Consider the following 234503-nt stretch of genomic DNA (forward strand, 5'->3'; position numbering starts at 1 on the left):
TTATATATATTTACACCTATGTATGGACCGTTCGTGCAGGATACGTAACTTCCTACATTTCTGTGTTGGCAGTACCTATTGCGCGACCAACGATTGCTGTATGATGTGAAAAACCGGCTGTACATATACTCATCAAATATATAAATATATATATGTATGGTTTTAAATCATGTATTTTCATTCCCCATTTCTCCAAGTTCTTTATATTTATTTTCCTCTCTTTGATTTTTATTTATGTACTTTGTTATTTTTAAAATCATCCTTAATCTCCTCCCCTTAATTTAAAAATTTTTCATGTGCGCATTAACTCATCTGCTTCGAAGCTGGCAAGCTGCGTTATTTTTTATTTATTTTAGTTTTTTGGTATGTATGTATGTATCGAATACCCTAATGTATATAATATATAATGTAATGGACGGTTTACAAAAAAAAAAAAAAATATCGTGAAAATTGAGAGTAAGTGCACGGGATATTATTGAAATTGACTGGGGGAGAAATGGACTTTTTTGTGAACGACTGGATTCGCGGTCATGAGATGAAAAAATTTTTTTTATGGTAAAGTTGAAAAGTGAATAGGAAAATAAATTTCCGGATGTGAATTAGATATGTTTAGTTTTTTTTTAACGGAAATGATTTTACAAAAAATTTTGTGCTTCTTTTCGGTGATCATTTATCAGAATTTTTTTATTACTCATGCGGGATAATTACATGAATTTAATTAGCCAGTGAAAAAAGTCTAAAATTTTAACCAAGTAATTGATTTTTTTTTTAACAAAATTTTGAACGGTCCGACTTGCCCCACCCTCCCTTAGAACTCACAAATAAAAAGTTTTCGACGGAAAAAAATTTTTTTTCTGTAATTTTGTCTCATTTCGCTTCGGGCATATTCATATATAAAATTATATATAAATATGGAGGTAAAAATTTTATTGTAATAATATGATACACTTGAATAAGTATAATGTATCAAAAAGAAAGTATAACTTTTACTTTAAATAAAAGGATTTTGATACAATAGATTTTAGACATATGTTTGACCACATTATTTTCTCCAACAGAAGCAAATAAGTAATAATATATAAATAGCACGTGTCTTCTTAAAGTTAAGTACAAAGGGGTGGTATCTCAATCACTAAAAAGAGTGAGTAAATACCCATGTCACGATATAAGTAAAAGTACATACCACAAAACCGCAACAAGACAGGCTTTCTAGAAAGTTAACTTATTCTTAGAGAATATGTTATTATGAAATAAAGAAATGGAAAAGGACAAATATATAACAATAGTACACGCGAAATAACTTTAAGAAAACGGTTTATAAAAAATATAAAAAAGTTTTCGTTTCTCAATAAATATATATTTTATTTAAACGTATCTACTTGAGAAATGAATATCGCGGTCGCGCATATCTATAAGACAATCTTGCAAAACCGTCTTGCTTGTAAAACGAATGCGGAACGACTAGTTCATTGTTCGTCCCACAACTATTCCTTTTTTTTTTCTACCTTTTTTTGCTTTCCTTCCTCTTGTTCTTTTTGTGTGTCTTTTTTTTAAGCTGATTTGTATCGATACCTGTCGCGTTCGGGACAACATAAATCTATTTCTGTATCGACACCCACTAGTCAAACTAGTGCGTACCCAATTCGACTTAAAATTGTCTAGACTCTAAATAAAAAAAAAAAAAAATTATTTTTGCTTTGTATTTTTATTCAAAATTTTAAATCGCCTGGAAAAAATCCATTTTCTCAGTTAACTATTATTTACGACTTTCTTTTACGAGATTGGTAATTTTTATTTTCTTACTGCCGGTGGAAATTTGTTACAGTCACTGTTACGGAGATTTAAATCCTATATTCTATTCAGATTCACAGAAATTTCTTACCTCGATCTGAACTAGAAAAAAAAAAAAAATTATTAAATTACAAAATTTGAGTTTCAAAAATGAAAAAATTTCAAATTCCAGAAAATTTTAATAAATTTTTAGTAGAATTAGTGACATCAATGTACAAAGAAAAATTTTCTTGCCCTAAGAAATTTTTTCTATTTCAAAAAAAAATTTTTTTTCATTTCGTGATGGCGCCAAAAAATCTCTTTTTCTGTGAAGAACTAAAATTTAAAAAAAATTACGACAAGTCCTTAGAAATTTAAAAATCCTGCAGATCATAAATTTTCGAGAAAAAGTCCAACCCCTTAACGTATTTTGGAAATAAGTTTTACATTACGGGCAGCACGTTTCTATTTATACATTTTGATATTTGTTAAAAGTTTGCCGTCAGCTTTCTCAATATTATTTCTGCCTACCGAAATAATCGTTGGTTTTTATTTTAGTTTATTATTATTTTTATTTCCATGTTATTCTTACCCAAGGAGCATAATATAAAAGTATTAAGTCTCTTCCGGGTACTTTTTTTGAATCCACGACAAGGCTTTTTTATTATTATTTTTTTCGTACACTATACCACCGCATCATCAAGGGAAATAACACACGCAACCAACTTTCTCAAGTGGCTTTTTTACTTTGATGATGTTCCACCTCCAACCAGGTGTCGTCTCTGAAAATTTGCCGGCTGTTTCCTGCCAACTCACGAGACGAGTTTTCGCGCCCGGCGAGGACGTTACGCCCAATTTTTCGTTCATCTTTTTTTTTGTTATTACGTCTCTTATTTTTTAAGACCATCTTTTTTATTATCATCATTATGTGTATTATGTAATAAAAAATGTTATTACCCGCGTAAATTTAATTTTCACTGGAAATAATTTAAACATTTAAGTGATTTTCAAATTTTATCGCGGGCTTGCTAATGAAATTCTTTGTGTCGATGGCTTTGATTTATAAATTGACACCAATTTTATTGTATATATGGACAAGTGGAACATTATTTCTGGCCGTTATTTATAGACGACGTGAATATGAGCAATAAGTTGATTGCATATTAGTCGCCTTGGGTCGGCGAGTAAACACGCGAGGCATTGATTGACTGAAGGGAGTAATTTGTGATATTACTAATCGGCCATGTCGCCATGTCTAGACAGTTTTACGATTAGCCCATCATATGGAATTTATTTTACTAATATATACATATATTTATACATCAGGATCTAACTGATTGAAAATTTTTACTGTATCGTTAGTAAAAAAATGGGTCTTGAATAATAATAATAATCGTATGCAATAGAAAATTCAAATTCAAAGTGACTATTTTCAGTAAAAAATTACAATCTTTTTTTTTTTTAAATTTAATTTGATAAAAATTAACGATCTTGGAGTTAGCAGACAGTTAAAAATTTTTTGGGTTTATTTTTCAACAATTCAATTTAAAAAATAAAACAAAATAAAAAAATGCACATGTAGAAAATTTAAAAAACTATAAGTGCAATTTTTTAAATGTTTTTTTTTTATAGTTTATTATAAATTTAAATCAATGCAAATTAAAAATAATTATTGTGTGATTGTAGTTATGACTTAAATATGAGAAAGGGGGCAAAATGGGCTGACAATTTTAAAATCAGAAAGTAGCCATACTAATTTTTATTCAAATGATTTGAGAAAATTTTTGCCATAAATAAAAATAAATTTCTCATCAGTGAGACTCAAATTTATTTTTTGAATTTTTTAGACTTCAAATTTGCTCTAATTGACTTTTTTTAATTACCGCAATTTATTTTAATGTCAGTTCCTCGATTACTCGGAAAAAAAAAATTTTTCAACATTAAACGGACGCATTTGACCCAGCAGTAACCCCAAATTACCCTAACGCGTCACCTTAATTATATATTATTATACTTTAAAAAACAGTAAATACTTTTAAAAATTAAAGTAAGGCTTAACGAAATTTTCGTAGTTTTGTTTTTTTTTTTTTTTTTTTTTTTTTTTAACGGACACAATAAAGTACAGTATTTTGAGTCTATTGAAACTAAAAATGCATAATCTCTTGTAGGCCACTTTATACATTATTCCATCATTATGATGCTTATTATATCGCATAACAGTTATGTATATGTATAATGATGTTGCTGCGAAAGACGAGTTGCATCTGTCGTTCATGAATTATTTTTTCTATATTGTTCTCACATTATTTTCATTGTTTTCTTTTTTTTTTTTTCTTATTCTTTGTTTTCATAAAACCTGTCCATTTAATATTATTTCCACACATACATAAATATGTATATATACTTTTGAAAAAATATAATTAAACTATTTTGGAGACCGTTAGTTATGACAATTAAAAATATAAATGATTGACATTTTTTGAGGTCAGTCTTTGCAATTATATAACTTTTATTTATATTCAACAAGTTAACGCGAATTAAAATCACTGAACCATGCGACCTTTTACCTTTTTTCATGATAATAAATCGCCTATAATATGTATAAACTGATCGATACTTATCGATTTATAAATGTTGAGATATTCGATGGCCTTGGAATTAATGACAAATGCAAAAAAATCCTTGGTATAATTACACGACGATCCATCGGTGATTAAGTAAAACAAAAACTCTAAATAATGATAATAATAATACTATAAAAATAAAATTGTGTATACATATATATAAAAATAATATATTCACATATATTTATAAATATATGCTCATTCTACCAATTATTTCTATCGTGTCAAGGACACTGAAATTCACATTTCGTCTTATTTCTCGATCTTAATTTTCTATTATACTAAAATTTATATAACTAGTTTTATAAATGCAGAGAAAAAAAATATTTAGTGACTTAAGAAAATTTTTTCTCCCACTATGGACATTTTTTTTTTCAATTTATAAAACAAAAATTTTTTTGCGCCAAGAAATCCTTTTTTTCTGTGGGGGTATAAGAATATTCACGCAGAAAATGGCTGGAACATTTCAAAAATTCACTATTTTGAGGTTTAAATTTATAGAGTAACTATAAATAGCTTTTTTGCGAATGAATTTTAAATTAAAAATGGAAAAAAAAGTGAATTTTAGTGACTGAAAACTTCAAATTTTCATGAATGCTTTTTTTGGCGCCATTTTCCAAGAGAATGGTTTAAACTTCTCCCCTTTTCGTAAAACGGAAAATAGAACTGATTTTGTAGTATTTCTAATTTTTTTGGAATTTCATGTACTCGTTTTTCATGAACAAATAAAAATTTGTAAAAGATGTATTTGAAAATTGAATTGGAAAAATCCAAAACTTCGGCGTTATGCATTTTGCTATGAAATTTTAAATTTTTGGCGCGTGAATTTGAAATTAGGAATTTGAGCGAAACATTTTAATGAGGATCGAAAAATTTGAAAATCTAGTTTGCGAATAATTTGAATTTTTCGAATCATTTTGTAAAAAAATGGAACAATTCCATTCAAATTTGGAATTTACTACTACTTAGATCTAAATGTTTAAAATTTTGAAATTCATATATATTTGAACTCTTTATTCACAAAATTTGGTAGATAGATACTTAATAAATATATAATAAATTATAGGATGACAAGGATTCATAAATAAATAATAGAAAAAAGCATTTTAATAATTAATATATATATATATTTATTGTACAAAATTGACAAAATTACAATGAAAAATTCATTTTGCCAAATACAAATAATATAAAAAAGAAGGTAATAATTTAAAGTCTATACACCGTCGGCCTTAGTCGGGGTAACGTTAGGAAAAGTTTGTTTTTTTATTTTGACAAAAAAAATTTTAATCACAAATAAATAAATGCGACATTCCAAACGTGACCTCAAGTAAACAAAAAATATATAAAAAAAAAATGTTTAAATTTAAATAAAAAAATAAAAAATGAAATTTGTTACCGTATTGATAATAAAATCGAGTATAAGAAAGTCGATCTTAGTGGTACAAAAATATATATCATTTCTTATTATATTTTTTGTATAACTTACGTGATATTTATATATAAATATAACAATATATATTTATATTTATATATTTAATATACACACATACATAACTATTACAATCACGCAACAAACATTGAACAATCACTAATTACGTTAATTAATATATATATATATATATATATATATATATATATATATATATATATATAATAGTGGGATAAAAAAAAAATAATTAGAGTCTCGAGATGTAAGGTAACAATTAAAAAGTTTAAAAGGTCGTGAAGAAAAAAATAAATATATTAATTAATAAAATAATTAGTTTATTAATTAATTAAGTGAAAAGAAAATTTATAATGAGTTATAAAAAAAAAAAGAAAATATTAGGATACAAAATTTGACTCTGGTAACTCGTACACTTTCAGGCGTGTTTTTCTCATAAATTAATAATTAAATTAATTTATAATTAAAAGCTCTTGTTTGTTATTTATTACAAACAAATAAAACGACGAACATGACGGTGTTTAAATACAAATTTCATCTTAAAATAATAATTATAGTAAAATTAATTAATAATACAATTGAATATATAATTGAATTTTAATTTTAATACACACATTTTTTTGTTTTTTTTTTTTTTTATTTTTTTTTTTTTTAGTTGATTTATTTTAAATACGCAATCGAAATTGATTCGAGCAACAGTCTTATATAGCTTCGGTGGTATTTTTTTTATTTGCGCAAAAAATTTGCCGAAATCTAAGACTGTGCGTAAAAAAACAACGAATAGTAATTTTTTATTTTTATTCATTTGATATTTTTTGAAAAATATATTTAATTTGCTCATTGTGTTTTTTTTTGTTTTTTTTTTTTTTTTTATTAATTGAATTAAATAAGAGATCGAAAAAAATATACGTAGAGTTTAAAGTTTAAGATTCGTGTGAAGTGTGTCGATGTAATTAAAAAGTAATAAATCATTGGTAGCTACTACTATTGTTAATTATGTTTAAAAATATTTAATCTTTTGCTTTGTTTATTAAATAATATAAAATAAAATAGTAACATCTTTGTTTAAAAACAAAAAAAATAAGTATCGCGATCCTATTGTATGAGCGTTGAATGCAGTCATGTTTATTTATTTACTTTGAACTTTTTATCGTGGGCAGTATTTTCATCAGTTCTTGTTATGGTTAAAATTTTTTCGATCCAAAACCTACTTTTGAAATTTTTACTACAATAAATAACTTTACGTATGACGAAATTAATTTTGAAAAATTCTGCGCGATTCTGTCATTTGAATTTCGAGCTTTAATTTCCCGCCAAATTTCTTCCGCATCTTGTACATCAGGTATAAAAAATTCGAAACAAGAAATAAAATTTTCCATGTCGGCAATCGGTGATTAAATTTAAATTTTCTATTGTATGCCTCACGTGCAGGTTTTGGATTTTCGGGCGTCTTACATCAAAGTCTTATACTTCTCGCGTTGGCAGTGATGGTTTTTTTTGCTAGTCGATGTCTGCAACAAAAAAGAGAAAACAAAATAAATTATTTGTCATTACTTATCAGTTATTATTTAAATAAATATGAGATTGTGTGTAAAAGATATTTGAACGCGGGGTGCGGTGGTATATCCTGATCTTGGTGAAGGCCGCCTAGTACATTCTAGGTTCAGTTTAAAAAACTCCACTAGGAAACCACGCCCTAGCTCCTCGGTGTCCTCGGGGTAACATTTTACTATCTTTTAAGTACATTTAATGCTTGTTACCTCTATTTAATACCATATAAAATAATCTCCTTAAAGTAATACATGAGCCGACTTTCCAGGTTCTAATTTCGACTAATTCAAAAATTTCATTAAAAATTATAAATTTTTCTTATCTATTTTTTAATATCGCGTAGAAAAATTAAGTCGAGCAAAAATTAATAGAAACTGGGGTAAAATGGTCCGTGAAATTTTTTTCTATATAGGGGCAGTTTTTGCCCAAAACATTTAATGATAGAGTTAACCGACGTCTAATAATTTTTGGAATTTATTCAAAATGATAAATTAAAAAAAAAAAAATATTTGAAAAAATTGCACTTGTAGTTTATTTAATTTACTATAAGTGCATATTTTTAGTTTCTTTTTTTTTTTAATTAGAATGATGAGAAAAAAAATCCGAAAATTGTTAACTAACTTCAGGATCACAAAAATTTAAATTCCAGCTTAAAATTATCAACTTTAGCCCCATTTTACCCGCGTAAAAAAAAATACCATGATCCTTCTGAGAATAATTGAAGCTTTTATCTCCTGCCGGACTACAACGACATAGGATATAATAAATAGCCTCGTGCAACTATCGATAGGCTGACGGCCTTCGGATCGGATTCATTTCGCGAGGTCAAATTATTATTTTTGTCCCATTCGTCTTTTCGACCAACCAATTCATTACGTTATTTTATTATCCTGCTATCTATACACGCAACTAATATAACACAACATCTCTTACTCATGCATTATTTATCGTTTTATGTCACATATTATTGAATATTTAATTTAGTAAACAAAAATATAAACTCAATTTTTTTTTTTTTATAATTCCATTAAATTTACAAGGTAATTAATTAGCAAATTATTAGTAAATACCACAAGTCAATACTTTCAGTACAGAAATAAATTTAAAAAAAAAAATAATCACTTTCATTTTCATATTATTATTTCTAGGTCAAGTTCATCTTGAAAAAACGGTACAAGTTAGTTTTATTTTATATAATTTTTTTTTTTTTTTTTTTTTTTTTATTATTATCCATCTCTTTTAGTGATGCACAGACATCTTACATCTTACATCTTAGCATTAGGGCAAGACTGGGGCACACCTGAAGCACGTGAGTAAGGAAAGGGAAAGAAGAGCAGGATTTAAAAAAAAATGAGTTAAATGCGTAGGGTCAGAAATTTTATATAGATGTATATGTATGCGTGTTTAAAAAGCAAAAAAAAGATTAAAAGATTCGGGAAGAAGAAAAGAGATTGTTGGGTTACAAGAGGGATGAGAGGCTTATATATGTATCTGACTTTTTTTTTTCACCTGCAACAAGCCAAAGGTTTATTTGTATCCCGAATGGAGGAGAGAAGTGTGCGTACAAAGAGAGCGGGAGTATATAATATGTAAGAATCGGATAAAGACGGAGGGGAATATTGGAGATCTGTCGTCCGAAATAAAACGCGCTCTGGAGAGAACCGTTAGTTAGAATTAAATATAAGAACAAGTAACCACGCTACGGCCTTTTTCACGCGTTGATGTTATATCGAACCAAGACCTAACCCAATCCCTCCTACAATTCAGTTTTATTTTTTTTTTTTACAGGGAAATAAATGGGAGTTTATTAAGAAAATTATTTCTACTTCATTTAGGACGAAATTTATAATAAACTTTTGATAAATTTGAATTTTTTAAATTTTGTAATTGCAATTAGTTCATATTGTCGGTATAAATTTATAACAAAGCTCATATTTTTATCAGAATATTAATTTCCTAATAAATTTATAATCAAAGTTCATAATAAAAGAAATTTGTATTTCGCGGGTAAATTTCTGTAGGAGCATATAGAAATTAATTTAGAAATTTCTTCTGGATTTTAAATTAAGGGAACTAAAAATAACAATAAATTGCTATCATTAATAAAAAAAAAAATTATTACGTAAATAAATTTCATAAGAAAAATGTTGAATTAATCGTGTGATTAATCTCCGCAAAATTCCCATCCCAAGATTAGAGTTTCACGAATATATTAGTAGTCAAGTAAACAAACTGCATGAACATCTAAAACCAAATGGATAATTATTAGTTTATATAACGAGTAATTTCCCGCGATCCGCAATTCTGCGAGCACGTGACTTATTCAGTTGTCAAGGCGATCAGCTCACCCGCAGACGCGGGCAAAGCTCTCACTTATGATATCGGCGCGGATAATTCCATTAGCTGGTTGTCGATCGTCGATCTCGATGACGTTCAATCATATCTCTCCTCCCTTCCACCCTCTGGCAAGCAGTAGCACATTAATGCCATAATTAAAGTCATACTAAATTCCAATCACTAGATAACGAACGTGTCAATAATTGCAATCCCGATTGTAATTTAATTAACTAATTAATTAATCATCAATATTTACATTGATCACGCTTATCTACGTCAACTTTTATTTATCAGTGAGGTCAATATCATTAACGATCGAGGTCGTTATTTGTCATTCTAAATTATTTATATCAATCGTCATTTTTTCTCATATATTTATTTAATAATATTATTTATTATTGTCATTAAAATGCATTATTTTTATTTAACCCAATATATATGGGACATAAAATTAACCAGTCCGGGCTACTATTCCACGTGGACTCTAACTCGACGTCCTTGATAGGGCAATTTTTTTTTTTTATTCAGATTCTGATCCGATAAATTTTCAATTAAATTAAATAATTTAAATAAAATTTAATAAATAATTAATACTCATAAAAATGACATTATAATTAATTGTATGTAATATTATAAATTATAGAGTAGGAAAAAAAAGTTGAGTTTAATGGACACATATGTCGAGTGGTTTCACGTCATGTTTAGTTACATTATTATAATAGTTTAAGACTCAACGACCAATGTAATGTAATATAATGGTCCGTATTGTATTATATATATGTACAAGTATAGAGTGCGAATAAGGTGCAGAGGTGGTAGTATATATTGTCCCGTGCCGGTAAATGCCACTGGTTGGCATTATAACCACACGAGTTAAGTACGAGAAGACCTTCGATACCATGTATTTTATAGTACACACTAAACTATTAAAAAATTTTATTACCTACTCTATTATATAGCCGCGATAGTTGTCTATGCGATATCTACTATGACTTAGACTGTGGTCTTTAATTAAATTTACTACATCTTAATTGCGTTTAAAAAGTCTTAATAAAAAATCGGCTTAATAAATTAACTCTCAGAATACACTGACCTTAAATTGTCTTTACCGAGTGAGGACTGCAATTACATGGTATAAAAATTTGCTAATATGGAGAGGACACTAATAAGTGAACCCGCGGGTATTTCTTCAAATTTTTTCAACGTCCGTTGATCTGCGTATGTATGTAATCACGATATCTTCCGGAAGTTTCGATAAATCGACCTGATTTTTTTTTCACTGGCTTCGTACTACTCTCGAATAGAACCCTATCGAATATCTTGATCCTAATCCTCCTTGTTTATTTATAAAAAATATATAAAGTCTTGAGGTGGTGGTTTTGTCAGAGCCGCCATTTTTTGCTGCGCTTTGTCGAGTTCGGTGAAAAACGCGGGAGATTTAAAAAAATTTGAATTTTTGTTTAGTAAAAAATAAATTTTCTATCGTTTTTTTTTTTTTTTTTATTTGATTTCTAATGAATTAAAAAATATTTTTGTACGTCGGTTGAAATGATATTTGTCTAGACGTCTCGTGTGTAAAAAATGTATAGTAGTGTCGGTGTTTCCCCTCTTAAAAGATGAGCCCATCACGATGACCACGATGAGCTCTAGACAAGAGAGGTGAACGAACCTCGAACTTAACTCCTCAGTCCTCAGTCCTCTGGCCACGGGTTTAACGAAAGGAGAAGCGCAAAAAATATTATATACGGAGCTAAGCTTAATTAAGAATAAATAGCAAATTAAAAAGTTAACGAGCAATAAAAATAATTTGCATATATTTGTTTACTGAGCTTAGTAATTTTTAATTAATTAATTAATAAATATAAGAATAGTCAGTTAATATATTAACGAGTAATTGATAAATACTAAAATTATAATATCGAAAGGAATGACCGTGAAAAGTTGATGTTAAACACTTTCACTTGAAGGATAAACGAGTGGAGAGAGAATGGAAGAAATGAAATTAAAAAACGAAAGAGAAATTTAAGATTAAATGATTATCTTATGGTTATTCCATTCATTCATTAATTCTTTTTATTTTAACCGACGTAAATTAACTCAAGACACATGGCTACAGTGTTGCCAATTTATAATTTAGTTTACAATTTAAATTTGCCTTTTTTTACCAAACTTAAAAAAGATTGATGGGATTTTTAAATTTCGGCGTAAACTTTTTTTGAAACCGTAGTTTCGGGTTTGGCTTCGGTTGCCAAATAAAATCTGAACATTGACACTATCTGCGACTATATGGGAGACATGACGCCGAATTGAAATCTAAAGTAGTCGATTGGTATTCACGATAACACACCCAAGACAAACTCGAACCTGCCGATCGATAGCACTTGGAACGTGCTCTATAAGCTTTATAGAGTCAAGACCATCTTTGTACATTGTTTAAAATTCTACTTCCGTCTATGAAAAAATAAGTATTCATTGTATTTATCAATTTATCATTAAATTATCAAAATCATTTTTTTAAATTTAACACATGCATTTTAATTTTTAAACTAATTATTTTTTCACTAATTTCGACATTTAAATTCTATGTCAATTTTTAGCTTTCAAATTTTTGTCAACAATCAAACAATCATTTTTTTTTTTTTTTTTTTTTTTTTTTTTTTTTTAAATAATGGATTTTTAAAAATAGTTACGAAATAGGAAAAAAGGAAAAGATTAAAGAAAGTTGATTGACATGCAGGTCACACTGTGTTGTCCTAGGTCACGCATGATCCTTTCTATATATAAATATATACTCATATATTATATTATATATATATTAGGGCTGTGCAAATAGAATTAAAATAAAATAACTCAAGAAATCTTGAGTCAAATTTTGATATATATGTATATGTATATATATATATTATTATGCCTCACTTTTATTTTCTTTAGACACTTACATAAAATAAATCAGCAAACTCCGTGGAAATTTAAATTTCGCGGCTATTTTATAATAAATAAATATATATATATGTAAAGATATATTGATATCGAGTATTGATATAAATAAATAAGAAGAAATAAAACAAAAATTTAAAAAAGATAAATATTAAGATGAAGTAGTAGTCGAAATGATGAGCCTGGAGCTGTCGGTCGTTCTCGCGTTCGCGCGGCAAGCGGCTCGTTGGTGTATTATCATCATAAGAATAAGAATAAAAATGTATATGAAGATGAAGTTTAAGTGTATAAGAATATGAATAAAAAGAAGAATACATAATAATAATAATAATGATAATGATAATGATAATAATAATAAAGGAGTAAGAGTAAAGGTGAAGAACTTGAGTGTACGGTGGGATCGAGCAATCGACAGTACAGTGAGAAAGAGCAAAAAGGTATTGACGTTTATTTTGGAGTAAGTGAGAGAGGACCAATGCCCAAAAGTCTCTGGAGTCAATGAACCCGGCCATGTGAGGAGTCGAGAGTAAACGAGGAGGTAAAGTAAGTAAGAGAGCCAGAGTCAGAGCCAGCTCTGGCAGAGCTACTCGCATCGGTGCTGCCAGCTCGGTTTTACCTCCTCATTGCTACCCACTATATCGGGGTCTTGTCTTTCCCATGGAAGCGAGACTAATTCCGTGCCTCCTTTACGAGAGCGCCAACGACAACGAGTCAACGACGACGATCAACTCTGATTGCTCAAGATCATCTCTTACTATTACGCTACTCTCTTTATGTTACTCATCTCTCATCTCTCCCTCGTTTCTATTATACTCTATCACTCTATGCACTGCTCCGACTCTACTAATCTCAACTATTACTACCGTACTCTCATCTCTTCATCTGCTTTATTCATATCTCTAACTCATCGGCATTGTCATTATTATAAACTACATTATTTTTTATTATTATTATTATGGTTATTGTTTCAATCTTACGCTCAAGTTCAACTCATTTTTTTTAAACAGGATTTTTTTTTACAGCAAGTACTCTTTGAAATTTATTTTTAGTTACACTTTTTGTGCTCGACGTTTTTTGTGTTAAATTTAATAAGAGTCTGAGAAAATCATGCAACATTTGGGTGTTCTATCACTGAGATGTCTGAAGCGCCGTGTTACCGTGACTACATATATTTATATTTATACATGTATGCTAGTGATATATGTGTAATGTAAATGTAAAGGTACTTGTTAGTTGGGATGTTGAATCTGTAGACTGTAATGAAAGACACAACATCTTTACTTGTGAGTATGTGTGTATGTGTGTGTGATGCAACAGCACAATCATTATTTTTAACTCCCGAGTTCACTCTGTACTCTCTATTCTAATGCAATGGTTTTATGATGACACGAGACTTGACCCTTGTGTATTAGTGGTAAATATATATGGGAAATGGGATTGCAAATTTATTTTTGCTGACCAAAATTTATTTAACAATTTTCATATTTTTTTGAAATTATTTTTGTCTACGGGATAAAATTTTTGAATTCTTACGGGTTATCCTAAAGCTTTGAAAGAATGATTCTGGTTAGCCGCCGTCTAATAATTTTTTGATTTCTTTCAAAACGATAAATTATAGAAAAAAAAATTATTTTGAAAAATTGCACTTATAGATTTTTTAATTTTCTACATGTGCATTTTTTTTTTTTTTTTTTTTAAATTGATTTGTTGAAAAAAAATAATCTAAAATTTTCAATTATTTGCTAACTTCAGAATCATTTAAAAAAAAAACAAAATTTTGAAACTGAAAATTAAAAATTTTGCTAAAAAAAAAAATCGAGGTTTGAAAAAAAAAAAAAAAATTGAGAACTAGATCTAGATCTTTAGAGATTTTAAATTTAAAAAAAATATTTTTTTTTAAATTTTGAAAATGAGTTTCATAAATGAACTAAAAGTTTACATAAAAAATTAAATACATACACAAAAAATTATCAACTGATTTTTTAAAAATTAATTATAATTATTACTATCATTCAATATATCGATATAATAATAACTACTACACATATATTAATATAAAAATTAGTATCTATCGAAGCGATAATTATAATCGTGAGTAAGGTTTTAAATTGTTATCAATCGTTAACAAAAATTATCAAACGAAAGAGCCGACAGATAAATTATGTTTAATTAATTTAAAATTTTATTTTTTCATAGCCTGTGGTAGTTATTAACTTAATCCCCATTTTTAATAATCCATACATTTAAATACCCGAAAAATTATTAATATTCATTAAAACAAAATTATCCAGATAAAATATTTTTGAAAAAAAAATTAATTACTCGAAAAAAAAATTTTTTCTTTATCGACAAATTAAATAGCAGTAAAAAAAACTTGTTATTAAATTTTAAACAAAAAACACATAAATAATTATTATTATTATCCCCAAGTTAAAATTTAAAAAAGTAAAGATAAAATAAGGATATAAAAAAATAATAAACATACCTCAGGATTCGCACAAAAAAAAGTTGTGTGTTTTAGTGTCTGCCTTTACGAATATGAATGCTCCAAACCCATCTCCTTAAATTTGTCGATGAAACTTCTTCTCTTCCTCTCAGAACGTGTATCACCATTTCAACGTTTCCGTACTGTGACGACATCACTATCAGTGCACCTGCCACACGACAACTCGGTACTCGGTAATAATTTTTTTATTAACGTCTACTCTTGTTGACTGTCTCCAGGACTTTTTATTCCTTTTCCGTCACTACTACTACTCGTTCCTCTTCTTCTTCTTCTTCTTCTTCTTCGTCCTCTTCCTCAGGTCTTCACCTCGACTCCTCCGGTCAATATTGCCCGGTAGGATCGAGCAGCTCAGCCATGTCGTGACCTTGACTCCCAATGTCTTCCGCAGTCTCACCTCGCGTTTCTTGATTTGTCTTCAGTACTCCCCCGTGGGGTCCAGCTTTACCATCTCGACAGATGCTTTTCTCTACTTGTTGCTAATTACCTCAAACTCTCTATCTCTAGTATATATTTATAAAAAATATATAAATCATACTTTTGAATAAAACAAACATTTAAATATTTATCAGTCGAGTCAGTAAAGACCAGTCGGATCCAAGACATTTGCCATCGTAAAAATATTTTTTTTAACTGACACTTTTTTAAAATAATTCATAAATTAATAAATAAATAAATAAATTAGTACAATCCAGTAGGATCCAGTATATTTGCCATTTTATTTAATTTTTTTTTTAAACACTTGTTGAAAATTTGAGGGCGAGAGTTTGTTACCACGAACTAATAACCAAATTTTCGATATTGTTAATAGATAAATATATATAAAAACATATATAATATATATATGTACTGTTGGTTAAGAGTGATAGTCGTGGTTCGCGCGTGACCGTGCCCCAGAGAGCTCTGACAGCTCACGGCGAGTGGCCTCGCTTTAAGTCGTGAGCTGCCCCCACTTTGTTGCAGCCGCGAGGATCTCATTGGATGGGGCGCCGGTTACAGTGGAATTGACTGCAAATAATCAAAAGAGCTTTTGAATTAAGGATTTCTTGCCCGACTGGCTATACCACTGACTACTGGCTTGTCATTTACACTAGTGTGTCACTTGGGTTCAATTTACGTCATAGATAATTTGGGTTACTGAGGGCTCGAGTTAATCACGAGCTCTGTTGTCTTTGTAAGTTACCACTGATGACCGGATGACCTAATATTCGATTTTTAATTTTTATTCTTGGTGATGACAAATTTTTAGGTATTGCGTGATAAGATGAGTGGAAACTTTTTGTTAGGCGCCACTAGAAGTAATTTAGTGGATATGTACAGACAAATTGAAAGCGATTTTTAAAATTCAATTTTTCCGGATTGTATTTGAATTGACATCCCTTTGATTCCAACGAAACTTATTGAATTATTTAGATAAAGAGAGTTGTTTTGTTGATGTCGTGAAGATTTATGATTAAATAAACAAAGTAATTATGAGAGAGAACTGTAATGACATCCGGAAAGAAGTAATCATTAATGAGAAAGTTTATAACTTTCATTAAAGTGGATTTAAACGTCTCGTCGCAGTAAACTTAAAAAAAACTAGCAAAATACTTACTAGTAAATATATTTTTTATTCTCACATTGGAGAAGAGAAGTGAACATTCACTTCCTCGAAAGTTTATGAAAGTTTAATTCAGTATCATCGATTATTTTTATAGTTTTTAATTTAATTATTGTTGCAAAAAATAGTTAAAATTTTTTTTTTAATTACTATCTGCCTCACTGAACTTCCGACCTTTCTTTTGCCTTCAGAGAACATTTAAAAAAAATTTAAACATCGAAATTATGACCTGCAATATTTCACACAATAGTCTAATAAAATGTACTATGGTTCGAAAATAGCGTACTTAAAAAACTGGGTACCTAATTTCGCCAGTTTCTTTAAGTCGACAAATTTTCTCGTCCTTTCTTATGAAAAACTTTTAGTGTCCATATATTATCCTACGTCCTTAAAATATTTAAAAAACCCCGCCTAATTTTTTTATCCTAATTTCGTAAATAAATTATTGGGTTAGTAAAGATAATAAGCCAGCATATTTTTCCTCGACCTTCTATTATATTTATATTAACACATTTTTTTTTTTTTTTTTTTTTTTTTTTTTAGATTGTCATACTCATATTTATTTTATTATTAGCGAGTGAGTCATGCAAGTACGAAACTTTCGAGAAATAATATTTAACGCAATAAAATTTTTTTTCTTATATATATATATATATATAAGTTAAATAAATCAATTTAATTGATGGATTATAAAAGTAGCACGATGATTCGCAGATATTGTATGCGCTAAAAAGAATTTTCCACGTCAGTTAAACTTTCTATGATGAGTCAATAATATTTACTTGTAAAAACTTTAAAAACATTTTTGTTGTGATTCAATCGATAAAAAAAGAATTAAATATATATGCATAAATACATATATATATATATATATATATATATATATATATATATATATATATATATATATATATATACAATTCTATAAAAATGACTTTGCTCCCAATATTGTAGACAAGTAATGGCAGACGAAAAAACCCAATTTTTTAAAATATGACTACAAATATATGAGGGTCAAATTTTTTTCTATAGTTATATATAGAGAGGCGGGATTATTTGAAAAATTCCAAAATAAATTTTATGTTTGCAGCGAATAATTTTTTTATTTTGAGGACAGAATAAATTTCAAATTTTTCACCATCGAACAAAAGCTACTTGTATATAGCTGATATATATTTTATTAAATTTATCATCTAATGTATGCAATGTCTAACTATATTTATAGAAGATGTAGACATTGTAGACGACAAACCGGAGTTGAGTCTCTGGTGACTAGACTCTGTATCTAGTTTCTGTACTGCAATAAGGATAATAAGGATACAATTCACACTTGGAATACTTATATATTGTTTCAAAGTGTCTCTATTTATCTAACTATAATATTATCATGTATGTACTTATATATTTTTAGCTCGATAGTAATTTTTTAATTTATGGCTACGGTAAATTGACAAAAGAAATTTTCCTTTGAAAAAACAAGCCGAAGACGGCAGTTAAGGAGATTAGGCCTTTTTTTCTCTAAAGTGAAACATTTCTCCCTTATTGAGCAGAGTTTAAGGTTATATTGTTTTTTTTTCTGAAGGTGGGTTGTGTTAAAGTTTAAAAGTGTCTACAAGTGCTAAAATATACACAGGAACAAACTACAATGGCTATATAACGCGATTGCTGTAGTCTCATCGGATATCTAGTTTTTGGCCAACTTATTGTATTTCGGTGAATGAACCCAGGATTATTTTGGCCTTGAAAGATTCTCTAGTTTAGAGTGTCTAGACCTTAGGCCTAGAATCAGGAATTTTTTGGGATATAATTTACGTCTGACTGATGTTTAAAATACGGCGATGAGCACGCTCGAAAAAAAATTATGTCGAGTAAAAAAAATAATTGTTGGATGAATTTTTTTTTATTCTTTTATCAGATACCATATATTATACATTTCATTTAAATAACGATAAAAAAATATCTATTTCAATTTTTATAACCATCTAATTTTATTGTCAGCCGAAAATTTTTATAGAAGCCATCTAAAAATTTATCAAAATTTTTGTTACAAATTTCGACTTTACTCAAAATAATAAAAAATTTTATTTTTAATTATCATAAATATTTCAGTCATAAATCAATTTTATTAAGGCATCCACCCGAAAATTTTGACATTCGCTTGTCTGGTCAGGTCGGCGGTTCGAATCCCATAGGGTGTTTTTTTTTTTTTTTCAGTTTTATTTTTAATTTATATAGATTTCAATACCCAGAATTCACTGAAGTAAATAATTAAATTTTTCTATAAAAAACATCTGATGTCCATTTTACCCCAGTCTATTAATTTTATTTGAATATTATAATTTTTCAAGTCTCAGTTGATGATGCTTACATTAGAGATATTTATATATCTTTATCCATATTATATATATGTATATATAGATAATTCCTGTTCTGATTGTATATATGATCTCTCAGGTCTTGAATCGCCCTTACCTCGATTTATACCTATGTACTTCCGCTAAACCTCACGCGGAAAGGAGAGACACGGCGGCTCCAGCAGCATCGACCGATACAAATAAAGCACACGGTGGCTTCCTCGTTCTCTTGTACTTATACTTTGTTGAATAAATGTGTATACATACAAAGTATATTAGTAAGTAAGTAAGCAAGCGAATCAACCGTGTGCTGATAGAGAGCCAATACATATTGAAAGTGTATGTGTGTGTGTGTTTTGTTGAGAGTGTGCAGTTTTGTAGTTTGTCGCTCTACTCGTATCGTCCCCACGCTCACGGCGGATGACTACGACGCGGTGTTACTGGGATAAAAGGTGAACGGACTCGATCTGATCGTGTATAAGAGTTCCCTGCCCGCGCTTATTCACTATCCATCCGTTCAACTCACTCAGCGCCCACCGTTTACACTATATATCTGTCTAACGTATCTATAACTCATGTACGTCGATTTTAAGGGATGTTAACAACTCGATACGCTCTATTATTATTATTTATTGTCTTGTATTTTATTAAATACTATATATACAAATACCATTTTTAAATTCATATTTTTTTTTTTTTCTACAAATCGAAATTACAACCATCAAATTTTTAAATCAATTAATTTAATTTGAAAAAAAAAACCTAATTTCGAAATTTGAACATTGCAGAAAAACTACTCCTAATAATTAAAATTTTTTTCAAAAATCCGTGACTAAAAAAAATTTCTATAAATATTTAAAAAATTATTATTATTTGTAGAAATACTGATGGTAAATAATGGGCCTAATTTCGACAGTAAAAAAAAATTAAAATAATTACTAGTCATGGATGATTTGAGGTTTATTAAAACAGTTAAATAGATTTTATTTAAAAATTGTGTCGAAAAAAAAAAAAAAAAAAATTTATGACATTCTTTGGATGCCTAAAATTTTATTTAACTTGTATTCGTAGATAGGTGCTAGTTTCTATTCTATATATGTATTGTACGTGTATAAATGTAGGTATACAAGCATACTATAAACTGAGACTAGACACAAGTCTAAGTTAAATGGATAGACGATGGTGCAAGAGACAAGACGCTCATAGTACTTACGTACAGCCGTACATACCTATCTAATTTACGTAACAGGCCACGTTTTATATAGGGATTTATTTATCTCCATAGAATCTCTTTAATAACAAAATTCATCTCCTACTCATCTATTCTATCTTACATCTTACCATGATATATTATGTTTCTAATATACATTGACCGTGAATCATATCTATATATAGTTATATACATATACATAAATTGTTACTATTAATGAATGCATTATTAGGAACGTTATTTTCAAATAGGGACCGATCCCTTGAAATGGTAAAAATTTATTTTTATTTAAAAATTTTTAAACAAATTTTTAGTGATGCTAATTTTTCTAACGATGGGAAGTAAACGAAAAAAAATATGAGAAAATAATAATAATAAGAACAAAAGGTAGAGGTAGTAAGAAAGCGGAGAAGGCGGAAAAGAGGGTGAGCCATTCTCTGATAAACCGTGAAAGGTGAAGCTAAATCTAGTCATAAATATGAAAACAAAGAAAAAAAATTCCCAAGTAGGTCCGAGATAAATTAAAAATAATAAATTTATCGAGGGAAAAACGTAAAATTTATAAATAAAAGATGTTATATAATTAACTGATCAAAGTATAAATATAAATATATATATATATATATTTATATAAGTGATCTGTCGGGTGAAAAATATTATTATAATTACCATGACCTAACCAATCGTTTTTAACATCTTTACCTCATCCTCGTCGTTTCTTTATCAGTAGGATAATCTAATACATAATAAGACAGTAAATTAAAAAAATATATAAATAAATCGACAGGTTACAGTAGCTGGTTAGTAAACGTGTCCCTCATTGCGGATATTACATTGTAATTTATGGCAAATTACTATCGTTTCTGCACCTTCAATTTTTATTTATTTTATATATTTTTTAAAAAAACTTATTTACTTGTCGGTAACTAACTCGTTAATCATGTTGAATTAATTTAAATCCTACTAATGAGTGACTGAGTGAGTGAGTGAGTGAGTAAATAAGTGAATTAAGAATATATCGAGTATTTAGTTACGTATAAACACGATGATTGCGATAGGTCGGCTACAACTTCCATTACTTTATTATTCAAGGACTATTTTTAATATCATTATCATTATAATTATAATTACTATTTATATATATTTATTTTTTTTTCCTCTTATCAATTTTTTATCGTACCCAATTATTAATTATTTTTTTTTTGAATCACATGCTAATTAAATGAAATAAATGTCATGGAAACAGCGACAGTTTGTTATTAATTATTTAATTTAAATGATTATTGAATTATTGTGAGTAATCATTTTTTTTTTAATTGAAAAAAAAAAAAAAAAAAAAAAAAAAAAAAAATGAGCAATTTTATACGCGGTTACTTTTTGTGGACGACTGTCAGTGAGCTGTGGAAGCGGCGTAATGTAAGAGTATATGGTATTGCTGAAGGAAAGAGAGGGAAAAAAGAGAAAGAGAGAGAGAGAGCTGAAAGGTAGAAGAGTTAACGTGAGGAAGGAGAGTAGCCTCTAGGTCGGACGTTCACCCTGTCGACAATTCCATACCACGCTACACTCTTTACTTTACTTACTTGGACTCGGTGATGATGCTGGATACTGCTGGAGATGAGTAAAACGAGTATGTACCAGTATCTGAGACTGGTTAAAAAAAAATATTAAAAAAGAACAACTTCACCGAATATTGAATACTTATTTATTTATTTTTTTTTTTTTTTTTGCTTAATTTACATATTTTTAGTACTTAAATATTATATTTTATTTATTAGACACACTTTTTTGGCCTTTGGCGATAATAGTTGAGTTAGAATTTGGCTGTTAATTTTTATTAAAAATTATTTATATAATTTTTCAAATTTTGAAATTTAATAATTTTATTCTAATTTAGTATGGTACTGAAGTCAGCTGACCTCTTATAATTTTTGGATTTCTTGAAAAGGGATAAATTATAAAAAAAAATATATTTTAAAAAATTACACATGTAGTTTTTTAAATTCTCTACATGTCCATATTTTTGGGTTTATTTTTTTTTTGTGATTAACTCGTTAAAAAAAAATCAAAAAATTATTAAATTTTTAAAATATCTAATGGCAAATTTTTTCGGCTCACGGATTTCTGAAAAAAAATTATCATGACCATAAAAAATAAATATGTGACTTAATTTTATCAGTACAATCCTAGAAATTTTTTTTTCAATTTTTCAAAAAAAGAATCAAAAATATTTCGCCAAAAAATCCCAGCTTTCAAATCAACTTTAATTGCTCCTTTTTTTCTCTATAAAAAAAAAAAACCTCCAAATTTCCTCAAATCGCCTTTTTCATACGTACACATTTCCAAAAAAAATTTCCAAAAAATCAGACTCCCTCTACATAACGATTTTTTCAAAAATCTCCAAAACCATGGATTCGAATTCAAATAAAATCCATTATCACTCCGCATTCACTCCCGATTTATTACCACGTGCTAAAATAATAATTGAATAAATTATTGAGTATCTAATAGAGCCAAGATTAATAAAATAGTTTAATGATAAAAGTAATGTCAAAAAAAAGATATGATGAGCAATGGGACATTATAGTTAAAACGACATGAGTGAATAAGCGGTGATAAGTAGGTAGGTGGGTAGGTAGGTAGGTAGGCATCAGGCAAGTCTAACTAAAGTAAAGAGTATATATATATATATACGTAATATATATAAATATATATTAGTTAACTTTGTATTTGTATTACAACTTAAACATACATGTCCATGTATCTATCTATCTATCTATCTATATACATACATATATATACATTTATACATTTAACGTGGTTCAAACTAAGAAGAGTCACGTTCGTCAGGTGACTATATAGGTACGTTGACCTGGCGCAATCTTCAACCACGTCTAATAGATTGTATATAGTTAGACGGTGACGACGATCTAATGCTGTACGCTATTATATGCCAAAAAAAAATAATAATAATATTTTTAACAGTTTAGATTCCGGGAATTTAAATTAAAATACTTAAAAATTCTACTTCTAATAAATTTATATTTATTGTAATTCATTGAAAAATAATTAATAGGAATTTAGTCTCCTGTCACTTGGAACAAACTTTTATTGATTATTGTTATTAACTTTATCGGTAGTAATCAATGTAATCACATTCGCGATAAGAGTGAAATAATATAATTTTAAATTATGTGTACCTTGAACAAAAAATATTATAAATAATATCTAATCAAGGACTCGAGTAAATTAATACGCCGTCATCGTTTGTTATTACGTTAATCTTTTTATCTCGGGATAAATTACAAATTTATAATTTATTTATTTATTTAAATTAAAATTTTTAGTATTTGTTGGTTATTCATTACTTTTATGGGTAAAATGGATGATTTTAAGGAATAATTATTTTAGAGATTGAGTGTTGACGGATCGAGATCTCACTTTTCTTGGGAGTTGATATGAAAAGGGAAAATTGTGAAAAGAAGAGTAGAAAAAAAATGAAATCAGAGGATGGTCCATTGGAGAAAGTTTTTTGTGTTCTATTTTATATATGTATAGATGTATAGAATGCAACTGATCTATGCGCTTTCATTTCACCTTTCTCTTGTTAAAAAAATAAATGGATAAACAGTGCACTCTAATTACGAAAAAAAAGTTAATTAAATGTTTAAAAAAAAAAATTCATAAGAAAAAGTTTCATATCAACTATTTTTGCTATGAAAATTTCAAAAAAACGACTTTTGTTAATTGAAATTTTTTTTTCATCGTTTTTTGAATTTTTTTCAAACTCCATTTCCGGAGCTAGAAATTTTTCTGTGCAAAAACGTGAAAAAAAAAAAAAAACAAGTTTATAATTTTTTAAAAAATTTTGATTTTAATTTTCAGAAATAAATGAAAAATTTTTTATTAATGATAGTCAAAAATTCAATTTTGTATCTAAGAGATTGGGGAAAGTTGGTCAGGGTATAAACAGTACTGTGTTTTTTTTTTTAATTAAGAAGCATTCGCGCGCGGAATTTTCAATTAAAGAACTTTTGATTTTACTGCCTGGGATTACCAACTTGCCCCAGCTTCCTCTTGGCCCATTTTGCCCAAGTTTCACTGTTTATAGCATAAATAAAAAATTCAGTAATTTAAATAAACAATCATCAGAAAAAAAAAAATTAACAATTTAAATACAAAATAAAATATTTTTCTAAACTGATTTAAATAAAAAAATATAAAAATAAAAATTATGTAAGAGTTTAAAAATAACAATAAAAATAATATTAAGGAATTTGTCGAAACATAAAAAACCGGTAGAGAAGGCGACTATTTATGTATTCCACCGATTACTCGATTTTTGCGAGCGTCAAAGAGAAGGAAAGTTTTTCCATTAAGCAAAAGCGAATCCTGGCATTGAAATTGGCACAGGTTAGCAAAATATATATATTTTGTTGAAAAATAAAATCAAGTCCCCTCTTAAGGAGACTGAGAAGGTGGCAACTAAAGGAGTCGCTCCAAGACATATCACATGTATCTATATTCAAAAGAATATGTATATATGTATATATGTATATTGAGGCCTAGGCTAAACTGGCACAGTGTCAAGGTGACCTCTCGTGTCCTCTCAAGCGTTCACTCATACTCCTAGTCGTTGACGCAAATTCTGCGCGTGCGAACCGGTTACTTTCACGCCTTTCTTTTCTCTCTTTCTTTTTCTATTCTCATTATTATTTTTATTATTCACCCTCCTAGTTTTTTACTCTCTATATATATACATTCACTCACATACAATCATCTCACATATACATTTATATATACACGGCAAATATTTAGGGATCAATGACTATATGATGTCATTAGATAAAATAAAATATTTACTTTTTTAAAAATAAATTATTTGAGTTTATTATCATAATTAATATTCATTTTTAATTACAAAAACATGTCCTTGTAATCATAAAAATTATTATTTTTTAAAATAAATTTTTCATGTATTAGATTATTAATATTCTGTATAATATATATATAAGAAACATGACAAACTTGTCATGAAAATTTCTTGATAGCAGACCCCATCTAACAAAAAAAAGTTTTCCACAGTAAGTACATCCGGAGAGAAAGGCAGGAAGCAAGTGTAAATATGTTGCAGAAAAAAAGGATAATTTAAAAAGTTAAAGATAGATTATCTATATCAATATATGTAGACTTGTAGTTGTAATGCGTAAACCCCTGTTCATAGATATCTCGAGCCAATGGCTCATAACTTACTCAGGAAATCCGCGATTGACTTTTACGACCATTCTTTTACAACATAAATATTTATTATTACCTACTACCTTACTATCTACACACTAAATTATTTTATGTCGTTATGTTTTAATTTAACACTCATTATATTATATTTCGTGGGTTTATATTCCTTCAAACTATATTTTTTTGCAGTAAAAATATTATTTATGAGAACTCACACTAATTTTTTTTATGCGGCCCATTTTACCCCACTCATACAGTAATTACCCGCAGTAAAATTTTTCTTCTCATAGCCCATTTTGCCCGCATTTCTCCGTGCTAAAAAATCCAACTGTCAATTTATATGGAAATTCTTAATTTTTTTTTTTTTTTTTCAATTCAAATTCAAAAATTCATTTTTTTAATTTTAAAAAAAATTTTACTCCCACCCTAAAATTTTTAACCACTTCCGCCATCGCCATTGATTCCGATATTTTTTTACACAAAAAAATTTATATTAATCGAAAAATATATATGTATATATATATATATATATATATATAAAAAAAATATGCATATAAATTTTCTTGAACTTGAACTTGATGTATCTCCATATTTTTTATTACCATTCGCAGGTGGTATTTACACGTGCGCATTTCTTCATCTATATACACATATATACATATACATATTTATATAAATATATACATACTCTTTTCGGTATTATTAAACGAGTGCACGCACGTAAGCCCTTTTATGCATGAGCTACACTCTTCTCGCTTGGTATGTACTCGAATTATTTTTTGGCAACTTACTAATACTTGCACCCATCATACACTTTACTTATATACTCAATAAAAAAATCTATATATATATATATATTTATATATATATACATTTAGTAAAGAGTAATGAAAGAGGAAAGGTAGTAAGCCCGGTCTTAAATATGTAATATTCAGCTGAGCATGTATTTCGACAGTGTTCAAGTGTCATTAACCTCTCTAGCGTTCGTGCCGATGGAAATTAATTGTCCAGTTGTCTAAGAGCAAACCCAAAAACTGTATACATATACATTTATACATACATCCATCTTTCTATGTGTATATCTATACCGTAATAGATAAACCATCATTTGAAAGCTCTTTTATCCACTTCTTCTTCTTCTTCTTCAGCTTCTTCTTCTTCTTATTCTTTTTCTCCAAGTTGTAAAAAAAATATTAAAAAACTAAAGGTATAAAAATAAATGTAAAAAGAGAATAAATATATTTCGTGAGATGAAATTGAATTTGGGAAGTGAACTTCTTGATGGGCGTTGGCCCCGTCATGCAACCAATTTTATGTCACTCTTTTTTATTTTATGACTTTTTTTTTTCTTGTATTTTTATTTTATTTTATTTTATTTTTTTTTTTTTTTTTTTTTTTTTTTTTTTTTTTTTTATTGAGTTTTACTTTACGAATGCACTTGAAATGAACTTCCTCTATCTTTCTTTTTTCCTCTTTATGTCTTTGTACAAGACAACGGCGAGGAAACGGGACACAATTGGAATGGGAATGAAATGAAAGGTATGGTATGGTGATGGTTTATAAAGAATCAAATGGAAAAGAAGATAAAAAATTTATATAGATATATATGTGTATGTGTATTGAGAGATGAGAGACAGTGATGTATAATGGAGTGAGATTCAAAAAATATTACGGACCACGTGGTGTGCGTGGAGCCCACGAATTTTATAAGACACGATAAGTGTTGCAATAACCACAGACTTTATAATAATAAAGCCCTTCTACTTTTTTTTTATGTTAAATGAAAAAAAGAACCGCTAATCGGCTCTTTCTTCAACAAAACTTCTTCCGTTATACTTATTTCATTCAACTTATGCAATCCTTTTATATATTTATATATTTTTTTTTGTTCTCATCTATAGCTTTTTCTTAATTAATTGTGATATTAATGATAGATGACTTATACTTCATTTATATAGATATAATTGGGTTAAATGCAGGTTGACAAGTGGATTTTGGAATTTGTATTCTTGATTCTTTAGTACGATACCCGAATAATCTGGACTAGAAAATCATTACATAAATTAAATTTCCGGTTTTTCTGGATACTAATTAAGAGAACCTGGGGTTGAATAAGATACGATTTTAAGGTAAAATAAATTTTTTTTTTTTTAAGGAAATTTAGAGGGGCGAAAAATTTGGAAAATTTCTCAAATATGTTAATGTGAAATTAAAAATTTATTGCAGCAAAAAGACGTTAAATTGATCATGGAATTTTTTTTTTTTATTTATAGAATTTAAAAAATGTTTGATGTAAATTTTATTTTTTGTCAAATTTATCAAACCAAAAATGTCTGATCCAAATATTTGTATTAAATTTTTAAATTCAGTGAGGTTTTTTTTTTTTTACATGAGGTCTAGCGGATATTGGAGCGAGTTAATTATCTCAGGCAGAGCCAAAAAAATTTTTTGCCTCCGTGTCCTCATTAAACTCCAGTATCCTTAATCATATATTAAATTTTGATTACCCACTAAAATTTTTTATCAATAAAATCCAGCAGTTAACATGCTATCAAAATTTCCTCAGGTTCATTTCCGCATTTTCTTTAATTATTAATTAAAATAAAAAAATATCATTAATGATATTTTCTGCAAAATTTTGAAAAATCATAAATTTGATTTACAATTTCAGCAAAAAATCCCATAGTCAATCTCAGCGTTCTCATAAAATTAATCAGTATCTATCTCGTGTCGGTTGTCGGTACTAACCGGGAAGAGGAGGACTCTCAATACCAAGAAAGCATTTCTTTTTTATTCTCATCATCCATTTGTTCGGCGAATAAAATGAAAGACATATATATAGCTATACATATATATATATAGTATACCATATATACACAGAGCTCTTCTACGTCTTGTTCGTCCTCTCGGTCGTGTCTCGATCGTGTGTTGCTGTTCCTGTTGCTGTTGCTCTTGGACGGTCACGACTAACTGTATTTTGACTTTGTGGCCTGAATTGCGGTAACACGGTAACTGGCTCTGCGACACCCCGAGTAACGGATCCAGCATACGGATATCTCGTCGTATCGAGGGGGAGTATAACAAGCGAACTGAGCCTCACAAGAAACCATCAAGTGAGTCCGTTTTCTTGGTACATATGCTTACAGCCATATATACTTACACACTTATATACATATATATTTATATATATATATTTACGCAGACATTGACAGCGAAACGATTGTGGTGATGTTGAAAAGTACATTGAGATCTGCCCGTGCCGTTATAAGCCAAAGCTAAAACGTTATGTTACGTTAGATATTCTATCTGTATATATATGTGTGTATATATTTTACTGCTGAGCTATTGTAGGTATGTATTAAGTGTATACAAAAGTATAGGCACACCAGTGGCCTATATAGAACAGAAGAAGGAAGCAAAGCAGCTTGTAAAGGTACACACGCAAGAAGAAGTAAAAGAAGAAGTATAAGAAGAAGAAGAAGAGGAAGAAGAAGCGGCGGTTAATGCGCGCGTCCATCCACCAGCGGTTGCAGCAGAATAAACAAGTGTTATGTAGTTGTGTATAGGTACTGTTAGGTAATGTGCCCACCAACCGAGTCTGTAGGTCATAGGGATAGGGAGAGAGTGAGAGAGTGAGATGTACAGGCGAAAGGATATAAAACAAATGTGAAGAAAAAGAAGATTGAGATTAAGTTATGGTGCTCGAGGTATAGGCACTTGGATCGGACAATTTATTTTACCTTTGTTTAATTATTTTTTTATGTAGGCCATTAAATTTATGACGGATTAATTGTGATGGTGAGTAGATCAGGCGCTGGAATTTTTTATTTTATTTTTTTAAGTAAATATTGATGTCACATGTTACAGCATCGTTGTTACGTGTTTGATGTAACGCCAGGTGAGCGAGAGTACTTTGAAAATAAATTCTTAACTCCGATGGTGACTTTATTTTATTTAAAAGAATTTATATTTTTTATTAGAAAAAAAAATTCATGGTGTCCTATTTACCCCAGTTTATAGAAATCATGTAATTAGAAAAAAATTTGAGTGTCCAACTTACCCTATGCTATCTTAGTTTCAAAATAATGACCATTTTACCCGAATTTTTTCTGATAAAAAATTTCAGTAAAAAAATATTTCTGGAAAAATAAAAAAAAAAATTTTGATTTTTGATGTTTATATAAATTTGAAATCCAAGTAGTTTTTTCTAACATTAAAAAATACTAAAGACTTGGTAAATATAAAAGAGAGTTCACGTGCCCTGGCACGCGACACGTGACTCGGTGATTCAGTCTCAACACAGCGGTAAGGAAATCACACACTAATATTTACTACACACACATATACATATATATATGAATATATAGACATAAAAGAAATGGCATAAACCGAAGTATGTAATACCCATCTATTTAAAAGTGAAATACACAAAAGGATAACTCGTTGAAAGCATCCTCCTTGATGATGTAAAAATTTCAAAAAATCCCCGAAGATTAACGTAACCCTTTTCCTTACACTTTTACGCCTCTTCCTGCAGCTGCACAATCCTTTCTTCATCAACATTACATCTAACATCTTATATAAATTTAAACGAACCATCAAAACCCTCAAACCATAACAACCTACAATTGTCCTTCAGTATGAGATAAATCCTCCACTTTATCTCGGATTCCATCTCCGATGTATTCCGGAAAAAAGTTATGAACTCTCGTCTCCGTCCCCTCGTTATTACATCTGTCTACAGACCAGCCGGTTAAAAAATACCATAAAAAAACGGGTGAAAAAATTGTAGAGTCCATCGTGGCGTGTGCCCGGTTTCATTGTCCTTTTTTCAACGCACCGATCATATTTTTTTTTTTTTTTTTAAATGAGATATCGATTTCTTCCGGGAAACCTGGAGAATCATTCATATATTCTGGTTTATTCTGTTCGATTTTTTTTTTTACGGGCTATAACGTAATCCGGAAGTCCTTGATCCTACGCACGCAGATGTAATACAGATCTTTTAAAGCTATTGATTGATAGATTTCATTTGGATTTTTTTATATTTTAATACATATTTGCTCAATTTATTTCACTGATATTTTTTTTAATTATGTTATATAAGTTTGATATTTATAGTATTATTACTATTTACTAATTTCAAAAAAATTTTTTTTTATTGGTATTAAAAAAAAAAAAATCGTGGATTGAAATGCGAAAATTGAAATTTTGAAATTTTGTGAAATGAAAAATTTCAAATGTAGAGAATACTCGAAAATTAATTGTCAAAATTTTGAAATTTTTTTAAGCTACAAGATGAAGATTTTTTGAAATTGAAAAATTTTCAAGGAATGGAAAAAAAAAATTTTGAAAATTTAGCACATGATCCAATCGCAAATTGAAATTTTGAATTTTTGTGAAATGAAAAATTTCAAATGCAGAAAATATTCGAGAATAATTTGTGAAAATTTTGAATTTATCTGAATTTTTTTTTTAGCTACTGGACGAAGATTTTTTGAAATTGAAAAATTTTTAAGGAATGGAAAAAAAAAAATTTTTGAAATTTTGAAAATTTAGCACATGATCCAATCGCAAATTGAAATTTTGAATTTTTGTGAAATGAAAAATTTCAAATGCAGAAAATATTCGAGAATAATTTGTGAAAATTTTGAATTTATCTGAATTTTTTTTTTAGCTACAAGACGAAGATTTTTTGAAATTGAAAAATTTTCAATGATCGGAAAAAAACTTTTGAAATTTTATCACATGGTGGTCTATAGTCATACATATTCGAGTGTTTCATGTGAACTCGTTTTATAAAGAGGAATTGAGTGATGTCACGCGTGGCATTAGCATTGTGTTACTGAGTAGTGGACTTCGGAGGATCGAAACGTGAAAAGGTGTCCAGTTAGCCCGAAAAAATAAAGAAAAAATCCAGGTGTCCATCTCGAGTGGACAGTGTAAAAGAGTTAAGGACTGAATAGTGGTAGTACGTTTAAAGAATAAAAGAGCCGACATTTAATACCCGACAGTAGGTTTTAAATTTTGCTGAAAGCTTGAGTTTCTGGAGCGAAAGGTCTAGACGTTTGGAGGCGTGATGCAGCCATCGGGGAAGAGGTTTTGAGAAAATCAGATGGAGAAAAATGTCTTTTTAATTGGCAATTAGTCGCACCAACTGACTCAGCTGTCGTCAAATCTATTCAGATGACCATCGGCTATTGAATATTTACAAATATATATAGACTTTTAATAATAGATGTATATATTTTTTTGAGTGGACACTTTTCATCACTTTCACAGCTCGTGAAAAGTGACGGCGCTTTTATTTTTGCTGGCGCGAGTATTCAAATTTTCGTGATGACAATCCATCCATATTCATGAATTCATATGGAAAAAATTTATATGCTTTGAAATACTTACCGATCAATGAAAGAATTTTATGTCTCTTGTATTTCCCACAGTTTGCTAGTTTTTCAACTTTTTAAAAATACCGTTGACTCTTTTTTTGGAATAATTTTTCGATTATTCTCCAGATGCGCTGGACATGTGTGTGCTTGTAAAAATTTTCTTCAGAGGAGTGACATTTTATAAATAGGCATTTTATGTCAATGGAGTATCATATACCAATAATTTCCAAAAAAAAAATGGATGTCTGAACTGTTTGTAAAATATTTTTGTAAAAATTTTTTTAAACTTCCCGCTGAAAATTGAAAATTTTCGAAAAAGAAAAGTTATTGGTTTTAGTCCGATTTTCGAAAATCGAATTTCTGACATATCTTGACGCCTGCTAAAAAATATAAAAAATTCAAGCATGGGGCAAAATGAGCCACAAAAAATTAAAAAATTTTTCGTGAAACTTTAAGATTTTTATATGCTTTTTAAAAAATTCTGTTTGACCCATAAAGCGGACATTGATCTTAAGGGTGTTCCATTACGGACTCTAAGAATATTTATTTCCACCGAAACCAAATAAAAATTCTTGGAAAAAATTTCCTCACGATAAAAGATAAATATAAATAATTTCATCTCTGTATCCTTCTCATCACTGTAAATAAATAAAACCACAATAACTCCAATAGCCATAAAAAAAAAAAAAAAAATAAAAAAAAATCAATCGAATGATAAATCGCGATGTTTCGAGAACAGTTATGTGGAAGTCTGGGTCACGAGGCGTGGCTTGAACACTTATATTCTGACACTGTCAACTGTCCCATAGAACTTAACACAGAGTGAGTCTAAGAGTCCCATTGGCCAAGAAACGATCGCGAAGCACCGCTAGAATAATTATAGGGATCGACTTTACTTCAACTCCTTTCAAAGGCTCTCTCATACTCATCTATTTCCATGCACACCAACACTTACACACACCATTTTTTTTACCATACATCCAACACACCACTTACTAGGTGTGAGAATAATAAAACGAATAAAAAAAATATCAACGCATATTCCGCGAACGTCTCACGTAGTCCCTTATGCATCCAACTAAAAAAATTTTAATAACATTCAGTGCATGTCTGAGCATTTGTATTACATACCATCTATATATATATATATATATAAATAAATAAATAAATACACTCCCTTTTATTTTATTCTTCGCACTCACGAGAAAGTTTTCAGTACTATTATGTATTTTATTTATTTATACATTGCGATATATTTGATAATACAGATTAAATATTTTAGTCTAGGTCACCCGAAAAATAAAATTTTAAAAATATATTAAGTTAACAAGTAGTAAAATAAAAAAATTGTCCCGTTATTTTAGAGAATAAAAAAAATTTTATTACTGAATTTAAAGTTTTTTATTGTTGACAAAAAACATTTTTTTTTATAACAATTCACTTACTCTGGTATACTTTGGTAAACATACTCCCCAATTATTCCGGGATGAGTGGTTGACAAAGCACCTCAAAGATGGACAGCAATTTTTTGTGGATAAACACTAAATGAAAATTAAAAAATTTATTTTTTGTGATAAATTTTTGAATTGAAGAAAAAAAAACTTACTTTGTACCCTTCACGGTGACAAGATGACCCGCAACAATCAGAAGTGAAAATTAATCCCATTATTAATAAATAAATGAAAATTAAATTTATTTTTGATGACATTTTTTGAAAAATTTTGTGTTAGAGTTGGATATGAAAATTTTTTTAAATTTTATTTTTTGTCTGTAAAGTTAAAATTACATATCTTTAGAGCAAATACGCATATGTAGCAACACCTGGTAGGCAGCGAATTTCAAAATTTGAGACCTTTTAGAATTTTGAAATAAATTTTTGGTATGTTGAGAAATTTTTTTAAAATTAACGGCTGACTTTGTAGAGTTTGAAAGAGTAATTAGTGATTCGAAATTTGGTGTTTTTTTTTTTTTTTCATAATCAAGAAAAAAATTGGTTCAAGAGTTTCAATACGTCCGAGTATTTATTAAAATAAAATAATTCATTTATTTAGAAAATTAGTAATTAATAAATTTTTTTACCTCAAGCGAATGTCGAAAATATTCGCATCAATTTGAAAAAAACTAATTAACTCATTTGGAATTTTGATGAATTCACTGTAAGAAATGCTGAGGTTCTATCAAGAAAAATAACTAAAAAGTAATATATATTACACGTAATTATATAGGTGATGTTTTTTATTTTTAGAACATACGACGATTCCCATGATTTCTATTTATACCTCGAAAAAATTTGATAAGATCCATAAAAATTTACAGATAAAAATTTCAACATTAGCCAGGCTCGTGCAAGACTCGGTTCCACATACATGTTTACTAAAACCCAAAAAAAAATTTTTTTATCAATAAATAAAAAAATAATTACCGATTCAACGACCTCATTTTTTCGTTTTATTGATTCGGTCACTATTTTTATTGAGTAGAGCGGACATAGTTAAAACATAAATAATAATGGGTAAATTATTATGAAGAATCGAACAAGTGAATAAGTATTAAGAACAAAGAAGAATTAATAATAAAGATAATAAAAAAATAAAATGAAAGAAAGATGAGCCTAATGCCCCAGTAACTGCGTAAACTCTCTTTAACACCATCCGGTGTAAATTTGCAATTCAAATAATTAGGAATCATCTGCAAAACGTATCCATGTAACCATATATGTATATATATATATATAGGATAAGAATATATTTTACTGTACACTAGAGAGGATAATTCGTGTAAAGACAGAGATGAGAAGAAGTAAAGGTATTAAACGGTTTTGATAGCTTCAGGCTGTGACGATACGCTTCATAAAGTAGGTATAGATATACTCATGATAAAACACTTGTAATATATATATAGATACATATATATATATATATATATATATATATATATATATATATATGTAGTTTCAAATATATAAAGAATAAATAAAAAGATGCATCTGGTTGTTAAATAATAAGTGGCAATATAAATATATATATATATATATATATATATATATATTTATATATATATGTATGTATAAGTAATATATATGAGTGTATACTACATCTTTAAAGCTTCTCTTGAGGCTAATAGCGAACGTTATACACACAGCGATGACTTTTTGACCTAAATTCTTTAACGGGCGATCATGGCGTCACGACTCGACCAACGAGGCTTTACCTTGACCGTCGTTGCATTTATCGGCTTGTTGGTTCTTCTTATTATTTTTATTATTATCATTTTTATTTTTTCAAAGAGGAAGTCGAAATAAATATACCAGATTTAAACCAGCATCAAAAAAATTATTATTTACAGAAATAATAATAATTATGACAAATAAAAATATTTAAAAGTATGACGTGGTTTGGTGGACTTCAAATTTAATTAATACTTTTTTTTGATAACTTAATTATTATCTTTGGAAATTAAGAAAAAAAATTCGTGATTTATTAACAGTATATATGTATATATTTATTCAATATTAAAATACGTAAACGCGTGCGCTCGAATGAAATTCGATCATCGTAATCGAATACTCTGCACCTATACAACAAAAAAAAAAAAAAATAAAAAACGAATGGAACGAAAGACTCCATTTCAGATCAAAGAGACAGTGAATGGTGTGATTAAAAATTTTTTACCAGATATACACATATATATATATATATTAAAACAGCCGGCTGGACAAACGCATGGACGTAGACCGTAGTATTGAACATTCTGTAAAGATGCAGCTATTTTTTGTCTAATTTTTTTATTCATTTTTTTATCTTTATACAACATATACATATATATATATATATATATATACATATACTTATTTTGATGCCTAAAAATATCTAACGGTATTGCACTGATGCATACCTAAACGATAAGGAATGAAAGAAAAAAACTAAACGTGACCCGAATTTAAAATTAATTTTTTTATTTATTATAGATTAATATTATTTATAAATTAAAGACAGTAATTATGAGTAAAAAATTATTATTATTATTTGAAGGTAATAGATTTTAATCCTGAGGAAAATTGTTATGTCATTCCTCATCGCACTTATGCTGATTCGTTTGATTTCATGACGGGGCATTAGATTATTTTAAAACTCAAGAATTTTTATGGTACATTGATTTATTTTATCGTAATGTACATATATATATGTATATATATAAGGTCGATTAAAGGTTATGTGGTGGAGTTATTAGAATTCTTGCTGTTACGACGTTGGGGTAAATTATATATTTTAAATAACTATCTGCTGCGTACTGATTATCAGTGTAGTATGAGCTGTAATAACAGTTAATGACAATAATAATGAATAGAGTATCAACCCAATTAGGCGATTGCGACTATTGAAACGAGGAGTTACGGAATAGATAACAAATTGGTTGGTTTTGCCTTGTAATCAATCATATAATAGATCAAAGTAGGCTGTGTTGCAGGAAACACGTAATACTGCTGCTGTAACAATTCAAGTGCAATAATAATTAAAACATATTTAACTTCTTTAATAATAAAGAAAATTTGAGCTTTCATAAATTTTTATAAATTAAAATTCCTAGGGCAAAATAGGACAATTTTTTTCCAAGCTACAAAAGAGTAATACCGAGGTTGCGGGGCAATTCGGGCCATCTCAAATTTTTTTTATAAATATTTTGTTTAAAAATTTTTCCAAATAAATAAATCAAATTTCTTTTTTTTTAATAATTTTAATAAAGGGGTAGTATTGAGATTGCGGGGTAATTTGAGCCATCTGAGATTTTTTTTATAAATATTTTGATTAGAAATTTTTCCAAATAAATAAATCAAATTTATTATTTTTAATAATTTTAATAAAGGGGTAATATTGAGATTGCGGGGTAATTTGAGCCATCTGAGACTTTTTTTATAAATATTTTGATTTGAAATTTTTCCAAATAAATAAATAAATCAAATTTTTTTTTTTTTAATAATTTTAATAAAGGGGTAATATTGAGATTGCGGGGTAATTTGAGCCATCTGAGATTTTTTTTATAAATATTTTGATTTGAAATTTTTCCAAATAAATAAATCAAATTTCTTTTTTTTAATAATTTTAATAAAGGGGTAATATTGAGATTGCGGGGTAATTTGAGCCATCTGAGACTTTTTTTATAAATATTTTGATTTGAAATTTTTCCAAATAAATAAATAAATCAAATTTTTTTTTTTTTAATAATTTTAATAAAGGGGTAATATTGAGATTGCGGGGTAATTTGAGCCATCTGAGATTTTTTTAATAAATATTTTGATTTGAAATTTTTCTAAATAAGTAAATCAAATTTTTTTTTCTTTTTTGTTTTTTTTAAATTTTAAGCAAAAAAAAAAATTTCAATAAAGCATCAAATTATTGACAACATCTGTCATTATTTTCGAAATATTAAAAATTTTTATTTTTTGACTAGGGATTCATGCTACTCATTCAAAATTTTTGTTTTTTTAACGACTGGGTCATGATGACACTGAATATTGAAAAGAACGTAAAAAAAACCCACTAGAAATTTTTTTAAGGAGTCTATTTATACCCCCCTCCCCCCGAATACAACTCATCAGTACTAACAGATACTCATTTAATTAATCCATAGATAAAGTCTCAGAATGTATCAATACACCGTTAAAAATGTTGCGTTAAAATCAAGCATAAAATATATTTATCTAATTAATATCTCCTCAAGTACACGATTTATAAATAAAAAAAAACTAAACATACGAGACACTTATTTAAAATTTTTTCCAATCTAAGATTAGATACATCGACATAAATGTAAAGCCGATAATAATAATAAATTAATATCTAAAAATGAACCGGTATACGAATGAATATACATATAAATTAAAATCCTGGGGATAGTGTAACGCAATAAAAGTAACAATCGTCAGTATATTTTGAAATTCCACTCGAGACATATATGAAAGAAGAGTACGAGTGAATCCGGCGACCTTTTGATGCAATCGTCTGACTAGTGTAGTGCCTGAGGCGATTTAAGCGTGGGAAATTAAATGAAAAGGCATCAAGAGGCAAACTTTGTTGATGCTGCTATTGCCTTTGCTGTTGTTATTTGATAAAACCTCTTTTATTCTCACTCTGTCCTTCTCACAAAAAGATCCACGCTGTTCTATCTCAGTACTAGTACTTTTACCGACACGATACCACAGACTTATCTGCAGATACTTTAACAGTAGTCAAATCACTCCCCATATATTTAAGTGCCACCAGAACGCGGGTGAACTTTTGCTTCGAGTGTTGGAAAATTTTTGAATATTTATTGACTGAAAAATTTACAAGCAAAAAAAATCCCGGTCGTGTTCTGGATACTCTAGTGGTCCATCTTTTCCTGAATGGTCAGTGATAAGAGAAATAAAAAAAAATTGTAGTGATAATTGAAAGAAAGGAAAATTGAAAAGAAAGTGTTGGATTGTAAATTTGTGTTTCTAATAGAGTTGTAAAAATTAATTCGCTCGTATATATCGCGGCCTGGCGTGACCGGACTCTTGACCGCCGCGTCCTCATGACCTTTGTTATCTCATTGATGGATTCTATATATCACTGACTATGTATATATGTATATATGCATATATAACAGCTAGAAAGTTCCATTGGCCTCTACTCAGTGAAGCTCCGACTTTGTTGACTCTACTTATTTATATTTTGTCAGAATAAATGTTAGCCACGTATTTTCTCCGGTGCATATATGTACTTTTAAAGCGTAACACAATTTTACATACGATTACGTGCGCAATAAATTTTCCATATGTCTCGCAACATCTCATAAAATAATGTCACTATTTTTGTATTGCTGTTATTAATATCTACCAAAAATAAGTAGAAAACCGGAAGGGGTAAAATGGGCATGCATTTTTTTTTAATTATTCATTGAAATAACGAAAGCATGGGGCGATTTAGACCACCCGAAATTCCTCAAAAAAAAATTAATTTTTGAGCGGGTCCATTTTACCCCTTCTGCAATTAATTTCATGAAGTAAAAAGTATAATAAATAATTAATGCCAAAAATAATAAAGAAATAAATTCCATTGTGTGTTTTAATAAATTTAAATTGTTAATTAAAAAATTAAAATATTAACATAATAAATATATATATATTTATATATCAATAGCCAAATAAAAGATAATAATATTATAATAAGACAATTAGGGATCGTAGGCACCAATTTGCGGTATGAAAACAAATAATAATAATAACAATAGTAATAAATAAATAAAAAATATCATATATATATTTATATGTATATATGTATGTATGTATGTAGAAGAGTAGAGAGCATGTGATGGGATTGGCGATTGACAAAGCGAGCGAGAGGAAATGAGAGAGAATCGGTAGGCGATACAGGAGCCCCAGGGAGGTCGTCGGACGTTCGGTGGGACGACGCAATGCAAAGGTCCACGAGGACGATGACGACGAGCAAGACAACTTCAAGACGAACTGAAAGATACGACGAGTGAATAAGTAGAAAACTCGAGAGTAAGGAGACGGTGAGACGCGAGACGCGACTCTGGTAACTCCTCGTGGTCCATGGACTCGCTGACTACCAACCGGGACCGGTCACTGGTGCAACGGAGACGGCTGCTCGAGGAAGACGCTCATACCCTGTTCAGTATATATATATATTGAGCTGAGAGACTCTAAATGCAAGACACCAACACACAATGGTCCATTATATACAGCGAACTAATATAAACAGACCTTTTATTATTTTGTTATTAAAACTCGGTGATAATCCCGATCATCTGATGACTGTTGCAATGGACAATGATGATGAGTATTCTGAGTGGACAGGGGGTGAGGGGTAACAGGAGAAAGGGGATACTCGGATCGGGTAAAATACGAGTACGAGTGTGAGTTGGGTAGAGGAGGGAGTATATACTCTACAACGAACCAACCGAGTGAGCAACCAAGCAACCAAGTAAGTTGGTATCACGGATGGCGATGGCGATGCCAGAGTCAATGTCCTAGCGCTCGCACTGGGTCACGGCGAGTTGCGGCCAACGACCTGATCGGGCTCTTCTTTCCACAGAAAACTCTCTTAGGCTCTCTTTCGTTCCTTCCTTCTCTCTTTAGTTTCTTCTTTCATATATACGTATATACATGTATACTTGGGATAAGCGAGAACTTGTGTAGCCGCAACCAAGGGCTTTCTTAATATACATATATATGTCTATATATATGTATATATTTTACTATTACGAGACTCGTGTTATTATTTCAAATTTATTCTTATAAAGTACTAATTGCTTCAAATAGCGCGAATTGATTAAATAATTTTTTTTTTTTAATTAGTAGTCCCAGAAAAAAATGAGTTTTAGATGTATGTTGATCTGGGAAGCTCACTTAGTTCAAAACTAAAAAAAAGCCAAATTGTAGATTCGCAAAAAAAATGATCCTGAAGTTAACAGACAATTTTTAATTTTCGCATTTTTTTTTCAACAAATCGATTACAAAAAAAAAAAGTAAAAATATGCACATGTAGAAAATTTAAAAAACTATAAGTGCAATTTTTTTAAATATTTTTTTTTTTATAATTTATCATTTAAAAACAAATTCAAAAATTATTAGACGCTGCTAATTTGAGTATCATGAAGAAAAAGATATTGCGGCTTTGTAATAAAAAAATTTTGAAAAACTGAGGATATAAATTTTTGAAAAAATGAGTAGATTTTTTTTTTTTGGTAATGAATTTAATTAAAAAGTTTATAGATAAGTGAATAAAAATAAATAGACGACTGCGAGAGAGGAAGACGGCAGGTTGACTGAAGTAATCAGAATCGATTTGCATAAAATTTGATACTCTTTATTCTTTGTGAGATATACAATGGACGAAGGGGGTTGGGCATTAACGTCTGAATTCTCCGAAGCGTTATTTAACGGGTCAGAGGGAGAAAAAAACGTGGCCGGATGAAAGGAAAGAGACCGAGCGAGCGGTTGATTTGGGACAGTACGCGGAAGAAGCCGACGAGCGGTCAACGTGGACAATAAGTGGCTACACGAAAACTTTTTTTATTTGTTTAATAATCATAATTTTTTATAGGAGGCTTACAGTCATCAGAGAGGTGGAATTTAATTGACGGTAATTAATATTATAATGGGTATGAAAATGAGAATGAAAAATAAAGAGACGAAAAATATATCGGATGCAGAGAGAGACGCAACGCGCCTCCTAAGACTTTCACTTCCTTTCCCCCTCGGTCGCATAGACTCAACTTTTCCTTTCAGGCCCTTGACTGGTACCCCCGACCCCCCCGACCATGCCCATGTCTAAGCGCCATCAAACTCACCGCGAGGATACTCTACTCTACTCCCCGGGTGATGCAAGTCTTACACGTCACAGTTTTTTTTTCTGCCGCCACACCGCGGTCGTTAAATCCCCTCTGTGTGCCCATGTTTGAAAAACCCGCGCCCTTAAATTTTCCCGCGGGTAAATCAGTAGACTTTAGCAATTAATGACAAGTACAAAATTTGTTTGATTTTTAAAAAATTAAAATGTAATATTTAGTTGAGAGGCTAATGTAGTTGGCATAAGGCCATCAGAGTACAGCAGCAGCCACGTAGTGTACGAGGAAAAGGGAAATACTGTCGAGCCAAGTTGTGAAGAAGAATAAGAATAAGAATAAGAAGAACAAGAAGAAGAACAAGAATTACGTGGCTGATATGAGGGACGCAAGAGGAGTGAGGAGGTTGTTGAGAAGAAGAAGAAGACCAAGAAGAAGAAGAAGAAGAAGAAGAGGAGGTGGTGGTGGTGGATGGCAAGATGATGCAGTTGTGCGTTTGCAAGGAAGGCGGAAGGAGGAATCGCTGAGGAAACCGGTCCCGGTCACTGGGCCACCAGCCGGGCGTCGAACCCGGCACGGCGTATTCCCTTCCATTCCATTCTCTGTCCTGTGTGATGCAGCATAAGAGTACGAGCTAAACGTTGGATCGAACTCGTCCTCATCAACACAACAATATTTTTAAAGAATATATTTATATATGGACGTTATTTAAAAACATATAAATTATGTCTGCAAGTTGTCCAGTTTGCGAACTCGGGGGTAAAAAGTAAATGATGATTTTTATTGGTGAGGGAATCAATCTAAATGGTATCACGTATTTATTTTGATACACTAGGTAATAGTAGTAGTGATCCCGGGGAACGGAGGGTACAAGAAGTGATGAGAGAATGAGAAGAAAGAATAAAAAAGGGTATGAAGAAGCGAATGCAGAGAGAGAAAAATAATATGGAGGAGGTCGAAGAAGACAAGGAGGAATGGTTAAATAATGTGAGAGATATGGAATTGTAGATGAGGGAAACCGAGAGACGGGGGACTTACGGCCATTCTTGCAGACTCAACGCTCAAGGAAGTGGCCTTACCTCTACTCGTGGAAAACGATACGCGAGGGCGGCTTTAACCAGCCAACGCGAATAGAAAACGATGATAATGTTTATTTTTTTTTCTTTATTTTTCCTTTTTTTCTGCGGTAGTAGGAAAGATGGAGGTGGCTGTATAACTTCTGATGAATTTTATATTTATATATTTATATTTATATATTGTTGATGTTGATGTTGATGTTGTGGTAGAGATGGAGATGGAGGTGGAGGTGCTGGAGGTGATGAAGGGGACGGTGAATGGGTTGTTCTGGGCGCGTGAACTTTGCCGCGAGAAATACGCGAGAATTTCCGCGCGGATGTTGTCGTCACGCTGTAGAGCAGCGTTGCCGGATTATCAAGAAAAATTTATTATTTATTTGTAATTGTTGTTTTGACATATTTATTATTATTTTATGGATTTCAGCTCGTGCTTTTTTTCATCAATTATTTAATACTCCGAAACAAAAAGTTTTATTTATAATTATTTTCTGATAATTAAGTATTTAAATATATGTATGTATGTATGAATGTATGTATGTACGGATGAATATGTGGTATTGAAAATTGTATTAGAGTAAATTTATTGAGTAGTATCATGCAAAATGGCCATGTAATCGCGCTGTGGAATGCGGAAATAAGCTGAGTTGTGGGAATACGATTAACATTCTTATCTTTAGAGTCGATAATCGATTGATAGTATGTTTTACTCTGTGATGATTAAAGTGCATCCTGAGACTGCATACTGCAGACCCTGTCTACAACTTTTTAATATTATTTTTCAGTCGGTCTTAACGTTAGTTAATTCGCAAGAAATTTTTCTTATCGATTGTCGGTATGTTGAAAAATTTTCGGATAACGAAATTTTTTTTTATAATAAATTTATGGTTCAGTGATTTTTGTCGATTGAATGAAATTCATGTCAAATTTATAGATCATGTCTTGAGATTTTCCAAAATTTTCGAATGCGAGTTCGGAACGAGATAGAAGGTGGGCTAAATCTACCGGAAGTTAATAAAGAAAATTTCTGTAAATATGAGGAAAATTTCAAAATACCGATTGTCTTAATTTTGAAAAATTTCGAGTCGTAAATTTTTTCTTATACCAAAAATTCCAGCCCGTTTTTTGAATTTTAAAAAAATTGCGCCAGAAAATTTTTACCGCCTATTTTATTCAAGTATGTCCGTAATAGAACACTTAAATTACTGTCTATTTTTTATCGCCACAGAATTAATATTCTTTTAAAAATTTATTACAATGTCACTTTTCAAAATTAGGGAGCCTAATTCCGAGCAAAAATTTAAAAAATATCGAAATTAGGTTTTCTATTTAAATGAAATTTATCATTAATCAGATAAATAATTAATTCAGTAAAAAAAATTAAAAATATTCTTATCGAAGATCGAGCTCGTGCTCGAAATCGCAAGAACGTCTACCGCACCAACATATATATACATATATATATATGTATATATATACCTAATATTGATAATTTAGTTTCGTGGAAAAAATTCGAATAAACTTCAACTGATAATAGAATTTCCTGGTAAACTAAAAGCCTTGGCAATAATGACATCTAGAGAAAAACGAATACTACTGTTTGACATTAAATTAGACATTGTTGACTAAAATCAGCTGTCAAGCGACTGAACATTTTTACTACTTTTTACTCAGTTATTAAAAAGCAGTGAAGCTTTCACTCAAGCAATAAAAATTTATTACTCAAAGTGTTTACTCAATAAATTCAACACTTCTTATCAGCAAATCAATAAGTGAACTGATAAATCAATAAGTACTCCAAAATGTTTTACATTTCATAATTATTTATTATTATTATTTTTTTACGCTATTTATTTTTTCCAATTCATACAATTTTAAATAAAGTGCAAAGTTCGAATAATTATTTTCAAAAATTACATCTAATAATAATAATAATTACTATTTGAATTTATTATTATTATTTCCATTGTTTATTTTTTTAAAATAACAGGGTTTATCAATGCTCAAATATTAAATATAATAATAGTATTTATAATTTTAATAGTGACCTAAATTTTAACAAAATGTCAGGTAATTATCTTTAACATATATTTATATGCAGTAATTAATGTTTATTATTATTGTTTTATATAAATATTTTCAGGTATTTTTGAAAATGGTAATTATCAAATATCAGATGAGAGCGAAATGACGACTATTGATATTAATAAAGAGGTAATATTGTTATCATTATTAATATTGTCTTATGATAAATTATGTATTTTTCCATTCTCTCCCCTCTTACAAGCTGTAAGAAGTTTTCTTTCTAGAAGTTTAAATTTAAATAAGTAAAAATAAATATTGTTATTATTGTTAAAGTATAATTAATATATTTTTTCAGTTCTCATTATTAGACCACATGGAAATTTTAATTGTCGAGTCTGAAAAACGCGCTAATGGAGCACTCAATTTACGAGATTTTTATACTGTTTATTTAATTAACACAAAGTAAGTCAATAAAATTAATAATTAAAAATATTTTTCAAGGCAATGGGACTCAATATAATTAAAATTTTTGGGAATTTGAATATGAAGCTGAAGCTAGCGGCCAGAAATTTTTTGCGTGGCCGCTACTTATTCCGGCCGCTACCTTCAGTTTCATGATTTTGAATCTGGAAGTTATTTAACGTGGATTAATTATTTAAGGAGATGTTTTATTTTTAATTTTTTGATTGGTTATTTGATTTACGTAACAACTGATGTGAGTTGATAAATATGTCCGTCACATAGTAATGTATGGTTATGAATCTGTGTCCGAAGATATCAGGTCAATGAACAATACTAATTACCACATGCATATTAATAAGCAACAGCAGTCTTTGATACAGAATCTGGCCTTAATCATGGCTGGTATTGCAATATCGTCGAGTCAAAGACATTTCATAGATATATATAAATTATAATTATCTTTGTGCGCGTCACAATTAGTGTACAATTAATATTGACAATTACTTTTACTCCATATTAATTTTCTGTTGATTTGAAATGAATTGAGAGCTGATTTGATGTTTGCTGTTGTAGAGTTACGGACCCGGATTTTGAAGATGCAATAACGAGAATCGGGTCATTGTGGCGTAGATACACCGAATTTGAGATGTTGAGAACTTATTTAGAAATAACATATCCGTATATTGTTGTGCCATCACTGCCAGAAAAAAGAGTTCTCTATGCATGGCAAAAAGTTACCACTGATACATTTGATCCGGATTTCGTTGACAGAAGACGTGCTGGCCTAGAGGTAATTACTGTTTAGGAAAGAGTAATTTAAGGAAGTGGAAGAGTTATTCCCAACAGACGGAAAGCTACAGGCTACTCTTTAAAAAAAACATGGACTAGTATCCTCCATCATCCGACTCACCATCATAACTTGAATAATTATTTTTTCCTGGGACTTTTTGGGGTTTTTCCTAGTAGAGGACATCATAATAAACAAAAAACGTTTTTATTATGATGGGTTATTTCCAACAGAAGCAAAGTTACGGGCTGCTCTTTATAGAAAATCATCTCCACCCATCTCCACCCATCTCCACCAAGACTCATATGGGTCTCAACTAAAAAAAAAAATTATTCCCAGGACTTTCTATGGCTTTTCCTACTAGAGGACATTATAATGAACAAAAAACGTTTATATTATGATGGGTTATTCCCAACAGGAGCAAAGTTACGGGTCAGTCTTCATAGGAAGACATGGACAGCTTCATCCTCACCCATCTTCACTTATTCTCATATGGATCTCAACTAAAAAAATAAATTTTTCCTAGAACTTTTTGGGCTAGTTCCTACTAGAGGACATTATAATGAACAAAAAACATTCATATTATGTGGAGTTGTTCTCAACAGATCAAAAGTTACAGGCCACTCTTCATAAAAAACATTGACAGTGTCATCCTCATTTATCCTCATTTATTTTCATTTATCTTCCTATGGATCTAAACTCGAAAAATTAATTTTTTCTGAACTTTTTGGGCTTTTTTCTACTAGAGGGCATCATAATGTACAAAAAACGTTAGTATTGTGATGGGTTATTCCCAACAGAAACAAAGTTACAGACCATTTTTCATGAAAATACATCAATTTGAATTTATCCCTCCAGAAAAAAAATTTCCACTTGCAATTAATTTATTAATGAATAAAATTTATTAATTAAAAAAAAAAACAAATTCAATTTCATTCCAGACTTTCTTATTAAGAGTTGCGTCACACCCGACGTTATCAAAGGACAAACATTTTATGGGGTTTCTTCAGCAAACCGACAACTGGCGCGAAACCCTCAAGGAACCTAGTTACTCCCAGATCGCAGATACTAAATTAAAAGCACTAAGCGATGCCGTTAATTTTAAAAATTCTGACAAACAATTCGAGTCATACAAAATTTATGCCACAGAACTTCACGTAAGCTCAGCCAATTATTTAATTAATTGCAACTCGCTTTGACTGTCCCTTTCACTCATCCATGTATTTGCAGAATAACTTAAACAATTTTCTGCGTCTCCGTGCCAGGCTGGCGGAGAAACAGTACAACCTTTTCAAGCTCCACGCGAATTACGGGCGGGTGTTTAGCGAATGGAGTGCGATTGAGAAGGACTTGGGCGATGGGTTACAAAAAACCGGTCACCATTTGGATTCTCTGGCTGCTGCCATTGATAGTCATCTTGAAGAAGAAGAATTGATCGCCGATCAAATGAAAGAGTGGCTATTTGGTGCCACTGCTTTGCAAGCTGTCATAAAACGACGCGAAGCTTTGCAATCAAGTAAAGATGAAGCTACTGATCATTTGAACAATGCTTATGAACAGAGACAAAAAATTGTTCAAGGTTATAATTATTATTATTAATTAATGTAGTCTGCGCTATTCATCTGCGCACTGTAAAAAATATGGAGTGAATTCGGAGTAATTATGAATTTTATTCAATCCGAATTCACTCTGTCACTCGGAACTTAAATCCGTGACAGGAAAATTTTTCATGAATGGGTAATGTAAATAAAAATTATATGTGATATAAATATAAATATGTATGTTATAAATACAGGAAAATTTGGATTGATGTCAAGGCTCTTTGGCGCAATTGATTCTGAGGAAATGCGCGGACAGAAATCTAATCAGCTGGAGCAAAAAATTGTTGTTATGGAAAATAATGTCAAAGAGATTGATGAAAATTTGACGTGAGCTTGAAAATAAATTATGGAAAATACTTTTTATCTAGAGTATAAATTATAAATTATCTTTTAGATCTTTTTCCATGAGAGCATTGTCGGATATTGAGAGATTTCAACGGCAAAAAGATAACGATATTAAAGAAGCACTTGCTAACTATTGTTTACTGCAATTCAAACTCGCTAAAAAGGTATTTTATCATTATTATAATTGTAAGTGATAATGATATATCGCGCCAAGGTGATCAAAAGTCATGTACGTGACATTTATCATTTTCCCGCCTAAATAATTTTAAAATAGTAACTTTTTAAATTTTCGTCGTATCTAAATACGGAATATTGTGTTTTGCTTCGAAATTTCAAAAATCTATTGCATGGTATTTTTTGTAGATACAAAAAAAAATTCTCGTACTTCCATGTAAATTTTTTTTTCCTACAAGGTTTGTTTGAAAGTTTTTTGAAAATTTTTTTCAGTTCATGAAAAATTTGCAAAAAAATCTGTTTTTCGTTTTTCTCTCAACGCCTGAGGTCAGCTAGACTATATATATTTTGACATATATATAATTTCTAATCGTATTTAAAATTTCAAATTTAATTCTGATATTTTTTTCATGAAAAGGAGTCAAATTATTTCGGCAAAATTCAAAAAACGGTCACTGCTCGAGTTTTTTTCGTGACAAATTTAAAAAAAAATTTATGAGCAACCTGGTCCTACGTGACTGCCCAAGGATCTACTAAATATATTAAATATATTTTAAATTAAACTGTGTGATATTGAAGCCTTTAATAATTATTTTTATTACAGGGTCTCCAAACTTGGCAGAATATCAAACAATGCTTAGAAAACATGCCTTGAAAAATTTGAAAAATTAAAAGAAAGAAAAGACCTGTAATAATTATCATGTCATTAACGTACCTAAAGAAATAAAAAAGTCATTAAGTATCACAAGTATATTACGATATTAAATATAATAATAAAAATATTTAAAATCACCCAAGTGAACAAATAAATGTTGTACATTCCTTACTATACGTAATTTTTATGCTCACGTACAATATTTTTGAATAATTTATAGTTTACAAATATATACGAACTTAATTATGTTGATATAATTTTGAAGGTTTATTATTAATTGTTGTCTACATTTTATTAAATATATTTAAAAGTGCAATAACTATTAATAATAAATAAGTATATCAAAGAACAATAATATATACGCATAAATATAAGAATTTAAAATAAAATCTGTAATAAACTGCCATAATTAATTAATTATGTTTATTTATGATGATTAAAAATTTATTTATTTACAAAAAACCTTCCGAATTATAAAAAATTGTAACGAAAAAAAATTTTTTAATAAAATAAATTGCAAGTAATATAATTTAATTATTATTTTAAAATTGAGTAATGGGTAATAATTAAATGGGTGGTAAATGTGAAATTACGCATGTAAAATCAATGACTTTTGCTTAACTGCCAGGAAAATTCAAGCACTAATGTCCCCGGAAATGACTTTTCATGCAACACTGATTATATATTCTCGAGATATTTATCCAATTAAATGCACACGATTTAACAACTTTATTACTTACCTTTTATACATTTTTTTTTTTTTTTTTTTTTTTTTTTTTTTTTTTATTGTATATATATTTTAATATATACTCCAAAAATTTTCGATTTAAATCCGGAGTAGATGACTGTTTAGTTATTCAATGTTTTTGGAGTGAAATTTACTCCAAAGAGTTTATTTTAATATCGAAACTCTGAATCAGGGTAAAGGCGAATTTTAAAAAAAATTCAGATCCTTCCGAAATCACTGGTGAAAAAAAACTCCCTATTTACTGCATATGAAGAGCGATTTTATTTTAAACGACGTAGTAAATTCGAATTTTAATAAAATCCGTAATCACTCCATATTCACTCCCAATTTTTTATTGTAAATATATCAAGCTAAAGATAAAAAAAATATTTAAATGATTTAAGAGTTTTCATTTATCGAAAAAAATATTTCAGTCGTTTCTCTAAAGATCTAGAGTGGAATTTAGAAACCGGATGGTCAGTAATAAAATTTATAATGTTTGTTTTTTTTTTTTATTTTTGCGCAGAAACTAAATTTATGACGCAAATTAAAAAAAAAATTAATTAATTATTTTTATCTTGAAATTAAAAAAAATATTTTTAATATCTCGTCCACAAATTTACAAATTATATATAAAATATATATAAAATAATAATTAAGTTGCCGTAAAAAAACTAAAAGGTTAATGCGACTCTAAATAAATTTAAAAAAAAAAATAATAATAAAATTAATGAAGCTGAGCACTGATTTAGTGAATGAAAAGTAAATATTTTGTTAGCGATAAATAAAATTTCCACAAGTGATTGAAATTTTAGTTAATTTATTTATAATTTTAAATAAACCAATAAATTTATTCTAATATTAAATTTTATTAATAGAGTCGGTTATTATAATTATCTACGGCATCAACTGTAAAAACAATCACACAAATAAATCACTATATTTATTCACAGGATTAACTTTTATAAATTAATATATATGTCGAGCTCTTAAATAACTTCTTCTCACAATTTTAAACTCATTTATTATTCTTTGTTATTTTTATTCATTCAAATATATATATGTATATATATATATATATTCTAAATCATTTGTTTACAGTACATTAATTATGTGTTAACGTAAATATTTTATAAACAAATTAAACTTATTTAAATTACTATACATTCATCATTCTTCAAATTTTATTTCAACAAATACGCAGCTACTAGCTCTATATATATAACAGAATTTATTTGTAAATAATATCACAGTATTTGAATATATATAAAAATTACGGTTTTGTGGGGGTTAACTAAATGCTGTGTAATTAATTAGAAAAAATTAATATTTATTACTAATAAAATTTCTTATTATATATGTATATATATTTACATATATGCAGTAAAAAAAGTTATGGTTTTTTTAAAAATACAATATTTACAAATATTTACATTTTTTACTTACATTTAAATCATGAGTAATTTTTTGCTGTTTTTGTTGACATCCGCAAAATATCTTTCAAATTTTTATTGACATTAAAAAAATTTTTTTTATTTTTTACTTCTCTTTTGCAGGTAAAAAAAATTCTACGGTAAGCGACTTACCCGATTTTCTTAAACACCATAAATAAAAAAAAAAAAATTATCTTCCAAATGGTGTTCCATTTAAACGGAGTTTCCAATACTTGGGTTTTTTAAAATTAAACAACGTGCGTCCTTGATAAAAATTTCAAATAAATAAAAGAAAATCTCTGCTAAAGGATTCCCCTTAATATTAATAGCAGTACGTGTCTACGAGCTTTGCTGTTTCCCCACTTGAATAACATGTGTATTTGATAGATTTATCCATCTTTTAACGTTTACGTATTTTTCAAATATATCACGTTTATAAATCCGTTGTCTGCTATACTAGTATTAGTATTCAAATAGTTTAGTCATTGGCTTATTACCATAATTAATTTATTCATAAGTTAAATTAAAAAGAGGAAATCAGCTAATGAATCTCTAGTCGAAAAAAAATTTTTTTTTAACCCATATTTTTCTCAAAATTTTCAAATTTTCATCTTCATGTCCACTAACATTTAAATTTTTTTTCAAACCCCACATTTTTTTTTTACTCAGGACCTGAAATTCTGACACTCAGGATTTTAATATTTTATACTATATATTTTTAAAAATATGATCGTGATATCAATCAGAGATTACGAATCTTGTTATTTATCAAAAATTGTCAATCACTTTTTTTTTTTCATTATAAAAAAAATCCAATGTTTATCTAAATGCAAATTTTTGTTTAAATTCAACAAAGACAGCAAATAATTACTCACAGATGGCTATTTAAATATTTAACTATTAATTACCGAAGTATTGATTAATTATCTATAGACATAACTTATTAACAAACAATAATATTTAACATGTACTGATTATTATTTCAGTTGCTGAGGTAATAAAAATTTTTTTTTCTGTTTGATAATTACCGGGTAATTTAATCTCGTAATTACCATACTTATTACTATTATTATTATCATTACAATATCGAAATAACGTTTATGTAAACTAATACGCGTGTTAATGATCAATATTTGATTAAATTTTTATTAGTCAACACACACTTTTAATTACATACTGCCATAAGTTTAATAATTGTAGTATTCGAAATTTGGCACTTTATTTTTATTAAAAAAAAATTATTACAAATTAAATTTTAAAAAAAAATTATGAGTCGGCAGCGAGAAAAATTCCAAAAAAATTTTCATGTCAGAGAAATTGAGGAAAAACTTCTGAAACTTTATTTTGAAAAATTATGGCGGGAAATTTTTTATGTAATATAATTTTTTTTTTTTTGACATGACCAGTATTCAAAAATTTATATTTTGTATATAAACCTTAAAAAATCAGGGCAAAGTATAACAAAATATATATTTGATATAAATCTCTTGTAGTCCTTGAACTTTGGAGTCTATCATATTTTTGCGATTCTATTATTTAAAAAAAAAAAAAATTTATTAAATTTTAGTATAAGTCCATAGTAAAATTTTTTGTATTTGTAATTAAAAAACTCCATTTTAAAAGTCATTAAAAAAAAAAACTTTAATTATTTTTCTGTTGCCTCCTTCGGCCAATAAAAATTACTTTTATTTCCTCAAAATAAACGCAAAATGTCAAAAAAAAAAAAATTGAATTTTTTCCACATGTCCATTTCGCCCAGTTCTCCTACATGACAACTTTCAAACCACTTTAAAAAAAAATAATGTCAGAACAGTAAAATTTCTGTCATCCTGCCTGACTATTAATTAATCAAAAAAAATTTTTTACTGCAGTATTAAAAAAACATGTTTGCGATTTTTTTTTTTCGCTTGGAAATTTAAAAAAATCCTACACGAGTCTGTGCTCGCCAGCGACATAACAAGTAGTCATCGAGTACTCTTCGCGATTACTCTCAATGTCACTGACAACCGACTCGCAATTTCGGGTCGAGCTCTTTGCGAATTTAAAAACACCACCAGTTGGTAGCCACTTTAAAAACCTCCACAATTTTTTATCATTGCTGGCCTTAAGTCCAAAGTACTTTGATTTATTATTATCCAGCTCCTGTCTCTTACCAATTAAATAATCATCATTAGCATCAGCAAGTCTTTGTTGATGACAGACATCGCCGTTAATTAATCGAGTGTTACTATTTCTGTCAGAATTTTTTTTGTTAATCTCATTGGTTCCATTATTAATATTAATATTACCTTGTCTTGGACAATCGCTGTCAATAATTAAGGTCGACTCGGCATTACCAGTCTCCAACTGGTCACAGTATTTTTTGCTATTTTTTTTATTTAAATAATTATCATTATTGGGATTATCAATCTTACGCTGAGATGATGATGAGTTAACTCGGATTATATCACTGTGTTTACTGTCTACCGGTGAGACTGTTTGATGCCGCAGATTATTCTCATCACGTATAGAATTACCAGAACCCTCGGAGCTATCTTGACCAACTCCAGTACCTATTCCTGTACCGGCAGTTGTACGTGAACCAAAATTTCCACCGCCTAAAGTTCTTTGTTGCGAACGTGATAGACTTGAATATGATCTTTGCTCCAAGTTACTCGATGATCTTGAACCACCGCAACTTTTGGCTAATGTTTCCTGCATCATCATCATTATTATTATTATTTTCATAATTATTTTAATAATAAATTTATTTAAATATCAGAACAAAATGGCCTACTATTTTTTTGGCTCAAAAATTTTAGTGATAATTTTGAGATAAGAATGGGGCAAGTTGGACATATCAGACAGAAATTTTTAATTTTCAGTAAAAAAAAATATTTTTTTATGATCATAGCCCATTTTACCTCAAAATTAATTGTACTGAATAAAATTAAAATTTTTCTGACTGAAATTGTCATCAATTTTTAAAATCTGTTATTGTTATGATTGATAACATGAAATATATGTAAATATATATATTTTGTACCTTGAAAGCTTCGCGAAATTTATTGGACATAATATTGTATAAAATTGGATTAATGGTAGTGGAGACGTAGTACAAGACACCAGAAAGATATGTGAATACATTGTAGAGAAATGTCATCCATTTGTTTTTTGATGTCACTTGATCAGTGTCTGTTCCGTAGATCGCAATCAAACGCTGGACGTGGAAAGGTGCCCAGCATATAAAAAATGCAACGACGACAGCAACTGTAACAATTATATATTTATGTAAATAGTCATACATTTATTATTAACAGCCTGCAGTCACTACGTGACCGCCCTACTACCCTTATCTATTAAACTGATTAAATTATTTTTAAATCATTCGTTCAATTTACTTATCGTCTATTTAAAAATTAAATTATTTTTTTTGTCAAAATTTTGAATTACAAATAAATTAAAAAAAAAAAATAGACAGTTTCGCAATGAATTAACGGATGTTAGAATACATTATAAATAAAGAGAAATAAAAAAACGAAGCTAGCCAATTTGTACTAACGTCACACAATTCTAATTTATGTTGAACGTTAAGTAAATTGAATTCCTCGATTACCAGTCGTTAAAAAACAGCTGAAAGTATATAAAGAGAAACAAATTCAAGGCGACCCTTACAATGACACGAAATTTAAAAATACTTAAATTCAATTAAATTTACAATAAAAATATCACTGACACGCGAATTTTTTTTTTCTTGATGTTACCTCACTCGAGTATGGAATTTCATTTATTTTCAAAAACTGAACTTTTTAAAGTCCAAAAGTCGAGTGTGAAATGATACAATATTGTTTTTTTTTTTTTTTACTATTAAGGGTAAGATTGAAAAAAATCAGGACGCTAGGGAAATAAAACACGCTTTTGAACTTTAATATACTGGATCATTTGCTTTTCGATTATTTTTTAAGATTAAGAAAATTTTATGGCTACTGAAAAAAAAATTTGATTTCAAATATTTAAGACAAAAAAACAGTAGTGATTCTGAAATAATTTAGGGAGGGTTACAATTTTATTGGGTACAAAAATAGATAAAAATTTTGATTATCCCCCAAGTGAAAAATTTGAAATTTAAGGATCAGAATATTGTTAAAAAAATATAATCCTTGGACTTTAGGTATCCTAGTATTTTTTTTTTAATCAGAGAAATTTGGGGTAAAATGGAACCCCATTTTTAGATAAAAAAATTTTATTTTTACATCCTTAGTCGCGATTTATATAAAAGTATGGGGTAAATTGGTCACGGTGGAAAATTAAAAATTTTTAGTAAAAAAAACTGTGGCCCATTTTACCTCACAGCTCTTTACAATTGTAAATTATGATTTTTTACAAAAAATTTGTAAATTGGACCGACCAACTGGCCCATAATTTTTTTTGTCTCATCAGATGTAGTTTTGAGTTCGTCCACTGTCGTTTGATAACGAGATTAATGATAAAAAAAATAATTACCAGCTTTACGAACAATGAAACATAAAATACCAATGTATGATTTAAAATTTTTAGCCGACGTTGATTGAAGACTTTCGGGATTCCGGTTGGAATAATAAAATAAAGCCAGTGAATTATTGATGCATGTTTGCAACGGCATTTAAAATAACAAAACATATTTATGTGTAGTTGAATATCAGCTAATAGAAAAAAAACCAACAGAAAAGAAGTTATTGATAGATATTTTTTTTTTTTTTATATCTTTCCTGCGAATATGTCGGTCGGCTTGACAACTTACCTGGCCATGACATACGAGTCCAGATACTCATTTATTACGAGCAAGTTGACGTAATGATGATATTTGTTTAGGATAGCCATCGTTGGAGAATTATTGCACTTGCGTTTACCTTGATATAGGATTATTAGTACAATGCAATTGCTTTTTCTCACATGACTGTCTTTTTTTTTATTTATCATCATGATAACAATAATTGCAATAATAAATTTTTATTAATTTAGTAAAAAAAAAAAAAATTATTGGAATAAAAAATTTATTTACAAGTTAGATATCATGGTGTGTAGTTTTATTTTTTATCAGCTTGAATATAGTAATTCATAATAACTCGTTAGAATATGAATATATTATAAAAATTGAACCAATCATTCTTCATCATAATCGATTACTAATCACATTTTTTATCTTTGAATAATAAATTTAAATAAAATAAATTATTTTAATTATCTTAGATAAAAAAGTTGATACGGACTTTAAAAATTAGTCAGCATAGATGATATGGAAATTTAAATATTTTAATTATTGAATTTTTTGAATAATTAATTTCTGTATAGTGAAATTTTTCGGAAAGAACTGAATTTAAAAAAATGAAAATTCGATTTTTGAAAATTATAAAAATTTCTAGCGATCTTCGGAATTTTTTTGACAAAAATATATATTTTTTATCAATAAAACCTTAGTTACAATTTGTAGAATAGATTGGGGTAAGTTGGTCATACCAGAAAATGCGGGCAATTTAAAATTTTCAGAAAAAAATTTTTCTTTTTAGACTGCGGCTCATTTTACCTCAATTTTAGTTTAAAAAAAAAAAAAATTGGCTGCACAATCCAGACTGGCCAAATTACCCCAACATTTTTTTCAAACCGTAACTGAAAATTAAAAAAAAATTGGACGTCTAATTTTACTCCAATCATAAATATTTAATAAAAAAAAAAAAAAAAAAAAAAAAAAAAAAAAAAAAAAAAATTAATTGTAATTAAGAATATTCGTATCATTATGAGTGACAAAAAAAATTTTCTACAACTCCAAGGTCAGTCAAAGATTTAAAAATAATTTAAAAAAAATGAAAAATGTTATAAATAAATGGCGCCAGAATGATTGATGTCAATTTGTTATTTACTAGTTAAATTGCGTGACCAAAAGCAGTAAATAGTAACCAGTGTACATCAGTAACATCAGTATTATACAGACTGCTAACATATTACCACACAATAATACATAACGTAGATAAAAAAAAAAAACTTAAAGTATACAATTGGATTAACGTAATGTGTTCAAACACCGGTCATTAATTTATTCAAATGAGTATCAAATGAAAGTGTTTATACAGTTGTGTATCACATGTACGGCCTTGTAGCTCTTTTAATAAGTTATTTAAATCAAAATGATTCACTAGGCTTTTATTTATCCCATAGTATATGTGCATAATACTCAGTAGTAAACAAATTTAATTGAACAAAAAAAAGATAATAAATTTCCTTATGTTGATATTTTTAAAAAATTTGTTTTGACATGACATTATATATGTGGAAGTTTAAAATAAATATGAGATCCATCTAATGGCAAAAACGAGTGTAGAAATTGCTTCTGTCTCTTATTATGTAGGCTTGAAAAATAACGAATTCAAGACTCGCGTTGGTCCAAGACTTCCGTGGGTTGCCAGTCAACTTTAGTACCCGAGCTAACTTTTATTCCGTATCGGAAAATATATCAAGGATGTTACTCAAGACTTTAAAGTTTAACTTAGTATTCACTTATATACTTGGATATTTTATTTATGTTATTTTTTGGTCACTGCACTGAAAATAACCACCAAAATTTTTTTTTGAGTTTCATCAGTTGACAAAAAAATTATTTTTATCGTCATAAAAAATAAAATCCCGTGGAGTTAAAAAAAATTTGGCGCGCGAAATTTGAAAAAACAAGGGTTGAAATTTTAATAGGAATTTTTGGCCCCCCCCCCAAGTTTGGATTTTTCGAAAACTTGAAATGGAAGTTGACAATATATATATATATATATATGTACTGTTTGGAATTGTGTCTTCAATAAATTTAAATTAATATAATAGACTACTGAGTTATGTAATCAAAAGTCATATAAGTTTATAAAGCTTTGATTTACTGCTCTTTAAATGAATGTTTGATATATTAATCATCATACCGTTTAATATTAAATAACACTTTGAAAATATTCGTTTTTAATATTTAATTATCATATTGATATTCACATAAATATTTAAATCTCGAGCAGTAATTGCCATTAAAAATAATTATTCAAGTAATCAAGCTGATCATTTGAAATTTCAATTAATGACATAGTACCGCAAAAAAATAAAATTATTGTTCACACCATTGCAATTTGATATAAAAAACCTAAGAAATATATCTCACTCATAATTCTATTTTATATGAATAAATAAAAGAGGTAAATTATGCATTCATTGTTTTAAGGAAAAAAACTGCTTACCAGAAGATATTTCACTCGGGTATTAGGTAATAAATTGAGAACTTTTATAAAAAAAAAAAAAAAAAAAAAAAAAAAATGATTTGGTTTATAAATTTGTGGTTTTTTTATATTTTGAATTATTTTTATTTAGAACGTGCTGATATATTTTTTAAATGGCTTACAAATCATTAAAATTGATGTGTCTAAATAATATTCATGATCTTTAGTATCGAATAAAGAATATGAAATATATATATATATATATAACATTTTTTTTTTTTAATGTAAATATTTGCATTTATTTTTTTTATTAAAAACAAATTTTAAATTTTATAAAATTATGTTTTTTAAAAATATATACATATATATCTACAATATATATTTACATATATATATTAAATAATTTTGATTTTAGTAAAATTCACATTTTTCGATTAATTCTCAAATTTGCTAATAATTTGAAAACTAGAAAATAATTTGACTAAAAAAAAAAGGCCCATTTTGCCCACTTTCTACAAGTATAAAAAAAGGTCCTAATTTTTTTTTTTTAATTTAATTAAACATAATTTTGTTAAAATTAAACAACCGCACAATGAAAATTGCGTTTGTACGTCGGCATGTCACAAATTAAATTAAATTAAAATAAAAATCGTGATTACATCAATCACGCATGAGGTCACGGTCGGTTACAATATATTATAATATATAATATTAATTAAATTAGTGTAAATTTATCGCGTACCTATGAAATAAATAAAATACCAAAAAATTTTTCAGCAAAATGACTTTTTAAAATTGAGATAAAATTTTAGTCATCGATTCGTCTGCAAAAGGTCTTTTTAACTCGCTGAACTGGTTACCGCGTTTTAATAATATACTGTCATACATACTTTAATAAATACGTGGTTCAGAGAAATACCAAATCTTTATAATATCCAGCAAAACAGGTTTTATAGGGAAACTATTTGAGTCATCGCTCGTTGCATCCTGAATTTATTTCCAAAAATACATAAATATTTCGGCAGTTATATTTTTAATTTAAAAAATAAATATGAATATTGGTTTGACAATAATATGACTTTAATATCATAAATTAATTGACTGTCTTGATACATTTGTGATAAATATAACGAACATATGTTTCGCATGGTAAATATTTGACTTGACGCAAATAATGACGGAAATAATTTTTCAAAGTTTGAATTTTTAAAATTATAATGAAAGTTTAATTATAGGTATAATATATATCAAATTATTGATATATGTTTTTTTTTTATTTTTGTTCTTTGTATTAGTGTGAGTTAAAATATTTATATAAATTGTAATTTATAGGCTACTGAATCGTAAACAGAATTAGATAAAACGAAATGGCAGACGTCGTGATGTAATATTTGACTCTTGGGATTTTTTTATTTTTTAGTAGACCAGACATGAAATAATAAAAATAATAATAAAAAGTACGATTTAGACATACCGGAAGTCGTTAAGGTGAATTGTAATACAAAAGACGGTGATTTTTATACCGGGGATATTATAGTTGAACACTATTTGCAATTAGATGACAATTGTGGGGATCTTATTGTTAATACTCGGAAAATTGAGATCTATAGATCTGGGGTCTTTCGAGACCAAATCGAAAATTAAGACAAATTAGTGAATGTCAAAATTTCGAGGCCTTATAAAAAAAAAGGAAAATTTTTCAAGTCTAAGATTTACATCGATCTAGATTTTGAATTTTAAAAAATATTAGATCTACAATAGTTTTATCAGAATTTTCTAGATCTTTAATTTTTTTCTACTGGAAAATTTTGAAATTTTTATTAAAATAAAAATTTACAATCTGAGATTTGGAAAAATTTTAATAAATTTAATGACACGATGTAGATCTTAAATGTCAAAAATTCTAGATCTTTCATAGCATAATTAGATCTTGATTTAAAAAATTTAAAAAAAAATTCAAAATTTTAAATAAAAAAATATGTCGCGATCTTGGAGAAAAAATTTGAATTTTTTTCAGATCTGACAAGACTGAGTAAATCTTGTAAATAAATTTAAATCTAGTGACATAACTGTAGATCTCAAAAATAAGATCTAACCCAATTTTTAAAAATTTAAATTATTTTTTCCGGGGTACTTTGGTCAGTTCTCGCCTGAAAGAACTGAAGAATCCAATTAATACAACAAAACAATGACAATTGTAGAAATTTATTAACTTAATTAATTAATTAGACCAACATTGAAGTTACAAAATGAATAATGTCATTTAAACTACATTTTATAATTTTCAAATTAATATACAATCGTGAGTATTTTTTTTTATTGCGAGCACACGAAACGAGTCATAAATTTATTACGACCCCTTTATGGAACTCATAATGATAACAGTTACAATAATGACAATAACGAAATAAAAATAATAAAAATAACATTAGACTATTCATTAAACCAACGTTTACTCGTTATTCATTTAAGGATATGCCAAAAATAGATTCGGCAATGCGATATGAGGGACCAAATAGACCAGAATTTTATTGGAACAGAAAATTGGTCGTTTAGTTTTTACTTTGTTGAAAAGATATTATATAAGTACGGCAACAGTGTAAGAAATAATGGAACATTGCGCGTATATTATTAACAAGAGGAAAATAAATTCATGAATTCAATCGCTAAAACGTAGCCTTTTAAATTATTTTATTCGTTTAAAATTTACAAGCAAGCAAGGGTTTGAAAAAATAATTGAATGTTGCCGTTAGAAAATTCTGATAATCAGATGAGAGAAAGACAGGATCAAAGGTATATATATATATATATATATATAAATGAAATTAATGACTCATATTGATCATTGGGTGTATGCATAAATTAGTATACTCAGAGTTTTCATATTAATTCGAGTTATAAATTAATCTTTTAATTAAAATTAAAAATATTTTCCATAATTATATTTGATTGCTGATTTGAATTTGAAGTTATTAATTATAGTTTATTATTTAAAATGACTAAACTAGTAAACCGATTTATTGATTTATTTAATGCTTAGGGGAGACCGGGGCAATACGGCCCTCCCTCGGGCAAGAAGGCCCACCTTAAAAATTAACTTAAAATTTTTTTTTTCTTGTTTTCTTTTGATTATCACAAATTCAGATTATTTACTCATTTTTTAGCCCTATACGTCAAACTAGGGGCAAAATGAACCACTCAAGAATTCTAAAAAAAAATGTATGACATATTATTATAACCTAGTAATGATTAATCTAATAGAAATATAATTTTTTGGTTAATTTTATAGATTTGGAGTAAAATAGAGTATTTGAAAGTTAAAAATACCAACACTCAATTTTTTTCTACAGAAGTGAACAAATTACTCGTATTATATCAAAAAAGGTTATTTCGAGTAATATAAAAGTAAATACAGGTGTTAAAGAGAAAAATATAAACATTTATAACGCGGGAAATTTTTTTTACACTTAAAAAAAAAAAATTTCTTTTCATTTTTTTTCGGAGGGGGCCGTCTTGCCCCAAAAAAATAATTTTTTTCAAGAGCTTCACCAAATTTTTGGTGAATTGAATTAAAGTTGAACGAGAGTAAATTGACTTGATGGTTAAAAGCCACAAAGAATAATAATCGGCTTAGGTGGGCCGTCTTGCCCCGGTCTACCCTATATTGAATACTTGCATAACTTTAATAATCATGATACTAGTTTTATAAATTTTATCATAAATTAGTCATACATTTGAGTATAGTGTCATATATATATATATATATATATATATATACTGTAAAAAATTTTTTGGACCTGGTGTAGTATAAATGGTGTAAAAATTACACCAAATTTAAAAAAAAAATTGATAAAAATTATAATGTGATCATGCCAGCGAGTAAAAAAATAAAATAAACAATTTTTCGTTATGCAACGCATGATCAATTTATCATGATCGTTTATTTACAATACACATGTGTGGATCGAGTGTTAATTTTTCTGACCCGAGTGGCCGAAAAATTCCAAGGAGTACAAAATCGGAAACAAATTTTGCATAAATGTCGACAATTCTCTTTGTTATGATTTTTCTGTCCGATAAATAAAATACTTATGTTTATTTTATTAACAACCGGAAGCTAGTGAATCAGTTTAATTATCTTTCAACGCATTTATTTATTTTACCGATCTTGTAATAATTATTTTTAGTTTTACGAAAAAAATTTACAAGTTTTTTTCAGTAAATATTTTTATACTTAATATTTTTTTATTGTCACTGTCCTAGTGGACTCAGAGATCGTAAAACTTTGATATTAAGTGCAGAACGTTAATGATTTACATTAATAATGAGCACATGGTCATAATGTCACATGTTATTAGCGTAATTAATAATTGAGATGTTAATGTTTGCAGCCAGTGTATATTATTTATTCTAAACTCTATTTTATTTTACTCATGCTTTTTTTTTACTTCCAAGATAATTTATTGTCACTTGCCATAAACATTTGAATTTTATTGTAAAAATTTTTCCCCACCAAAGTTACATTTTAAAATTTTATTTTTTTTTTTTTTTATACAGAAAAATTTTATTTTGATATTTCTTTACCATTAATTTATTTACTTATCGACCTTGGATTTTTTTTTATGCCGAAATTAAATTAAGAAGTCGAAAAATAAATGAATAAATTCAGCCGTCGAAAAGGAAAAAAACGATGCAAAAATTTATGTACAAAAAACATGAGTATATATTTATATATAAATGCATGTACAATTGCTGAATGGACACTGCAGTCAAGTAACTAATTTATCAATGGCATGTTTTTTTCGAGTACCAATAGATCGATTACCAATAAATTTAGTACGGTATGATTTTTAATACAATAAATCATGATTTAATATTTGTAAGTGTTTTTATCAATTTATTGGAGTGATAATGATTTGTATCTCATACTTTTTATACCATGGAAATAATGAAATATTTATCTTTGTACGATGATTTTTTTTTTTTTTATTTTACAATTATAATTTATTTAAATATATCATTTTTGGTATCATTGTTTTTGAATATTGTTATTATTATTATTTTTTTTTTTTTTTTTTTTTTTTTTTATTAAACTTGAGTGACCTATTCAGCAGAAATTTAAAAAAAATATAAACCCGGTCATTTATTTAAATAATAAATATTTTTTTGTAATTTTAGCCGTGACAAAAAAAAATGACTTCATTAATTAATGGGAAGAGTGGGGCAAAATGAGACACGATTTTTTGAAAAAATTTTGGAATTTTTTTTTAGTCACTAATAAAAGCATGGGGTAAATTGGTCACCCCGAGTACAAATATTTCGTAATTTTGACGAAATAATTTTTTTTCTGTCCATTTTACCCTCCGTTAGGTTTTTGCCGTTTTTTTTATATAAATATTTAGATAAATAAGCCCAATAAAAAATTTTTTGGTGAAAATTTCGTAGTAGTATTTAGGGTGACCAACTTACCCCATAATTTTTTTGAGTCTGAAGTCAAAAATTAAAAAAAAACCTTTTTTTTTTTGGTTAAAAGTGATCTAATTTTACCGCGCTTTTTTTAAAAAATTTATTTTGATGATTTTAATATAAAATATATTAATAAATATATAAAATAAATAAAAAAGTTGTTCTATCAAAAATATATGAAAAATAAAAATCACTTGATACGCGAGTAAATAAGTTATTTTTTGGATAATATGTCAATCACACACGAGTATGAGAGTGACAGCCTGACAATGAGTAAAAAGAAAATTAGCAGGAAAAAAAATTCTCATATATTTTCTCAAGTATTTGTTTAATGTTGATACTCAACAATATATATATATATATAATGAAAATCATTATTATCTGTTTACTTACGAGGAAAAAAATCTCAGATTAATATTGTTACGATTTATTTGGATAGTAATTAAATTAAAAAAATTTTTATTGAAATGATCAATTTTATGTATGATATAAATAACTCGATATTTACATTTGCAATTTATTTATTACGATAAGGTAAATAGAGAGATGATAGGAAAAAATGTAATTTATCAGATATTTTAGAATTTTTCATTCACCCTTGGATACTTTTGTTCTCCAGCTATCGATCATATGTAATCCTATAGTAGTATTCCAATTTGGTACAGTAAATGCGCGTAAATTTAATACAACCTATATACTACATGTGAAATACGTAAATTTAACCAGTGAATAATTTAAAGATAAAACTTGCTATAAAATTGATAACGGTAACCGAGTAAAGAAGTAATCTCGTTATATTTATTAAATAATTTCAAATTCGCAAGTACAAAACGACACCTTGGTCTGCTTGTCAATCAAATTTTTTTTTAAATTATATTTTTTTACCGCCAAATTTATAATTTAAATTTAAATTTATTGAAAAAAAAAAAAAAAAAGTAATTACGCCATTCAATTTTTTATAAAATTGCTAATGAAAACAAAAAAAAACTATAAATAAAGGGGTAAAATGGGCCGGTATATTTTTCTTTTTTATCTAGGCCAAAATGGGACACTAGTTTTGAGACAAAAAAATTTTTTTTAATTTAAAATTATTTAGTTACAGTTTATCAAAAAATAGGGTAAGTTGGTCACCCGATGGTTTAAAATTTTCAGTCAATAAAAAATTTGTTCTTTTTTAACTGTTTGCTCTCTGAAGTTTTTTATCGGGAACTTAAAAGCTGACTCAGGGTAAAATTTTTTTATTAAAACTTCTAAATTGGCCTCACTGTCCAGGTTGCCTCACTTTTTCAGTAACGATAATGAAAAACTTGTAGACAAAAAAAAGTTGTTTTAATAAAAAAAAAAACGTGACCCATTTTGCCACAGAATCCTAGAAAATTCAGTGACCCATTTCGCCCCAAGCTCCTGATGGGCAATAAGTTAGCCCATAATTTTTTACATGGATGTATACATTGATACATTTATATTTTTCTATATGAATGCCCATAAATTCTCCCGCGAAATTTTGAATTTAAAAAAAAATGATATTTAATTTAAATTTATGGAGCTGATAAGTGATGATGCGATGAAAGAATAATTTTATTACGTCAGAGTATTAAATAACTCGTTTTAAATTCAAAAACTATTTATATTTTTTCACTTGGCATATAAAATCATCAGTGCCCAAATCTTAATTAGAGGTGCCATAAATAAAAATCTATATGCAGACGTAGACATCAAAGTCTTACATTAATAAATAACTATATACTACAAAGTGATAAAAAATAATCAAAGTAAAATAAATACGTCTGAGAAAAAACTGGCCAGTGATGTCATAGAATGGGACTCAAAAATATAATTATTAAAAAATATATATAAAACTGTTAAAATATAATATATAAAAGCAATTTGTCAATGGCTTAGTACCATTCTAAGGTTCTGAGATAAAACGTCTACTTTAAAGTCTCGTGATGCTGTCACCCGATGAAATAAAAGATTTTATAGCAGAAACTATTCGTCATTTATAGTTTTCATTTCTAACTCCGTATATTTTTATTTTATCTAATGTTTACCTCAGCTTGAAAGCTTTGCATTTAAATACCATAAAATATATAATATTTGTAAACATATCTTTTTCATATATTTATTGCCAGTATTTTTTAAAAATACTTTAAGTCAAAATTTTGATTTAAGTAAAAAAAAAGCTCATTTTTCAGTAGACACAATTTTTTAATTTAACCAAAAGCCGCTTCCAAATATATATGATCAGAATATTATGCAATTAATATGAGCACAAGGATCAAAATTTGTTGGAAAATTGAATCAAGTGATTAACTGCCCAAAAGTTTAGAAACTCTAATGATCACGATTAATAAAAACCCGAATTTTTTTTTCTATCCCTCGAATTTGAATTATTTAAAAAATGACCGCCACAAAATCTATCGATGAACTCGTAATTTATAATTTTATTAAGCACATAAAAAAAAAATTTATAAACTTTTTATTAGCGTACCCAATTTCGGAATAAAAAAAAAAATTTTGATAGCAATGAAAAATTTGTTTCCTTTAAATACAAGTGAAGTAAAAAATTCACCGTATTAAAGTACACAAAAGTCGTTTATTATTAATAAAACATCCCCAGTTTGTCCAGTTTTACCCTTATATATAATACGCGTTTTCATACAAAGCCCGAAATAAATTCACAACTATAAAGTATCATGTCTTGAAAAATTATAAAAAGTATATTTTTATTCAGCTATGCCACTAAACATAAATAAAATTTTATTTAAAAAAAAAAAAAAAAAAAAAAAAAATCTTACCAAGCATCTTAAGAACTCTGCGTGAAGATTTACCCGTATTCCTAGTGTCCCACTTTTTTTTTTTGCTCTCCTGTAAGCTCCGCGTTCCTTGATTTCTGATGTTGCGTTTCTTCATCATATTAGATTTTCTCAACTTCAGTCCAATCATTGAGTACAGTACCGTAATTAGCGTCATGGGAATTATAAAAAAAAGGAGAGTCGCTATTTCAAACGAGTGTTTTATGAATGGACTTTTGCGGGTGCAGATAACAACATCAGGACTTATGTTCGGGTATTCAATCACTCCAAATTGCAGCGCCTGTGGTATCGCGAAGGACATCGCCACCAGCCAAATAACCAAAATCAACTTGACAACCCGTGACAATTTAGACATCGTGTGTGACAGAAATGGATGACAAATAGCGATGTAACGCTCGACAGTAAATGCAGCGATGGTCAGGACACTCGCGTTCGTCGAACATTCAGCCGCGAGTCCTCGCACTACACAAAAACCTTCTCCAAATATATAAGGGTATTTTGACCAGACCAAATAAACCTCCGCCGGAAGCCCGGAAATCAGGAGCAACAAGTCTGACACTGCCAAACTGAACAGATAGTAATTTGTCGCGGTGTGCATTGACTTTATACGAGCAATCACTATGCACGTGCTCACATTACCGATGATGCCGGCGATAAAAATAATAAGATATATTATCGTTATTGGAATAACTATATAAAGTGGATCGCGTCGTGATCCAACGACTCTGTACGCAGCATCAGTGCTCGAAATCGACGGGAATGTTGACGATACATCTGTCAGATTATAATTTAACTCATTATTTATTTCCGTTGTCATTAATAACTCCATTTTTAATTAATTATTAACACACTTTTCAAACAAATATATATATATATATATATATTATTATTTATAATTAATTTATATATTTATTTATAGGGATTAAAATTTTCAGACACGAGTCTTTTATTTATTTTGTATAGCAACATTTTTTAAAATTTTTTTTTAAAATCCATTGGGGGTTGGTTAGTAAATTTTAATTTAATAAATTAATTTTTTATTTATTAATTCACTGATTTAAATATAAATATATGGGGACTTTAATTGGGTGATCACGATGCTGAGGTCATTAAAGAGGAAGACCTGCGCGAAAAGAAGACAAACCAAGACTGAGGATGATTACTAACGGTCAGTCGACGTCGACGGTTCTGAGTAACGATAGTGGGGAATACCATTCTGCGCCGGCGAAGAATATTATCAACAAATATATATATTATATATGTATATAAACGAATAGGAAGGAAGAGGCAACAGTTTAAATGGTATCAGTAAATAGTTGAAGATGTTTGGAAAATAAAATTTAAACTCGAGGTTGAGGTAAATTGGACAAGTACTCATTTTGTTATTTGATTATTTTTTTATTTTTTTTTTTTTTTTGTTGAGATTTATTGAATGCATTTCGGACTCGGTTGCCATAGAAACTGAGGCATTCGCTGTAAACCCGCCTCGGATATGGAAATTAGGGATGAAAAAAAATTTTCGGGTGATAAAAATGAATTATTGAGGATCCTGAATTTTTAGAGCTCGATAATCGGTTTGATGAAGGCTGCTTTTGTTTGTTTATTGTAATTTATTTATTTAGGTTCGGTCGAGTAATTTTGAATTTTTTAAGGGGGAGGGGGGACTCAGAAAAAATGATCTGTAGTGTGATCTTTTTTTATTATTATTAAATTAGTGATTGATGTAAACATTAAGCAGCCAGGAAAATTAGTCTGCTATTTAAGTAAAAAGTGTGATTTTGTCGGTTAGTTTGAAACTTTAAAAGAAATCCTTGTAGAGTTTGTCGGCCAAGTTGAGTCTAATGAAAAATAAATGAACAAGTTTTTAAAAAAAAATTACTTACCGCCAATTTTATTAAAGTTTCAAATGCTTATATTTTTTCTAAGTACTTACTAACAGCAATTCAAAATAGTTTTTTTATTTAAAAGCCGGAAACTAAATTTTATCCCAGTTTTTGAAATTTCATTTCGTAAAATTATTAAATTAAAATTTTTATTAAACCCCCAGATTTTTCAAATTTTGTATTGTATATTTTAAAGTTTTAAAGAAAAATTTATTTAAAAACCGGAAAGTAAATTTTCATGAATATTTTGTCCCAGTTTTTGAAATTTCACTTCGTAAAATTATTAAATTAAATTTTTTACTAAACCACAGATTTTTAAAATTTTGTATTGTATATTTCAAAGTTTTAAAGAAAAATTCTCACCCCCTCCCCCTTCCAACCCTATCTCATTACCAGTTAATTTGATGTCAGATAAATTTACATAAATTTTGTATATAAACTATCAAGTTGTAAGATCATATTTCAATTAAATCTGATACTTGTATAATATACTTTTGAAAAAAAAATTATTTTTTATTTTTTAATGCAATTTATGTATTTACTAGCAAGTTTTTTTTTTTTCTATAGTATGAATTATTTTCCCGAGAATTTAACCGACCCCTGCTGATAATCTTTCATTTAACGTAAAAACTTATGTCCAATGAACTATCTAAGCCACTCATCAAAATAATAACTCAATTAAGCTTCATTGTGACCTTTATTGGCAATTAATAAAACTGACCAATAAAAATAATTGTAACTCTATTTTCATAAATAAAAAAAAATAAGAGCGGTAAAATAATTAAATTATCGTTTAATAAAAAATATTTCTTATGAAGGAAACAAGTTTTTGCACCTGAGATAATTAATGACTCGGCAATAATATAAAAGCAGGCGTTAATTATTTAAATAAGAAAAAGAACAGGAGTCAGAGCACTGGTTCAAAGGAACATAATTATGTTTTATTTATTTTAATATTTTTAAAGCTGCTGGAGAAAACCCAGATGACTCTAAACAGAAGGTAAGTAAAAAATAATTGACTGTGAAATACGAAGAAAAAGACTGAGAAAAGATATAAATTTACAAAGAGTAGCTTTGGTTTTTAAATATAATCTAGTTGTCATTTTGATTTATTACTTATTAAATTTACGCGAATTTTTTTATTTCCCGCTATGAAAGTCAATGATTTTTAAAAATAGGAAAGTCATTGTTTTCATCCTGATTTTCGAAAATCGAGTTTCCAATGTCGATGTTTTGAGATCCCAGGTTCTATAGATTTTCTAAAGATTTTCTTAGACGGACACTAGTCTTAATTTTCCGTAGATTTTCTTACACGATGACAGGTTTTGATTTTCTATAGATTTTCTTAGACAGACACTAGTCTTAATTTTCCGTAGATTTTCTTACACGATGACAGGTCCTGATTTTCTATAGATTTTCTTAAACGGTGACAATTTTTCGTTTTCTATAGATTTTCTTAGACAGTGACTAGTCTTGATTTTCTGTAGATTTTCTTAGACAGACACTAGTCTTAATTTTCCATAGATTTTCTTACACGATGACAGGTCCTGATTTTCTATAGCTTTTCTCAGACGGTGACAATTTTACGTTTTCTATCGATTTCTATAGGCGGTGACAAGTCCTGATTTTCTATAGATTTTCTTAGACGGTGACAATTATTGATTTTCTATAGATTTTCTTAAACGGCGATAATTTTTCATTTTCTATAGACTTTCTTAGACAATGACAGGTTTTGATTTTCTATGAATTTTCATAGACGGTGACTAGTCCCAATTTTCTATAAATTCTCTTAGACGGTGACAGGTCCTGATTTTCTTAGATGATGAAAATTTTACGGTTTCTATAGATTTTCTTAGATGTTGATAATTTTACATTTTCCATACATTTTCTTAGACGGTAACAGGTCTTGATTTTCACAGGATCTTGTAGACGATGACAAGTCCTGATTGTTTAGAATTTTCCATAGACTTTTTTTTACATTTTCTTGAAAGTCGACCAGTCCCAAATTTCCATAGATTTTCTATAGAATTATTTAAACGTAAGCTCTAAATATCTAATCTTACACCAATATAATATGAATTTCTATATTTTCCTCATCACTAAATATTTATTTTATTCACAAAAAAAAAAAGAAAAAAATATTTACAATCTGTTGGCCACTGAGATACCCAGCAAAGCCTGGGCACATCTCTTTACACCCATCTTTAACAAAACCCTAATCCTATCATTTTCACCAGTACCAGGAGTTTTGTGGCATCCAAGTTGAGCCTTCCGCTCCATTCTTCTGCATGCATACTTCCTCATTTCCTATAATATTCATACAGTCCTCCAATTTTTTTTATCTCATATTCTCCCATAAATTCAACTACCCCACCTTTTCTTACTGTCTAACAGTAAGCTCGTTATGATTTAATTTATCATCATATTATTTTCCACAACAAAAATTATTTCTTTCTGTATTTTAATTTAAAAAAATCAATTTAATTTGCTACCATAAACATTTAATTACAAAATATCCAGCTTTCATCCGTCGGTTCAATTGAAAAATACTTTCGTCTCTCCCCATAGTTTCAGACAGATGAGGAAAGTTTTTCAGCATAAAGTCTTTTAAATTACAAGCGAATGTCCATCACAAATGGATTTAATGTTTTCCATAATTTAATTTATAGTTCTGCATTGTTTTTTCAAATTTCAAATAAAAAAGGATTTCCATAACTCTGCTCTGAAGAGTTTCCAGTCCAAGCTTGTAAGGCAGCTGATAAATAAAGTCGAGGTAAAATATAACAGAAAAAGTGATTAGAGAAATACTTTTATATGAAAATTAAATCCTTGAAGAGAATCCGTGTCCGTTTGACTGAATTTCGAGCACAAAATCAAAGTTTATGTCGCGAAAGTTTATTTTATGCGCCGGTACGTGTTTCTGGATAACTTTTTGCTCGCATGATTGTGTTACGATACTTGGACTTGGGTTAACTAAAGCTTCGGGAAAAGAAATTCTTGGATGTCAATTTGAGACTGAAATTTTTTTTCCGTACGTTCAATTGATTTCATGGGGCGGGGATTGAAATTTTTTTTTTTTTTAGAATTTGGGCAGAGAAAAAAAATTTGCAGCCTCGGAATTTTTTTTTTAATTAGGGGGCGGGGTAATTTTGGCCATGAACAATTTTAAAAAAATTTAAAAAAGTAGAATTGAGTGGAAATTTGAAATTTAATATTTTTATAAAAATTTCCCGCAAAAAATTTGACAGCTACAACTTGATGTTAATAAAAATATTATTTTTGCTGTCGATATATGCAGCCTTAGCAAAACAAGTTTTCTGATAATTAGACGGCTGAAGTGCTTCAGGTAAAACTTCGTAGCTAAATTAATTTAAAATACGGGTGCATAATTAAAATTAAAAATCCAAGACTATGTCTGAACTAATTATAAGTCCTCTCTATTACGATTTTTTTGATGCTTTTATCATACTCTATATCTATATTTAAAGATGGGACATAACGGAGTAGCCAGAAGTTGTAGGGAGAAAAATAACAAGTTTAAATTAAAGTAAAGTTTTGTTTGTTTTAATGAAGAAATATAATTTTTAATTAATTTAATGAAGTTATTTTTTAGTTACGTCTCTGAAATTCATATTCGAGTTTTGTTGTTTGAATTAAATCGATTTTATGAGTTTTTGACGTACAGCTGTGGAAACAGATTTCCGTCGTAGTTGTTGGTAAAGAGGCGATAATTTACACAGTAAGAGAGGGGCGATTGTAACAGAAGGCAATTTTGACAGTAAAGGTAAACAGTTAAAAAGTTGATTAATTTTATTTTATTATTCTGAGTTTGTTATTTTTAAAATTAATGAGAATTATAGTTCATGATTTATGACAACTAATAATTTTACTTTAGGTGATAGCTAGAGGTGTTATTTGCTTGGCAACATTTCTTATACTAGTCCTAGTTATGGATATATTTTATTTTGAATTTAGGCGTTGATATTTTAAAATTTTTAAAATAGATATGGTTGACTTACTTGTTTGAAAACGATTCGGCTAGAGAATACAATCATCAGTTTTTAAGTTCCGAAAAAACGAAGAAAAAATTTTATTTTCGACCTATGACGCCATGTTGGGCAAGGAGACTCTGGAAGGATGGCTGCACATGCATTGCTATATAAAGAATGGCCTGTAATTTTTAGTCTGTTGGGAATAACCCATCATAATATAAACGTTTTTTGTTCATTATGATGTCCTCTAGTAGGAAAAGCCATAAAAAGTTAGAGGAATAATTTATTTTTTGAGTAATCGACGTCGGGCAGATGCAGGCAGATGACACTGTCTATGCAATATTATAAAAAGTGGCCCGTAACTTTGCTCCTGTTGGGGATAACCCATCATAATATAAACGTTTTTTGTTCATTATGATGTCCTCTAGTAGGAAAAGCCATAGAAAGTCCTGGGAATAATTTTTTTTTTTAGTTGAGACCCATATGAGTCTTGGTGGAGATGGGTGAACATGGGTGGAGATGATTTTCTATAAAGAATAGTCCGTAACTTTGCTCCTGTTGGGAATAACCCATCATACCATAAACGTTTTTTGTTCATTACGATTTCATCTAATTGGAGAATCCACAAAAAGTCCTAGAAAATTTTTATTTTTAATCTTTCCAGATCGGAAAGCTCACTTGAGATAAAAATTAAAAAAAAAATTGAATTAAAATCTCCGTATCAAAAATACCCACGCTTCTATTAATCAGATACACAGCAAAGTTCCGTGGCATGTGTACTTAGTCGATCGTTCCATTTTTCTACTCATTAATAAAAAATAACTAAAGGGGTCGATTATAGCAATACAATCATGATCTTAAGCTTCACGTGATTCCCGGCATGCAATTCTGTTATAAACTTTCTACTCATTTTTTATCTGCAATAGTATTATTATTAACTACACTACAAATAACAAATTACATTTTTAAATAATAATAAGGCTTCAATCTTTTAAAATATAAAATATATCAATAAATTTATTTATTAAAAATATGAAATACAAATTCTTTTACCAGAAAAAATTTATATTTTAAAATGTACATCTGCGATTAATATATGACTTAAATCTTACATGTTAACATTAATTTTAAAGTATAATTACGCATTTAACAAGCAAAGTTTTTATGTTTGCGCTTTTTTTTCTCTCTCGTTTTGAAACTTTAATTTCAAATATCTGCAGATCGTGAAATTCGTCAAAACAAAAAATAATTATTTTCACAAACTAAATAATTTTCTTTGAATAAATTTAATCGATTTTAAAATCTACAACTCGATCAATCGCTAATCGAAAATAAAATATTAAATGTTGAGGATTTTTTTTCTCGACTTCTTTGATCTCTTTAATTATTCAGCGGATTTCATTCTACCAATTAACGAAATTACTTTTTATACATCGAAGCATTAATATTTTAATTACATTAAAAAAAATTACTCGAGAATTTCGTCTCTTAAAAAATAAAATCCAGACATTTGAAATCTTTATTTTTGTAAAAAAAAAAAAAATGTGACATTTATTTGCAGAGTGAATAATTATTTCATTTATATATAAAAATTTAAATAATATTTTTATTCTGCAGTCTTGGCGGTTGAACAGTAGATGGAAAACAGTGGCATTTATTTTAAAATAGTGGCAGTAAAATAAAGATAAATTAAATACATTATTTTTCCCTCACAATTATATATTTCTCTGCAGCATAAAATTATTACTCAGGTAATAATTTTTGAATTTTTATCTATTGCAATTTCATTGCAGTCAAATATATATAAACTTTTTTTTATAAATAATAATTACAATATAGTAGACATTAAAAATGATTTTTATATAAAAATAATTACTTAAAAAAAAAATTTACTTAAAATAAATTATCTAGAATTTTAATTACTAATCACTAATTACTTATTTTTTGTAGTAAAATTATCAATTAATTTTTTTATTTTCGAATGTATGTATGTATATATGTATATAGTTGTGATATTGAATGAACATCTGTGTTTTTATTTCTATTTTTTTTTATTCACATAAATGATGTGAGTGAAACCGTGCGAATGTGAAAATTAACGATCGACATTAGTTTCGTAAGGTCTTCCCTTGAATTACGTGATTACTTACATTAGTAATCCTGGTCTTCTCAACCATAAGAAATTAATTGACACAGTATTTATAATAGTAAACAAATATATACATAAAAAATCATGATACTGAAGTCGGCAGACAATTAACAATTTTTTGACTTCTTTTTTCACCAATTCTATTAAAAAAAATAAATAAATAAAAATATGCACATGTAGAAAATTTGAAAAAGTATATGTGTAATTTTTTAAAATATTGTTTTTTTTATAATTTATCGTTTAAAAAAAAATCCAAAAATTAGACTCAGTTATCTCAGTATCGTAAAAAATCACAATTTTTAAAAATAAATTATCGAATTAAAGTTCCATTGATGAAAAAAAAATACGAGTCTTCTTTGATTAAATATTTTTTTTTTATTACACTGGAAAAATTTGCAAATTAGATCCGGAGTAAATTCAAAGTGAATAGGAAGCGAGTGACTGTTTATTAATTTAATTCCCTCGGAGGAAAATTCATTTTTGGAAATTTTTTTTCAAACTCTGGAACTCCGAATCAGAAGAATGCAAATTTGAATAAAATCCTCAATCACTCTTGACTTTTTATGTAAATAAAATAATTGCGCATAATTAATATTATCAATATATGATTATTCATCGACTATTGTCTCTTATGGGTATCAGATTTCAGTGAATATTCATATGCGATACATATATATCGGGTTAAATAGTATATTATAATAGGAGAACTGTAGAGAGTTAATTACTTTACATACTCCCTTGCGATTTAACCTGAGAAATAATGAGCTATTATTAATAAGATATAATATATGCCGACATAAATAATTAATTAATTAATTAATTGTTGAAATAGTGTCGCGTAAAGGTGGAGCAGAGGCCATAGGTTAAAAGATGATTTTTTTTACCAAAGAAAAATCATCTGAGATTTAATTTGTTTAAAATTGACATCGACATCTGTTACTAAATTTATCAAATTTTTTATAAATTTTGAGGCACATGGAAAATTTGGTCTGATTTTTTTTTTTTTTCAAAAATATTTTTAATACTAATTTAAAAAAAAACAGCGACTTCTTCACCGCGACTTAAATTAAGACAGTTCTCACCTCAAATAAATTTGAATATCCTTGATAAGGATATTTCCCGCCAAATATATATTGATATGACCCACAATGTCCAATTCTATATTTTCCTGGTTCTGTATCAGCAGGAATTTCCCATGAAATTTCAACTTGACTTGTTCCAAATATTACTGACGTTCTTGCCCAGAATAATCTTATTAAAAAAAAAAAAAGCATTAGTTATTCAAAAGTTACTTATATTTATAACAGACAAGTAAGTAATGAAAAAAAAAAAAATTACTTTGTCTCCCAGTCAGCGTCAGTTGCGATTTCAACCCAGGAATTATTTTTTGATTTCTCGATTGTCAAGAAACTGCGGCCTGTCATGAGATTATTTCTCGGATGTCCTGCAATCTGACAGATTTATTTACTTTAAAATATGTACATATATATTTATATATTTACGTCGACGGAATATTAGTACTAAAAATTGTGTAAGAAGATTTAGAAGCGCAACATTGATTACCTTTTTAAAGGGATCGTTATATTATTACATAAAAAATAATATTTTAGTGGGCAAAGTGAACTTTGAGTTAAATCCGATAGCGGTAAAGTATTATGTGAATCCTTGAAGGATAAAGAGATAATATTAAGGTTTTATGAGGCCGTGGTATGTACTTTCCGGCATGTCTAATGGACTGCATCGGTCATACCTTTTTTTATATTTATTTCACAGGCTCAATAAAAAACGTTATATACAATTGCTAGACGTAGTCTTCTTAACATTTAGGTCGAGGATTATTGTATTTCATTGACTAGCGAAACCTCTGGTTTTATTGAAAATTCTTATGACAATTTCGTTGGTAAAAAATCAGTTGTATTTAATTTTGATAAATCTTATTGGTAGGGAATGATTATTTATCTGATTCAATTACAGATTTTATTACCCTACGATTTTAACTCCTGATTCCAAAGGGAACACGTGTCACAAAATTTCTTTTTGACTTTAAATTTATATGGAGAAATTATTCTTGTTTGAAATGTTATGGTGTCATAGTAAAGCTGGACCAAAGTGGTCATCTAACGGACATTAAAATTTTTGAACACAGTTATTTTTAAAAAATGTAAAACATATTACATATATATATAGAACTCCATTTTTTGCCGGATATATACATCTTTAGGGGACATTGACTTTAATTTTCTGTATCCTTTTTAAAAAAATTTTATTTATTTATGGCCTTTAATAAATTTCTGTATCAGGAAAAAAATTGACAGAGTTGTAGTTACATCTGCTATCAATGTGGAAAATTTTACGTTTTTGGAAGATGTGAAGTCAAAAAAAAATCACAAAAAAATTATTCGTCATTGATTTTTTCAGAAAAAATTTTTCAGGAAAAATGCAGAACGGAAGATTTTCATCTATAGTCTCTGTGATATTTAAAACTTAATTTTAAATCTAAAATCCGGAAGTTCAGTTACCGTTGATCCTTAAAAGCTGAAACTTCAGGGAAATTTTTTTTTTGTATTTGAAACCGTTTGAAAAGTGATAGTAATTATTTAAAAATATCACCCTTTTAAAAACCACTCTAATATATATATGACCGACATATTTATTGGCAATCAATTTTTTTAGGAGCAATAGATACAAGCAACAGTAAATATAAAATTTTAAATATTAGTCATATTGTTATATAACATATATTCATTAATAATTATTAAAATGTTATATATTTATCAAGATAATAAATGTATATGAAATTATTGTTATTTAAATTATATTGTAATTTTTAAATATATATAGTATGTATAATCATATTTGGTAATATCTACAGAAGCAATCCAACAGAGTGCGTTTCAATATATATATAGACAGCAATGCGTAACATTATTATCACGCGTTGAATGAAATTTCTTGTAAAATGATTGTGCAACAAAATTATATGCAACATTTATATGTATGATGATATTATCCTTATGCAATTGTAAAATAATAATTTGATAATTTATTATATTTTTTTTTCTCATCTCACTATTGTTTTATAATATTTAATTATTGGGAATTTTTTTGTGCACGATATTATTTTTTTTTTACATTATTTAAATAAAATAAATGAAATTTTTATGAGTATTGTGACACGGGGCAATTTAAAAAATTATATTTGTGAAAATTATGTTTCAGTAATATCATTTGTTACATGTGGGTAATTGGTGCGAGACGTTTTTAGTATTGATTGCCAATTACTTGGTGCCAATTAGCTAAATTTCATGGACACAAATAATTAAACTCACCACCGCGAATCCAATAAAATAAAATATCAAATAAAATACTTACAAATATTGCGGACACAGTATCGCCAACTCTGACTACTTTATCTGGTTGTTTAATACAATCTCCGAAATTTTTTCCCCATTTTGCAGTGTCATACACTACTGGAGTTTGTAAAGTTATTAAATTTTCCAGGGTCAGATTTTTTGGAGATGGCCCTGGTTCTATTTTTTTGTCCTTCAAAAACAAAAAAAAAATTACGATACTTTTTCATATATTTTATTGATAAGTAAGGACAAGATTTTTGCCGTAATTTCGAAATGAATACTTCAAATGATAATTACGACGAAAATATTGGTCTTATAGAAAAAGTTTTCAAACAAAAGTTGTAGGAAATTTAATTTTCTAGAAAAAAAGTCTCTTATAATTTTTTCGTAGGATCAATATTTTTACTGTAATTCCAAAATTAAAATTCATAATGAATGATTCAAATTTTTGTTAATTATGAAAATCTTGATTTAGAAATTACGGCGAAAATATTGGTCTTATAGAAAAAGTTTTCAAACAAAAGTTGTAGGAAATTTAATTTTCTAGAAAAAATGTCTCCTATAATTTTTTTGTAGGATCAATATTTTTACTGTAATTCCAAAATTAAAATTCATAATGAATGATTCAAATTTTTGTTAATTATGAAAATCTTGATTTTGACATTACGGGGAAAATATTGGTCGTACAAAAAAATCATAAGAGACATTTTTTCTAGAAAATTAAATTTCCTACAACTTTTGTTAAAAATTTTTTTCTATAAGACCAATATTTTCGCCATAATATTAAAAATTTGACACCATTCATTATTAATTGTTATTTTTAAATCAAAGCTAATTTATCTTTTTTTTCATAATTCAAATTTTTTTAAATTCCCCATAAATTTATGAGATTTACTTTTCTCACAAAAAAGTAAAATTAACCAGAAATAATTTTTTAATAATAAACGTAAATACTTACTCGTAAGGCAGCGGTAATAAGTTGCCTGTATTGCTGCAAATAAATAGTAAGTGTATGAGGCCCATAAATTGTCGAGGCGCCTTCATATCTTTGTATCTATATCCAGTAAAAAAAAAAAATAATAAACGAGCTAAAATTTAGCATAAAATAATTATTAAATTTTTGATACCTGATATTCTTCAGGAGTGGTGATGTAATCGCTGTATGTATTACAGAGTCCGGCGATGACGACTGTTGGCCGGGAAGCGGTTATCTCTTCAGCAGTTGATTCGATGTTTTCTCTCATTCTTCTGCCAGCCATGGTGGTGAATTCACCCGGGACACCAGCTATCACGAACCCGCCTATCATCGCCAAGTGAGTGGAAACAACTTGTGGCTGCCACTGATACGGCAACCGCATCTAGATAATCGAAACTTTAAATACTACGTATAGTAATAGTATATTCTAAAAGTATGAAACTTGACGTTATCCGACGAATTGAATTGTCAGAGGAGTGCCGATGTAAGAGAACTGGGATATAATAAATCATGTCCTCATATGAGGATAAGCATAATATTGTGTTTTCTTGTAGGAATGAAGGACTGACCTTTCGTGATTAGTGTCGAGGGTACGGATGGGAACATGAGACCTTTTGGTTGACATTAAACTAATAAATTGTTGTCTTACCCTCCCAGTTGCGAGAAGTATTGGTTTCGGGCCCTGACACTCAATATCCTCGGGCGTGGGTGCAGCTACGAAATTACGGACGGCGTTCCACATGGGATTTGAAGTCGTGGTTCCTTGTTCGAAGGCAAACGAACCTGGGCCATCGGTCGTTCCTGCCGCGAAACTGTAGCCCATCGCTGGAAGACATGTCTTTACCTGATAAATTCTTTTTTTTTTTAATAAAACTCATTTTTAATTTGAAAAGGGGAGGAGCAAAACGCCTCTGGAAACGTGCAAAATGTAATTTCCAGGACAAAATGTTCCTATTTCAAATATTTACAACCTCCTGGACAAATTAAGACCGACACGAGTTCAATCGAAGTCAGATCAAAAGTTTACCTTTTTTGATCAATTCAAAAATTATAAAAAATTCATTTTTTTCATTTCGTGTGGTTCGGAAAAAATATTAATTAGATATGAGTTAAATTTTTTTTTTTGGCGCGTAATCAACAGATGGTTCAAAATCTAAAGATATTTAATTTGGTAAAAAAAAAAAATAACGGATAGACGACAGAGCAAATGACTCGAGAAAAAAAACTAAGAATTTACAAGACAAAAATAAAATACATCTATACTAAAATTTTGAAGCGGGTCGATGGTCATATGATTATTTAAATGAAACGATATCTAAAAAAATTCAGCAATAAATCTTTTATGTACGATAAATATTTTAAAAATAAAAATGTTTTATGGTACGCAGCTTCGTCAAAATTTACGAGTCGGCTCGTCAATAAAGCACAAACACATATGTGAGTACTGCTATACTATTACCACGTATACAAACGATTCACAAAATACGCTTTCTGTTTCTCTGTTGGTGTATTGACGGGTCGACGTGTTAATAAATCGGAACAGACTTGTAACTCCACTAAATGGAACACTTATTTTTAGTGCTAATAAATTTTTAAAGCTCAGTACAAGCTCCGGCCTATCACAATCTGCTTAAACTCAAGATCGGCTATCAGAAATCGGCGAAACTGGGGCACGAAAAAATTTCTGAACGAGCGAAAACTTCTTCTAGCTTTTTGTCACCGACCCAATTAATTTCTATCCGTCAGTATTTTCAAAAAATTTCAAAAAAGAAAATATTTTCTAGGGTAAGGCGAAAAATTTCTACACTTTGTATCATTGAAAAATTCGTTAGGCCTAAAATATATCAAAAACTATTTTCCTAAATTTTCCCAAAAAATTTTAAAGTCTCCTGACCCAAATTTGAAATCTCGTAGAACCGGAAACTGAAATTAAATTATAATAATAATAAATTACCTCCTCCATTTGATTGGTAGTATGATTGAAAAATTTTGCTCTCTGTCCTGGCATTTTCACAAACTGATGTACGATCCTTACAGGCCCTCTCAGTTCCTCAACCCTTGACGTGTTGTTCCAAATATTCTGCAATTCAAAAAAATGAATAAAAGATTTTTTCAATCAACAGTATCGATAATTATACAAAAACTATGGGTTTAAAATAATAAAATAAAAGTACTTTTTGATTTAGCAATTAACCAGAAGAATGGTTTTCATTTCGTGTTTCCATCTTATCAACACACTTAAATATACTGTAGTAAGAAAACAGTACACTGTGAAAAATTCCCATTAAATTTTACTATGGGTGCATTGTAACCCTGGACCATAAGAAAACTGCTACAAAATTTACAAGTGTCCCATAGTAAACGTATGCGCATAGGTTCCAATCGTGTCGTCTGCGCATCCGTTTACTATGGGACATTTGGAAATTTCATACCAGTTTTCTTATGGTCCAGGGTTACAATGCACCCATAGTAAAATTTGTTGGAAATTTTTTAGTGTACAGTAGAGTTTAACTCTTTTAAATGAAAATACGTTTGTAACGTCAAATAAAAGACGGGTTCAAGACGTTCACGTGGCCAGGACCCGTGACGACGTCTCATCCATATCACGTTTGCATAGTTCACTTATACATATTATATATACATATATATGTCATGTACGCTGTACTACATTAGCATTATAATAGCTCACCAGTCGACTGTATCATGCATATTATGTCTACACACATATGTATATATATATGTATACATACATATATATAGTACAGAGTATGATACGTAATATAAGTATATATGTAATACTTATTCACTTATTTACCGTACGTGTCATAGTAGTTATTGCATTAAGATATACTGTGGACAGGGAAAGCGCCGGAATTGCGCGTAACAAATATTTTTTCATATATTTCAATTATATATATTTATTTAAATGTCTTTATTTTATAAGTTACTTCATTTATTATCAATTACGTTATTTAAATTTTAAACTTCCGCTAAAAAAACTGGAATTACTCAAATGACAAAATTTCGAATGTTCAAATTTCGAAATTAGGGTTTTTTCATTTTTAGGTATAAAAATAAATTACAATTTTTTTTTTTTAGTAGACTTATGTATAATTGAAGCTGGAAAATGAAATTTCGGAAAAATTATTAAAAAAAAAATTTTTTTTAGTAAAGTTGTTGAATTTGTGAACTTTTTAATTATCCGGTGACAATTAATCTGGACGATGTAACTTTGGAAAGTTTGTATAAAAGCTGGTTCGATTATGGCTCCACGTGACACAGTAGGTTTGTGTGTGTGTGTTTTGTGTGTTGGAGAGAAAATTAGACTCATGCTGTGAGAGTTTGATGTTAAATGGAAATAAGCTAGAAAATGATGTTGAATATTTGCTTGATAAAGCACATTCATTCAGTCATTCATTCATTCAATCTATAGTTTGCTTCTCGTTACGTGAATTTTCAATGGGGCTCGAAGCAACGCCGTCTATAACTTCACCATTGGCTTTCTATTCTACCGCTATTTGTATATGTTTATTATAATTAACATGTGTCCTTGTCAATACAAAAAAAAATCATGCAAATGCCATGGTTGAACTTGTGTGTCATTTAATTATTTTGTCATTACCTTTTGTTACGATCGTTGACGATAATTGCAAGCGATGATTTATCAATATAAATGTACTGTCATTTTTATTTACATGTCGATGAGAAATTATTATTCGTTGATATTCGTGCAATTAATAATTTATGATATTTCAATTTAATTAAACAAAAAAAAATGAATATGTAATTAAAATTAATTTAATAATTCAAAGATAAAATTAAACTTTAACTAGAAAGTAAAATTACTTTTAAAATGTAATAAAATAGATTGAAAAAATTTTTACAGGAAATCGATTTCACTGTATAATATGTATGTATATCTTATATGTATATGTATATATATATGAAGTAAGATGTTTATCTAGGCCATTCTATGATCGATCTATTGAAAGAAATCGATTTAAAAAATTATTTTATTTAATGTGGCCCAATTACAAGACCCAAAAAAATTTTTTTACGGGCTCTGGTTTTTTTTGAAATCTAACATTTTTAATTTTTGGTTTATTTTCCTTTTAATTTTCATCTGCTTGAGGAAAAAATTGCCATAGGTCTAATTTATTTTTCCCGAGTAATAAATTTTTTTTTTTAATTCGATATTAATAAATTAATTAAATAATCTAAATTAACAATATCAGATTAATTTCACACGGTAATTACGAATTTATGTTGAGGAAATCTTATTACAATTTCTTAGGTCTTAGTCGCGCATTTAACTTCAGGATAACTCTTGTATCATCAAGAAAACTTTTATGTACACATACACACATACACATAAATATATATATATATATAGATAAATATAAGTTTTAAGTACAAGACAGTTGAAACTAAACTAGCGTAGATATTACCATCTAGTAAGAGCTATATAACTAAATTGCAAGTTAATGCACAAGAAATGTTCTTTACTCTTCTTCTACTCTCCTGTACTTTACCTCGATCTATTTACCAGTGATATGATGCAACGATCATCAACATAAGTACAAATACATTAAACATAAATATCAAATAAACTATACCTTACATATATATATATTTACACAAAAAAAAATTATTTCTTATCTGTAAATTAAAATAAAAAATTTTTTTGAAACGAGGAATTTTTCCTAGCCCGTATATATATACTATAGTCTCAGGAATTCCATAATATATAAAATTAAACTCAAAAATATGTCCCAAAAAAATGTCCCGAAAATTTTCAGTTGATTTCCAAAAATTTTCAAATTTAATGTTTGTCTCATATAAATTTTGGTATAAATCAAGTAGATGAAGAAAAGTCAAAGGTAAGTAGTAAATAAATGAATAAAATAAAATAAAACAAAACAATTTATAAACTCAATGCCAAGTGAATGAGAGAATTAATGAAAATGTTTATTTATTTTTTTTTTTTATATCACGAGGACGTTATACGTCTTTGTCTTAACAAAACAATTGGATCTTTATCGCGTGTGCGAAAGACCCACAAAATTGTCGAAGGAGTCACCGGAAACACTTTACTTATTGCAAGAAAGTGTGTCCTTGAGTTTTAAGACATGCATTTAAAACTTTTTTATTTTTTTTATTATATTACTCCTTTATTCTCATTCTTGACATTATTATCTGTAGTATGTACTCATCTAATCTCTTTATTGGACATTACGTTATGATAAAACACCTGGATTTTATTTAATACCTTTTACGATATTATATGTAAGCATTTGTATGCTGAATATACGATCTTTTAATGAACTTATAATCTTGAATGAAGAATAAACTTTTCTTACAAATTAATCCTGATGATCATGTCCTCTAGAAACTTTCTAACTTTTTTATACCGATATAAAACATTATCTTCATATATATATGGATATTTTACCCTTATATAAATCTTTTGAGACTAAGTAATCACGTATAATGACAAGGATTTCATAACTTGCGTCATACATTTTTTTAATGTCCATTATTTATTTAATGTATCAATTTGCTGAGATAAAATTTTGATATATATTTTAAATATTTATGAAGGTAATCATTAGAAATTATTTTTTTAATTTTCTGGACCAACTTGATGGTCAAATATTTTTATTGCCCTTGGAATTTAAATCGAAGGCCGCCGAAATTGACGTCACGAATTTCAAAATTTAAGAAAATTTATAATTTCAAAAATATACAAGGGTTCAAATGCATGCAAAATATTTTTGAACTCCGTTTCAAAAAATATATTTTTGAATTTTTCAATTACAAAATTCAAAAAATGACAATAGATAATTTTGAATTTTTTAAACTGCCGCCAATTTTTTAGAGCTGAGATTACATGCCGCGAAATACAAATTAAATAATTATTTTTTTTCAAAATTTGAGAAAATTTATAATTTCAAAAATATACAAGGGTTCATATGCGTGAAAAATATTTTTGGACTCCGTTTCAAAAAAATATATTTTTGAATTTCTCAATAACAAAATTAAAAAAATGACAATGGATAATTTTGAATTTTTTAAACTGCCACCAATTTCTTAGAATTCAAAATACGCGCCAAGAAATACAAATAATTATTATTTTCAAATTTTTGATTAAATAAATTTGAAAATTTATCAAAATATAATTTTTTTAACCGGATTTTTTTCATTGTCTATGATTTAAATTTCTGAGTGACCTGGGGCAAAATGGGACGAAAAAATTTATTACTCGAAATCTCTGGTTTAGAAGATAAAAATTATTTTATAAATTCAAAAAAATAAATATTCCAGACTCCAGCCGAGCAATCGTTTCTCAGTACTAAATATTCAAAGGATATTGAGGAGTAACTGGTTTCAGAATCACGACAAAATACACTAGCTAATTAGCATGCTAATTTGCCATGCAGTCTATATTGAGCAGGATATTATAATCTAGTATATTATGCAAGCCAAAGGCAAAGCCGTTCGTCTTTCGTAGGATTAGACTCCATGGAGCGTAGTTACTCCTCCATCTACAATACATACATATATGTAAAATTACACCGACCGACAGCAAAAGTCACAGTAATTGTAGTATTAAATATCTTACTACTATACCATCACTCTGAAAAACTAGAACGTTCCTTTTTATTGTCTCACTCTCCCCAGTTTCTTTCTCTGTTCTCTCGTACTCTCACTTTATTTAAAATATTAAATAATCTCTCTTTCTCCAACTCATCTCAGCACTCAGTATTCTATCAACCGCCTCGACAACTTGCAGATCCCATATGCACAATACGTTCCCACGCTAGACTACACACGATTAAAAATTCACGCCAAGTACTAATTACTGTGTCCGCAGACCCATTCAAAAACTCACCTCCATTATACTCAAATGACACTAAATTATTGTCCGGTTATATTTAACTATTTTTTAACCCTCATTACCCATTCAAATTTTTACCACTCGGCAATTATTTCGATCACGATTAATTATTTTTAACGACCACTGGAATATTAAGATTTTTATTGTAATTATCCTGCTTAGATCCTTAATCCTTAAGTGCTTACATCTGCCCGTGTACGTGCCAAGGATGTGCATTAAGACATTTCACTTGTATATCTTATATATATGTGTATTTCATATATGTAGACAATATCTCTACCAATGTTATGTTATCCTGTGAATTCCCGTATGAAAAAGGGTTATATGTTGAAAAATATATATAGTAATATATCATAATTTATGAAATTTTAGTTTTTTTTTATAAATAAAATATATGTAGCTGGAGGGGCAAAATGGGCCGGTGTTGCAAAAGTTAAATTAATTTTTTTTTCTTATGGTAAAAATAATTCTGACATAAAAATTTGTAATAAAAAAACGTGGATTTTGAAAATCAATTTGACCCGAGGTCAAAAATGACTCAAATTTCAATTTTATTACTTAAATCTATACTAAATGTCAAAAAAATCAAATTCAAGAATAAAATCTCAAATTTTGGTTTTTTGACTTAATTGTCTACTAAATAAATAAAAAAAATCAAATTTAAGCTTATGAACTCAAAATTTGGTTTTTTGACTTAATTTCGTACTAAATAAATAAAAAAAATCAAATTTAAGCCTAGAAACTCAAATTTTGGTTTTTTTGACTTAATTGTATACTAAGAGAATCAAAAAAATCAAATTTAAGCCAAAAAACTCAAATTTTAGTATCTTTAACCGAGCATTGATCCCAAATCTGTAACTCGGCTGAATTTTATGAAAAAAACTTTTTCAAAAAATAATTTTCAGTGGCCTATATACATTTTTTGATAAAAAAATTTCTAAAACTCCATTTTGCAAGTAATATGATAATATAATGACATTTATTAATAAATACATCACTTTGTACTACCACATATTCTCTACATATATTTCAATACATCTAGGATATATTCCAATGTATGCACAAGAGCTAAGTACATATACCAAATCAGTTTTATTAAACATCTCCATACTCTCTTTTCACGTCGACTTTTTTTTTTCTCTTCTGTTCATACGACGCAGAATAAAAATTTTAAAAATAAAAAAACGCGGGAACAAGGAGAAGTTCTGTTGCTCATTCTCATCTCTTTAAACTTTTGTCCGCCATATAGCTATACTACTGTTGAGTGTACAGCAATAGTACTAGTAGCAATAGTACAGTGTAGTTCACATGATTGTATTGAAATGGCAACTCGTAAACAATACATTGCATAATTCGGGCACTGGAGTACGGTAACTTTGTAACGTAGACGTAGAGATTGACACGACCGCGACACGGCACATCGCGGGTTGTTCTTTTAACAATCTTACAATCTTCATACTTGATATATACATATATAGGTAAGGGTAAAGTGGATGTAGATATATAAGCTTCAATACTACATATATATATATATATAGCAGAGAGTATCGAGAGAGAAAAGCAATCGGTGTTCGGCTCAGTTAAGATTCTCTGAATCTCAATACTAAAATTGCTCTCATGTAGCTCATACTGGGTATGATCACATCACATCACATCATGTATATAATATAACTTGAGCGTGAGACTTCTTAAGAGTCTTTCCACACCCTCGACAATGCGCAATACATATTGTCTTTAAGTATATTACATTTTCTTTTTATTTTTGTTCTTTCATACTTTATGATTATTGTTTAATTAATTACATTATTTATTTTCACTCAATTTATTGTCATGTAATATTTTAATGCTACAACTACTTTTTGTAATTACTTTAATGTATGACTATTTTTTAATAACGCCAATTTCTTTTATATTACTAATAATTATATAACTATTTTCGACTTTTATTTTTATTTATTTTAATTAGAAATTTAACTAGACGACTTTTTTTACTCAGTACATAGTGAGAGTTGAAATTTTTTGGTTTGGATATTAATTATTAATTAAGTGAACATTTAGTAGATTAATTAATTTTTTAATTTTTTTAATTGCATATATTTTTATGACAAAAAAATATATGAATTTTCCCCACGAGATCGTTGAAACCTTTTGATTATAATCGTTACCCATTACACAAACTTTTATATATATGTATGTATATATTATTATAAATTATACAAGTTGTACTGTAGTTAAGTAAACCTAAACCCGTAACCCTTGATCGAAATGCTTTCATTTGGTTTATCCGTATTAAATATAATCGAGTTGTATCGAGTCCGCAGAACTCCTCAGAAACTACATAATCTAAATAAAAGTGAATGCTCTAGTTACCGACCATGCACTTCGATTTTAAATGGCAGATGTACAAATCCCACGGATCTTACGAAATATTTAACGGGATATTTTTTATTTTTTTTTTTTTCTATTTACATACTATTTATTTTAATTAAATAAAGTCACAGTCACCTAAAAATTTATATTTTTATTCACTATCGGACGCCTTGTTCAAAGTTACTGTAAAAAAATTAAAATTACAGCTAAACTAATAAATATATCACAAAAATGCATAGGGACATTTTTATAGCTGATAAAATTCTCTACAAAAAAGGTCTCTTTACATTTTTTCATACATCTAATTATTTCAGCGCAATTTCCACTTGAAGTAAAAAAATAAATTCTGACACATTTTTAAATTAATTAACCCCTTGCTTATTTTATCTACAACTTGAAAACTATTAGAGATACGTCAATTAGTCCCATTATCTTTTTTGTAGCAAATTAAATTTCCTACAACTTTTGTAGGAAACATTTTTTTTTAAATCCTTTAGTTTCGCCGCAAAATGAAATATTAAGTATACATTATTTAAAAATTTCGAATTTTTTTAATTACTCTCCTTTTTATATATTTATATATATTATAATAAGATGCCAGGTCTTTCTTTGTGTCGTTACATTAGTAAAATGTTGAACAAGTTTTACGAAAGACATTACCACATCTAAATATATATTTATAAATATACATGCATACATATGTGTGAATACTTCTTAAGACTCCTGAGACTCTGTAATAAATGTATGTTCATACTCAACTCCGTAGTTCCGCCGATATATCGGCACAAATATTACATTACATATTAGGATTTCATGCCTGTAGTCCTGTGACAAAATGTGGACATTTCACTTATGACAAAACTGAACAATATTTATAAAAGAATTTTTTTTTTTGCTGAATACACTTAAATTTATGACTCTAATTTGTAAACTCTATTATTTAAATTAATTTAAAAATATATGTATATATATACATATATATATTGTATTGACAAAAATATATAATAAATTTAAAAATATGTAATCGACTTTCGAATTTAAAAAAAAATTTTTTTTAAATGCCTGACTAATTTTTCATTTTAAATTTTGCTCCAGTTTATGTATGATTTTTTTTTTTTTTTTTTTTTTTTTCTGAAGAGACAGAGAGAAAGAGTTTGAACCTTGAAGCAAGAGTTTTAAGTTAAGAATCTCGGGATGTTATGTGGCATGTACTTAGAGTACATTTGCTAAGTACAGGAGGAGGGTATACACCTGGTGAGTCTTCAAGCCGGAACGAATTGTTACGAGTGGGAGATGGATATAAGACCATCAACACAGGGATGATGACTATCAGTGTCTTCTTGCTCCTCGTACGTCAGTGAAATACCAACTCTTGTTTTTGTTTATTTACATTTTTTTTAAGTTACTGTTTTTAATCATGATCAAGGTACGCGAGTGCATGTGATTTTTTTTATTTGTGATATTTTTCAATTTTAAAAAAAAAAAAAATTTTTGATAAAAAATTATATTCAAATTTTTAAAAAATAATAATTAATTTTTTTTTTTTTTTCAATGGGAAAGTGATGATGTGTCGTTTAAACTGACATCTCAAGAGACTCTTTATATATATATAAATATATATGTATATATCTCATAAAAAAAAAAAAATGACTTGACGACGAAAGTACAAATATACTTTTATAAATGATGAGGAAGTGCTTCTCTCACTTTTTTATATATATATATATATATACATATATATATATATACTTTCCCATTCTCAGTCACTCATTTCCGCGTCAATCTTTCCCGACTTTTCAATAAATCTTGAGATAAATTATGACATTAAGTACTTGTAGAAAAAAAAAAAAATTTATGACTGACAAATGACTTTAAATAATTAAAATTACAGATACTGAGTCTATTTCTAACATCAGGGATATGTAATGCCGTGTTGATTGGTCACAATGGTGCTCACGGTAATTTCTATCCCGACTATTCAAGTTACGAGGGTGTAAGCAACGATTACGAAGGGCATCACGTTCTGCCAACGGTCTCGGTCCCGATTCATTCGGTTTCAGCGGCTCCATTCCACGATGTCGCTCATCACGATCATCAACCGCACCACGATTTTCATCAACAGCAGCATGATCTTCATCAAGCGCACCATGAACTCCATCAAGCGCACCATGAACTCCATCAAGCGCAACATGAACTCCATCAAGCCCACCATGAACTCCAAGCGCACCATGAACACGAGGCGCACCACGTTCCTATAGAACATCACGACCATGGAGAAGATCATGACTACTACGTAAGTCGGACTGGTTATTAAACTCCCATTTGTTCGAGGCAGATATTTTTTAAATTTCATTTCCTAGTTAATTAAAGTAATTAATGCAATACGTAATTTTTTTTAATGATAGTCACATCCAAAATACACTTTCAATTATGGAGTCCATGATCCACATACTGGAGACGTCAAAACCCAGCATGAAGTACGTGACGGTGACGTAGTACACGGATCTTACAGCGTCAACGAGCCTGACGGAAGTGTAAGGATCGTCGAGTACACGGCGGATGATCACAATGGATTTAACGCTGTTGTAAAAAAAGTTGAGCCTTCTTTACATCCGGCTCCGCACCATCACACTGTCGCCCATCATCCAGGACCGGCCCCAGTTCACGTTGGGAAATATATTTCCGCGGCTCCTGATTACTACGGCTACGAATTCGACAAACATCATTTAGTTTAAATGATATTTTTTTTATTAATTAATAATTTTTTTTATTTAATTACTCTACTACCTAATAATTAAAAAAAAAAAAAAATGGATAATGAGAAATTTACTTTTTAAAAAATTTCTCATATGAACTTGTGCAATCCAACTATGACTCAATGCCAATGAAAAGTATGTTTGGATTACTTTTTTTTTTTTTTTTTTACTAATTATATATTACTATAAGTATATGACGGTTTGTTAGATTTAATTTCCAAAATGTGTTCGAATTACTTTTTTTTATTTTATCAAATTATAAATATTTTTTTTTTTTATTTATATTTATACTATTTTGTATTTTTCCATGTATTATATAAATAAAAAAATATATAAATTATATATTGATCGATATTTATTATTACTAGGGTAGAGGGGGCAGAATGGGCCAAAATTTTTGTTCGATTTAAATGATTCAAGAATAAAAAAAAAAATAAAAAAATTTTTTGAAATTAATTTTTTTTTTTTTTATTTCAAAATTTGAAAATAATCTGATCAGTATATTAATTACGAATACCCAAGACTAGAAAAAATAGGATAAAAAAAAATCAAAATTAACAACTTTTTTCAGCGGCCCATTTTACCCCAAAAAGATTTTTAATTTTCAATAGTCGCGACATATTAAAATAAAAATAAAAAACATAGTAAGGAACTAGAAAGTCTTTTTTTCTCAAAGGGCCCATTTTGCCCCATTTTCCCTATTATTAAAAAAAAAAATAAAGCGCAATAATTAATGAAAATTAAATGACGATGTATTTTTTTTAACTTATATATGTATATATAAATATATAAGAAAGTTTTGATCTTATGACATGACAAAAATATATAAAAAGGTAAATGATATATTTAAGTAACAATTACGAAAGTAGTTAAGAAAAAAAAAAAGTTGGTCCCATATCACGTACGATATAAAAAAAAAAAAAAAAAATTTTTAAATCGCAGCAAAAAGAAGTCAACTAAAAAAGTAATAAACATGAATGAAAAACATAAATTTATGTGTCGCCTTTCGCTTAAACTTTTTCCCATTCTTAGCAAAATATAAAAAATAAAAAATTATAAAGACTATGATTAATAAATATACTGTCGCTTTAAATACAAAAGGAGATATTTAAGTGATGGAAAAAAGTATAAATGAACACAAGAATAAATGAAACTTATGAAGAAGAAAAAGTCTTTACATATTCATAACATCTTTGTTCATTGCGGCTTTGTGGACTTTTTTTTTTGCTGTCTTATTTTCACGAGCGATTTATTGCACGTGGATACGGAATAGACTTTAAATAATAAAATAAAAAATATTCACAAGTGTGAAACTCTTTAGAACGATGAGTAGAACATTTAACAACTATTAGAGAGTCTAGACAAAAGAAATCTTATTGTATAAACATTTACTTTACTTGACTTACATATTTCTTAACTTTTATACCCAAGTCCTGATATATGTATATATATATTTCAAGTGTTGCGTGTAATGTGCATTACATTAAAAGTGTAAGTATTAATAAAGCGAGCAGAGAAAAAAAGACATTAAATAAATTTCGTGTCATGTCCTTGCAAATTAGAAAGACTTCAATGTCATCTCGGCACAAATAATCATTGTAGTATGACCATTTTTATTTAGTATATATACGTCTATAAATTAAAACGAAATCTGTACATCGACAATCAGTTTAAGAGGCTCATTATCTCTATCAACATGTACGCACTAAAGGTAATTAATAATTATTAAATAATTTAAATTTTTGGTTGTATTTTTTTAACTTTAATCGCAGATATCTCGAGAACGGTTAGCCGTATGGAAAATTTGTACCTTATCAATTTTGTAGCTTATTAAATTTCCTACAAAATTGTATTCTTATAAATTTTCCATATTTTCGAAATTTAGCAAGATATCGCGGGTAAAAGAAATCAAAAGTTAAAAACTATTGGTAAATAAATAAAAAAATTACAGGTTCTAGTCCTCATTGTCGCAATACTGATCATAAAAACTAAAGCTTCGCCAGTTGAGTATGAAAATTATGACTATGATTCATACAATCAAGAGCCTGAGAATAGTTATGAGGAGTCATATCCAGATCATGGATACTCAGGATATGAATACGATTCACACGATAACTACGTAAGTTTCATTTAATTAAATATACTTTATGAGTGTTAATTTTTTAAAATAAAATATCTACTTATACATGTGTATATATAATACATGGTGGTAATGAGTTTTAATTTTTAATTTTTAATTATAACCTAACGCAGGACTTTGATTCCCCGTCAGGCTTTTAATTACGGAGTGAATGATCCACACACGGGGGACGTAAAGAGCCAGGAGGAAGTCCGCGTTGGCGATGTGGTCAAAGGATCTTACAGCATTAATGAACCGGATGGAACAATCAGGGTTGTCGAGTATACTGCTGATGACCACAATGGATTTAATGCTGTTGTAAAGAAAATTGGACATTCCATACATCCCATTCCTCTTATTGCTAAATATCATCCTATTGTCCCTGTTCATTACCCATTTAGTCACCAGCAATATCTCTACTAATTACTTAATGTTACCAATTATTAATTAGCATTTTAATTTATTTCATTTTACTAATTATTAATTAATAAAAATTTACCTTTTATTTAATTTTAAAAAATTATCCTGCAATCACCAGACAATTAATTATTTTTGAACTTTTTTTTTTTAAAATAACAATTAAAAAAAAAATGCACATGTAGAAAATTAAAAAAACTATAAGTGCAATTTTTCAAATTATTTTTTTTTTATTATTTATCATTTTTAAAAAAATTCAAAAATTATTAAGTATCGGCTGACCAGTATTTAAAAAAAAAAATTTACTTGTAATTACTTAGGTCTAATTATTTATCAATTATTTTTTTTTTAATTCTAAAAATTCTGTTATAAATTTTTTTAAAATGAAAATTTTAAAAAATTAATAAAAGGCAGTAATTAAATACTTAATATATCATATATATTTTTAATAGTGAAGAAAAAAAATTAAATAAAGTTCTCACGGGTCTTAAAAAAAATTGCCCAATCAATCATGCAGTCAACTTATTCTGTCTTCGGCTAAAATATTGATGTACATAAATTTATGTAACTTTTAGATGAAGCGAAGAAAATAAATAAACTATCAAATTTTTTCAGAAATAAATGTTTGCTTAAAATTTTATTGTAATAATTATTAATTAATTAACGCGGCAAATTGTTTATTCAAACCTAATGATCAATTACCAAACCGTTATGTATTACACGTTATCTATTTATACTAATTAATTATACATAATATGAGATTCATATCAACTCAACAATTTATATAATTAACACGTTCAGCTTAATAATTTAATTATCCAACTTTTTCTACTGTAATTAAAAAGATTTATTGTTTATTATTTTTATACTTCCGAAAACATTGCGTGGCCCGAATTACCTCATGCTAAAGTTATCTTTAAATTTTTAATAAAAAATTCTCATGACTTTTTTTTACTACAATTTAATTTTTCAAAAATTTTAACATGCCCATTTTGCCCCTTTTTACAACCGACCAAAATATGAACTTAATTTTTTTATATATTTAATATATAAATTATATCAAAGTTAAAAAAATTTGTATTTTTTTTTTTTTTTAATAAAAAATTTTTAGAAATTCAAATAAAATTTTTTTCCCGCTTTTTTTTAAAAAACGAGTCAGGATAAAAAAAAATAATTTGGCGGCTAAAAGTCGAAAGTAAAAAAATTGACATCAATCAGCATTTTCCAGTACGACCATCCCTTTCTTAATTAACAGACTGAAAATTGTCAGCGATAAAAATCAAATAAATTCAAAATTTTTCCCGCGTGAGTCGGGTTATTGACTTATTATTTTAATTTGAATAACTTGATGTCAAAGTCTAGTTAAATATTTTCCCACTCAATTATTAAAAATCAATCAATTGATAAATAAATTAAATACTTTCATTTAATGACATATATATTCTATATATAAAAATATCAACCGAATCACTGGACTAGTTGTCAATAAAATATTTCAACTAGATCATATCATTTGTCATTGATTACACGAGTCGGTCATATAAGCGACATATCTTTTACCTCCAATACCATTTATATTATACTCAAATAATCAATTAGAACAATCAACAGCCAGCGTACATACCAACGAATGAACCACTAAAATATACCGGATCTGACGTGTCCTACAATACGAGATATTACGACTAAACTTTTCTTTTCCTTCAGTTTTTTGCCCTTTTTCTTTAGCCCTCAGATTAATTACGTCACATCTCGATTACGAAAGTACATATCCCATGGCAGAGTTTGATCTGGGATAATTACTTATGACAACTGACCATATTTCTAGACAATCGAATAAACAATTTACAATTAACAATTATAATAATTACAATTTTTATTGTAAATGAGCTAATTAAAATTTTCGTCTGCTAGTTTTTTACTTTAATTACAAATATCTCATGAACGGTTGGTTAAATGAAAAATTTTTATCTTATCATTTTTGTAGCTTATTAAATTTCCTACAAAATTATATTCTTATACATTTATCATATTATTCAAATTTAGCGAGATATATGACATCAAAGAGTAATATGAAATTATTTTACTAGTAACACTTTTAAGAATAAGAGTTTTTAACTTTAATTGCAAATATCTCATGAACGGTGCGCTGTACATAAAATATACATTATATCAATTTTGTAGCTTATTAAATTTCCTATAAAATTGTATTCTTATAAATTTCTCATATTCTTTAAACTCAGCGAGATATTTAACGTCAAAAAAAAATGTAGAGTAAATTTATTCAAATTATATTGGATTTTAAATTTAATTTAACAATAACGGGTAAATTATTTACTCTATTTACTTTTTCATTGAGGAAACTCGTCACCGGAGTTTAAATGAGTCACAGATTAATCAACATTCCATTGATGATCACCTTGGAGCCGCCCATCAGCCGTAACAAGATCCTTATAACTAATTTTTATAGAATGGTACGTCATCATCTGATCCATTAGGCCACTCTTGTCTTTGTCATTAAATTTTTTCTACTCTATAGCTCTTTTGTAAATAACTTTTTACCTCATTATTCGTATTTCAGATCCTCAATTTTTTTATCTTATCGCCGAAAAAATTTCCACGTCAGACGAAAAGGCTCGAAAGCCAAACGTGAAATATTTATAGACCAGTCTTATATTAGTGAAAATAACAATACTCCCTCTACTTAGAAACGTTTTTACAACCGCGGCGGTCGCGGCCTCGAGAGCGTAGACCAGATATCCAGTGGACACTCCCGTTGCCGGTTTTAATTCGGTAATAAGCACTAAGCTGTGCTCACAAACAGAAGGTGGGAAAAATATAATGAAATTACAAATGAACGAGACCTTGAATTACACAATCGATGGACACTATTGGGGGTACGCTCAAGATATTACGCATGTTGGTTGTCTAGGACAGGAGTTACCCGTAGTTTCTCACTATAAAAGACGGTAAAGTTTATGCAAAAGTGTCAGTTTACTTCTCACCACTGAGTTAACTACATTCAGTACCAGACAAAATGTTTAAGGTACTAAATTTAAATTTCATTCCGACAGTTTAAACTTTTTTACCCATGACAAGTTTTCATTTTCGTCATTTTAATTTTTTTCTGTTTTTTTTTTTTGGCAGATTTTCGTGTTGGCTGCTTTGGCTGTTGCCAGTGAGGCTTCTTACGCCGATTACGACGGGTACGTTAACTCCCATGTGGGATACGGATCGTACTATGGGCTTGGACATGGACATGACGACTCTTACGAGACACTCGTTGCACCCGTGGTCTCTAATTCCCACTTGGGAGTTTACGGACACGGTTACGAAGGACATGATTACGATGGACACAATTCTTATGCTCATGGATTAAACCATCACGATACTTATGCCCATGGATTAAACCATCATGATACTTATGTAAGTTAATTCTAAAATTTAATTTTAAATTCAAATTTCAAACAAAAAAAAAAATTCACCTGTGGGAATTGACAGGTAAAAAATTTAAAATTGCCCGGGAAAAATAAATATTTTTTGAAATAATTATAGGCACCAGCTAAATACGCTTTCAACTATGGAGTAAACGACCCCCATACCGGTGACGTAAAAAGCCAAGAGGAAGTACGTGAAGGTGATGTAGTCAAGGGATCTTACAGACTCAACGAACCCGACGGTACTATCCGCGTTGTCGAGTACACAGCAGACCCACACAATGGCTTCAACGCAGTGGTAAAGAAAATCGGACATGCAGTCCATCCATCCCCGGTACCGATCGTTAAATACGTAGCCCCTGCGTATCATCACGGTTACTAGGGTCTTGATTTTAAATAATTTATATAATTACACAACTTCGAATCGACCATATGTGTTCACTCAAATACTACACACGAAAATATAACTCTCACTTTTAAAATTATCTATTAAAACTATCTGTGAATAAATTATTTTATTAACATAATTAAATATCTCATTTTTTTTTAATTAAACCCAACCTATATATTTATATATATGTTTGTGTATGTATGTATATTAAAAAATAGTTCGTCAGTAGCACATTTACATAAAATAAATGCCGACACCTAAAAGTACTTAATCCCTTGTAAAAAAAAAAATTAACGTAACAATAAAAATAATTAGCATTCATGGGCTGGAGGAAAAATTATTGGAAAAGATGAAAATGTAAATTAAAGTTGAGGGTAAAAAATAAAATGCTGAGACTTACCATTGACTCGGCGAACAGCTTGTGCGCAATGATACTCGTACTTTCGAACATGTCTTTTCCTGGACCGGAAGCAACACACATTTCACTTTTTCCAGAACAAGTGTATGAGGATGAGCACTCGTGGCCGGAAAATTCACACTTTGGGCCGCGGGTATTAGGGGAGACATCTCCCAGATTACTTGAAGCAAAAGCTGCTACAAATTCACCCTAAATATATTATGCTTGATTAATTCAAATCTTACTATTCAGATAAGTGTATCATGACACACAAAATTTATTATTAATATTAATATTAAGGTAGTCATGAGTCATATCTTTCCACACTTGACATCTTAATTTTAATTTAAGATATCATAGGTGTCTATATTTGAATAAAAAAAAAAAAAATAAATAAGTAATAGTTTTTTTTTTTTTTTTTGCTTAAAATTTAAGAAAATTTATTTGTGACAAAAAAATATTCAGGCTTTTATTAAATTTTAGCGAAAAAAAATCACCAGAATTTTTAAAACAGTTTAAAAAAAAAAAATTTTTTAATTTCTTTATAAAAAAAATCTCGTTGCCGGCCCATATTACCCCATTTTAGTTAAAAAAAATTTAGAGAGCCCATTTTGCCCCTTATAAAAAATTTCTTTAGCGGCCCATATTACCCCATAGTCTCCATATTACAAATTGCAGATTCTCGACTACTTTAATATGAACATTTGTATTTAAAAAATAAGTTAATTAATTAATTAATTGATTAATTGAGTACCTTTCCAATGGGAACGTCTTTGTTTATATATTTTTCAAACAAGACAGCCGCATAGCCGACGTTATCACTTGAAACAAGTCTATTAGAGTTATTCATACTTGTTGGATGGACTGCGAACCAGTTGATCACACCCAGGGGATGACCATCGGCTGCAATAAACTGCAATTGGGTCATGGTTTTATCGACATTGTATTTGTATCTGCATGAAACGGATAGATAGAAAAAAGTAATTAGATTTGTGTTCAATTATTTTATTTTTTAGCATCTAATTGTAAATAGCAGGTAGATGTAATTGTTTAATCAATTTACTTGTCTCGCTCTGACTGAGGGTTGTTTAAATATGCCATCGGACTACGGTTGATATTTGCATCTAATACTTCGCCTCGGCCAAGATACAGCTTTCCTGGCACTACGGAATCATGAGCTCGTACAATACTCTACAATGAAATACACTCATTACTAATTACATTTAATTACAAGTCACTGAAATTTTTTAAATTTATTCTGTGCATAATTTCGAGTCGTTCGTTTAAATTTTCTCGAGGAATTTTTCAAAGCGGCGTTGATGTGAATTTAATTTGAATTCAATTCAAAATTTTTGGCGGGAGTTACTTTTAAATTGTCTTACCACAAAAATTCCATTAACAAGAGCATCGAAACTTTGCTTAATGAATCCAAATGTTGTCAGATCAAAAAGCATGTACAGGTTGTATCCACCCGGAGCTGAGTGGGTGTGAGTTGCACTGATCATCACATTTTTCTCAGTATACATGTCGCCGTATTTCTCTTCAAGTTTACGGACCACCTAGAGGACCAATTCAAAAAATTTAGTATTGACAGTTTGCATACATTAATTTTTTTTGTAATTTTATAATTTTATTATTACTGAATTATTGTTTATTTTTGCATAATTTCGGATGTCAATTTTTGTTTTTATTGACATCGATTTATTTATAATTATTTAAAATAGTTGACATCCATTTGTTTATAATTATTATAAACAAGTTGACACTTATTTATTTACAGTTATTATAAAAGTTGACATCCACTTGTTTATAATTATTTTCAAAAATTGACATCAATGTATTTTTTATTATAAAAACTTGTCACCCATTTGCGTACAGTAATTTTTTTTAAATTACATCAATTTGTTTACGATTATTTTTAAAAGTTGACATCAATTTGTTTACAATTATTTTAAAAGTTGACATCAATTTGTTTACGATTATTTTTAAAAATACCAAAGACAAATTTCCATTTAAAAAAAATTTCTAATTGATTTATTGACTTAAAAAAATGATTTTTATTTTTGTTAGCAGTTCAAATGTACCCAGAATAGTTTCACAGATAAAAGACCGTGAATATATATTTTATCAAATTTAAAACACGTCATCTCACGTCCTGTTGACCTCGTTCTGTTTTTTCGCTAAGTACATTTCATAAAAGTTTATATATATTTAACAATGAAATTTAAAATTTTAAATCATCTGTTAAATCTTTGTGCTGCAGATAAATATTTTAAAAAATTATAATGTTCATATTTTCTCTTCCTTATTAATTTTTTGCGCCTTTTATTTACTTGAATAGTACAATCATATTTTATTTTTATTTCACTTATTCATGTGGATTTAAACAAAAACACAAAGAGACACATTCGACAGTATTGAGCGGCACATGTTATTGAGCAGCTTTAAAGAAACTTTCTTTGATGTAATGAAAAAGTTTTATGAAAAACAAGTGCTTTCTAAAGAATTTTTTTTATAAAAAAGAAAAAAAAGTAAGCAAACCCGTGTCATCGGAATGTGACTCCTTCATCCAAAGGATTATTTATTACGCAATAAAATTTTTAATTCCAGATTGAATTCTAACTCGGACTGTACCAAAGTCGGTACGAGTAAATTTAAAAATTAAAAAAATTAAAAGCTTAATTTTTTTCATGTAATTTGAATCAAAATGATGATAAAAATTAAAATATTTAAATTTGTTATGAATTGAATTTTAATTTAAAAATAAAATTATATTACCGTCGCACGGACATCATGTCCAATCATAGCACTTTCAACGCTAACGAAAACGAATCTTTCTTCGCCATCGTCAATAATAAAACTGCGGGCAAAAGTACGGAGGTGAAGTCCAGATCCTTTTTGATCAATTTTAGCATAGCCCATCTAAAAAAAAAAAGAATTATATTTAAATCTCATTACAAAAAAAATATCGGAGTGAAAACATTATGTTTGAATTTTTTTAAATTTGAATTTTCTTGGCGGGAAATTAAAAAAATTTAAAAACTTACAAAGACAATTTCCGCAATAGGGCCAGTTACGTCCGCGATTCCAGTTCCAATATTGTAAGACATCATTACCCCCGGAAACTCCAATGTGATAATTAGAAACAGACTTATAAGGCCCTTGGGCCCGAGGACGAAACTTAAATCCATTCAACTTCGCTGCTCACTAGAATAAATTTCATTACTTTATACTTATTATTTTTTACCACGTGCACAAGCAATGTCAAATGCTCAGTTTCAATCGCTATCCGAGGTCATAACTTGTTTACTGTCTAGATCGTTAACACCGCTATCTATTTAAAAAAAAAAAAAAACTACATTCGGTGAATTCGTTTTACTTTTTCTACCTCAAGTATTTACGCGTTTAATTTTCACATGTTTAATTTTATTGTTAAAATTATGATATACTTTCTCCAACAAGTTATATCAATCGTATCAGATTATATCAAGTGATAAATAATTTATGAGAAATATTTAATGATAGCTTTTAATTTTAAATTTTAAAAAACAAATGAAATTAAAATTGGTAATTATGTTTAGTAATAAATAAAACAAAATAATAGCTTATGTAAAAAATATATATATACATATATATATATATATATATATATATATATATATATATATATATTGTGAAAACTTTCAATTTTTATGAAAACAATATTCGATGATTTTAATTTTTTTAATTAATTAAACTTAAACATCGATTATTATTATTATTATTATTATTATTATTATTATTATTATTATTATTATTATTATTATTATTGTTTGATAATAATGTAAAAATTATATAAATATTATAATTATTTGTTAATTAAATAAATTAATAAATAAAACACTGAAATAAAAATAAAAAAAAAAATAATAATAATAAAAAATCACTTGAAATAATATTTTTATCGTTAAATTAAATCCGTTGCTCTTCAAGTCTTTTACTACACTGAATAATATTAAAAAATGCAACGCAGTGAACCTCTGGAGATTTGTTGACAAAATGATTAATATAATGAAATGATATCATCACAATAATTTTGATCATTTTAATATCGGTATAATAAATAAATTATAGTGATGTTTGATGTCAATTATTTTAATTTTTAATATGGATCAATTTATTTTACTAACTTTTATTTATTTAAATATAAATTAATAATAATAATAACAAACAATCATTTGAAATAATATTTTTATTAAATTAAATTCAATCCTTTCCTCTTTAATTCTCTTACTACACTGAATGATACACAAAAATACAACGCAGTGCCTACAAAAAAATATATGCCGGCAAAATAGCATACATATGACATCACTAAAGATATAAACCGGGTATATACTATTCTGCCGGTATATATTTTTTCGTGCGAACCTCGGGAGATTTGTTATATTAATAAAAGTATAAATAAATTGTGGCGACTTTTTGATGTCAATTTTTATAATTTTAAAAATGGATCAATCTTTACCGTCTTATATATATTTAAATATAAATTAATAATAAACAAGAATTTAAAAATAAAATTCCGTAACTTTCTCGATACTTTTATATATTTATTAATATCTATGATAATTACTAATTCCATTAACGGCGTATGTGAAAGATAACACGCCGGTAACGTAGTAGGAGAATCTTACGACGTCATCTTGTATTGACCGGCACATGTGGGAATTAAACCCACATATAGAAATAATTTCTATACATGGAAAATAACACAAAAATTTAAAAAATTTCCATAAACACCGAAACCGTTTCCCATGACTTACAAGAACTATACCCATAAAAATAGTTCCTATATGTATAGAAAAAGTCCGTGTACTCATGGAATTTTTTTACCATGGGTTAAATTTCCCAATAAACAGGATTTATTATATAAGATTTTAGATATCCATAGTTTCCGTATAGATTTAATCGAGCTACAATTTTATTTTCACTCATAAATGTATAAATAATTACTGCCAGTACTAAAGTTTTATATGACATAATCCGATTAAAATAAAAAAAATTAATTAATTACCAAAAAAAAATTTTCCTGTAAAATTGCACGCTCTCACGTTCACGAAATCCCTTCAAATGTCTGAGCGCGAAATTATGCCGTCGATCTGAAATTTAAATGAAATCGAATAAAATATCAACACTAACAAATTAAAGTTCATTTTTGAAATTACGATAGTAAATAAAGTGACAGCTATCGGCAGATGTCAACCAAAAACTGTCCACAGGTTGAACATAGTAACAATTAAATAAGACTACACAAAAAAAAAAATTTTTTTTGTATACTCACTCCTTTAATTTACGTCTGTAAGATATATTTAATATAATTACTGATAGTGAGTAACAACTCGAGTGATACGATCGTTCATTGAATAAAGAGACTTGAGTACTGCACGAACAAAGACCAACTCAATCAATTTATGACTACAGTTTGTCACATATACCTTTTTTTTTTTTTTTTTTTATTTATTTTCAATTTTTCCTTTTTCCGACAAAAATTATTTCTATTAATAGTTACACTAATTATTTGAAAAAAATATATGAGTAAGACGGTTAAAAAAAAATTAAACTAAGAAACTCTGTACACAAATTTAAAAAACAAACAGATGATTTTAGTCCAGACGAGCGAGAGAAACTGGATAATTCTTAAAGTTTCTCCTTCCACTGACGTTGAGTTCCCTTTTATTTAACAATTCTCATTCAATTAGTTTTTTCTTCACTCACGCACTCCGCATCTTGTGTCAGTACGAAAGATCCTAGCAGATTTATTATTACATCTTGTGTATCAAGAATAAAATATACTGTCGCTTTCATTTGCATACAATTGCTCCCATTTGTTTTTTTTTTTTTTTTTTCATCATGATTATTATTTTTATCAAACTCCGGCCACGATAGCACGTGGTCGTAATCGCTCTTCAGTTTTATCATCAATACAAATTTTGATTCGATATAAAATTGATGTCAAATGTTTTTAATGACGTAATTTTTTGGAGCAACTTAACTGATGATTTTTTTTTCTTATGGTTTTTTTTTTAATTTGAAATTTTGGGAAATAAAATTTATTTTTCAGTGAATTTTTGTATAAAAAAAAATTTAATTTAATTTAATAAAAAAAAATAGAGCCAGTAAAAAAGAGAGACTCTCGTTCTCCTTGAGTTAAATGCACGCTCATTGCTTAGCCAGCGTATTTCGTAATTCGCATTCCGTTGAGTCGTTACAAATTTTGTATTCCATGATATTAATCCACATAAATTTATAATTTATTTATAAAAAAAATTTGAAAATTAATTAAATGGATGCTTGTACTGTTGGTTACTTGAAAGCATTTAAATACTTTAGAGCCAAATTTCTTCTTTTTTTTTTTCTTCATATTGTAAAACTCACAGAGTAACTTAACATGGTGGTAGAAATAGATTTTAAATGTTTATAAATTTTATATTTAGGTTATTTAGGCTTGAGATGTTAAGAAAAGTTATTTTGCTTACTATGACCACTAACCGACACTTTTGATCGCTCACTATAGCGATACGAGTTACTAGGTGTTCTAACGTCTGCAGGAGAAAGTAAGAGAGGAAGAAGCATATCTTGCATAACGGTACTGTAAATCGAATCAGAACGTTAGCTTCATATAATAATTATTATTATTTCATTTTTAAAAATCGGGAGTGATCTGGATTTTATTTAAATCCACCCACTGATTTGGAATTTTAATATTGAAGTTAACTTCCCCTCGGAGTGAATTTCACTCGAGATTAAATTTAAAAAATAGTTCAGTCCAAATTCACTCCGAAATTATTTACAGTCTATTGATATTTTTATTATTTAATTATAATAATTATAATTTTGAGTAATTTTGAAAAACAAAATTTTCGCCCAAAAATAAGTTCATATTTATTTCCATAGCTATATATATGACCATGATAATTTTACGCCTGCTATATATGACATATCTAAAATTTTGCAGCATGAACAAATGGATGACATTAAAAAAAAAAAAAAATTTGAAATTATATCGACAATTTGATTTTGAGTATTGACTTTTTTATCAATTAAAGACAATATTACTTTTAATAATGAATTTGTAAAAATAAAATAAAATTATTTTTACTAAAGAATTTTTAATTCATAAAATTTCTAAATGTATGAGTGTAAGGAAATAAACGTCAGCAAATAAAATATTTTATGATTTATAAATGTGTAATTTGAGTAATTTTTTTCTATAAAAGATAAATTTTATAAAAATATATATAAATGCGTTGGTGGGTGGTAATGACCTGAGGATATGAGGTGTAATATGTCAAAATGGTTAAGTACTCTTTACCCAACTTTTCCATAATTTGCTGACACTTCATCAGTCTTCAACTTATGCTTCAACAAACTTTGTTAATTTTCCCTTCATTATAAATTCATTATTACTTGGGATTCGACAGTGAGACGAACGATTTTTTGCTGTCCTTCCGGCATTCTGCGGTAATCAGTAAAAAAAAATTTCTATTTACGTTTAATGAAGCCAGTGAGTCGCGAAAAACTTCATTAACATAATCTACATAATAAACTCTTAATTAAAAAATTATTTATATTTTTAAATTTAAACCAAATCAACTTTTTTTTTTTTTTGCTAATGGAAGTTTAATTTTTATCGGGTGTGAATTGTTCTAACAAATTATCAATGGGTGATAAGGAAAAATTGGTGGCATTGTCAGAAAAAATGACTCCCAATTCACCAGATTGTCTGATGAGTTCAAAACTTACAAATTCATCAGCGAAACAATCCAACAAGATGCAAAAATTACATTTGTTCTTAATTGTTCTTTTGGTATTGGGTTCACTTTGGACCGGATATTTAATTTACGATTCATATAAAGGTAAAAATAATTTAAATTCTGATAATTTTGTTAATTGACTTTAATAAAAAAAAAAAAAATTATGATTTCCAGGCTTGAAAATAATCGAAAAGGACTCGGAAGAAATTGAAAAAATCCGTAGTACAATACATGAATTACGGAAGAAGATAAAAGAATCACTTAATCCACCGATCGATGAATTTGATAGCAATGATGACGACCCGGATTTTTCATTCGTGATGAAGCGTAATTCTGACAATGACCGCTATCGAGTAGGATCAACAGATCGTTTGAAACGTGACGCAGCAGAAATTCCAAGTGGTCATGAAATGGGAAGCGGTAACAAGAAACGTGAAGTCGAAGGGAGGAATTTTTTGAATGCCTGTGATGAACGTCGTGATCATTGTACTACTCTGTTGAATTTAATTGGTTATAATATAAAAGCAGCTGAAAACGCTCTGCTTAATATTAATAATGTGTTACAAAATTTACATTTAATGAATTCACGGGCACAGGATTTGGTTTTATGTCTACAGTGTCAACAGTACGAGCAGAGTAACATGATATCTTATCAAAAAAGTCAAAATCCTTTCAATTCTTATAATAATCAAAATTTTTACAATAATCCAAATTTTCAAAATTATCAAAATAACCCTAATCCTAATAATTATCAAAATTTTCAAAACAACCCTAATCCTAACAATTATCAAAATTTTCAAAATAATCAAAATTTTCAAAATAACCCGAATCCTAACTATTATCAAAATTTTCAAAATAATCAAAATTTTCAAAATAACCCTAATCCTAAAAATTATCAAAATAATCAAAATTTTCAATTTAATCCTTATCCCAACAATAATCAAAATTTTCAAACAAATCAAAATTCTAACGTTTATCCAAATATTCAAACTAATCAAAATTCCACTGATAATTCAAATCTCAACAATACCAAAATTAATAGCAATTTTAATAATGACACCAAAAATAGTGAAAACCAATCAAATGAAACTTTATTAAAACCTACGAATGAAAATAAACAAAAAAACCAAAATGAGATTCAAACAATCGTACTATCATCAAAAACGAACATCAGTAAAATTCAAGACGGAGCGAAAATAACTGAAGTTATTCGGAATCAAACAATAGTAGAAAAACCAGTGGACAACCCACGATCAATATCGGCCCAGAAAGATGAACCTACAAGATATACAATCCCATTCACAGCATTTAAATCACGAGAGTATGAAGACAATAGAGACAGTAATTATTTAGATTCAAGTCCATCGGAGAGAATGACCACGCGCGACACCAAAGACGACAAGAAAATAGATAAGCAAGATAATGACCAAGGACAATCTGGTCTAGTTACCGAGGACCCTTCGGTATTGAAGACTCTAGAGCGCGCTTCAACAAATAATCAAATTAATCCACGAATGATGTTTACACAAGCCCAACAAAATCAACAAAGACAACAAAGTCCGTCTATTCCAACTGCTGAGACCATGATAGTCAATGACTTTTCATCCTCCAATAAGTTACCGCCTGTTGTCTGTTACTGGCCAACGATGTGCTACTTTAGACCGGATTCGTCCCATCAGCAGCCAGCTCCGATGTTTCCCTCTGAATCAGCAGTAGTCAATTCATTCCAATCAGCTCCAGATTCTAATTCATGGAGATCTCCAGCAAATGCAAATCAAAATTTGGCCGAGGCTCTGAATAACTTTTTTCCATCCGGCATGCCTTTGACTTCTCCACAAATGGCTAATCAGCAACACATCGGTCCTACTGGACCTGGTGGGAGTTATCCCGGTCGTGACTTTGCAAGCCAATTTCCCATACAATGCTCTTACGTTCCTCATAATAACAATAATCAAGGAAACTACGGGTATCGGACTGCTGATAACCATGAGCGCAACCAATCCATTCCCCTGATGAATCTTAAGAAACCAGGTAAAGAATCATTCCACGTCATTTCATTTTCTGGTCAGTAAAGTATTTAATTTCATATTAATCTTTTCGCATCATTTAGGAGCATTGGAGTGTCCAAAAAATTACACAAAGTGTTCCGACAAAAGCAGATGTATTCTAACTTCAAATTGGTGCGACGGAATCGTAGACTGCGCAGATGCCAGCGACGAAATTGCCTGCACATGCAAAGATAGAATAACTGCTGGTAAACATTGCGATGGATATTTCGATTGTCCTCGCGGTGAAGACGAGCTCGGCTGTTTCGGTAAGTCAATACCGCGGCTGATAACGCGGCTGGCTTTCAAATACTCTATTGAAGCTCAGTAGATGGCGTGAAAACGGATCTTTTGCAGCTGAATTACAGTTTTTACTTACCGACACGATTGTGTCTCCAATTGAACTAAAGCTTTACTACTATTTTAAATATTTTTTATTTAGGATGCGGTAATGATTCATTCAGTTGCTTAGACTGGACCAAAAGAAATTTCAAAGGAAATTGTGTTCCATTGTCTGAAAGATGCGATGGTATCCGACAATGTCAGACTGGAAGAGATGAAATGGATTGCACTGTACTTACTGAATCTTACATTAATCAAGATGATGTAAAAGACTTTTTACTAAGCTATCATATCACTTAATAATTTTAATGACTTAGTAAATAACAAATATATCAATAAATTAACAGATATCGACCATTGGACACTCGTCGGGGTATCTGTTCAAAAACTGGCACGGAAAATGGTACCCAGCTTGCACATCAACTGACCTTTGGGCCGACGAAGCCTGTCGCGGTGAAATAGGATCGCTGATCAATGACCCGAAGATCAACAGCGAGCCCGTGCTTCGTGGGCACAAACTCGGTCCCTATATTTCAATGTCAGAGACCGGAAAAGTCGAATTGGTACCAGAGTGTGATAACAAAGCTGTCTTCGTAAAATGCCCATCTATCCCATGTGGAACGCGGCTGACTGACCAATACGACCAATTCAAATCCTATGGAGTTTATGAGGACACACTTGTAGCTTCGGTCCATTCAGTCCAAGGAAACGAATCAACAGAACCACCAGCAACCACAGGTCCTACTTTAGACACTTGGGACTTGAGTGGCATCGGAGCTAGAACTCCTACAGGCGGAAGAATCGTTGGAGGTCGTGCTAGTCAACCGCAGGCTTGGCCATTTCTCGTAGCGATTCATCGCGATGGATATTTTCATTGCGGTGGAGTTGTTATTAATGAAAATTGGGTACTGACTGCTGCGCACTGCGTTGATAAGTATGAAAATATATTTAATGTCTTGCATTTACTTTAAATAATCTTTTATAATGGCGGAATTTATTTAGCCACCACAGTCATCATTACCAAATTTTTGCTGGGCTACTAAGACGCTTCTCATTTTCTCCAATGGCCCAAACACGGCAGGCCAAGTTCATTGTGCCTCATCCTGAATACGTCAGCCGCACAATGACAAACGATTTGGCGTTAATAAAATTGAATGAACCGTTGAGATTTAATCGGTGGATTCGTGCCACTTGTCTTCCCATACCCGCATGGGGAAGTATTCCACGTGTCAATGAAACCTGTACTACCATTGGATGGGGCGCCACCGTCGAACATGGGCCTGATCGTAATTAAACAATTAGCGACTAAGCTAACGGATAAATAAATTAATTAATTACTTAATTAGCTAATTAATGAAACTTTTATTGCAGCTGATCATTTAAGAGAAGTCGAAGTACCGATTTTATCTAAATGCAAACGTAGACATGATCAAAGCAATGGAATTATTTGCGCTGGTTTGAGTGAGGGCGGGAAAGACGCGTGTCAGGGTGACAGTGGAGGTCCACTGATGTGCAATGTACCAGAATCTCAATCTAGGTGGTACGTTGCTGGAATCGTGAGCCATGGAGAAGGTTGCGCCCGTCCTAATGAACCAGGAGCTTACACCAGAGTCAGCTATTTTTATCCATGGATCAATGAAACCATCAGTGAGTCTACGGTTCATTTGAATTCCCGCCAAAATTTGAATCAGGGGTTTTACTTGTTGATTTTTAAATTTTTCAGATCTCGACCATGAACCTTTTGGGCCGAAACCTCTGGCCAATTGTCCTGGGTTCAAATGCAATGGAGAAGGCGGCAAGTGTCTGCCATTACGAAGACGGTGTGATAAAAAAGTTGATTGTTTGGACGCTGAAGATGAAACCGATTGCTACCATATTGATATCCCGGTAAGCGAATCCCCGTTCCGAGTTTCAGATAACAGAGAAATTTACGAGACTACTCCTGATGGTGTAGTTGAAGAAGTTGCTAAAAAAAGTCATAATAATCCGGAAGCCGGCGTTAAACCGCGAGATAATAAAACAGTTGATGATAAACCGGAAACCCCGAATTATGGAGATGAAAAAAAATTAGATAATAAAGATGAGAAGAAGGAAAGTATAATTAGATTTGCAACCACGCAATTTGCGCTTAATAATGAAGACGTTACAGATGGAATCACAGAAGTGATGGATAAAGTAACGGAAAGTAGCAATGGTGATTATGGTTATTATGGCGCAGCTACAGAAATAAATCCTAGAGTACCGGATATTGATGTAATGGATAAAAATAAAAAAACTTGGAAAATCTCGGAAAACGATACGACTTTTTTTTGTACTGAGTAAGATTTTATTTTTAAATAATTTTTAAAAAATTGCTCAGTTATTTATTGATTTTTTTTTTTACAGTATATCGCAAAGTGTTATCTGGTCCAACAGGTGCGACAAAAAATTCGATTGTCAAGATGGAACGGATGAGTTCGAGTGTACTTGCAGAGACACTTTGATGCTGCAGCATCGGCTATCGATCTGCGATGGGCGCATCGATTGTGAGGATCAATCTGACGAAATTGATTGTGGTAAAAAAATTTATTTTCTTCGTAATAAAATTTAACGACGCAGTAATACTTCTGTTATTTATTATTTTAATTTTTTTAGGTTTTTGTGCTGAAGATCAATATTTGTGCGTAAGAAGTACTACTTGCATTCCTCTAACAAAAAGATGTGATGGTAAACAAGATTGCCCGTTACACGACGATGAAAAAGATTGTTGTAAGTTATTTTATTTAACTACAATTTTAGATTTCGCGTGTCCCATAACTTTAAAATTTTCTAAGTTCGATTATGAGTTGCATAAAATTTTTCTAAATTCCAAAATTTTATTTTAAAAAAGTCGATTCAATTTTCGGCCTCTTTCAATAAAATTTTACAGCGTCGGCGTAATTTTGGCCAAATATTTGTACCTAAGGTTACAAAAACCATAAAAATTTATATTTTACTCAAAATTGAACCGAAATTTTCAAATTTATCTGTACTAAAATTTTTAAAAAATTTATTTTTAATTATTTATTATCAGCGCATTAATTAAAAATTCAAAAGTGAAAATTCTACAACCGGATATTGATAACTATAATTAGGAATAAGTTTCTCTTTCACCCACTTCACATTTAAATTTCAAAATTTGAAAATAAGTTAATTTATTTTTATTTATATATTTGAAGATGCGTTAACTGATGGAGAAACTATAGAATTAGACATAGACAGCAACTCTGTATTAAGGCACAGTGGAGTCTTATCAATAAATGTTAAGAACACTTGGAGCATCATGTGCGTCAATGCGCGGGGTTCCGATGAGAATGAAAGACTCATCGCTGATAAATTCTGTAGCTTCGTCGGCTTACGGTAAGGAAAACTAAACCAATTGTATACCTGCACTAAAAAAAATCGGGAGTGAATTTAAATGCGAATTCACTTGCTCGAATTCTTGATTGACATGGTTGTAATAATTTTTATTTAAATTTAGCACACATAAATCAATAGCTAGATATGATTACTACAACAAAACATTAGAGGTTGAACAAAATGTTGACGAACGCAATCCGCGGAAGTTCGACACTGTTTCAATAAATAATCTCCTTAAAGCAAAACCTGATAAACTCAACGGTAACATGCCATGCAGTGTTTTGTACTTGGAATGCGAGCTTAATTTCAATCGGCCTGTCTATAACTATTTATACAGAGATAATGTGATTAAAAATGAAACATATTTAGTGCCATGGGAAGCCGCGATTTTTGTTGATGGTAAATATCATTGCCCTGCATTACTTTTGAGTACTGCTTGGGCATTAACTACTACGCGGTGTACAAAAGATATTGAGTAAGTTCTATAATATTTTAGCAAAAAAAAAGAAATTTTAATTCGTGATTAAAAACTCCTAAATTAAATTGAATGTTAATGAGAACTTCTCGGGAACCTTCTGATCAACGGAATAAATTTCAATGAGAAAAAAAAATCGGAGTTTTTAATCAAAGATAATAAAAGTAAATTAGAATTAATCTAATTATTAATTTTAATTTAGTTTTGTAACGAATATTACAAATATTATGGCTGGTTTATCGGTACCATATAAATATGTAGATGGTCCTCATCAAGATATCAGAACCGTCCATAATATTCAACAGTTACAGTTTAAAATGGCTTTGCTACATTTTGATGATTTACCCATCACTCAGTATATACAACCGATATTCATTAACCGACGGTAATTATTGCGCTTAATAATAATAATAATTATGATTATTTTTGTTGATGGACAAATGATAAATTACCTGGTTTTTAGAACTTTCCCTCCTTTGGGAGACCAATGCCTGGCAACTGGCGTCGATACTAAGTTCAACAAAATAAGCACAGGGTTTGAGTCAGTCAAGGAAAATTGCCCTTCTTGCAGCCGATGTTTCAAAAATACATTGAGAAATTTCTGTCCTGTAAGAAAAACAATTTTTTTTTTTTTTTTAATTTATTTTAATATTTATGGAAATAAAAATAGTATATTTATAATTAGAAAAATGGGTCTACTGAAAATTGGAGTGGTTTTGTAGCTTGTCAAAATTCATATGGATGGTATCCAGCCGCTGTTTTTGATGAAAAAGACATAATGTGTGGATTTACTGAACCACAGGCATTGACTGGAATTGATGAGATGTATCCTCATATAGTAGAAGTAATGGGTAAATATAAATTTATTCAACACTTGTGTCTACAAACGAGTACTCCTGCAATTGTATTTTTAATTTTTTTAAATCGGAGTTTATTTTCTGCTATTTAAATTACGAAATCATCAACTAGAAAAGAAGGGTCAAAATGGACTAAGTTTATTTTTCAAACTACAAATAGATGACAGACATTGTGGGTAATGTGAGCCATAAAAATTTATAATAAAAAGTCCATTTTGCCTTACACGGAATTTTTTTATGCTTGGGCCATATCATTATCTAATACTTGCTAATTATTTATGACTAAAATAAAATAAAATTCAATGAAACTCATGAAAATATAATTTTTCAAAGGTGTCCATTTTACCCCAATTAAATTTTTTTCACTGGGTCATATTGACACCAAATAATTAGGGCCCACAAAAAAAGTGGAAGTGAAAAAAAAAAATCTTTGAGATTTTTTTCTTAGAGGGCCATTTTAGCCCGCCCTATTTTTCTTGAGTAATATTTTAAAAAATCTATAAATTTTAGAAAACAAATACGAAGAGAATCAATTTGGTAATTGTCATGGTGTCCTCTGTTCCTCGGGTCTATGCGTACCGTTTACGCAAGTCTGTGACGGTATCCGACATTGTCGAGAGGGTTTGGATGAAAGCATAGAAAAATGTAACACCAAGCGACATTATTGCTCGGCTTTTCCCTACGATTTGCCGGACATTGCGTGTGGTAAATAGATTTTATTAAACATCTTTATTTTTTATTTTAAAATAATTATGCATTACTTATTATTATCATTACCACAATTATTACTTTTCGCAAGGATGTTCTGCAAGTCAATTGACCTGTCAAACCGGGCATTGTTTATCTAAAGACAAATATTGCGATGGGTTTGACGACTGTGGCGACGGCAGTGACGAACCACCAGGCTGCGGTTGTAGAGATTACTTGCAATTAACGGCAGTGCACCGCATTTGCAATGGAGTTCGTGATTGTCACGACAAATCTGATGAAGCTCAAGAAGTTTGCGGGTGCTTGCCAGGAAGTTACAAATGTTCCAATAGGTTTGTATTTACAAATATTCAATTAATTTTATTTTTTTTAAATATTTTTTACTGTTACTCAGTACCAAACCTGATGGGGATGATTACTGTTTGCCCTATGACTTAGTATGTGACGGGGAACGGGATTGTCCGAATGGAGAAGACGAGAATCTGTGCAGAAGAATAAAAAGTGTTGATGAGCCGTAAGTATTTGAAAATATATTTAAGAAAGAGTGGGGTAAAATGGTCTTACATTTAAATTACATATCAGCCTTTTTTTTCAAGGGGCTCATTTTCCCCCACCCTCCTTTGCTATTAAACTTTCAAGTCCAAAAAAAATTTGATTTTTAAAAAATATAATTTAGAGGTAAAATAGGCCACTTAATTTTTTTTTTAATTTCAATAAATAATTAATAAAAAATGTAAATTAAATTAACAGAGTTGGCACGGGGATTGTATTGAAACGTGCATATGGAATCTGGTTCGAAGAATGTTTTCCATATTTAGTTAACACCCATGAGCAGTCCAATGACATTTGCAAGTCGATGGGCTACGAAAGTGGGAAACTTTTGGACCCAGTGGTTGAAACAAAATACGGAAAGCCGCTGACAATACGAGTAGAAGAATTTTATTCTCTAGATGTTAATGGATTAACTACGATTGTTCTCAAAGATGACAAACCTACAGCAACTATTATACCTCAGCTTGATCAATGTCATCGGGCTTACGTCGAATGCAGCGCATAGAATCCTGTCACTTATTCAAGGATCAATTGCTTTTTTATATTTTATTTACTTTCACCGTAATGATTCCCACCATTTTATGGCATTCGTTTTTTTTTATTCACATTTTGTAATCATTTTTTTTACTATTTCCATTGACTATATACTAATCATTATATATATTTAAATATATGTCATATAAATTTATGTCATTAATTTTTTTATCAAATCTAAAAACAGCCGAATTAATTTTAAAATGACGTTATTGGCAAAACTATGAACTTTAGAGAAAAATGTTTCGAATAAAAATTGTAGGAAATTTTATTTCCTACAAAAAAGGTCCTTTGACTTATTAACGTATCTCTGATAGTTTCAAAGTTATAGATTAATTAAACAAAAAATCAATTAATTTAAAAATAATGTCTAAATTAACTTTCTTACTTTAAGTGGCAATTACTCTAAAATAATTAGACGTACGTAAAAATGTCACTTGACCTTTTTTGTAGAGAATTTAATCAGCTACTAAATTGCTCTCATACATTTTTGTCATATCTATGCTAGTTTAGCAGGAATTTGAATTTTTTTACAAACCTTTCAGATTGAAAATTTACAAATTAACATTTTTTTTTAAAAATTAACTAACGCGGCAAAATACTTCAAGTTATCAATAAAAAGTCAATAAATATTTATATTGAACTTAATTGAATAATAAAACATCATATATGTAAACAAGATGATGTAAATAAGAAATATTTGCTTGAATTAGTCACCTGAGAATGTGAACGGTCATAGAACATTGTATATAAATAAATAAATTTATACATATATGTACGGCAATGTAAGTATAAGTATGTAATAAATATACAGTAAAAGATTTGACTTAAGGGAAAGGCTGTTGGTATATTTCTGTGTAGTGAAGAGGAAGGATAGCAAAGCAACGATAGCCAGGAGGCATATACTCAATATTATACACCAGCAGTTTGCCTTCAACGGTAGCGACCTCATTCGCCTGCTGCTGCTGCTGCATTCCTTTTCGTCTTCTTTCCTTCTATTCGTTTTACTCTCCTGAATTAAACTTGTACTTTACTTGTACTCTTACCGATACTCCTCCTTATTTTTTAAAATTCATTTGTTTTTATTCCTATTCCGGCTCTCCCATATCTAATTGATGCTTATTCTCTTCTTCGACCAACAGTTTAATTACACGTTGCTTCATTTCAAACCGTTAAAAATTTTGACTTGTTTTTTTGAGTTTAAAAAATTATCTAGAGTAATTTGACAGTAATGAAAAAATAAAAAAAAATATTTTTGATCTTGGAATTATTGGTATTGATAAAAATAGTTTGACCTGATTATGTAATTCGTGATTTGGTATGTACGTCATTCACAAGCACGTATGTGTATAATTTAGTGTCCAAGAAGTACCGTTTATTCAACTGCATACTTGAGTGGATATCGGCTTAAGAGGTGTAGTGGATACCTGTTGACTCGTTTACATACAAACTTAAATCAAGATAACGTTTTCAAAATCCAGCCTTAATAAATTAATTGTTTTATCTAACGTGTTTCCAGTTAGATGGTCTATTTTTTAAATCGCGCGCCATTTTTTTTTAAATTGTTGCTGCAAAAAATTGACGGGTTTTCAGTCTTTAAACTTTTTATGCTCAGTAATTTTTAAAAATAAAATACTGTTATAAGATCTAGTCTTCGGGTCGGATCATTTGAATATTTTGTAGCTGTATATTGTAGGAGATGCTAAATGAATTCTTATACATATTTATCTTAAGACTTAAGACTGGAATTCAGTCTTTGGACTTCAGGTTAGAGTTTAATTTTTTTCTCGCTTATTAAAAAATTTTGAATTTTTTTTATTTTGACCTGAGGTAAAATTTATAAGTCAAAATATGCATCAACTCAGACTTTTCTCAAATTTTTTGAAGCTCAAAAAATTTGAGTTCGGTGATTTTTTGAAAAAAAAAAAAAAAAAATTAAAATATGTAGGGCATATAGAAGAATTTGAATGAAGCTTCGAGTTATCAAACTGATGATTTTCTCTTGTTGTAATATAGCGTTGGCTGTACCGTTACATTTGGCAGCTTCCTGTTGACGATCACTACAAGCCCATTCCGTCACCCCTGTTGGTCATCTTCTGCATACTTATACATATTCCTAAGTCACCTGATCCTTCCATTCCAAAGTACACACACATACACACACACACATAAATATAACCACACACTCGTACAATTTAAAAAAAATAAATACATAAAATTTTTTTCCATCCATAAATATGCGATCGTCATATCATGAAAAATTGACTTGCTACTAAAAAATTCGTGACACGCTTTTGGATTTCTATTTAAGTCACTTGGGATCATGACGTGAGTTACGATGATCTAATCCGCATAATTTTATTCTTATCCGTTTTGTACTTGCGCGACCCGAGGATGCGACTCGAGTCATTGGCATGCAATTTTTATACGTCAAATACCCGGGTAAAAAAATTTCAAGCCAAAGTAATATTAATATTTTTTCTCGACCGAACAAAGGCATAGGTAGTGAATATTAGGCTGAAAATTAGCTAAGCCGAAAAATGGCCAATAATTAGGCTTGAAAAAAAACCGAAAATAGGCTGACTCAATTTATTAGTCTATTCATTATGAAATAATAAAATTTCGATGTGTTTTCAGACAACTTTCGGCTATTATCGATAAAATTTTATGATTTCGGCGAGATATAGGCTTTTTTCAGTGAAATTCTATGATTTCAGCCAACTTTCAGCCATTTTCAATAAAATTTTATGATTTCTACTAAATTTCGACCTTTTTCAATAAATTCTATGGTTTTGGCGCGATTTCAGCTAACTTTCAGCCATTTTCAATAAAATTTTATGATTTCGACAAAATTTCGACCTTTTTCAATAAATTCTATAGCTTTGGCGCGATTTCAGCAAACTTTCGACTTTTTTCAATAAAATTTTATGATTTCGACAAAATTTCGACCTTTTTCAATAAATTTTATGGTTTTGGCGCGATTTCAGCCAACTTTCGGCTTTTTTCAATAAAATTTTATGATTTCGACAAAATTTCGACCTTTTTCAATAAATTCTATGGTTTTGGCGCGATTTCAGCAAACTTTCGACTTTTTTCAATAAAATTCTATGATTTCGACAAAATTTCGACCTTTTTCAATAAATTCTATGGTTTTGGCGCGATTTCAGTAAACTTTCGACTTTTTCCAATAAAATTCTATAGTTTCGACGAGATCTCAGGCAACTTTCGACTTTTTTCAATGAAATTCGATGATTTCGGTGAGATTTCAGCCTTTTTTAGTGAAGTTCTCTGGTTTCGGCGAAATTTCGGCCAATTTCTGACTTCTTTCAATAAAATTTTATAGTTTCGGCATAATTACAGCCAACGATTTTTACCCAAGTACTTAGTAATATTTAAGACTGCTTTATAAGAAAAAATTTTTTAATAATTGTCGCGTTGGATTACTGTTGACTTTTTAATTTTCATTATTTGTTAATTAATTAATTTATAAATTAATTATTTTATATTGTTATTAATATAATTATTGCGTGTTGTATACGTTAAAATAAATTGAGAGAACTGACTTAACTACCGAGTCGTTGAGTTGAACGCCTCGAAGTGCAGCAGACCCGATAACTGCTAACGGAATGTGCATCTACACCTTCATCGTAAATTTTTATTATTATTAAACATGTTGCCAAGAGCATGCGATATTAGAATTATTTAAATGAGAGTAACAATAATAAGAATAATACTATTGTACATTTAAATAATTTGAGATTTTAAATAACGAGCATGTAAACATGATATATAAAAAATATAATATTATATTTTATCACATACGAAAGAATTGTTTAATTTTTTCTTGTCTAGTAGACTATTAGCTGTGCCCGACTTATCTCTCACTAGATCAAATGTGTCGAGGACTGATGGGAAAATTACAAAAAGACCTAGTTGATACAGTAGGAATCCCACTAATTCCTCACGCCCGTTGGTGGAATCGAACCCATGCTCTCCTGGTCGAGTCTTCAATTTTGTCGTCAGCCTACGGGTCGGGTGTGGCTGCTACTTTTTAATGAAAATTATAATTTCTACGGATGGAAATAATTTTCTAAGAACTAGAGATCTATGCAACGTTACTTTGAATTTTTTTTGAAAATTTCGAGGTCAGCCACTCAAAAGTGGTTTGAAAAAAATCTTTAAATTAAAAACTACTAATTTTGAATATCTGACATATTCTCCAAATTCTGGTGACAAAAAATTGTACCCTAGTAAGTAAAAATTTTTGGTTTTTACCCTGGTAATATTTGAAGCGAAAAAATTGTCACCATAAACTAGCAGATAATTTTAAAAATACCAAACAATTAAATAATTACCAACACTTTTCCTCTTATTTAAACATTAAAAGTCTATCGCAAGCATCAGAACCACCTGGTTTAGTTAAACACCAATTTGCTTGAGCTTCAATTACAAAGACCTGGTTTAACTCAATTACTCCTAATTTCAACTATTTTTTCTCTCACGACAAAAATTTTAAATTTCACAAAAAATACTAAAATAAAATTCATTTGAACATAAAAATTTATTCTCTATCCAAGCATTAATGTCTCCAATATTTCGTCAGCTTCTCAGCTACACTTTCTTTTTTAATCTCATCATAATTATTCCCATGTTAAATTAAATTCAAATTTCATAACGCCATTAGAAAATAATATTCAAAGACTTTAACAAATATCATCAATATAAATATATCTTTCTCATATATTTTAAAAAAACCTCAGTCTAAACCATGCGAATATTTTTAGACCGTCCAGCCGTAGCTGAAAATATTCCATGGACCTCCTTGAGATTTCTTGATCTCTAAAATGCATACCAACCCTCGTTCCGTGTTTCCGACGATGGTTTCTTTTATATATATACATACATATATACCAACACCTGGATTTATAAGTAAAGAGCTGAGCTAAGCCAGATACCTAAGAACCAGAGAGTGGGCAACACACTGACAAGTTTTAAGCCGAGTAATACCGATTGTTCCCGAGTTCCACCTCCTTCTGCGTAACCAACCTCACCTTTTATTCCTCTTCTTGTACTTTTTTATTCTTCAACTTACAACTTACACCGTCTTGAGTTTATATGCAAGCAAAAGTAGTAGTAGTAGTAGTAGTAGTAGTAGTTTAAGTAGTAGTATTACCAGTAGTAGTGTAGTAGTATAGAGCTGTAGAGTCTGAGCAGGTAAAACAGCCTTCGCCACTCGCCGTCTTCGTTCACCTGAGCACCTGGGCAATCTTAGGTTGTCTGGAACGGCCCTCCTCAGTTTAGTATCGCCGGGCCGGAGGAAAAGAGCTCCGTGACCCTGAAGAATATTCGCGATTCAAAAATTATTTTACCGATCCTTGATCAATATTCGAAACTACTCCACTTATTTGTGAATATTTATTTATTATCTTGAATTATTGCGTTATCAGTGAGCAGTGAAAAGCAGTCTTGTGTAGTTTTAATCAACTCGAGTCTCAGTAAAAAATATATATTGAATAGACTCGTACTATAAGTGTTCATGTGCCTCGTAAGGACTATTTCTTGAGAAGGAGGTGAACGCACCGGCTAATGTAAGTCTATTTATTTATTGTAATTTTTTTTTATTATTATTATTATTAGTAGCAGTAGTATTGAAACGGTAAAAAAATTATCTTACTAATGGTCATTATTAGTGAGTAAATAAATAAATTTTAATTAATTAATTATAGAGAATTAAAGTAGCGAATTTGTTGTAACGCCAGGAAATTAAAATCTATAATTAATAAATACATGAGGATTTTTTTCACCCACGCTTTGTGGTTTTTCTTTGTGTCGCATGAGTAAAATCGTGTATCCAAGGCCGAGGATATCTGTATAAAAGTAATATATATATATGTACATATATATATAAACGAATATAATATGTAGACGTGAATTATTGTGAAATGATGGAGGTTGGTTGGTTGGTTGAGTTTTGTAAAGCGAAAAAGGAAGTCTTACTGATGTGAATGTACTGTCATGATCATTTAGTTGTATATATATGTATGTATATATATATAAAGTACGAAGGTAAAAGCTAAAGATAAAAGTAGTCTTTTGTAGGCAGCATTATATTACGCGGCTTTAAGGTGGGCGAACGGATGCACAAAACGCCTATTTAACGCATACTTTACACGGAAAAAAAATAGCTCTTAGAAATATATTTTCTTACTACAAGAAATTTTCAATTTGATGAATTTTCGGTGGAAACATTTCAAGATTTCAAGTAAAATCTTGTTCTTAAGCGAAGAAATCGCAGCTTAGCTCAAAATATGATCTGCTTTTTTGAAGCAGTGGAAAATTTCGGTTTTCTGTCAGGAAAATCATTTTTCCATGGAAATATGGAAAATAGTAATTTGTTTGATTTACTGCTTTAGAAAATATTGTTTTTACAAAAGCTATTTTTTTAGTGTATTCGAAAGTGTAGACTAAATGATGTCTAATGTTTGTAGTCTTGGAAACTTGGGAATGAAAAAAAATATATATGTATAAATTATAAAACAATCGCCACACCCTTTGGTCCATTACATACCTGTGCGTTCGCGTGGAATCATCAGGGATTTTAAAGTCTTACATTTCTTGGTTGTAATGCAGTTGGAAAATTAGAAAGGCATTATCTCATGAATATATATGGATGTATATATAAATTTATATTGTAGTGAATCAAAATATAAATATATATGGTAATGATATATTTTACAAAAGAATTTTTTTGTCGAAGAAAATATATAAATAATTCTGTAGGATTTCGATTTGAAAAAGTATGCAAATGTAAAGATTTTCAATGTCCACGTGTTTTAATTTCCTGTGACTGTATCTCGTCTCGGTCGACGAACTTCATCAGCAATATGTGCTGTATATAAAAGAGTGGAGGAAAAACACGCACGATCGGTTGCAAGGTGTTTACTTAAAAATTATTTTTTTTTATGTTATATATTTGTGATATATAATAAATCGTGAGCCGTGAGAAATTTAACCTCAAGCTGTTTATGTAGATACTGTTTAAAAATTATGCGTACTTTCTATTTACATTTTTTTTTTTTTTTTTTTTATGAATTTTATGTAATTAATTTATACATTTTTAAATTTTGTAAAATAATATGATAATTATTTTATCCAGAGTATTAATAAATTCGAAATAAATATATGACTTCTAGATAAAGGTTTAGAATACATAGGATTTGATATTGTTGATTACTATAAATGGTGATAGCATTTTAAAGTTCGATAAAGTTTAAATACTGGTATTTTTCTCACTAATCTTTGTGAAATTTCTCCCGCGGCTTTCTCTCCGCGACTTAAAGTCCGGTTCTGGTTAGTCTACTCGTTTTGTACTTATACTAATCCACGGCTCAATATCATAACTATATAAAAGTCATAAATTACACTGAAATATGTTTTTTTTTTTTTTTTTCAAAATTATTCCAATAGAAGTCAAAAGTATTTATAACTCTGGTCAACAGACAATTAAAAATTTTTGATTTATTTTTTCAACGAAGCAGTTGCAAAAAAAAATAAACTAAAAATATGCACATTTAGAAAATTTTATAAACTATAAGTGCAATTTTTCAGAATATTTTTTTTTATCTTATATAGTTTAAAAAAAAAAATCCAAAAATTTTATGCTCAATTCAGGACATCTTGAATATTTGAAAAAAAAAAAAAATCTTATAAAAAATAAATTGAGCGGTAAAATACAAATTTATAAACGAGGGAATGACGACTGAAGTGATTATTTGAATAATTGTACGGGAAAAACTTGTTTGATCAATGTTAATATCAAAAAACTTGTTAAGCCGGACGATATCTTGGTGATACGGCTCTACGATAGAAAGCTCAGATCTTGACCTTTGTATGTAAAATTTAATAAATATGTCGACTAATAAATATAAAAATTTTTTTTTGCTCGAAATGACAAAGAATGAGAGGAAGGAGGAAGTGGGGCAAGATAAGCCTTAACAAATCCTTGTAAGGTAGCGGAAATTATTATCCGTGTTTATCACGACAATGAAGCAACGGTTCTTTCAGCCGTTCGTGATTATGTTTTAATCGATTACGATTGTAATCGATTTACCGTTTCGTCATTGATATTACATTTGTCATATGAATCTACATACTGTTGTATTCCTATTACAAAATTTTTTATATGATCATAATGCAAGTTTATTTACATTATTTTATTATGTCACGTCATAAATCCCACGGGCATGAATAAACACAATTTTTTTTTTTTTATTAATTAAAGTCATAGCTGAAATTTTTTTAATGGGGAAAGAAAAAAATTTCTAATGAAAATTATTACCTCTATTCAAATTTAAATTTAAATGTAGATTTTTTGGCGCCAAAAATTGTTTGCATTATTTTGAAAAAAAAAAATTTTTTCAGTTTTAAGAAATTTTTTTTTTTTAAATTATCCCGCAAAAAGTCATTAGAAAAACTTAAAATAAATATTATTAAAAAAAAAAAGATTAAAACCGCAATGGCATATAATTATGAATATGCCTAGTAAGCAATTACACACACGGGTTGAAATGTCCCACTTTTCTACCTAGATGTGTAATGTCCTATAATTATTAAGCTAAATAATGAAAAGAATTTACAACAGAATGTTAATTGTCAATGTAAAAAATGAATTTGAAAAATAGTTAGTACCGTAGTAATTACCGGTTGTTCGAGAGATTAAAAATGTCAGTGATACTGGAAGAAAATAAAGACGAGGCGGAGACTTTGCTAACCGTTAGTTGCAGCTTCAAGCTTCAATACAAGATGGAAAATAATTCAGCTGATGGAATGCACGAGTTATTTAGTCAGCTGTATTATGTATGCAACTCAAACTCGGAACATTGCAATCTGGGTTAAAATTACAGCCACCACTTCACTGAGTTTATCTATTTCGTTCTGCAATAAAAACTTCAGTGAGTTTCCGAGTGCAAATAAAATAATTTATAGCTGATGGAAAATAAAATGCTTAGATAAATAAAATAAATTACAAAAAAATATAGTAAAAAGTACTATAGAGAAATTCAATGAACCAATCAATGAAATTGTCGCAACACTCCCCGAGGCTTTAGGTCGTATTCCATTGCTATTTACCCATTGTTCGAGATAATTAATGTCCGATAAAAACGCTCACGTAAAATATTTTTTGTATAATTTATCTTTATATTTTTTGCATTATTTTTAAATATTTTTATTTGCCATTTAGAGACACCAGTACGTCAATATCATAAATTTTCACAAGAATTCAAACATCTCGATAAAGAAAAATTTATTGCTGGTGATAAAATCCCATGTTTTTATAAAATAACAAGTTATTTTTTGTTTCACACACTCGATATATATTTGAAACAACTATTTTTAAAGTGATTATAAACTTCCATTTACAGACATAAAAATTCAATCCAAAATTTTTTTAAATTTCAAAAATTAATTATTTCGCTTTTTTTAATTATTTGAAAAGTAAATTTTTGCCGCCATCTAATTACAATAATTTTTTGTCAAGAAAAAAAAACCGGCACCATTTAAATTTTTTCAAAATTCCCGCGTGAATTTAAAAAAAAATAATCAGTATTGGATATTTATTTTCCGAGTTTAAAAACCGAAAATAAGTAAAACCATACATCTGCAAAATTACTATATATATATATATTTTATATAATTTTCAAATGTTATGACAAAAGTATTTACACTTCAGATATAGTCTGCAGTGAAAGTTATTTAAACTTTGAAAATGAAACAATGTTATAAAAAATTTATAAGAATGGCTAGTTAAGCTACATCATAGGGGATTAAATGTTTAAATGTAGTTCAGTCGGTTTTGCTAATCCGGAAGTTAAATTATCACAGGCGTAATCACCGTTCTTTGGCCTAGTATTCTGAGGAGCTCACTTACATACTCTTAGTGATAAAAGCTTTATACACATATGCATATCTACATGCTCATGTGTGCGCACACATACATATATGTACATATAATTGTAAAGTGAAGGTGAGTATAGGCAGCGATAAAATGTTTTCGCGCCAAATTACAACGTTGATATGACTTAGCAGGTAAATAAAACGGTGGATATGGGTATATTTAAAGTCATACATAAAAAGTAATACATAATCTTGGTATGGTTTAACGTGTCTACCAGTACCGACACTATAACCGAGAACCTGGGAAGTCATTGTTCGCTTTTTATACAACCGTTATTGCCCACGAGCTAACGGACTATCCGAATACCACTTTCTACACTATTCAGTACTTATCTTCTAATTTTAGTTTTATTTATTTATTTTTTTTTTTTTTACTTATATAGCGTACGGTGTACGGCACAAACTCAATTATCTTTTCATTTCTACGTGAGTGATCAGTCGATTTATCAGCGAACGAATATTTTTTATTTGTTTGAAAATTAAGTTTTCAAGAGGGTTTTGATTATTAGAAGTAGATTAATTTTCACCTTTGAAGGATTAGTGTACGGAAGTTAACTCAAGGCTTCATATAATACGAACGAGTTCGTCATACCGGTTTCTATGGCTGATGGGGGACGGGAAAGATGAACCAAGTCAAGGGGGACTCGATACTTATTTTTATATATTTTTTCATTTGTAATAGTATGAGGAGCTTTAAAGCCATATTATTACCGTTATTTACTTATTTGTTGTTAATTTTATACCGACAGATAAAAATATGATGCGCCATTTTTTAATTTGTATATTTTGATATTTGAAGAATATCAAAAATTTTTTTGAAAAATGATATTTTTAATATTTTTTAGGAAATTCCAAAATGCCCCTTATTAAAATTTTTAAAGCTCATATTGATACCGAGTAGTTGGGAATTCAAAAAAAAAAATTAGTAAAATAAATGAAGTAGACTTTTTTCGAGCTTCATTTTGAGTTTTTTCCTTTCCCCTGTCTGATGTCGATAAAAACATGTGTTATGTTTTTGCGAATTTTATGAATCACATCGAAATCCTTAGTGTCCAAACAGGTACTTCGAGTGTCCAGAACCGGTAGTTCTACTTTGCTAAGCATCAATTTGATGAAATTATTTAAAAAAGAGCGAAATAAAAATTTAAAAAGAAGCCCAAGAAAGAATTGAAGCTGCTTTTGATAAAAAAAATTTTCGACTAGTGAAGCATATGAAGATGTAGTTCGTGACAGACAAGTTATGACTTAATACCTACGATCAATTTATTTGGCGGTCAATTTAAAGTGATAGAAAATATTATCGAATTATCAATTATTAAATTTTAGATTTATTACTCGATTAAAAAAATACCGCGGCCTGGATTCGAACCAAGAACCTTCGAGTTAACTAGATAGGCATGAATTTTATTCAATAAGGCCTAAATTTATCCAAAATCACACTGAAATCGTAGAATTTTATCAAAAGAGACTGAAAGCTGACCGAAAGCACGCCGAAATTTTATTATTCGTAATAAAAAGGCCGAAAATCGACCAAAAAATTGAATCATCTTATTTTCGATTTTTTTTAGAGTCAATTGTCAGCCACTTTGCAGCCTAATATTCACTGCCTCAGTCACTTTTCGGCTGAGAAGAAATTACGTATTTTTTCGACTCTGTATTTTGAAATAGATCTTCCAAATACTAAAAATAATACATTGAACAAAAAAACATAAATGTATGTATGTACATATATATTTTAAGTTACTAAGTCTCACGCGATTCGTTCCAACTTATTCACTTCCATCACTTGGCGAGAAAATATGTATGCGAACCGCACGAATAAACAATCCGTAATTTCTTATTATCATCATTATATTACCAAGGTACTTTATAGTGTGATATAAATGTATAAAAACAATGCTTTGTATTATTGCAATATTGCGAAAAATTTTATTTCAACGGACGACAAGTTAATCGCCGCGGATGGGCAACTTTCGAGATCAACGACAATTATTTTGTTACCGTACTGGCTTCCCACGAACGCTACACAACTATAACTATAATAACAATAACAATAATAAATATAGGTATTATACTACAGAGTAAAGAAAAAAATATACATATATATAATAGTCATACTAGAATATACAAATGAGGTTTAGTTAAATTGCCTTGCGTCACTATTGTTGCGTACAAAAATTCCATGTGGTTTTAATAACCAGCCATCCTTTTTATCAGTCTATCACTATTATTTAATAATTCTCATTCTTCTCCATTTCTACGGCTGATAAATTTTATTAATCAAAGTCAGAGGCATCAAAAATTTATTTATGCCAGAAAAGTTATCAATTATTTATTAAACTATTGATGGGCTTCAGCGCAATCATTTGTATCGCTAATGAGATAATTTAATATATTCATCTATATTTATCATGTTTTTCCGTTATACTGAACGTAATTTGAACATATATATATATATATATATATATATAGCTTAACAATTTTACCGATCAGAAACCGTAAGGAATTTATTTTAACCGGATGATAGAATGCCGATGAACAATATGACTCATAAATATAATAAATTATAATATACTTATTAAAATACCGTAATATTATTATTATTTATTTATTTAAATGTATGAATATCTACTTAAGTATTCATTTAATAAATTAACAATTGCTTGAATAAATTTTATTCTTTTCTTCAAATCAATTTTTTTATTTAAAAATCCGTGACTATAAACAAGTAATCGATCTTATTGAATAATAAGCGAATCTATTGATTTCATGAGAAAATGTTTGAAACAAAAGTTGTAGGAAATTTAATTTCCTACAAAAAAGGTCCTTAGACTTATTAACGTATCTCTGATTTTTCTAAAGTTATGAGTTAAATAAATATGAAATCAATTAATTTATATATATTCTCGTACTTCAAAGCGCATTTACTCCGAAATAATTAGATGTATGTAAAAATGTTATGACACACTTTTTATAGAAAATTTAATCAGCTACAAAATAGTTTATATGCATTTTTACGATATCTGTGTTGGTTTAGCTGTAATTATCGTTTTTTTACAATAACATGAAGTTTGTAATAAGGAAATATAAATTTTTAAAAAAATAAAATCGACGGGCAGTGAAGTGGCTTGAAACTGCTAGTACACAATAAAACAAGCTGGAAGAGATCGAGCACGTACTTAAATTACCTTAGAAACACTGCCGAGAATATATGTACAAAAGGTCTGGTATATAAGAGACCGGTTATTATACGTCTATAGGGATGACGGACTAGCGGTGCATCCGACCCTGCAACCGACCTGTCCGACATCCTCTTTTTCTTAAAAAAAAAAACCTTTCGGGCTCTACAATAATAACAATACCAATACCGACCACATCAACAACAAATCCTCAGAATTTCTCATTAAACCGTTCCCACATCAGCCCTCGATCTTTAAATTGACCTTCAATTTTTAAAATATTTTTTTTTTATGTTACAGAAAAATGTTGATAAGAGCAGTGGCGACCATTTGGGTCGCCGTACTCTTGTGCCATCTCCAAACAGCATCGTCTCAGGTAATTGATTTATTAATTACTTAAAATTTTTAATATAGTCAACTTTTAATTATTAATTATAATAAAATTAATACTTCTTTCAATTTTTACACCCTTTCAATTTTATCTTGCGCTAAGCGAGACTGAGTTGACGTATCCTTACTTAGTATTTAAAATCCGTATTGTAATTATTTATTTCCTAATTACGGAAGTTTGTCATGAGAAACAAAATATTATTTAACGCTACCAGATTTGATAATTTTATCTTACTACCTAATCACTATATATATATAAACAAAGTGCAAAGTATACAACATATAATATACATATGTATAAAAAAATTAATATCAAACGTGGTAACTGCAACAGGTGAAAGCGAGACCACGAGACTTTATGCACATATTATATATTACACATATGCCGAAGTATACTGAATTTAAAAACTCGGCCGGAAATTAATAATACACGAGATTTTTATTCTCTTGTATTAAAGACAGAATAACTACAATATAAAAAATAATAAATTGCGCAGATAAAATTATATATAATGAATTACTATATAAATTTATATCATTTTTATTTTTCATTTCAAATTTTCCCTTTTATTTAATTTTTTAAAAATTGTTTCTCTATTAAGAATGTACTAATATCGAAAGCGAGCGTATAAGCTTGGACATGAAAAAAAACGTTAATAGTAATTTTTTGTAGCTTAGTACGTTTATTCACTTGCTCTAGCCTTTTTACCCGAGGTTTAAAACGTAACATTAACCGTTGCATTGCGTTTTGTACTTAACTCGTACTCTTATGCCTGTGGTTCACTTGCAATGTGTATGTATTTTTATTTAATACAATTGCGTATAGTACTCGCACTAAAGACAAGACTTGAGTTTTGTACTCGATCTCGTTGGAATGCATCAACAGTTGTGTCACTGTAATTTCATTCCTTTATTACAAAATTTTTTTTTTTATATACATTTTTCTATCTATTGAACTTTCATTTTTATAAATTATTTTTAAGTCGCGGCATAAGCAAAAGAAGACACCATTTTTGACAGATAAAAAATAATCCATTGATTCAATTTAAATCGTCGCCCATTTTACCTCCAAGTCAATTTTTCCAACCTTCAATTAAGAATTCAAATAACGGAAAAATTTTCAGGATTCTAAAGTTAGCTGACGTCTAATAATTTTTTAAATAATGATCATTTATAAAAAAAAAATATTTTTAAAAAATTGCACCTCTAGATTTTTTAATTTTCTACATGTGCATTTTTTTAGTTTTTTTTTTGTCATCGATTTTTAAAAAAAAAAAAATCCGAAAATTTTTAATTATCTGCTAACTAGAATCATAAATTTTCGAGTGGCCATGTTGCCCCAGATAATCTTGCCCTACTTTTATTTAAAAACCCCAAACATTTTTTAACAAAAAAAAATTTTCATTGTTTTAAAAATGGTGTCTTATATATTTTTTTCCCCTAGTTTATTATTTTTAATTTAATTTTATTAACTATTATTTTTATTCAACAGGTTTCCAATGTCTTCACCTGTCCAAATGGTAAGTTATTTTACCTTTGACATCTCCTCCTCTTCCTGTTCTTTTATGTACAATATAAAGAAAATACCAGACCCTAAAGTTCTATGAACCTGTACCGTGTACCTGTACCTCTACTTAAACCTTGACGGGCAGTTTATTTTCATTCTTTTTTATTTCTAACTTGAGAAAATTTATAATATATATATTATATACCGACACATTTTTCTAGAAACTTGAAAAATTATTTTTCCCAGGGTTTTTTTACAGAGGAGCCTCAACTCCATTTTTATTTCCAATGGAAAATAAAATGCAGTAAAAAAATATATTACATTTTCACATTCTAGAAATTTTTTTTTTTATGAGATTTGAGATAAAATGTAGTCCTAAATTTAAAATTTAAAAGTCTAGTAAAGTATGTTTTAAAAATTAAATAGAAACGGAAATTAATTACTAATTAATTACCATAAAAAAAGTGTAATTTAAAAATAAAAAAGTTAAGAAGGAAATAATGAGGAAGAAAGCATCGTGTATCGTAAACCATCAGATGACACATATAAAATCAAAGAATGTAGAATAGTCATTAAAGAATGTCATTGAGAAAGAGGAACTTAAAAGTAGGAAATGTAATGGAGCCAAGTTAAGAGTTTAACGAGGCTGAATCACATCAAACGCGGATCAAGACGACTCAGTGAATAAAGACAGAAAGAACAAATATATAAATTAAATAAAGAAAGAATGAATTCATAAAATGGACACAGTTGACTACATATAACTCGGTTTTAAAACCCAACTCTAACGGCAAAAAAACAGTATCTTCACTACACACATATATTTATACATACAACGCAACCTACATTATTGTTCACTATATAATATAATAGCATATAACACCTTCGGAATAAAAAAAGTAGAACAGAGTTGTCAAGCGTGCGAATTATCATTTTTTTTTTTTTTATGTTAACGCAACCCTGTGTACTATTGTTATTAATTAACTAATTATTCGTAACATTACATATATTACATACTTGTTCAAAATTACATATATATATGTATGAATAAAAATTCATTTTTTCTCATCACTCTAATTAACAAACGTCTTATATAATTTTATTATTAAAATTATTATCCGTGTACTTTTTTAAATTTCATTATTTATTGTTTGGATATATTCTTCATTCAGTTATAAAATAACGTACCCAAATTTTTTCAATTAACAAGTGTTAAATTTTTTTTTTAATGCACAAAAATTACAAGTGGACTCGGAATAATTGAGGATTTTATTTCAATCCGCGATCGCTCTGATTCGGAATTTTAATTTTAAAATAAACTCCCCTCGGAGTGAATTTTACTCCTGATTTAATCCGCGTTCACTCAGCAAATTTTTTTCAGTTTATATTTAATGCCGAAAAAATGATTGCAAAGTCTCGAGATCTGATGAAAACTCAATTTTCGAAAACCAGACCGAAAACAATAACTTTGCTTTTTTTTTAAATTTTAAATTTTCGCGGGAAATTTAAAATTGAAGATTTTATAGATTATGACCTTTAAGATTGTAGGTTTAAGACTGATAATTAAAAATAAAATTTTTAACGGGTTAAAGAATGGATTTAAAATTTTTTTATCAAAAAAAGTATGAGAAAGAAGAAGAAGAACGACATTCTTTAGTGATGAGTCGGTATGACGGTCTATAGTAAAATTCGCTGCATCAAACTTTCAGCAGCATCATCATTATTGTGTTGGTCTTTAAATCATTAAATTTCATTATTCCCTCAGGTCTTAACACGAATTACTTTAAAACTCGTGATTTTATATCGGGCTGTAGTTGCGGTCTGCTGAGCGATTGATTAAAAATTTCAAAATTTTATACATATGAGAGATAAACAATGAGGAGAACTGTAATTATTTACAGTAAATGAAAATTTTTAGAGACGATGAATGGATTGGAAAATAGTTATGTGATTACTAAAGAGTAGAGAGAGAGAGAGAAGCTGCAGAATGTACCGTATGCCCAGTTGACCTTTCGAGAGAAGTAAAAGTCTTTATGTTGAGTGTGAGGCTAAAAAAATTACAGTGACGTAATGGATCGAGTATTGGCGGAGTGTTTATTAATATACTATGCGTTTGAATATTTTCTCTTGGTATTTATTTAAATTTTTTTTCAAATACCTTGACAATTTAAATTTCACTTTATTATTTATTTACAATGAGTACTACGAGGAAATAAAAATTTCTTTTCGTTAATTACCATTTAAATTAGGTACTAAAATTATTATTTACCCCCCCCCCCCCCATTATTCCCAACATTTAATTTATTTGAATTAAAAATAAATTTTTTAAAAAGCGCGCGAAAATATTCAAATGCCAATAATTTGAAAATGTAAAAAAATAAATACAGTAACAAGTAAATATTTAGCGGTAGAGTAAATTGTTTTGTATCCGTTATACATCATACAGTCTAGAGTATAATTATTTCATTCATTCAGTCATTGGAAAAAAAATTACGGTGATATAAATATTAGTAATTAATAATATAATGATATATAATTATTTTGTTTGTAAAAAATAAATGAAACTGTCAAATGAAGCATTATTGGGTTATTGTGTCCGTAACCCATTTGCATTAAACAACAGACAATATGAAACTAAGTATATGTATATATACAAATGTAAAAAGACATAAATAAGGAATAAAAGAAAAGAATAAAGATGCCAAAGTCGAAATCGGCATTTCACCTCCTCGATTTCTATCCACAGCACGTGAGACTTATAAAATTCTACACTGTGTGTGTGGTATACCTATAAAATATGAAAATACACATATATATGTACACATTGACAAGCTTTTGTGTGTTATATATACTCATCCTTTAGCTCGATCGCGTTTACTCGTGCGTCGCACTAAAAACGATCGAGGTCGAGACTTGAATCGAGACTTTCTGAGTCTCTTTTCTCGTTTTCTCTGTCTTTCTGTCGTCTACGTACGTCAATATACACATATATACGTAATAATGTATGAGTATGGTATATGTAATGGGTCACTAGCCGCCTTTCGGAAGAATATTCCTAACGGTCGATCACCTTTCTCTTCATCACTGCCATGTATTTTCTTTTATACTGTATATAAATATATATACATATATATATTAGGGTGGCCCAAAAAAAAACTATTTTTTTAACTTCACTATGAAAATTAAAAATTTCAAAAAAGGACTTTCAGTCCGATTTTCGAAAATCGAGTTTTCATCAGATCTCGACCTTTGAGGTCTTAGGAAATTATTCTGCCTACTTCTGGATGATCGTCCATGTGTGGGTGTGTGCAAGTTTCTGTCTTACGATATCTTTCGAACAAATCAACCGATATGAGGGTCATCGAAACAGATCTAGAAAAATTGTTGAGGTTCTTTTCTTAATCTTTAAGATCGAAGCGGGAAGTTTTGGGGTTGACCTGCAGGATTAACCGGTTTTCAAATTTATTTTTTGAGTCTCATATTTTCCGAACACCTCCAAAAATCGGCTCGATAAAAAATTTAAAAAAAAATTGCTCCAGAATATCGAAAATTTGAAAATTATCGAAGATTTCTTTCAAAACTTTTTCATTCTTCGCGTGTATATACTTTTCCATCTTTTAAATAAATTCATATATTTTATTTTCAATCGCTTCTTTATATTTAACTTGTCTTAAAGCCTAATTATCATGTTACACTTGATGAGAATGTTAAAAAAACCCGCCGTCAATTTATTTTCCTGCATCGTCCTACCCACAGTATGCTTTATTTAAATTTCACTGGTATTGACTTTATTCCCGTTTCTCTTATCATATTTTAATCACGCAGGTTGGGAGCTCAGAGGAATATATTGCTATAAATTTTTCAACATCAAACACTCATGGGAAAAAGCCGCTGAATTATGCCGAAGGTTCGTTGAGCGACTTGATATTTATTTAAATTGCCACAAAGTAAGTGAGCCATAGCAACAATTAATTTTTTTTTTTTTTTTAATGTAGATACGGAAGTGAGTTGATGGTGGTTGAGTCATACAGTGAGAATAACATGTCTGCGAGTATTGTAGGAAAACATTTAGACAAGTATTGGCTAGGTTTGGCCTCTCTGGATGATTTAAGGACAAATACATTGGAGTCTGCTGCAGGAATGCTCGTTTCTCAATATGCAGGTATTTATTTATTTATTTATTTATTTATTTATTTATTTATTTATTTTTTTTTTTTTTTTTTTTTTTTTTTTTTTTTTTTGAAAAATTATTTTTTTTTGAAGACTAGACGAGTTCAAAATTATCCGTAAACTTCTAAAATTTGATGTCTACATATTTTAAAATTTAAAAAAATTTTAGCGGGAAATTTGAAATTTAAAAATTATTTAATACGGTCTATTATAACTATTATCGAATAACTGCGATAAGAATGAAATTCCCATGGAATAAAAGATAAAATCTAAATTATTATGACAATAAACTTTTTTCTCATTACTTCATGCTCATTTTGCTCGAATTAAAATTTATGAAACATAATATGTCTAACTATAAAATAAATAAATAAACCGTCTCGCTTTTACGATTTCGTTTTTTTAATTACTTTTATCAGGATGAAAATGATTGTTATTAAAATTGTTGGTGTGTTTAAGATAAAACGGGATAGAGTTTAAATACTATAGATATTAAAGAGAGTATATATAAATAGGTATATATTTAATTGTGAGGATGATACATTGATACACGTAAACACGCTATTTAAAAGCGGTGATCGTATCGAGGTCGCGGAAATGCGGAACTAGCATTTGCGTTAGTCTCGATGGCACCAAGACACACTTTTCTCTATTCATTTAATTTATATACTTTTATCTGACAATTGTGGTGCCGTAGACTATAGATATAATAATGAGAAGTGAGATTCACGCGAGCTTGAGGTAATCCCGGAAATTTGCATAACTCTGCACTCACTTCCTCTGTCTCTATTTATATAATAATTTTAAAAACTCACTGAGTACATGAATAATTAAAATTTTCTCAAAATATTTTTTTCTACGACTCTCAAATTATTTTTAAAATTAAATGTCATTTTTTAAATTTATTTAGACTTAAAATTTTCTTGATGGCCCATTTTACCCCCCTCGACCTTCGAATTATCGTGAAAAAAATAATAGTCTTATTGGAATGATTGTTTTCAGGTTTCTGGGCTTCGAAACAACCGGATCCAAAATCAGGTGAATGTGTAGACTTTGCAATCACTGATGATCAGCAACAGTCGTGGGAACTGACAACATGTGAATCATTATTACCGTTTATGTGTAAAGCAAATGCATGTCCAGCAGGTAAAATAAATATAATTTAAAAAAAATGAAATTATCTATTGTGTGTTATATGAATAAAAATTTTCAGGATCATTTCATTGTTCGAATGGCAAATGCATAAACTCTGTGTTTAAATGCGACAAACAAGATGACTGCGGTGATTATTCCGATGAAATAGATTGCCCGAACAATTGTCAATATTACATGGCAAGCAGCGGTGACGTTGTAGAAAGCCCGAATTACCCGCATAAATACACACCGCTGAGTAATTGTAAATGGACATTAGAAGGTCCACAGGGTCACAATATTCTTCTGCAGTTTCAAGAATTCGAAACAGAGAAGAGTTTTGATATCGTGCAGATTTTAGTTGGTGGACGGACGGAAGAAAAGTCTGTTAACTTGGCAACACTATCGGGAAAAGAAGAGTTAGCTAATAAACGTTTTGTGTCAGCATCGAATTTCATGATAATTAAATTCAGTACTGATGGATCAGTTGAGCGTAAAGGTTTCCGTGCGTCTTGGAAAACTGAGCCGCAAACATGTGGTGGAATATTACGCGCTACACCTCAAGGACAAGTATTAACATCACCAGGATATCCGCAAAATTATCCAGGTGGTCTTGAGTGCCTGTACATCCTCCAAGCTCAGCCGGGTCGAATCATTTCCGTTGAAATTGAAGAACTTGACTTGCAAACCAATCGTGACTACATTCTGGTGCGTGACGGAGAGTCGCCGATGAGTCGTCCGATCGCTCGTCTAACCGGTAAGACCCAAGACAACCCTACAGTCATCATATCAACCAGCAACAACCTCTACCTCTACTTCAAGACCTCATTGGGCGACTCACGTCGTGGTTTTAGTATTCGCTATACTCAAGGATGTCGCGCTACAATTGTTGCACTAAATGGCACCGTGCAATCACCTTCTTACGGTCTTAATGATTATCCCAATAACCAAGAGTGTCTTTATCGTGTGAAAAATCCAAAAGGCGTTGCTCTGTCTCTGAAATTCACCAACTTCAATGTTCACAACACGGACTACGTTCAAGTCTACGACGGATCAAATACTAATGGTCTAAGACTGCACTCTGGAAATGGTTTCACTTCCAACACACGTCCAAAAATAACTCTGACTGCAGAAAGCGGTGAAATGCTTATAAGGTTTGTTTCTGATGCACTGAGAAGTGCACCCGGATGGCAAGCAACCTTCTCTGCAGACTGTCCTCATCTTTTACCAGGTGAAGGTGCTTTGGCAAGCAGTCGGGATACCGCATTTGGTACAGTAATAACTTTCTCGTGTCCTCTTGGTCAAGAATTCGCTACGGGTAAGCCGAAAATTACAACTGAGTGTTTACAAGGTGGCAATTGGTCAGTAACGTACATTCCTAAATGTCAAGAAGTTTATTGTGGACCTGTCCCGCAAATAGACAATGGATTTTCAATTGGTTCATCTAATGTAACATACCGCGGACTCGCGACTTATCAATGTTACGCAGGTTTTGCTTTCTCATCAGGACGACCGACTGAAAAGATTTCTTGTTTGGCTGATGGGAGATGGGAAAAGAAACCCTCGTGTTTAGCTTCACAGTGCGCTCCATTGCCTGAAGCACCCAATGCTAATATTACGATTTTAAATGGTGGAGGTAGAAGCTACGGTACCATTGTAAGATTTGAATGTGAACCCGGTTACGTTCGTACTGGCCACCCGGTTATTCTCTGTATGTCAAATGGCACATGGTCAGACAATGTTCCAACTTGTTCACGTGCCAAGTGTGCAATTCTACCAAATCTGAAGAATGGTTTTCTAGTAGACACCACCAGGGAATATTTTTACGGAGATGAAGCACGAGTACAATGTAATCGTGGCTACAAGCTTACAGGATCAAACATAATAACCTGCGGAGCAGAACAAAGATTCGAAAACGTTCCTTCGTGTGAGGATATAAACGAATGTGCATCAAGTCAGTGTGATTTAGCGTCAACTGAATGTGTGAACACACCTGGTGCTTTTGCTTGTAAATGCAAATCAGGTTTTAGTCCCGCAATGGACTGCCGGTTGGTTGGCGACTTGGGTTTGATCAATGGCGGCATTCCGGATGAATCTATTACAGTAAGCAGCTCAGAGAATGGATACACTAAGAGTGGAGTGCGACTGAACAGCGGAGACGGCTGGTGTGGTAATGATTTGGAACGTGGTATGAATTGGGTAATGATTGATATGAAAGCTCCGACAATTATCCGCGGATTCCGAACCCAAGTTGTCGCCAGATCGGATAGTAGTGTCGCATTCACTTCTGCAATACGTATTCAGTATACTGATGATTTAACTGACGCGTTTAAGGACTACACTAACCCTGATGGAACGCCTGTTGAATTTAGAACTGTTGAGCCAATTCTGTCCATTTTGAACCTACCGGTTCTCATTGAGGCAAGATATATAAGGTTCCGTATTCAGGATTATGTAGGAGCGCCTTGTATCAAGCTTGAAATGATGGGTTGTACGCGACTTGAGTGCACTGATATTAATGAGTGTGCTAACAATAATGGTGGATGTCATCAAAAGTGCATCAACAGCCCTGGAAGCTATTCATGTATGTGTAACACAGGCTACGAATTGTACAAAGGCAATGGAACGGCCGGATTCCTGATCGCTAGATCAGAAAATGGCGAACGAGATGGCGATTTGTATCAACGTAACAAAACATGTGTGCCAGTAATGTGTCCAAACTTAGCGGCTCCGGAAAATGGAAAAATATTGACTACCAAAGACCAATTCCATTTTGGAGACGTCATTAAATTCCAGTGTAACTTTGGTTACGTTCTCGCAGGATCCTCGGCTGTTATTTGTACGTCAAGTGGAGCTTGGAATGGAACGACGCCAGAGTGTCAATTTGCCAAGTGTGTATCGCTGCCAGATGACAAAAATGAAGGTCTTTCGGTGATCAGGACTGACGAGTCAAGTGTTCTGGTACCTTTTGGACAAAATGTCACATTGAAATGTGGTAATTCAGGACGTTATTTACGTAACACTGCTACTGCTGGCTTCAGACAGTGTGTGTATGATCCAAAACCAGGTTTGCCGGACTATTGGCTCTCGGGATTCCAGCCAGCATGCCCAAGAGCTAACTGTGGAAAACCTCTATCAACTCCTGGTGCTGAGTATGGACAATATGCTGATACTAAGTATCAGTCATCATTTTTCTTCGGTTGCCAGGATACTTTTAAACTCGCGGGTCAAACTAATCGCCATGACAATGTAGTACGTTGTCAAGCAAACGGAGTGTGGGATTTCGGTGACTTGAGATGCGAAGGACCAGTCTGTGAAGATCCTGGAAGGCCGAGTGATGGTATCCAAATAGCTCGAAGCTATGAACAGGGTTCTGAAGTACAATTCGGGTGCAATCGTCCGGGTTATATTCTTATTAATCCACGTCCTATTGTTTGTCAACGCGAACCCGAATGCCGGGTTGTTAAACCACTGGGTCTTGCATCGGGACGTATTCCTGACTCAGCAATAAATGCCACATCAGAAAGACCTAATTATGAAGCTAAACATATCAGGCTTAATTCTGTAACAGGTTGGTGTGGGAAACAAGAACCATTTACTTACGTCAGCGTTGATTTGGGTCAAGTTTTCAGAGTAAAAGCAATTCTGGTCAAAGGAGTTATTACTAATGACATAGTAGGGCGGCCCACAGAAATACGGTTCTTTTATAAACAGTCTGAAAATGAAAATTACGTCGTATATTTCCCGAATTTCAATTTGACAATGCGTGATCCTGGTAATTATGGTGAGTTAGCGATGATTACTCTACCAAAATATGTCCAAGCACGTTTTGTTATTTTGGGTATTGTCAGTTATATGGACAATGCGTGTTTGAAATTTGAATTGATGGGTTGTGAGGAACCAGTAGTAGAACCGCTACTTGGGTATGACTATGGCTTTTCACCTTGTGTTGACAATGAACCGCCTGTTTTCCAAAACTGCCCTCAACAACCAATTATGGTACAAAAAGGATCTGACGGTGAATTACTGCCAGTAAATTTCACAGAACCGACTGCTGTTGATAATAGTGGCAGCATAGCACGTTTAGAAGTAAAACCGCAGAGTTTCAAAACGCCAATAAGAGTTTTTGAAGACACGGTAGTTAAGTATGTGGCGTTTGATTACGATGGAAATGTCGCTATTTGTGAAATAAATATTACAGTACCCGATATAACGCCGCCTAAACTAAGTTGCCCACAAAGTTATGTTATTGAATTAGTTGATCGTCAAGACAGCTATACAGTAAATTTCAATGAAACACGCAGACGAATAAATACAACTGATGCTTCAGGAGCAGTTGCAGTGACATTTTTACCAGAACGGGCAGTAATTCCTATTGGAGGATTTGAAAACGTCACTGTCTATGCAACAGACTCAAGTGGCAATCGTGCTTCGTGTCACTTCCAAGTGTCAGTACAGGCAACTCCTTGCGTCGATTGGGAACTCAAACCACCGGCCAACGGAGGGTTGAAGTGTGCACCTGGTGACAAAGCTCTCCAGTGTATCGCGACCTGTAGATCGGGCTACCGATTTACTGATGGTGCGCCAACGAAAACATTCACTTGCGATCCGATCAAACACTGGTCCCCAACATCCGTCGTTCCCGATTGTGTTTCAGAAAATACCCAACAAGCAGATTATCATGTAATAGCTTCAGTAACTTATCGAGCTAATGGGGCAGTTTCCAAAACATGTCTTCCTCAGTACCAAGACTTGATGGCACAGTATTATATGGGATTGAATAATATTTTAACGCAGCGTTGTTCGGCAGTAAATGTAAATATGAATGTTTCATTTATACGATCAATGCCATCGCTATTGGAAGAAAACGTTTTGAAGATGGACTTTGTCTTGGTAATTGTACCAGCAGTACGTCAGCCGCAGCTGTACGATTTGTGTGGATCAACATTAAACTTGATCTTTGATCTGTCTGTGCCACATGCCAGTGCAGTAATAGAACCGCTGCTGAATGTCTCTTCTATAGGCAACCAATGTCCACCACTTCGTGCTCTCAAATCATCAATTTCACGCGGCTTTACTTGCAGCATCGGTGAAGTTCTTAATATGGATACTGCAGATGTACCAAGATGTCTTCATTGTCCTGCAGGAACTTTCGCAGGTGAAAAACAAAAGATGTGTACATCCTGTCCGAAAGGATTTTATCAAAATAGCGACCGTCAGGGTTCATGTTTACGCTGTCCATTTGGTACTTACACCAAAGAACAAGGCTCTAAAAGTATTGACGACTGCGTACCAGTCTGTGGATACGGAACATATTCACCTACTGGTCTAGTACCTTGTCTAGAGTGTCCAAGAAATAGTTACACTGGTGAACCACCAATTGGTGGTTACAAAGACTGTCAAACTTGTCCAGCAGGTACATTTACATACCAACCAGCAGCACCAGGACGTGATCGCTGTCGACCTAAATGTGCACCTGGTATGTATTCAGATACAGGTCTTGCGCCTTGTGCACAGTGTCCTAAAAATTTCTATCAAGCTCAACATGGTGCTACCACTTGCATGGAGTGTCCTACGGACATGTACACTGATAAGCCAGGAGCGACAGGTCGCGAAGCATGTAAACCAGTAACTTGTACTGAGTCGGTTTGTAAACATGGCGGACTATGTTTACCAATGGGTCATGGTGTCCAATGCTTCTGTCCGGCTGGATTTTCCGGAAGACGTTGTGAAATAGACATCGATGAATGCGCATCACAGCCTTGTTACAACGGAGCAACTTGTATCGATTTACCCCAGGGATATCGATGCCAGTGTGCCGTCGGCTATTCGGGTATTAATTGCCAGGAAGAGAAATCTGATTGCGCTAATGATACTTGCCCAGAGCGTGCTATGTGCAAAGACGAACCAGGATTTAATAATTACACGTGTTTATGCAGATCCGGATACACTGGTGTTGACTGTGACATAACGATAAATCCATGCACTGCAGCCGGAAATCCGTGTAACAATGGTGCAACCTGTGTGGCATTACAGCAAGGTCGTTATAAGTGCGATTGCTTACCCGGTTGGGAGGGCCAGAGTTGTGAAATAAACACTGATGACTGTGCAGAACGACCTTGTTTATTGGGCGCCAACTGTACGGATTTAGTTGCCGATTTTACGTGTGACTGCCCACCAGGATTTACGGGTAAACGTTGTCATGAGAAAATCGATTTGTGTTCAGGCAACCCATGCTTAAATGGAATTTGTATCGACAAACTGTTTCATCATGAATGCAATTGTCATCCCGGATGGACAGGCGCCGCTTGCGAAACAAATATCAATGAGTGCGCAAGTAAACCTTGTAAGAATAATGGCCAGTGTCTTGATCAGATTGGTGGGTATACTTGTACTTGTGAACCGGGTTACACGGGTCAGCAGTGCCAACACACTATTGATGATTGCGCCTCAGAACCGTGTCAAAACGGTGCTACTTGCATTGATGAACTTGACGGTTTCGTTTGCCAATGCAGGCCCGGTTTTGTCGGTTTACAATGTGAAGCTGAGATCGATGAATGCTTAAGCGATCCTTGTAATCCAGTGGGTACAGATCGTTGCGTTGACTTGGACAATAAATTCCTGTGTCACTGTCGCGAGGGATACACGGGTGAAATTTGCGAAGTTAATATTGATGACTGTGCTTCGAATCCTTGTCTAAATGGTGCTACGTGTCGCGACGAAGTAGGTGGCTACAAATGTGTTTGTCCTGAAGGATGGACTGGCAACACATGCGAGCAAGATGTAGGAATGTGTCTAAACAGACCATGTCAAAATGACGCAATGTGCGTCGATTTGTTCCTCGATTACTTCTGTGTGTGTCCTTCAGGCACTGATGGCAAGCAATGTGAAACAGCTCCAGAAAGATGCATCGGCAATCCATGTATGCACATGGGAAAATGCCAAGACTTTGGATCAGGCTTAAACTGCACATGCCCAGATGATTATACAGGAATCGGTTGTCAGTATGAGTATGATGCTTGTCAAGCGGGTGCTTGTAAAAATGGTGCTACTTGCATTGACAATGGACCTGGATTCATGTGTGTCTGTCCACCGGGCTACACAGGAAAGACTTGTGAAGATGACATTATTGACTGTAAAGAAAATTCATGCCCGCCTTCTGCCACGTGTATTGATTTGACCGGAAAATTCTTCTGTCAATGTCCATTTAATTTAACTGGTGACGATTGCAGAAAATCCATACAAGTTGACTATGATCTGTACTTTACTGATCCAACGAGAAGTAGCGCTGCACAAGTGATACCATTCTTCACAGGTGCGCAGAAGAGTTTAACCGTCGCAATGTGGGTGCAATTTACTCAGAAAGATGAAGCGGGAATATTTTTCACATTGTACAGTGTTTCGTCACCTCATGTGCCGACAAATCGACGTGCGATGATTCAAGCTCACAGCAATGGAGTCCAGGTTTCTTTGTTCCATGATCTTCAGGATGTTTATTTGCCGTTTAGAGAATACGCTACCATGAACGACGGACAGTGGCATCATGTAGCAGTAGTTTGGAATGGAGATAATGGCGGTGAATTAATTCTGATAACAGAAGGATTGATTGCCAGTAAAACAGAAGGATACGGTAGTGGAAGAAGCATACCACCTTATGCTTGGACAGTTTTAGGAAAACCACAAGGAGAAAATACAAAGGGCTACACTGAATCTGGATTCCAGGGACATTTGACCAAAATACAAGTATGGTCTCGAGCACTGCACGTGACCAACGAAATTCAGAAGCAAGTACGTGATTGCCGAACTGAGCCGGTTTTGTATCCAGGTCTCGTATTGACCTGGGCAGGTTACGACGAGACTGTTGGAGGTGTCGAGAGAGTTGTTCCTTCACACTGCGGACAACGAATCTGCCCACCTGGCTACGGAGGTTCTAAATGCCAACAACTTGAAGCAGACAAAATTCCACCAAAAGTTGAACATTGTCCTGGAGACTTGTGGGTCATTGCCAAAAATGGATCGTCAATTGTTAATTGGGATGAGCCTCATTTTTCAGACAATGTTGGAGTGGTCAAGGTACAAGAAAAAAGTGGGCATCGATCTGGACAGACTCTACTATGGGGAACTTATGACATCAGTTATGTTGCTTACGACCAAGCCGGCAACTCAGCCAGCTGCAACTTCAAGGTTTATGTTCTCTCGGACTTTTGTCCAGAACTTGCAGATCCCATTGGAGGAACGCAACTGTGCAAGGACTGGGGCTCAGGAGGGCAATTCAAAGTCTGCGAAATATCTTGTAATTCAGGTCTTAGATTTTCTCAGGAAGTTCCTAAATTCTACACATGCGGCGCCGAAGGATTCTGGCGCCCTACCAATGATCCTAGTTTGCCAGTTGTTTATCCCGCTTGTACGGCAGCAACTCCAGCACAGAGAGTCTTCAGAATAAAAATGAATTTCCCTACATCGGTGCTGTGTAATGAAGCGGGTCAAGGTGTCCTTAAACAGAAAGTCCGAAATGCTGTCAACGCACTGAACAGAGATTGGAATTTCTGTTCTTACTCTCTAGAAGGTAATTTGAATTAATTTATACCAAAAAAAGATATATTAAAACTCAATAATCTTTTTTAGGCACCCGGGAATGTAAGAACTTGGACATCGACGTCCAGTGTGACCACAGAGCACGTGTTGCCCGCGAAACTACTGATGACGACGGAGGAATTTACACGATTTCAGCAGCCGTACCAGCTGAACCGTAAGTTTCTTCATACATTTCATAGTTGTTATTATTTTTTTCACCTATTTTAAGACCTTAAATAGAGCTAAATAATTTTTTACTGTTATTACTATTATAAATATTAATTGTTTTACTCAGAACGAGACACGCTCGTCAAGGAAGTGATACCTATCAAGTGGAGATTGCATTCCCTGCAATAAAGTAAGACAATTTGCTGCGCGAATTAGAAAAAAAAACAACTCACTCATCTACCGATTACACAATAATACACAAGTCAATTAAAATTTTAAAATAAGTCCCTCAAATTATCGGAACGTTTATTTGCACGTTTACTAACTTAATAATTTTTAAAATTGTATAGGGACGAGAAAGGGTAAAATAGGCCAAAAATTTTTTTTAAATACAACGGGGCAGTATGGACACTAAAGGGTAATCTGGGCCACTAAAAATTTATAAAAAAAAATTTCAAATTTCCAATCAGTCCTTCGAATTTTTTTTAATTTTTTTTTTCATCGCTGGGTATACTGTGAAAAATTTTGACACCATGTACTCATTTGGTGACTCAAAAAAAGTTGAGCTTTAATACTTTGAATTTTTTTTTATGGCCTAATTTACTCTTTCTACTTATATATATATTTTAGGAACAACATAAATTAAAATATACATTGTAATTAACATAAATGTCATATAAGATTAATTAGACAGGAAGGAGATAACAATATGGTGGCTTGTTTTTAACGGCGCCAACGCATAACGGCTGTACATAGCAATAGCATTAATAATTAATAAATTATGTTTTATGATGCAAGAGCTTTATCATAAATATTAATACCGTATAATAATAAAAGATAAATTATTTTCACAGTGATCCGATTCAAAACACAAACTCGAATGAACGAGCAACGGTACACAGTCTACTTGAAAAATTAATTCTCGAGGAAGATCAATTTGACGTAAACGATATTTTACCCAATACTGTACCAGATCCAGCGTCACTGTTACTGGAATCCGACTATGCTTGTCCCGTTGGACAAGTCGTCATGGCACCTGACTGCGGTAATTATTTATAAAATTAATTTTTAGTTTTAAAAAATAATTAGCTAATTAATAAATTAATTTTATGAACACTAACAGTTCCATGCGCGGTGGGAAGTTACTACGACGAGTCAACAAATAAATGTGTGTCATGTCCAGTTGGAACTTATCAAAGTGAATCAGGTCAGCTTAAATGTAGCAGCTGTCCAGTGATAGCCGGAAGGTCCAGCGTTACAATAGGACCAGGAGCACGAAGCGCGGCCGATTGTAAGGAACGTTGTCCAGCTGGTAAATATTACGACGACGCAGCTGGACTGTGTCGTAGCTGCGGTCACGGATTTTACCAACCGAATGAAGGAAGTTTTTCATGTCTTCTTTGCGGACTCGGTAAAACTACGAGAACTGCCGAGGCAGTGTCTCATGAAGAGTGTCGCGATGAGTGTGGATCAGGACAACAGTTGGCAGTCGAAGGTAAATGTGAGCCTTGTCCACGAGGTACTTATCGAACCCAGGGAGTACAGGCTGCTTGCCAAGCCTGTCCGCTAGGCAGAACTACACCCAATATGGGATCAGCAGCTGTTGAAGAATGTTCACTGCCTGTTTGTGAACCCGGTACCCATCTCAATGGCACATTGAATGAGTGCATACAGTGCAAGAAGGGCACTTATCAATCAGAACCACAGCAAACCTTCTGTATACCTTGTCCTCCCAACACCAGCACCAAAGGACCAGGTGGTACCAGCAAAGCCGAATGTACTAATCCATGTGAAATGAGTGGAGAAGAAATGCACTGCGATGCCAATGCTTACTGTCTGCTGATACCAGAGACCAGCGAATTCAAATGCGAGTGCAAACCTGGGTACAATGGCACTGGGTCTGTTTGTACTGACGTCTGCACAGGCTACTGCGACAACGAAGGAGTCTGCATGAAAGACAGTCGTGGGCAGCCTTCTTGTAGATGCAGCGGTAGCTTCACTGGCAAACACTGCACCGAAAAATCAGAATTCTTCTACATTATTGGGGGTGTTTCTGGAGGTATTATACTTATTATTTTCATCGTGCTCCTGGTATGGATGATTTGCGTCCGCGCAAGTAGGAAACGCGAGCCCAAGAAAATGATAACACCGGCAACAGATCAAAACGGATCGCAAGTTAACTTTTATTACGGAGCACCGACGCCTTATGCTGAATCAATTGCGCCCTCGCATCATAGCACGTATGCTCATTATTATGATGACGAGGAAGACGGCTGGGAGATGCCCAATTTTTACAATGAGACTTACATGAAAGGTAGCAGTCTATTTATTTTTTTTTTAAATTTACGCGGTAGTTTGTCATGGAAGCTTGGATTTAACTAATTTTTTTACAGAGAGTCTACACAATGGAGGTAAAATGAACAGCTTAGCTCGTTCAAATGCCAGCATTTACGGTACCAAGGATGATCTTTACGATAGACTGAAACGTCACGCGTATCCTGGGAAAAAAGGTGAGCTTCAAATAGCTTTTACGAATTTATATGAATTTCCGCATAAGATTCATAATTTTTATTTCAGACAAAAGCGACAGTGACAGCGAAGGTCAGTGACCAAGACAACAAATGACTTCGTTTATGCATCTCAATGACTGATGATGATGTCTATTGATGTCTTCCGATTCATTTTAAATTTATAAATTTAAATATTCATTTTATTTTTTTAAAATTCATTTACGACGGGGGTCGTACATTAATTAGTTTTTTATGTACGACTTAAGTCCTGAAGTGATGATTTAAATTTAAATATAAAAACAATCAGGATCATTACTTTAGCACCAATCCGTCGACTTGTTTTTTTTTTTTTTATTTACTGAGTCTCTCCTAAGCTATGGACTGAGTGAATCGAGTGAATGGAATCATGAGTGATAAATTTTTTTAAGTTTGTTTATAATATTTTTAATTTAATACTCACTGATGATTATTATTATTAAAACTCTTTGCATCAGCAAGCGAAGTTTTTATATATTCTTTAATTATAGAAATATAAAATTAATTAACCGGTGCGAGAGAGATTTGTGTACTTGTACTCTATTAATTATTATTATTATTATTATTATCTCTCTATAATAATTATAGTTACTATAGATATTTTAACGAAGAAAATTTATATATATGAAAGACATTGTTATAAATATATATGTTATTGTAATATACTTACAAATAAGCGTTATAATTATTTACAAAAAAAAATTATGAAAACATATTTCTATTTTTTTTTTTGTAATATTTACGGTAACTATTATTAAGTAAATAAGTTTGTAAATATTTCAAGAATTGATCTAACATATAAATAAAACAAATTATTACATCTTAAAGTGGTTTTGTATTTAGTAATTATTTTTACTCCTGTCTTTATTACTGAGTCAAAAATTTAAAAAGCTCGGATATGTTTAAGCAAAAATAAATGTTAAAAAATAATAATAATAATGATTTTGTTGTAAATAATTTTTTTTCCTGAACCCCAATTTGATCCTTGCTGATAATAAATGGAAAAAAAATATTTTCAAGGTAAGAAAATTGGTTTTCACCATCTTGTGTAGTGGCGTTAAAAACAACTTTTAGAAAATTAAAAAACGCAAAGTCACCTTAAAATTAATTGTTTAAAAAATCAAACTTTAGGTGAATCGTATGATTTTTTTTTTTTCATAAATTAATCGCCATTTATTTTCAAATCTTATTAAAGTTGTTTTATTTAAAATAAAACATTTTTGGCGCGTAAAATTTTGTTTTAAATTTCTTTTTTGACATAAAAAATAAATAAGGAATTATTAAAAAAAATAAAAACTTACATTTTAGACACACGATGAATTAATTTTTCTCGATCCGGAAACGAAATTTGAATAATTTAATAGTTGTTCATTTAAAATATACTAATTAAAATTATTCACACAAACACTGATAATCACTCCATTATTTATGAACCACAATTTGTAATTTAAAAAAAAAAAAACTAAATTCTATTTTTAAATTTTTTCACAATCGCGACATAAAAAGTTTAAAAAAACACTTTCACTCCAATACTTCGGTAAAAAAAAATCACATTTATACACAAACACTCACTAATACTTTTTAAAAACTAATATATTAATATTAATTAATAAAAGTCATTTGTATTAATTTTAATGATCTTGAAGTTAACATGATCCTGAAGTTTGCAGACAATTAACAATTTTCGGATTTTTTTTTAAAAATAAAATATAAAAAAAAAAAAAAAACTAAAAATATGCACTCGTAGAAAATAAAAAAAAAAACTATAGGCGTAAGTTTTTTAAATATTTTTTTTTTTTTACTGTATCGTTTTTAAAAAGAATTCAAAAATTATTAGACGTTGTCTAACTTCAGTACCACGGATTTTAAATCAATAAAACGAATGACGACGAACGCCGGTAACCGAACAATGAAAAAGTCGCCACAATTTAATTAGTTGTTTCTATTATTTATATTTTACGTACCGATAAAATTATTATCACGAAATGTTCGTTAGGTAGTAAAGAATATTTAAAGACACGAATTTTAATTTATTTGAACAGAAAAACAGCGAATTTATTTATGTAATCACGACGTAGATAATCCCCGAGGTAAAGCAACGGCGTCTAAGTGAAGTTTGACGCAGAAGATTTGCGCAGTTGTGGAAACGGTTGGAACGACTTGCGCAGTAGAGACAAAATGGACATACGCGTGCGCAGAAACCAGTCAGTCTCCCGCGTGATGGCATTATCTACTCATAGTGCGACCTCTGGGGGTAAGTAAATTTTTTATATGTAAACTCTCCTCAATGATTTGAAAATTGGCATCATCATCGCTGATTGTGTCGTTTACAATTTTAATTGTCATTCCTATTAAAAGTACAAGAAATAAATTAATTACCAATTAATTAAATAATTGTTGAAGAAAACAAAATAAAAATGGTAAGTCAGTTTCGAATATTAATTAATTTCAATGTATCTCGTATCCACTATTTAAAAAAAAAAAAAAAACATATTTATAGGTTAGAATATAAAATTTATTATTATTGCAGTAATTAAATAATTTTAATTGTTTAGAGTTTCAATTTGGCATCACGTGAATCCAGTGGACCCGTGGGTGAGAGTTTCGATATGCCAACAGGCGCATATGGTGCACCGGACCCAATGATTCATGGGTATCAATTATCAATTAATTTTTACTTTGAACATTTGAATTTTACTCTTTCGATATTAATTGTTTTTTTTTTTAAATTATAGTTTAGTTAACCCACGTCAAAATCTTGGATTTAATCATCCTCTTGAAGCGTCAGAACGTAACGTAAGATTTTTTATCATTCTTTAAATATTAAGGTAATTTCACTCGCAGGCGGACTTGTAATAAAAATTAATGAGTGTAAATGTGGCTGATAATTGGCAATTTTTTCAAATTTTTAAATAATTGTAAGTAATCCCGGTCTGGGAACGCGTACCCGATCACTCATGTATTTTTATATTTATATTTACTTATTTTTACTAAGTTTAAATATACGAATACATCAAGTGATCGAGTACTAGTTTCCTGATTGGATACTGGGTCTTTTGCCTTGGAGTAAAAATTAAAAAATGTGTATTTAAATAAATGCAAGATTAATTGTAAATTTTTAAAACCAGTTTCATCAAACTCGCCTGCAACGTGAAATGAATTTGATGAGAAATGTCCAAGGTCTACATGCACCAATACGTTTAGCAATGGAGCTGAAAGCTGCTGATCAAGTTGGCCGGCATCCGTTTTTGCCATCATCAAATATAATGCGCGATGTTTTGTTGGGACGTGACGAAGAAATTGGGTAAGATATTTATTTTATTTTCATCATATATAAAACTGATTAATAAATTATAATTATAATTATTATTTAGATTTGAAGACGTACTGAACCCATCAGAATTCAGAGAGCAAATGCTCCAGCCCCATGCAGTTGTGGAAAAAAAACTCCGGTTATTGTAATTTAATAATAATAATTAATAAGTTGGTAATGTATTTCTCCGCATTACATAAAAAATAAATCTTTAAAATAATTAATTGAAATTAATTAATTAAATGTCAATTAAATCTCTCAAACGTAACTTGCTTATTTTTTTGACTTCTCCAATCGCGATGTCTAATTCAACTTCCAGCGAATTTTCTAATCGTCTTTCAATACCTGAAATTATCGAAGCAATTGTGTGTTCTCGCACACAAATAACGAATGGGTACATAAATTTTTTTTTATACCTAAAAAAAAAAAATAATTCTCTGCATAAATAAATAATTTTTAATTTACTTTACTTACAATCCATTTAAATTATTAAATAATTTTTTTTCTTCCTCCGTCATCTGATTTATTCCAGCAATCGCTTGCTCGTTTTCAGACTCAGCTGTCAGAATTTTTTTATTGTACATCTCACCCGTTAATTCTGGATGTTTTTTTAAAATAATTTTTTTTTCTACTTAAATAAAAAAATTATTTAGTTTAAAATTCATCAATAAAATTAAAATTAAATTACCCTTAGTATCGAGTTGATCTATGAAATGGAAAAACAAATTTTCCAATTGACTGCCATCAGCAAAAGGCCTTTTTTCTGCAATTACATCACTCGCTACTGGATAATGTTCGATAATATTCTCAAATATTTTATTAAATTCAATTTTAGACAGTGAGTTTATTTTTTCAATATTCAATTTATTTTTACTCATCTTCAATAATTTATTGGAATTAATTTAATTTTAATGAGTACTGACTATCAAACTAAATGGATTGAAGTAACCTAGAGTTCAACTCATTCTTATCAGTAGTTATCTTTGGAAAAATAAAATAAAGTCTGGTTCTAATCAAAATGGCATTCAGAGGAGGTAAATAATTCCTGACATTAATGTTGTTATTAATTTTATTTTTAGAATATGACTAAACATCAGGTATTAAAAATTCCATATTAAATATCACGAATATATTTATATAATAATATATATATATATATTTATATTTTATATATTTATATGATTTATCTTTATTTAGTAAAATGTATTGATCAATCCCAACGTATTGTGCATATATTTTGTATAAATTTCTTTCTTAAATTGTTCGAACTGTCGTCTGTTGATGATATTCTGTCTTTCACGCCACACTGAGCGGCTTTTTCTTGTCTGCAAACCCCAGTGAATTGTAAATACTGGCGACAGGACTTTGAATTGATAGCCAGCAATAAACATTTCATAAACCTACGGCAGTAATTAAATGATCCTGAAGTTAACACACAGGTAGTAATTTTTAGATTTTTTTTTTCAACAAATAATTATGATACTGGAGTTAGCAGACGTCTAATAATTTTTGAATTTTTTTTTAAACGATAAATTATGAAAAAAAAAATATATTTCAAAAAATTGCACCTATAGTTTTTTTAATTCTTTACATGTGCATATTTTTATTTTCTCTTTTTTTTAAAATTAAATTGTTGGAAAAAAAATTCAAAATTTATTAACCGTCTGTTAACTTCAGTATCATGTAATTAAATGTAATAAATCTATTTGCTGAAATATAAAATGTCATTTGACAATAATAAGAAAAAGTAAATTTAAAAAAAAAAATTTTAAATGCCGCCCAAAAATTTCAAATAGATAATTTAAAATTCATACTTGAAGACAAATGTAAATTATCAATAAAATTTACTAAAATGACAATAATAATTACTTGTGTATTACGAGTGTATCCATAGCCCATAAATCTTTCGTCATGCGGTGGTACAATATCTTTAGCAACATAAAAAGGTTCATAAAGAAATTCAAAATCAGTTACATTATGACTTATGTATGCTTTCCCACTGACTACATTTTTAAATTGTTTTGACTCTGGCGCCACATCCAATACCCACCTGAAACAATTAATTTATCATTATCATCATCAATTACCTTCTACTTTACAATAAGTGATCACTTAACAAAAATTCACCTGGTAAAATTAGTAGCATACTGATTATGAATAAAAACCTTCCAATGAAATGGTCTAGCAAGACCTTTACGCGCAAGTCTTACCAATTCACTTTTGTTTGCTGGAAATCTAACTCGCGTGTCTATTTCATATGTAGGAATAACGTAAGCACACTTATCACAGCGTTCAGTATCACGTAAAAATATATTAAGTGAATTAGCAAGTCCAATACTGGGTATAATATCAATGTCAGTAAGAAAAACCCAATCAGTTTGACAATTCTTCCGTGCCAAGTTTCTCATATGGTTCTGCGGATAGACATTGCGGACACGCCAATTATTATGTTCCTTAGACAGTTTACTAACTAGATCATTGAGTGTTGCTTCCGGTCGCGAGCACCCATAGCCCATCGGTGGTTCGTAGCTCCGGGGCTGCTTGACGGGTAATTTACTCCTAGGGATTGCCAGAGAAAAATTAATCCGCTCAAGTACTGGCGTGTAACATTTACGCAGATACGTTATATATTTTTGAAGAGCCTCGAATTCTTCATCACCGGCAGTGTACAAAGCCACGGAAATAGAACCTGTCCAATGGTGAGCCACCTGGACCAGAGAGTGCAGCTTCTCCAAGGATGTCTGGGTCGCCAGACAGACTGCGTTCGCACGCGACAATTCCGCGAATCGCGTTCCAATTAATACTGAATCGAATGTTTTAAACTGACGACGATTGTCGTATCTACCGAAGCGTATATCTAAATTTAGAATAGTGTTGTCAGTGTTGTTGATTAAATTAATAGTGGATTTAAAATACGGGGGTAGGCACTGGGTTGAATGGTTGTCTTCTGGCTGTGACTCGACGCCCCACGTAGTCACAGCCTCATATTTTAATTCCTCGGGGATTTCATTTGGGTCGCAGGTCCGTGATTGAAGTAGAAAAAATGTCAAGATTATATTTATTATAGATAAGGCCATTACACTTAATAAACTTAGAGTTCGTGAGTGATTACTCATCTGGAATATATTAATTTATGATTACAAAAGATTACAAATTAATTTATCAATATTTTTACCTGAACACTTTGAATAATTACGTCTATCTTTTAGTTAATTTATTTAAATAAGCTCTAGTCGCTGGATAATTATTTGAATCCAATGTAAATAAGTAGCATTCTCGTGTCATTATTTTTAAATAATTATTTATTTTTATTTATCAATCGTGTCAAAATTTATTTATTTATTTTACGGTTTCTTTTCATCATTATCACGGTGATAAAACAAATATTTACTACTCACGTGTTTTTAAAAATATCGAGATCATTTCTCTGAGCTTTTAATTGCAACCAATTAATAATATAAATCCATCAGATTTATGATTATACGTTTTTTTTAATATAAATAAATTTATTGTATAAAAATAATGAGCTTTTTTTTAATACTTGTACAAGAATATCCTTCAATTGGGGTTCTATCAATACGTCGACTGGAATTATATTCCACCCACATCTCGGATAACGCGCGCGCATCCTGAAACGATCGATTACTTGAATGAAAAATAATAAAATAATGCTATGGAATGCACCCGATGATAATTATTTATTTATGACTGAATGTAGAACAATGTCATAGTTATTTATACTATAATTACCGTAATGTTGAATTAAATTTATTGATAGAAAAATAATAATCGGCATAATTTTTTTTTTTTACTTTCAAAAAAATTATAAAGTCATTTAGTTCTTAGATCAGTGCAATTTTATTTTGAATTATCGATACCAAAATATCGCGAAAACAGACAATTTACTTTTTGAAAGACATTACTGTATAAAAGCACTTCAAATTAACGACATAATTGTCCGTATATATCTCCAAATCACTCCTTTGCATAATTGTATTTCTGTTTTTCCTTTTCTAATTATTCTCGTGATAGTTTTCTCATATTTTGTAATGAGGATTGTGTCTTGTTTGTCAAAATAAAAATTTACTTACTTACTTAGATCAGTTGCATTTTAAATGATCTATAAAAAAATACCGCGAGAACAGACAATGCGCGCGCATTTGTGGGATCTAGTGCGCAGGGAAGAAATTTGGCGGGAATTTGAAACCAACCAATCAATAAAATTGATTTTTTTTTCTAATAAAAAAAAAAACACTAGAAATTAAATAGACTAAACTTTCACTGAGTTTCAGTTTCCAATACTCAGTTATGCTCTACCATGTAGATGCTTACGTGATTTAACATTTAATAAAATTTTTTTATTTATTTTATTTTTTTAAGTTTCTCCACAATAAATTTCTAAAATACTCGCCATCAAATACTCAATAAATTTATTAAAAAAATGTATTATAAAATATGTTTTGTATTGATTCTGTGTACAGAACTGGTTATAACCTCCAATAAAAATTCATCAGAATCAGTAATTAATTAAAATTTAGTTAATTAATAAATTAATTATACCAAATTAAGTAACAATTTTTTTTTTGTAGATACAAAAAAGTCTGATGAAAACTAAATATCCTAAGAAATTTACAATCGCTGAAGGAATTACTGTTGACAATACATCATACACTTTAGATAATTCAAATATCAGTAATACCAATAAATCACTTATTGAGCAACGTAACATAAAGCCACGTAAAGGAGTAATTAGCAAGACAATTGTCGCGCGAAAAGGAGTTGAAAGCTCTGTAAATTCTTCCAGTTTAAACAATACTTATATTTTAAGTGATAAAGTAAACAAACATGACAATATGACAGTAAATATAAAAAAGCTGAAAGCGAAGCCAACAGTAACGACAGTCGATGATCTCGAGGATGATGAGAAAATAATAACTCAGCCATTAAAATCATCAAATAAATTAAATTATATATTACCTATTGTTGCAACAATATTTTTATTACCAATTGTTATTGTTATTATGATGTTTATTTATAATAATTATTGTGACTGTTGGGAGAAGCGGCACTATCGTCGCATGGATTTCCTCGTCGACGGAATGTATAACGAATAATTAAATTAAATTGATATTATATTTCATAAATAATTTGTATTTATTCAAGTTTGTACTTTGCATTGAACATTAATCACAAAATTTGCGATTATTTAAATTAATGGAGTAGCAAAAAAAAATTATACTTGAAATTTTAAATTTATTCGATCGATTTAAATTAACTATTGTTAATATTTAATAAGGTAGACCTAGTACTCAATCAGGTGACTAGTACCTGATTACTCATGTATTTTTATACCTGTATTTACTGGGTTTTACTAAATGAATATACAAATATTTCGAGTGATCGGGTACTAGTTCCCTGATCAGATACTAGGTCTTTTACTTTAATTAATTTTTAAATTTTTTTTCCAAAGAAGGAAGTAAATCAGCGATTGAATTTGAGTAGTAAGTCGGTACCAACTCGTGGTCGTATGGGTCGCTTGATTTTTTCCATTTTTCCACTTGCTCGGCAGTACTTACGCCGGTCAATACCAGCAGAGTCTTGTAATTGCATCGTTTTCCAAGTAAAATGTCGGTGTTAGCACGATCACCAATCATCAGTGTGCGTTCGGGATTTATTTTATAATTTTTATGCAACATCTCTGATATGTAAGTCGATGGTTTTCCCATAACTGTTGCTTTACGTTCCGAACAAGTCTCAACACATTTTACAAGACTTCCAGTACCTGATTAATCATTTAAATTATTTGTATTATTTTTATTAATAATTATTAGTACAGGATGGCCACATAAAAATGATTTTAAAATTCTCTGATATTTCCCGGTTTTTACAGTTAAGTTTTTAAATTTTGAACTGTCGCAATTAAATTCCCAGACATTTCCATGCATTAAATTCCTTGATGATTCCCGACATTTTCAGTTTATGGCCACTCTGTTTCCTATAAATAAAATATAAAATAAGTACCTGGTATTATTATATTATTATCTCCAGGAAATTGTTCATCAGTATTGGTTGCAATAAACTCGACATCTTTGTTATTTAAAAAACTCGCGGCTTTTAAAAGTTTAAGATAATTAAAATGTAAATCGAATCCTACAACGACAGCACCAACTTCTGAGTCTGGTTTAAAGTAACTAAGTAGTAATGATACGTCATCTGATGTTATTGGATCTCTACCTAATCCAACATGTGGGATACCGACTTTGTCAAGTTCTTTAGCGATTCCTAATAAAAAAAAAACATACATATATATATTTCTAATTAATAAATGCTTAATTAATTTAATGATTGACAATCAAGAAAATGATACTGAAGTTAGCTGACAATTTATAATTTTCAAATCTTTTGTCAAAAAATCAAGTAAAAAAACTAAAAATATGCGCATGTAGAAAATTTAAAAAATTATGTGCAATTTTTTCAAACATTTAGACATCAGCTAATTTCAGTATCATTTGAATTGTCTGTTAACTTCAAGATGATAAAAAAAAATATATTTTTAACCTGAAGATCCAATCATGTAAACCTTTTTTTTAAAGTTTTTATCCTTTAGATACTTTGCGACCAAATATGAAGTGCATAAAATATTTTCATCATTTGCGGGAAAATTTAAACTGTGAAATTTTTCAATAAATTCTTCGCATGACTTAGTACTATTGTTTGTTATGTAAAATACTTTTTTTCCTAGCCTATCAAAGGCGCTCATAACCTCAGCAGCTCCGGCGATCGGAGTATTGTCATGCCAAAGTACTCCTACAATTAAAATAATTATTTTTAAAAAATGACATCACTTAAAAATTTTTTAAATTAACGATTTAATTAAAAAGTCAAGTATCAAGTAAACGATTAATATAAATGTAAATATATAAAAACTTACCATCACAATCAGTGATAATGGTATCAAATGAATCTAATATTTTGGTTAGCTCATCATTACTCAAATTATTTAAATTTATTGGGTTCATTTTGATTTTTTTGAATTACTAATTTTGATTTTATTTAATACTGCAGTAAATTTAAGCCGAGATATTAATTTATTTTGACGAACGTCAATTTAGAAGGTTTTTTTTTATGGCTGACGGCCCTGAAGTGACCTATGTCAAGAAGGTCAAGTTTCGTACGGTGACAGATGAATGACAAAAGAAGGGACAGGTGCAATTTCAAGCTGATGCTCGACACTGATTTTGAACGTCTAAGTCGGTCCACGTGGTATAGTTTCGACAAAACTGCCATCTAGCAAAATAGAAATTATTAAACTTGTGAGCGATTTTGAAATTTTTTAAGTAATTATCTCTACTTAGGATTGTAATTATTATGATAAGTAAAAATTACAATCTAAAGAGTAATAATTGAAATAAAAAATTAATTTTCTCCAAGTCATCGCAGTTTTTTTTCTGGATTATAATTTTTTATTTGATAGCAAATTTTTGGTTGTGGTTGTAATTACTATTTAATTTTGAGTGACATTTTCCTCCGTGTACAAAATCTGATGTTTCCTTTGTTTTGCAAAATTTTGATTTCATGTCAAACTATAAAATGCATTTTTTTCAAATCTCGATACGATTATTTCTCACAAAGTTACATTCTTGCAGAAATCCACTAAAAATATTTCTTTTCCTTCAATTTTTAACATAAGTGAATATCTTTGATGAATTTGAATAGCTTTGAAAAACCAAGTCTATTATATCGTTGTCCCACGTTTAGTTGTTGCTTATTCGGTTTACTGTTCATGGATAACAATATAAACATATATATATATATATATATCTTACCAGGGACACGACAGCGGCTGGGCTCGATCTCGTGGCATCGGTTACTTTCCCCTTCCACATGTATATCTTTTCTCCCAAGAAGTTTTTTTCTCGTTTCAGAAAAAAAAATGCTTTAATTTTTTTTTTAATTGATTGATAAAATTTTTTAAAAAGTGGCGTGCACTGCCTAACAATGTCCTTAAATTAAATCTATAGTGTAGGATATTTTACTAAAATTTAAATTAATCAAAATTCAAATTTAAAAAGTTCACTAGGTCAAACCATATATATATTTTTTTTTAATTTCCTTATTTTAAATTATGGAGGGAAATGAATTAATGCATATAAATATATACTTAACACCATTATTTATATATATATATATATTAATAGTTTTAATAAATAATTAATTACTTCGTATATTTTATTATTTAAAATTTTTTTTTATCGACTTACTTTTCTAAATAACAGTTTTTTTTGTTTTTTTTTTTTTTTTACAATTATCTAATTTAACGCTTACAAGTTTAGTAAAGAATAAAATTCGCTATAACTTATAACGAAATAAAATATATATTTTCAAAAATCATTTATAAAATAGATTTAAAAAAAAAAACGTTCGGTTTAGATAAAAAAAAAAAATAATAAATAGATGGGTTAAAATGATTCCTGTTTATAATTTTAAATTTATCACTCATAAATTAATATTTATTTACAATTATTAATTCAGAGTACCGATTAACATAAATAAATATATTTTTAACAATGATAAAAATAATTAACAATCAATAAACAAATACATGAAAAATTTTACAATCGCTATGATATTCTGTAACAATTATTTTTTTTTTCACCACCTTGATAATTAAATTTAAATATTTATTTAAATGACAAACAATTTTATTCTTTCCTGGACTTTTTTTTATTTTCAGACCCCTTTTGTAACAAAGAAAAATTTATCATAGACGAGAGAAAATCTAATTGCTTTTTTATCATTTTGTCAATTTATATATTTATATTTTGTATAATAATATTAATTCCTACTTTAAATTTGAATAAAAATAAAAATATTTATTACCGGGAAATTCAAATAAACTAAAGTAAATAATTTTCGAATTCAATTTAAAAATAAAATTCACTTCGTCAATTGGCGGGAATTTTCAAGTAAAAAAAAAAGAAACGAATTCAATAACTAGAAAATATATAGTGAATACATTTATTTAAAAAGTAGTAACTAGGTCAATGATGCGCGTTAATGCGCATGTTAATTTTTAGTTCCTACTCGATATATTTAAATTCGATTTTATAATAACGCCTTAAATATTCAGCAACTTTTAAAGATCAAAGGTTTAATTTAAATTTGAAAAATTCATTAGACAAAATTATAATAATTTTCCAAACCTGGAGTTTAATTTTGCATTTAATTTTTTTTTCTCTATAAAATAAATAATTAATTACAAAAATTATAGATACCTAGAGACTACTCATAATTTGATTGTCTAGCTATTATACTTTGATTTTTCCATCTATTAAAAATTATAAATAAATTAAAATAAAAAATTAAGGGGTCTTTTTATACTGATAATTTTTAAATAAAATAATAAATTAATGATTTATCAATTAGTTATTGACGTACATAGCACAAGGTGATGAAAAGTCCCGTGGAATTATTTCCTGTTTAGTTGCGAAACCTGTAAAAAAAAAAAAAAATAAACAGCTTTCTCCATACAAATTCAATATTTTCATACTCTACGCACTTAATTAATTATTTTTTGTACTATTTAAATTAATATATTCTATAAAAAAAAAATGATCAAAAAAAGTAGGTATTGTGTTGAAGAAATGAAGTATAATATTTATAACACTTATAAAAATTTATATACGCGGCATACATAACAAATTAATAAATTAACAATAAAGATTTATTTTAAAATAGACATATATTTTGAGAGATCATGTTAAAACCCCCATAGCATACTTTTTAAAGAGTGCGATGACGACAAATAAAGTCATAAAGACACGAATTATGATGCTTACCAGTTGGTTCAACATATTGGGGCTGCCGAGTGTTATTCATCTTCGGTGTCACCGTCGCTACTGTACTCTTGTTGGACTACTGGTCTTACAAATGGTGCATTATTCATTTGACTAAAAAAAAAAAAATAATAAATTCTTATTAATATTTTAAATATGCTCTGATAGTCACACCCTGATCAGCAAGTTCTGCAGTGAAACATTTTTAAATCTTTTTTTTAACTGCAATATAAATAATACTGTACAAATTGTTGAAAAATTAACCGAAAATTTTTAATTTAAGCTTTAGCTGTAAAGTTTTCATCAAAGTCCGGCAGCAGATTTCGAGTAAATTGAATTTTAGTCATAAAGTTTCTGGTAAACGGCTGAATAATTCGATGTTAATCTGGGACCGTAAACTTAATGAAATTTTACAGAAAAACTTGCTGTCAATTTTAAGCGAAACTAAATCAAGTAACAATCTGCTGTCAATTTAACAGCAACTTTTGCTATTAAATTGACTTCAAATTCCGATCATAGCTTGGTTAACTTGCGTGATCAGGATGGAAGTAAAGTTTAAAAAAGGATTGGAAGATTGGGGATGTTAATTATGTGGGAGTGATCTAGAAATATTAGAGCACTTGGTAAGATGTGAGAGTGCGAGATGACATGTAAAGAAAGAGCTGAGTGGGAGGGAGATGTTGATAAGGATTATGCATGTGATAGCGAACTTACACTAATCGACGATAATGATTGAGCCATTCTTCCAACATCTGGGCAACCAGAAGTGGCCTTTTGTGTAATTTTTGTTGGGCTACAAGAATACCACCCTCTGTAGTACAAACATCGAGCCATTGTTTCAATATTGTTTCTTCTCGACCGATTTCTTCGGGGGTTAAAAAATGAATTGGTAATAATTTACGTTCTCTATCCATTAAAGGCATAAAAGTTGTTTGCATTTGAATTTGTAATTGTTGCTGCATTGGACTATTTCCACCTCCAACTCCAACGCTGCCGTGAGACGGCAATGAGGACAATCTTGAAGATGCATATGGTTCTATTGGTACGAGAGCTGTAAAATGCCCACGTGTGTAACCTAGTGCTATTGGCGAGCGAATACAAAAAGAAGGTTCCCACAGTAAAGGTAAGTATACTCCCTCAAATCTTGCGTATCCTAAAAAATAAATAAATAAAATGCTGGAGGTGTCTCTTACGTATGACTTTTTTCTTTTACCAAATTATCTATTTTTTTTTAACTATTTTATTTTTTTCTACGCTCTTATAGGAACCATAAGGACGCTTATAAAAATTCAAAGCAAAAAAAAATTCATACTTATTCATTTTTAAACTTTTTGATAAAAATCTATGACTTGAAACAAAAAAAAAATTTTTCAGTCTTATGGCTCCCGATTCTTATTCCGAGAACCATAAGGCTTATGAGGTTTCTCAAATAAACGATTCATCTGTAACTTGACAGAGTAATAACTAATTATAATTATTTATGCTGTACCTATGTCTTCTCCACGAAAACTCTTTACATATTTAACTCCATAAACAATAATAGGCCTTCTTAAAATATGGGCAAGAGTAAAAACATGCAATTGTTCTAATGCACTTCCTGGCTGTGCAGCGGTAGCTAATAAATTTTCCCAATCATCCTGCCATTGAGCTTCCTCTAGAGTAAAATCCAACATTCTTGATGCTTGAGAAGCTTCATATTGTCGCCATCGAGGATAAAAACTGGTATCAAATAAATAAAATTTTGTTTAAAAATAACTTTACCTTAAATAAAAATAAATAAAATAAACGTACTATTGACCAGCTTGCTGTAGTGAATCAGCAAGCGCTCGTCTGAGAGTGTTGTCACGATCGAAGACACCCCAGGTCGCTTGCATTACAGAGTCTAGTAAGCAGTCGCCAGCAGAACGATTCCACAAAGCGTGTAAACGACTACCTAGTCGCTCAGTTATTTCTAATGACCAATTAAGAGCTGGTGGTTCACCATCACTTCCTTCTAATTGTTGCTGAGCTTCCCGATCCAGCAATTCTTCAAGCATTTGTTCCTGGACAGAACTTGGAAGATCTTCGACCTGATAAATAAATAAATAAATAAATAATGCTAGTAAAAATTTATTCAAATGAATAAATTGAAATATTACCTCGGCAGGTAACGCAAATGTTGCCATGTCTGTTACAAAATAACAGGAAAGTGAACCTTTACGTAAACGAATACTATTAGCAACGTGTCTACGTATCTGAGCAGCTAAATCTGGAGCAACATAACTCGGTACTCTTTTAATACCAGAACCAGAGCCTTCTATTTGTGATAATAATGTTGCTAAAATATCTTCACGTTGAAATCTGTGTAATTAATAATTTTATTATTATTCATTTATCAACTCAATTCCATAGAAGGGAAGGGGGAGAGACAAGGTTCAATGTGAATAGAAAAAATTTTCAGTTGCAGTTAAAAAAATTTCATTTTTTCCGGGTAATCTAAAGTAATTTGACACTGATTATTGTCCTGCTATTTTTTTACAAAACAAAATTTTTCGAAAACAGTAGAAAAAAATTCAAAATAATTAATAAAATAAAATTTTTAAAAAATTAAAAAATTAATAAGTCCATTTTCTAAAAATATTTTTTTATTTAATTATTTCCTCTATTTATTTACTATTTTTAGTTTGTCTGTCTGCTACATTGACACTTTTATTTATCTAGGTACCCAACTTTGTCTCTCCCTTGACTATTATTAAAAATAATGACAATACCTGATGGCCAAATGGACAAGAGTATGTCCAACATCAAAGGCACTATTTCTGTTAAGTAAAGAAACTTCGGAATGGGTCAATTGACGAGCTGGATCTCCACCACTTGCTAAATATGCTTCTACGGGTGGATTGTCACCTTCAACAATACCAAGACAAGCATTTAACCAACACCAATCAGTATGACGTCTAAGTTGTTTGAGCCTGCCCTCGTAATCACAATCATTTGGATTTTGATTAATCGGCAAAGAATCATTTCTAGGATCAAATCGATGTGAACTTCTACAATAAAATCCAAATAAATAAGTATACAAAAATAAATATATTTATCAATAAATATTAAACTTGCCGTTTGGCCATAGCTGAATTGTCATCTCGCTGAGCCTGATGAATAAACGGCTGAGGAGGTGAAGGTAAACCTCTTTGATTGTGATCCTTTTCAGGACTCGGTAGTATCAGACAAGAGTTAGAACAAGATTTATCTTTTTTATCCCGTTCTTTTAAGAACCCGCACATAACACATTTAATAGCTTTTGGCCAATTTTCATAAGTACAAACAAGACAGGACCATTTATCAATATTTGTATTTGTTAATGTCGATATATTTTGTCCAGAGTTAGGTGGAGGTGTCGGCGATGGTTGGGGTGGCGGCGGATCACTTAATCTCAGCGGTGCTAAATGTTCGTGCAAATTCGAAGCTGAATATACTTGTTGATTTATATTAACTGGTTTTTTACTATTACACTGGATACAACGTATTGCATTATTATAATTAAGATAAGTGCATAATTCACATGACCAATTACCACCAGAAGGTACATTTTGACTATGAATATTTTGCAAACTAAAATTACATAAATCCGTTGATGAACTCAATGGTACTGGACCAGACGCGTCATTTGATCCTGATCTCTGTGGATTTTGATCACGCAACCTGTAGATGTCTTCTCCTAACAGGGGTTTTGAACCTCTGCACATCGTGCATTTCAACGATGACGGCCAGTTTTCATAAGTACAGTATTCGCATATCCATTTTGAATGCGATTCTTTTATCTGATTACTCATTATTATTGAAAAACAGTCTGGAATTATGGATAAATATAAATATTATAAAACAATTACATTTTTATATTTATTATCAAAAAAGAGGAAAATTTCTTTGTTATATCTTGAGTTATTAGGCGTTATATTTTTTGGTGGTCGTTGAAAATAAATTTTCTGACGACTCGTAAAAAGATTCTTTTTAGTGAAAAAGTACCTGGGGAATTTTGTTTTTTATTTTTAAATTAAAAAAATAAGTGCCTCAGGTAAATCAAATTTCGTTTTTCGATACAATCGCGGTTTTTTTAAAATATCTCATTAAATATGCAGATTAAAAGAAAAAATCATAGGAACAATTTTGTAGAAAATTAAATTCTTGACAAAAAAGGTCATATTCATTTTTTTCATAAAATGTGTATTTATGAACATATTTTAAAAAAACTTTTTTTAGATCTTATGAATTGGGTGTTTAAGGGTTGCAAATATTTTTTTTTAAATATCTTCGTAAATATACATTTTATGAAAAAAATGAATATGACCTTTTTTGTCAAGAATTTAATTTCCTACAAAATTGTTCCTATGATTTTTTCTTTTAATCTGCATATTTAATGAGATATTTTAAAAAAAACCACGATTGTATCGAAAAATAAAATTTGATTGACCTGAGGCAGGTGTTTTTTTAATTTAAAAATAAAAAACAAAATTCCCCAGGTACTTTTCACTAAAAAGAATCTTTTTACGAGTCGTCAGAAAATTTATTTTCAACGACCACCCTAATATATTTAATATATGTTAATAGAAATAATAAATATATATGTAATCTCCAAGTCCTACTTCTAGGTCCGAGAGACTGAAATAAAAATAAAGGAAAAAAAGTATTTAGTTAATTAAAATATATAAATTACCTTCAATTAATTATATTAACTCTTTAATAACCTATTTAAAATATATTATTATTTTATAATAACCTCGATCTTGTCATATTATAAACATTTCAATAATTATCAACAACAATACTACCGAATAATTATTTATAATGGATATTTTTATCTGAAAAAAAAATAAAAATATTATTATTAATAAAAAAAAAAAAATTAATAAAATAATTGTCAGAGTTCTCTTACCTGAAATCTACTGAAACTGGCGAATTAATTATATAGAGAAAACGTTGAGCCAAATATTTATTTTTATCACGTATAACATTAGAGGTGATAGGTTAGAGTTGATAAAAATTATATATAAATAATTCCACAATCCTATTGTCAACTTTAAACTTATATCGAATTATTTAAAACTAACTTTCAGTATTAATAATATGGAAGATTGTATCTGTAATAAGTACCCGAGTTTTAAATTAATGATGCATAAGTTTTAAAAAAAACCACCTCCACTAAACTATCAATCGATAATTGATAACAATAACAAATTTATTATTGTTTTAATAAAAGGTAATTATTTATTTTTTTTTAAATTTAATTTCACTAGTTATTAAATCACAAATACCAGCAGCATGTATGGGAGAATAAATAAATTGTATACATATACATACACATGTACATATGTGTAAGTATATATGTGTATGTATATATTTTATTTAAATAGTTCTTTAAGTTGATACTGAATATTAAAAACATAAAACTTTTATTTACAAGTCTCTGCACTGTTATTATGCCTAATTAAAACTGTCTTTACACAATTACCCTCATACATAATAATATTTATTTAGATTTTTTGATAAAAACTCAAGCTTTGATTGTACATAGTATGGAAAGTGGATTTTGACAGTCATTCGCAAACAGAATCAGTGTTGCCAACTTTTATCAGAGAATTCATCTTGTTTTTTTTTAACTATTATTATTTTTTTTTTCTATTTTTACAATAAATACCATCACTAAAATGAGTGTAAATGTAACTGACAGGACAATTTTTTAATTTTATAATGGAAGTTTAAAAATTCGTATTTTTATATGAAAAATACCCGCGCGTTTTTTTAAATTTCATAACTTTTATTTATTTATTTAAAATTCATAAATCGTCTTGTCTGCTACATTTCCACTGATTTTGAAAGTGATGTAGCTGTCAAGTAATTTTTTAAATTTTAGAATAAATAAATAAAATGTAAGTGAATAAAAATTTTTAAATTCGTATTTAAATAAATGGAAAATTAGTGCGCGCTTTTTTTAAAATTTCATTCTTTAAATTTATTTATTTTAAATTAATACTGTCATGTCTGCTACATTGACACTCGTGCACCAAAAACAGTAAACAGTTTATTTAAAAGAATATTTTTTCAATAAACAATTATTTGAAATTTAAAAACTTAATTTGAATTTAAAAGTTGGCGAACATAAAATTTTTTTTAGAAAAAATGAATGGCTATTTAACCAACGGGTGACCAAGTGCTTGTAATTTATTTAGTCAACAATATGATGATTTAATGACTAATAATATGACAGTACGATTGAACAGGTTCACTTTCTAAACAATACCACTTAATTTTTATTGTCAAGATCGTTTATTATGTAATACTCTAAATCGTCGTCACATCACCTTGAAAATAAATAAGTTGACCTTTTCCTTCATTCAGATATCCATCTGCTGAAATAAAAATATACGTAACATATTGTTATATATTTATTAATTTTAAATAAATGTGTACTGGTAATATTTATTTACTTTTACTACAATGTCCTTGATTAGTTTGGTCAATAAATTATTTTATTTCATATTTTAAGAATATGATTTATGTTATTGTTGTATGCAACTATTTAATCGATCAAAAATGAATACTGTCTATGTCTATGCTGTAGAATTTATATATATAACATATTTATTATTTACATTTAGGCTCTAAGCCAAGTTAACTTTTATTTCATGAAATAATTTTCAGTAATTATTTTACGTATGTAAGTTATAAACTTCTTTTACTTGAGTAAAACGATTTGATGTTTTTATTTTTCTTCAGTGAGGAATATTTTTAAAAAATTATTAAGTCGATATAAAATTTTAATTTTGTAAATGAAGTTTGGTAAATTTGAATTTTCAAAGTTTTAAAAAACAGTTAATTTTATTTTCATATTTTTAATTTTTATTGTTATTAATAATTAATAGTGGGAGCATGTTAGTGAAAAGCAGACAAATGACAGTTCTTTTATTTTTAAATAAACACTTAGTTTTTTTTAAAAAATTAATGCACATGAAAAATTTTTGTAGTTTCTCGTATGTATTTTAGAATAATTTTTTTACGATAGTAATTTATCCCTATCAAAAAATCCATGTGGAATTGCATGGGAATCCATATAGAAAAGTATGAATTTATGTATGAATCCAAGTAGGAAACTATAAGTGGATTCCCATATGAGAAATCCACATGAGAAATTTGATAGCTGGATCCCCATGCAGAAACTGGACATAGGAAATTTCATACCTGGGTTTCCATGTAGGAAACACATAAGAAACTTGGTACCTGGATTCCCATATGAGCTTGACATAAGAACTTAAATATATATATAGATTTCTTTATGGGAAATTCATACAGAAATCCAAAGTATCTGAATCTCTGTCTGTTTATTGATACGCATACATGAATAAAAAACAGATCAATATTCCTATAGGAAACCATATGGGAATCCATCAAAAAAACTCCAAACAATCTACTTCTGATATTTACATAAATTTCAAATCTCTCATCAAATTTTTATCTCTCCTAATCATTAATAAATATATTTTCTTAATAATTAAAAAAAACTTGTCAGACGAGTGGTTACAAAAGTTTTTTATTGTATAATTAAAAATGTTTGATTACAGAAATTTCATTAAAAAAAACTAAAAAAAAACTATTACATATTTTTTTACACAAAAGATAGAAATTATAAAGTCGAATAAAATTCCCTATTCAATTAAACGTTTTACAGACACAGTAAATTAATACACAAAATGCCCTCCGTTAAGACATACTGAAATAGGATTTATCAAAATCAGTTTCCGCGATTTTGTAATTGATATTGTGAATAATTATTATTCAAATTTATTTATAAAATCTGAGTACTATTTTTGAAATATATTATATATTATAAACATAATAAATTTACGTATATATACTCAAAGTTTAGCTTGCAACGTATTGTCAAAATGGAAAAAAGATTGAGCCAGATCGACATAATTTCCTGGTGGACGTTGGGACACTATTTTTTCAAGCTCGCTTATTATAAATGACAGTTTATTTTTATCGGGATTATAAACACGGGGTTTACTGTCTATTGAAGTTATTGCTCCGTATGATGATAAGCTAACTAATGTCGATGTATATAAATCTAATGATAAAGTATACGGATGATTAATAAAACTTTCTCCTTGAAATAATAAAATTTCCGTACGTTTTTGGCATTCTTTCATTATTTCTTGGTCTGATAATTCCCCCATGGTTTTATCCCACTGTAATAAATATATAAATATATAAAAATATAAACAAAAATTATTTTACAGCGAATATAGTAACGTACCTGAAGTAAAACAATACAAGTTACATATATTGCAGATATAAAAGGTAACAAAAGATTGTTCAGTAACATCCTTAAAGTATTATTGCAATCAAAAGTCAATTGATTATTATAAATTTTATAACATTTTTCGTTTATTAAAAACGATAATTCTTTTCTAAATTCGTCAATTATCACTTCGCGATCATTATTATCCGGTAGTGCAAATTCAGTAGTTAATAATGATCTTAATAAAACGTATTGTTCTTCGGCTATTTCTGAAAATAAAACTCATTATTAATTTAATACTTTGAAATCATATAAATATTTAAAATATTTAATACTTTTAACTGTCACAGAAGTATTAAATAGTATATTGTGTAACAAGAGATGAAACAAAACGATTTCAGACTAGGGTGAAGTTGGCTGACATCGACCGCAGTCTGAAATCTTGTTAGAAGCAAAAATTTTAACTTTCAGGTGCAGATTTTTTAAAAAAAGTAGGGACTATTGTTTGAATGCCGGTATCAACCAGGACTTACAGCTTAAAATCACCTTCCCCATGGTAAGTAACAAGGGTAAGATGATCTTAAGCTGTAAATCCTAATGATGAATACCAGCCTCTGAAAATTGCCTTAAAAAAAAAATAAATAAATATTTTTTAGCGCGAAATTTAAATCTTTTTATAGAATTATTGAGAAAACTTGAAATACTTAACAAATTATCGCATAAAAATATTCAAAATTGACAAAGTTTAGATTAAATAAAATATTATTCTTACCTTGAGATAAATTATCACTATTTATTGATAATACTGCAATAGATAGTTTCGTAAATATTGCAAATATAGGATTGACATAAATAGCAAGATTTATTGTTGGAACGGCTATTGACATTGTCCGGTCGTCAAGTGTGTGACCTTTGACACGAATTGTTTTGTTTGATTTAATTTCACGTTGCGAGCCATGGATTATTAGCATACCATTGCTATCAAAGCCCAATAAATTTCTATGTGTGTTCAAAGACTCTTTTATTTCATCTTTTTCTGATCTTCTTATATTGTCTTCTTCCAGGCTGCAATAAATTAATAAATTTTCATGTGATTTTAATTTATAATGACAAATGTGTTTTCATCCGTTCTAAAACTCAGTGATTTAAATAATTGTATAATCATAGAATGTAAAATCAATATGCACTTGAAATTTTTTTTTCACTGTTGTCTAATTCTCGTTCTTGTTTTTTTTGCCCGTAATTAATACAAAAAAAGTACAGTATATTTGAATTTCCATGGCGGGAAGTTAAAAAAAAACTTGATTCTTAATTAAATTTACCTTAATAAAGTAATAATAATAAATGACATACTTTTCAGGTGATGGATAAACAGATGATCCCAGTGACTGTGTGATTAATTTCTTTAACCAACAATAGTCTTGCAGCAAGCCATCAAACGAGTAAGGATTACCAGGGTGAGAATGAATTCTCTCATTGACAAGAACAGCAATTAAATTAATAGGCATAAAAACAGTGTGTTCTTTCTGGCTGTCAATAATAGCATATGCAATATTTTTGACTATCTCAGCCGGTACTTTTGAATTTGGATATAAGGCACTTATTTTCCTAGATGATACGTCCATAAATTTAGCTGCTGATATTGGAGGATTGATGTGAAAGTAAACGTGACCATGGGCCTGTTGTTCACGTAATATCGATAGTGATTTGAAAAGCCCTGTCGTTGTTTCTGCTGGTTTTGGCACTCCCAGTAATTCATAAGAGAATAATGATTCTTCTAAAGGTTTATCATAACTTATTGATACTGGTATGAATAGAATATCAGGAATTCTTCCTTGAAACAATGATTCCAATATCATTCCCAGTAAACCTGTTTAAAAATTTCAAAAAAATCTTTATGTCAATTTTATATTTCAAATTTCGTTGGACTCCTAATTGATGACAACTGTTAGAAATTTATTTTAAATTTTATTTCAGCGAAATTACATATCATTGTTCCTTTTTCAAAGTTTTAACTTTTTTTAAATTAATTATTAAAATTTGACTACGCTTATGACAATTGTCTTTAAAAACTTTAAAAAACCGGATAATAATATTTTTATAATTCAATTAATTAATATAACGAGATCGAAGTCCACCTCCGTTTTACTAGAGACCGCTTCTGCAAATGATACTCTTAGCCAAAGAATATAATCGAGTGGACATTAACCGGAAGTATAATCAAAATCTTCATTGCGCATAGTATCTAACCACAGCCACCATGAGTCCTACCTCTTTTGGGAGGACACTATTACCATCTCAGGAAATAAAAAGACTCTGATCAAAGTGGGCTATAATATTTATATAAAAAAAGATAACTTACCAAATTTAGGTGCAATACTTTTTTGGCTACGACTCCTAGTTCCTTCAATAAAAAATTCAATAGCACGATCGCTATGTTCAACTAGTGAAGCAACATAAGCTTTGAAAGTTTCTTTGTATAATAAATCTGTCGAAAAGCTGCGTCTCATATAAAATGCTCCTGTTTTCCTCAATATTTCACCGACAATATTCATACGGTAAAAGTCCATCCCACTTGCAATATTTGGTATTGCCATATCATAATTGAATAATAAATATGACATCAATATAAAATCTAAATAACTTCGATGTGATGGCACATAAACGTATTGCACATCTGAATACATCATTTGGCCTTTAATGTCTAATAAATACTTAACGTTTACACGAAAACTCTGCAGTATACGTTTCAATACTTTGACAACGACGATTGCTGCAACATTCAATTTTAATTAACGATAGTAATTAGTTTTTTATTATTGCATTACATCGGTATTGTTTTTAGATAACGGAACATTGTAATTTATTTAAGCAAATTAACATCTAATTAATAAGAATAATTGTGATTTGATATTCTTCCGGATTCCCGGGCAGTATTACAAGGCCAATTTATAAAGGTATATAATAATTGTAATCCATTTATAGTATTAGAGCTGAACTATAGACTGAAAAGATTAAAATTAAATATATAAGTATTGATCATAGTAAAGAACTAAATTTAATTAAAACAAACAGGCATTGCCATTTTTAAAAGAAACCGTTAGTTACTGTTTTAAATAGTTATGACGTCAGATTATTTCAAATACAGTTAACAATTTTTTCATGATTTGAATAATAATTTTTAGGATACACAGAAAAAAAATAATAAATTAAGTTTTTTTTAATTCATATATTTTTGCATCATGAAAGAATTTAATTCAAATCTCGGTTTTAATTCTACCGCTTAATTTTAAATTATGAAAAAAAAAATTGTGGAAAAATTAGTTTCAAATATCAGCAGTCCTACTTTGAAACTGTAAAAATTACAAGATGTAGCAATTATTACGGTTTAAAACTATAATACCAAGTTTTTTATACAAGAGTCCTATTTTTGATGTACAAACTGTAATTTTTCGACAGCAAAATATAAATTTAAATGAATGTGAATGCAGCAGACATTAGACAAATTTAAAATTATTAATAGACTAAATAATTAATAAAATAAAATTTTTAAAAAATGGACATTTGAAAAATTTTTAAATTAATTAGTGCATTTTTTTGAAATATTATTTGTAATTTTAAATTCATCTGATATCTGCTCTATTGACGCTCATAAATTTAAAAATTTTAATATAAATTATGAATGACCGTATAGATATTTAATTAATAAATATCCAATTGTTAAAATAAACAAAAAAAATTTTACAATGTAGCTAACGGACCTAGACAGCCGATGAATATTTTTGTCGATTATAAATCATACTATTTATTATTGCAATTGCAAAAAAATTAATTATTGCAATTAATTTTTTTGGAGTAAAAAAAAAATTTTTAACTGAAAAAATCACCAGGAAAAAACTCTGAAAGTAATAAATAAAATAAATAAAAGATATTACCCAGCCATCGGAATGTCGGTAGATGATGTCTGCTAGCAACTTCTTCCAGAATATTTCTGGCTTCTCGTACAATAAAAGATTTATCAACATTTTGCGTTTCCGCCAAAGATTCAATAACATTTAGAACCTTAGGGTGCTTTAGTGTGAATTCAATGGCTTGATTTCTGGACCAGTTGTGTTCTGATGACAAATAATGGGGTACAATAATGTCCATATAACGCGATGCCCACAAAATATCTGAAGATTTTCGTCGTTCTGTCAATAAATCGAAGTAATTCGATGACTTTTCCATGATTAATTGATTAATATATCAAATTGTTTTTCTTATAATTATTATTATTATAATAAAGTAGTTTTATCGTTTGAAAGTTTTTAGCAGCAGTTTAGTAAAGAACTGATGGATTCAAATAAAAATTGTTAAAACTATGTAGATATTATTCCATAACAAAGTCCAACAGTCTTTCAATTTCCAATGCAAATTAAATACAAGTTTGTGTTTAATTAAAATTCGATCATCGATATTATTTAAGCGATCTCTTGACATCATTTGTTTTTACATTATATTTATACTTTTAACCACAACTACTCATTTAAATATTTTTTTTTTATCCAATCAATAAATACTTTTTTTAAAAATTAAATCATTAAATAATTAACTAATTAATTATAATATAATACTTGTTAACAATATAAATTTATATTATTTAATTTAAATTATAATTATAATACTGTTCTTTTAAATTTTAAAATATTTTAACTATTGACACTTCACATATTTGGTAAAGAATTTTACAATTAATTATTTACCGCACGATTACATGCCTGTATATAAATTGACTTTATTATTATGATTGATTATAATTTTTGTAAGTATAATTATTTGACAATTGACACTAGAGACACTGGAAGCTAAATAATTTCTAAATATCGATACGGTAGTTCATATAAATGCCGGTATCTATATATGTACATATATAAATATGTAATATGATTATGTAACAAATATCTGCGACGTTCCTTAATTATTTAATATATTGATTCATAAATAATTTGTAAACAATGAATTAAGTTGTAACAATTAATAAAAAATAAAAAATAAATTTTATTTGATTTAATTATTTAAAAATTAACGAGGGTTTTTCTAAATTTTTGAATGTGAAATTTAATAGACACTTGCAAACTTTTTTCTATTGTCTATTTCTATAAACGTGGCATGGGAAAGGTTTTTTTTTATCTATAGAAAAGTATTTTTATGTTATTTTTCTAAGGCCAATCAGAGTCCTTATAAATTTCAACAAAAGGCGGGAAAAATTTAATTATTAAATTTGAATTATTTGTTATTTAAATTTTGTAAATAAATAATTATTATTTTATTAATAAATAATTAATTTATAAATTTTAATTTTATTTTAAATTTACTCATGTAAAAATTTAAATCTGTGTTCTGATTCGCCAGATGTCAGTTTCCTAAAAGCGTATTTACATCAACGATTTAAATTTATTTTATTGCGATAAATTAATAAATTATAATTTACATATTTGTAAAAATGTATATTAGTTTATATATATTTATTTGTCATATGATAAATTTTGTAATTTATAAATTTAAAAAATACGGAATTAATAGCGCGAAAAAAGTTAAATTTAAAAAATTGTAAATCTGCCTTTTTCTAACCTATCATTTCGCGATACGAAAATAAAGGGACTAAATATTCCTAGGAATATATTGATTTTATAAAAAATTTATATTAAAAACCCTAAATACTTACACATGATGTTTAACATTATGGAGAATTAATATCAAGTTGATTAAATAAACATTCCGGCATTTTTATTTATAAAACTACCAGCATGTGAGTAAATAATTTAAAATATATCAATATAAATATATCGATATAATTATTTTTCATGATATAGTTTACAGCAGTGAAGATTATCTGTACAAATATATATAAATTTCTAAACAATAGTAAATATGAGGCGTTTAGACTCTAAGGAGAATTGGGGTGCTGATAAACTTGAAGCTGAATTACAAGCAGCAAGAGATGGACTACGCGAATTAGAACGCGATATTCGTAAAATATTGGGTCGGGATTTACCAGATACGGAAAATGGATTAAATCAACAATCTGTAAGGTAACTTATTCTTATATATTTTTTTTACAATCATTGACATTTTTTACACCACCTTGGTCATAAATTTCAATGTATGTAAGTAAAAATATGTGTCGTATTTATGAAAGCAAAGCTGGTTGCTAAATTTTTAATTTAAAATATCCGCTTTCAGGTTAACGAGATAGATTTTTTTAAATAGCAATACATAATGAAAAAAAATCGATTTATTTTAATGATACTGACGTCTAATAATTTTTGAATTTTTTTAAAAATTATAAATTATAAAAAAAAAAATATTTAAATAATTGCACTTGTAGCTTTTTTAGTTTTCTCCATGCGCATATTTTTGAATTTTTTTTTGTCATTTGTTGAGAAAAAAAACTGAAAATTTTTAATTGTCTGATAAGTTCAGGATCATGAAATTTGAAATAGATATTTTTGAATTTCAAGTCTTGTTTAATCGCCAATATCAAACTTTATAATTTATGTTTAGTTGTTATCAGTAAGTAAAAGTATAAAGACAAATTACATGTAAATTTTTTAATTTATCGATAATTAAAAATTTAGTTTATTTTAATTAAACTAATTTGTAATAGTTTATATTGCTAATTCAAATTTTGTGAGCAATATTAATTTAAATTAATTATGTAATTTTTTTTAAAGGGTCGGACAAAAAAGAATAGTTCAAGATGACCGTAAAAGAAATTTAACAGACTACACGAGCAATAATGATCATCATCATTCAAGTGGTGGGAAACGTAGTCGTTGGCAGTCACAGTCATTATCATCACCACCGACATCAACTCCCGGTGAACCTAAAACAGTTTTTAGTCGATTGAGTGCACGTGTACCATCAACAGCAGATGACAGTGATAATGATGATGACAATCCTATGAAACCAGCGGTATCCTCACGTGTGATAGCAACTCCACGTGAAATACCATCCCGGCAAGAAGTTATCAGACGTGAACGTGTCGATGAACGCAGTCGGCAAAGGAATAAACGTATGTTTGGTGCCTTGTTGGGCACTTTGCAAAAATTTCGTCAAGAAGAAACTAAACTGAAAGCTAAAGTAAATATTTATGTTTTATTTATAATAAACTTATTGTTTTAATATTTGAAATTAATTAAGTAATTAAAAATATACTTTGACAGGAAGATAAAAAAGCAGAAGTTGAAGCACGTGTTGAGGAGGCCAAGAGACGTGAAAAAGAAGAACTTAAACGCGAACGACAGCAATTATTTTTGTCACGAAAGCGGCAATTGGCTGAAGTTAAAGCTCTGGAATCAAAATTAGCTCGCAGTAAGCAATTTCAAATTTGGAAAAATGCTCAGTTGCCGTTGGCGTCATTCATTAAAACACAAGCAACACCTGCTATTTATTATCTGCCCAAGCGGAAGCATCCAAAGACTGATACTTTGCTTGAACAATGCGCTAAAGAACTTCACGGTAAACTTTTTTTTACACTTATTCTCAATTTTTATTAAGGAAAAAGACCTAGAGCTCGATCAGGAAACTAGTGCTCGATTACTACATGTATTTATATAGATATCGCGTCACTAATTTCAAAAGGACATATTTTTATGTGCCTTTTTGGCTTTAGTCACTAAGTTTAAAATTAAAAGGGCTTGTAATTTTTTAATTGCTAATAAAATTATAGCCTTATTCTACAGCTTAAAAATAAAAAAAAAAAACTAAAAATATGCACATGTAGAAAATTTAAAAAACTACAGGTGCAATTTTTTCAAATATTTTTTTATTTATAATTTATTGTTTAAAAAAAAAAAAAAAAAAAAATTATTAGACGTCGGCTAACTTCAGTATTATCAATTTTTCGAGTTTAAAATTAATATTTTAAAAATCGGCAGCATCACACAAATATTAGTTTTGTATATGATAACAACGTCACGCTGTACAGAGATAATATTTATCTTAAAACAAGTTGTAAAGTTATTTTTATCAAATGAAAAAAAACATATACTTATTAAAATAAATAAAAATATAATATGATGGTGGGCTCGAAATATATGCAGACATATGAGCGTGAGTATAAAGATAAATGTGCAGTAAATTTGTAGAGAGTGCATATAAAGTGAAAACAGAAATTTAAACGATTTTAATTTTGTATGTAAGTGAGACTACTCGCGTAAAAATTATTTTTTTTATCGTCTCGTTTATAAATAAATTTCTTCATTAAGTAAAAATATTACGAGAAAAAAATATGACATTTTTTTTTTTTACAGCGGAAGTTGAACGAAGAGAAAAATCATTGGCAGAAGAAATAGAAGCAATTGAGTCTCAAATAAATGCAAATAAACAAAATCAAAGTATCGATAAGTCCGAGGCCATGGAAATAAATGAGATTCAAATAATGGAAGACGGTGAAGAAAATCGTGATCCTAATCCTGAAATAAATGATAAAGTAAACGATAATGACAGTTCGCCAATCGGAATAAAAAGTGAATTTCAAGATACCAATGAGGATAATTTAAAAAATGACCATATCGAAGTAACTAAAGCTAAAAAAATTGATGAAAGTAATGAAGATGAAGTAAATAAAAATTATGGTTAAAAAATATTATTTTTCTAATAACTGTATATATTTAATAAATATAGTAAAAATAGAAAAAAAAAAGTAATGTATTATAAAATTGAAATTGAATAATTAATTTTAAAATTTTATTCTCTAATAAAATGAATTTTTTTTTAATTTTAAGAAAAAAATAATAATTTGAGGCATCTTGGAAGTAAATTTTATATTAATTTTTAACAATACGAAAATACAAGTGGAAAAAATATTAAGTTACCAAATGTTATTTATTTGTTGTTTAAAATTCCGAGCCAGCTATCCCTGCATTGTCCCGCTTCACCACCAAAGCGTTTCATTAATGCAACAGACTAGATCCATTTGTCTGAGTATTTTCTCTGTTAATCTCCAGACCGGTTGCTATTTGAGATGCAGCGTCGGCGACAGGACTATGTATGACTATAACTCAGTGCTCGACTCGCGAAACATACCGTCGGCAGTACGTATGAGGATGTATGACTTAAACTCACCAAAATTAACGTTGTTTAATGTCAACGAATATGTAGAAATCTCAGTCAGAGAGATTTATCTTAGCCTACACTAGTAACTGATCAGCTTAGCCAAGAATTTAACTTGTAAAGCTCAATACAAATTACCAGACAAACTAGATTTAATTATATTCAACTTTAATCTTTACTAACATGTTTGACAATTTAAGTCTTTGGTAATTTAATCACACAAGTTCATTAGTTATTGGACACTTGTTTTTATCGGTGATATAAATACAGGGAGGACAAAACGGAAAACTGGGCTGCCCAATTTTAAAACACGGACAACTTTTTAAAAATCGTTTTTTTTATTATTTTTAGTTCCAGTGGTTTTGTGGACATGTTTGAAAAATTTTATTTTTTTCAGTTGTGATTTGAAATTGGGCAACCGGGTATTCAAAGTGAGTTCTATACATTCTGAGGTGTCTTTATAAAAATTACTTACATTCTGATACGCGTAATTCTGTTTAAAGAAAACCAAGTGTTAAAAAATAATTTAAAATGAAATTCAAAATTTTTTTTTCGTAATTTGACGTTTTTTTTTATTGCAAATGGATAAGAAAAGACAAACAAACTGTTTTCACGTTATTTTTTTACAAAACCAAATTTTTTCAAAAACAAATTCAATATAATCCTCGATTGTATTTACAAAAGTGATTTTTATAATTTAAAAAACAACTTTTTTTTATAGAATTTTAAGCCTTCTGATTCGTTTTGCCCCTCCGACTCCTATATAAACATAACTGTATATATCTTGATATTTGATATTTATATTAAACCTTTTTCGTCCTGAAATTTAATTAAGACTGGCGAATAAATATGTACTGGATCACGTGTATGGGAACCTGTCTCCTGACCCCTAACGCGGCGTGTAAAGCACATGGTATTTAATTGAAAACAGTTGAACATATTCTCCTAATATGCTTGGCTATAAATGACTTTTGAGAATTCATAACTTCAAAGAAGCGCTGAAAAATTATACGCTGCACCTGCGTATCCTTTCGGTATCGGAGTTCTATTCATTAGTATTCAGATGTTATAAAAATAAAAATCTATTATTTTTTGTATTTACCGCCGTTTAAAAAAGAGCAATTCTTAACTCATATTTTTTGTTTTTAATAAGTGATACTTTTATTCAAATTTTAAAAATAAATATTTTTTTTCTGAATCAATGAGCGGCAAAAAAATTTGAATTACAAAATTAATAAAAAAATTTAATTTCTTGTACATTCTGATTAATCTTACACTAGTCTTCTTTAAAATCATTAGAATACTTGTGGTTTGAAATTCAAATTATGTCACGAAATTTATCATCAACTTACCAACAAATAAGGATCAATATTTTCTGACATTTCTATAAATAAAAAAATATAAAAGGAAAGGAATTAATAAAAAAAGTTATTGAACTCGTTTACGATTAATTTGATATTTGAATTAAATTTACGTAATAAAATTAATTATTAGTAACCTTGACTGTTAAATAACAAAAACTGTAAACGTTAACACTAACAGATAAATAAATTACAAAGTTTAAATTTATTTAAACATTAATACAAATATATTTAAAGGAAAATAAATTATCTAGCTGATGTTCGCGTCACATTCAATTTAAAATTCAAGATATAGAGAAAAGATTCATATATATGTATACATATATTCGTATATTAATTATTTTTTCAGTAATAGTATTCATGCTTTTTGAACCCACGCCCGTTAACTTAACCGACAATTTATAATATTAAACTCTCGAATTTTCTATACGGGTTGGCACTAAATTACCCAAGAGAGATTACCTCGAGGTGATCTTGGAATTAATCCATTAAGTTGCGTGCAAAGAGCACGATATTACATCTTATATATGTGTATGTAAGATTTATAATAATAGTATTCTAACCGGTATAAAGAAGCTGATAAAGTACTTGCGGAGATGGCAAAAATAAAAAATTCATTTTACTTTACAGATAATTTAATTATGAAACTTTCCTTTAATTTAATTAACTTACATGCAGTCTTTATATGACTGCCCGAGTTTCATTTATAATTTTAATTTTAGATTTTAATTTAATATTTGTTTATTTATTTATAGTATTTTTATAAGTTACAATTAAAACTTTGATACATTGTCAGAAAAAGATTCGGTTAAAAAAAGTAAAGACTCTGAAAAAATGTAGTTGATCCAAATTTAATGAAACTGAAGCTAGCGGCCATAATAAGTAGCGGCCAGCAATTTTTTTGCGTGGCCGCTACTTATTACGGCCGCTAGCTTTGGCTTCGTTCAAATTTAAAATCTAATTCAGATGATAAAAACAAAATTGACTAAACAGTACTAATTTACACATAGTTTCCAATCAATTGATATTGATATTGATTAATAATCTTCCTTATGATGTTGATACAATCCTGTACAAAGTTGAATACTTTCTGTGCACCCCTTATTGATTGGTCATTCAAAAGTATTAGCAAATTAAATCTGTTACTATCAATGTATGGTTTCAAAATGTCTAAGCGAGGCTGCGTAAATTTGAATATTCTAGTAAGATATGTTCGATTATTTCCTCCGCTATGTTATGGCAAAAATGACATCAATTTATTGAAAAAATATTTTTTCTTTTGATATAAAAAAATTCAGTACATTTTTCTCTGGGTGTAGTGGATCTGAACTACTCCTGATTCAGAAATCTAATTTGGAATAATTCAAACACGATCCGAAACATTTCAAAGTTGGCAAAGTTGACTATGCATAGGTACCCATACGAAAAAAATATATATACGGGCAAATTACACATATGAGGCATGTATGTCTCATATATGAAATTTTCCCGCATATATACTTTTTTCGTACGGGTATACTCTAACATGGATTGAATCATTCCAAATTATATTTCTGAATCAGGGACGGTACTACCGTAGCCGTACGGCATTTTACGGTAAAAGAAGTAAAGAAATAAGAAACAGATATAATAATTTTTATAATAAATATTGAACATGTATAATTTATTGGGGACATTTTGTATTACACAAGAAAACACTAATAATTAAATTAATAATATATCAATAAAAAATACAGAAAATTATTCTTTTTATACCTTCTTTTGGATAATCAAAAGCAGAGTATAGAGTATTTAAAGGTTTGTGTAAAAATAAACACTTTTCAAGACTTAAACTTCTCAGCGTATTCCTACAGGGAAACAATGGCCGTCTTCTTCTTTGGCGCAGACTTGAGCTTTCACGTTGATCCTGGTGCCAGGTAGGAAGGAGATCGGGGCGACGTTGACGAAGGGTAACTTCGATGGGGTTGTGAATGAACATCAAAGGAGGGGTATGACGAGGCGGTTATAAAATAAGCTGAAAGAAAAATTAACTGTTTATTATTTTTACCACGAAATGTTTTTTACTTATTAAGAAATGAGGACATTTAAAAAAAAAAATTAACGCACTGTAAATGAAATAAATATATAAAAAAAAAAAAAAAAATATTAATAATCATTAGTTTAAATAAAAATGACTAATTATTTTATAAATACACTAGTCAGATATTAATCGATTTTTATCAGATTTTATCAAAAGTTTGAATTGCTGAATGAAACATTGTGATTAAAACAATATCTTCATTCATCACGATGGTCACCCTTAATCACCAGCGTCATTAATCAAAGTTACTGTTGACTGTAAAGAGAACGGCGGTTTAAATCTTTTTTTTTTAAATACTGATGAAAGTATCAGTACATATATACATATAAATATTAACATTTAATGAGAGTACTTAATTATTTATTTCAGTTTTTATTGTTTTATTAATTCCATCAATGAACGTAACATTTATATCAAACATATAAATTAAAACTTTAACTTTTAGTTGATTAGAAAATTTTTTATTAGATTAATAATACTTGAAAATTAATATAAAACATTTGCAGTAGATTTTTTATAAACTCATACCTATTTGTAGTGGCATATTTTTTATTTACATAACTATAAATATTTTTCATAGTTGCGGCCTATCTATTTAAACTTATTGACAAATTTATTAAGTACACAAAAATATTAAACATATATTTAATTAGAAAAGTTTAGTTTATTGTCGCAACCATTCGTTGCAAGAGTTAATTTTTACAAGACAAAGCAATAACTTGTTTTTAGACATCGATCAACTGTTTTGCTGATTGGAATCATGAAAAGTAACCAGATCCTGCTTCAAAATTTTATTGATGGAGAACGTCAAGTTTTTACCTGAAACAGACCAAATTTAGACTTTCACTCGGTATTGATATTATATTTATTTATATTTTAAATATATGAGTGTAATATGGCTGTCAATTGGCAATTTTTTAAATTTAGAACGAATAAAAAGTTAAAAATGCATACGATAATAGAAAAATCAGTACGAGCCTTTTTTTTTTCAATTTCATTATTTTTATTAATTTAAATTTCTCCCACTTTTTTAAAATAATCAATGTCTCAACTGCCATAACGGTACTGAAATTTCGTTAATTAATTTAAATAGTAATTAAAGCATTAATTAAAGGACAACTTGCAGCTTCGCTGAGATATAGATTTGGAAAAAAAAAATACAGTTATCAATTAGAAGTAAAACTAAATTTGATAAATAAATTTTAGTCTTAAAAATTAAAAAATTTGAATTATAAAATTGACATAAAGATTCTACTGAAATTTATTTACTAAATTTCGTTTGACTCCTAATTGATGACAACTGTAATTTTTTTCATAATCACTAAAAATTTATCAAAACGGTTTAAAATAATAATAAAATAAATGTCGTACAATATATTTATATAAAATATTACACAATTATTTTTTTCTGCATGCATCAGTGACATTTCGTCAACTAGAACATCCTAAAAATATATATCAGCAATGGAGCTTTTTTCGTACTTATAAACTAATTTATTTCGATGCTTACCTTTGCTGGCGAATGTAAATATATGGATTATCTGGAACTTCCAACTTGATGGACGCTCATTAAATCCTTAAATTTTTCACTTGTAAATCCAATTTAATATCATATTTTTTAAAAATTAAATATACAGTAATGAGAGTTGATAATTTTTTCAGTCTGTCAAGAGCTTCACTGAGATCTAGTCTCTATAATTTAACACTTTTCAAAATTACACTGTGATCATGTTTTAAAAAAAAGCAACTGACGAATGGCGTTTTGTCGCTTAGTATAGACTTGTTTGATCGTCGGCATGTTCTGGCGTTTTCGTCTTGGACGGAATCCAACATTTAAACTAAAAGGTCTAGCTCTATCTTCTAAGGGTTTGTGGGATCCAGATGAAACTGGTAACCTCTATGATTGCTACAGAGAAAACCATCGCATTAGATCCAGCAATGAGTCTCAACTGATGTACATTAACTTAGCAGTTAATTAAATTTTTATAAAAAATATTTTGTTTTATTAGCTCTCACTCAAATACTCTTACGGTGAATTTAATTTTAAGTTGGTTGACTAGCGTAATTTTAACGGCCTGGTTAAACTCACGTTAAAATACCTGATGATTTAAGCTCAGCGGTTGCTCAAGTAGCTCCTGCTCAATCATCGGGCCAACACCAACAAGATCAACTTGACATAAATCAGCTTGAGTTCAATAAAACACGGTACTTTATTCGATCAGCAAACTCATCAAATCTCTCATCGCTTGGCGTCAGTTTATTCCATCCGGAACTGATCAATACACCAGCTGGTCTGCTCGCCACGTGGGTGTCACGTTTAATTATCCTGAGAGAAAATATCTCAGACAATATACATCATTTTGCAGAGTCGCAGTTTTTAAAAGTAGCGTTAGCCAGTTATTGGAGTCCATTAATACATAAGTAGGATGATGATGTTTAGTTTTTTCAAATTTTTCTCACGGACAGTTTGAATATCACTTAAAGATTTCTTCGGTCATCCTCGCCAGGTCATTTTGAAGACATTCCGTAGACGGGCTCAGAAAACTTGAACCGACTTGAGTATTTTTTAAAAATTTATCAAGACATATTTTGTGATTGGATTACTTGGTCTCCTAAACCAGCGGCTCTAAGCCCAGTCACCACGAATCCAATTCCGATTTAATCAAACACTCGATTTCCTAAAATTTCGCAAAGCAGATCCACCATTGGTAGGAATTTCCACGCATTAATTAGCATGCTGGTGAAAACGCGGATAAATACGTGATTTAAAATAAAAATAAATTTTATCTCTTGATTTATTTAGTCCTGAAGTGGATGTCCCCGTTATTATTTTTTGCTTTCATATAATCTAACTTTGCGCAAGTCATATTGAAGAGACTCCACAGTACAACTTTTATGGTATAGTTTACTCAAACTTACCTAATCGTTCACTTTGATGATGATGATGGTGATGATGATGAGTGACTGCTGAAGGTGGTTGATGGTAAGGCGACGGTGGATACGTTACTGGACATAAAGCTGCCCCAGCTGCGGCAGCCGCGGCATATATGTGATGATGATGGTGATGATGAGCCGGATGATGAGGATGATGGTGAAGAGCACTTGAATTAGCTCCTACTTTATTCCTTAATATTCTTGAGATACTTGAAACCGACGGTACGTTGTATTTATCACAAACACCATCGGAAAGTAGCCGATCTCTTATTTCCCAAGCAAATATTCCAGGATCTTTTAACTTTAATTGTTTTATGTATTGAACAACTTTCGGTGTCGTTACACGGGGCTTACTGCCACCGATCGCACCGGGTAAAATACTTCCTGTTTCATGGTAACGAGCTAGAATTTTACTAACGCATCCGTGACTAACGCGTAATTGACGAGAAATGTCACAGGGTCGAATTCCGAGCTGTGCCAATTCAACAATCCTAAGTCTCACAGCATTCGGTAAAGGTCTACCGTTAACGAATACACCGCCAAGCTGATTTACTTCACCATATTGCTGTTGTTGTTGCTGCTGCTGTCCGATACCATTGTTGTTTTCTATAAATATAAAAATATTTATTTTATTTTTGTCAGTATTTTTACAACAAATTTCGTTGTAAGGCAACTCGGGCAAAAATGAAACCTGATTTAGACTTTTTGATCTTAAATTGTAACTAAGTAAGCCGGTTGTCTAAACCAAGACCAATTTGAATTATAAATAATTATAAAAGTTTCGAATTCAAAAACTTACGAATTAATTTTGAGTTTTGAATTATTAAAAAATTTGACACAAGAAACCTCAGCTTAATCATTAGTTTATTGTCAGATTTGCCATAATCTTATCATGTAATTTGTTGAAATTATAACAATTGGATATTAGAATCTCTCATTTTAAAATACAATTAAACGGTTTTGTGCTCAGACAATTAACTAATAGCACTTCAATCTACGATACGGTTATTTGAGCAATAAAATTGTGATAATTATTCTGCAAATAACAGGTTTGACCTGATGTAGTAATTGAAACACGTGTTTTATTGTACTTTAACGCGATTCGCTTATGATCAATAATTATTTTAAAACTCGTACTTGATTTTTTAAAATGAAAAACAAATTATTTTGATGTATTATGTATTAGCAGTGCACATTAACTTGAAACAAAAGTGTTAGATTGATGTTAGCTTAGACTAAGGATCTCATTAACAAGCTCATAAACACTTGTCATTAAGTAGTTATAAATTTGAAAAATAATTTCTTTATAGTCGAGATACTTTAATTCTAATGACTCGTTAAATTTATTATTTGACATTTATTTTAAATAATTAAGTGGTAAGAAATCTAACCGACGGCATCATTGATTTGTTGATATTTCACTTGGCATGAGTTTTCAAAAATTTAATTTAAAAAATCCCGCTAAAATTTTTTGAATTGTGAAATTGAAAACCAAAATTTTCTCGAGAGAAAAAATTTTATTATATAAAAAAATAATTAAATTTTTTAATTGAAAAATAAAAAAAATTTTTGCAGGATATCGTTATTACTTTTTTTTTTTTAACATTTAAATGTCGTGAATAAAAAAAAATTTTTTTAGTATTTAATAGCAAAAAATTTTTTTATGTAATGCGACCGTTGCGGCGGCGGCACGCTTTGGTCGCCTCCGCTGTTAAAAGACTTTTTTGCGTAAGAATTATCAATATTGTTATAGAATATTTATCTTATTTTTTTTAAATACTATATTTTAATCTTACTTTAATTATATTTTTATTCTTATTATTCATATTTTATACAGTCGTATAAAAAATTTTTTCAAACAAAAGTTATTAAGAATTTAATTTTATAAAAAAAATGTCTCTTATAATTTTTTCTCAGGACTAATACGAAAGCCGTAATTTCAAAACTAAGATTTTCAAAATTAACAAAAATTTGAATCATTCATTATGAATATTAATTTTAAAATCACGGTGAAAATATTGGCCGTATAAAAAAATTTTTCAAACGAAAGTTGTAGGAAATTTAATTTTCTAGAAAAAATGTCTCATACGATTTTTTATACGATCAACATTTTCACCGTAACTTCAAAATTTAGATTTTCATAATTAACAAAAATTTGAATCATTCATTATGAATCTAAATTTTGGAATTACGGCAAAAATATTGGCCGTATAAAAAATCATAGAGGACACTTTTTCTAGAAAATTAAATTTCCTACAACTTTTGTTTGAATACTTTTTTTCCAAGACCAATATTTTCGCGGTAATATTAACCATTTGAACCATTCATTCCAAAATTGAAGCAAAAATCTTGTCCCTACTTATTAATATTCAGCAGGAAAAAGTAAAAGAGAGTAAAGTGAAAAAAATAATAATATTTAATATTTTTTTTGTTGTTGTTAGATTTATTTGACGGGTGATGAATAGCTAAAGATCAAAGTTTGATGCCGGCAGTAAGTTTACACGCATGTAATACACGTGTGTTTTTTAAGAAGTATCAAGTATACTATTGCCCCTAATTTTAAAAGTGAAAAACTATAGAAGCAAGTAGTATAAGGTACATATATATGTATATATATACATAAAAGAAGTGCTACACGATTTGTGATAGGGAGGGTTCTTGGAGTTTTTAAAAATGTCAGGGAAGGATAGCGCAGAGGACAACGAATGTATTTGTGTACACTCATAAAAACAGTTTCTAAAGTGGGCGTGTTGATTCTAACGTCTTGATGAATGTCACTGTGTCGCTCTTTGCCTTTGGTCTACCAGAACATATGCTTTATTTTTTAACTTACAATCCTATATAACTCTAAGTGTCAGTATTTAGATGAAAAAAAACCATTTTTTAACCAAAACAAAATTCAATTGCTTTCTTTGGAAAGGTGTCGCGCGAGCCACTTTAATTAGTTTTTTAAATTATCCGCATAAGCCGGACAAAATGTCGCCACAAATTTGTTACAATTTGTACTGAAATTTAATTATCATTTTAAAAATTTAAAAATACTTATTTTTATTTTTTTTAGGAATGTCCGACACGTTCAACTGACTTTTATTACGCTGGTTTACTAAAGTAAATAAAATATTTTTTAAAATTTATTATCCCAATGGTAATTAAAATTTTTTTTTTAAAATATATTACTGCTAGATTTATTTATCTAAAAAACCGCTGGTATATAAAATAATAAATAATTAAAAAATTTTAAGTTAGCTTATGGTGCAGCAATAAAACGTTCGTAATCCGAAAGTGTCTGGATCGAACCCTGTTGAAAGCAGTTGAAAATGCCAATTCTATTATAAATTAAAAATAAAAAAATTAAACGATAATATATATTCGACTCGCATTACGAACCCGCCTACAAGGGTGAAAGGGAATACGATTTTAAGAATTAGTTCCCTCACTCTGAGCACATCTTGAATGTATATACTTCTCTCTTATGTATTTTTATATATGTATATGTATATATATGAGTATAATTGTTTGATGTTTGGTCTCAACTCTGAATCTGATACTACGGTTTTAAAACAATCGACTAATAGTGCAAATCAACAAGTGGGGTAAAAAAAAATTACTAAATATAACAGTTTTAATTGAAATATTACTTTTTTTTTTTTTTTTTTTTTTTTTTTTTTTTTTTTTAATTATTTTCTCGACACGGATGACATAAAAAAAATACAGTTAAAAATTTCGACTTGAAATTAAATAATTTATTTAAATGAATATTTGAATTTTTTGTTATAAATTTATGAGAATATTTTGGTGTTTTTTTTCAAATAACTGAAATATAAAAGAGATGGATATTTTTAAAAACGGTAGTTTTTGGTAGAGCTTCATAATTAGTATTCAATTTGTTTTGTTTGTTTAGGATATAAATCAAATACAGCTTTGAATAATCAAACAAAATATGAGTAAAAGTGCTTCTGAATAGAATTTTTGCTTTGTTTTAATAGGATTACAAGCTAAAGTGTAGATAAAAATAAATAAATTAATGAAATATAATCTGGTCGTTATTTATCTTATAAATTTTTTAAATTATAAAAAATTTTTAAAATAAATTAATGTGATATTTTATGTAGAAAAAAAAGTCTTTGGACCTGATCTGATAAATTAAATTTCCTGGTAGCAATGAAATCAGGCAATGTCGGGGTACTAATGGTCGGTTTCGCCAGATTTAAAAAAGGCGCCGGTCAGCACAAATACAAAGGCAGTTTACTACTCGAAGTCGGTTAATTAGTCATTTATTTTTCTAGGGTTTGTTGGTTTTTAATTTTTATGGTAAAATTACCAAATATTTAAAATATAAAGAAAAAGCTTGAGAATTATTTATTAAAATAAAAATGCGTAATTTTTGGTAATATTTAAATGAAGCATAAAGTAAACAGACTATATAGTGAAATATTTGAATAATCTATGTCAGTGCCCCTTAGCTAATCTACAAGACCTCTTGTATACAAAGAGGTTATCAATTACTGTACATGGGTGATCAGTTATATTGATATAATTAGGTTCTAGATTTACTTACTCTAATATCAACCTATTCTCTACTAAAATATTTTTTATTTCTACTGCCCCGAAATAAAATATTTTTTTAATATTTTAATATTTAAATAAATTCCCGTTCAGTGTAAATTTCACTCTGAGGAAATTAAATAAATAAACAGTCATCTGCTCCGCGTTCACTCCGCACAATTTTTTACAGTAATATTGTAATTGTATAGAAAAATATTTACCAGTATAAGATGGTAAAATCATTGGAAAATGGATAGTAATTCAAAAATTATAATTTAATTTTGAGCATGAATTGGAAGTTTTGTCCCTTTATTGGGACCACCAATTAAAACAATTATTTTAGTGCAGAAGTCTCAATTAAGGGACAAAAGTCCAACTTATGCTCAAAATTAAATTATAATTTGTGAATTACTGTCTACTTCCTTATGATTTTACCATTTTGTTAAGTTTGGAGACACGATTTTAAATTAATATATATTATAAAGATATAAATTATCAATTTTGAGACTTGGTTCAAAATACATTTTTAGTGATTCTCTGTAAAAAAAGTTAATTCCTATAAAATATAAAGAGCGCATGCGAATTAAAATTTATGAATATCAATAAATTTTAAATTTAACGCTTTAAGAGCCATTTGATCAATCAGATTTATATACAATGAATTCTATTGATTAAAAAAATTTAATCTGTACTATTGGTAATACACAAAAATATAATTTTTTAGTCAACTATTAATTTCTGTCAGTATAAAAGCACTACTCTAGTGCAGAATCATCAGGAATTCATAATTTTTAGTTCTACTTTAAATATGTCACTTTCAAACTGTAGTTTAAATTATTTAATTTAAATTCTACTCTAGTACGGCGACTTTTCATCGGGTATTTTATCACTTAACAATAAATCACATTTTTTATTTTAGTCATAATGAACTTCATGGCCCTCTTGATAGCTTATGAACCAAAACGACTGAAAATATTTATACATTTATTAAAAAGGCTGTTTTTTAAGTCCGGTTCAAATATTTTTGTAATTCAAAATTTTACATATGAATTTTAATTATTTTTTATATTTCAACAAAAAATACTGTTTTACATAATAATTCTATTAAATGTTATTCTGAGTAGTTTTACAATTTCAGATGCACTTTTAAAATTTTTAATAAACTACCAAATTTATTATTTGAATCTACTTCTGGCAGAGTTTTTCGAAATGTTTATACAATTTTTCTATTCGAAAAGAGTCGGGTTATTATGTGAAATTGTAATTTTTGTTGTTTCATTTTTTTCATATGTATATACATATATACACTAAATAATATACGTACCTAATATAATTGGATCCATTAATTTATAAGAACCAATAATGAAAAACTTAAAAAAATGTCACCAATATAATCCTCGTTTTCCTAAATATCTATTTTTATTTGTCACTCACAAATTACACAAAAAAATTAAAAAACTATGAGTTTATTTACGGTAAAAATAGTTACTGAAATGAACTATATATATTTGATGCATGAAGAAACACGAATCACTGAGAGACGTCTAGCTCTATGCTCACTGACTGAAACGACAAATTAACAGAAACAGAAATGAACAAATTTCTACTTAACTTTTGTTTTGGGCGTTATCTTATGATATTGTGTAAGAGCAACAAGTGAGTAGTAATAACACGCCTACGTGCCGAGCAACGTTTATTTTCATATGTTAAATATTTAAATATTTTTTATCCAAGATATTTTGACGAAAAGTCGTGGCTTAGTGGGCTAAGAGACGTGGTCAGATTGTAATTTAACGCCCAGAAAGAGTTCGTGTGCCACTCATACGTCCCATTGGTTATTAAAACGCTATAGTGTTCTCTTAACCACGCCCACGCGCTAACTAGAAAACGTATTTCTATGACTTGTATCATTTGAACCTTTTTAATTACTCTATTAGTAAATTTATTTATTGGAAATTCATTTCATCAGTTCTTGATATTTATTTTTTTGCATAATTTTATGGAAAAACTTTTTTTTTTGAACTTTTATTTATTCTGACAATACGTCATTTATTATTTTAACTAATGACTAAAAAGTTAATTAGTAATAATAATAACAACACTAAAAGTAAAGTTAAATTTTTTATGTACAACAGTTTTGCGCATCCCGTCTTTAGTTAAAATGACAGACAGAAAAAAAATATTTTTTGGAGCAAGAAAATTTTTCTCATCCCAAAGAATTTTTATTTTCAATTTATAATAAAAAAAATTTCTAGGAGCGAGTAAAATTTTTCGCGCCAAAAAATCTTTTTTTTAATGTAATAAAAATAAATATTATAAATCTAAACTTAATGAGTATATGATTATACATGTACTGTAAAAAAATTGTGGAGTAAACCCGGATTAAATACGGAGTGAATGTCGACCGGATGACTGTTTATTTATTTGATCTCGAAGTGATTTAATATTCAAGTTCTGAATCGGAGTGACTGCGAATAAGCTCCAGATTACTCTGCTGAAAAAAACAAACTCCCTATTTACTTCGTATGCAGATTTTTTTCAAACTCTGGAACTTCATGGAATGAATTCGGATCTCATATTAAAATCTGTAATCATTCGAATGCATTATCAATTTTTGACAGTGTAGATCAACATATATTTTTGATAAAAATTGCAGTCAAAAATTTTATTTCAAAACTATGACTGAAAACAAAAGTTTGTTTAAAAATTTAAAAAACAATTTTTGCGTACGAAGTATAAACCCAACTTTTCATTCACTATTTTGTATTATAATTTATATGAATAAGTTTATTGCAATGTAATTTATTTTCAGTAAAAAAACAATTGTCATTGATAAAAAAATATGTAATGAATATTGAGTATATATATATTTTTGCTGCAGCAAGCAACTAAATTATTTAAAGACCTCCGTAACTTTTTGCTATTTTTCATGAAAGAACCAAAAAAAAAAAAAAACATTACTACAGAACCGCTGATAGAGTGAGACAGTTTATGGTCATAAGTTAGATGTAGTAATAATTTTTATACGCTGTCTAACTGCCGATCTTTTATTTTCAAGTGGCAAGCTACGGCGAATTTCAAAAGAGCGCTATAAATTACTGCTTGAGGACAAGAAACTGTTTTAAGGACTGCAACACATGTCAGAGGTCGGAATTTAGGAATCACCTCTCACCCTCTGCCAACCCTAACGAATAGACAAAGGATCTCGAGTGCACTCATCACTCGTGCACAGTAATGTTGATGCAAACACTAATATTATCATATACAATCATACATAAATTCATTATTGAGACACGATTAATTTATTGGCTTGCAATCAAAATTCTAATTGATATGAAATATATATACTTGTACTAGATTAAAAAATTTGAAACTGAAAGTAAAAGGAATAAAAAACTTGTCGAGCTTTCCTGAATTTCATGGAGTTGAAAAAATAAAAATTTTTTAAATTAATAAATTGGATCGGAAGTTAACATCTTGTCGATATTTTTTTCAAATTAGCTCGGGTATGATTGGAGGGGGTTGGGCCATTTTTTCAAAAGACCGAAATTCCGAATAAAATTCTTACCATCACGACGGAACGGTGAATAACTTTGAAGTTTAAGTAACAGATGGAACTGTGCGAATGATTCTGAAACAGGCTTGATTTAATTGAATGTTTTTTCGAATGAAATGAGGTGGTCGAGAGAAGTATTTCCTTGGATTTGGAGGCTTGGGTTTGAATTTTGGTAGGATTTATAATACAAAAATACCCAGAGGAACGCGATACTTTACGTTTTTTAAATGAGGAGTGGAAAAATTAAAATCTTTGTAATTAATTATCTCAGGTTCTATCAAGTTTCCAAAAAATCGGCCAGCTATTTCACCTTCGAATCACCTAAAACTTTATTAATTTTATTTGATACAAAACTTGATATAAAACTAACAATATTATTAACGGAAGTCTAAATTACGTTGAGATAAGCAGTAGAAATTGAATAATCATGTTCTTTGTAAACTGGATTAACAATTTCTGGGAGTGTACTTTTATTTGCGCTCATCGTTATATTTAACTGATTATATTCCTCAGGCTTATCATTGATAGAAAAAGTATCAATATCAATTATATCAATATGACCAAGCTCAAAATTATCACATAAAGTATCACAATTGGCATCAATAATTTGTCCATCAGTTGTGTTTTCACTGCTGCTCATCGCAGTCACCCAATCAACATCAGGAATAGTTGCAGGAACACAGTAATCATGTTCCGAAAACTGCCAACTGTTTTCTACTATTGCACTTTGATCAGTACCGATAAATGGATTCAAATTATTGTCATTATTAACTTCCACGCACCTTTTCACAGCTACTTCATCAATATGCTCGTAAATTTGTGGCTCCTCAAGTATATATAAATAATCAGGTTCAATATCAGGCGTTTTGTCATCAACTTTATCTTGTAAAGGTAAATCTGTAGCCAGAAAAAAATAATTATTATTTATAATAAAAAGACGTTTATTTAATGAAAGTATCAGGAATATTACCTGGTGTTTTTGTCAAATATAACGATGGTAAACTTCCAGTATTCAGAATTTTTCTCCCCACAACTGAACCATAGCGAAAACAATTATTTTCAAAGTGTATTGAACATAATGATGTTCGTTTACCCACCGATTTGTTACTTCCGATTATATCCAGCCATTTTTGTCTTTCATTTATATCCGCAGGAAATCTGATAATTTTAAATTTATTTATATTTTTAAATTATTTTTGTATGTTATTATTTATAAACTTAACCTAAATGTTTTTATATATACGTACTTATGAAAAGACCTTCGAGGTTCTCTATCTCCTCGCCATTTACACACAAAACATGTGAATACCATTTTATAATTAACTGGTAATTTATAAAATAAAATATATTTTTTTAAAATATTTATATATATATAGATATATAAAATTATGAGTTTCTAGTCATGTTAAGGCCATGCTCGGACTATGCCCCCACTTGAAAAATTCCAATGACTTTCAATTGTCAGAATATCGAAATTTTATCAATTAATTTAAAATAATTAAACCATTAATTGAAAAAAGAACAATTTCATTGTAGATTTAAACAAAATCAGTTGTAGTTGATTTCAATTGGGAGTTGAACGAAATTTATAAAATAAATTTCAGTAAAATCTTGATGTAAATTTTATAATTTGAATTTTTAAATTATTTAGGCTAAAATTTATACAACAAATTTTTTTAAAAATCTATATCCTGCAGAAATTGTCCTTTTTTAATCAAAGGTTTAACTTTTTTAAATTAATTACATACATCGTTTATTTATTGTAATTTATTATGAAAGTTAGTGAACTTGAAATAAACAAACGCTGATTATAATTTCGAGTAATTGGAGTGAAAGTGTTTTTTTAAACGTTTAATGCCGCAATTATGAAAAAATTTAAAAATAGAATTTAGTTTTTTTTTTTTTTTTTTTCTTTCAATTACAAATTCCTTATTTATTTTTTATGTTAGGAAAAAATTTAAACAAAATTTTACGCGCCAAAAATATTTTATTTTTAAATAACAACTTTAATAAGAATTTAAAATAAATGGCTGTCAATTCATGAAAAAATAAATCATACGATCCACTTTACGTTTGATTTTTTATCCACGCTAACTAATTTATTTTATATAAATTCATTTTTTATCTTTTTATATAAATACACTCACCATTAATTTAAATATTTTCGATGTTTTCAATATTTAAATTTATTTTCTGTCTTACCAACTTTTAATAAAGTCTATCCCCACCTCGGAGATATTTCTAGATCGAAAGTGAGGGTTAAATAACTGGTAACTTTCTCACATATGTATTCATATTTATATATGTCCATACCACATGGGTTATATCATTACGAAATAAAATGGTATTGTAATGAAAAATTATAAAAATTGATAAAAAAACTAAAATATTAAATAATTTGTGAATGAAAATATGTCAGACGATTATCAGCGATTAGCAGTTCATTATTCGGCGTGCAACGAGCATTTTTTTAACACCCAAAAGTGTGAAAGAGAAGTTAATATAACTATTAATTCAATTATTTGCCTACTCATTTATTTATTTATTTATATTAATATTATTTATTATTTTTTAGTATCCGCTTCGACGAGTAATTGGGGAGTGTACACAATATTACGTTGATTTACAAAAGTGTATAAGACGTCAAGTAATTAAAATTATAAATTTATATTATTAAGTAAATTAATGACATAACGTAATGTATATTTTTTAAATATTTATTTTATAGAGGAGAATTCAACAAGAAGCAAACAACAAATTAGCCATAGAAAGGAGAGAAAAAATAAAACAAAAATTAGCTGAAAATAGAGAGAATTTAATGTAAAAGTACAGTTAATTTTATTTAAAATATAATATTACAAAATGGATGATATCAATGAGCAGGATGATGAGATGGAAGTAAAAGCTGAGAATGAAATTGAGGGAAAGGATGAAGAGATAGATGACGGTGATGATGGATATGAGTTTCCTCCTGATGACAATGTCGTTGACATGCTGGATGAGGTGCCACTGGATCAAGAATTAAAGTGCGTAACTGACAGATATTTTACTCCATACTACAAACTAGATGCGCAAAAAAAAAATAATGATATCTGTATTAGAATACACAGCAATCGTATCTGCATGATATCTTTGGCGCCAAGTCATCCGGTCATGCAGAAATGTAATGAAATAGAAAAAATAAATTTTAAAGTCACTGAAAAATTGGACAGGGCGTCTAATAAAGTATCAGGTAAAGGCAAACATGGCGCGCAGCCACTGCAGGAAAACTCAAATATTTGTTTCATCACTCTGACAAACGGGGAAACCTGGCCTATAAAATGTTGCATGATTGGTAAATTGATTGAAGTTAATCTGGAGCTGGTAAATAATCCTCAGCTGATTCGAGAACTCCCTCACAGGGGAGGATATCTTGCTATCGTGTTACCAAATATTAAAGTCCACGAGACGATGAGGGACAAACTTCTGGACGAAGAAAGTTACCTGAAAGCTGTTGCTCAGCGGGAAGAAAATCCTGATATTGAAAACAGCAATGCAATTAAACGAGGGAGGAATGACGGGGACGCGCCAGAGAGAGAAGCAAAAGTAATAAAAACTTTAGAGTAGATATTTTTGTTTATTGTGTAACATAAATCATGTGAAATAAATTAAGCATTTGTACTTTATTCACTACACAGTAAAATACATATTTATAATTATTTATCCACATTTATTAATATAGTAATTAATTAATTAATTATTTTTGAAAGTCGTGGCAGATTCATCGGACTCGCGAGTTTTCTTAAATAAATTTCCTAATACTATTCCAGCAAAAATAATTAAACCTACTGCGCTATTGGATATAAATTTAGTGGCACAATCTTGTGGGTCATTTATATTTAATGTCCGAATCTGAAATTTCGAAACAAGATTAATTAATCAATCAATTAATGCAATCAATTGCGTTTATCTTCACTTACTTGCTCAATAAGATGACCAGCAACGACACTAACAGCCGTATAATAAGGCCAAGTTTGACCAGAAATCACACCGGAAGTTATCAGACTTCCTATCATCGACGTACCGAATCCTGTTAAATACAATTTTGTATCATCACCGAACTTCAACGCCGTTGACTTTATTCCTACTAGCAAGTCATCAACTTTGTCCTGGCGAATAAAATAAAAATAAATGTACAAAAGTTTTTTTTTTTTTTTTTTTTTTATTTAAGTTAAAGTTGAATACCTGGTGGGCGTAAATAGTATCATATAAAACTGTCCAGCAAACTCCTGCGATATAAAGTGGCAAACAAATGGACAAATCACATGAGCCTTGAACTGCTGACCAGCCAAGGAGAGCGCCCCAGTTGAAAGTCATCCCCAAAATTAACTGCGGCCAGTATGTTATTCTTTTCATAAGCGGATAAATTATCACCAGCGCTAAAGACAAAGTTCATAATTAAATATCATTTTATGATACCAGCATCGAAACTTTAAGTTCCAATGCAGGTAATCATGAAAAATCTAGTGTGTAACTCAGAATGAAACAGGATTTCAAACTGCGGATCATGCCAGCCAACTTTACCCTGGTTTGAAATTGTTTTGTTTTATTTTATCACACAATAGGGTAGAGATACCGTTTTTGGACACTTGAAAAATTTAAATAAAATACTTTGATACTTTTATCCTGCTATCAAAATAGAAATTTCATTTTCCACTTTGTCGTAAATTAAAATAAAGTATTAAATGTCAAAAAATGGAGCAGTGGCCACAAATGGTACCTCCACTTATGCTATAAATAATTAAAACCATACCAAGTGAACTAGCACCAAGTAAAACACTGAACCAGTTCAGTTGAAGCAGAATACAAAGTCCCAGACTCAGTTGTCCTCCAAGAAATACTAATGCTTGAAACGGTTTAATATCTCCAGCAACCAATGGCCTGTCTTTGGTTCTCGCAACCTAAAAATTATTAATATAAAAATAAATGACAATAATTAACAAAGGACTTATTACTTTTTTATCAAAGTCTTGATCCCACATGTCATTGATAGTACAGCCGGCTCCTCGCATTATGAACGCTCCCAGTCCAAAGAGAGCCAGCATATGAAGATCTGGAAAGGCACCTGGTGATGCTGCCATAGCTATACTCCAACTGCAGGGCCAAAACAGCAACCAAGAACCGATTGGCTTGTCTATCCTCATCAATTTCAAATAAGGTCGAATGTTTGTTGGAGAACTGTCAACAATTTTAGCGGCAATACTGAATTGTCTGTCTTGTTTTATTGTTTTTCTCACTTGTCTTAATAATAAACTATTTATTGACTGAAATTTGATATCACTAGCATACAATCTTTGATGTTTTATATTTATATCATTATTTACACTCGGGTCATTTATTTGTGTACATCTACACATGTCTAGATTCAAAAACCTGTAGCATTTTCTTCTTGTGTGACTCCAATAATTTATTTTTAGTAATTTGAATCCTGATAATTTATGACAGCTCTCGAACATCATATCTTTTTATCTAAAAATTTAATTATAATTAATAAATAATTAATATTTAAAATTATTCATCTTAAATAATTTTAGTTAATGATTCATATATTTATTTATCTGCAAAATTAACATGTGACAGTTAAAATTATTGAATTAAAAAATCATTACCTAATCTTTGAAAATAAAATTTCTGACTAAACAATTGTTAATATTTAATTTACATTACATTACATTGCATAATAAATAATTCCGGTAATTTACAACGTTCTGAAATCCTAACCAATTTTTTTATATAAATTGATTTTTAAAAAAATTCAGTCGAGTGATTATTCGACTGCAGCTCTCCCTATCTGGGAAAAAAATTACTGTTTTAAAACTCAAAATTATTACTTTTTTATGATCCTGAAGTTAGACATGAGACAGTTTATAAATTTTGAATAAATAAATAAATTAATTTTAAAAAATGCGCGTGCTAATTTTTAAATTTTTATTTTACTTACATTTTATTTGTTTATGCAAAAATTTAAAAAATTCCAAATTGTCAGCAACTTCACACTCATAAAATTTATCAGACGTCAGCTAACTTCAGTTTCGTAATTTTTTAATTTATAATTTAAATTATTTATTAGTAAAAATTAAGCTGTCAAAAAAAAATAATTATGAAAATTAGAGTAAAAAATAGAATAATTAAAAATTGTTCTTTTTAACTGAATTTTTAATAACAATAAGCAGCGCTCCCTAGTGAATAAAAATTAATAGCAATGAAAGCTAATAATACAAACAATGACAGTATCAACGAAGTCAAATCAATGTTAAATCAATTCTTTATATATTTACTACATATTTATAATATATATTATATATAACTTTTTATCATTATATTGATAAGTATTTTTATTGACCAACATACCTCATTTATTAAGTTGTTCTATTTTTAAATATTTTTATGTTTAAAAATATATTGTTTACATTTGTTGTAAATATTATTGTTTAATTTAAATATTTATTAACAATGCCACCAAGTAGACTAGATGCGGTGTACCGCAGGATATTATTCACTAAGTTTTTTACAAAAGGTTGGGGGAATCCTGAAAGTTTAAGAAGGTAAAATATTTATCATTTTTAAATTATTTTACTCAATTACTTTGTTTACTTGGACACTTTTATTTCAGACTGACCAGAACAATAATTTTTTACCAATAATATATATTTTAAAAATAAAAATTATTATAAAATTAGCTGACGTTTAACAATTTTTGAATTTTTTAAAAAACGATAAATTATAAAAAAAATATTAATTAAAAATAATAATCGAAGAATTATTAATTGTTGCTAATTAACTATTTATTTTCTTGCAGAATATTTGAATTTAGAAAAGTTGTTGCTAATCGTGAGGCATGTTACAATTTAATTCCTCCAGATTATCCAATCACAATTACCAAGGTAATGAAATAATGAGTGGAAATATAGCAGACATGAAACAATTTATAAATTTTAAATGAATAAATAAAAGTAATGAAATTTTAAAAAAGTGAGGTACTGATTATCGAAGTATCTAAGTACGAATTTTATAAATTTTTATTCTAGAATTTAAAAAATTGCCTACTGTCCGCTAGATTCGCTGTTATAAAAAAATATACTTGTTGATTTATTTAAATTATTAATATAAAATATCTCTAGGATGAAGAATGGTCAGATTGTCATATCATTGAAGGAAACTTTGAAACACCATTTGAACAGCATTTACCTAATATTATGCCTGAAGAAACGAAAACGTCATATTTTCAACTTATACTACCTCTGAAATGGACTTCACATAAAATAACTCCAGTTTGTCTTCATTTAGCTGGAACTGGCGATCATGTAAATATTTATTTTTATTAAATTTACTTACGCTTGTTTGAAAGAAACCCGGGCATTTAATTACTATAAGTTCCCAGTTAATTTAATTAACGTTTAATACTTATTATTGATTAATTATTTTGTATCAATGTTTATTATTTTAAATATTCAATAGTATTTTTGGAGAAGACGAAATCTAATTGCTAAGCCACTTTTGAAAGAGTCGGGAATTGGATCTTTGCTGCTGGAAAATCCATTCTATGGCTTTAGAAAACCTAAAGATCAAATGTAAGGAATTAAATACAGGTTTGTACTGTATTAATTACTCTAATTATTTTTAATATTAATAATGTAATAAATCAATTTATTTTACAGAAGATCCAATTTGCTAAATGTCTCAGATATTTTTATCATGGGAGGCTGCTTAATAATGGAGTGCATTGTGCTGCTTAATTGGTGCGAAAAAAATGGACTGGGACCACTTGGTTTAACAGGACTCTCTATGGGAGGACATGTAAGTCAATTAATAAATGATTATTAAAAGTTATACTTGAAAAAATAAATTTTCCTGTGATTACTAACGTTTAGAAACTAGAAATTTTTAAATGTCTATGACGATTAATTTTAAAATTTGAGTGCTAGATTTCAGTATTTTATTTTTATGATAAGTGATAAAAAATGTTAAGATTGTGGTTTTGTTTTTTATGCTGTATTTCTAATTGTAGATGGCTTCACTTGCAGCAACCAATTGGCCAAAACCAATTTCGTTGGTTCCTTGCTTGTCTTGGTCAACAGCTTCTCCAGTTTTTACCCAAGGCGTTATGTCTAATTCGATAAACTGGTCTCTATTACAGTCGCAATATTTTTCTGATACAATGTATCAAAATGATCTAGCTAAAATGGTCAAAATTATTGATCAAGACGTAAGAGATTTATATATTTTTATTTTAAATACATATGTAGAGATCATTCTATTTCAAATCGATCATTTGAACCCGACCTCTGGGATTTGGCTGAATTTTTGTTCCTTTTCTACCCTCTTACAAATTATTTCCAGTAAATTTAAAAATTTTTTATCCTACTCAAAAAAAGTTGTGAATTTTTCAAAAAATGCTTTTTTTTTTTAAAGTAGCCATTGTTTTTTTTTTACTTCATTAGTCGGGACTTTTTTTTAAATTTTTTAAAAATTTACTTTTAAAAATAAAATACAAAAAATTTTTTCAACGATTGGGTAAAAAAATTTGAAAATGTGATCGATTGGACATAAGAATGAATCATATAAATATAAATATATATTATAATTTTATGTAAATATTTTTATTTCAGGATGCTTTTTTGGCGGGTCAACATTTTGCCCAACATTTTCCTGCAAGTATAAAACGAATGCGTGAATTAACTGACGATCTTAAAAACTTAGATAAAAATGGGGATAGTAATATTATTAAACGAGCAAGTTTCGATGTAACAGATCAATCAGAAGCTGAAGAAAAAGCTGCGGCTAAAATGTTTCCTCTCAATCTTGTATCAAATCAATTTAAACCATCAGAGCCAGAATCATTAGATGGTAAATTATTTTTAGCTCCGCAAATACAAGTTAATTTTATTCAGTAGCTTCTATAAAATTTTTTTGATACCACTTGTTATTATTTTATTTGAACAGCCGTTTGCATGCTCCCTGGTGAAAAAAATAATGGAATTGATAACAAACACCGCGAACAGGAAGCGTTACAATTTATGCGTGGCATCATGGACGAGTGTACACATTTACGTAATTTTGAAGTACCTGTCGATACCGAATTAATAATAGCCGTTTGTGCTAAAGACGATGCTTATGTTCCTCGTGATAACTGTATGAGCTTAGAAAAAATTTGGCCTGGTGCTGAGGTGCGTTTTATTGACGCTGGCCATGTTAGCGCTTATTTACTTCATCAGAAACTTTTTAGGTAATTAATTACTTTGAAAAAAAATTAATTACTTAATAAATTTAATTTTCTATTTTTTTTTCAGGTCAACAATAGCAGAATCATTTGAAAGATATAAAAAAAAATATTTAAAAAATAGTTGACGATATATTTTTATTGAATTTCAAAAACTAATAAATATTTTATTGTACGATTACTAATCATGGAGTAGAGGTAACGTTTCTGGCCACCTTAGGCCCAGTTTTGGACGCCAAAAATTTAAATAGATAATTTGTAATGCATGCGATGACAATTAATTTTTTTAAGTCAAAGACATTTTTATAAGGGAGTTATAATAAAAATTTTATTTTTTACTTTTTCATTAATTTAAATAAAATATTAGGTGTCCAAAAATGGTACATTGGCCACAAATGCTACTTCTGCTCTATTGTATGATTAATAAAATTTTGAAGAATTTAAAATACATTGACAATATTAAATTCCATTACTGGAGTTGAAAGTAAAATTACAAAAATAATAAGTAATTGTAAAAATGAAAGTTATAAATTTAAAATAAAGTTATTTTAAAATTAACTTATATTAAATTATCCTTACAGAGACAGTTTCTTATGACTCCTAGAACCAACTAGTTTAAAAAAAATTGTCTCTTTTTAAAAGACATCTTAAAATTGTCTGCTATTAGAGAAATTAAAAAAACTACCGCTGCGATTTTTTGAAATGTAAATGTAGTAGACATCAGACAAATTTAAAATTATAAATAAATAGACTAAATAATTAATAAAATTAAATTTAAAAAAAATGCGCTTTTAAAAAATTTTGAAATTAATAAGTGCATTTTTTAAGAATATTATTTTTTAAATTATATACTCTATTTATTTATAATTTTAAATTTTTCTGATGTCTGCTACATTTAAACTCTTTTTTTTAAATTTACCATTTTTAAAAAAATTATCAAACCCCGCCTAGTTTTAGTATCACAAAATTGAATACTAATTAATTATATTTATCTACAAAATAAATCGATAAAATTTTTTAAGTAAAATTGTATGAGTTTGAATGTAGCAGACAGAAAAATTTAAAATTGTAAATAAATGGAGTAAAAAATGAATAATATTAAATTAAAAAAAAATGCATATTTAAAAAATTTAAAAATTAATAAGTGTATTTTTTCAAAATATAATTTTAAAATTATTCACTCTTTATTAATAATTTAAAATTTGTCTGGTCTGCTACACTCATTCGTAAAATTGTAATATCCCGCTAAAATATACCGGGAAGAATAATAACGCCATCTAAAAAATTGACACGAGGTTAAAAACTAAGTGACTAGCACCGAGACAAAACCGGAAATTTATCGAATCAGGTTTTCCTACTATACTGCAGAGGCAGACAAGAAGAGCGTTGACCACATGCGTTCGTGTTCGAGTTTTACCTTTTTTTTATCTCAAATAAAGTTCGGAAATGTACATTGTTTACGTAATACATGATTATGATATTATTTCCGGTTTAAAGTAAGACGTGTAGTGGACTTAATTAGCCATGTAAATAAACCTGACGCATCTGTTATTTTATTTTTTAAAATTTAACTTATCGCCTTGTGAGCCATCCGATTTTTTGTCTGCCATATCTTTTAATAAATCCCACTCACATATAACGTATGTATTATAACAATATTAACAATTATTTAATACCGTAACTATATATATTTTAAGTTATAATAATAATAGTTGAGTTTTCATTTTTATCGATTTAATACTAAATACGCCGAGTCAGCGTGCACGTTTTCCTAAACCTCGTGTTCATTTTTTAAATTTTCATATTTTATTATTTTCCGCTAAAATTATTGACATTAATTTATTTTAATTTGAATTTCTGTCTATTAATTCTGTGATTTTTAAATTTATTACCAGGTAAAAAATTTTTTTCTTTAAAGTTCATACATTTGCACACAAATATATATATATATATATATATGTTCATATATATATATATATATATATGTGAGCGGTATCTTGTAGCAATAGTGTCGTTACATGTCTTGTGTAAAAAGAATAATTACTCTTACTTTAGTTGAATTTATCACTACAGAGCGCAGCACGTGATCATCATTAAACTCTGGGTATTTTTCTACGCACGTTTAATATTTTATCAAGTGATAATTGTAAACGTGTATAATTAAACGTGTATTATAATAATAAAATTGTATAACAATAATAGTAATTCAAAAATTCAAATTTTAAATTATAATAAATAATTAATGCGTGGTGGTAATTAATAAGATAATGAAATAGCGATGCATTGGCTCCGATAAAAATGAATATTAAAATATGTTTGATGATTAACATTTAAAATGTGCGGTAATGGATCATAAATAGCAGTAATAAAAAAAGGTGGGTTTATTTGAAAGCTAATAATTTAAATAATAATTTAAAAATATTGTAAGCGGACGTAGCGGCGGATACCTCGTGTTTTTGTCTCTACAAATAATTCAACATGGCTACCAAAGTGGCTAGTGGTACTCAGGGTAGTACTGATGCTCATGAGGGCCCTGGTGTTTCTTATGCCAGCGTGCTAAATCCAAAGAGTGCCGGCGAGCCGCTTCAGCAAACAGCAACCACGAAAGAATGTAATAAAGAAAATATTGATCAATTACACTCAGCTGCTAAGGAACGTGTTCCTTTGCAGAGCCAACATAATAATAATGTCCCACGAGGTGGGAGGAATAGTCAAAAAAATGCTAAGAGATTTAATTCCGGGTACTATGGCTCTAAGTATGAGCGAAGATATCATGGTAATACTGGAGGACATGATGAACGTGATGGTAAAACCAGTAGACCGGATAATTATAACCAGGATAAGAAGGATTTCACTCAGCGCAATCGAGTAAATCAGCAACCGGATGATAGATTAAGTACTGATGTCACTGGAGATGGAGACTTTCAGACAGTCGCTCCGAAGTCTGCGAGAAGAAAAGAAAAATTTCAGGAAAAATATCGGGATCATCATCACTCTCATAGGGAGAGACACAAACAATATGACCGGCACAGCAATCCGAGGAATCGGAGCCCGGGCAGCAAGGAGAGAACGCACAGAGAAAAAATTGAAAGACACTCTGGCGATCATCCTCCAGCTAAAGATCCTAAGGATGTTAAAGATGACAAAGAAGAAATGGAGACTAACAATGAACCCCAAGCACCAGTTAAATATGTCGCAGCACCACTGCCTGCTGTTAATCCCTGGACCAAAAGCTCCCTCGCTCAAACTGCTACTGGTTCAGCAAATCCTATTCCACCTGCACCCGTCAGTCTTCCGGTTCCGCCACCGCCGGCCCCTCCAGTGCAGATGCAGAAGGAAAAACGGGTACTGCAACCACAACAGCAAGGAAAAACCACCGGTAATTTTAAAATTTTTTAATTAATGGAGATCGTAATTAAAGTATGAAATTATTTGTTCTTTAGAAAATGCACCAGCCACCAGCGTTCAGCCAACGATCGTCAAAGCACCGCGTGATAGAAGAAAATTTAATCAGAAGGTATTAATGAATTTGATATTAAATATATAAAGTATGAGTTATATAAATTTTATCTTAATTGTCTGTATTTATTTTTTTTAGGCAAGTGATTTTACAGATATCGGTGATTGGCCATCACTCGGAGCTCAAGGCGAGGTGAGTTTTTATAACAAAATGTCTGGTCATATTTTAAAAATACTGTACACTGTAACTGAGAGATTTATAATTTGCAAAATGCTAGGATTCCACAAAAGAATAATTATTTGTGGATGAAAATAGTTTTGCTACATTGATCGCAAACGCTTAAATTTTCGAACGATATTATCATTCATTTGTATCGTTCTTGGATTAATAAAATGCGTTCGCACAGTATTTTGTCTATCATAATATCAATTCCTCTACAGTGACAGATTATTTTCGCGGTTGCGGTAATCCTGATGTATTTTGATACAGAAGAAGCCACCTGTACCAATATCCAAGCAAAATGGCCTCGTGAAACAGCCGCAGCAGCAACAGCCTCAGCAGCAACAACATCCGCAATCTCAATCACAATCGCAACCTCATCAAAGTAATTTTAGTGAAAAAACCGGCGCCGTCAGTGAGGTCAACAAGGAGAAAGAAAACAAAGAGCAGAACAATTGTCCAGAGGATAGTGATGAACATGCAGATATTAATGACAAAAATAGAAAGAAAGGTAGTCTTTATTGTAGAAATAATTTTATAACGTAGAATATTTCGTCCCCTTTAAAAATAAACCTCGTAACTAAATTTTTTTCGTAAAAAAATATTCCTTAGTACTGCTATTGCATAAAAGTTTCAAATTTGAATAATTATCCCAAGTAGCACAACTTTAAGATGTCAACTTTAAGCAAGTAGAGACAACTTTGTCTTTTAAAAGGATGACAAATTTTTTTTGTCTTAGTCACCTTTTTTTGGTATAAATATGACATCGAAATGTTGTGTTTCCTGTTTTATGTTAATTAAACATCATTTAGATGACTTACTTTACCACTATTTGTCGTCACGTGTCAAATCTTTTAACCAGACATTTTTTTGTTGACATAAATGTTTGATTATTTTGTCAACATATTGATGTCTTGATATGTAAAAAAGTTGCCTAAAAACTGATTTCTTATTGATGTCACAAAGGCAAGTCCTTGGGTGTAACAGAGTAGATTTTTTGATCAATTTCTGCAGTTATGAGATTTATCCAAAAAAGGGGACGATTTTTTTTTTTTTGCAAAATGTTAGGACTCCAAAAATCGATTCTGATTCTTGGATCAAAATAATTTTGCAAAATGAAATGTAAACGTTTAAATACACGGATAATTATGGAATAAATTAAAATAATTCTTTTTATGTTAAACATTTGCACAATATTTAATTTGTCTTAATTATAAATTTTATCATTTAGTATATTTTCTTAAATAATATAGTGAATAAACACAAATGGGTGCCATTAGAAATTGATATTGCAAAAAACAGAGGAAAAAGAGAACGTTCACCAAAATATCAAAGGGAAAACAGTCATAGGGAAAACAGTCATAGGGAAATCAATCATAGGGAAAAAAATGGCGAATGTAAGTTTTGTTTTTGTAAAATAAACAGAGGATGCTCAATTTTGTTATCGTTATTTGTTACATCTGTTATGTTATGCATCAAGATATTTATTGTTTAATTTACTGAACAAAGTTGTTTGTGTCGATAACGTTAATGTTATTACAATTAAACACTGATATCATGTCCTTCGGCGAATGCAAATTAATAACACGCTTATCACAGCAGGAGGTCAACAAGAAAATAAGATAACGGGAGTAAGAAAAAAAAGAGGTATAAGCAAGCGATAAATTAAAACTATTTAAGGTGTGTTTTTTTTTTTATAAGCGATATTATTTTACAGGATTATGAAAAATCGCAACGGGCATCCTCTGATTCGAGTTATTTATTTATTTAAGTATTTATATTTATTCAAATTATTTAAATTTATATTTATTGTTACAGTTTATGAGGAAGGTAACAGAGAAAGAGATCATGAGAGGTCAGGACATGGGTACAGAGGTGGACGTGGTGGCTCAAGAAGCTACAGAGGACGAGGTAGGGGCCGTCATAGCGGACGGGGAAATTATAAACACAGAAATGATGGCGATTATACAGAATATTTTGTAGAACGTACTCAGGTATTTATTTGAATTGACATTTTTTTTTTTTACAGAATTTTTAAAATAAAATTTGATTATTTTACAGTTAAATAAAATTGCTCATGTCGATCCGTCGTATATGCTGCCTTATATGGGAACATTTTATTTCAATAATACCAATTATCTTAACTACGATATTCCGACTCTAAAAAAATATATTAGAAAACAAATGTAAGTTTCTGCAGTTAATTTTTAAAAATGATTGTTTGTCAAATGCTTGTTTATGATGAATCTGTTTATTATTGTCTTCTTTTCCCGACATAAATATCGTGTTGATAAACTTTGATCTGAATCAAGAGCATTTGTTAAATCTGTAATTAAGTAAAGATTAATAATTGTGGACATAATAAATTATATATTTTTTTTTATTTGCAGAGAGTACTATTTTAGTGAGAAAAATCTACTTCGCGACTTTTTCATGCGTCGGAAAATGGATATGGAAGGATTTCTTCCTATCACTTTGATAGCGTCCTTTCCCAGGGTTCAAGCATTGACGACAGACGTCGTAATGGTGGTTGCGTCAATTATCGAGTCGGACAAACTTGAAATGATTGATTGCTCCAAGGTTATTATTTAATATAAATTTAATTATATGTACATTATCTATTATTTTTCCAACAATTTCGCAAAGGGTAACATGAGCTGTAGGAATTTTTAATTATTTAATAACGCTTGGAAAATTTCTCTGCAATTTATTAAGAGCGCCTCAGACATTGCCGCTCTTTTTAAAAATTTTTAATGAATTTCTACTGTCGTTATCGAAATTTTATACATCAATTGGGAGTCAAACGAAATTTGGAAAATTTCAGGAAATCTTCATGGCAATTTTATTATTCAAATTTTGTAGACTGAAATTTACTCAAATTTCATTTAACTTTCAATTGATATAAACTGTATAATTTCTTAAAAATTCTATTTCGCCGCAATTGTCTTTTTTTTAATTAATGTTTTAATCTTTAAAAATTAATTAATAAAATTTAAATACACTTATGACAGTTGAAAGTCATTGCATATTTTAATAAAAAATTTTCATGTCACTATACTTCAAAATGTCAAATTTTTCAAGCTAAAATTTGATTGATGTCAATTCTAAATAATTTTTTAAAAAATTTTTAATTAATTAATTAACAAAATTCAAATATGGTCATGACAGTTCGTCATTGAATTTTTTAAAAAAGTGCGGGGTATTTTCTGAGAATGTTCTTACTAATAAAATATATAATTATGTATTGGAATCAATTATTTAATGAATTATTAGGTGAGAACTGTAAATGATCCCCTGAAGTGGCCAATACTATATGATTCACCAAATCCAGTTTATCCAGATGCGGAAAATTCTCATGTCATTATTGCACAACCAGAAATGTGTTCATTAATAACACCTATTACATCAGAGTTTTGTCCAGCAGCCACACCTCTTTCTATTATTCCTACGCCACCACTACCTCGTGTTCTTCAGTCAGTAATAAGTCCATCGGAAAGAATAAGTGAATCTGAAATTATTTCATCGTTGCCTGGTGAGACATTGAATCCTTATGTACCGGAATTTGTACCAATTGCTACGGATATTAATAATCAACCCACAATGATCAGTAATGATAACAATTTATCATCGAATGTCCAACAAAATTTATTCAAATCAACAAACAAAAATTTATCGCCATCGCCAAGTAAAAATGATACGCAGACATCACAATTAAATGGATCCATTGAGCCTTCAGATAACGATGTTTGGAAAGAAGTTAAAAGAAGAGTCAAACAACCGCCGAAAGATAAATTGGGCGAAAAAAATTTAGTAAAAGATCATAAAGAAGAGGAGAGAGAAGAACTGGATTTTCAATTTGATGAGGAATTGGATACTCCTCCCCCTATGGGACGACACAATGCATTTTCTGAGCTGTAAATATTATTATTATTACTATTATTGTATGTTGTAATAAATATATATCTTATATAATATGTTATGTTTTTTAGATCGGAAGATGACGAGGACTATGAACTTTCTGATAGAGACATAAACAAATTGCTTATCGTAACACAAACTGCAAACATACCATCTAGAATTCCAAAACACGAAGGTCATGATCGTACAGGAGATTGGACGACCCGAGTTAAAATGAGCCAAGATTTAGAACAAGCGATTAATGATGGATTATATTATTATGAAGAAGATTTATGGACTGAAGATGGACAAAGAGTAAGATTTATTTATTTATTTACGCTGGAGGTCGTCATGCAAAATTTTACATGTTTAGACCCCTCCCCTCCCTTCGTCATTTTCTGTGACCTCTATCAATATTGCGTCACAAATGATAGACCCCCTCCACATAATATATATCAATTAATAGAACACAAATTAATATTTGAAATGATAAGACTAATAAATTAAAAAAAACCAAATGTGAATATATATATTTTTTTTTTTTTTTTTTTTTTTTTTAAGTATGGATCATCATCTTCGATTGGTAGCTATAAAACAGTCAATGTAATAAGTCGAGAAGCGTTTGAAAAAATGGCACCCAAAGCTCCCCGAAAAGCAAACCCTGAAGTACCACCACCTCCACCACCGCCACTGTCATCGTCAGATATGGACTTGTCCCAGTCGTTACCAAACCAGGCCTCAAATCTTGATGACAAACGAGAGCGCAGAAGCCGCCGAAATGAAAGACGTGGTGCTAGTCGAGGTAGAAGAGGAACTGCTCATAGATTTTATGCTGTTGTTAAAGATGAAACTCCGATGGATCCTCGGACACCGAGAAAACGTAAAACTCGTCATAGTAATAATCCACCTGTTGAACATCACGTCGGTTGGATTATGGACGTCAGAGAACATCGGCCTCGAACTTATTCTACTGGGTATATATTTTTATAACTTTAAGGACATACTCAGGCAACCCCTCCCCCACTTGAATAATATTCAATAATTTTCAATTTTAAAAAATTGAAGCATTGATTAAAAAATAAGTTATAGTTGTCATTAAATTGATGACAATTTGGAGTTGAGCGAAATTTGACATCAAATTTTAGCCTGAAAAATTTGACACTTCTAATTATTATTGACATGGAAGTTTTATTGAAATTTATTTTCCATTTTCGTTTAACTTCTAATTGATGTCAACTGTAAACAATTTTTTTTTCAAATCTGTCTTGGCGAAATTATCCTTTTTTAAAATTAATGCTTTAATTAATTAATTAAATTTGAATACCGTCATTAGATAAAAGTCTGACAATAATCTTAATTATTTCTAATTATTATTAATTATTTTTGCAGAAGTAGTACAGGTACGAGTCCAAATGAAGGTTTTCTTGCCAGTAGTTACGGAAGTCAGCCTTCATCATTGCCAGCATTTCAACATCCAAGTCATTCAATGCTTAAAGATAACGGTTTTACCCAACAAGTTTATCATAAATATCATTCACGATGTCTTAAAGGTGATAAATTTAAAATTATAATTATATTAATTAATTAATTATTGTATTATGTTTTATATGATGATTCTATTTATTTTTGTCTTCTTTTCCCGACATAAAAATCATGTTGACAATTTTAGATCTGAAATAAAATTTTATTATTATTTTATTTTATTTAATTAAATGTACAAATAAATATGAGGATTTTTTTTTAATTTCAGAACGATCAAAACTGGGAATTGGACAGTCGCAGGAAATGAATACACTGTTCCGTTTTTGGTCATTCTTTTTGCGTGAAAATTTCAACCGTAAAATGTATGAAGAATTCAGATCAATTGCTAAAGAAGATGCCGCTGAAGGTTATCGCTATGGTCTTGAATGTTTATTCCGATTTTATAGTTACGGTCTTGAGAAAAAATTCCGGCCACATCTTTATAAAGATTTTCAAACTGAAACAATGGCTGATTATGAAAGTGGTAAGTTTTTTAATTATTTTTTCATTAATTAATTTTTAATAGAAAAATTAAAAACCCTAAGTCCGGTCAGTCGCATTTAAAATATAAATTCTGGCTAAACTAGTAGAAATATCATAAAAATGTATAGAACAAATTTGATAGCTAATTAAATTATCTAGAAAAAAGGTCTCATTAAATTTTTACATAAATCTAATTACGGCATAATTACAACTGGAAATAAGAAAAAAAAATTTTTAATTAATTTATTTTCTATATAACTTCGAAAATATCAGAGTTACGTCAATGAGCATCAGGACCTTTTTTGTAGCAAATTCAATTTCCTAAAACTTTCCTCTAAAACTTTTTTTTCCAAAATCAATAGTTTTCTTATAATATTAAAAAAAGTAATTTATCGATAAAAAATTAAAAATAATTTATTTTAAAAAAATGTTTTTTTGTATTACAGGTCAATTGTACGGACTAGAAAAGTTCTGGGCTTTTATGAAATACTACAAACACGCTGACAAGTTGTGTGTCGAGCCTAAACTACAAGAATATCTTTCAAACTTCAAGAGTATCGAGGACTTCCGCGTTGTCGAAGTAGGCGCAGATGGATCTTAAAAAAAAAAAATTCGAAAAGCTGAGAAGCGTTTCCTAATCATTGTGTTTTTGATACAACATCTTTTACTGGTTATGTATAACAAGTTATTATTTTTTATTATTTTTTTGTTTGTTTGTTTGTTCTCCAATACGCTGATATTTGAGAAACTCCAAGGTTGTATTGACAAGGGACGTAATTTAAAGGGTTTTTGATTAATTAATTTCGGATGTTAAGAACAATTACAAGATGTCAAGTTCTATCGCACGGTCCAATGTCATATATTTGATTTATTTTAATCACTAAAAATTTATCTCATCGAATATAAAATAGAAAAAAAATGCCTAAAAAGTAGACTAAGAAAATTTAACGTGGCCTCAGTAAAATATCAAAAATCTATTCAAAATAATTTTTGATATTTACAATTGCAAATATATAATTGACATCACGCCATCAATTACTAAGATATCGGTAAATTAAAATTATTATTTCTTTTTCTTCCAAGTGATTACATCGTCTAGGGTAAGTGGCTGTGCATACATACGTTTTTAATAAATTGTAATTAAAATAAACTCAACAATATAAACATTTTAAAATCATTTAAAAATATATAAATGCTTGATTATTATAAATTTTATGACAACTGGTTTAAATTTGATATTTAAATATTTGTCTAGCTTACAATATATTGATACATTTATAGTTTGTTATTATTTACTGCGTGCAGATTTATATAAAAAGAAATCAATTATTTTTAATTTTATTGCTTTAACTTAATTTCAAATTTAAAAAAATAATACTGCTTAGCAAACAATTTATAATTTTTTTATTTTTTTATCAACAATTTTATTAAAAAAAAAAAAAAAAAAAAATATGCACATGTAGAAAATTTAAAAATCTACAAGTGCAATTTTATGAAATATTTTTTACTACTAATTAGTAATTATTTATCAATAATTACTACTAAAAAATTAGTGATACTGGTTAGTCGATGTCTAATAATTTTTGGATTTTTATAAAAACGATAAATTTTGAAAAAAAAAAATATTTTTAAAAATTGCTTTTATAGTTTTATAAATTTTCTACATGTGCATATTTTTAGTTTTTTTTTTTTTTTGCAATTTATTAATTGAAAAATAAATCCAAAAATTAAAAACTTCTGCTAATTCCCGAAATAAAAATTTGCTTTTTTTTTTTATTGATTATAATAATAAAAATATAAATAATTGAAAAATTTTTTTAATTACCGCAGATAAATTGCAGTTTTTTTTCGATGTCTTCCAAATAAATGATTAATTATTAATATTTTATTTTCATAACTTGAATATTTAAAAAAAAACTATACCGACTCTGCCACAAAAAATAACCAATTGAAAAGTAACTAAAAGACGAAAATCATATTTAATAAAATACGTACTAGTTTCCGAACATAAATATAGACAACAAGTTTCATAATGGAACTAAAAAAAAAGAATATAAATTTCATTTGAAATTTCCACCATTTAAACATAAGTGTAAAATTATTTATAATTATAAATATTTTAGTAGCTTTATAATAATTAACTTTAATGAAAAATTATAGATAAAAAAACTACCATAAGTAAATATACACAAACAAGTTAATTGTATGCTATAATTATTATATATTAATTGGTACGAAATATAAATATTGGAAGAAACAAATAATTTAAGATCAATCCAAGTAATTGATAATTAATTTATAAATTTATATAATCATTTATCGATAAATAAGTTGAACGCTTTTATTTTAATTTGTTGAGCTTAAAGTTATATAAATATAAAAAACTAGGGGTAATGATATATTTTTTAAGATGGTAAAAAAAATAAATCTATAGATTAGTTACAATGCATTTTTATATAAATTTGTTATTCAATAACGTTTTTTGTAACAATAGACTGAGTTATTTTTTCAACTGTACTCTAAATTATAAAACATTTATCAGGTAAATTTTTAAGTCTGCTCAAATTAAATCGTTTGTTAAATATAATTACCGTAATAATTTTTAAAATTCATTTAATTAAATTGTATATTTATATAATAGTTTATAGATTTTAAAACAAATGTTCAAAACTATTATACATTAAGATATTTTTATATTAAGTACAATTATTATTATTATTATTTAGATATTCACTTCGTAATCATTTATCATTTAATTGAATGTTTGCTTTGTGTAAAAATATAATTAACTATTGATTACTGATTACTGATTTAAAAAAAAAATTACTGGATAATTTTACGGTTGAAATTCCTTTCATTAAATCCGACAATAATTTTTTTTACAAAAAATTTTTCTACCCAAGATTTATATTTTTGTTTCTGCTCGATATATATTTTTAGAACTGTATAAATTAATTGCAAGTATAATTAATTAATTAATTGATTAATTGGTTAGTAATTTAAAATAAAATATTGAAAGCTTCTGCCATAAATAACTGCAGAGTTCACGTTATTAAAATCTTTAAATTAAAGATAATTAATACGTACCATTGTTAATTATAATTTATATATTAATTATTTTTTAAGATTTATTAGATCATTAGAATATAGATTGTCATTGCGAGCGACTATAAAAATATAACTAGATTATTAAAACAAAAAGTTTTATTAAAGTTGAGAATTCAAAATATTTCGCACAAAATTTAATGATAACACTAATTGGCTGATTTTTTTTATCCGTAATTTTGAAATTTTTTTTCTGAAAATTATTATTATTATTATTTACAGTAATTATTTATATTTTTACTTGCAAAAGATATTATTGATATTTTATTTCATATTTGGAGTTTGCGAATCAAATTTGAATCGAATCAAATACGAACTTTTCTAATAATTAGTAACTTATAATAATCCGAAAATTTTTTAATTATTCTAAACTTATAATTTGTAATTTTTTAAATTTCTTGATCTGAATCGAGAAAATTCTGATCAGCTTTCAAATAGGGCAGAGGTACCATTTTTGGACATGTGATACTTTATTTTAATAAATGAAAAAGTATAAAATAAAATCAGCATTTTAATAGCGGGTTAAAAGTATCTTTAAAAAAAAATATTGTAAAAATTAATTTTGTCATTGCGTCTTTTACAAATTATTTTATTTAAATTTTTCAAGTGTCCAAAACTGGCCAAAAATGCTACCTCTACCCTATTTCATTTTTATTTAATGGAAAGCTTGATATCAAAGTAACCACTAGTCATTTTTTTGTAGATTCATATCAGTTCTTTTCATACCTCCGACAAAAATTTGAATTATTGCAAAAAAATATTACAATTTTGAGTCGTTAAAAAAAAAATTTTCAATTATTAGAAAATTTATGAATACGGAAAATTTTAAATTATTAGAGAACTTAAAAATAATTTGGAAAGCTTCCAATTATTAAAGAACTTACAAATAATTTGAAAAGTTTCCAATTATCAGAGACCTTACAAATAATTCAAATTTTCAAATTATTAGAAAACTTACTAATAATTAAGAAAATTTTGAATTTATTCGATTCAAAATTCAAACTAATCGCATCACCTTATTTTATATATGAAATAGTGCCTTGGATTTAAAAAATTTCAATAACTAAAAATTTTTATTTTTATTTTTTTTTTATTTTTTTTTTTTTTTTTTTTAATCACAAATTTTTTTTTTTTTTTTTTTAAATATCACAGCCTCTACGCGAATAAAAAGCTTAATAAAACAAAATAAAAATAAAAAAAATAAAAAAATGTGTATTCTGAATAACAATAACAATAATAATAAAGAAAGTTATTTGCATAATTAAATAAATTAATTTATAAGGAGCGTTAATAGTTGAGACATAAATGTCTATCATGTAAATATTTAAAAAACAATTATTAATTAGTTTACCTTTAATACTGATAAATATAAAAAAGTAAAAAAAATTTAAACACTAAAAACAATAAAAAACAATAAAAACAAAAAAAAAAAAGATATAAAGTAGAATGCTGATAAAATAATATTGTATAAAATAAAAATAATAAAGATTAATTTGTGAAAATGCATTGTACGTATGGGTGACTTTATTTCTTCTTTAAATCTTGTATATGTATACTTTGGAATATTGTAACGTTTTGTGAATACATAAAATAAAAAAAAGTAAAAAAAAAAAAAGAAAAAGAATTTAAACAAACGGATGATAATTTATTTTTATCAGGTTGTTTTGAAGTAACGGCAAGTTTTATTGACTTATTCCCTGGAGTTAAAGCTTTTTGTGTGAGTAATAAATTAAGTTGGTAAAGGGAACAAGTTTAAATAAATATCAGTACGCAAATTATTAACTGTAACATGCAATATCTTTGAAATAATAAAAAAAGGGGATTGCTGTGAGGAGGAAAGAAGACGATGAAGAAGAAGAAGAAGAAATGGGGTGTGTAGAGATATAGACACCGTTAGAATATGTATATTGCTTTTAGCTTTAGTATTTCTAATGTTTTATGATTATGACTGGCGTTTACAGGCCACATGGCCTACGTTGGTTCCGGTTTCCAAAATATTCCTCTACTTGTCAGTTCTTATATTGAATTTTCAAACTATCATTAATTTGTAACGCGAATTTACGTATGATGTTTATATGGATGAAAAAATACCCAATTTATAGATTGGAAAAATAAGGTTTTTTTTTTTTACATGGAAATTTATTTTTATCGCGGGATTATACGAAAAATTACCTCGGAATTTAAAACAAATTATTTGAAGTTGATGACAAGTTCGAATGTCAAAAATTTAAAATAAATTATTTATATATTTGAATTTTTGACAGATGAAATTTCGCACTGGAGGTTTTTAATATGATGTAGTACTTTATGACAATAAAAAAAAAATGATGACTGAAGTTAGCTGACGTCTAATAATTTTTTGATTTTTTGTCAATAACAAATCAATTGCGAAAAAAAAATAACTAAAAATATGGACATGTAGAAAATTTAAAAAACTATAGGTGCAATTTTTTGAAATATTTTTTTTTTTTATAATTTATCGTTCTGAAAATATTACAAAATTAGATGTCGGCTAACTTCAGTATCGTAAAAAATGATGTGAATGTAGCAGACATCGGACAAATTTACAATTATTAATAAATAGAGTAAATAATTGATAAAATAAAATTTAAAAAAAATGGGCATTTAAAAAATTTTGAAATTAATAAAAGCATTTTTTCGAAGTATTATTTTTTTTATTATTTACTCTATTTATTTATAATCTTAAATTTGTCTGACGTCTGCTACATTCACACTCATTAAATGGCGGAGTAATTATGCAGTAGTTAATTAGTTTTTGTAATGATAAACATTAATAATAATTTGGAAGAAAGTTTTTTTTTAATTTTGAAACCAAATAAAGCGAATGAGTAAGAGAAAGATAAGTTAAATCAATTTGTTCGAGTAAGCGAGGAAATGGGTGACGTTTCGTCTTAACTTTATATTTGGTACGAGAAAAATTCCTTAATAAAAATAAATTGATACTTATTTTCTTAGTTACAGACAAATTAACAAATGGCTCAACTCAAATTGAACAATAATTTTTTTTTCTTTTTTTTTTGTTATCAATTCTTGGGAAAATTTTATTTTTGGTAACTGAGGAAATTTTCACAGTGCCCCTACTTTTCAAAAATTTTCAATGACCCAATTGTCAGCTTGTCAAAATTTTATCGTTTTAAAAAAATATGAAAATTTCGCTGGATATCGATTTTAAATAAAATTACTTCCGGTTGATATCAGTAATAATTAAGAAAAAGCCAGCCAAAAAAATTTGAAAATTTGAATTTTAAAATCGACATGATTTTACTGGAATTTATTTTTCAAATTTTGTTTAACTTCCAATTGTATATTTTTAAAAAGTGGTGAGGGATTGTCTAAAAATTTCAAATTTCATAAAATATTAAAAATTTTCTAATTGAACTGAGAAATTTTTACCCGCATTATATTTAAATTTAAAAAATTAATTGATGACAAAAGTAATTAGAGCATGATATATTTACCGAAATTGGAGATGAATAATTAATAATTAATAATTAATTGAAAAGATAAATTACCAAATAATTACATAATTCAAAATTGAAATATATTAATTTATTGATCTTTGGCTAATACATTTATACTTCCAGATAAATTCATAATTTATAATATTTCTTTAATTGCAATTATAATAAAATAGTGAAAAGTAAAAGTAAATAAAGTAGATAAGATAAGAGAATAATAGACATTCAAAAATTCCGTGAATTCTGCAACAGATGTCTCAGTCGAGGTGAATTCATAAACGGTAACTGACGGCCAAGACGTGGTGCAAATAGAGGCGGTGGCGGAAGCGATAATTGACGATGCTCTGGATTTATCTGAGTGTCCATTAGATGATACAGCTCGTTGTCTTTACCAAGTGCTAAGTATCTCTGGAGTAAATTGTCTTCTAGTTCACGGCCTAATCTTGGTGTGAATTGTGTCGAGTGTCTCTTATCACCCGTACCTGTAAGTTATCATTTTAAATATTTAATTACTTACTTATAGCAGCAAAAAAAATCATCGACTTTTTTAGCGGGAAAAATTTTGAATTTACCCTGATAAGAAACCAGAGCCCAAGGACCAGAGTTTATTGCATCAGCGATAGTATTGATGTCATCATCATTAACATGAGACACTGGCCCAGATCTACGTCGACGTCCCAGTCTTGGTCCAAACCACATAGCGCCCGAAACTCCGTTACTAGGTCGATCTGCGCAGTCAGGTCCTAAACATAATCCACTGTCGTTCTCAACACTGCCGTCTAAAAAAACACTCACTTTATTAACAAAGAAACAAAAAGGTAATTAACATAATTAATTTAAAATGCATACCGTAGTCACCAGACACCTGGGTGATAATCATCACCAGGAAGAGAATCGCAACACCGAAACCAAAGTTTGATTCAAACACAGACATCTTGGTCTATCCCGTTAGAATGCTTTCGGACAAGTGATACTGGACTAGCAGAAGATCCAGGTTTTATAGCACCCGGATGAGATTAAGGGTGGAGGGTGGATAAAACACGTGCGAAATCCCCGAGGTTATTCACGTTCCTGTCTCTGACAGTGTAAACTTTGTCTCGGTGTTTGTTGAAACAATCTTTCCCTTTTTTTCTTGCCTTCTTTCTTTCTTTATTTATTTCTTTCTGTCCCTATTCTTCACGGGAAAAACCCAATAGGTGTCTAAGTGTGCGTATAAAAGATCAAGGTATTGAAAATACCACCCGCGTGCAATTTCGACAAGCTGGTGATTTGTCTCCATTTTATTTAGACTTACAATCGTCCATACTCAATGAATCCCAGAGGCGTTCTATATAAATTTAATGTACGAGAATAGCTCGGATACACCCACACACTTTAAGGAAAATTAAAGACCGCGGCGGGTTAATTTTAATCGGGAAAAATACGCTGGGTAAAAAATACTTATGATTTATTTTTTTTTTTTTTATAATAATTTTAACTGAGGTTTTTTTTTATTGTCAATAAATTGTTTTGTTTGTTGAGTTATTTTTTATCTGTGTAAGCTTTACCTCATACTGTGTAATAGATGAACTCTGGGGTGTTGCGCCCACCCAACTATCAGTTCCGAGTTAAAGTTGTCAGTCGAAAGATTTAATTTCGGGGATCAAGTCGCTGTTGAATCCTTGAGATGTCAATGAAATGCGTTTGACGTATATTTACGTTTCAACTGACGTCATGATATCATCTCGAATTTTTATTTATGTTAATTATTATTAAGTGCAGAGAGATGTGTTGTTTACTGAAGTGTTTTATTTAATTATCAATTTTAATTATTTTGTAATTTAATACACGCTTCAATTTATATACTAATTTACTTAATGATCTTCAGGCAGATAATTTTGTTATTTATTACAAATGTATATTGAAATAGGTCAAACATATTTGCCTTCATTTAATATATTATTGTTAGTATCATTGAATTTATTTGAAATTTCGCGGTTTCGCGGTATTTATTTTTAAATTTTGACTTGATGTTAAAATGTAAAAATCGGGAGTAAATTCGGAGTAATTATGGATTTTATTTGTTTTGATATTAAAACGTCTTTTTTTAGGAGAGATTTTTACTGCGAACCAGAGTTTTAATATTAAAATAAACTCCTTTTAAAAATGAATTTTACTCCGAGATTAAATAAATAAAAAGTCATCCGCTCCGATTTACTCCAAATTTACTCCACGTTCACTTCATTAATTTTTTAGTTTAACATTAAATTTATTTGAAATTTCGCGATTTTGCGGTATCATATATTTTTGGACATAAATTAATTTTTAATTTCTGCTGGGGAATTTACAAAAATATGAGTTGAATTTAATTTCAAAAATTTCTTCAAAATTATTAGTTATATTTATTGTTGCAAAACCTAAGTAACCAGTACTGTATAATTACTGGTACTTTTTTATTTATTGTCTTGAAATAATAAAATATATAAAATAAGTTGAGCAAAAAATTTAATCTGAAAGTAAATCTTAACGGATATGTGGCAATTTTAAAAAATAAATTTATGTGTATAAGTATATAAAGGAACGTCTTCTTAGATATATTGACGTTTTTTTTAGCCTACAAGTTTCATAGAGGTTTAATACTCATATAAAAGTAAATAAGCCGTCATAATTTTTTTCGAGCTTTAAGTATCGTGTAAGTGTCGAGAAGATGCATCTGTGTTCAAGTATGTTCCCACGTATCTTTTTTTCTCAATACTTGACTAGTGTGTAACTTATACGGCTTGAAAAAATATATGTATATTGATAATTTTTGAGTAATAAAGCTAAAAAAAAAGGTTTTGTTCGTTGAACTTGAGGAATTAAATTTAAAGCTCTTGAGTAGTTGATTGCTATAGATAATAATGTAAGTGTACAGGGTCAAAGTACCGTTTAGGTCACTGCTCATTTTTTGGACATACTTTTTTGTAGTTAATGAAAAAATATTTTCAAAAACTCTATTGTAATGTGATAAAAGTATTCCATAGAATTTTATAATTCAACTAGGGCAGAGGTACCATTTTTGGACCACTGAAAACTCAGTTTTGGAAACTTTAAATATTTAAAAAAAGTAATTTTTACAATGCGCATGTCATAATTTTTCAAAGGTGTTCGAAAATATTCGTAATATTTTTTAAACTTGAAATTTCACTAAAAAAAAAAAAAAGATAAAATAGATCACTCTTAATGGAAAGTCACAAAAAATATGTCAATTTTTTTTTGTATTTTCAAAAATTCAAAAATCATTTTAAAAAAGTTCGATACTGTCAGATTTTTAAATTTAGAATTTCGAAGACTTTTGAAAAACGTCATGCGCATTGTAAAAATTATCTTATTTAAAATTTTCAGGTGTAATTTAGTCTAAGGTGGACAAAAATGATACCCCTACCCCTACCCCTAGACTGAATTATGGAATTATATAAAATGAGATGAGATGAGATGAGATGACACTATACTACTATTGACTTATATTGTGCTATAGACTGGATTGCTGGATAGTATAATGGTTTTTTGAGTGGGAATATATCCACAAAGGGGTTTGAGATCAAGCGATTAAGCTGTGAAAATTAAGGGTAGATAATGTCATTTATTTTTTCCTTTACCCCTAACTACGTCACCACCAGAACACTATTATATAACATTTTCCCGGAGGGTTTCACGCCATGTGTGGTTGTGTTGCACTTGAAATGAATCTTCTGATTAAATTACATTCGAAACCTTTACTATTTGTATAATATCTACTTTTGATTACTCAATCACTATAAATTGTCATTAGTTAATTCAATCACAAGGGTCATTATTATTTTTTTTTACTCAAGTTTACTAAATATTTATTAATATAATTGAACTTTAAATAAATTTTCTCTGATCTCGGCTATAAAAAATAAAAAAAAAAAAAACATAATTTGCAAACGTGTTATTTTTAAATTTTTAAACGCGGACGTAAAAAACGCAGCTTTTTTTATTGATCGGTTAGTACATTCTAAATTAACTTGATACTATTTCACGCAAACTTAAATGTTTTTTTTTTTTTAAATCAAATACTTTTTATTGAAAATAAAAACATTTAAAGATAAATATAAATAATTAATTTTTTAAAAATTTAATAAATAAAAAATAAGTTTTCTAATATTTTTAAATAAATGATTTTATAACTATCATTAATTATTCAAAATAGTATTTAAATTTACGAGATTAATTAATTTCTTTTGCGCCGATAAGAAGTTATGAAAAAAAAAAAAAAAAAAAAAAAAAAAAAAAAAACGTGTAAAGTTTCACGGGGTAGCGGCTTCACTTATCATTATTAAAGTACCTGCGTTTACTCAACTATTATTATGACTCAGCAATATTTTACTAATAATTTTTATGGAAGAAAAATTTTGCTACGAATTATTTGAGTTTAACTTTGCAATTAATTTTAAATTTACCTCCATTACAAACTTGGAAATTTCAAGTATTTTAAATGTCAAGTATATTTCAAATATTTGTGTTTCGTTATGAAAATTTGATTACTAAATTTTACAGAAATTGTTGAAGAATTTTTTAAATTTTTCCCGCGTTTTAAAGTATTTGAAAAATTTCAAAGTACGTGTTTGAATTTAGGACAAATCAGGGCGCAAAAGTAAATTATGAAACAAAATTTTGTATAAATAATTTTTTAATTGGCCCATCATGCCCCGGACATCAATTTTTGTCAAAATTATTCCGCAATAACAATAAATTCCATCGAAATAAATTTAAAAAAATTAGTATCCGGTATTCAAATTCCAGTCATGGGGTAAGTGTGCGTAAATCCATGCATTTCAATCCGAAACGGGTTTGAACACCCTCACCAACAACGCACACTTACCCCACCTCTAGAACTAAATATTCATTGAAACTGACGATCTTGCCCCAGTGCCGCTAAATATAAAAATATATTTGTTTATATTCAAATATTTGATAAAAGTATTTTTTACAGATGTCTAATTAAAAATATCAGGTATAAAATTTCTGTTAAATAAAAAAAAACATCAATGGAAATGAATATTTTTTATTTTAATTTTATTTCTAATGATTCTTTATACAATACTCTATACTGGCACTAGATCTTATTCTTTAGGCGTTTAAATATCAATATAATTAATAAAACAATTATTTCAATAACAAAATAATAAAATACAGCTGCAAAATAAATTCATATAATACTTGCTAGTAAATGCTTCAGCATAAATAAAATTTTTTTTCACATTTAAAATAATAGTAATAATAATAAATGATGGCCTTAAATTAATAATAAACCATAGGATACATTATTTACAGACTAATCCAAAAATTGAATGATATATACATGAGTATTTATGTATATACTTTTTGTTAAAAACTATGGATTAAACATAACTCTCTTAAAATCTATAGATATTCTATTCTGGATGAAAGATTCTATTGTAACTGACTGACTGTTAGAGTTGCCGACGTCGTGGTTGATGGAGATTCTTGCTTCAACTCCTGTGCCCACATGTGCTGTGGCCATCCAGTTCTTCCTTTACATTTTGACGTTTCTTCATAAAAATTACTTACATTCTGATACGCGTCATTCTGTTTAAAAAAAAATCAACAAGAGTTAAAAAAATTTATCTTCTCAAGTTTTAAAATTCAAAAAATTATGCAGAGTAAGGGGGGCAAAATGGAGAACTTAAGGAAAAATTGAATTTTCGGACTCGAATACGTAAATTTTTTTTTTTAATGATTTTCAGTGAATAGAAAAAATTTTCAGCTGCAGTTGGCATTAAAGCAATTAATGGTAATTAAATTTTTATTTTTAATTAATTGACAAACTATTAAATTAATTGAAAACATCTAATATTTACCGAATGGTGTTGCGATTTATTTCTTTTGTTACTCGATAAAATTTCCGCTCGGAATGTTTGAGGTTCATCTTCTTTGTCACTTTCCAAAACGGCCATTAAATATCCAATGTAAGAAGCAGCTAATCGAAGAGTTTTTATTTTAGATAACTTGGTGTCCGCCGGAACATTTGGAATACAATCTCTCAAATCAGCAAAGGCATTATTGATACTCTGAGTCCGTCTTCTTTCTTTTTTATTAGCGGTATTTCTTCTTTTAGGCCTTATAATTAATGTCGAACCGGTGTCATGAGTGATTGAGTTCATGTGGTGGTGAAGACTAAGCTGAAGGTGCTCCGAAGATCCAGCAGTAGATATATTGTTGTTTTGGTGATGAGTTACTGACATGGAAAAATCAATGTGACTTCTGATATCGGGTTTCTGTTGGCTTGAATTATGGTGATGATGATGTTGATGTGGTTCTTGGTACTGTTGATGCTGAGAGTAATGTAAACTTGAAGAATAAAGTTGTTGAGGTATGGAGTGAGAGTAATGTTGAATTGGAGATCCGTATATTGAATCTTGACCACTGAATTCTTCGATTGGCAATGGGGGAGTTGATGCCGTTGCACTTCCGGCGTCAGAACTACCGCCGGATATGCCTGAATCTCCTCCACAGCAAATTGGCTGACGGTCGACGTCGGACAAACCCATGGAATCTTCAATAAATTACAAAAAAAAACGTGCTTTTGATTCCGGGCAATGATATAAATATGAAGGATGCAATTATTATATTTTTCATATTATCTGCGGGTTCCATGTCTATTTTGTCGGTCAAAAGATGACAATTTGAGACCAATACTATTTGGAGAAGAGAAACTGATCAGTTTCTTCTCTGGGAAAGGAGTTTATTAATTTTTTTATAGAAAAATCTCTGGATATGTCAGGAAAGTAAAAAAATAATATGAGAAAATATCTCTGTATCAATGCAGGTAATATGAAAAAAATGTGTGATGGGAAATATTCCGTTTTATAAAACGCGATTTCAGACATTGGGTGACGTCCGTCAACTTTATCTTCGTCTGAAATCGTCTTGTTTCATCCCTTGTTATTAATTGTGGAAAAAAAACTGACAATATTCTGATGCTAAATTTATTATTACTCTCTTTTATGCTGAATTAGCAAACTAACGATTTTGAAACATTGCAGACTAAATTTTGAATATGAATAAAAATGTATAAATTGTGGAATAAAAATTTAAAAAATTATAACTTTACTCTGTAATTATGATGATTATTGTTCAAAATCGTTACTTTTCTGATCACACTGTGGGTTTTCAAATTATTCATCACCAAAACATCCCTAATTTTTATGAATATGAATGAATTAGAGATCAGACAAATTTAAAAATATAAATAATTAAAAAAATAATATTTCGAAAAAATGGACTTATTAATTTCAAAATTTCTTAGATGCCTATTTTTTCAAAATTTAATTTTTTGCATGATTTACTCTATTTATTAATAATTTAAACTTTGTCTGATGCCTGCAACATTCACACTCATATTTAAAATTATAAATTAATACAGTAAATAATTTTTAAAAAAATATTTCGAAAAAATGGACTTATTAATTTCAAAATTTCTTAGATGCCCATTTTTTCAAAATTTAATTTTTTGCATAATTTACTCTATTTATCAATAATTTAAACTTTGTCTGATGCCTGCAACATTCACACTCATATTTAAAATTATAAATTAATACAGTAAATAATTTTTAAAAAAATATTTCGAAAAAATGGACTTATTAATTTCGAAAGTTTGTAAATGCCCATTTTTTCAATATTTAATTTTATTAATCATATACTGTATTTTTTAATAATTTAAAATTTGTCCATCTGCTGCAGTCACACTAATTAGCAGTAAAAATTACCAGTTTTTTTCTAATTACAAAAATCTATTCGGATGACTGCTCTGATTAGAAAAAAATAAATAACACAAGCTGCATAGTTTCCTACTTTTCGATTTTAATTATTTCGCTAAAAACATTCAAATAATTAATCATCAAATAGATGTAAAAAAAATTACCATAAGGTCTTTGACTGACGTAATGATAGGGTTGATGCCATTGCGGATAATAATCAGTATGAGCTTCATATTCTCCCAGCATTATAATTAATAAATATATTTTTCACCAAAACAAGTTACCAAAAATCACTTCAGTTCTTTTGAAAACAAACAGTATTAATTTCAAATCACTATCATAAATAACAACAAATTGGAGAAGTACAAAATGACGTCAAGTTTATGAATTTTAAAAAAACACACTAAATAATTAAAATAATTAATTTAACAAATAAGTCAATTTTTGGAAACAAGACTAATAAGTAGTTGATCAGACGCGTGCGCGATCTAAGATGCTTTCAAACTAAGACTGATTCTACACGTTTCAACATCATCATATTATACTAGCAGCAAAAATGAATATAAGAACTACATAAGTATATTTTTGACTTTTTGTCGATGTTATCTTGATCCAGTGGCAAGTGGGCAGACCCCAGTGTTAACCATTTAGCTCCGCCCAAAGGCGGGGTTATCTTCACCCACGCGAATATAAAACATAGTTGTACTGAGTTTAATTCAATTAGTAAATTGCTCTCAAGTCAGAGTGGGATATGATTTAATGCTTTCAAAAAGTTATATTCGATAAAGAAAACTAATTGCCGATATTAGTTCTTCCGAATACTTGAGGTTACATTTTTTTTTTTTATTTAATTACATTCTTATCTCATATATCTATACATATAGCCGTGCAAAAAATTTGTTCTGTTTCAAAAAAAAATTTTTTTTAATGGAAATTGAACTTTATTGCAAATTGAAGGGATGCAGAGACATCCTTTACTCAATGGCTGAGGACTAGTAGATATCAGCATGTATACATTTTTTTTTATTTATTAATAAATAAATATATATAAATATATTTTTTATACTTTACAGGCGTTTTAAAAACTTGGTCCTTAATACCAGACTACTTTGCATGAAGAAAAAGATGTCCTTTGTGTTGACAAATTTCATTTCTAGGATCAGGTAATTTTCTAATTGTTTTCGAAAAATTAATAACTGAGTTTAAAAATTTGAGAAACTTTTGAAATTTGAATTTATATTTTTTACTTTGAAAATATTCAAAGAAAGAAAAATTTCAATTGAATACTGTTTGGGCAAGTTTACGAAAATTTTTGAATAAAAATAATGGAATGGAAATAATGGAATTTGAAAATTGTGCTGGTTTGAAAAATATGAAAAATAAAAGACTAAATCATTCACAATTGAACGTTGTTTTATTTTTTATAAGAATTTCAAAAAAAACAAGATCTGGAAATTGAAAATTTGAATTTTTCAAAGTTCAAAAAATGATCAATTAATTATTTGAAATAATTAAATTTTTTTTATGTATTTAAAATTATAAAGTTAAAAAAAAATTTATTACGCATAAGAAAATAAAAATTTAAGGATTTCCGGGCGCCAAAAATCTTTAAGGAAAAAATATATATAATTTTTCGTGGCTAGTCCTGGCGCCGACCTCCCTCGAGGATGAACAAGAACTTAAAGAAATCATAGCAAACCGCGCGACGTGACCGTAATAAAATGTAACTTGAACCCATACTATAATGTCCATGAAAAATAGTAACAGTATTTTTGACCTTAGAAAAATTACTCAAATGTGAAAACACACTTTAATAAAATACGTCTTTATTCAATGCAACACCGAAGTGTAGACAAAATATAATTTTTTTAAAATGGTAACTTATTTTTTAATGACAATGTTTTTATAAAATAAACATTGACAATTTTTTTTCTTGAGACTAATCGGTGATGTTTAGATTATAAATTTTATTGTATATAATCATCTAGTCTTTATCAAATTAAAATACTTTTGAATCTTTTGGTTGTATACATTATTTTTATTAATGTGCTTGTAAAATGTATATAAAAAATTTAAATCGCTTTTTCAAATTAAATGATACTTTTTAAATTTTCCCACGTTAATATTTTATTGTACAGTAGCGTTATTATATTAATTAAATATTTTTAATATTTGACTTCATAACTTATTTTTATTTTTTAATGGCAAATAAAAATTTTTAAAAATAAAATTCAAATGAATTTAAATTCTTATTAATCTCAGGCCCATCGAAAGCTAATAGACGATTAATTTTTGAAACTGATAAGTCAAGTGCTCGTTGAGTTATTAATAACTTTAATTGATTTTAATTTTAAAACAAGTAGAGAGTTTAAACATTAAAATTACGCGGGAAATTTTTGAATTTTTAAATTTATAAATAAACGCCGCTACAAAAAATTATTTTATTTCAATTAAATTTTTTGCGAGTTTTTGCAGATGCGACTAATCGGAGTGGATAATTTTTTTTTTTGTACTTAAGTACCTTTGGATTTTGAACCATCTGTTGCAATTATAAAAAAAAAATTCTGCAACGTTTAAATATTTTTTTGGCGGGAAATTTTACAGACCGAAGTTATTCAAATTAACTGTAAAAAAAAATTTCAAAATTAATTTTTTTATCAAAGCATTCATAAAAAAAAATGATTAATTTTTACACATCATGTCATAAATTTGTAATTATTATGATAAATATTATATATTAAATTAAATAATGAATTTTTTTATTGAAATTATTTTCTAAGCACTTGAAGATTTAATTTATGTATAAACAGCAAATCATTACGTTTTTTTTATGCGTCATTTTTAAAGAGAAGATAAAATATGTGATAAATTATAAATTGTAACTAATAAATAATTATATGATAAATTTATGTTGATTAAACATTACGTGGTTGACGCCTACTATGACGTCAAAATTTTCAAATAATTAAAAAAGAAACGAAATAAAATTTTTTTAAAATTGCCGCTCTTTTTTTTTGAAATTTTTCTTTAATTTTCCGAAAAAATTTTGATAAGCTGGGTATTAATCACGAATTATAAATATCTGAACAATGATCGTTAAACCAAAAATATAAAAGACTTAAAATAAAAAATAAAAGTAATGAGAGAAAACAAACTACCGTCAGTTAAACTCAATAAGTTTACACGGGTTTAAAAAAATTGAGTTCTAATAACTTGCATAAATAATCAGCTTTCCTCAACATAAACAACTTATGATGAAAGTTATAAACTGTTAAAAAATGAATTAATTTTTTTTTTATTTAATGTACATATATAATGTAAACATATTTTTGCTCCATAAAAACTCGGGTATCACTTTGTATAATTAATTATAGAACGAACCTACTCGTGATAAATTCCCCTTATTAAAAACTACTTGATTACATTTATTTTACACCATAGTACATTTATTTTTTTAAAAACTTGTTCGATAGTTACGATAATCTAAATAAAGTATGTAAAAATTAACTTCATATTTTTTAGCGCACATGTTTTAATGAAAATAAAGCATTGATGTATGGAGAGGAAAGTTATGCTTGGCCTAAGAAATTTTTTGCATTTGAAAACAAAAAATTTCAAGATCCTGAAGATAACAGACAATTAATAATTTTTGAATTTTTTTTCCAACGAATTAATTAAAAAAAAAATAAAAATAAAAAAATGCACATGTAAAAAATTAAAAAATCTATAGGTGTAATTTTTTAAAATCATTTTTTTTTTATAATTTACAGTTTTGAGAAGGTTTAAAAAATTTTTAGACCTCGGTTAACTATGATCCTGAAGTTACTAGACAATTAGTAATTTTTGGATTTTTTTTTCAACGAATCAATTACAAAAAAACCAAAAATAAAAAAATGCACATGTAGAAAATTTCAAAAACTACAGGTGCAATTTCTTTTTTTTTTTAGTTTGTTTATAAATAATAACTATATTTGAATGTAAAGTATAAATTTACGCCACCCAGACTAGTGTTCCGAGGACCTGCCGTAATAACTTCTTTCCTGTCCTTCTGCTATGACAAACTAAAATAACATGTTTTCGGACCTCAAGTGGAGGAAGTTAACATTTCAACTATGAGTAATTACAAAAATATCAAAATAAAATGACTATATTTATAACAGACAAAGTTGTTTTATGCATCAACTTGGTCGGTTAAATTATTGCCATTATTTCTTGCTCTTTTTTTGTTAGACAGACAAATTGTCAAAAATATAAAGACTTAGAGGTACTCTGACGTTTCAATATATGAAACTCTGTTGCTACTCACTAATGCAATAAACTATATTTAGGTAACGATATAATATATAAAGCATGATTTGATATCGTTTTAAATACCACATGGCCCCAGACAAGATACTCAACCTTCTTTAAAGTATTTCATATTTTATAATCGTATAATTATTGAAAATATATATATATATTGCTTCATTTTTTTTTAAATAACACCGCGCTGTAAAAAATCCGATTTTATTTGAATTCGAATTCACTCCAGAGTTCCGGAGTTTAAAAAAAAATCCCGGAGTTAATTTTACTCCAAAAGAATTAAATAAATAAACAGTCATCCAGATTTACTCCACGGTCACTCCGAAATTTTGAACAATTTAGTATAAAAAAAAATTTTGATTTTTTTTAGGGACAAAAAAAATTTTGATTTTCTTTGAATACTTCTGGTATTTATTTTTTTGGAAATTTAATTTCATTAAGTATTCTATCGATAGTTGACATGACATTTCACTTAGTAAATTTGTATTTTTGTCCCATTATATTATGTCACTTTTACATAATAGCCGATGATCTATAGATTTTATCCCCAGAGTAATAAACAGCAGGATGGGTGATATTTATTGTTGATCTTGGTTTGGTTACATATATATACAGTCGACATCTGCAAGCCTTAATTGAATATAAAAAGTTATTGCGGGAAACCAGTGCATACTTTTTCAATATAATTTAATTTTTTTTTTGTAAATATTTAATTAATTAATTAATTATATTATTTACTAGCTTTTATTTTATTACTAAATGCAGTTTTTTGATTTTTAAAAAATGATTAATTATAAAAAAAAAAATATTTCAGAAAATTGCACCTGTAGTTTTTTTAATTTTCTACATGTGCATTTTTAGATTTTTTTTTGTCTTCAATTGGTTGAAAAAAAATTCAAAAATTTTTATCCGGTTGTAAAAGTAAAATATACTGAATGTCAATTACTGATCTAATTTTTAAAATTTCTATTTGAAATTTTTAGTGAAGCCGGTTGATAGAAATCAAGTCTGGGGTTTTAATTTTTCGGGGAATAAATTGCAAAATATTTAATAAAAATGAATTTTAAAAATTAGCAAACACAATGATTTTATCACAACCATATTTTTTATTTAAAGTTTTTATCATATAAAATATGTAACTTGTATCTAAAGATAATTACCGCAGGCTTTCAAGATAAATGACTAAATACGTTATTTAAATAAACTTAAATTACACATTTATTTATTACTATCTCCAGAAGATTAGATAGAAAGTACATTAATTTAATTATTTTTCAAGGCACTTACAGACGAAGGATGCGGCTCGATTCAAAGAAAAAATAAATTATCTCAAAAAGCTTCTTCATTTGCTAGGAACTCGAGATTTTTCTTCGGGACTAGGCGCCTGGTATTTAATTCTTAGATTACTTTTTTTTTGTACTTCATTATTAATTTTCATTCACTTTTACTTGAAAGAAAACTCGCGCTCAAGTGGATCATTATCACTGCTCTCGTTCTGTGCATTAGATATTTTTAATTTTCGATAGCATCGATAACAGTTAACTTTTATATATAAATTAAATTTTACATTTAAAAAAAAAATTGCACATGTAGAAAATTTAAAAAACTATAGGTGCAATTTTTTGAAATATTTTTTTTTTTAAATTTATCCTTTTGAAAAAAAAATTCAAAAGTGATCAGATGATGACCGAATGATGAATTAATTTTCAAACCAAAAGATGTTTATGTAAAAAATTAATCAATTTTATTTTGGAAATTATAATGTCGGTTTATATATATACATATATATATATGATCAAGTAAAACTTGTAGTAGTCAATCAACATTACAGTTGTTGATAAAAAAGAAACTACATGATAACTAACCACACACTTGCATTGAAAAAAAAATTACCCCCCCCCCCTCCCTTATGACGTCGCAGCTTAAATGAAAATTTGCAATAAAAATTTCAAATTACAAAAAATAAATCAAAATGTGTAACTAAATAAATTATTGATGAGGGTGAGTAGACATCAGATAGATTTTAAAATTATTAATAAATAGAGTAAATAATTAATAAAATTGAATTTTAAAAAAATGCACATTTAAAAAATTTGAAATTAATAAGTGGATTTTTTTGAAATTTTATTTTTCAGCGATTGCGAATTTTGAAAGGTTTTTTTTGTTTGAATTTATTTATATTCAAATTTCGCGCCAAGTGGGAACTTTTTAAATTTTTGAATAAATAAAAAAATGTAAGTATAATTAAAATTTTAAAAATGCGTATTTAAATAAATGAAAAATCAGTACGCGCCTTTTTTTAAATTTCATTATTTAAAATTTATAAATTGTTTTATGTCTGGTACATTCACACTCATAATTAAATAACAAGTAAAAAAAAAGTTTGCAATTATTTCTTTAGAATTTAAATTGTTATTAAACTTGAGTGTTTTATTACCATTGTTATCATAAGCCTTGAAACAATAGAATTTAATCAATAAATTTAAATAACTCATATCAAGTGTCATTAAATATTTAAACTAAGAACGTTCTCTGACATCTAAAAAAAAAAAGACAGCATTGAAAAATAATGCATAATTTATTAATTATGAAATTTATATTTATTATACATTTTCATATATTTCATCAGAGTATTTTTTAAAAATTTTATTTTAACTATTAATAATACAATTATCATTACGCAGATTTATCATCCCCGTAAATTAACATGATTAACTGAACAGCAATGATTTACTTCTGAGTACCTCGCGTTATATATTTTTATTTATGTATGTGATTATTATTCATATTAGGTGTGATCGGACCCGCTATCCCAGGGTACTCTCACCCACCAGATACCCGGGAAAATTTAAATTTATATGACTTTAAAAAAGAGGAAAAAAATCTGAAAATTGTTAATACTCCGTAAGCTACAGGATCATGAATTTTTCCTGGTGCACTAGAAGATCCGAATACATCATATATAAAAAGTATATCCTCTTTAATTAAAGAGAAATTTAAATTTGGTTGTAAGGAATGTTTTCCCCAATACTTAAACTTTTGTATATTCTTTTAAATTCAATTAAAGAAACGTAAAAAAAAAGTGTCTACTTTAAATTAATACTAAAAGTGAAAGAAAAATCCTAAAAAATATTTTTTTTAATAATTAAAAATGACAGTGGTCTATAATCTAAATGCCCAAATACTTATTATCAGTTATTTTTTTTTGTGTCTAATCTTTGGAGATCCAACCAATTTCCTCTAACTTTTCATAGACGTCCTCCATGACAGCCTTCGGTGGTTTCATTGAATTAAACTTGTAAAGTAATCCACGTTCTTCGTAATACTTTATTATTGGCATGGTATCATTGATAAAAGTTTCATGTCTCTTTATCAAAGATTCTGGGTTGTCGTCACTTCTGCCACTACCTTTAAGTCCTCGATTAATACAACGTTCTGTACATACTTCCTTACTGCATTCGAGATAAAGTACTGCTTTGACGATCGCTTTATCAGTCATTACCTAAAAAAAGAAAAAAAAATTTATAGAAATATAATCAGTGTAAAAAAAATTTCAACAAAGTAGAATTTCTAAACTTGAGACAGATTAGAATTTCAAGTGAAACTTTTAAACTTTTGATAGTAAAAAAAAATTTCCTAGGACTATATGAGCAAATTTTGAAACCGTATTTTTTACTACATTTTACCCTGGTTTCAAAATAAATAAAAAAATCTCTAATTTGAAACTTTTTGAATGATAATGAAAGTAGCAGAGACAATTTTTGAATTTTTAAAAATAAATTACGAGTATGAATGTAGCAGACATCAAACACTTTAAATTTATTAATTAATCGAGTAAATAATTAATAAAATAAAATTTTTAAAAAATGCGCATTTTAAAAATTTTAAAATTAATAAGTCCATTTTTTATAAATTTCTTTTTTTAAATTATTTACTCCATTTATTTATAATTTTTTAAATTTTAAAATTTTTTCAGACCCAGTATCTGATCACTTATACATTTATATATCTATTTACTAAATTTTACTAAATATATCAATACAAATACATGAAGTAATTGAGTACTAGTTCCCTGATCAAGTACTGGGTCTTTTACCTTCTGCACAAAAATATTTTTTAAACTCTTTTCTATAAGTATTTCAGTTGTTTATTTAAAGAAGAAATTTTTTTTTATCGTCTGCTGCTTTCATTATCATTCAAAATCATATGTTTATCTGTAATAAACAATAAATTTTTTTACATCATCAGTAGATTTGTATATTTTTTACTGACCTTAGTCCAACCTTCCAAATTATCTTGATTACGTGGGAACCCATCGATGAGGAATCGCTTGTGAGGATTCGGTGATGACTGCATAGCACGATCCAGCAAACTGCATGTTATTTCCACCGGAACAATGGTACCATTGCGAATATGGGTTTCAATTATATCACCAAACTCCGAACCCGGCTTAGCTCGTTCTTCTCTAAGAAGATCACCAGCAGACAAATGGACGTACCCGGTTTTCTTGACGATGTTGGAACACGTCGTACCTTTACCAGCTCCAGGACCGCCGAGTACGAAAATCACCTCTGGTTTTTTTATAGCACTCATTGCAATTCGTCGTAGACCTAAAAATTTAATTACCATATATAAATATATATGTAAATATCTGATTGTTTTACTACTCTTTTATTTAACGTTGGAGTTTTATTTGTTATCACCGGATTTGATACTAACAGACTAGCAAGTAGTCAGCAGTCAGTAGCAAATGGTCAGTGGTCAGTTAAAATTTGTAGTGGGGGTAAAATGAAAACTTAACCGGTATAATAGACATGAACATGAAAATCACGTACCTGTTTTTTTTTATTTCTATAAATCTAGACGCGGTAATTTTTAAATTTATTTATTCTTTTTTGGGCAAAATAAAAAATTTATTTTCAAATTGTCATTTATTATTTTTTAATGATTATTTGAATCTAATTGTTGATAAAAAATTATTAACAATGACAGTAATTGACAATCATTTTTTCACTCGGGAAAATTTGTGGTTATAAAATTAATTTTAAGTTTTTAATAAATAACAGGTTATTAATTATTATTCTTATAATTAGATATTTTTTAATTTAGTTTTTTAAATTTAATTTAGGATTTACTTATTTGAAACAGTCAATTGTTTCAATGTAATAATGTAAATTTAAAAAAAGTAAGTAATGGTAGAGTTTAAAATTAAGTTTTTGAAAAGTAGAATAAATAAATAATTTTGTCGAAAAAGGAAGTCGTAAATTGAGTTAATTGAGTAATTAAATAAAGTAATAAACAAATATTTACACGTGGAAATTTGCCAGCCCATTTTTCGTTGGAAATAAACAAAAAGATTGAGTTTTTTTTTGTTAGGTTGGTATTTGAATTTTTACGCGGGCTTATTGTTATTTCTATGAATATTTGAAAAAGTGATACGTTGACAGATTAATTTAAATGTAAGATACAAAATCTAATCGATCTTCTATACACACTTTATTAAACCCAGTCTAAGTCATAAATATTTAAATTTAATATAAGCGCTTTTACCAAAAATTCAAAAAAGACAGTAAAGTTGACATCTGAAAATTTCTAAAATTTGAAAATAAAATAAAATTGTTATGAAAAACTTAAAAAATGGACTTTTAAAAAATTCTAGTCAGTATATGTATTTTTTTTATTTTATTAATTTAATTATTTATTTTTTTATATGTAATTTAAAAATTATCTTATGTCTGCTACATTTACTCATAAATTCAAAAATGAATATTGTGTTTATTCCTTTGTTCAAATCCATCAAACTAATGTACTAAAAAAATCTTTTTGGTTTTTTTATTTCAGATTGCATGAGTTACCCTCCTTAGCATGGTAACTTTCTTGAGGTGACTCGTCTCTCCCCACTACCACTGGCTTGTTTTAAAATATATTTTTTTTGAAAATGTAGCAGAGTATTCTTGGAATGATGTTTAACAATGTCACAAATTTTGAGAATTTTAATATCCCTCCTTAAATTCAAATGCTGGTAATCAGGAAAAATGTAGTGTGTTACTTAAAACGAAGACTTCAGGCTGCGGGTGATATCCAACTTCACCCTGGTCTGAAATCGTTTCTTTTCATCCCACATTACACAATATACCATTTAATTATAGTAATTAAAAATTTCCTGAAAAGAAGTTTAAATTAATAATGAAAATATAAAATAATTAGACCTTGTGTATAATGAATTTTTATTGTAGTAAAATTAGAATAATAACAATCACATATTGTGTAATTTATCAACGAGATATAACACACATGTTATAAAAATAATAATAATAGTCATTATAATATCAAATATGTATATATATAAATGTTATTATTATATATATAATAATATAAATAATTTAAACGCATTGTATACATATTAATTAACTCATTAATTATTGTCAATGAAAAATCAATTGAAAAATTCATCACAATGCTAAATATTGTTACTTAAAATTATGTAACATTTAAAAAGTATACATATAAGTATATATATAT

General features: G+C 28.9%; 25 protein-coding genes and 1 long non-coding RNA gene across 44 annotated transcripts; 12 read left to right on the forward strand and 14 right to left on the reverse strand.

Moving 5' to 3' along the window:
* Positions 1 to 33338: 33338 nt before the first annotated feature.
* Positions 33339 to 34121, reverse strand: LOC128668798 (uncharacterized). The gene is made up of 3 exons (XR_008404424.1): positions 34040 to 34121; positions 33567 to 33728; positions 33339 to 33501 (listed from the first exon to the last, which is right to left on the reverse strand). It is a non-coding gene; the product is annotated as an uncharacterized LOC128668798 (long non-coding RNA).
* A 9743-nt stretch (positions 34122 to 43864) lies between these two features.
* Positions 43865 to 48794, forward strand: LOC103571763 (sorting nexin-4). Its single transcript, XM_008550042.3, has 9 exons — positions 43865 to 44433; positions 44507 to 44577; positions 44744 to 44850; positions 45424 to 45640; positions 46579 to 46794; positions 46868 to 47216; positions 47433 to 47565; positions 47633 to 47747; positions 48362 to 48794. The coding sequence occupies exons 1-9, from the start codon at positions 44427 to 44429 to the stop codon at positions 48410 to 48412; spliced, it is 1266 nt and encodes a 421-aa protein (XP_008548264.1). The 5' UTR covers positions 43865 to 44426; the 3' UTR covers positions 48413 to 48794.
* Positions 48795 to 52498: 3704 nt separating this feature from the next.
* Positions 52499 to 66885, reverse strand: LOC103571877 (pyrokinin-1 receptor). The gene is made up of 3 exons (XM_008550200.1): positions 66039 to 66885; positions 53598 to 53821; positions 52499 to 53266 (listed from the first exon to the last, which is right to left on the reverse strand). The coding sequence occupies exons 1-3, from the start codon at positions 66883 to 66885 to the stop codon at positions 52499 to 52501; spliced, it is 1839 nt and encodes a 612-aa protein (XP_008548422.1).
* Positions 66886 to 73015: 6130 nt separating this feature from the next.
* Positions 73016 to 103060, reverse strand: LOC103571765 (neutral ceramidase). 4 transcript variants are annotated; one of them, XM_008550045.3, is made up of 16 exons: positions 102515 to 103060; positions 102248 to 102332; positions 100242 to 100401; positions 99973 to 100116; positions 98577 to 98753; positions 98258 to 98385; positions 97949 to 98147; positions 97198 to 97404; positions 80364 to 80489; positions 79059 to 79253; positions 78561 to 78791; positions 78392 to 78487; positions 77453 to 77623; positions 75419 to 75531; positions 75163 to 75331; positions 73016 to 74830 (listed from the first exon to the last, which is right to left on the reverse strand). In XM_008550045.3, the coding sequence occupies exons 3-16, from the start codon at positions 100383 to 100385 to the stop codon at positions 74807 to 74809; spliced, it is 2124 nt and encodes a 707-aa protein (XP_008548267.1). In that variant the 5' UTR covers positions 100386 to 100401; positions 102248 to 102332; positions 102515 to 103060; the 3' UTR covers positions 73016 to 74806. The 4 variants fall into 4 exon arrangements, with proteins under 4 accessions (XP_008548267.1, XP_014297477.1, XP_008548268.1 ...); XM_014441991.2 differs by lacking the exons at positions 102248 to 102332; positions 102515 to 103060 and adding an exon at positions 101364 to 101470 and having other exon boundaries at positions 73016 to 74220; XM_008550046.3 differs by lacking the exons at positions 102248 to 102332; positions 102515 to 103060 and adding an exon at positions 101364 to 101470.
* On the forward strand, positions 88950 to 90475 carry LOC103571764 (histidine-rich glycoprotein). Of its 2 annotated transcripts, none has more exons than XM_008550044.2 (3): positions 88950 to 89103; positions 89569 to 89970; positions 90083 to 90475. In XM_008550044.2, exons 1-3 carry the CDS (start codon positions 89095 to 89097, stop codon positions 90410 to 90412), a joined length of 741 nt encoding a protein of 246 aa, XP_008548266.1. In that variant the 5' UTR covers positions 88950 to 89094; the 3' UTR covers positions 90413 to 90475. The 2 variants fall into 2 exon arrangements, with proteins under 2 accessions (XP_008548266.1, XP_008548265.1); XM_008550043.2 differs by having other exon boundaries at positions 88950 to 89026.
* Positions 92130 to 92975, forward strand: LOC128668812 (adult-specific cuticular protein ACP-20-like). The gene is made up of 3 exons (XM_053742538.1): positions 92130 to 92144; positions 92385 to 92552; positions 92706 to 92975. The coding sequence occupies exons 1-3, from the start codon at positions 92130 to 92132 to the stop codon at positions 92973 to 92975; spliced, it is 453 nt and encodes a 150-aa protein (XP_053598513.1).
* LOC128668811 (pro-resilin-like) lies at positions 95975 to 96788 on the forward strand. Its single transcript, XM_053742537.1, has 3 exons — positions 95975 to 96015; positions 96117 to 96395; positions 96525 to 96788. Exons 1-3 carry the CDS (start codon positions 96007 to 96009, stop codon positions 96786 to 96788), a joined length of 552 nt encoding a protein of 183 aa, XP_053598512.1. The 5' UTR covers positions 95975 to 96006.
* A 1594-nt stretch (positions 103061 to 104654) lies between the features above and the next one.
* Positions 104655 to 114702, forward strand: LOC103571766 (serine protease nudel). Its single transcript, XM_008550049.2, has 19 exons — positions 104655 to 105089; positions 105162 to 107018; positions 107098 to 107301; positions 107475 to 107638; positions 107722 to 108308; positions 108377 to 108660; positions 108746 to 109021; positions 109098 to 109692; positions 109760 to 109929; positions 110009 to 110122; positions 110572 to 110752; positions 110874 to 111227; positions 111430 to 111612; positions 111691 to 111835; positions 111913 to 112078; positions 112595 to 112789; positions 112884 to 113124; positions 113187 to 113306; positions 113543 to 114702. The coding sequence occupies exons 1-19, from the start codon at positions 104894 to 104896 to the stop codon at positions 113847 to 113849; spliced, it is 6339 nt and encodes a 2112-aa protein (XP_008548271.2). The 5' UTR covers positions 104655 to 104893; the 3' UTR covers positions 113850 to 114702.
* A 4370-nt stretch (positions 114703 to 119072) lies between these two features.
* On the forward strand, positions 119073 to 146150 carry LOC103571768 (uninflatable-like protein). Of its 3 annotated transcripts, none has more exons than XM_008550051.2 (13): positions 119073 to 119466; positions 127312 to 127387; positions 128894 to 128921; positions 132734 to 132815; positions 132904 to 133070; positions 134081 to 134224; positions 134292 to 142775; positions 142835 to 142958; positions 143079 to 143141; positions 143806 to 143996; positions 144075 to 145265; positions 145345 to 145461; positions 145509 to 146150. In XM_008550051.2, exons 2-13 carry the CDS (start codon positions 127316 to 127318, stop codon positions 145514 to 145516), a joined length of 10671 nt encoding a protein of 3556 aa, XP_008548273.1. In that variant the 5' UTR covers positions 119073 to 119466; positions 127312 to 127315; the 3' UTR covers positions 145517 to 146150. The 3 variants fall into 3 exon arrangements, with proteins under 3 accessions (XP_008548273.1, XP_008548272.1, XP_008548274.1); XM_008550050.2 differs by having other exon boundaries at positions 145529 to 146150; XM_008550052.2 differs by lacking the exon at positions 143079 to 143141 and having other exon boundaries at positions 145529 to 146150.
* A 1630-nt stretch (positions 146151 to 147780) lies between these two features.
* On the forward strand, positions 147781 to 149034 carry LOC103571769 (proteasome maturation protein). The gene is made up of 5 exons (XM_008550053.3): positions 147781 to 147917; positions 148053 to 148150; positions 148233 to 148293; positions 148626 to 148801; positions 148872 to 149034. Exons 1-5 carry the CDS (start codon positions 147915 to 147917, stop codon positions 148957 to 148959), a joined length of 426 nt encoding a protein of 141 aa, XP_008548275.1. The 5' UTR covers positions 147781 to 147914; the 3' UTR covers positions 148960 to 149034.
* A 14-nt stretch (positions 149035 to 149048) lies between these two features.
* On the reverse strand, positions 149049 to 149690 carry LOC103571770 (2-oxo-4-hydroxy-4-carboxy-5-ureidoimidazoline decarboxylase). Its single transcript, XM_008550055.2, has 3 exons — positions 149499 to 149690; positions 149285 to 149438; positions 149049 to 149226 (listed from the first exon to the last, which is right to left on the reverse strand). Exons 1-3 carry the CDS (start codon positions 149686 to 149688, stop codon positions 149049 to 149051), a joined length of 522 nt encoding a protein of 173 aa, XP_008548277.1. The 5' UTR covers positions 149689 to 149690.
* Positions 149691 to 149995: 305 nt separating this feature from the next.
* LOC103571878 (beta-1,4-glucuronyltransferase 1) lies at positions 149996 to 152288 on the reverse strand. Its single transcript, XM_008550201.3, has 4 exons — positions 151986 to 152288; positions 150938 to 151926; positions 150680 to 150860; positions 149996 to 150210 (listed from the first exon to the last, which is right to left on the reverse strand). Exons 2-4 carry the CDS (start codon positions 151924 to 151926, stop codon positions 150004 to 150006), a joined length of 1377 nt encoding a protein of 458 aa, XP_008548423.1. The 5' UTR covers positions 151986 to 152288; the 3' UTR covers positions 149996 to 150003.
* Positions 152289 to 153102: 814 nt separating this feature from the next.
* LOC103571772 (conserved uncharacterized protein) lies at positions 153103 to 153924 on the forward strand. The gene is made up of 2 exons (XM_008550057.2): positions 153103 to 153329; positions 153400 to 153924. Exons 1-2 carry the CDS (start codon positions 153252 to 153254, stop codon positions 153922 to 153924), a joined length of 603 nt encoding a protein of 200 aa, XP_008548279.1. The 5' UTR covers positions 153103 to 153251.
* Positions 153925 to 153940: 16 nt separating this feature from the next.
* LOC103571771 (glycerol-3-phosphate phosphatase) lies at positions 153941 to 156401 on the reverse strand. The gene is made up of 5 exons (XM_008550056.2): positions 156312 to 156401; positions 155742 to 156097; positions 155369 to 155617; positions 154832 to 155092; positions 153941 to 154592 (listed from the first exon to the last, which is right to left on the reverse strand). The coding sequence occupies exons 2-5, from the start codon at positions 155827 to 155829 to the stop codon at positions 154255 to 154257; spliced, it is 936 nt and encodes a 311-aa protein (XP_008548278.1). The 5' UTR covers positions 155830 to 156097; positions 156312 to 156401; the 3' UTR covers positions 153941 to 154254.
* Positions 156402 to 157260: 859 nt separating this feature from the next.
* LOC103571773 (ubiquitin thioesterase trabid) lies at positions 157261 to 165199 on the reverse strand. Of its 2 annotated transcripts, XM_053742153.1 has the most exons (12): positions 165111 to 165199; positions 164657 to 165032; positions 163559 to 164325; positions 163340 to 163484; positions 161743 to 162475; positions 161397 to 161675; positions 160785 to 160986; positions 160438 to 160715; positions 160136 to 160365; positions 159361 to 159799; positions 158650 to 158760; positions 157261 to 158303 (listed from the first exon to the last, which is right to left on the reverse strand). In XM_053742153.1, exons 5-11 carry the CDS (start codon positions 162456 to 162458, stop codon positions 158682 to 158684), a joined length of 2223 nt encoding a protein of 740 aa, XP_053598128.1. In that variant the 5' UTR covers positions 162459 to 162475; positions 163340 to 163484; positions 163559 to 164325; positions 164657 to 165032; positions 165111 to 165199; the 3' UTR covers positions 157261 to 158303; positions 158650 to 158681. The 2 variants fall into 2 exon arrangements, with proteins under 2 accessions (XP_053598128.1, XP_008548280.1); XM_008550058.2 differs by lacking the exons at positions 164657 to 165032; positions 165111 to 165199 and having other exon boundaries at positions 163559 to 164341.
* Positions 165200 to 166184: 985 nt separating this feature from the next.
* LOC103571774 (dihydroxyacetone phosphate acyltransferase) lies at positions 166185 to 172093 on the reverse strand. The gene is made up of 6 exons (XM_008550059.2): positions 170857 to 172093; positions 169284 to 169694; positions 168275 to 168791; positions 167694 to 167986; positions 166937 to 167190; positions 166185 to 166868 (listed from the first exon to the last, which is right to left on the reverse strand). Exons 1-6 carry the CDS (start codon positions 171146 to 171148, stop codon positions 166536 to 166538), a joined length of 2100 nt encoding a protein of 699 aa, XP_008548281.1. The 5' UTR covers positions 171149 to 172093; the 3' UTR covers positions 166185 to 166535.
* A 464-nt stretch (positions 172094 to 172557) lies between these two features.
* LOC103571879 (pinin) lies at positions 172558 to 175722 on the forward strand. Its single transcript, XM_014441941.2, has 5 exons — positions 172558 to 172709; positions 172774 to 172992; positions 173635 to 174043; positions 174127 to 174421; positions 175216 to 175722. The coding sequence occupies exons 2-5, from the start codon at positions 172832 to 172834 to the stop codon at positions 175542 to 175544; spliced, it is 1194 nt and encodes a 397-aa protein (XP_014297427.1). The 5' UTR covers positions 172558 to 172709; positions 172774 to 172831; the 3' UTR covers positions 175545 to 175722.
* A 3313-nt stretch (positions 175723 to 179035) lies between these two features.
* On the reverse strand, positions 179036 to 188500 carry LOC103571776 (paired box protein Pax-1). 3 transcript variants are annotated; one of them, XM_008550061.2, is made up of 3 exons: positions 188262 to 188500; positions 182378 to 182998; positions 179036 to 179392 (listed from the first exon to the last, which is right to left on the reverse strand). In XM_008550061.2, the coding sequence occupies exons 1-3, from the start codon at positions 188278 to 188280 to the stop codon at positions 179274 to 179276; spliced, it is 759 nt and encodes a 252-aa protein (XP_008548283.1). In that variant the 5' UTR covers positions 188281 to 188500; the 3' UTR covers positions 179036 to 179273. The 3 variants fall into 3 exon arrangements, 2 of the variants coding, with proteins under 2 accessions (XP_008548283.1, XP_008548284.1); XM_008550062.2 differs by lacking the exon at positions 179036 to 179392 and adding an exon at positions 179986 to 180277; XR_549057.2 differs by lacking the exon at positions 179036 to 179392 and adding an exon at positions 180197 to 180277 and having other exon boundaries at positions 180969 to 182998.
* A 977-nt stretch (positions 188501 to 189477) lies between these two features.
* Positions 189478 to 191910, reverse strand: LOC103571775 (conserved uncharacterized protein). 2 transcript variants are annotated; one of them, XM_053742313.1, is made up of 4 exons: positions 191741 to 191910; positions 191464 to 191651; positions 191276 to 191390; positions 189478 to 189522 (listed from the first exon to the last, which is right to left on the reverse strand). In XM_053742313.1, the coding sequence occupies exons 1-4, from the start codon at positions 191803 to 191805 to the stop codon at positions 189516 to 189518; spliced, it is 375 nt and encodes a 124-aa protein (XP_053598288.1). In that variant the 5' UTR covers positions 191806 to 191910; the 3' UTR covers positions 189478 to 189515. The 2 variants fall into 2 exon arrangements, with proteins under 2 accessions (XP_053598288.1, XP_008548282.2); XM_008550060.3 differs by lacking the exon at positions 189478 to 189522 and having other exon boundaries at positions 190768 to 191390.
* An 865-nt stretch (positions 191911 to 192775) lies between these two features.
* LOC103571779 (protein Abitram) lies at positions 192776 to 194193 on the forward strand. 2 transcript variants are annotated; one of them, XM_008550067.2, is made up of 4 exons: positions 192776 to 192989; positions 193069 to 193140; positions 193222 to 193519; positions 193595 to 194193. In XM_008550067.2, exons 3-4 carry the CDS (start codon positions 193356 to 193358, stop codon positions 194097 to 194099), a joined length of 669 nt encoding a protein of 222 aa, XP_008548289.2. In that variant the 5' UTR covers positions 192776 to 192989; positions 193069 to 193140; positions 193222 to 193355; the 3' UTR covers positions 194100 to 194193. The 2 variants fall into 2 exon arrangements, with proteins under 2 accessions (XP_008548289.2, XP_008548286.2); XM_008550064.2 differs by having other exon boundaries at positions 192777 to 192989; positions 193222 to 194193.
* On the reverse strand, positions 194127 to 196307 carry LOC103571778 (4-hydroxybenzoate polyprenyltransferase, mitochondrial). The gene is made up of 6 exons (XM_008550063.3): positions 196142 to 196307; positions 195488 to 196001; positions 195286 to 195433; positions 194718 to 194911; positions 194453 to 194641; positions 194127 to 194384 (listed from the first exon to the last, which is right to left on the reverse strand). Exons 2-6 carry the CDS (start codon positions 195989 to 195991, stop codon positions 194226 to 194228), a joined length of 1194 nt encoding a protein of 397 aa, XP_008548285.2. The 5' UTR covers positions 195992 to 196001; positions 196142 to 196307; the 3' UTR covers positions 194127 to 194225.
* Positions 196308 to 196660: 353 nt separating this feature from the next.
* LOC103571781 (Abhydrolase domain-containing protein-2) lies at positions 196661 to 200301 on the forward strand. Its single transcript, XM_008550068.3, has 9 exons — positions 196661 to 197077; positions 197332 to 197416; positions 197654 to 197836; positions 197991 to 198103; positions 198191 to 198329; positions 198541 to 198738; positions 199142 to 199379; positions 199476 to 199758; positions 199823 to 200301. The coding sequence occupies exons 1-9, from the start codon at positions 196986 to 196988 to the stop codon at positions 199878 to 199880; spliced, it is 1389 nt and encodes a 462-aa protein (XP_008548290.1). The 5' UTR covers positions 196661 to 196985; the 3' UTR covers positions 199881 to 200301.
* Positions 200302 to 201077: 776 nt separating this feature from the next.
* On the forward strand, positions 201078 to 210760 carry LOC103571782 (la-related protein 1). Of its 6 annotated transcripts, XM_053742692.1 has the most exons (16): positions 201079 to 201647; positions 201808 to 202127; positions 202181 to 203131; positions 203196 to 203269; positions 203351 to 203404; positions 203702 to 203942; positions 204685 to 204828; positions 205250 to 205425; positions 205493 to 205617; positions 205822 to 206011; positions 206705 to 207345; positions 207421 to 207643; positions 207890 to 208302; positions 208718 to 208878; positions 209079 to 209333; positions 209779 to 210760. In XM_053742692.1, the coding sequence occupies exons 3-16, from the start codon at positions 202231 to 202233 to the stop codon at positions 209931 to 209933; spliced, it is 3753 nt and encodes a 1250-aa protein (XP_053598667.1). In that variant the 5' UTR covers positions 201079 to 201647; positions 201808 to 202127; positions 202181 to 202230; the 3' UTR covers positions 209934 to 210760. The 6 variants fall into 6 exon arrangements, with proteins under 6 accessions (XP_053598669.1, XP_053598667.1, XP_053598665.1 ...); XM_053742694.1 differs by having other exon boundaries at positions 201078 to 201647; positions 201808 to 203131; positions 203705 to 203942; XM_053742690.1 differs by having other exon boundaries at positions 201826 to 203131.
* A 5381-nt stretch (positions 210761 to 216141) lies between these two features.
* Positions 216142 to 217265, reverse strand: LOC103571880 (PBAN-type neuropeptides-like). Its single transcript, XM_008550203.1, has 3 exons — positions 216766 to 217265; positions 216489 to 216695; positions 216142 to 216398 (listed from the first exon to the last, which is right to left on the reverse strand). Exons 1-3 carry the CDS (start codon positions 216848 to 216850, stop codon positions 216142 to 216144), a joined length of 549 nt encoding a protein of 182 aa, XP_008548425.1. The 5' UTR covers positions 216851 to 217265.
* Positions 217266 to 221137: 3872 nt separating this feature from the next.
* On the reverse strand, positions 221138 to 224246 carry LOC103571783 (heart- and neural crest derivatives-expressed protein 2). Its single transcript, XM_008550076.3, has 3 exons — positions 223844 to 224246; positions 221781 to 222475; positions 221138 to 221508 (listed from the first exon to the last, which is right to left on the reverse strand). Exons 1-3 carry the CDS (start codon positions 223923 to 223925, stop codon positions 221353 to 221355), a joined length of 933 nt encoding a protein of 310 aa, XP_008548298.1. The 5' UTR covers positions 223926 to 224246; the 3' UTR covers positions 221138 to 221352.
* Positions 224247 to 230540: 6294 nt separating this feature from the next.
* Positions 230541 to 233344, reverse strand: LOC103571784 (UMP-CMP kinase). 3 transcript variants are annotated; one of them, XM_008550077.3, is made up of 3 exons: positions 233292 to 233344; positions 232254 to 232591; positions 230541 to 231483 (listed from the first exon to the last, which is right to left on the reverse strand). In XM_008550077.3, exons 1-3 carry the CDS (start codon positions 233311 to 233313, stop codon positions 231193 to 231195), a joined length of 651 nt encoding a protein of 216 aa, XP_008548299.1. In that variant the 5' UTR covers positions 233314 to 233344; the 3' UTR covers positions 230541 to 231192. The 3 variants fall into 3 exon arrangements, with proteins under 3 accessions (XP_008548299.1, XP_053598183.1, XP_008548300.1); XM_053742208.1 differs by lacking the exon at positions 233292 to 233344 and adding an exon at positions 232817 to 232905; XM_008550078.3 differs by lacking the exon at positions 233292 to 233344 and adding an exon at positions 232701 to 232764.
* Positions 233345 to 234503: the final 1159 nt, after the last annotated feature.

This window comes from Microplitis demolitor, chromosome 10 (genome assembly GCF_026212275.2).
Source record: "Microplitis demolitor isolate Queensland-Clemson2020A chromosome 10, iyMicDemo2.1a, whole genome shotgun sequence".
Classification (NCBI taxonomy): Eukaryota; Metazoa; Arthropoda; class Insecta; order Hymenoptera; family Braconidae; genus Microplitis; species Microplitis demolitor.

Coding starts and splice junctions, on each gene's coding strand:
- LOC103571763 (XM_008550042.3), top strand. Junction 45,641..46,578: donor GAAGACGTGCTGGCCTAGAG/GTAATTACTGTT, acceptor ATTTCATTCCAG/ACTTTCTTATTAAGAGTTGC. Junction 46,795..46,867: donor TTTATGCCACAGAACTTCAC/GTAAGCTCAGCC, acceptor ATGTATTTGCAG/AATAACTTAAACAATTTTCT.
- LOC103571877 (XM_008550200.1), bottom strand. CDS start 66,885: ATGGAGTTATTAATGACAACGGAAATAAATAATGAGTTAAATTATAAT. Junction 53,822..66,038: donor CAGAGTTCTTAAGATGCTTG/GTAAGATTTTTT, acceptor TAATTGTTACAG/TTGCTGTCGTCGTTGCATTT. Junction 53,267..53,597: donor AATTTCGCGAAGCTTTCAAG/GTACAAAATATA, acceptor ATGATGATGCAG/GAAACATTAGCCAAAAGTTG.
- LOC103571764 (XM_008550043.2), top strand. CDS start 88,997: ATGATGACTATCAGTGTCTTCTTGCTCCTC. Junction 89,027..89,568: donor TCAGTGTCTTCTTGCTCCTC/GTACGTCAGTGA, acceptor TTAAAATTACAG/ATACTGAGTCTATTTCTAAC. Junction 89,971..90,082: donor GAGAAGATCATGACTACTAC/GTAAGTCGGACT, acceptor TTTTAATGATAG/TCACATCCAAAATACACTTT.
- LOC128668812 (XM_053742538.1), top strand. Junction 92,553..92,705: donor ACGATTCACACGATAACTAC/GTAAGTTTCATT, acceptor ATTCCCCGTCAG/GCTTTTAATTACGGAGTGAA.
- LOC128668811 (XM_053742537.1), top strand. Junction 96,396..96,524: donor TAAACCATCATGATACTTAT/GTAAGTTAATTC, acceptor AAATAATTATAG/GCACCAGCTAAATACGCTTT.
- LOC103571765 (XM_008550045.3), bottom strand. CDS start 100,385: ATGGATTTAAGTTTCGTCCTCGGGCCCAAGGGCCTTATAAGTCTGTTT. Junction 80,490..97,197: donor AGCTGTTCGCCGAGTCAATG/GTAAGTCTCAGC, acceptor TTTGAATTGCAG/AATATTTGGAACAACACGTC. Junction 75,332..75,418: donor GACGCTGACTGGGAGACAAA/GTAATTTTTTTT, acceptor TTTTTTAATAAG/ATTATTCTGGGCAAGAACGT.
- LOC103571766 (XM_008550049.2), top strand. CDS start 104,894: ATGGGTGATAAGGAAAAATTGGTGGCATTGTCAGAAAAAATGACTCCC. Junction 109,693..109,759: donor ACGACTTTTTTTTGTACTGA/GTAAGATTTTAT, acceptor TTTTTTTTACAG/TATATCGCAAAGTGTTATCT. Junction 111,228..111,429: donor CGGTGTACAAAAGATATTGA/GTAAGTTCTATA, acceptor ATTTTAATTTAG/TTTTGTAACGAATATTACAA.
- LOC103571768 (XM_008550050.2), top strand. CDS start 127,316: ATGTTGATAAGAGCAGTGGCGACCATTTGGGTCGCCGTACTCTTGTGC. Junction 128,922..132,733: donor TGTCTTCACCTGTCCAAATG/GTAAGTTATTTT, acceptor TTAATCACGCAG/GTTGGGAGCTCAGAGGAATA. Junction 134,225..134,291: donor AGCAAATGCATGTCCAGCAG/GTAAAATAAATA, acceptor AAAAATTTTCAG/GATCATTTCATTGTTCGAAT.
- LOC103571769 (XM_008550053.3), top strand. Junction 148,151..148,232: donor CCGGACCCAATGATTCATGG/GTATCAATTATC, acceptor TTTAAATTATAG/TTTAGTTAACCCACGTCAAA. Junction 148,802..148,871: donor GGACGTGACGAAGAAATTGG/GTAAGATATTTA, acceptor ATTATTATTTAG/ATTTGAAGACGTACTGAACC.
- LOC103571770 (XM_008550055.2), bottom strand. CDS start 149,688: ATGAGTAAAAATAAATTGAATATTGAAAAAATAAACTCACTGTCTAAA. Junction 149,439..149,498: donor AGATCAACTCGATACTAAGG/GTAATTTAATTT, acceptor TTATTTAAGTAG/AAAAAAAAATTATTTTAAAA. Junction 149,227..149,284: donor TTTAATAATTTAAATGGATT/GTAAGTAAAGTA, acceptor TTTTTTTTTTAG/GTATAAAAAAAAATTTATGT.
- LOC103571878 (XM_008550201.3), bottom strand. CDS start 151,926: ATGAGTAATCACTCACGAACTCTAAGTTTATTAAGTGTAATGGCCTTA. Junction 150,861..150,937: donor TATGCTACTAATTTTACCAG/GTGAATTTTTGT, acceptor TAATTGTTTCAG/GTGGGTATTGGATGTGGCGC. Junction 150,211..150,679: donor GATACACTCGTAATACACAA/GTAATTATTATT, acceptor TTACTGCCGTAG/GTTTATGAAATGTTTATTGC.
- LOC103571772 (XM_008550057.2), top strand. CDS start 153,252: ATGTATTATAAAATATGTTTTGTATTGATTCTGTGTACAGAACTGGTT. Junction 153,330..153,399: donor ATAAAAATTCATCAGAATCA/GTAATTAATTAA, acceptor TTTTTTTTGTAG/ATACAAAAAAGTCTGATGAA.
- LOC103571771 (XM_008550056.2), bottom strand. CDS start 155,829: ATGAACCCAATAAATTTAAATAATTTGAGTAATGATGAGCTAACCAAA. Junction 155,093..155,368: donor TTACATGATTGGATCTTCAG/GTTAAAAATATA, acceptor TTTTTTTATTAG/GAATCGCTAAAGAACTTGAC. Junction 154,593..154,831: donor TAATAATATAATAATACCAG/GTACTTATTTTA, acceptor ATGATTAATCAG/GTACTGGAAGTCTTGTAAAA.
- LOC103571773 (XM_053742153.1), bottom strand. CDS start 162,458: ATGAGTAATCAGATAAAAGAATCGCATTCAAAATGGATATGCGAATAC. Junction 161,676..161,742: donor AATTCAGCTATGGCCAAACG/GCAAGTTTAATA, acceptor ATTTTATTGTAG/AAGTTCACATCGATTTGATC. Junction 158,761..159,360: donor AATCATTATCGTCGATTAGT/GTAAGTTCGCTA, acceptor TTTTTTTTTTAG/TCAAATGAATAATGCACCAT.
- LOC103571774 (XM_008550059.2), bottom strand. CDS start 171,148: ATGGAAAAGTCATCGAATTACTTCGATTTATTGACAGAACGACGAAAA. Junction 168,792..169,283: donor AAGTATTGCACCTAAATTTG/GTAAGTTATCTT, acceptor ATTTTTAAACAG/GTTTACTGGGAATGATATTG. Junction 166,869..166,936: donor CTTGTATTGTTTTACTTCAG/GTACGTTACTAT, acceptor TATTTATTACAG/TGGGATAAAACCATGGGGGA.
- LOC103571879 (XM_014441941.2), top strand. CDS start 172,832: ATGAGGCGTTTAGACTCTAAGGAGAATTGGGGTGCTGATAAACTTGAA. Junction 172,993..173,634: donor TTAAATCAACAATCTGTAAG/GTAACTTATTCT, acceptor TTTTTTTTAAAG/GGTCGGACAAAAAAGAATAG. Junction 174,044..174,126: donor AAACTAAACTGAAAGCTAAA/GTAAATATTTAT, acceptor ATACTTTGACAG/GAAGATAAAAAAGCAGAAGT.
- LOC103571776 (XM_008550061.2), bottom strand. Junction 179,393..182,377: donor TCATCAAAGTGAACGATTAG/GTAAGTTTGAGT, acceptor TTTTTCTTTCAG/CTTATTTTATAACCGCCTCG.
- LOC103571775 (XM_008550060.3), bottom strand. CDS start 191,805: ATGGTATTCACATGTTTTGTGTGTAAATGGCGAGGAGATAGAGAACCT. Junction 191,652..191,740: donor CCTCGAAGGTCTTTTCATAA/GTACGTATATAT, acceptor TAAAATTATCAG/ATTTCCTGCGGATATAAATG. Junction 191,391..191,463: donor ATATTTGACAAAAACACCAG/GTAATATTCCTG, acceptor TTCTGGCTACAG/ATTTACCTTTACAAGATAAA.
- LOC103571779 (XM_008550064.2), top strand. CDS start 193,356: ATGGATGATATCAATGAGCAGGATGATGAGATGGAAGTAAAAGCTGAG.
- LOC103571778 (XM_008550063.3), bottom strand. CDS start 195,991: ATGATGTTCGAGAGCTGTCATAAATTATCAGGATTCAAATTACTAAAA. Junction 194,912..195,285: donor ACTTGGTGCTAGTTCACTTG/GTATGGTTTTAA, acceptor CTTTGTCTTTAG/CGCTGGTGATAATTTATCCG. Junction 194,642..194,717: donor ATACTATTTACGCCCACCAG/GTATTCAACTTT, acceptor TTTATTCGCCAG/GACAAAGTTGATGACTTGCT.
- LOC103571781 (XM_008550068.3), top strand. CDS start 196,986: ATGCCACCAAGTAGACTAGATGCGGTGTACCGCAGGATATTATTCACT. Junction 197,078..197,331: donor AATCCTGAAAGTTTAAGAAG/GTAAAATATTTA, acceptor ATTTTCTTGCAG/AATATTTGAATTTAGAAAAG. Junction 197,837..197,990: donor TAGCTGGAACTGGCGATCAT/GTAAATATTTAT, acceptor AATATTCAATAG/TATTTTTGGAGAAGACGAAA.
- LOC103571782 (XM_053742692.1), top strand. CDS start 202,231: ATGGCTACCAAAGTGGCTAGTGGTACTCAGGGTAGTACTGATGCTCAT. Junction 206,012..206,704: donor AAATGATTGATTGCTCCAAG/GTTATTATTTAA, acceptor ATGAATTATTAG/GTGAGAACTGTAAATGATCC. Junction 207,346..207,420: donor CACAATGCATTTTCTGAGCT/GTAAATATTATT, acceptor TATGTTTTTTAG/ATCGGAAGATGACGAGGACT.
- LOC103571880 (XM_008550203.1), bottom strand. CDS start 216,850: ATGTCTGTGTTTGAATCAAACTTTGGTTTCGGTGTTGCGATTCTCTTC. Junction 216,696..216,765: donor CCAGGTGTCTGGTGACTACG/GTATGCATTTTA, acceptor GTGTTTTTTTAG/ACGGCAGTGTTGAGAACGAC. Junction 216,399..216,488: donor GGCTCTGGTTTCTTATCAGG/GTAAATTCAAAA, acceptor GATAACTTACAG/GTACGGGTGATAAGAGACAC.
- LOC103571783 (XM_008550076.3), bottom strand. CDS start 223,925: ATGCTGGGAGAATATGAAGCTCATACTGATTATTATCCGCAATGGCAT. Junction 222,476..223,843: donor CGTCAGTCAAAGACCTTATG/GTAATTTTTTTT, acceptor AATTTATTGAAG/ATTCCATGGGTTTGTCCGAC. Junction 221,509..221,780: donor ATAAATCGCAACACCATTCG/GTAAATATTAGA, acceptor TTTTTTAAACAG/AATGACGCGTATCAGAATGT.
- LOC103571784 (XM_008550077.3), bottom strand. CDS start 233,313: ATGGGCTGGCAAATTTCCACGT. Junction 232,592..233,291: donor GGGCTGGCAAATTTCCACGT/GTAAATATTTGT, acceptor TTAAATTTTTAG/GTCTACGACGAATTGCAATG. Junction 231,484..232,253: donor ATTTGGAAGGTTGGACTAAG/GTCAGTAAAAAA, acceptor TTCTTTTTTTAG/GTAATGACTGATAAAGCGAT.